Raw genomic sequence first — 288,358 nt, forward strand, 5'->3', positions numbered from 1 at the left:
CCTTATTCCTCTCCTTGACCACATCGAAACTCTGCCCTACCCGGCACATGAACTCCTACGGACCTATGTGCAGGGCAGATAGTAGAGCAGCAGTGGCTTGGCTGGAGTTCAAGGGAGGCTGAGGCCGGCGTGGAAGTTCCCAGCCCAGCCACCAGCAGCTGCAGCACATGACACCTACGTAGTGGAAGGCTGGGGCTGTCAGAGTTTCCTCTCGTGCGCAACCCTCAGCAGCACTTTCAGTTTTCCTGGGGTATAACTGGCATGGAAACCACAGCACCCGCCAGAGCCACCAGCACACTCCGCCCGAGCGCGGAGGGGACGCGGAGTGGCGGCACGGCAGGGAGGGCCTTGGGCACCCATAGAGACCCAGCTGTGAGCAGAGATGCTCCTGCCGACCCCGGTAAGTTCAGCACGGCACCATACCTCCTGCTCCCCTTTCAGGGGACACAAACGTCTCTGGGCAAATGAGGGTGAGAGCAGATCCTCCTCCTGCGGGGATGGCAGCGAGCTCTTGGGTGGCTAGCCACACATGGGTGTTTAATATGATGGTAAAGGGAAAGTACATTTTAAATGTGATGCAGTTTGTATATTTATTGGTGGTTCTGTGTGTTACATTATGCTTAGATTGTATATAATCATTGAATCATTCGGGTCGGAAGGGACCCTTGGCGAAGGGAATCTGTAAGGATTCTGTGGTGTTGGCTTTGTGCAATATTGCTGTGGAGAAAAAAAAACAGCGGTTGATATTTTGTGCTACTGTGGTACATAAGTATTTCTTCCTCTTGCTGCCAGTGTGGGATACCAGAAAAGACAGAAGGAGTGGTGTGAACAGACGTTCACTGAGTGTGGCGGGTCAGCATTGCACAGGCAGGTTTAAAGACATGCGGTACCTCAAGGGGTGTTCAGCTCCCAGGGGTGCTTCAATTTGCCTTTGGGGGTCTGTCCATCCCAGACCCGGAGCATCAACCAGCAGGATTCAGATATTCAAGTAAGAGTTCGGTATGCTGGGACAAAGATTTCATTCTCAGCCCCATTTTTTTCCTCTGGTTAATTAATTAATTAAACAAATGAAGGGCAACAGCAAGCAATGAAGTAATCCTTCTGTCAGCTTGTACAACCAAATAAATATTTTCCTTCAGACCAAGACATAGCAGGTTTTGGTACAACAAAATGAAAACAATTGGAAAGTGAGAGCTCTTATTTTCAGGTGTGAGAATTGCCATCCCCAGAAGATGTTGTTCATGGGACAGAAGTTGTCCAGAACAACTTCTGCTAGATTGAAAATGCTATCCTAGTGCTTTACAGGGGAGGGATGGTTCTGCTGCAGCCAGCAAGGTCCCGCGCAGAGTTTCTCAGTCTGGTGAATTTAAGCTTTAAGTGGATTGGTAGGGACCTGATGCACATAAGCCATGCAATCCCTTGAGAAACGATTTTCAAATTAACTAATAAGATATTGTACTGCTTATAGCTTATTAGACAGAAACAGTGAGCAGCAATACTAATAGCTACTATGCCTGGGATTTAAGAGTTGGATTTAGCTGTCATGTCCGTAATTCTTATTGCACTGGTTGTGTAAAGGAGTAGGTGAGAAGAGGGTTTAGTTTCATATTAAGGAAAGTAAAAAGGCTCTACAGCAACATAATTGCAGGATTAGTAAAAAGTATAAGGCAGCTTTGCTCCACTATTTACACGTCAAGGTAATTTATGGAAATCCTCATACAGAAAACTTCAGTAATTGAAAATAAGAGTAAGCTGTTTCTGAATCTCAAGTTAAAGGACAAGCAAAATTATTTTTCATGTTAAAATATAATGTGTAGAGAAGAATGGTAAATTTTCACAAGATACTTTAAAGGTCATCTCCCCAGGGTAAAAGGAACAAGATATGAGAGCTTCTTGACCAACAGTAATAGCTATGATAGTAATCGATCTGCAGGCCTGTAGATATCCAAACTACAAGCTCACAAGATTTCTACACAAGACCATTTTGACACTAATTGCCATTCATCCTGCAGTGGAAAGTTAAGGCTAAAGGGGCAGAGCAACCAAACACCTTGAGAATAACCTGGTACAGGAGCATCACAATACGTGGACAACACGTAAGAACAGAAAAAACATAAAGACAACAGACAACAGGAGTCGAAATATGAAGGGGCTCAGCAGACCCAACAGGGTAGAGATACTAGGCTGATTAGAATTGAAGGTAGAAATGGTCAAATTTGATGACGATATATAAAACCCTGAGCGCAGAGAGTGAATCTTTAGCAAAGACATCATCTCAAAACTAGAAAAACACAAGCTTTTGAGATTGCACAACAGAATGCATCACTGAAGGTGACCAAAGTAGCAAAGGGAAGAAACCAGGCAGCTAAATTTATGAGCAACTAGTGGAACAAGTAATCTAATTGCATGTGATAGCAAAAAGAGGCAATTCACAATAAAATAAAGAGCCATTACAGAGGACCAAAGTTAAAGTGCTCTGCCTGGAATACATATGAGGCCAATGACTACTGCTTTCTAAGTCATGAAGCCAATTTCACAACCTTACCAGCTCTCCTAATACACACGACAAGTTAGAGGAGCTAAATGAAACAAACTGTTCACATGAAAATGAAGGTAACTAAAATAACTATTTGATGTTTGAGGCGTAGGTAAGGACCTTTAGTTTCAACCTTTAGCTGCGATCCAAATGGAGACGGATTACCCTTTTGTGACAAAGCCATCCTCGCACAAGCCCTTGCACAACTTCTCTCCTGTCCTAAGGAGGCACAGATCAACCTCGCTGTCACATCCCATTAAGAGCAGAGCTGATAAAATGCACTGGGATTCCAAGGTGACACAGCTGCTTTCATTACATTTGTCACAATATTGATTAGATTAGGTCTGAAGCCCATCTTTGGCCTGCTGCTGACCCATCGCATCTCTAGGGAAATTCTGTGGAGTGGGAAACAGAATTGAAAACTACTAGAACAACAGAGATGTTCAAGATGGTTACAGCTCATGGGACTGACATTGGTGTGACACGTGCTGATTTTTACTAACTATGCATCCTAATCCATTAATCCCCAACTAGACAACTAAATATTATGTTATCATCTCATTCACAGTAGTTAGCTTTTGGGAGCTCAATAACATCAGAAGAACACACTAAATATTTTTGCTTCATTCACTGGAGTAAATATTAATAACAAAGTGCTGCATAGATCATTTTGACCACCAAACTTTTAAAAAGCAAATAAAAAGCAGTAGGTGTTCTCTCTGTGGAGCTTTATAGTGTATCATCTGTCTTCTGCAGGATATTCAGTTGTAGCTATTATACTGCATGCAGCATAGCTGGTGATGTTTCAGCTTGGAGAATTGTGCAGCTGAGCTGTGCGGCACCCAGTCAAGCACAGCAGCACACAGCTAAGCACCCTTATGTCTGTTCTCATGTTTTCAACAGGCTTTACTTACTGCCATTAAATATTTCCAATGTAACACATGCCCTTTCATTGATGTAGCCTTTGTATGTGGCAGATTTGACAGTTCAGAAGGCACAAAGGACTACTTTGAATTGCTAAATATGCTTCATGTTTTGGACAGCATGGACACCAGAGAGAGTTTTTTTTATTTTTCCTTTTTAAGCATGAGATCATTTTTTCTTCTCTTTCACATGGGGGTTACCCTTATAAATACCATCGGCAGGCACATCTGAACTACAAGGAGCCTGAGCAATAAGTTCAGTAAATGTCATTCCTTTTCCCCATGCCTTTACCTCCCACATATAGCGCCCACTCCTCTGACAGCGCCACGATGGTTTCTTTTTTCCTCTGTCCAAGTGTTCCCCTTCTCATCATCTTCATACTGCTGTACCAAATACCACAGCTAAATAGTTAGCACCCTGTAAGTAAAATAAACATTCCTATCTGCAGGAGGGAAATTGCAGTACACCCATCGTGCCCTGCAACAGAGCCCAAGACTAGCTGACAGGCAGCCTGCTGCGGACCACCACTGTCCAGATCAGCTTCTGCATGCTCTGAAGGATGCAGCAACATGAAGCAGACCAAGCCGTGCACTGTTATGATTAACATAACAGGGTGTTACAGCTAGATCCTGCATTTATTTTATTTCCATGGGAGTGGGGAAAAAAAAAAAAAAAAAAAAAAAAAAAAAACAAGAGAAAAAAAGAAACCTGTAATTTTCCTCTACATAAAACTTTGCAACCTTAATGTACCTGTGGCAGTATATGTTTCAGGTTGCTATTTTGATCCTTTTCAAAGCTGTTAAACTTTCTTCAAAATTAAGTCTAGGAAATTGTTTTGCCCTGTTCTTAACCTGGTCGTACTTTTTTCACTCAGAAAGAAGGAGCATAACTTTTCTTAATAAAATCCTAGATTTTTTTATATTAATATTAAATTAATATTAAATCTACAAGACGCTCAAACAACTGCTTTTCAGAATTTTGCCTATTATTACTGTGCAGACATCAATTAAGATTCTGTGAAAGCCTTCACATCCTCAAACTATGGTTTGCACCCTAAGAATATGAAAGAACCAAACTTCTAAGAATTGCCTGGTGACAGATAGGTGGTCAATTTTTTCCACTTTAAGGGCTGAAAACTTTGCAGGGTGGTTTCAGCCAGAATTAGAGTTTTCCTCGAAAGGGTACAGGTTACGTCCCAAAGAAATATGTTCAGAAGATCCTCTCCAGAGTTGTCAGACAACATTCTCTAATTATACTAAACGTGTTCCACTTACACTTTTGCCCTTGTTTTTAAACAAAAGTAGTACAGCAGCCACAGCCCTTAAAAGTTACACATTAAAAATTTTCTGAGTGTAGACCAAAAGAAAAGTGACCATCCCTTGATACAATACATAATTTTAAAATTTTTTTGTTGTACATTTTAAACAGTCATTTCTTTTTGCACAAAATAGACCCACAATCTAAGAGGACACTGCCTTGAAACTCATCATTTATATTGACATGGGAAGCACCTTTCTCTCCTCTGAGAAAGAACCAGGCCAATGTGTGGGTGGAGAGAAGAAGTTCTGACAAGGTTTAAATGACCTACTTCATCATCCTCTTTTCCACACCCGCTCCTTACACACAACCCTTCCCCAGCTCATCCATCTCTCCTGCCGTTCCCTTCACAGCATGTTCCCCTCTCCCTGCCTCATCCTCTTCTCCATGCTAATCTGGACATGCTGTCTTGTGTCCCATTCTTAATTCCATTCCTTCCCTATCAGTCTCTGACCTCCTCATCACCACTGCTGGGTCTGGTTACAAGAGCAGGATCTATCCCTGCTCCTTGCCCACCCCTCTGCTGGTCTGCATGGGCAGGTTCAGGCTGGAACCATGCACACAGCCTTGACAGAGCTGCTCCTGCCAGCTGGGGGTCTGCATCCCAGGAATGAGAAATGTTAGCTGAAGGCAGACTGATAGCTCTTGCAGTTCGGGTTTGTAGATCACAGACTAAACCAGAAATGGACTTGACATAGTTGGTTCTGTCTGACAGTTTCTAACGGGGCTTTCCGCTACAATAACAGAAAGCTAAGGCACCCTACAACTCAGCTGGCAGTCCGCTGCAGAAATTTGCTACTAGCATACTTCAGAAGGAAGCCAGAAAAAAGAGGGTGGAGATGCAAAAAGCAATGTCATTCTTCTGGACTACGAGCAGCTCACTTGTGTGGGATGCCCTCCGCTCCCCGGTGACCATTTCTGCCACACACAGTCCAAGGTGTAAGCATGTCCCCTGCCCGCGCTCCCTTCTCACCTGCAGAGAGCTTGCAAGTCAAGTTTAAAGAGTACAGCAGAGCACATGAAAAGAAGTGTACAGGAACCCACTTCTTTGAAAATGCTGACACTTTGGAGGATGAAAGAGGCTTGAAATCTCCAAAGTTCCAGCCTCATGGGCACTAAAATATCCCTTGAAAAGAAAAGAAACAGGAGAAGGAAAGAAAAAGCACATCTCCGTATTTAGAAGTTCATATATTTAAGTCTCTTGAGGAAGGAAATGGGTTAGGAAACTGACAGTGAAAAATACCAGATTTGAAACGCTGAAAATAAATCTGATTTTCTGATACAAGTTTTAATTCTTTTTAAAACGAGAAACAGGCCTTAAAATGTAATAAAAACAATTCACAAAACCCAAACCCAATACGATTTAGCCACTAAAGGGCAAGAAGTTAGGAAAACACATGCTAGGAATAGTCTGGCCAAAATTTAATTTGCTTTCAGAGACTACATGTTCACCATCAACAGCGGGCATCCCATTGCTGTTCCTGCTACTAAGCAATAACGGGAATGAACGCCGCTCATTTGTTATGCAAGACGCAGACGGCCTTATAGTGCAGAGCAACTGAAGCTTTAACCTTGTAAAACAAGTCTCTCGGTAACACATACAATTGTTTTAGCCAAACTGGATTTTTTGAGAATAATCTGGAAAAACAGCCATAATGCATCTCGGGTAGCATTATTTATCTCATGTGCTGACAATGCCTGCAGAGATAGTGTGGAATAACACATACGGCTCGCTTTGATGTTCATTTGCAATGAGAAGAGCAAGTCTGTGCTGTTCATAGGGAGAGGGCAGTTGGGACAGGGAAGGAGCAGCTCCAGACATTGCATCTCTAAAGGTCTTCACAGAAGAGTAAGGATGCACAGTAAATAAATAGCTGAAGTTTAAAGAACAGACTAGAAGCAAATAAAACTTTGCCTCCTGCAAAACAATAGCGTAAATAATGGTTCAGGAATTATATTAGAGTGTGACAGCTTTTTCTGTAGACTAATGACACCCAGGAGAAAAGAGTCTCTGCTTTGAATGAGAACATCAAATTTGATTTGTGTAGCCTAAACCAATAAATAATCATCTCTTAATTTAGACAGATCTGTACAAAAGCAGAATCCTCACATTTTAATTGCGGATCAGACAGTAAAAAGCAAACAAAGAAGTTGGGCAGTCCTTGAGCGTATGAAAGGGAAGAATCTGCACGAGGCAGATCTCTTTGGTAATTAATCATGGCAAATTGACAGGCATTGCATCTGCTCAGCACCTTCCAGCACCGTGACTTAGAGCCGCCCTGTGAAAGCCGCTCACAGCTCCTTTCTTAACAGGCAGCTTGCACTGAAGGGAAGGGCGACTTGTCAGTGGGCCGAGGGCAGGACTGAGAGCTTCAGCTACCACTGCACAAAGATAACATCTCAGAGACTTTCTGGGTATTGGAGCTTGCCCTAGCCACTTGGTACTTCCTCAGCACACAGCAACAACCTGACAACCACGTCCGTTGTCAGGGAGCTGAGGCCGGCGGAGGGGAAGGCAGCAGAGGCCACAAGCAGGCGCACCCTGGGACGTGAGAGTCCTGCGGCCTCCAGGCCCGGCCTTGCTCGTGGCCCTGTGCCCCTGCAGCAGCAAGCCCAGCTCTCACTGTGCGCTCACTGAGCAGCTCTGTTCGGCACCACGGTCACTGGCGAATGCCCTGACCCCTGACTAGTTGATCTCTGCAGCAGCAGAACAGAAGGCGAAGGCTGGCAGAGCCCAAGTTTTGGATTGGTGTAAAGCAAGGACCTTCCTGTGCGGCAGTACCACACCTTGCAGAGCTGTTCGTGTGAGTAAACACAGGCCTTTCCCCAACCCCAAAGATCCCCATTAGCCTTTTCTCAAATTTAGGAGTAATAAAAAAGCAAGCAGGTAACTGATCCAACACAACCATATGTAATTCAAAGGATAACCTGAAAATCCAGAGCAGCCCACATGGCAGTAAAAGAGTTTTAATCAATTCTGAAAGAGTGAGAATAGAGAAGGGAGATAACAACAGCGTTCAGTTTAGTTTCTACCAGGCAGAATTTAAAAGAGCCTGAACCCTTTTCCCTTAGAAAACTGAAATAGGAGAACAAGTTTTGTGTGAGAACAAGTTCACACTTCTGTGAACTGCTGTGGGTCTGGGACCCCTGAGACACACCAGTGCCATTTTAATTACCATAAGGAGCTTCGGCTGTGCCTAGGAGGTTTGTTCATCATGGCGAGATAACTGGAAAAACCCTGAGACAAGCACAATGCTGCACTGTCAGGGCCTGAAAAACCTCTGCACTTCCAGAGGCACAAAGCCAGGACAGACTGCAAAATGGGTGATGAATGCTGGGATAAAGCCGGGGTTTGGGAAGCAAGAAGCAGCAGGTCAAAGGCCAGGGCCACCCATGCTCTCCTTCCACCCCGTGCGCTGTCCCTGCTGGCTCTGCCCGCACACCAAGCCAGGGCTGCCGACTGCCACCACGATGCCAGCCAGGGCTGGGCACTCGCTGTTTCAGCACTTTGCCTGGAGTAGAGGGGAACAGCAAGTCTGTTTCTCTGTGCTGGCAGTGCAAAGAGAGTAGTTTTATGCATCGTGTTTTGCAAGGGGCAGCACACAGGCAGAGGGCGAAGCCGGGCAGCCGAAGGGCACGCAGTCCCCAGGGAGGCAGGCAGCGGCGGCAGGCCACAGCTCACTCCTTCGGTAAGAAAGGATGGCAGGGAGTGAAAGGGCATTCTTTTACAAAACTAACAGGCAGAGAAAGGTCCTGCAAGCACCTCATACCCTGGTTGTGAGCACTCACAAGAGCTATTTAAATCAGCAAGCAGTCAGCACCCACAGGAATTAACACCACGGGCGCAGAAGCTCAGATGCACACCCTCTAGATGTTCTTTTCTACCAGGGAAATTTTCACTCCACGCAGCTTGTTTTAGCAAGTTATCTGTTGTTAATTCAAGAATTCTAGGTATTTTTCACTCATTCACTTTCAGTTATTCTGTCCTCAAGGCATACATACTATTAACATAGAATAACATACACAGCTCAACAATCAAAATATTATTTTCCTCTTTCTTATGTATGACTTTTTCCTCCTCCCTCCACCAGGGAAACAAATGGAAAGTATTCACTATAACACCAGAAAAAGTTAACTTGTAGTGGGATGGATCTAAAGACCGACAGAAGCCTGAATATAGCCATTCACCATAGCTGCTTACATATTACAAGAACTAAATTGTCTGATGTCAAGGCACTATCAAAACCTAGCTGATAGTCAGCTACATCCAGTCTATAGAGCATGCGTTCCTCATCAATTCACATTCCCACACACAAAGCATCTTCCCCCTTACTTGTTGCAGGCAAAGTCATTTATGTTCACATGTGACCATAGCAGCAACGCTAACAAAACTCTGGTCCCTAGGCTAAGGTATTATTTATGAGATCATCCACTGAATAGCAGCTGGGTACTTGCTCCCTGCATCTTGGGACCCAGCCAACAGATGTTACACATAATACCTTTCCTCACTGATTTGTCCTCTCATTGACAGTAACATTGACAGTCTCATTGACAGTTTCTTTAACATCACAGACATAGTTTAGACATAGTCATAGTAAAAACATACGTTTATGTTTTGAAATCCTGACAAAGACTGCCTTTCCTTTTCTGACAACACATGGCGTGACAATATATATAATTGCTGATGTGGTGGGGTGCTGAGGTCAGATTAATATTTATGATCAAGAATTAGTGGGGGGAAAAAAATCAGCTAATAAATTCCCCCAAACTAAGCAGGTATTCATTCAAGTATGAAGCATGTTAGGCTAATGAAGTTTTTTACCAAACTAGAGCAAAGTTTCAGGAGCTAAGGATGATTTTTAGGTGGCAAAGTAGCTTGGACCAGAAGAGCAGCAGCTCTTCTGTTTGGAGCTTTGCATTAGATTTTTCAGGGTTTATTTTAACCCCTAAAAACTCAAAACAAAACTCCTTGGGTGTGGACTGAAACAAGAGGTTTGAGTGAAAAGACTGGGCGGAAACCACTGAGACTGAAAGCCAAAACGAGCACTTGGACCTGTGCTGTGCACACGCCTGGCAAGCCTGACGCAAGTGTTCATTTTCCTTGTCTGTAATTCTAAGCCAACTAATTTACCCTAAGAGCTTTCACTGTAACCAAGGGTCTGGGGGCCAGGGACAGGAGAGAATTAATCTGAAGTGGCACCTCCTGATGAGGAAATAAAGATCAGAAACCTTGGGATCTGCTTGTGCAAGAAGAGCAGGGAAATTACCTTTGAGCGTTTGATTTTCAAGAGATGAAGGAGGGAAAGAGCGAAACGGAACTGTGGCCATGGGGGGAAATTTATGAGAAATGCAAGTTGTGTGGTTGAGGCAGCCTCGGGGAGTGCTGAGAGGTTTCAGAAGGTGGACAGATTCCTTTCTCATTAATGAAGGGGCCCTGACTCTGGATCCACTGAGCTCTCTTCGAGTGGAGGGCTATTCAGCAATCTCTTTTGATTGAAAGCATGAGCCTGCTGCTCAAGAGCTCCTGGAAGCTTTCCTTTTAATGAGGAGCTGGGGGAAAGGAGGGGGGGGGGGGCGCGATGGCTGGAGGAGGGGAAGGAAAAGATGGGTAGCAAAAGCGCTGGTAGCTGGACATGGGGCTTGAAGGGATTTGCAGGACGGGTCTCTGGGGGGAGGTTAAAAACTTACAAGGTAAGTGACGCCTTGCCCAGGCTGACTTTTTGCTTGCTGTTCACTGAAAACTTCTCTGCATCTTCAATCCATCCTCAGCCTCCTAATTTCTCATCGTTTTTATCAAATCAGTTATTCTGCTAGCACTGAACTTAAAAAGAGAAAAATGCTGATTTTCAGATTTTGCCTAGTTGATATAAGCTATTTGAGTAATGTTTAAATATATGCATATATAAATAAAATCCTGATCATCTTCACTGCTGCAAGAGGGAACATGCAGCTTGCTGTTCTGACTTGTGCACAGCCGTGAGCTCTCATCAGACTTTGTGTGGGCTTGAAATGCTCTTTTAGTCCTCTGCAGCTGAAAGCTGAACACACATTATCACTAAAAAGGATATGAAAGATGGTGCTGGGACATTTGCCATAAATATACAGGAATGCTCCTCAAAGCAATCAGGAATGTGAACAGATTAGTAGCTAGCGCAGTTTTGAGGATTGTACTGCCAGATAGCTGTTTCTGTTGAAGGTTACAATTTTATATTAAAAAATTACAAAAAACACTTGAAACAAATTCACACCTGTTGCACATGTCCATGATATTTACTTGCTTGTAAGTGAGCTGCAACAGAGTGTGTTTAAGCACTGACATTTACTTTAGAAGGACAGAATCTTAAGTCATGTATTCAAACAATTTGGACGTAATTGCCTCAATGGATTTTAAGGTATTTAAGGCATAAAAGAGCCTAAATTAAAAATAATATGAAATGTCATTATAATGACTATACCAGCAGTGCAAGTACTTCCAGTACTTCCTTTGTGACGCAAAGTGTAAAGTATTCAATTTTAAAGACCCAGTTGATGCTTTTACAAGGTATAATGTTATTAGTGTTTAACTTAGTATTCAAATCTTTCAAAAGCAATATAGCTACAGAAAATGCTTTAAACTCACTCACTTGTGACCAAATCTGTTGAAGCCCAAAGTCTTCAGCTATTTCAGTGTTTGGACCAATCCATAACGGGAACTTCTGGGAGTGGTTATTGTCCTCCCCAGAGACAAACTCTACATTATTTTAACCTCCTGTGACATTCCAAACCACATCTCAGACCAGAGTTTGCAAACCCAACTGAGGATACAATTTTATTTGCATTTATAAAACCAGCATGGATTTACCTCATCGGCTCCCCAGCTAGCACACAACAATGCACAAAGTTAGAGTCTTCTCAGACATGGCTCTCAAAGAAAAGCTGAACTGTTAACTACTGGAGCTCTGTGGCCACACAGATGCTTGTGTATATACATGTAGGATTGAGCTCAAAGTCTGATAAAACCCACAATGACACATAATTTACATGAATTAAAACAGTGTCACAGAAAAACTAGAGCTACCATTTTCAAAAGCATACTTGAGAACAGTTGAGCATGATTAAACATCCCTCCCTTTCCATTTTAACCACTTCAGTGCTCCAAAAACCAATTGCAAAAGATCTCATTTTATTCAAAATGAGAAACCAAAGTACTACATAGGAATAAGTAAAACTAGCTAATTAATAACTACTTTCTAAAAACAAGTAGGTGATTTTTAAGCAAGTACTTCACTGCCCAAAAGGTATGGTACAAACCATTCTTGGGAAAGGACAAAAAACCAAACACACATATTTTCAATTATTTGTTTATCAACAATAAGAAAAAAATGAAACGCGCAGAGAAGAGCAGGGGCATATTTATAAAGCAAGGGATTAAATTTTCAGTTATATCTGCTAATACTACTGGTGTCTATAGATGTGTGAATTCAGTTTAAACAGCATTTTGCTAGCTTTTATCAGCTGCCAAGGAGGATATATCAACCTCTTGCAGTCTGCAATCACTTTGTTGATTACTTTCTAAACTGAGCAGAGATCTTGGTGGGAAACTGAATGGGAAGTTCAAGATAAATCTAAGCACTGCCTGTGTGTGTTGACCTGGGGTTCAGTGCTGTGATGTCTGGAGTGCTATGATCTCAGTTTGGTGGAACTCCTAGGTGTGTAGGATATTAAGTCACACTGACAGACAATATTATCTAGGGAGTAACAAAATATGAGCAAAATCTTTTTTATTTTATTTTATTTTATTTTTCTAGGCACATTAATGAGACGGTTTGTGTCCACATTTAAAACAAAATACATACAGAATCTGATTTTAAGGGTCGAGCATGTCATCACTAAGAGAAATGTTTTAGAAGGAAAAAATGTAATGAAGAAAGATGAGGCCATTTACCTCAGTGATGAAAATGGAGACCTATGACTGTAGAAAATAATGATATGGGTTATTACAAATTATACAGTAGAGCACTTGAGTGCTTAATATGATAATCCACCCAAACCAGTTCTCAACATTTCATACATTGCAAATGTTAGGAGGCAGATGCTAGTGAGAGGCTGCTCGTAACTGCCACTACCTTGCAGGACAATGGCGCGCTGTAACGTTTGTGGGGTTGTATGAAGCATATAAATCAGTCAGATTTTAACAACTGTACTCATAAAATATTTAGAAAACTTCAAACAGGAATTAGGCATGTGATGTACTTGAGCCTTTACAAGTTTCCTTCATTTGATGTGATCAAAATCACGCCAAGCACAACACGAAGCAGTTCAAGCAGCCATCCTTAGCCCAGGTCTAAGCCCTGCTCTCCCCAGAGTTTCAGATGCTCGGTTATCTCCCACTCCTGCAGGAGAACCCATGCGTCTGATTACTTTCTGAGTTTCTTGGGCAGCAAGTGCTATTTCAAGCCATAAACTTTCTGCACATCAAAGGCTAATCGGGCAAAGCAGGACTTCACACTCTGCTTCCTCCCAAGCAGATCACTTAGCAAATCCCACAGCTTGAAAAGCAAATATCTTCTGATTCTCACTGCACTACTCACCAGTCCACCTGAATTTGGGCTGAGCTTAGAGAGGCAAGGAGGAAACAGGTGCATGCAGAACTAAAACAAATAACAGATACGTGGAGGTGTTGATGATTCCTGCTAACAGTCTTACAGCACCAAAGGAAAAGGGGTGATTAGGTAACTCTGATGACCTACCTTGACTCGGGGATTTACTTAAAACCTGCTTAAATTAGTTCTGTTGCCTACAAGGAGTTTTGGACCAAGACCCAGATATGCAGCATTGGACATGATAACCTAGTTCACCACTCCAATGAGATCATTGTGATTATTTAAAAAATCATTTATTTTTGAAAGAATGGGGAATGTCCCAACATCACTAGCAAAAAAAAGCACCTCCTCATGCTTTAAAACACATGCATACATACACTGCAAGAATGATGCTGTTTGCCGACTTCACACTCTTTGATGTGTGAACGTATGAGACAATTGGAGACATTCCAATTATCTCCAGTTCAAAGTTAGGCCAAAATTAGAAGCAGCTATGAATAATGTATTAGGTTTTAGTGAAAACAGCTATGCTGAGTAGAATAAAGATGAAAGTTTATCTTACTTGTGAATATGTGAAATAGGTGAATATGTGAAACAGGTAAGCAGCACTGCTGCCTTAGACAGAGCTGTTTGGAACTGCACATCCTCAGAAGTTCAATTAACAAAACGTGTCAAAACAGAGTTTTGTGACAGGTTATAAATTGCTTTCAAATGCCCTTCTGATGTTTTCAGAGTAGTACTGGAAGCTTATCTTTCCAGTGAAACCTCCTCTAACTTCTTTATGTGGCTTTTCAGAAGCAATAACCATGTCAGACCTATTATCATTTGCCACTGCAGGCTAGAAGTTGTTTCCTGGTCAGAAGGTGTATCCTGGGAGGCTTCTTAGCCAGTACCGCAATACAGTGAGACAGATCCTCAAAGGGTGCTAAGCAGTCTCTTTCCATTAATTTCAGCAAACTTAGCGATTTGCTAAAAATCTAGTATTTTAAGTAAGGAATAAACTACTTCCAGGTAGAAAAGCTTCTAGATAGACAAGCTGTTCTTGCTTAGATGTCTACCTTATGTACCAGATAGATGCCCAGTAGGTATTCCAGCATTGCCTTCTATTATTGCAATTCTGCTTTGTGGACTTTGTGAAAAAAGATCGAACCTCAGAAGATGATCATGAGAGTGCAGGCTGTAGAATGAGAAGATAAATATAGGTACTTCTTTGGTTTTGCATTCTAAGAAACCTGGTTTTCCACTCATTACCCCACATACTCATGTTCTTTTTGAGTAATTGGAAGGAAGCCTTTTTGGTAAGGCAATGGTTACCACTTGGGCATGGTCAGCAATAAGGACCACACATCTTTGATAAGAGTATCTGACAACAGGCCAGAGATTATTTTTCTTTGTTTTGCATATAAAGTTATCTGTACCGTTATTTACAGATGCCCTTGCTGACATCCTGTGTTGCTTTCCTTCACTGACTTCAGTTTAAGTTTGCTAGTGGTTTTCAAACCATAAAAATGAAGTCATTGTATAAAACAATCCCACATTCACTAGGTTTTATTAGCAGTGAACAAGCTTTAGCAACAATAAAAATTGTATCAGTCAACAGACTCACTGGGGATTACAAAACAATAAAGAACATATTTCAACAAACAAATTTGTAGCACATCTTATAGAAGTTAGTTAATGTACCAGCTAGTATGAAATATTTTCCACAAATATCATGTAATGCCAGGGCAATTGTAGATTTTCATTTACTTTGGAAAATAACCACCAATACAAACCATTAGTGTACAGAGAGCTTTTTCCTCTTTTGCCTTAAAATTTCAATTCAATTTCCCAGAACCAAACTGTTCTACTTGAACAAACCCTCCTTTATGTCACCAGGCGTAGATGGTAGATGACGTCAAACACCTACCCCTCTAACAAGAGCATGCAGCAATTCCTCCTGCATCACCCAATTTTTATGCCAACGAAACATAGCAGATCCAATAAGCAGCATGGAAGTAAGCACAATGCCATTTATCTCCTTTTCTGGGCTTGTCTTGCGCAAAGTAGAATACAACAAGGAATCGTACAGCCTACGTATCTCAGCGATGTGAAACAGATTGCTGTGTAATCATAGGAGTAATTTGCCTACAATGTTCTATATTATGCTCATAACCATCCTTGGAAAACCATAAAACAAGGGAATATAGTGTCTCCAGTTAAGTAGAGCGTTTATAAAAAACTTAGGTTGAACACATAACGTATTTCTGCATCTCGCTGATTAAGATATAGGCTAGACTTCATTAATGAATTTGAAAAGATCACTATTCAAGTAAATTAATGCATTTGCAATACTTCATGTGAACCAAGTTGCATTTTTCACTTCAGGATTAGGCTGCCTGATAATCTTTCAGTTAGATCTATAGCACAACTAACTCCCAGCGGAGTGGCTTGTCAGTTTGGAATTTCTAGCTCATCTTCGCCGTGCACATATCCTGTGGGAGAAGCTAGTGAAAACAGAGCAAACTAGAAAATGCTTATATGGAATTATTCTCCTACACAAGGAAAAAATAATCTGATTATCAGTGTTATCAATCACTAGTGCAACACAGTTAAGTAATTATTTTTAAATAGTTACATTTGAACGCAAGGCATCTGGACATCACTTTCCTGCACGTAGACCTTACAGAAATGTAAGAGTACTGTCTGATCAAAATTCCCTTACAACTATGAAAATTAAGGCTGTCCAGGAAATCTGCAATAGCACAGAAGAGCATACAAAGCTTTTACTTTTATGCCACCAGCTCAAGTCTCACTCAGACAGTAAGCAACCACATACCAGTTCAGAAGGCAAACCAGCACAAGGGAAGGAAAAAAAAAAAAAAAAAAAAAAAAAAAAACACTTCTATTCTTACTATCCAAAGTAATTTAAAACTTACTTTTGGTTACCTTTATTATTATTATTATCATGCAATATACATGATTGTATGAGCATGAGTTTTACATAACATTTCATATTTTGCATGTATAGTGATGTCAATTTGTTTTGAAAGGTTACTGAAAGAAAACTAAATAACAGAGACAATAACTACATTTTCCCAAACTAGTGGAGGCCACTCTTCCAAACACCACTTCATGATTCTTCATGAAATTTATTTGCATTTCAGCCATCTCTTAAAGATGGCTACCCGTTTCACAAGCCCAGCCTCTCTCTCTATATAGCTTGTCTCCCCAGACACATCCACGATCTGGACCCATTTCTGGTTTGTCTAGCTCTGGAGAAAAAAAGGTGGTCAGGAAAGCTGCATCAATCACGAGAGTGTGCTGTGAACTGTACAGAGATTACAGATGCAAGCTCAAGTTCCTGACTCCGATATGACTGTTTGTTTCAGGGAGATTTGTCATCCCCACCCAAATGACAGTATTTAAAAAAGCACATGTCCAGATAAGTTTAAAAAAATCCCCAAAACTGAACTAGGAGAGAGCTAGGAGTAAAACAGGCTCTACTCATGGCATGTACAGCCTTCACACACTAAGAATGTTGTCTGATGAGGAACACCAGTGAGCACAAGAAAGAACAAGCTTCCTCTGGGGAAACGACATCAGCTTTAAGTTTCCCACATGTTCATGCCTGGGGAACCCCCTCTGAAGTCGCTAGCTGAAGTGACATCTGTTTCTCACCACTGGAGTGAGGCAAAGAGCAGCAGTAAGGTTCCGTCTCGGGCACATCAGAGAACATACAGGGTTCCACCAGTCCTCCTTATTCTGGTGAGGGGGGAAGGAGGAGGGAAGAATATAAATGATAACATTCTAATAAAATAAAAACAAAGTTCCCCAAAAGATCCTTAGTGTTGGTGCAATTAGTTTGAAAAAGGCAAAGGAAAGGGAAACAAATTTGATAAAATATTATCCTACTGACAGTAAAATAACTAAGTGTTCCACCTCACCAAAAAAAGACAACGTATGAATATGGAGACTACCGTAACTAGGTAGCCTGCGTAATAGCTAACTTTTGGATGACTGACAGTCCCGAATGGTAAAGCCAAAAAGTTCAAGGCACACATTGTTTATTTGTCGTCAGTTATTTGATTTGTGACCTGGTCAATACAGAGCACAGGGAAAATGCAAGTTCCAGGGAGAGAATAAATCTCTTTTATTTGTAGTTCACATGCATTTATTCTCTTATGCAGATATTGTCATAAAGGGTTGGGCACAGCAGCTCAGTCATGTTAATTCTTTGACCAATTCATGCCAAGCTCCTTTAGCAAAACAGACCACTAAGTAATTGTTCAGTTAATTTCACTCACGGAAGAAAAATAGATAGTTTGTTTTTGTTTTACTCTCAACATTTATGCATATATAGTAAGGGGGTGTTCATCAGCAGTTCAGTCCTCAGTTTTATCCCGTGCAAAAACTGACCACATAGGGTCATCATGTCTTAGTGTTCCATGTTTGAAGTTTATTTTGGGATAGTCTGGGGCTGCATCCCATGATAAATAGAAAGGCTAAATTCACTTGTAGATGAGACAAAATTGTATATTCTATACTACTCAGCATCAACTCAGTATACATTTGTTTATTCACTATGCTTGTGATAAAACAGGGCAAGTCCTTCCCATGTGCCTCAAACTATACTGAAACACACTGTAGCCAATACATCTACACACACATTTCTAAGCAGGCTTGAGGACTCAACCATCTGTTTGCCAGCTCCCGTTGTTCATCAAAATGTTTTCTTAAAAATAAATTCATTTTTGAATGCTTAGTATTTTGGTGACAAGTTTCTAAAATCAATCCAGAATTATTTTCTCAGTGTTTCTCCTTACCTTTTACTTAAGATATTAATATGCATACCTCGAGGTTCCTAGTTTGGTTCAATCCCAAATAAAATCATCGGAATTAAACCAACAGCTGTTAACTGCCTGTACACTGAGTAGAGTTTAGGCCACTCTAAAACTTCCCTAATAATTGTTGCTGAACTTGTTACTGGTATCAGCAAAAAGAATCCAAGCAATAGATGTGCACAGGAACTAAATTACTAGCGGTAATTCAGGTAAGAGATACATTACGTGTCCAACAGAAATTTGCTTGCAACAGTACCAGTATACAAACAAATTACTGCAAGTGAGCTCATCCAGTCAGCATTCTCACCATCAGCTGTAAAATTAAATTTGTAAAACCAAAGAGACTGAAAACAGAAAAAAAAAAAAAAAAAAAAAAAATACCTGTGGGAATGCTAACAACATTGTTGTTATAGGTTCTGCTAAAGCAAACAGAGGGTTGACTTCTCAGATTGGCAGTTTTGATCTGCTAATTGTGATACCCCAAAGCCTATAGCACTAAAAATAAATTTCTTTTTTGTTGAGATGGTTTAAAAAAATAGCAACCCACGTGCATTTACAAAAATACCATATCAGGAAGATTGACATCAGCACACATGCAGATTTTTTCTTCCCCTGGGCACCAAATTGCTGATGTATGTACATGCTCCTTTCTTGGCATAATTGATTTTCACTTTCTGCACGGTGGCACATTCTTGGAATAGTTGGTGTCGCAGCAAGCATGAATATGCAAGTGAAGGACAAAATAGCTAGGATTAGACCAGAACTCCTTCATTTTGAACCCAAGCTTGACCCCGTTTAAAATAGAACATCGGCTGCTTTTAAAAATTCAGCTTAAAAAGACCCTAAAAAAATAATAGTGCATATTACATTGACATGCTTCTGTTCTTTCACATTATAGTCAAAATCACACTGAAGCACTCACAAACATTAAAAACAGCCTTTATATGTTTTTATGTCTTTTCTTTAAAAACAAGACACGAGCAAAACCGAGCAGATTCCAACATCTCCACAAACATACAAGAATAAGAAGGGAACAAATCTACAACTGTAGTAGAAGCAGCTGTTCAGCTACACCCTGATTGCCTAAATTGGCATTTATGCATGACATGTTGCAGCGCCTTTAAGCAGACCAGGCTAAGCCAACTATCTTTTTCCGAGATCTTTTTCTGTCACTCACTCTCTGACTAGCTCTCTACGCGTTTAAATGACCTGAGATCATCAGACTTGTAAGATGTTCCTGTTGCTACATCAGTGATTCAAGGAAGTTTATCACCCCTTTTTAATCTGTTTTGTATGCATGCGTGTTTGTTTTTTAAACAAACTTGATTCATCCGCACCACCAAGAACATAAGGACACCCATGACACATTACAGCGATGTTTCCCTAAATATACCCTAAATCTCAATTAGCAGGCAAGTTAATTCCTAAAAAGAAGAGAATTCTAACACATATGAAAATTGGGAACCAAACTTACTATTAGTGAACTTCTTTAGGCAACTGTGCCAAAACAGGCATTAGCATCTCAGTCAGTACTGAGCAGCCACACCCCAGTATCACAGTCAACGTGTGTCATGTTATGTTAAGAGTCTGCTATGTTGGCACCAGCACAAATAGCTGGAAATAAGCACCATGCCCTCTCTGAATCCTGGGGAAGAGCATTTCTTTCAGTCCAACGGCAAGATCCAGTCCTGAGCATCAGCAAAAGATTAGTTTCACAGTGCTCAACGGTTATTCTCAATGGTGTGTCACAGGGCTGACCTCATGGCAATAAAAACATAGTTTGTCCCCCAGATAGGTGGGTGAATTTTCACAACTAGCTTTCCATTTCAGGTAGCATTGAAAACATACAACAATGAAACACATCTTAAGTTGTTCTTATATTTTCAGCTTGGTTTGCTCTGAAAATTGCTGGGTATCTCAGGTGTAGAGCTGGTCAAGACCTCTTCAACACATTTTTAAAATGGAAAATGCCATTTCCAAACTACAAAATTCATTGGCTCTGACAAAACCATTGTGTGGAAATATTCATCATGTCCCAGGTCAGAGAGAGAGAAGCGTGGTTGATAGTAACCACAGACTGATAGCTACAGCATTCAATCCCACTTCAAGTCCCAAGCTTTAAAAGCCTTGCTGAGTTCAGAACCACAATTTGAAGCACTTGTCTCCCACTCCCATCTGCTGCCAAGTTATTAACGTGCCATCAAATTATTCTGCAGCATGAATCTCTGAAATTCAGCAAAGTTTGAATTCATCTAAAAGCTGCCTGAGAATAGGTTTCAAGTCTTAAAATTTCTGTGCAACAAGGAATCCTGCAACATCTGTGCAGCCCAACAAATAAGTCTAAAAACCTATTATTCCCCGAAGACATTTGCCTGAGGCTTTGAAGCTGCACCTCCACTCTGCTTCTGAAATTGTAAGTTCTTACACTCCATACTAGGCCACTATCATTACTGCTTGTAGAATTTGATGACATTTCCTGGACAAATTCCGTATTTCAGATCCAGTTAAAATTGATTGGTCTATAACCAAGACCACTGATCATTTAAAAATATGTATAATAATGTGCATTTTTAATTCACCTTTTTTTTTTTTTTTCCATTCTCTAAATGATGATATTAGGCTTTATTCACAAAAGCCTTCCAAAATGTAAGAACCAAGAATATACTGCTATAACTATGCTTGTAACAGGCATATCAAAATGGTTTCTGAAATCATACAGCTCTGCAGGGGTAATGCACTGCTGGAGAGGGACAAAACATGCTCCTCTCTATACGCTGGCCACTCTCATCACCACGTAGATCCCCAAGTAACAGTTCACCCTCAGAGTAAGAAACAAGGCTACACACTAACTCAGGCTTGCTTCAGAAGATGAAGGCTTTGTCCCATTTTGTTATTTAATCAGCACTGTGAAGAATGCCATGCTCAGTTAAGTTCCCTTTCCATGTCTTCTCTGTTTTTGTGCCTCTTTATTTCCTTCACTGCAGATGCTGGGCCTTTAAATCAGGTCGGCATACTGGGTTATGTGAAACCAGACAATAACAACTAGATCCCTGTGCAAGGTGACCAACAAGCCTAGCTTGACAACGAAAGCTACAAAGACAGCATTTCTGGGAGAGTCCCTTTACACTTGAAGTTATAGTCTCAGATCAGCATTAATGATATTTGTAATTGCTTGCTTCTCTTCAGTACAGTTACGTTTTAAACATACACAAAGGCACATTTGAGTCAGTAGTTTCCAAAACGCTGGTTTATACGACCACTGAAGGAAACTAACTGTTGTTTTACAATCTTCGCTCTCAAGTCAGTTTCTCCTTCACTTTCACCCCACCTTTTTTGCTAATATTCCTTACTTTTCCCAAGTCATCGACTAACAGTCCCCCAAGAGAAGATGTGACTATATAAGGAAATTCAAACAGTAAAACAAGGACGTACTATCCAAATATAAAAATGGACAAAGTAATGCAACAGTGTGAAAACACATCCTTATCAACATCTCACAGATGAACACAGAGGCTCAGTGGGATCAGGCAATTTGGACAGCAAATGTGCGGCACTGGCAGGAACTGAACCCAAGTGGTGCAAATGCCAGTCCAGTTCATTGATCATTAGGCAGCAGAAGGTGTTATACTGTGTATGCTGATGTTAGCTGGTTTTAGACAGGCTGAAGCAGCCGAGGAGACTGAGACAGGCAGGCATTGCTCTGCTGACTCACGCTGCAGCAAGAGATTCCCCGGCCAGCCCGGCTGAACCAGCGCGGCGTTGCCTCAAGTTGTTTTTGTAGCGAGCCGCAGAACAAGCACAGACTGCGCTGGTTGCCGTGCTCTAGGGCCCGCCCACCAGTAACATGAGGCAGTGCCTAATGAAAACATCTCCAAAATGCAAGCAATTTGTTCAGGAACAGAACTTACATAACTCCAGCAAAACAAGCAAGCAAGCAAACAAAATAATTTAAAAAAGAATTAAACCTTAGGGAGTTTCCGTACCTACAGATTTCAACATTCAGAATATAGATAGCTAAAGGTCGTCATCCAGGCTTTACAGAAAAAGAAATGGAAATGAAATGATAAAGTGATTCATCTGTTGCACGCTACATGAGCTGAATTTAGGTCCTCAGCTTCTCTGTCTTGTAAATGTTACCTTTGCAACAACCTCCCAAGACTACACGATACAGTGCCCCAAAAAAGAGCATCGTGCGTGCTAGAAAAGGAGCAGTACACCTACCTCCCTGCACTTGCTTTCTGTGACACATATGCCAATACATATATGTATATATATATATATATATACACGTGCATGTGTACAAGCACACGTATCTACATGTATATATATATATAAACATGAAATACGCATATGTATGTGACCAGCGCGTGGTGAGCCCCGGGTGTGTGCGTCTTTGTGTCCGTGTCTGTGTGTCTGTGTGCCCGTGTGCTCGTTTCCAGACCTGGCGGCGCGCCCAGCGGCAGGTTCGGGGCGCGTTACCGGAGCCCCGCAGCCCGCACACGCGGCGCCGCCTCACGCCCTCGGCTCTGGGGTCTCCACGCGCGCCCCGCGGGAGCGCGCCACGGGGCCCCGCCCCCTGCCGCGGCGGTCGCCATGGGAACGGGGAAGCCGGGCCGCGGGGAAGCGCGCCCCGAGCCGCCTCGGGCGGGCGCGCGGCAGGAGGCGCGCACACGCGCGCGCGCGGCCCCGGCCGCCCCCGCGCCGTTGTCCCGGCTCCGTTTGAACGGGCCCCGCTCGCGCCCAGCCAACGGGCGCCGCGCTGGGCGCTGACGTCACGGGCGGCGGGTTCGGGGCCGGCGGCGCGGCTGGGCTCGGAGCGGCTCGGGAAGATGAGGGTGAGCGGCGGGACCCGCGGCGGGACCCGGGGCGGGGGGCGCTTTCCCCACAGCCTCGCAACTCCGGGGCAGGGCCAAGGGGAGGGAGGGAAGGGGAAAGCCCGAGGCTGTGCGGTTGCGGCGTTAGGGGCAGCCGGTTTGGTTCCTGAGTGGAGATCGCCCAGAGACTGCTCGCAGCGCTGCGCGGGGCAGGGGGTGCCGCAGCACGCCCTCACACCCCGGGGGGCCAAAAACAGGCAGTTGGGCTCCAGTGGTGTGAGCCCCCCGGTCCCAGGGACACGGCCGAGCAGGAGGTGCCCTTCGGCAGGGACCCTGGCTCGCATCCAGCGCCAGGAGTGGCAAAGGACTGGTCACCACACGCTCATCGGTACTGCACCCACAGATCCGGCTTCGGAAAAGTGAAAAGAGGGGCATCAGGCCAGAGTTGCTGTTGGTTGTTCAGCAAGGCAGAATTCAGAACGCATGTTACATTTCATCCCCGTGCAGTGTTCAGCATTAGGAGCCAGGGGAAAACTGGAGAGAAAGGAGGAATCAAGTGCAGGGAACAGAGCTGGTGCCGCTTCCGCGGCTACGGCCTCAGTGACAGAGTTTCACGTGCATTTCAAAGCCAGCAGCCAACTCCGGGACGTGCGGCTGGAGGCAGAACTTAGCTCAAGTGCCCAGGCTGCAAGCAGTCAGATATGTAATTGTGTGCAATGTATGCCTCTGTGATACCCGTGCATAAGACACACTCAGGGAAAGCTTAACCCTTTTTTTTTTTTTTTCCTCTCCCCACTTCTGCAGGAAACTATGCCCCAGACGCCAATATTTTCCAGTATGCTTGGTTCCAGTTGTAGTGGGCAAGTGCAGCCAGACATGGGAGAGAGGTGCGTGGACCCTGTTTATCAGGATGGGAACATTGTTTCTGGATCTCTGGAGGCCTTGATAGAGCGCCTGGTGCCCACCATGGACTATTATCCAGACGTAAGTACGCACTGAAGAGGTTTTTTTTTCTTTTCACGGTATCTTTGCATTAGGATCCAGCTTGGTGCATCCTCAAGAAATTCTACCTCCCCCTGATTTGAGATTAAGATGTAGGCTAAAGATGCATTGATTTCCTTTGCAATATTTACTCCATAAATACGTTGCTCAATGGGGGATACTCTCCTTTGTTAATAAGGATGCCTGCTAGAATGGTAAAGCCATGTTTAACCCAAATGGGTGCCTTAAGAACCAATTAAAAGCAGCATTAGCCATCATTTTCAATCCTTCTAAGCTGCTTTACCCCTAACACAGCCAAGATTAACTTTTAACCAGCTCCTATGTAGAGAAATAGACCAGCTCTTGCAGCTCAAATCAGCTCCAGTATTTTTTTACCACTTAATTTTCTATGCATCTCCTAGTTAGACCATCAGAAAAAAAAATAGATTGTAATTATAATGCAGTCTTTCTCAATACATTTAATGGGTGAGTGCTGTAATAATGTTTCTGAGCCTGAAAACGATTTTGCAACTGATTAAATGTCCTCACTGCAGTCCCCTGAAGTAAATGTTACTGATAACTGTAGGGCATGCAGTAAGATTCTGAACTTAGGATATTATTAAGAGATCGCTTTATCACTTAAATTGCCCCTTTGTACCCATTAATGAAGGATGTTATTTAAATTGGTTGCCAAAGATTCAAGAGGTTATATAGGTTATATTCTATCTCAGTGTGAAAAAACAGCAGATATGGCAGAAGCAATCCCACTCTTTTTAAGACTGATAGGGCAACAGGAAATTGCATTCAGTACTGACTGGTATGTTGAACTTCCACTGTCTTAGTGGGCCATGCTAGAATCTATACCTTGCACTATGTCTTTCAGTCAGATCCATTTAGAACTTTTTACTCTGGTTTCACATGGCTCACAATAAAATCCCCTCAAGCTCACACATACACACCACACATCTTTACAGTTACCACGCACAAAAAAGGCACTCTCCATATGGGTTTAGCGGGTAGAAGCAGCAGAATTTCCAGCAATGATCACTGAAAGATTAAAATGAAAAAGCAAAATGAGGATGTTTTAATTTTCCAATTCTATTCTAAACCTCTTATTTCAATATGCACTACCTTCAGTGGATGCTAAGTACCAAGTCCTTTATAAGACACAGGGGAATCACCGTAGGTAGGCATTAAACTCCAGTTGCACCCCACACAAACACGTAATGTAGAGCAGATGAAGAAGAAAGTTGGGCTTGAAGAGAACCTTGAAACATGGCATAACAGTGAAATAGTTCCAGGCTGCAATAGCTAAGCTTTCCAAGGACTCTGCTCCTTGGATTTTGTTTAATACTAGAACATAGCTATTTGCTGCTTGGATTTCTGGAATATCGTTAAGTTTAAGTAGCTGCTAATGCACAGCCCTTGTTGCAATATAGGATCTATTTATAACACAGTCACTCTGAAAATGGTTCCATAAAGCGAGCATTACTTAAGGGGTCTGTGACTTATTTTGGAATGCTGCTGGTTTCCATGGTGCTATCCCATACCCTGTGCAAGGGAGCATCGCAAACCATGCAGGCACAGACCCCACCCTGTGAGGCTGCAGTTTAAATAGACAGCGAGCTGACAGCTGGGAGAGATACAGCAGAAGCAATCAAGAGAGCTCCTGGGAAAAGGAGACAGAAAACAGTATTAAGACAAATCCATCTCCTCTACAGCAGGACACATTCTTTTAGTTAGATCAGATCACCCAATTCAGCTAAAAGGATTCATTTTAAGACGAATAGATAAATAAGCTCTGAGTGACATGAAGAGGGAGCTGTATTTGAGGCGATGCAAGTTTTGCATTTCAGTTCAGTTTCATGTTTATGCTTAACTTCATGCCCACTTCTATTTTTAGGGAAGTTGCCACAAAAGGTTAGCGCGATAGCCACTTAATGCCGATGTCCTGTCAGAAGAGGGGCCAACACTGTTTGTTCAAGAGAAAGGTATAAGCACCTCACCTCCGAGTTGCCTGTCTCTGGCCACACAGGCAGAGAAAGGGGACAAGGCATCACCCATTAATTCTCACCAAGAGAAGCTATTGGTTACGTTAGCAGAGATTACCTGTAGCTTCAGAGCGACACATCTACAAGTTGCTGTACACATCCAAATTTTTCGATTAGTACATCTAAGCATTATGCTTAGAAAGCATTCCTGTCTCTGTCGACATTAAGCTAAAGATTGCAGTAACCTTCCAGCTGGAAAAAAGGGGGTGGAGGAGAAAGCAAACACATTATCTTTCTGTGCCGGTTACAGAGGCAAAACAAAAATGTATTTGCCATGTTGGCAGAACAAGAGACAGACAAGGGAGGACAGGAAAGATAAGGGCCTACATTTGTGTATGCTCTTTTGAGGTTTGTTTGTGTACAGGGACTTGTTCAGCACACAGGAAAACGTATACTCGTGAGACGGAGGAGTTCGGGAGGTTAGGAATGGAATGTACCAGTCTGCAACCCTTGTGCCCAAGCAAGAAAGTGTTTCAAGAAAATGTTTCACAAACAAGAAGTTCCAGAATGAGCAGTGAGTGCATGAAGAAAGTATTTTTTTTTTCTCCTCCTCAAGACAACATCAGTACATTCTTGGGTCAGAGAGTAACAATTCCTTCTTTAGTCTTGTGTGCTTGCCTCTTTTTTTTTTTTTTTTTTTTTTTTTTTTAATATAATTCAGCTCATCTCTTAGCAACAACTTTAGGCACTAGAGGAATCTGGCTTCTTTTTCTCTTGGAAAGCACAAGACCCTTTTGTGTCATCTAAGTTGTTCCAAGTACAGGAATATATATAGATTTTTTTTTACCTCTTCTCCCAAATACCTGTCACTTCTGTAGGATAAGAGGAGCTTAACTTTCAATCTCAAAGATTATGGAAGCATTTTTAATCATTTTTTGTCAAACCAGCTAGCTTCAAAGCTAAGTTTCCTTCTCCAAACCATCTTCTTCATATGTGGGGGACTGCATATGAGAGAGTGGGGGTCTTTAGTCTGTTACAGCATCGAGCCTATACGGGTGTAGGTGTACAGGTGTAATAAATCACAGAAATGCTCCATCTGGAGAAGGCATCTGACATTAGCGTGAAATATTTCCTATCCAGAAAAGTGGTTCCTAACCACCGAGACCTACCGCTAAACTGATGTGTACAGCTTGGTTCAACCTCGATCCTCTCCATTGGATAGGAAGTGGTTATTAGCAGAGGCAGGGAGATAGGGCTCAGCACTGCTGTCAGGCACAGGATTGTTTACTTGCAGTTACTCCCTTGTCTATGCCAGCATAAGCAAAAAGTCTTAAATCTCTACCAGCAGTATCAAAAAAGAAACCTAAGAAGTAAGACCAGACACCCATATATTGTAAACCAGCCTCGGTTAAGTGACTTAAGAAGCGGCATAAATACAGCAGATGGGTTCCAGAAGAAGAATAATTTGTTTCTACAGTTTAGCAGTTCAATGTTGTCTGGAAAAGCATCGCACAGGTCCGGTACAGATACTGCTGATTACAGAGAGACACCAGCAAGCCTAAAATGGAAAGCACACGCTTCTACGGCCACATATCTTCCTGTATCTTGCCACTTCAGCAGTTTTTTGAACCTCATACAAAACAGTACTGAAGAGACCAAACACAAGTACAGGTCATCTGGGTCACTCTTCTCTTGCAGTGTAACATCAGGAAAATGATACTCTGAGTGGGGCTTTCTTGAAGTCACTCTGGACAAACATTGTCCCACATCACACAGACTTCCACCAATGAGACCTACACTAGAATTAGTGCGAGAAGCAAAATTATATCTTTCCTTAAAAGAATGTGTTCCAGCTTATCAGAGCGAAGGTCACTGACAGGGCAGCGTGGCTTGCATTTTGGTTCCTTGCCACTTATGCGTACAGGCAACTTTCTCGTGGGCTTCCAGACTTCCAAAGAACAAGAATGTGTGGAAGGGATGAAAAAGTATCAGAGCTCCTTTTTTTTTTTTTTTTTTTTTTTTTTTTTTTATTCCCCAGCTCTCTTAAATGCAAAATAGGGTAAAAGCAAAAGCAATAGCTGCTTCACATTTCCAGAATAAAAGTCTTCACACAACCCTGTGACAGCTGACACACCCAGCAGCTAAATTCCTTTCCCAGATAGGCCAGACTTACAGTTTTAAGTTCAGGGACAGTGTTGATAGAAACAAAGACAGGAATTGGCTACAAAAAATAAGAGAGGACAACCAGGCATAGGTTACCCCCCAAAACCAACAGCATTCTGTCTCATATTTTAATTCTTAAAATAAGTGTATCAGTTTAAGGATCATTCTCACATATATAAGCATACAACAAGTGATATGTTGTCCCCATAACATAACCAAGTCCCCGTCTGTAACCAAGTCAGCTCTTCGGCCTGTAACACATTGCATGCACACTACTCAACATTTTATATATCAAATTTCTCCAAAGCTAGCACAATCTCATCAACTGTTTCCAGATGCAGGTGTAAGAGCTACATTAAATTTCTTGTTAAAGTTCATAAACATTTTTTTTTTGTCATGTAACTGTAACTCTGAAAATTCTGAAGAGACACATAAGCTTGTTGGGCAGAAGCCCAGTTTAAGTTATCACTATGTCCATTTTTGGGACGTTTGCAGCCATGCCACCATGAAGGGAAATTGCTGTGTCCTGCCACTGTCCAGGCCACCCACTTGAAGTCATTATGAATTATGAAGTCATTAGGTGGCCCCAGCTGTCTGTCTCTGGTAGACCATGGAAGTGCTTCTCAAGAACCCAACCCAAAGTGCCCATCCAGTTAACCTAGCCCTTCTTCTCCTCTCTTCATCTATTCATAAGCTGTAGAGGAGGCAAAACCTACAGATGAATTCATTTTAATTGCACAGATTTAATGCTATTCCTAATTTAATACATGAACCCCAGTGCTTATAAGGCCTTAAAATCATAATTTGTATTTTAAATGCCTCTGCAGTGTCACATTTCACTCTGTTCCTTCATTAGCTTCCTCTGCAAGCTTGGGAAAGAGTTGGATTTGGATTTTCCATGGATACATACTTAACCTATTATGTACTTCGCACACTCTCAACACTCCCAACTCTCAGCACACTGACCTCTAGTTAACTTCATTTATATTTTAAAAACACTCCTTTTTCCCATTCTGATATTTGGAAGTATTTTAATACTAAACTTATAATGTAGGGCACTCTGGATACTAGAGAAGTGGAAACATTTTTCATTAATAGCACACATTATTGTAATTAGAGAGGTAAACTCCATAATCTTTTTGGATTTGAAGATGCCATCATTGTTTGGCTACAAGTATGCTTTAGAGACTACAAGCAGCAAAATTCAGTAGCAAACTGTAAAGATGCCATATTTTAGACAACTGGCTTTAAGTTCTTAGATGTCTCAATTTACTTGCCCAATCCAAGGTGACATATGTGCACAGTGGTTATTTATATGCGCATGTGGCTGTGGCCTGCCAAATCACATTTCTAAAAACATGGTGCAAAGTAACAGTACACACTGCAAACATAGCATAGGGTAATTGAAATCCTTAGCGAAGGAGATCCCCTACAATTTCCTTACTACAATTTTTGTCAGAAAGCTTCAACAGAAGCCCTTAAGAGCTGCTAACAACATTACTCTGGCGATTACATCCAAATACAGAAGCCAAGTTTCAAACACCAAAACAGGACCAGGGCACAAAGGCATTCTCCCTTCGTGTAATTGCCCAGAGTATGATTTGGAATACGATGCATTACAGCTTTTACAGAGCAAGTGAAGAGGCTCTTTCTAATGAGAAATAATAATTGTTGACACATACTGGTAGAATTCATGCTGAAAGGAGTCTGAAACAGGCCCACATAGGTAAAAGTAAGCCTAAAACTGAATTACTGTCATATGGCCTCAATCTACGCTCAAGCTTGTGTCAGTGACTGTGGGAAAAAGGAAAGAAAAAAGATACATGAAGAAATTACAGCTGTGGTTTTGAATACACATGAAGCAGTTTTCTGCAGCTCAATGAAAAACAGTCACTCCTGCAGAAACCAAGTGGCAAAAATAATAGTGTTCAAATGACATAACACCCTACACTGGACGTATTTCATTTGTCTTTTGGTGAGTGATGACTAGTTAGGCATATTAAGTTGGCCATTTTAAAGGGAAATAATCTGGCAATCTGGAAACAACACCACAGTAGCCTTGAAGCCTACATTTCCTCTTAACAGTGCTAGAAAAGACCACAACCTCTCTGGAGGAAGGAAGAATTACACAAAGTTTAGAAGTAAAGCTACATTTATATTTTATAGAATAGTTTTTTTTTATTAGTCTCCAGGGAAGACAGATGATTTTGCTAAAGTTATTCTACTTGCTTTCTTCCCTCTCTGCTCCCACAGAGGACTTACATCTTCACTTTCCTGCTGAGCTCCCGAGTCTTCATTCATCCCCATGAGCTCCTGGCTAAAGTGGGGCAGATCTGCATCAAACAGAAGCAGCAGCTGGAAACGGGGACTGAGGCAGAAAAGGTAAATGAACATTTATGCCCTGCAGTTGGCTGTGCTGCTGTCATTTATTTCCCACTCTCTCCTTTTCATTAAAAAGCTAAATAGATAGATAAAGAATAAATTGAAATTACGATCAGCATGTATTACTGAATGTGCTTTTATTTGTGTTGTCTTCCTTGAAGTACTGTTGCTTCTTTGCTGACTACAACTGTAGGCTACGTAGTACCTTATCAGCCTGGTACAGTGGCCAGAAACACAACCTTGCTCATGAGCTCCAGGTCAGTGCTGCGTGCTGGAGCAATGCTTATCTGCCATGAAACCTGGCCAGCAACTCACTTTGCACCTTTGGGCTTTTGCCAGGCTAGGTCTGTCTGCAATCTGAGTCCCGTCATCACGCTATCAGAGCGGCGAGCCCTGCTAGAGGTACACTAGGAACCCGTTATTGCTGGGGTGTTACACATAGCTTGGTGTAACAGTAAATCAGGAATTTTCCTCTCATGAAAATAAAGGGATGCACTACTTGAAATGGTAGCCTATGCTTGCACATATGAATATGCAGTTTTACTACAACTAATTAGACGTAACGGGGACAGTTTATGATATGCACTGAAATCCATTTAAGTCTCACCATTATGGAAAACATGTATTGAAGGACTTGACTGAAAACAAAGTACCAGAATAGTCCCAGCTGGGATGCAAATATAAGCGGCAGAAACAAGGATGAAGTCAGCAAATACTTAATGATCTCAACTGCTCAAATCCTGGGCATATTTTAGATCCATTCTTCTATAATGCAAAATTAGAGGCTCACATTCCTAGTTCTCAACACTTTGATAATCCCATTTCCTTTTCTCCTTGTTGCATCAGGAGTCCAAATGGGGAGCACAAATGGTAACCCTGTGCTTTGGCAACACAGGCTTTTTGACAGCAATACTGGCTTAAGGGCTTCTCTCCACCTTTCTATTTCTGGTCTGCAGTCTCATATTATGCCACAACATTCCTCCACGGGGAAAGCTAACCCCTTGGTGCAGGGTGACTTGCATCCAGGTCAGTCCCCTGCTCCACTCACCAAACAGCTGTGTAACTAGCTGTGTTGGTGCTGGGAAATTGGAGGTTCTCAGGGAAGGCAGATGTAAGGACTACTACATCCATCTTTGTACAGAGGTGCTAACAGTTCCCATCACCACCCCTGAACTAGTTCATGACTTAGCAACCCCACGCTGTTCCTTTGTAAATTGTAGTGTTTAGTTAGACAGAGCTGAGGAACCATCAGAGGTAGGAAGTTGTAAGAGATGCTGGGACTGAAACATGTCTGAAACATGGGGTAAAGCTGTCTACAGATACGTGGTAAGGATGAGTGACTGCTGTCAGTAGTTAGTGTCAAAATATGTACGTGAAATGCTTGGATTTAAAAATAATGGAATATAAAATGAAACTCTTCTGTGAAAAATAATACACTTAGATGAGTTGTGTTTTTTTTTTTAAGCTCAAACAGTAGCTGGAGACTAAATCACTTGACTGTTAAAGATATGGTGCTAGTGGTGAAGTAGTACAATTCTGGCTTTTCAGCAGATGCATTTAAGAAATCATGACTTCCACACTGAAATGAATTAGCATTACATCGTAACAACAGGATGTGAAGTAGAGCTGCTCATATTCCAAACACCCACACTCTTACACCTTCTGCTGACAATTTGGAAATGGGCCTACAGGAAAACCAACAGCAGGGTGACAATAAAACATGAGTGTTTGGGAGGCTGCTGTAATTTACATGCTTTTCTAGTTGCTTTTCCTACTACGCCCTTGATCCCTTCCATCCCCCTTAATATGAACTGTAATTTTTTCCAGCTCACTGAACACAGCATTCTTGGGAAACACTACATAAAAATTCTAACATCCCTCTCGAATGACTACTTTGCAGACCTGTACTACAAGCACCTGTATCTTTTACACAAAAACTTGGCCACTAGCATATGCAAACATTTGTTTTTCTATCTGGCAACAAGTCAAAGCTCATTTTATAGGTAGCGTGGAAATTCTCAACTCAAGGCACGCTACCTACTCACACTCATAACCCATCATCAGCTGACCTTACCTTCTAATAGGGGACTTCATAGCAGAAAATAGCTGGCAAAAGTAGTTAAAGCAGCCCTGATCATGTCTGATAAAAGATTTGCATAAACAAACTCTAAGACAAGAAGCTGCCTGACTTGTTGCCTGGGTACTGTGTGAGCTGAAAAAGTGGCAAGGAGATGGGTGTTTAGGTTAGGCACCACAATATTGATCTTTCCTTTGTTTTTGACATTTCTGGCAAACTGTAGAAAACAAGCTGAGAGAAAAGTACATTAAGAAGACATATGGGATGTCTTAGAGCCCGCTGAGAGTCTTTTTGGCGAATCATAAAAAAAAGGGATTCACGGTTTAAAATGCCAGTTATACTATAGATACAAGTAGTTGAGCTTGACCATAAGGGATAAAATTTAACCCTCCATAAGCACACTGGAAATTGGAGACTCAAAGAAAATGGCCACAGAAAAAAGCACTTGTGTATAAAGTAAAAGTTAGCTCCTATTAAGCTTGTCTTACCTGTCTCAGAATACATAAGTCCCTTCAAAAATACTAATCGCGCCCTCAGTTTCTGTCAGCAGTAAGATCTCCTTTTTAAACCAAAAAATGGGAACAGTACTCGTAACCAGGTCAATGTCATTAAGCCTCCCTTTCCTGCAGCCACGTTACTGCAGCTGCCCTCCTTTCTAACTGGGAGCTGGTTCTCAGGCCTGCCTGTCTTTTGCCTCATGTAAAACAGGGCTGTCCCAAGCACTTAACAGAAGTATCTTTCTTCTCGAACACTTATGGGAGAGGTGCTCCCACTGACTCCAGAGAATTCAGGCCTTGCAAGGAGAGGCTGACATCTGGGGCAGGACTACAGAAAGAGCAGGCTGGTGGGTTTATTGCAAGCATGACAAAAAAAGAGAACGCGTGTTGCTGCTGCCCATGTATCTGTGCAATTTCTATCTAGGTTATGGCAAACCACGTGCGGCCAGCCTGTCACGCTGCTCTGGGTTTCACTAGAGCGCACGTGAAACCGGAATCTCATGTTTTGCTGTGCTGATGGTTTTTAGTGTTGTGCTCAAAGCACGCCTCCTTTTCTTGAGCATTAAAGCATCTGGTAAAACAATAGGCTTTTTACACCTGTAATCCCAAAGACAAAAATAGTTTGACATTGTCTTGCAAAAGATGCCCAGCTTTCTACCAGAAAGCAAACGCTAGCGACTCCCAAGTACAGATACATGGGATGGGAAGTCAGAGTTCACGTGGAGCTGCTCACCACAGCCTAAGGATTCTGGAGCCTTCCTTCCCCCATCCCTCCATGCTAAATTTCAAAAGTTTAAAAGAAAAGGTCAGGTTAACTAATACCAAAACCAGTTCCATAGCGGCTTTGGGTGACCAACAGGGGAGTATGCATGTACCTGTTAACTCCAATTGAATGGAAGCATACTGCCTGGCTAATTAGTTCTCTCATCACCTGCAGGTTCTTCTTTTAATAATGGAAAGCTCCATGCATTTCCTAGCAAAGGAGCCTAAATTGTCTTTTCCTCAAGGCAGGTGACAGTGGACAGACAACTCTCATCTGGAGCTGTATTGCCCTCTATTTAGAAAGACCTTGAAGCTGGGCTCCACATCATCACCAGCAGAAACTGAACTGTCAGAGCCTTCCTCACCTATCTGTGTGCTTTGCAGGAATGCCGACTGCTGGCAAAGAGGATGTTTCCTTGTTGCCATCACTACCCAACTATTCTGTGCTAGCAGGATCAATTAACTACTGTCGATAAAAAGAGCTAGGAAAAGCATGCTAGTGAAGTGCAGTTTGCAACTCTGGAAAAAAGGCAAGAAAATTCCCTTCAGACTTGCAAGGAGCATTTGTTCATTGTCAGAGTGAAAATTCCAGGGTGCGTGGTTTAAAGTTCTTATTAACCATTTATTGATATTCTGACTGCATACCTGTGACGTGTAAGGAGTGCAAAAATAGTTTAGTTTGGTTTACTTTAGGTTTTGATTAAGTCATCCTGGGAGATACTATGATCAGATGATATTTTGAGGCAGAAATTCCTATCAATTCTTGTAAAGCATCATCTGTCTTAAACTTCCTGTGGCAATACTCCCATACTAAAATCACCTTCTTTAGCCCCTAAGCTTCTGATCGAGAGTGCAGTAAGGAAATTACATTGCAGATGAGAAGAATGAACAGCTGTTTAATGTGACTTCTTTAGCTTACACAAGTAGGAAGGTGAACAGATGAAAACTTCCTCATTTTCCCCTCAGTGCATCACCGGTTGGGTAGAAAATAAACATAACTCGAACAAAGTTTTGATTCTGGCTTGTTAAAAGTCTTTCTAGCACACCCACTCAGTTTTGCATGGGTGCTCCTTCAGGTTTATTGATGCTGCTCTCTATTGCCATGGTACTGCTATAATTGGCATCCAATTCAGGTCTATCCGATGAAAAGCCTTTGAAGATTCATGAGTAACAGAAGAACTTGGAAAATAAAAAAAAAGTGTTGGCCCTTACTCAAAAAGCTATCAACCACAGAACAGGGAGGAAGAACTATTTTCTCCGTCCATTTTGATTTAGATTTCACGGAGAGAACACACACATCTTTCCTGTCATTCATTCATTTTAATACACAGCTCAATCTGGAGGGTCTGATAAATTCTGTAGAACAGAAGTGTCTTTGTGAACATTTCTCATGAAAGATACCTGGTACAGGGCTGCATTTGGTATGCATTTGAATTGTAACAGTAAAGGTACCGCTGCCTCAGATGGCATAAATCAGCTTAAGTCCCACGGACTTCAATCAAATAAGATGCTTAAACTATCCTGTCATCTTCCTGGCTTTATAAAGCTAACCTTGAAAATATCTTCAAAGAGTTCGGTAAGAAACATTGCCAAGCTATCCTGAAAGGGGGCTAAGTCATCTTATTTAGGAATCTGGCTCACTGTTAAATATGCTCTTTTTTTCTCCCCTTGACCTACCACAGATGCAAAGTATATTCAAGGACATCTAGTTTTATGCAAACCATCATCAAGTATTTACTGTCAGACAGGTCTGTGGTCAGTAATTAACACATTGCTTCTTTCTAGGCAAAGCTGAAATCCTTTGCTGCCAAAATCATTCAGCTCCTGAAGGAATGGACTGAAACTTTCCCCTATGATTTCCAAGATGAAAAATCCATGAAAGAGTTGAAGGAGATCGCTCACAGGATCACACAATGTGATGAGGTAGGGGCGGGGGGGAAGTAATATTTGTGTCAGCCTCTATGTAGTTTATCGTATTAAATTGGAAACTGTTGCTCCTACATGCAGTATTTTCTAAACAGACTACAGCAGCAGTTACTAAGCTGTCAGCGTAGCTGCAGGACACAGGCTGAGGGATGAACTTAATGGCCCATTAGCAGAAACTCTCTGTGTATAATCACCGAGTATAAGATGAAGAGACAGAAAATTCAGTGATGAAAAATAGATGTATTGCAGAAGCAGAAAGAACAGTGACTATAATGGCACAATACAGTTAACTCTCGTGACGACTTATGTCCCATCCTTTGTGCTTTGCTGCTACTCAAAGACTATCAAGTACGTTGTATCAGTGTACTCTAGCTCAAGGTGAAGATGCTTATGAGTGACTGTTTTTTTTGTGCGTTTTATTTTTTGCTACATTTAAGGTGCCCCTGAAGTATTTCCGCAAAGGAAGTTTGAGACCGGCTAGCTGGTCAGTCACCACTCTTAGCAGCCTTGAGTTTTCAGTTTGTGAAGAAAACTGGCTCTCACAAAAAACGTTTCTGAAGTGATCAGATAAAGCAAATTAGAAGATAACTACAGATGTTACTCTTCTTTTTTTTGTTTGTTTGTTTAAAGAGAAAAATGACGAAGCCTATACTTCTTCCTTACTGAGAAAGTCACTCTAACTACCAACAGACAGAAGAAGGGCTATAATCGAGAACTGCAAGGGAATTAACTGTGGGGTGTTTGTGTGAACACGAAGGGTTACTTCTATACAAGGAGAAGCTTCTTGTTTTGAAAGCCAAAACTTCAAGATTCTTTAGAGAACAATTAGCAGGAAACAGGAAGACAATTGTGTGCTGTTTTCATTGATTCCAGTACAGAGACAAGGAAGAATAGCAGGTCTGACAGCACGGTGTGAATCAGTGATAGGACGCGTAGCAGTTAGGCGTTACCAGGTTGTCAAAAGGAAGTATGTCAGTTCTGTTACATCAGCACAGCTGTTTACCTGGATGCTGCTATGAAAATGTCAGTGCCTTAGTAGGAGGGGAAAAGCAGATAGGATTATAAGGCACCTTCTGTTCCCTTTGTAAACAGGGCAGAGAGGTGTACGTTGGCAGAGATACTGTGAAAGGGGACTTGGCAAAATTGCAGGGGGTTTGTTTAGCACGTGTATCTTGGTATTTATTTTGTCTATTATTCTGATCTAGAAAGAAGTTGTGACCTTTCTTTCTCTTCCTCTTCCTCCCTACTCTTACGTATAAGTTGTCATTTGGGAGAAAACATCTCGCAATGGCTCAGTGCTCTGATGTCTGAGGCTTCTGATGACATCTCTTAATTACAGCATCATAGTATTTATCCCCTTAGCGAGGCTACAAGTCAGGTTTGATCAGTGAAAAGCTATGCCACATCTGACCCCTAGGAGATTTAATTTGACACTGACAAAAAGCAGCTCTTGCTCTCAGTATTTGTTACCATCTTTCTGTCCTAAGAAATTACCCATGCCATGCTTCAGCAGGGGATTATGGCAACACTTTAGATTTTTATTTTGTATTTTAAAGCTTTTCCAAATCCCCCTAGGATACCGTTCACATATATAAGATAGGAGGTAAATCAAGAACTGACACACAATAGTCAGGTGCTTGTGCCAGTGATAGAAGGCTGCATAACAGACAGCTATAGCTACAGCCAGGGCTAAGTACAAACATCTCACCTGAACTCGAACAAGGATGAGTTACTGTCAACTCACCGATGCTGGAAACCAAACTCGAAGTCATACCTCTCAGATCAGCTGAAACTTTCACCTTTATTTTCTGAAGTTATAAGAAAATTTAGGACAAGATCACTAAGGAAAGGAAACTGCTAAAACTCTCAAAGAGCCTTGGTCTGAAAATTAAGATACTGATAAAATCACAATAGCTTAAGTAAGCCATACTTTTTAATACCATTGCAGTTTCTTTGTACACTTCCAAATAATGTCTGATAGCCTCACCCACCCTCACATTTGATTCCCTGTGATCTGCATCTAGAAATGTAAGGGGGTAGGCATGGGTAAGTGAGGCACAGTGGCTGAAGTCAAGTGGTTCACAACATAAAGCTCAGCATACTGGAGAGCAGAATTAGCGCTCTATTTTAGTCCCCCCACCAAGCTCCCTCGGCATTTCTAAGCACTTGTAGCACAATATCCGAAATGGCTCCAGCCAGCTGCTGTTCAGTGGTAATCTAGTTGCCTCATCAAGATGAGCTACACTGCCTTCAGCTTTTCATTTGATTCCACTTGGGAGTCAGATTATTGCCTTGTAAAGCAACATTCTGACACTATTATTGCTTAATTATAGCATGCGATGTACAAGTATTTGGTAGTCATCGTCTCTCACATCTGCTACATAATTTCAGTCATCACTGCACATTAGTGGCTTCTTTGAATGATCAGAGCCATTGCAGATCTTCATACTGCATCCAGTTGACTGGTGGAAACCAACACAGCGTGCTGTAAACCAACAGTTAACCTAGTGGCTAACTTCAAGAGAAATAATTTGCATGAAAGCAAGAGAGCGATAGCCTAGTGGAAATGAAGACTGTCTGATAGAACTAGTTTTTGTTTTGTTTTGTTTTTTTCCCCTCCAGCAGCAGGGAGAGCAGAGTCAATGAATTTGTATCATTTCAAGTAGTAATCAGGGAGACCAAGGAATAGGAACTTGATCAAGTTAGCTCTTTGGAGTTGACCTCAGAGGGAAGTATAGGACATAAAAAAGCCATGGTAGAAAGAATTCAAATGTCTTAGTTGTCTAGAACCTGCACCTGACAAATAGAAGGGCATTTAAATTCTCCAACAATTAAAGATATTGTGCCACTACGGTACTTTGCAGGCATGTTCCTGGATACAATGTGCATTCCCTGGATTCTGTTGGGCTATACAGGCCTGGTCATCAGAGGGTCTGCTCGGAATGACAAAGCTTTTGTCACTTGGTACACAGAGGATCCAAGAACGCCTGTACAAGTAGCTCTGCCACCCTTCAGTAAATTCACTTATAAACTGTTTACCCAAAGGCCTTGGAAATGGGGTGCCAGTCAACAACTGCCAGGAGCAGCCCAGCCAGGCAGTGAAACAGCTGGGAAGGCAGGCAGGCACAACATCATTATGTGGCTGTGTAGGCAGTTCCTGTGTCACAGGATGCCCAGCCCATATAAGATGAAAGATAATGGATTTATTTTTTCCCAGTCAGAAATTGTTTGGTGATGCGTCTGCAAGAGTTAAAGGTTTTTAGCAATCCTTGTTTCTGCCTTTTGCTTAGGAAAATGGGACAGTGAAAAAGATCACTAGCCAGATGACACAGAATCTCCTGATGGCCCTCTCTGCACGGAGCCAGTACCAGGAAATCAGAGAGAAATTCCGGCAACCTGTTACTGACAAGGGCACCATCCTCAAAAACAAGCCACAGTCAACTCAAAAGGACATCCTGAGCGTGTGCTGTGACCCTCTGATCTTGGCACAGCAACTAACCCATATTGAACTGGTGAGACATCGATTTGTGTGAATTATTTCATTTTCCATTTACTAAATATTAATATACTCATCAGTATGAATTTTGCTATAGGCTTCACTGAAAGCCTCCAGTGTTCTAATCCAAAAATGCCAAATGACGAACAAAAACAATAAGGTACACTCTGTAGAAATGTTTCATACTTATCAGTAAAGAAAGCTTAAGGAGATGAAAGTTACCAAAACGATCTCACAGCTTTGGATTTATTGATGCATTTTTAACTGATCTCCCTGTCTGCCTGTACAGTGACAATCTCTCATCTCTCTGAACACAGGAACGGGTGAGCAACATTTACCCAGAGGATCTGATGCAGATTGTCAGCCACATGGACTCCCTAGATAATCACAAGGTACGGGAAGGGGTACAGAGGGGAAAAGAAACAGTAATTAGGATTTGAGTATACGCTGTGCAAAAAAGGCTGCCACTTTCTGATCTTTGTGAGGCTCATGCCTTCAGAAATATCCAGTAAGATTTCAATCAAGACATGACTGGAAGTTTATCCTTTCGTGTGTTGTCATAATACAGGATAGGATTAATATGTGGCCTTTTCTCTTGCAGTGCCGAGGCGATGTTACCAAAACCTACAATTTGGAGGCCTATGACAACTGGTTCAATTGTCTCAGCATGCTGGTGGCTACAGAGATTTGTAGGGTGGGTACTTACTGGTAGAAGATAATATAGCAAAATAATCCTGTCCTTAAGGACAAATGGCAGACAGTGGTCTAACAGATTTAAACATGAGCAGTCCAATTGAAGATAATTGCATTATTCAAGCATTAAATTATTTGTGTGCTTATGTGATTAAGAGTTCACAGCTACATTTGGCTTTGCATGTATTCTCTGGTTTTGTGTAGCTTCCATAGTAACATTAGTCATGCCATGAAATGGAAGTTGTGTGGCATTTCAGTTGGGAGTTGTTTTTCTCTTAAATACATCCATAAAGTGTTCAGGTACTCACTACCGAAGCACAGAGTTACTGATAAACTGCTCTCCTTCCACTGTACTTAGAGATCATTACTACAGCCATATGTACAGTTTTGTTATAGCAGAAAAAAAAGAAATGAGGAACAAACTCGCTCTTCAGAAGTATAGAAGGAGAAAGGTTAAAAACAAAAAGAAGGAGAATAGCCTTAGTGGAGGCTAAAAGTAACTTTTGTTACTAGCAATCAACTAGCAATGAAATGGAAGATACTGCCCCGGAAACCCTTCTTGTACATATAAACTGTCTTTTGAGATTGCTAGTAATAGGTACCAATTGTATCAAATGGTACATTTCCTCTTTATTCCCACACATTTGGCAACCCCATGGGGGAAACCCAGATGCCCGCAGCAGCTTCATGCTGTCTCCTTTATCAACCCTAACATCTTAAAAGATTTCCTGCTCTCACAGAACTTACTACAAAACATACTAAGTCCTCTTCTTCTAGATCTGGCTGATGTAACTAATGCCTTTATTAAAACAACCAAGCAAAAGGTTTTAGCATAATGAGGGGTAAGCTAATTCATTGACTACCAAGCCATTTTCTTCTGAGAGATCCCTGGTGAAGTAGTCTGCAGTCACCACTCAGAACCCATTTTGTATAACCCAGACAAAACTTCTAGATGCAAAACATGGGAATGAATGACTAATCTAGGCAAAAATAAATAAAACTGATGGATTTTTGAAACAAAGTTTGGAGATGATACTATATATTAGTTTTCCTTCACTAATTATAAAGGAAAATCTGCAAAGCAGATGCCCAGTATCACTGCTAGATCCCTCACATGTTTGCATGGATGAAGATAATGTATATCCAGGTATACCTACCTGCTCTCAACACATCATTTAAGAGCATAATGTGAGAAATCGGGACATGGCAATTAGTTTTTCCTCACATCCAGGTTACATGCCCTGCTCTCAAGTCCCTTCACTGCTTCTCCCCCTCTCCTTGGTGTTTTTTTTTCCCCCCTGTATTTTTCTGATAGCCGCTTCTTGTTTTCTCCTTTTTCCAGTAACAGGAAGTTGCTTGAAAGCATCTGACTTGATCATACAAGTTCCTTATGACACTGAACTTCATGTATAACAAGAGGTTACACTCCCCCACAACTGGGCAGATAACTGATAGCAGCCCCAAATACTACTTTTCTGTTAAAAAACAGATCTTAACAAAATATGCCTAGGCTTTCATCATCAGATTGCTTGACTGGATAACATCTTGAAATGTCTCTTCAATCATTTTATAATAATGCCTTTACCTGAACATCCTATTCAAATTTCAGGCCACCCCTTCCCTATTAACAATTTTTTTTTTCAGGTTGTCAAGAAAAAGCAGCGTACAAGAATGGTGGAATTCTTCATTGATGTGGCAAGAGAGTGCTTCAATATCGGAAACTTCAACTCAATGATGGCTATTATCTGTGAGTATTCTCAACACAGATGACAGAAGGCACTTCATTTCACAACCTGACTGGCAAGACTGTGCTCATACTTGCCTGAAGCTGGCTGACCACATCAGCGCTTCTACAACAGCAGCGTGTTCCAGTGACAGATCAGTGTGTGGGTGGGCAGCATTAGCTACCACTTGTGGCTGTCAAGCTGAACTGCCTTCGAAAGCATAAGTGTGGTATTGACATACAAGCACAGAGTTGCATTAGCCCTGTATTTTTTCAGCTCAGTTGTTTCTGTTTTGGTCTCCTCTGTCTCTATATATAGCTGGCATGAACTTGAGTCCTGTGGCGCGGCTAAAGAAAACTTGGTCAAAGGTCAAAACAGCCAAATTTGATGTTTTAGAGGTATGTATAAAGTTCAGACTTTATTTAGAAATCCACCAAATAGTAATTCCACAGCAGATGTTGGAAAGAATCAATGTCAGAGATCACAGACACCTCTGTCAGTGGTCAACAGTAATATAAACATTAGGCAGAGCATTTCCCAGATTTCAAAATCCCTTCTTGCCTGAGAAGAAGAGCTAATGCAGGTTTTCTGTAGGTTGTTTCTTCATTCTATGTCTTTATTGCAATTTAACATCACAGTACTTTTCACCCTTCGTGCAAGTCAATGCCTTTTTACTAACCATAAAACTGATTAGAGTACTCCATCTAGTGGCCAACTGAATCAAAACAAAACTCAACTGAAATCAGACTGGTGAGAGCAAGCAGGAATTGTTTTTCTTCCCCCAGTAGTCATTTATTATTTCCTTTCAACCTCCCATTAGCCATTGAAAGAAAGCATAGATGTCAAGCCAGTGCAGAACCATCCTTTCAAGCAAGATAGGAATTACAGAAACTCTGATTTAACCTGATCAGTATAAAGGACTATCTTGACAGCTTAAAACCGTGCGCAGATATTGAAAATACTATATGCTCTCTGATAAGATACACGCTTTTTAAACGTAAAAAATGTTAATTATACGACTGCCTTCTTTCCCCATAAAAACAGCACCACATGGATCCTTCCAGCAACTTTTGTAATTACCGCACAGCCCTGCAAGGAGCAGCACAGCGATCTCAGACTGCCAACAGCAATCGAGAGAAAATAGTCATCCCAGTTTTCAATCTGTTTATTAAAGATATCTACTTTCTGCACAAAATACATACGAACCGCTTACCCAATGGACAGATAAACTTCAAGGTAGGACTTTGTTTGTTGGAACTGTAATGCTAGTTAAACATTGTACATTTCAAACATTTGTCACTTTTAAACTTTAACTTGTTATATTGCTGAGTTCCTCAGATTCTTCAGCATTGCTGCAATCTAGACAAAGTGATATCATTATCTAGGGGAAGCAATTTTAATGTCTCAATACCACGTTTCTGTGAAAGATAGGGCTTGCAATTGCCACGTATGTTATATATACGGCAGATCCACACACAACTGCACATACAGAAGAGAGTCCATAAAACTGCTGGAATGTAACCGCCTTTAGTTAAAAGATTGCTTTAAAAGTATACTGAAATAGAGATTAATTCATATGTTTTATGTGAAGTAGGACAAATGGACTGCAAACTATAAAATATACATAAGCAGAACTGGGTATAATAACACTAATGTGTAAGAAAAACTGATGTGTGAAAGGACGGGGAAGAAAATAAGAATTTCCGAAGCCATAACCCATGCTTTAAAATTACTTAAGTAAAAAATGAAATAGTCTTATATTAGCCCACTGGGAAGGGACATTTCTTCCTTGAAATGTCCCTTTCTCACAAACTTGAAAATTTAGTAAGAACTTGAAATCAAGTACTAGAATTTTCATGTACCAGCAGTGATGGCAGAGATTTGTTACTCCTCAGCCCTGCTCCTGTCTTATGTTCAAAAGGGACTGGAGGAAATGTGTGTGTATGGGGGAGAAAGTAAGCCCTTCTGTGGCAGCAAGCCATTCTACCTGATCAAATTGTAATAGGTAAACTTCACCCTAAATCTTCAGGGTTGCTCTCATCAGGTTAGCTAGTTACCAACACCACACACAACCAGCTAATGATATTTAGCAGGTCTTTGAGGGAGTTTCTGCTCTCTGAAGAAATGCATGCTTGACTCGTAGTAGGTGAACAAAAGGGAATTCATGCCCTATTTTTTTTATAAGGTGACGTACATTTATGTTGTAAAGATTCGTTTATTCAAAGATTGTTATTCAGAGACATTTTAGAATTCAAAGCTAATCCTAAAGTGACAATACATGTTGCTACAGAGTAAAAAATGGTGGAAGAGTAATAATCTCGCAGAGTCTGTAAACATGAAAGGTTTTTCACATCACCAAGCATACCTTATTTGCAGCAAGAGATGGAAACATTTGGCTATCTCGAGATATATGAAAGGGAATGGGGAAGGGACAGCACCTACAACAGTACATTCTTTGGTGTCATGTGTCACATTTGGAGGGGGAAAAAGTCCAAAACCTTCAGAGCTGCATAGAGGTCAAAGAAATTCCTCCTTTATGCTGGGTTCCTAAATATGAAGGTTGAAAGGCTAACAACAAAGATGATGAAAGAAGGGATACTCAGAGTAGAAGTGTGAATGAGAACAAGACTGAGAGGCCCTGAAATTATACAGAATAATTAGTATTTGAAAGAAAAATAAGTGTAACATTCTTTCCATTACCTCACGCAGAAATTCTGGGAAATTTCAAGACAGATTCATGATTTCTTGACATGGAAGCAGGTTGAGTGTCCTTTTGAAAAGGACAAGAAGATCCAGAGTTATCTACTCACAGCACCCATTTACAGTGAAGAAGGTAAAATCCTTTATTGAATGTTATAGCGAGTCTTCCTACTCAAAGTGCGTAGACCATACAGCTGAACAGATTAGCATGCAAAATAAAAATTGGTAAGCATGTATTACCACTTCCATGTTGGCTTCTGATGAGAATAGACCTCATTAATTAAGGCTTAAGTTGCACCTGCTATATAGCAGGTATGTGTATTTTTTTCAGTTACAGAACCCATTTATCTGATTGTCCTTATTGTATTTACTAGCTCTGTTTATTGCATCCTTTGAAAGTGAAGGTCCAGAAAACCACATGGAAAAAGACAGCTGGAAAACACTCAGGTATGAAGCTTCTTTAGCACATGGGGCTTTTGCAGACATACACAGGCATGATTGCTACATATGTACTTTTGTACACTCAACTCAGTCTTCTCTGAGCCCTGAGCACACAGGTACAAAGCTGGCAGCTTCTTCCCTCCTGTTTGCAAACCCAACAAATAGCACCATTTTAACCTACGTGTAATTTTTTTTTCCCCTTCAGAATTCAAATCTGAAAAAAAATGCAGTAGGATTCTGAATACAGCTTTTCCAGCCAGTGCAGGCTACAGGATCACTGCTGAGACTATTAAGGAGAATACGCTCGGTTTGGGCTATCAAACACAGAGTCCACATTCATAGCAGTTTTCAGGCATGCTCTTTTCAGGGGGACAATTAAATACAGATACTGAGAAGGTGCTATCATTTATCATACTTATGTCCTTACAGATTATGTAAAAAGATTAAATTTTATACAAACACTCTTATTAAGGAAGAAGTTCTCAATGATTCTTCCTCACTCTTTTATAGTAGGAAACACCTATTCCACATATATGAGATCAGTTAATTCAGATAAGAGATTTAGACCTCCGCAAGTCATTACATATTTAGATCTGAGGTATCTACACCATATAAAGAATGAAGAATCCAGTATGTCCTGAGCTGCAGTCGAGCTACATCATAACTGCATCATGAGGAGACAGCAGTCCCAGGTCTCCTAGGAAAGCCACGTGAACTTTACACTTCAGACACCTATGCTCTTTATGTACTTCGTGCTAAATCCAGGGCTGTTCTGTTATTTGTCTGAGTGTGTCCTGAAGGCTCGAAGGTTAAAGAGGTTACATGTTCATTTAAAGGCAGCATTATTATTGGAATTTAGAGTTAGGCCAGCTTATAGCAGTTGAAAAGTCTGTCCTTTGAAGAAAGACTTCCAGCTACTGATGCAAGATAGTTCTATTGCCAAACTTTACCAAAACTATGAAAAATGTGGTTGTGATAGAAATTTTTTTATTACTTTTTCTAGGACAACTCTGCTTAATAGGGCCTGAGATTTTTGGATCCGATCTGCAGACTTTGAAGCACACAGAACGAATGTGTTTTTACAACCCGAAAGACTTGGACTGAGCTAAGAAAGACCTCACTGGCTGAGGTCTGTTTTGTATATACAGTACCTTTTATGAAATAAAATGTGGTAAATATTTCACATGTCAACCTTAAGGCACTTAAGTGAAGGGTTTTGTTTTTTATTTAAAAAAAAAGAAAAAAGGGCAGGGCCCTGTTCTCAGAGATGAAGTGTATTGCGGGAGGTGGGATCCCTGGGGAGATCTTATTCTATCAGCATCCAAATTTTTATTTTTTATTACTTCCACCAAAATAAAACAAAATTAAAACACATCCCAGCTACAGCCAGTGTTCAGGTCACATACTCCACTGGACCAAGAGCCTACAGAATACTCAACATGTCTCTCTACCCTTGTGGTTTCATTCAAATCAGCGAGACTGATCATACAGGAGTGTTCGTAGAGCCAAGGCCTTAGACATCTGCAGTAAGCCTGTTCCTCTCCTACATCAGAAATAGTGCCTTACAAGGTACTGGTATTGTTTAGTGTACCTTCTATTACGCTGGATTGGAAGCAAAGAAAATAAAAATATGGATGTCTCAAAACCAGCTACAATGTACTTTTTAAATAAAATGGAGAATATGGCACATGAGGTAGAGTATACCTGCCTATAACAGTGACGGTGCAGCAAACATATTTTTGTTACGTGACTTGAAGAGAAGGTGGGGTAACTGCTGGGGGATGTGCGTTTGTGTGTGTGTATGTATGTGCATGTGTGAAGATGCACATGTCTAAGTTTTAATACTTCTGGGAACTATCCTTTAAATTCTGGCTGTCAGAATAGTTTGTGTTTTCCTTTATAAAATCAGGGATTTTTTTCTTTTTTTTTCTTTAAGAGAAGGATGTCTAACCTAGATTATCTCTGCAAAACAGGTTCATTGTGTCTTTCTGCAAACAGTTTATGTAAAATAAAAAAAATACATGAATTAGGGAGAGGGAAGTATACTCAGATGTCCAATTTGAAACTAAGGCTGAAATTTCCAAAGAATTCATCTCTACTGACTCGGGCATTTAAATCCCTTGGTTCCTTTGAAAATGCTAGCTTGGACTTCAAAACAATTAAAGCAGAGACCAACTTGCATCATAAACTTTTTCTAGTACTTTGCAAGCCATGATTGACAGTCTGACCCAGAACCCATTGAAATACATTGGAAAACAACATAAGAAACTGATCAAGCCTTTGAACCCAGGTCAGAAACAGAGGTGATCTGTAAATCCACTGATGCTCAGCATTTCTAACTTCTCCTTTAAACCTTGATTTTACACCTAATTTAGCTGTCCAAATGAGCACATGAGAAGGTTAAGATTCAAGCTATCAATTTCAGGAAAAAAAATAATGTATTTCAGGATTTTCATTCTCCCCTGACCACAAAGTTCACAAAAAGAGAAAACAGGCTCGGATTTAAAACTGTTTTGGTTAATGAACTATTAGCCATGAACATTTACTAGCCTTTCCAGTAATTGTTCTCCTAAGGCACAAGGGCCAGATATTTGGAAAGATAATGACTTGAGGCCAGATATTTGGAAAGATAATGACTTGAGCCAGACAGTTGTATCAGAACTTTTCTTCCAAAGAAAGCACTCCGAAGCTTGCAGTGGTTTCAGCCTCTCTCATAGAACCTCACCAAGGACCTCTGCACAAGTTTCTTTAAAAACGGTCAACTTCAAGTAGACAATTGGTATCCTACCCTGCCCTGTGTTGAAGCGGGGACAAGCCTCGCTGGACTGAGGGTCAGGTTTACTCCAGTCCAGCAGACTCTTCTTGCTGAGTGCCTACAACCTTGAACAGTGCCACTGTTGCACGTAGCATCAGCATTCACTTCACAGGAATTGCTTGCTGTGTTGGTTGGCCCAGTAGTACAGTGAAATATTAAAAAGCCTTCCCTCTCTCCCTGTTCTCCCTCCTACTCCCTGACAAATACTTAAAATCAGAACAGAAAGTTGGGGTAAGGGAGAGAGATAACATTTTGCTATTCCCATAGCACCGAAATCAAAGAGAACCAAAAGCGAGTTAGGCCATGGAGAAGGAGGAAGAAGTGAAATACTAACTGTTAACAAGAACAGCCCAGAGAAGGAGACAGGATAATTCTTATGATCTGCTGCTATTTTTCCTGTGCTGAAGTACAGACCTTCAGCCCTGGACTAGAGTGAGAATATTTATACTGTATTATTACAGTGTTTTGCACTTTCAGAGATGTTCTAGCTAGTAACGTTGTTGGACACTATAAAAGGGGTTGTATATCAGCTTTGTTTATGTAACTGAGATTTAAAAGGGATGCTTAAAATTTAAGAAAAATATATATTTGAAATGCAACTTTAGAACACTTTCTGTAAATGTATTAAAAAAAAGCTTTCACATGAATGTGCACTTCACTGGTCAATCAGTCCTAGTATATACTTGAAATTAATGCAGTATCCACATTGGTTCCTTTTTATTTTTCTTCCCTCAGTTTGATACATTCCTTAAATACTGTGTTTTGCTATTCTGAGCTGAAATGCTAAATATAAAGCTGTACCATAAAGCAGGATATTCCGTGTTTGACTGGATGTGCTTGCATTAATAAAAAAAATCGCTTCAACCAGGCTTAACTTTTTCCATGGTTATTTTTCACTTGCAAACCAACCAAACCACAAGCCAGTGGCTGAACACAGTGAACCAACTGTAGAAGATAATGAAGTGGCAGTGAACAAACTGGTTTCTTAAGTTTAAATCCTGACTTAAGGCTGCATTATAAAATATTTAAATATCTTCCAGCAAAATCTGAGCACAACACTAAGCCAACAACATGCTGCCAGTTCTGATGTGCTATCTCTGTGCCAGTATTACAGATCTGATGCAGCGCATCTGCTCCGGAATATTTCAGTACCTCAATGAATGCAGTTAACAAATCCACTGAACAAAAGCATTTTGTGTCCTAGGAGTTGGATTTTGATTTTTGCTTGTTTGTTTTTGTTTTTTGTTTTTCCCCTTCCCATACAATTACCTTTTAAAGAGGAAAGCACAGAAACATTTGCTGCTGGCTGCAGCACGCTGTGGGGTTTCCTGTAGCAGGTTTCTGTTAACATTTCAACACTCCAGGACCTTTGGTTGCAACTGCTACCCTTTTTCATTGCCCTAATTTACAGAAGCAAAGCCACTTCCCCGAGATCACGCCGCAACCCAGCCAAGCACCGCACTGTGAGGTAAAGCTAGCCTTCCTAATGCATTGTCCCAGTCCTACCCATGCTACCTCCTTTATCTGGGATATAAGCCTTAAAAAAAAAAATAAAAAATGAGCCTTACAATCGTGGAAGCTCTGGAGATACCCTAAGCATTTTAATCAGTTTAAAACTCTGGGGATATTGTTTTGGTAACCAGATGTCCACAACAGCCTCACGGAGTAGAGCAGTACTACTATCAGTCATCACGGGTCATGAGGAAAGATAATGATGCTAAGTGTTAAGAGAATCAAGCAGCCAAAAGTCTTTCTGATGGTCAGTTCACACTCATAATTAATACGCATATTTTACATCCTTGAAAACTCACTTCCAATTATGTCCCATCTAGTCATTAGGATAAGTTACTTATTTACTCAGGTGTAAGAGTAAACAATAAAATTTCTTTCCATATACTTTACTTCCATCAGAGTACAAACTATGATAAGCAGCAACTCAATGCCAGCATGGTATTTTTAGCGGTGCTAGCAGCAACTTCATTTATCAAGTTAAAAGTTCCCAAGAAAACGCTTTCTTTCAGCAAATAATTCTCAGGTAGCAAAATTCAGTTGACAACAGATATTAGTACAGCTTTATTGAAGGGAAATCAATAATTCTTCTGAGGACATGTACAAACAAATCTTTCCCCTCCAGCCTGCAACATATATCGGGTTATCAGGGCAACCCCAGCCTCCCAACTAATTGGAAAAACCTACAAACAGGAGCATATGGGAGCAGATTTCTCTCATAGCTTTCTTTTGTAGCCATTAAATAAGGCTGCACAGACAGTGAGATAATTCACCAAAAAAAAAAAAAAAAAAAAAAAAGTTTTGTTTTGATTCTTAAAATAAATTTGCAGAAAGACTTAATCCAAAACCAGTGCTGCTCAGTTTCAGCTGTGCCCTTGTGTTCCTTACTGAATGGCACAGCAGGGTAAAGTCCTAAGTATTACTGCCCTTCAGGTGGATTTGGGGGGTCATGTGCAGTTAGTGCACCCCAGCCAAACTAAAGCTTAAACCACCTTTGCTGAACAAAAAGCTTTTATCGTTACACTGATACTGGAGTCAATGAGTCACCGCATTTATCTTGAGTCATCAGCTATTTCCAGTTCTTTTCTTCTAATTTACTGATCTGACAAAGGAAAATGTTTCATTTTATTCTAAATTTAATGCATGAACATGCAGTAAAACAGCTGCTCAGATGCTCATCCGCACTCACAGTGCTTCACCACCTTTTCTTTTTCCCTCCATTTGTAATTCTTCAGTGTTAAATGCTGAGAGGCGCTAACATTCATCAGCACAAGCTAACCAGCATTCAAAGATGTTTCAATAACATAGGTACATGTATCTCAAAGACCAAAGGATCACAGAATTTCATGTAGTGAATCAATACAAATATAAAGCAACTAAGTATTTTCTCCTGAACGCAAGGAACACAGAACTATGCATTTCCCTGTAGATTTTTGTTTTTTCTTCCATATTTTCTGATTATTTTCTGATTATTTATTTTTCTAATTCAAAACCACATTTATTTGTACCATTGGTTGGCATATTTTAAAGCGGATTCAAGTTTGCAAATTCAAAAGCACATCCTGAACTCATTCTTATATTGGGTCTAACATGAAAGCGTGTCCCAAGCTAATCTCAGTTCGACTTCCCTAATCAAGAACACTTCCCCTTTTTTCCCTGTGCAGATGCAAGGTCCTTGGAAATGTTTACAGTTAATGCATATAACATGTAACAGTTAAAAACAAACAAACAAACAAACAAAACACCACAAACATTACTTCTCCTTCCAGCAGAGCATGTTGGTATTCTATATTTACTGCTCCAACAATAAAACAATTCCTCCAGGAAAACTCAGCTGGCTTTCCATACCCAGACCACAACTTGAAAAAGGGAACCTGATTGTCACATAAACATCATCTACCATGGCCCAATGTGGCCCAGTGCAGGCACATGTCTGGCTCAGAACTGCATGCTGTGCTTTCCTTGTGTCGTGGCCCAGTGCATGTATATTTGTGACAAGTCAACAATCCAGGTACACCGTTCAGCTTCAAACCACCCTATCGCGCCCATCACACCTCAGTCACGTTACATATCACAGACCCAGTTCATAGCCATGACCCAGTGCCAGATGGGTCATGGGCTAACAATGGTATGTATTTGTGGCAAAAAAAGCAATGAAGAGCCAGGCAGGCACCACCACCACACCTCGCCCTCATCTGGCCCTGTCTGTACTGCTGCTGGAGCCTGCTCACAGCTTTGGCCCGGAGGGAGAGGAGCAACATGGAGGCAAGTAGAGCTGCAGCATAGCCAGGCAGAGGAGAGTTGAAAGCCCATGACCCTGCAGCTTTGCTCTCTGCCAGGGCCCAAGGCTGCTGCACTCCAGAAGTGCTAAACGGGACTGTGAAGCACACTGCAATGTTGTCTCTTCAGTCCCACGGCAGGAGTTATGAGATCAAGACTAGACACTTAGCTAACATTTTCCAGTCATATAGCCAGATGTATGCCTAAAGCAACATGTGGAGATTTCGTGTTCGAAACATGACTAATTTCCTCCCCTTCTTGGATGAGGTAAAGAAACACCTTCAAAGAAGAGTTGCATGTTTTAGTGGGAAAGAGCAAATCTGTCTCATCTGCACAGCTGAATGCACACACATGCACTTGTATCACAGCCTGGTAACTGCTGAATGCAGCCTGAAGTTCAGCGTACTTAGACAAATGAAATCACTTAAGATCACTTCATAATGAAGGAATATCCTACTATTTCTAGTTTCATTACAGAACAAAACCAGTGATGTGCAATCTAACATTGAGCATTAACTCTTAAATTACTGATCTTTGCCTTGAACCACGTGTTGTCATAATATACCACCTTACTGTATTTCAGCATGAAATACTGTGACAAATCAGAAATAGGAAGAAAAGGTTTTAAGACAGATTTCAAAGCTGGTAAATGGCAGAAAGCAATTCCTGTGCACCCTTGCTGCTCTTGTCCTGCTTACAGGATCCAGACTTTCCTTGCCACTCATCACCACTCTTCCTCCCAGCAGCTCAGTTAGCTCCAACTCCCAGTGGCTCCTGTGTTGCTCAAAAGCCAATACTGGAGCTTATGAAAGGCTGAAGGCTTTGTGGCACAGTGTTTTAAGAAATGAGAAAATCCACATCAAAGAGAAAGAGGGACTGGGCTAATAAGGAAGGCAGCAAGTACACTATTGTGATGAAAAAGAACAACCTGATGCAAGACCAAGTGGTGAAAAAATAAGTCATCCCATTTTTCAGGTCATATTATTTATACAGCACATGTAATTTGTTTCAGGTATGTTAAGGAGTTGGGGAAAACTAATTGTTCTCCAGAGTTGTACATTTTTCTGCCTATTATTGGGCAGTGACAAAGCATTATGTTAATTGCTCGGGAGCATAACTGAAGTGCCAGTAACATTCATAGCCAGATAGAAGACAGTTGACTTGTTAGCTTGTGATAATGCAGTGGTAACTTAACTTCAAAATCTGAGCCCTGAAAGTGGCTTCACTCATGCGTTTCCCAAAGACTAAGGCAGAAGAAGTAGTGAAGCACTTCTACAGAATGTGTAGTCAATGGACTTCTGTGGAAAGAGTGTCCCAAAGAATGACTAAAAGCAGAACAGACCCAGGAAAGTAGCACGTAGAGGGTGATCTGACATAGTTGTACAAGTTCAAGTAACTTTCAAAGCAACACACTGAACAGAATCGTTCTCTCTACAGTCCACAAGTCTCAACCTTTTCTTGTTTTATTTTGGGATTACTAGGGACACATATCTTGTCCTCTTCTGGAGAATCCCTGTTAAGATAGACAAAACAATCCATCTGTGTATGATATTCATCAGTTGACTCCATTCAGTGAAGGCCATTTGGAAAAATGCACATTAATTCACTGAGAAACAATATCTGAAGTATTACATTGTTAAAACTAACTACTTAAAACATAGGTAAGCTCAAGAGCAATGTTCAAAATGCTTCAGAACAAAAAAGGAAAAGGCCTATTTTAAGGTTAAATTAAAAGCTGCACATTTAAAGCAGTTATTTATAATCTAATTACTTTAATGAGAAAAATTAAGTGACAAATCATTAGCGAACATGAGGTGTATACATGATTAGTAGTAATTCTCTGGAAGTATAAACTTTAAATCATAACTTTTAATTTAAGTAACTGATTTAATTTCCACTGTCACCATTGTTAATAAGCTACCCAACAAATTATAGAAGTACCATTAAACACTATTTACACTATTAGAATTGAGTATTTGCCTGCTGTAAATGCTCTACAGATTGTGAGCAGTAAAGTCATCTTGCAGAACAGCAGACCAGCAAGTTGTTAGATGTGTGTACTGTATCCACTATTGTGCAGCAGCAAAACATATCTGAGGAGATTCCATATTCTTATTATTACCACTGTAGAGCAAGCACGATGCAATGACTTAACATAGCACAGAGCTATGTTAATACTAATCTCTCTGGATTTCATGACATAGCACAAACACACTCTTAATGAGCTGATATGTCATAGCACATGTTCTCACACAAGCAGTTACTGCGGACAGCAGAACTAATTGTGCAGAATAGAAAAGAGAAAGGGCCAGGCCTGCAAGGGCTCCAAAGAGTTTACAACTGCTCAAATGATGGACTGCTTGTGTCTATACCCAACCCTGGCACGAGCAAGTTCTCGTAGTTCTGACTTCATTTAACTTCAATGCTTCCACCTCCACATTCTGGGGCAATGAACGGAAAGTTTTCAGAAGTGGTTCCAGATCCAGCATCTGTATCAGACCAGTATGGACTGCACAGATGTGGACACTTGACATTTTTCTCCTTCCTCATTTCAGCCACTTTTGATAAACACAACCACACAGTGGAAATACTAGAAGATAAGATCTGGCTATCAGCAGTCTGCTGTGTGCAAAACATGGGAACTAAACTGGTAGAGTGATAACAGCCAAGCTGCAGCAGTGCTCAACACCTCTGTACAACCTCAACAGTCATGCCAGTGTGTGTGTGTGAAGTGAGATGTAGTGAGAGGCATTTTTGATGCTTATTCTTGAACCAGCACAGCCAGGGCAACACTAGCTAAGTGTTAAGGGCTGGAGTTTCAGTAGAAGTTCCCACTTAAATCTTACTAAAAGTCATCATGCCTAAGTACTTTTTTCCTCACTGGTACCTTGTTCTGTAAGGACCCACCACCAAGATGTTTATCTTACAATAAAACATCTGGCATATATGTAAGTTTTATATCTAGTCAGGATAGATGTTCACTTGAGCTGCAGAAGTGCACTAGTTAAAATTCTCATTGCAAATACTATTACTTCAATCTGGTGTGTCATCTACCTGGTAAAACATTATAAATATTTATTTGAAAAGAAATAGCTTAAAACAATTTCTAAAATGCAGATATTCCATTTATTATACAGAGAATCAGTTGCAAGAAGTCTTGCAATGCATTCTCACCACTCTAAGTACAATACAGGAAACTGTTCTCCACAATAAGTTACATAAAGGCAAATTTTATGTACATATAAAAGGATCAGTGCCCGGAACTATTTGCACAGCATATCTGCTATTCAGAAAAATCAGCCATTTAAATTTTTAATTGCCTTCAGAATTCTTGAAGCAAACTGAATTCATTAACAAAACTTAGTTACCTGGTTTGAAAAGGTTTGAGAAGGGTTTTTGCCTAGTTTCTAAATTCTGTGGAGACCATGCAAATGGTATAACCATTGAATTTGCATTCTCACCATTAATTTTAAAAACAAATGTATTAAAAATGAGGCATGCCATATTGTAGTATATAAGACAACATGGAGAAAAGTGACCTGCCTGCATTTAAACTGCTTATGCATCCCAGAATATCCAAAAGGGAAGTAGGGAAGTAGTAGTGCCATTGTACAAGACACTCATGAGACCGCAGCATAATTCTGTTCATGCATGCTTGACCCCTTCCATTCTTCCCCTGCCCCCCCCCCCAAAAAAAAAAAAAAACAACACAAAAACACAATTGAGAAAGTGAAGAATAAGGCTACTGGGATAAATCAGTAGAACAGAAAGTATCATGTGAAGAAAGACTGTAACAGCACTTGCTTTTCCAGTCTGTGAAACAGCTAAGAGTATGTGACTTGCTTCCAAAAACATGTCAGGAAAATGACAGGGGGAAAGAAAGGGACATTGGCATAACAGCAAATGGGTCTCTAATGAATTTACATAGCAATGAAATGATGGTTCCTCAGCTTAAAGGAAGAGATGCACAAGCAGGCCTTCTGAATAAGGAGTGGGGCCAAAAATCCTTAAACAAAAATGTTTAATAGCATAGCTCAGTTCACAGAAAGGATTCTATGATGTAGTATGCACTGTGGGAAAAGACTACACGCAGAAATGCCCAACTGGAACATTCCCAACTTCTTTGATCCATCACCAAGATAAGGTGGTGGTGTCTTTTGCAGTGTGAAATCATATTAAATGCTCTAAAATTCCACTTAACATTATCATTCCCCCACCCTTTCACATGAATTTCTTTGTATTCAACAATGTGCATGTCTGTTAATACAGCAAATGCATCATCAAGCTACTGCCGTGAAGTCAGCCTTAACAGACCACGTACCAATTAGCATATCCTGTACATCTTCTACAGCAAGATTCTTTTTCACACCTCATTTCCACAGTGGAGTGTAAGTATAATAGCCTTCTAACATCACAGTGCAGTGAGCCATACAGACTGAGAACACTTAGCACAAGACTCAATTCTTAAAATAACAAATTTAAGAATCAAAGTGTACCACGTGGAGAAGAGTTGAGTTGTACATTCCACTGATCTCTCCAATCAGCACTGAAGACACTTTCCTTGAACTACATATGCTTTCCTATTTCTTATTTGAGGTGCTTCAACTTGCAAGATATGTAGGTAATAGTACATCAGTCAGAGTTACTCAGGAAAAAAAAAAAAAACACACAAGAACCAAAAACCCTAAACTCTTCTTCACTGAAAAAGAGGCACTGCATTTTTAAGCTGCATTAAGGCTGTAAAATGATGCTGGTTCATTGTGAACGTGAAGTCATCAGTTTTGCCCTGTCACAGGGCTCCGTTTATCCCACTGCTTCGCTGTTAGTCCTGTAAGCCTGTTTACGGAGGTGAGTCTCAATCTCTTCCCTGAAGACCAGCATCCCAAGGTGCGAGTGAGAGGCTTCATTCATGGCTTTGGACTGGATACACATGCGATACTGCTCTGGAGTAAGTTCATCTGCACAATGCTTCTCGTGCCAGAGGTGGAACAGACCAGGGACTGGTGTCCTGATCACAATAAGGTCACCATGCAAGTACTTTCTGTAAAGGTGAACGTCCTCACCGCCCCAGCCTTTTACTTCCAAGTCAAAACCTCCTATAAAAACAGCATCAGAAAGCATGTTGGCATACAAGGTAGATCCAAGGTAAAAAGGACTCCTCACGTAAAATATTAGACAATATATGCCACACCAGATATTCTGAAGCAATTCAGTTTAACTACTGCATGCCAAAGCATGTCAAATTGAGGGGGAGGAGCTTCAAGCATTCCACATCTTCTACAGTGAAAGCTGTCCAGGACATAGATCATGCACTGCTGGCTTCAGAGGGTCTCTTACAAGAGAGCATCTAAATCACATTATGCATGACACCCCATGTGACAGCTGCAAGAAACTGTAGGCAAACCATACTGGGTATGCTTTTGTGTTTTTAGCAATCATAATGGATTTTAGCAGCTGGAAAATGAGGCAGTCATGTACCACATGAAAAGCCCTCTCTAGAAGTGTCAGCAATTACTCCATAGGTCACAACTCAAAAAGCTCGATTAAGAAGAGGAATCTATTGCACCATTTTAAGGTCTCTCTTGCCTTCCCAGGGCCATAATGAGTATCAGTTTAGATTTAGGTATAGATTCAAAACTCTAGAATTGAGGTCTTAATTTAGCATATAGCATACAGATGCCAGGCAGTACGTCTGCTATTGAAAAGCAGCCTGCATTCATTCAAATCATCATATAGGCACATGAGCTATATCATTATACCTTCTGGCAGATCATCTGTGAGAGCATCTTCCAAATTTAAGTATATCAAGTTGTTCTTTTTTAGTAACATGCCACAAGAGGGTGCCAAAGCATATTTGTAAAGCCTTGGATTGGAACAACTATATTAAACTTTCAAGCTTATTTGAGAGAAAGAATTTCAATGTTTCTTTTTCTGTTAGCAGTTTGAGGAACATGTTTCTTAAATTGTTCATTTGCTCCAGACAGTCACAATATGAAAAATGGAAGAGTAAGTTTTGCTAATGCTAACAAATACTGTAGCTTTTAACAAATACTCGTCAGAGGGGACATCAAAAATTACAAAAAAATGATTTCATTTGTTCATCCAACTTGGTAATCAGCAAGTTGGACTTGGGAAAAATAAAAATTAAAACATTACTTCACTGTAGTTAGATAACAGGGTACACAGGGAATATCTTTTGAACACCTCTCCACACTTTTTATGATATAGTTTCATCTTACCAACAGTCAGGAAGTCTGTCCGGTATTGACAAGTCATCCCAAAGCCAAAATCCCTCCAGAAGCCGGAATCCTTTTTGTGTACCTACAATTTTAAAACAATAGTTTTTTGAAATGCAAGATACACCCAAGGACATATATTTCACTTGGTTTAGTACTCTTCTGATCATTTGCTCAATGCAGGATACAGCATATAACATTTCCAGTATTTCTGTGACATATTGCACGTGGCCTTTCTAATTACTTGCTCACTTTGCCCTTTTCCATTTGGCTTCAAGTACTTACTCCTTTTGAAGTTAGCACTTTTACCTTTCAGCAACACCACGTCTGTTTTCTGTCATCTACTCAGACCAATCATTACATTTTTGATAGCTTATTGCAAAGTCATCTGTTCTTAGTAATACAGTTCCTACCCAGTTTCTAACAGTACATTTGCCTCTCCTTATTCAGATACAATAAGAAAAATACGCTTTATTAAGTCAACAACCATAAAACTGTTGGATTCAAATACGCCAATAGCTTGGCCTTCAGGCAAAAAGTTCACTTCTCTCTCAGCTGTGACTACCTGAGGCCATATGCAAAAGCATCCCTCCTACAGCATTCTAGCAAAGAACTTGCAGGGAAGGGAGAGAGAATTGTTTAGTAACTGCATTGCTTTTTGCTTTTGCTCCTTTGAACTTATTACTTCAGTCCCAGCGGCTAAACCCCAATTTCACTTACACAGCCTCTTTAAAGAGTGTACTTCTGGATATTCAGTGTGGCCTTTCCAACAAAGACTCAAAATTATCTTCCAAATTATCCTTAAATCCATTCTATTGAATGTTTGAGTTTGCTTTTTTATTTTGCCTAAGAGTTCCCCTAGAAGTAAAGTAGCATTTCTAATTCAAAAAAAAATTAATGGTATAGCACCCAATTTTGTAGATTTGGATAGCAAAGAAAAATAATTTGCAGAGTACAGCTGCATACAGTCTGAAAAAAAGCCACTGACACCTTTTCCTACCTTGAGTTACATGGCACACTTCCTTTGCTAACTACCTAAATGGTGGTTCAGAAGTCTACATTTAGAGAAGCTTATCAAGCAGTGTTCATAGTCTTCTCCTTTCACTTACTGTTTGATGGAACACAGGATCACTGTTGCTGCCATGTTATTTCCCATCCTCCTAAAATATTGGCTTTCCAACCCAGAATTCAGAATTAAGCAATAGATTAAGAACTGACTAAGAACTACCAACTTCATTTGTTTAGCTGGACATTTTTTAAATTTAAAAAGAACTCCAGGCTTATTTATGAATGAATTTGGTACTGTTTAAGTTGGTCTTCGAAACTGCTTTGCCTATAAGGGAGAAGAGTGTTTACATATACACTGCCAAAAGTTACATGATATCCCACATAAAACCATTAAGTTACAATTAATTCTCTTTTAATACAAAGCACAACTAGTTGTATTCTGAGTAAGTCACACTACTTACCAACTGTTGTTCTACAGGGGGTGGTATATCTTGGTTGGCATAGACAATGGCAGGATTATAGAGGCTGAATACCACTGGATAAAAAACCTTTTTCCCTAGGATTCAAAAAGGAAGTTGTTACTCACTGCAGGCATCCTTTCTGAAGGAAAGAGGAAACTAGAAACTAGTCTCTAACTGAAGTAATAGTTATTAGCCACCTAATGAAAACAAATAAAAGGTCTAACCACTTGGATTTTCCATTCAGTTAAGCCATAGCACCTTGTGGGCCAGAGCGGAATACATAATTCTTAAGCATATATATTCATATACAGTTTTACATATATCCACATTATATTTGTATATACTGATATGACATTAGAAGACAGTGGAAAAACCCCTGCAACAATGTTAACCAGAAAAGCAACAAGAATACCCAAGTCCAAGTAAACACTCGCATAGCTTAAGTTTTACAGCCTTGCCTCCTTCCAGATGCAGAAAGGTATGTACATCCAGGATGCCCAGCAAGAGCATAAAGCACCTTGAATACCCTCATTATACTGTGACATCAGTTCTGTGCCTGTTCCAGAAGCCTGATAATGTTCTTGCTATGCCAGTAGTGCAAATGCATCAGCGATAGCCCATGAGAAAACTCAGTACCTTGATTTGTGTATAAGCTTGGAACATATGTCAAGTGTTTCCAGATCTCACTTGAAGCAAAGGAGACAAACTGTCAGCATGAATTGCCAAGCAGTCCCTCAAACTCTTCCTTGTACAAGCTCACAAAACACTCATCTTCTAAAGTTTTTCCAATTACATACACAACTCACTTCATGAAGTGCAGAGACAAATAATAGAAAAATAAACAGAACCAAAATATCTGCCTTACAGCAGTCTGTCTGTTTATTATGTGAAGAAAAATATATATTAATTCAAAATGAACTAATTTGAATTTGGAGAATTTGTTTTGGCATTTGGAGAAAGTTTCCTGGCTGCAACAAATCTGGAATAAGAGTATGCATTAAGGAATAAAACAAGTGTTTGACAAAAGAAGGCCTTAACTAGCACGCTTGTTAACTCAAGAAAGCTTTATCCACTGTTACACAATCTTGTACAAGTAAGTTTCATAAGCTTGAATAAAATGGTCAGAAGAACTCTGAGCTTGGGAAGAAAATATAGGACCCTAGCTCGATCTCTGTAAGGAGCACATTTATTTTTTTTAGCTCTACTGAAAACAATTCCTGTGATGAATCTTAGCCACGCAATTGCAAGTGTGAGAACATGTAAAACAAACTTGTTCATTAGAGATTTTGTTGCAACAAGTCACCTGCTGTAAGAAGTGCTGCACTGAGATTTGCTACACAAGTTTACAGTTTGTTAAAACAATTAAGCTGTACAGCTTTTTTAGACTTCCCAATCTTAAGAGAATGTTAAAACTGTACCTATTGTGCAGAAATGCAGGTTCTTAAGACTAGTTACAATTGGACAGAAGTCATTTTTCAGTCTAAATACTATTTTATTTTGTGCACATAGTATATTTCATTTTCCTAGGTACACTGGATTAATGAACTCCACCACCAAGATTAGCCTTCTGTATACACAACTCAGATCAGTTTAAGCCAAACAAGAATACATGACTCAATTTCAGCAACTTTAAAGGAACATACCAGGCTCAGCATTTAAGCGACAACTGTTGAGGAATTCAGCTGTGAAATAAACATCAACATCACAGAAGAACATCAGGACCTCGCCCTTTTCCCAGGCTCTGGCACCCATGTCAAGTCCCCGGCCACGGTTAAATTCCTCATTTAAAGAGACGAGTGTGTAATTGTGGAAGTTAGTTTCTCTAGAAGAAAAACAGAGCCAAACCCAAAATAAATCCATGTGTGGAGCGGAAGGGACTATTTATACTTCTTCAGCATTTTACAGTGGTGCCACTCCGGAAGCTTTTTAACGTCCCATTATATCATCAGGATGAGAAAAAAATATCAGTTCCCCTTTGTTGTCTATTTCAAGTACCAGAGTTTAGACATTGCAAAGAGATTCACCTCAATATTATTCCAGAACTTCACTTTGCAATTAATAATTCAAACAGATCAAAAAGGCCTGGCAATTGATATTAAAATCATCAGGCAATAACTGTCTGCTCCTCTGAAGCCTTCGTCAAGTCTGAGAGGAGGGTGAACGAAGCCTGACACCAAACTCACATGGCAAAAGGCCAGCTGTATCTTTATGCCACCATAATCCAGTCAATTGGACTTTCTTCACTGTTTCACACCAGTAGTACACACGGACGTACTCACTGTAGAAGAAAGGAATAGTAGCCAAGGAAGGTTGGAAATATACCTGAGGAATACCTTCAGGCAAAGTGTCTAATTCAGAGACATTAGAGGATAATTCTCAAAGAATAGAATTAATATATTTAACAGTAGCACCACTAAGAGGATTATGATAAAGACCCAATGAGTTTGCAGCTCTAAGCCTGACTAGATGTTATTGTGAGAAAATCAAGTCTCACAGGGAGCGTAGCAGGTGGCAGAAAGTATCCCAGGAACAGAAGGCAGCAGTCAGCAAGTTGTGTGTCATGGAGGCTTTACAGGAGTAAGACAAAAGCGTTCTTTGCTTCCTGGAATATTTCCATGCATGCCAGATCTACCGACCATGAAATTTTAAGCCAGCAGCGTAGCTGTCCATGCCCACTCCTGGCTAACCAATGTCATGGGCTTACAGGCTTAAGAACATGGGCTCAGGCAGAGCATGAACTCCTTCAAAACTTACAGACACTATTGCCCAAACCAAAGGTGAGTTGTTGTTTGATTGTGAGGTATCTGTCGTTTAGTTGGGCAAACAAACCTGTTCCTGGAGCCAAAAAAGCAACATTGGAGAGTTTTGTACCAAAGCTGCTGTAATGCTACTTGCTGTGACAGTCATAAAAAACACTTGGTTTCAAGTTGTTTTTACAGCAGAGGGCAAGTGCTAGACTCACTACATATTACCTAGAGAACAGAGGGCAAAGCTTAAACTCCTTTAACAGACTCAGCAGCCCACCAACCTCCCTTGGTTACAGAAGCCAATCATTTTTCTTCCTTGTCATTAAATAAAATCAATTCTCCAGTAAAACAACTATCAACACACAGAACCCAGTTCAGCTGGATTTAAAATCCTATCAGAGTATTAGCATGACTGAATACTCATGGCAAAGTTTACCCCTGTAGGGTGTTTTTTTTTTTTTTTTTGATCAAAATGAAACCTCCAAGCAACTACTGTTAATCTTTTTTGGCATCTAAGATGACTTTTAGTAGTTTTCAGGAGACTCCCACAACTTCAGGTGTAAAATGCCAAACAAAAACTGTATAAGGCTCACTTTTCCTTTTAGCCTTAAACTAAGATTCTTCTTTTTATTGTTTCAACCTTTTTTAGAAACATATTTTAGAAGGCAATCAATATTATTTGTATTGACAAACAGCGTATCAACACACTTACCTAGCTACAGACTCCAGGATGTTTTTCACTTCTGATAAGCCATCTTGTCCAAAATATACCACTGTGAGGTGGATACGCTTATCCTGATGAATACACACATCCCTATAAACACAAGCATAAGCCAGTATTAGTTATTACTTGCAACACAACAAACTTCAGGTATTTTAAAGCTATTGTGTTTAGAAGTATTAGCAGATCTAAGTATCCTGGTCAGACTTCAAATAGCTTCTGAAGAAACCTAAAAAAAATAAAAAAATCTCCCTCACTTTTCACATCTTTTCATTTTAATCAGAAGGCTCCAATACTATGCGTCTCCATCACACCTTATTTATAAACAGAAGCTTGAAAGCTCATATAAAAAGAAAAAAGTTTTCAACATCATGTGAGTCCAGGCTCACAGTGGCCCTGGCATTCACTCTAAAAGGCGTGCTGTTTGAGAAGCTCTCAGTTCCTTTTGGAATGAACATCTCCAAACAATTGGTTGAAGTGACAAACATACCAAGGCAGCTGCACAAAACATCACAATTAGTTTTGTCACAAGTCCATCAGAACACAAATTCATTCTGAAAATGAAACAAAATACTAAGTCTCCAACATCACTCATATAATCTCATGCACCTACCTAAAGTTCTGCATAAATTGTGCAAATGCCTCAGTTCTTCCAGCAAGAGGTACAATAATGTTTATGATTGATCTAGAAATATCAACCGTTTCACTCTTCACTTTCATGAGGGGTCCAAAAGGTCGGAACAACGTGACATGTCTGTATTCCATGCCATCCATCTTCTTATAAAACAGCTCATACTGTGTCCCCTTATCTCTTTCAGTACGATAGTAACCTGAAGAGTAAGTCACACAAGTATTTATGAAGTCAAAGATGCCAGCAGTTTTATTTCAGAAACACTTTTTCCTGAGAACTATGAAGTGAAAGATAAAACTCTTGAGGATAAGTTTCTGCTTTTTCCTAATACAAGCTAAAATAACACAAATCATGCTCATCCTCTTCTTAAAAGATGTATGAAAAACAATCCTAATTAATCTGTGTCCCTCTGTTTCTCAGAGATCACATTAGGTTTTATGGCACTTTACCAATTCCTCAGAGCCCTCCTTCAGAAGCATCCTAGTATTTTTATATCCTTCTTCTACATTGGGGCCCTGAACTGCACACACAACATGTAGACAATCTTACCCAACTTCTTCCTTCTACACCCCCAGCTCCCTTTACCTCCCTCTCAGCTGCCTAGAGGACTTGCCCTAAACCTTCATCTGTTATTCCACCCCCGTTTCCCTCCCCAAACCAAATCCAGTTTCATTTACCAACTCCCTCTCCTGCTGCCTTTGTTCTGTATTCAACCAGTCTCATAACAAATTCCTATTCAACAGTAATTTTTGTCAGACCTATTCAGCTTCCCATCAGACAACTCTCCTTCAGCTTTTTGTAGAATGCTTTCTTGCAGGTGCTTGTGGGCACAAGCAGAATTCACAGGAAATGCCCGTTACTACCCTAGAGGGACTGTGGGAGATGGGTGTAGCAGAAGCTGGTGCTACAACTGAAAGTAAATGGTAACTGAATCTAACTTCTCTAACCTTACAAACTAACTGTACAAAGTTTGTAAAAAAAAAAAAACACTCCTTTAAGACACAAATCCACATTTATTCCTCGTTGAGCTGAGCTATGTAAAAATACACACATTTTACCACGGAACAAAAATGTGACAGTTTCAAGTCAACATTAATTGGAAGTAGCAAAAAGGGAGGTTTAACGAACAAGGAAAGTCTAATGTTGACTACTAGAAGCAGAGAGATCACAAATCCCTCAGTCTTACTTCACTCCAATCCTTTATGCCTAGTAGTTGAGCAATGTAGCTGGAAAACAGCCTCTTGGCTATGCAGCAGCTGAAGCACCAGTATTTTCACATCACATTCTCACATGATACGCAGCAAAAGCATTATACCACTATTCCTGCATGTTAAAATTCAGTTCTGTACATTATATACCTTTTTCTAGCATCCAATAGCTACATAAAGATGCGAAGTACATTATGTCTAGTAAGTGAAGCTTTTAAAAAAGCAGTTTCCAATAGCTTATATTTAATCTAAAGGATAAACTTACATGACACACTACAACAGAAGGCTGGTGTAGGGCAGAATTAAAATTTCTAGATTAAAGTAACTTCATCAAGTTACAGCAGCATTTTTTCAAAGACTCGAATGAAAGCCTAATTCTGAGCATTGCCTTTCTAGCATTCAACTGCTAGAATATCAAATTCCTAACTTCTGAATCTCATGAGTTCCACTTTTTTTTTTTAATAGTATGTGATCCTAGAGTTACTCCTCTTGCTATGAGCTAACCTCCTTTGGCAATCTACTAATGTGAATATTTTTACGGGATTAAAACTTCCATGCACAGAAGTCAGAACTGAGATCAGCCAGAAAAACAACATCTGGTTTACTACTTAGTTTTTATTACATAATGAGTCAGTCCTGGGTGTTAAAAAAAATGAATACACTATCTCACCTTCCAACTAACATTCTGGCTGCCATCCAAAAACAGAGCTTTATAAGCAAAGAAATAAAAAGCAGAAGTATTTAAACAGTTGCTTCTCCTGGTCCAAGCAGCTTTATCAGCTTCACAGAGTTGTGTTTCTCACCAAATCGAATCTTATGAATATGGGGGATCAATTGTTAACCAAAGCCAAAAGGTGTTCTTCCATTGCTTTAAACACCCTTACTTGTTTCACATCTATGAAGAAAGCTACCAGGTATTTGTCTGGAATGCAAGACACATGTCTTGTTTTTTTGTGTATTAAAGTTACTTGTTGACAGCCCCTGAGTACAGGCCTATTTCTGGTCTTACAATATACTAAAGGGGTTGTTTGTATAACAAACAGCTCAGTGTAACAAGGATTCCCAAAGAGTTTCAACTTTCAGCTTAGAGCACTGGGATAAACAACTTTTACTTGCAGAGAACATTGTGTAGGGAGTCTTCCCTTGAGTTTCAGATCAAAAGCCCATTTCTGTCCTTGGCCCTGTCCTAACCAGAAACACAGAAACAAGAAAAGCAGGCCACAACAGCACTCCGAGTCTGGCAAGCATTCGGTAGCAAGACCTTTATTAGATACTAACAAAGTGTTCATTAACTTCTGAAAGTAAGATAAAGCTCTTGTTTTCCAAAGGCTATTTATAAGTGGCTACTTGATGGAAGAGTCTTCTTTAAGCACTCCACATAAACTTCACTAGTTTCTTCGGAATGCATCAGATTGAACACTCAAAAACAGATGACCATGAAGGCTTAGTTTTGCATCACTATTCAGGATTCAAATCCCACAGGCACCTGAAGAAAAGGGATGCACCAAATCAATACCATTATGCTCTCCCCATCTTACTAACACCCTGTTCTCAACCATATTCAAACATAGGTCTCAAATTGTCTATTTTTAAGCACTACCTTAGAATGCCCAATTCAGGAATTAGGTTCATTGCTTGTAGTTGCAGACCCCTTCACTTGTGAACATGGGTGTACTGCGACTTCATCCTCTTTAGGGGTGCTTTGCATATAAAGGGAATAAGTGTACTCTTGGTTTTTCTCATACCCTCAAGAGTTCAAAGACTTAATAGTAATAATAAGAAAAATACTTAGATCAAAATGTTTCTGAAACAGCAGCTGCAGAAATAGTGTGTTTTTTTTAAAGGTCAGATCTTTGTTAATATCAGAATTCTAGAAGTTTCATTTTGCATTTGATCAAAGCAAAAAGGGTAACAATGGAAAAAACAAAGCCCTATAGATCTGAGAAATTTAGTGTTTTTTCCCTCAAACAAGTCAGTTGAGCTTTGTGCAAAAATCATTTCAAACGTTCAGAAAGGACCTCTATAGCTGCAATGCATACTTGCAACTTTTATTATTTTGTTTTTAAACTTCATGTCACTGCACTAAGCTTGGCAATAGCCATGTGTTCATAGCAACTCTGCCTAAGCACGGAGGGGAAAACAGCAGCAAAAAGGTTACCATCCATCAGCATGTATTTTATTTTTTGGCCTAAACTTGCTGAAGTTTCTCAACCTTGCAGGTATTTCTCAAAACTCAAGTACAATCAGCTCACCTACATTAAAATGCAACGGTTATGTATTAACTAACGCAGTGTCCATTTTCTTTTGTCCTAGAGCAAGAAATAATCCAGTTTCTCAGCCTCCTGTTACAAATTGCATAAAACTCTAGTCTCAGTCATAAATCACTTATCTTAAATTATTCCTATCAGCAAATAGGATGAGAATACAGTACTTAAATGACTTATCATTTGTTTAAATAAACTTGAACAAACTGTCTCTAAAGGAATAGTTGCTGGATTAGCATTGTTAAGTTGTGCTCTTTGCACATTTACACAAATTGTTGTGACAACTTCAGTTGACACACTGAGTCTGCAACAAAATTTGAACCAAGCAGTTTATGATAGCTTAAGGCAGCAGTATTTTCTAAATGGGAAGGCAGCAACTGTCTACCTGGACTTCTATCAGATGCCATAAGTAACAGAAGAGCATTGGTCACAGCTCTATAGTGTGAGGGACCCGTAGGATCTGCCACCAGCTGGTTCCTTTTCTTATCTCTATGTTTTCAAATGGATAACGCAATTCAGAAGCTTTTGTTTTCCTGGCCCAGTGTTGAGATCAGCTAGTAGTATTTTCACATACACAGACACTGAACACCCACACAGCCCACAGCTTATCTGAAACAGTACAGTGGTATATATCACTATAGCTAGCTGCTAACGCACCTATGAGCTACAGCATGAAAATATTTTCATTTAAGTACACTAACTGTAGAAAATATATGCAATAACCTATGCTTGAAGAGACTGCCTTTAGAACAACAGGAAGCTAGTTCAATTTCCAAGAAAAGTGATAAATATACTGGTATGAACAGAGACAAAGGTATAAAGTACAATTCAAAGGTCCTACATCTGCTTGCTTTTTGCATCTCCAACCATGTAATGTAGTACCCTAACTGAAGTGAACATCTATTTCAGTACTGGTTAAAAATCCACTAGAGACTATGTATTATCTGAAACAAAGGAATAGCAGCTGCACGCTTAAAAATAAGACACTGCAAGAATAATTCCCAGACAAAATAGTTTCAAATAAAAGCCCTAGTAAGAGTCTAACACTGCACTGGCTGTGTTATACGGAGAGTGAAGTAGATTCTATATCCAGCCCCACCTTCCTGAACAAAGAGCTTGGCATTAAACTTAAAACACAGTAGCCGTCAGAAGCAGAGACTGTTTCTGAACTACAGGCTAATTACATCATCTTAGACTGAAAGAACCGATTATTTCAAGGCCAATGGTACCTTTCTCCAGCATGTTTGCTTAATAGTGCAGACATCAGTACCGCTGATATCCAGAGTCCCTTTTAGAGTAATGTTCCCTCATTTATAACATAGTCCAACCTTTTTATGGCAGCATGAACTGTATTTAATACTGTAAACACAAAAAACAGGTACTAGGGCAGTTTTTGGTAACACTCATCTCCACCAGCATTACACTATAACCTTGAAAGCCAACTAGTACAGGAATTATTGCTAATGTGTTTAAGCATGCCAGTAAGAGCTGAAAGCATAAATGCTATTTGTTTTTGTATGTTGTGTAATTAAGTTTACAAGCACTGGAAGAATTGATGAGAACACAAGAGAACTGAAACAAGTGCTGTTAAGAGTCCCACACTTCAGTGCAACTTCATTACATGCTTTTCCCCAGTAAGCCCAGTTCAAAGATGCACAGCCTGACAGACCTCATGACTAGTGTATCACAAAGGGTCTCTTCGGAGCACCACATTCTTCAGCTGACAATGCTACCATGTTTATCTACCTTCCAACATGAGTATGCCAACTCGATGAAAGTCAGAAGCCTAAGTATTAACTCAAGGCAGTATATGGATACTTAAAGAAAAAAAACCTGTACCTTCTTAACCAAGTAGCTTAACTATACTGGACCAAGAGAGATTCAATCAGCTTCTCCACAAGTCTTTCAGTTATTCAAAACCATATGCAGTTGCACCACAGACTTAAGCTAAAATCTGTTACAAAGGCCTCTATTTTAAGCAGATATAACTTTCCCCATATCCTCCTTTTGAAAAACCCACCTTCTGAAATTAATATCTTGTTACCTACTCAAAAAACAAGAATGGAGAGGTATTTTTCTCATCACTGGAAACAGGAGTTCTTGCTGTATAATTACTGTTTCAAGACTATCTTCAAGTAGGTAAAAAATAAAAATAGAAACATCATTAATTGCCCATTGTGATATTATTCTGTTAACTGGCTGGAAAGCATCTAATACACGTACCTTCTACAAAATCATTTTCGCTATACAGCTGCCTGTCTCCTACTCCATCGTCTTCTTCTTGACCATCTTCTTCATCTGGATTATTGATAACTTCTAGGCCAGCCTCAATGACTTCCACCAACTCATCCCTTTTATCCTTTCTAACAGGTTTCTCTTCTGGATGCCGAGTGAGCCCCATCTCCAACTGGAATACTTTCATGGACGTGAAGCTTTCAAAAGGAACGACGCCATATTCACTAGGCAGTTTGGCCCCCATGCTCACCTCAGCTTTGTCGATCTGGGAATGAAGAAACTCTAGGAGATCATTCGATGCTTGTTCTTTAGTGCCCTGGTAGTTCATACCATTGACCTTGGGGCTCTTTTTTTCCTGCAGGGTTTTCAATTTATCACTCATCTCCTGAAGCTCTTGCTTTAACTGGGCAATCTGACGTTTCAGACTGGTAGCTCGGTTTTGATAATGCTCTTCCTGTTCCTGCAAGAGAGCTTGATAGTACTCTTTACCCATGTTCTCACCTATAATGCCAGGTAGAGATCCATTATTATCTGTTTGTGGGGTACACTCGAGCAAATACATGAGCAAAACCAAACTGAATAGAAAGGCAAGGCCCACTAACAGCCAGCGAGTCCTGGCTTGAATTACTAAGCCTCTTCTGGGCATTCTTGTGTTATTTCCGTTTCCAAACAAAAAACATAAGTTATCTGCTCATGCCTTCTTGGGAGCATCACCTCAGAATTCAAATCTCAGGAAATGGAAGAAAGCATGACCTTAATTGTTACTCTGACAAAGTAGCAGATGACCAGTTTTCAACCTCTTCCTTAATCAGGTGTCATAGCAGAGATACAAATCTGAAGTTCCTGCATCAGCCATGACCATCAACTGTATGTTTGGTTGACTCCATGCAATTTGTCTAGGATTTCCTACCCCAGACAAAAAGAAATGCAAAGTGGGGGGAAGGAGGAAGACACCAGCAAGGAATCATATTCCCATTTCCTAACAGAAACACTTAAAGGGTTTTTAGCCTACTTGAAATTCAGCAAGCGAAGTCTGCAAAAGTCATTTTTATAAACTTTGAATTGACAGCATCTCATTTTCCCACTGTGAGAACAGTCTACTGTTTAGCAACAGTAATTGTCATTGGCTAGTCTGACATTTTCCCCTGGCACTCCAGTATTTTATTCCATTTCTCCTTCCTTTCCTTGGAATCTGTGGTTTGAGTCAGCAAATTGAAGACAAAACCTAAAATTAAAAGAAAGTTGTATATTAGAACTACAAAGCAGCTGGTCATTTCAAAAATACATGATCAAAGTTTAACATATGGGTGCAAAGGATAACAGTGGGAAAGGGTGGGAAAAAAGGAAAAAAATTCTTTCCATTGTAATACCAAGTGATCCCCTTTGACACAGGGTCTGGAAAACAACAGTAGAAACAGCCCAATGAAGTGGATTTTTCACATACATGTAACTAGCTATGAGCTAGCTAAAGCAGTAATGGTTCTTCTAGTCTCATTATTTTAATTCCCCCACTCCTTTTTTCCCCCCTCACACTGTGGGAAGAAAAAACACAAGGGAGCATACTCTTCTTACCCCTCTAAATAAAAATACAAAAAAATATTTTGAGGCAGAAGTTTGCCTTTCTATTTGCTTTTACGTCAGTAAATGTATTTTAGAGAATACTTATTCACATATTAATAAAGTATTGCAGACTTAAACTATGAAGTTGGCAGAAATCACATTTCAGAGTAGTACACAGAGCAGAATTCGGATTTCAAATCTAGATTCCCAAGTGAGGAAAGGGAGCCTCAGACAAGCAGATCACTAACATTTCTACCTTTCAGTTTGGATAGGCTGAGTAAAGAGGCACTGACAGTTTGAACTGGTCATCTCCCTCCAGTATTGACTGAGCAGATTATGAACTGAAGACCCATGAAAAGGTCACAGTTAGGTAAGAGGAGGATATCCAAAATGACAGTCAGCAAAATGGTTCATGGGCCTATTTCAGTAACAGTTTAAAGAAACAACAAACAGGAGGGATGCAGCAGAAGCAAGCTTGAAGCAGGTTTTTCTACTTCCTAAAGCTAGTAAAATACTCTATTTAAAACTTGGTTGTAGAAAAAAAAACTGAATCTCATGAAAACTTACCCAAGGGATCTATTAGCTCTACCTCCATTTTGGACCATGTTGTATAATTTTTCGGGGGGAAATTCTGGAACTTGACTAACTTCAAATTCTGTTTCAGTATACTTATCAAATTGGAAAAAAGCTTACTCCAATACTCTTTATACTTAGATTGACCAGGCGGCTATCTGACTGCCACAAACTGTACAGCCAGCCTTCTACCGTTCTTCCAAATAAAGCCAGTGCCACGAAGCGCTTCATGCATTTACAACACAGCTTACATCCTTGCAACATGTTTCTGACATTTCCTTGCAATATTTCTCACTTTCATTCAGCTTCCAGCACCAGGATAGTGCTTCAGTGAGTATCGGGTACCACGTATCAGTGGTAGCACGATATTCAGCACCACCATTTGCAAGCAAATTCCAATGACAAAGCCTGAGAGATTAAGTAATTGATTTATACCACCAATACTGCTGATCACTGATCATAAATTTGCATGCATATCACGCACACCAAGTCTTGCAAGAGATGCACACCTTGTAGTCATCCAGATGAAGCCTCCGGTACTGCTTGAAACCATTATAGTACTTCTAGTGCTAGCATCCACATCTGTAGCCCAGTCACAAGTATAAGTTAAATACTTTATGTAGCAATTCTGTATAAGCAGTTGAAAAGCAATAGTTACCTGAAACCAGAGCTTGTTCTACTCATGTGAAGCTACTGTACACTTTGGTACAAAATAAGCTATGTCAACTGAACTCCAGAAGACATTTTAAGCCAAATAAGATAGACATTAGTCACTTCTCACTGAACAAACATTAAGGCATTTTACATGCATTTATGTGAAGTGATCAGTACCAGATGTATCCTCAGACTGCTGACTAGGGTACAGATGTGGTAAATCAAGGCAGACAAAAAAATAATCTACAGGCTAAAGCTAGTTAACAGAAGTGACGCAATACCCTAAGGTTTCTTTATATGCCCATATGATGTTTTTGCACATTTCCTCTTGAATTCTTGTTTCATTAGAATTCAAGAGGTGAAGCCACAATTGGTAACATGAAGAACCATGTATTTCTTCAAATACACATAAATGCTAGACTAGCAAAGCCATTCCGTGCAGAAGCTTGGGCATCTTACATCAGTTACATCAATGCATAAAACACTGAAAATCCAGTTCCAATTATTCACTGCACAGTCTCACTACTATTGTCAAGAACAACTGTTTGTATATACAATGATGACAAAGTGCTACCACATCATCACAGCAATCAGTTTTTTTAGAGATGCTTTTGGTACTGGGGACAGGGTAGGAAACATGGCTAAGCCTTACAGCTTAGCAGAACATGAAGAGCACTTCATGTTTTACCCTTCGCATTTCTCTTCCCCTCCACAGGATAATTTGAAAAAATGAAAGCATGCAGTAGAAACTAGATGCTAATATTTCTAGTGAAGAGACTGTCTTAATCACCTACCATTGTACAGTTCAATGATGGGCAGTGCAGGCAGCTGTAAACCACTGCTAGATTTGGTTCATCACAACCTCTAGCTTCAAACTGCTTAAGTCACACAGCCTCCTACCACCACAGGCTTCGAATAATCACTAATTATTGTTAAGAGATACACAGAAACCCCTGAAGCTAGGCCATTAGCATATGAGGCCTTCATTCAATTCTCTGATCTATCACTAAGCTGCCTTGTGTTCAATTTTGGCAAGTCACTAAGTTTCTTAGGTCTTATTCTTCTCTTAGAGGCAAGTGAAAACAGACTGCCTGATGTGGTAGCAAGAGGACAAAGTATACTAGGAGATTAAGGCTCCCTCAGACAATAGCGAGGGGCCATGAAAGAACAAGTCTGGCCTTAATTAGTTCCTTTACTGTGGCCAAATGTACATCATTATGGCAATCATGAATTGAGTCAGCATGCCTACACAGGGACTAGCCATTTCCATTGCATCATCAACACAAGAACAAAAGATTGAGTAACTACACATTTTTCAGACTTACCTACTGGCACTAGACATCTGTTTCATGGAGCACTGCCTTTAGGGGTATTTAAAGCAGAGAAACAATAAACCCTCCTGCAGCAACAGAAGGCACTCGTGGTGGGCCGTAGGGACCTCACCAATTCTTTTCCTTATTGGTTTTAATTATCCCCTCATTAATTGAAAACCTTTTCTAGTGAGCTAGTGACAATCTTATTAAGACAGACTTCTGCATAGAGATGGAGTTCACCTATTTACCTTCAACAGTTTTAGTGCAACACCTTAAAGAACAGACATCTTCCCCACTACTGTTTCCCTGTGGCCTTTAAAGGCAATCCATGTTTGTGCAACTGATTGTGTTAAACATTAAGACTTTAAATTGCACATGGAGAACTGAAGGTGTAAGTTAGTTTGCTAAAATGGTGGGGGACTGAGCCTATCCAGGTATCTTGTCCTCTTATTTTTTTTTGGTACCATTACTGCTGAGCGAATCAGGAGTCAGATATTGACATTTTCCCCTCAAAGGGCTTGAATTCTCATTTATTACCTTCTAAGCTTGCTGCCATCTTTGAAAAAGGTTCCAAAGATCTAATAGCTACCAATGAGTAACAAGACTGAGCACACACCCCCCACCACCCTGTCTTGCTGTGCTTGCTTTATTGCCAATAGAGCAGATTCACACAATAACACTTTAATAATACTGTGGAGCACTGTTCATGGGGATGGTGTCCTAAGTGGAATAGTAACATCTGTAATCATTGATACCACCTGTCCTAAGCAGATAAACAGTCTAAAAAAAAAAAAACGCATTTCATCTTGTGTTCTTCAAGGAGTGAAAGAATGCCAGTAAGAATTTCTATTTGTATCCCATCAGAAATGCAAAGTTCACAATCCTTTAACCTCTCTTCTCAGAAGAGGGCTGGTTTCATGTACTTATAACCCAAATTTGACCGGAATTAGGTCTGCAACAGCACTGATGTAAGAATTTCAATAATTACTTCCAGGCTGTAGATGATCATTACAAAAGAAAGTAGATTAAGAAAAATTATCCAAGAAAGTAGCAAAAGCATAGAACACACTAAGTACTAAATTAGAAAAGTTAATTCAGTTTTAACATGGTACATTCTGAAGTTTATAAAAGAATAGGATTACCTGAAAAAGCAAATCATGGTAGTTCCTGTGATCAGCATCCTACTGTTTAAACATCAAAATCCAAAACTATAAATTGCACGTGTTGGTATTTCACTTCATTTCAATTCTTCCAAACAAAAACATTTGCAATAGTCCCCATGATCTCCAAAGAACAAGACCTCTGAGGCTTACGCAATGCTCATGAAGATTTACAAGTTTTCTAGAAGCAACTTTTTTATTCTTCCTGCTTTTCCAGGGCCTTATGTATATTCAGCTATGGAAATGCTTCTGTTCCTTACAAGAGAGCTCATTGATTCTCTAAGCACAAGGGGATAGACCAGCATGCTAATTGAAAATACTTTTAAATTGCTTTTTTATTGTATTCTTTTTTATTGTATTAGCGCTCTGTTTTGGTTCCTTGTTGCAGAGGATGAGTACTTCTTTCTAAACAGTGGAAACATTCACACTTGGAGCAGCAGCCTAATTCAGTATGCTTCCTTCATGCTGGACTGTACGGACATTCCTCATTGTAACATGTTCTACTTCAGACATGTCCTTTTCATTCAGCATGCCCTAGATGGTCATAGTTAAGCTGCTTATGAAATTCCAGCTGATTTTCATAGTTATTTTGTTTGTAACTTCACCAGATGCCAAGGACATTGTCTTAAATCCCTCCACACAAACACTTCACTCCTTGGTGAGTTGTATAATGAAAACTTCAGGTCCAGTATCATCCCGAGTATTTCTTTTTTTTTTTCCCCTGTTAAGTGACTCCCTCCTCTCAGCATTGCCTGTGAACACTGAAGAAACACTGCACAATCAGTTCATTTCTCCCTTGCTGAAACCAACAAAAAGTTCACTGTTTCTGCTGCCTCAGAGAATCTTTGCATAAAACCCTAGAATGAGAAACCTCAAACCATACCTCCAGTATGCAGAAATACATACTGTGCACTTAAGTCCATTGAGGTACAACCTCAGAAAAGACGGAGGAAGTTGTTCAAAGGCTGTGTTGTACGGCTGTAGTCAAATGAGTACCAAAGTCAGGCTTTTCTGTTGTTGGGAACATTACTAGGAAGGTAACATCAAAGAGGAACACATCCAAGAGGAATCAGTGATAAGTTCTCACCTTTCTCAGGAAACTGATCTTCAATCTGGTACCTCACCCACCCTCACTGGGCTAACTGTGGCCACCATCACTACCATCTGACTTGCTTCCAGCTACGTTTCTGCTCCAGGCAGCCCAAAGACAAGAAAGAAGCTGAAAACCACTGTGTATTTACAGAAAGAAAGCCAGCAGGAAAGTGAAAATAACCACCAAGTAGCTTACACCTTACCAGAAAATCCTGAAGAATTTGGAAGTTGCACACATCACAACCACTGCCCATGTACATCGCAGTCACTTGCAGTGGGCAGCAGCTCATTTGCAATATTTTGAAAGCTTAGTGCCTAACAGCGTTCCAATCCACCACAACAGGCAAATTTAGTTTAAGCACAGACATTAAGCTTCACAATTCATGTCATCTGACCGGCATTCGAGTGTTTTTTCTTCATGTTACCTCTTACAATCATCCAAACAGACCCAGTACACTAGTGACCTCTCATACATCTTCCAGCACTCCCACTGGGTCATATCACTTCAGTATGCTCATGTGGATACTACTGTATAAAACAAAATGTGTAAAAGCACACACCAGTACTCTCTAAACCAAACAGTACAGCTTCTACAGAAAGTTATTTTCTGGACACTGCAGATCCAAACCACCAATCCAATCAAACTCCATACTAAAAACAGTAAACCTTAACTCCTAGGAACTCATCAGCTCCACTTGGCTGATAAATAAAAGTGGTTGCATTCAGCTAGAGGCCATGAGCCATGCTACAGACCCACAGCAGTAACAGATACCTAACCTCTGTGGTACTGCAGCATCACCTGGCCACTCATCAGCTAACAATCCAGGACAATGCTGAGCTATCAGTTTAACACCACCCATTCACTCACAGGTGTTTTATAGTCTCCCTTAAACTTCTTTGTTGTAAACTCCCACTGGCAAATCCAGAGTCCCTCAGGGGAAAGATGACAACTGCACAGTGATCACCAAAGAGGATCTTCCCTCATTTTTAATTCAACAAGTGGAAGAAAACACCCAGGCAACAAAAGCTACTGCATACATTATGAAAAGCCTGTAATGAATAATTAAGTGCTTGAGTGTATCCACAATAGCTATCCTCAGACATTTGTTTACTTCCTGAACAGGAAGGAAAATATCAGACCTTTAGCACAAGGATCACAGTAGTACTAGTAGCATACCTGCAAAAAGTTCAGACATGGGAACCACTAGGAAAAAGTTACTTCAGTGATACATGACAATCACAGGAGTTGTTACTGAAAAATACAGGCTTAAGGAGAACATTTCCATGGACATTCCCTATGCAAATGGTTTACTTGAACAAAAGCAACACCATGTTTTGTGAGCAGACACTGATCTCTGAAAATTAAGACTAGCCTTCCACATGTTTCTACTTCCCTTTCACAGACTGGAATACACAGTGAATATGTATGGGGTCTCACTTCCCTTCTTTCATACAGCAGAGGAACTCATGTCCAACACACAAGGCTTTATCACTGAGAAATTTTGCCCTTACCCACTTATAAACAAGGTTCAGATGCTGTATATTGATAGCATCTTTTTGGGAGATGCAACTGAAGCAGGGCACTTCATACTAGCTAGAAGCTTCTTTAAATAGAACAGAATAGAGTATGGTTTCATCTTAATAGCAAGTTCAATTATCATAGCATAGAGACTACTTACATTTATCCTATGAAGGACAAACAAGCAAGTCTTACTCATCACACATTTCACAAGAATCTCTTCCATTTCCACTTGAGTTTCAGTATGTTCACTTCAATGTGCTTTCAGTTGTCTCAAGTCAATACAGAAAAATCACAGCTGGGAAGTACCTGTCCTACACCACATTTTGCCCCTTCCCCATCCAACACAGGCAGACAGAAGGTAAATCAACATGCCAATCCAACAGAACAGAAAATCTGTTTTCCATAGTGTCAGTTCTCACTGCTACAGCTAAAACAGCAGAAAAAAAAACAAGATAATATCCAATCCAGAAACGGTGCTACTTTTGCCACAACAGTCCGTGAAAGAAAAAAGAAGCCTGCTGTCATCCTCAGACGAGTGATGTGCAAACTGTATTGAAACCATTTAACCCAATTCTTACACGACTTACTGTGAAATGACAAGGAAAAAATGGCCCTTTGATAACATGGTTTTATCTTCCTTAGGTGATAGAAGGAAATGAATTATTGCTTGCCCTGGCAGCTACTGCGCCTACACAAAACAGTTCATTACATAGTTAAGTGGACAATGAAAGAACAATTTGATTCACATTACTTTATACCTAATCCAAAATAAACTCATGAAAATGAGTCCTATTTTGGCTTCAGCAGAGGCTAGAGCAAGCCCATTTATCCAGAAACTTCTGAATGGAAATCAGAACTCAAAATCCAAACAGCTACACCTTAAATGACCTGTTCATTATAATCCTCATTGCAGATAACACCTGGAAATGGAATCAACTACTGCTTAGCTGTTTCAATGAAGACAGGCATCTTCTTGGCAAGAAGCCAGTGACAAAGTATCCCATGTAAGGCCAGCTGAAGGGCATGGGTTTTTATCTTGGCTTTTGGTTATTGTGTAGCTATCCTGAAACAATCACCATCTCCCAAAACTTATTTTACATAACTTTTCCTATAGTTCATATTAATTTGTTGGCTTTTGCATTCCCATAGACACTATTCCCCTTTTTAAAATTGACGAACTCCAAACTTGGAGAAGCAAGTTGTCTTACTTTTACTGCAAGGGGATTCAAAGAACAGCAGCACTACATTACTAGACTCATTTTGCATACCCTGTGTTATTACACTTAAACCTAGAAACAGGAACAGAAATACAAGTCGTTACCTTAGTACAAGCATCACTGAAGCACTTTCTATAGTCATTCCTAACATCTTAAACAGCAATTCATTTTTTACATGAGCATTAAGCAATACATGCCAAGAACCTGACCCACTCGTACCAAGTGCTTTACAAGAACCTTGTTAACAACCTATTCTCCATGAGGGACTGTATAAGCTGCATGGGGAACTAACATCACAGCAAGTTGGTTTCCAGGTCTAGAAACACAGCTTACTCAAACGCAGTGCTCAGGCCTGTTCACTGAAGGCTTCCAGTTAGAATCAGTATTTTGGAAAGCAGGTTCTGGAAACTCCAATGGTAAGGGCAAGGCTGGGAAGGGCTGTCTGTCTTCATTCAAAACCAGAACTATTGATTATACAAGAGCCATCAAACATTCCCACAGCAATTCAAGGAAGTCTGTCTACATAAGCCTTCAACATGATTTTTTACTGAGTTGTGTGCTACATGAAAAACCTACTTTGGTTCACTACCCTCAACATTTTCTAAACATACTGAATTGATACCTACATAATTCATTAATAAGTATTACACTTGACCGATAATTCTTCTAAGTAATACTGTATATAATTAGCAGAAAACACTACAGAAGTACTGATGCACCTGTTAATTCTTCGAATTTGTTTTAAAGGAGATTATAAGTAGAAACATTATTCTACCAGCTGAAAGCTGCCATCCTTCACAGTCACTACCTCATAACAGTACATGTAACACTACACAGTCAGTCAAGGATAAAAAGCCAGGTGCATTACCAGAAAAGATAGCTCAAGCAAAACTAAATCACCTTTTTTTACAGCAACTTCAGCTTGTCCTCAAGAATGCATAGCAGTCTGTTTGAGTACATGCAGTGCAACCTCTACACACCTTTCAATATGAAGAAGCAACAGATGCCACAAGGAACATCAATAAAACTTCCAACATTTGGTCGTCTTCAAAACAAAATGCTGTAGAAGGCTTGTTGTACAGGAAAAGAGCCTATCTAGGGAGAGAAAAAACAGTTACTCTCATCACATCATCTTACAGTGAAGAAGGAAAAGTAAAATACACTGAAAACATTGCATCACTTCAAGCATCTAAGGTAGTGACAGCTTAGCATTCCTCCCATACAAGACAAATATGTTCCAGCAAGTGCTACTGAACCCTAAAAGGTACATCTAACCCAAGAACATAGTATTGGCACAGCATACCTACACAAAAAATCGCCTCAGTACATTAAAAATAAAAAACACCATGACTGAAGTTGTTAGTTGTGCAAATAGTAGCAGACAAAGTTGAAAATCACGTGCTTTCTGGAAATGGGGTACACTTTGGCAAAAAGAATTTGTTATCAAAATGAAGAGTTCTTCCATTTTCTCACTTCTCCTAATCATCATCCAGTTCTCTTTGCATGGAGATCTAGACATGGCAGTTAAGCTTAGTAAAATGTATGTATCCCAACACATGGGAACTCCTGTGCTATGTGAGAGGATAGCTGTCATCTGAGTTCATACACAGCACCAGTGGAACATTTCCCACTGTGGGAGGTAGAAGTCAAACACTCTGTTCCCTTACAGTTGTAGAACAGAAAGGAACTGCTTGAGAACAGACCAGATCCTCTCTGAAACTCTCAAGAGCTAACAGGCAGTTATCATACACTGTTTTCTTTTTTACCCCACCAAAAGATGAGACTGAAAAGGACAGTCCTCAGCCAAGCTTGCCTTTCTGACAGTTACACAGTTGATTATAGCCAGCAAGGAAAAATACCCAACTTTTCCCCAGGACTGAGTTTACCTTCAATAATTTTTCCACAATAGGAGCCATATTACTGTTTCCATAGAGTTACAAATCCAAGTTATGAGGAAGCTATGAGGGAGCTTTAGCAGTTAAAAGGAGGAGAGTAAGGTTAAGTTCTCAAGTGCACCTGAATCTTGCTTAAAGAAACTTCAGACTTGTATTAATATCAGCCTTATACGCAGATATGTATCAAAGCACTGATTTAAATTTCATTGTAAGTTTAATTGGAAAATTGAGGGCTAAGTAATATAACAAATGTTCTCAAAGTTATGATTTATTAGTGAATTCAGTATGCAGTACCCTAAACTAATATTTGCCTAGAAATCTCTCTGCTGTGAGTCTGAAGAGCAATATAACTGCTACAGCCACCCACTGGAAGACATTTATGTCCATTCTGTCCAAGTGCTCTTAAGACCTTCAAAATGCCTAAAACCTGTTTAAAGTGCAAAATAGTATAGCAATTCTGAGGAAAAGAACAATTCCACAGGATTTTTATTTTTGTTTTTAAACAAATGGGATCAGATAGCTTGAGTTGACACATGGTATCAAAACTGGGATGACTTCACTGTTCCTCAGTCCATGGAACTACAGCAAGGGGAACACAACCTACAAGTATTTTGAAAACAGCTAACAACTAGAGTGGTTTAAGTTCTGCTTTCAGCACAAGTCAGGCATGAATATGTCACCAGAAATGAAAGCTGGATGCCAAATGATTGAGAAACATCTGGTGCATTCCAGAAGCACAGATAGATGCGCTCGTACCATCTATCATCTCTGTTTGACATTACAACTGAGGAGAAACTGACTCTCAAAGGACTTGAAGCAGAGAAGCTAGCAGCTTGTCAGAGCTATTTATCTTGGTGTTTCTTCCCTAAAATGTTGTCTTGCACTGGAAAAAGACATCTGTATGAAAAAACAGAACTCTCTCAGCACTTAACATTACCCTGCTCCTTCCCTTTTTGTTTCTCAAGTGCCTGAAATGAGCTCTTGGGACATTTGAACTATCTTCCCTCGTATTCCCATCAACAGCAGAAGATCACCATTTAGAGGGGAGAGGCATTAGGAGTTTCTGTAAGCCTCTCTAGTTTTTGCACGTCCTTTGTGCAGTTTATCTACTTCACTGATATTCTCCAATTATTGGTGCTGGTTTTGTTGCACAGCAGGGAAAGATTAAGATGTTACTACACACACTTAACAGAAAGTGTTTATTCAAAGTGACATTTGACACATTGTACCACTGGCAACAACTTCTGTTAAGCTATTTTAACACCTCCAGGGTTTTTTTTTCCTCTGGTTCCTTCAGAGGGTCACTTAAACCTCTATCACTTCTCACCTCTTCATCTAGCAAGGTAAAACGAACAGAGGCTCAGCACCTTGCAAGACTAAAGAGCAGTACTGAAAGGTTAAATGGGAAAAATTCAAGGTCACTGGATTACATCAAAAAACCTGCAGGACACGCTCAATAGCACTTCCTAACAGAAACTGACAGAGCATTTTGGAGGCAAAGCCTCAGCACCGCTGCCAATGCTTTGCAGGGCAGCACTGAGCCCCAGCCACCAGCTGCCCAGCACATTCTGCTCTGCAAGCCGTGGGTCTGAAGCCTCTCTGTGTCAGAAGCTCCCACATCATGGGAAAGATGGACCCAGACTGCTAAGTGAAAACAGCTTAATTTCCACTCTAACAGAGCACCGGCAGCACGAAGATGCAAGCCCTCTGCTGCCCACAGGGCTGCAAGAAGCAGCAAGACTACTGACAAGTGTCCTATTACTTCTGACACCACTGCTTGGGGAAACCTTGTAAGACCACGGAAGTGCTACCGCAACTCATCTGAAAGCTACCACCCCAGACACTCCTGCAGGACAGGCTTCATTATAGAGAAATTAATGACTTCACCCTCCATATAACTCCAGAGCTCCTTAACTATGTTCAAGATGAGCATTTTGTATTTTTGGAGTGTGCTCAAAAACATGAGTTAGCTTGCCTCATATCCTCTGTTTTTATACAATCCAACTGCTTTAACGCCCTGTTCACTGTGCTCTGCTTCTGAACACCTGCCCCGCAGCAGCAGAAACAGCCCAGGCCAATCACCCACCTCTTACTGCTATTTCTCCACAGAAGATACAGGCATGCGAACTCCAGACATTGCACACAGAATTAGGAGAAAATCTGCCTTGTTAGCTATCAAATAGTAACCATAACAGGATATCCCCACACACCAAGCGTCTAACATCTACAGACAGTTACCCGCAGCACCTCTGTGTAACAGCACCTCACCCACCAGTTCTAAACCCACAGCTCCATGCAGCTGGACACCTACAAGCTGGAAACTGTCCTTTCAGAACTGGCATTTGAGAATTTATTAGGGTCCTTTTCCCCTATGAGATCATCTGGCAGCAGTCACCCTAATTCCCAAATACTAATATTAATACAAAACTTGCATGGCTTCATGTACAACCTTCTGAAGGCACCCTACAGTTCTGATCCTTCATGAACATGCTCATCTGTTGTCTTGCCAAAAAGGAAGGATTAATAGTGCAGCCACATAAACCTTTTTCTTGGGTGGATATTTGTTAGCCACCAAAATTAAATACAAGAATCAAGTATCTATACAGGGATAAAAAAAATCTGAAGTGTTTAGTGGTTTCACTGGGAAGTGTTTATTATGTGCAAGTCTTGCATCCTAAGCTTACCTTTAGATCATAGCTGTCCCACACTGTATAACTTTAACTGTCAAAACACAAAAACAAATTTTATACAATGCTCACCTGCATGACTTTTTTTCTGTGACAGCCACTAAGGATATGGCAGCATACATCTACAGAGGATTCATCAGCCATGAAAGAGTTTTATTTCTGTTCTATGATTGGAATACTCATTTCATTTAGAAACAATTCCCCACAGTAAGGGAGAGGAAGAACAGCGCAGTTATTCCACATTTTTTTGGAAGAGAGGCTCCAAGGGTTTCTTCCCGAAGCTGCTTTACCAGCAAAACAGTACTGCTTATTAAGAAGGAAGTAAGGGAAAAGAAAAACAGAGATGCCCTTTACCACCCACCTCACCAGTAAGATAGCCACATTTAACACAAATGAGGAAGACGGTGAAACAAAAGCAGGGACAGACCTGCCCTTTGTGTCACCTGCCAACACCACTGCCAGCAACAAAAGCCTCCCATGTGTTGACTGTGGCCCAGCAGCCACAGCAGCACGAGGAGAGGCAGCAGAGGGCTGGAGACCCCAAGCCCCACAGGAGTGCAGCGGGGCTGACAGGGGGCTAGGCCCGACACACATGGGGCTGGGTGGTGCTCGTGCCACAGGCAGAAGTCAACCAGTAAACACAGCAGTCACCATGGTTATTTTAAATTTCGGTTGGAGATGATTGAGGCAGGAAGTGGTTAGATAAAAAAAGTATCTGCAAGATTTCCTCAAACGATAGCTTCCTCACCTAAGGTCTTATTTGGATACTTGGCCTTGAAACACTGACACGCCATTTACGCTCTTTCCAGCTCTCACATTTGCTTCCCAGCTTTACCAACACACCAAAACAAAGTGTTAGAGAACTTTGTGAATGAGATAAGCCTTTAAAAACTCTTAAGGTATAACACAGATCACATATGTATGAGTTCCACTGTACTCCACCCAGCGATAGCTATCAAGCAAGCATCTCCTGCTGGCCTCCCAACATGCCAAATGCAAACAGCACGGACAGCATAGTGCCAAGGAAACAAGCTACTCACATCTACTCTAATGTGCTGTATTTTCAATGCAGCAAAGTCCTCCAGGATTAGGAAAACAAGCCCATTTTTCTTCCCCTTGAGCATTTGATCTATATTGACTTCCTACAGCTTCCATCAACTATCTAGTTATTTTTACTTTAAAAAAAAAACAAAAAAAAACAGTACGACTGATTTTAAAACACACACACAGCCCAGTTTAAGACTCCTAAAAACTACTAACTGACCTGACTACACTTTTTAGTAGATGCCAAATACCAGGTCTACTTTAAAGGTGGTTATAACAGGCTTAGATGACAGGAGCAGCTAGATGGCCTCAAAGGTTCCAGTCCTTTCACACCTAATGACACTTGTGACACGAAGAACCACAGCTTACTGAACTGTTCCCACCTTTATTATTTTTGAAGAATAGGTTCACAAAAAATAAATTAAGAACACAGGTCAGCTCATGTTTCCAGACTTTTCTAATAAACAATATTAGAAATGGGAGTGCTGGGCTTTTTTTAATCATACAAATCAAAGCTGGTCTGGCAAACAGTTATGAGTGCCCTCCTGCAAATGCTTCTTATAAGCTGCAGCTGTAACTCAGAAGTAATATTATATTCCCACTCTTCTACAAAAGCATAACATTTCTTTGTGAACATTTTGTTATTTATGATTTCATTTTCCCCCCATGTCCAGCACCATACTTGCAAGAATGTAAGTAGTTGCATAGATAAAACACAAGTATTTTTTAAGAAAACCCACTACACTCTTTAAACATTTTTTCATTGTGCCCTTTGAAGCCTTCTTCTTTAAAAAATATTTAAAGAAATAATCTTCTAGTTGAAAACCTTGTCTCTTTGCTATTTTATCTGTCCAGAACCCAGATCATTATGCTCTCCTCCTGTATGTTTACTCTGGAGGGCTACTCCTCTACGAGAGCAGAAGACAGATGAGCTAACTGAAAGCAAAGCATATTATTACTTGCAACACCACCCAAATCCTTACCCAAAATCTGAGCACCATCCCACCTCCACAGCCCTGCTCCAACATTATTTAATGAGAAAATACTGCAAGTCATGAAGTTTGCTTCATAATAACAGACTGTTACAGAGTTAAGACAAACATTGTGCAATTCAGTTAAAAAATGGCATCGTATTTCCCACACCCTCCCTCCCCCAAGTTCAGTTTTATTTATTTAAGATGGTGCCATTTTGGTGGTCCATTTTTACAAAGAGGTCAACTGAACGCTTCTGACAATTAAGAAAATAGCAGACTGTGGTGAATGGGAAGAAACTGTTACACCAAATATGATGTGGGTTCTCCTGGCAACAGACCACAGCTGCTTATCATTCAGCTATGCCCTCAGATGAGGTTTTTCACTCACTTGGGAAGACCGATATCCCAGGGCTGGAATTCAAAAGCAAAGAATTTAAATTCACAAATAACTTGATGCAATTTATACCATGATACAGAAGCCTCAATGATACCTTTGGGGTTTTCTGTTTACTCATTCATTGGATTTTTTGTTTTTGTTTAAAGCCTGAGGAGGACAGTGAAACAAACTCACAGATGGAAGAGACAAAGAACCATTCAAGCTCAACAGATCTTAATCACAAGTTTTTGTGGGTTTCCTCCAGGAACAGGCAAGCCAAACAATTCCTATTTGTGCCACGCAGCCCTCCACTTAATAAATGTGTTCCTCATCCTCCTCTCACGTTATTGATGGCTCGGGACAGGGCTCTCATAGCACCACCCTCTGTGGTCTCCCGATGCTCACGATACAGACCTACCAGCCAGAGGCTCCCATAAGAGCCTGTGGGTGTAATTGAGGCCCTCGGCTAACACCCTGTCAGCAAGAGCCATCCACCTCCCCTGACAGCTGCTGGGAACACATCCAGGCTGCTGTCTCTGACAGTGCCTGGGGACTTGCTATCTCGCTAATAAATACAGGGAGGCCAGAAATCTCCTTCCACCACACTGAAAGAACAGCAACTTACAGCCAGCACAAGCTGGGAAGGAGGGAATGGTCCTGCTCATGGCGGTTACAATCTCTCAGAGAAAGAAGAAGGGGTTTGAGTACACAGCCTCAGCCCGAGGTCGCTGCCTCTGTGCTAAGCCACCCTCACTGCCCACGGGGCAGGACAGGACAGCACACGGCTCCAGCTCTGCAGAGAGACCTGCACCTCGGTTCCTGCCTGACAGGGCACTGGGAAAAGAAAAAGCAGCCCAACAAGCCACGGAGCCACAGACTGAAGTAAGTGCTAACAAAGCAGATCTAGATGATTCCTCACCGAGCAGATGGATCTAAGTTCAACGCTCTGCACGCCCAGCTTTAAGTTACCTCACCGATCGCAACCCCCCGGCTCTGCTCTGCCTTCCCGCGATGCACGAGTGGGTTTCAGGGCGAAGAGGACTCGAGGTGAGCCAATGCCGCCGGGCAACCCCGAGGCGCCCCCCACCCACCCACCCCGACCTCGGGGGTGCCACCACCAGCGGCCGGCCCGGAGCGGAGCGGGGGCACCGGGACCGCGGCTGAAGCCTAGCGCGGCGCAACCGCGACGGAGCCCGAGCCCGAGCCTCCGCCCCGAGCCCCCAGCCCCAGCCGGCCCCAGCGCAGGGCGAGCAGAGCGCGGCGGGCTGCCCGTTGCCCCTGCCCGCTGCACAGCCCAGCCGCCGGCTCCGGGGCGGCCGCAGGGAGCGGGCCGGGCAGGCGGCGCGCGGGTGGGTGCCGGGGGGGCCGCGGTGCGGTGCCGGGGCGCCCCTACTCACCCGCGGGCCCCGCCGCCGAGCCGCGGCCCCACTTCCTGTGCGCTAGGAAATGAGCGGGCGGAGCGGCTCCCGGCCGCCCTTAAAGGGGCTGGCGCCGGCCCCCCGACCGCCTCCGGGGCGGGGCCGGGCCGCGGCAGCGCTGTGGGGGCGCCCCGGATCCGCACGTGGCGGCGGCACCGGCCCTGGATCCGCCCCGCTCCTTACCGCCGCCCCGCCCCGCCCCGCCCCGTTAATGCCTCGCCCGTCCCCAGCCTTGGGCTGTTGTGAGGTGGCCGCTGAGGGCAAGGCGCTGGGTCCGTGACAAGGAGACCTGACGGGAGTTGTTCGCCACTCGCCCCGGTGTTTAGTTACAGCCCTGTATCAGTTCGTTAGTTCTTCAGTTCATCAAATAAAAATAATAATACTAAAAAAAATCTGTAGGTATTTTAGCTTAAAAGGACATCAGATTGAGGATCGTGGGCACTATATGGCAGTCTGTGTGGAGGGTAGTTTGTAATGACTGTAAAGACAATCTGGTCCAACCATCACTGTACCACCAGCATCACCCACTAAACCATGTCCCTAAACCCCACGACCAACCTTTCCTTGAACACCCCCCGGGACGGTGACGCCACTACCTCCCTGGGCAACCCGTCCCAGTGCCTGGCTGCTCTTTCTGAGAGGAAATGTCTCCCCATTTCCAACCTGCACCTCCCCTGGCACAACTCAAGGCCATTCCCTCTAGGCCTATCACTAGTTAGTTATCTGTGAGAGGAGGCCGACCCCCAGCTCCTCGCCACTTCCTCTCAGGTAGCTGTAGAGAGCAATGAGGCCTGCCCTGAGCCTCCTCTTCCCCAGACCGAACACCCCTAGCTCCCTCAGCTGCTCCTCACAGGACTTGTGTCCCAGGCCCTTCAGCAGCTTTGTAGCCCTTCTCTGGACACGCTCCAGGGCCTTGGTGTCTTGAAGTGAGGGGCCCAAAACCATACACAGTACTCGAGGTGCGGCCTCACCAGACCAGAGTACAGGGGAACCATCACCTCCCTAGTCCTGCTGGCTACGTTCTTTCATAACCATATATGAAATATATCTGGCCCTATTCATCAAAAATCAATTCATGTGCGCTCAGAAGTGACCAAGGATCAGTTCTGTGAAGATCCATGCCCCACACTCTGCCGGTTTGCCCACAACACCACGGTGCAGCGTCACCCACATGAGGCAGAGGCGGGCATCGGCACTCTGCAGAGCAAGGCCTCGCAGGCTCTCGGCAGCAGACGCTGCCATCCCCGGCACATTGTGGGTGCGTCAAGTTCCTACCCAGCCCAGTACACAACAGCCCTTTGACTTCTGGCAGACTGAAACTAGCCCCTTCATAAATATCCCCTTGCCCTGTGCACTGCACAACCTGAGGGAGAGCTGGATGGTGAGGAGCCTGATCTGCCTGGCCTAAATTCCAAGCCCGCAAACAGTGTGAACAAAGAAGGTCTTTCCAGAGAATGGCTTGAATACGCTGTGGTTTTAAATAGGCAGGGATTTTCCATGCAGACTGGGAACTCTCACTGCTCTTTGCTGTCAGGCCTCACTTCACTGCTCTGTTCTACTAACAGCTGGGCCGCACCTCATAGCAAACCAGCATATGGGGAAAATGTGTGAGGCTGGTGTGACTGGCAGTCAGCATGTACACTTTCCTAAACTTTAAAAGTTGTTGTGAGAATGGATCCTTGAAAGATATCCTTCAAAATATCTTTAAAGAAACTCAAAGAGAGGAGAGCAGGTTTTAGATTTTCATATATGCATTCCTGAAACTAGGTAAACGTGGGCTTGTTCTTTCTTTCTAAACTATATGTAAATATACTGCTATTTTAAATCTGACCTCATACAGAGTTTCAGTATTGCTTATTAGAGATGACTCTCGAGTACCACCCTGCTCTCGTTCGAGCTCCGTGTAGTGATAAATGCATCGGAGTTTACTAGACGTCTGTGCTATTTTACTGAATCTGGAGATTGCAGAGTTCTGCACACATAATATTATCTCCAAGTTCAAGAAGATAACGGAATGGAAATAACCACTGCCACCCAGCCGATTTCATTAACCGATACTATGAAGTAGGTCAAAAACCAAATTGACAGCCCTGCATCATGCGCTGGTTGGCCTACAGAGAGCAACCATACTGAATATCATCCTTCACGCTTCCCAGGCGCCCCTTTTCTGTGCGAAGGCTGGTTGCTGCTATGTGCTGCAGAGACTGACTGGTGATTGCACACAGAATGCTGCTGCTTCTTTAAGTGATGCCTTCCTCTACTTTAGAGTTTCTTCACTTCTGAGAAGATTACTTTCTTTTTCTTCAGCTTGAGAGAAGGCAAGAATAGGTTTCTTAAATTCTAGTAAAAACAACTTGGGTATTGATAGTCATATCTGTATAAGAGGCATACCACAAGAGGAAAAAACGTTTTTGCAGTTATGTTTATATATAACTTCCTGACTGTTCTATCAAAATGAGCCATTCCAAGAGTAGACGTTCCTTCATAATTCAGACCTGTATTCATGCTGACAAATGTTGTTGTTTCTATTTGATCTTAGTATTACAGCCCTACAGAGGAATTTCTGTTTTGTTTGTGAATAAATAATGCAATAAAACATTAGCAAACGTCTGTTTTAAGACAATTCATTTCAGCTGGGGGAATTTTCCTTAGAGAGGTGTTTGGAGACCTCCTAATATCTGAATTCAGTAAGTGTGTTTATATGGGTGACAGCTTTTTATTTTATTAAAACATTATGATAGGATGATGATTTTAGAGATGTGGAGACAGACTTTTAAAATATTTTGCTAAAACTCTGGTAAATGGTGTTCTTAAGTTGGTGCAGCTAGGGAAAAGGAAGTGGCTGGCAATAGCTGATCTGAAAAGTTTTCCAGAACAGCATTAGCTCCAGCCTCTACTGCTTTTTGTTTTTTCTTGTCTTTGTATTTTTTTTAAGCATATGTGTGGGCTGGAGGGGAAGAAACAATAGAGAAAAGAGAGGAGCTGATCTGAGAACATGATGCCAAAGTGAAGGAGTAATGCAAATGAGACCAAAGGGGAAATTAGAAGGAAAAAAAAAAAAAAAAGGCAATCCTTCAACAGTAGATATTTTTGTTCTCTTATCCTCTCGAGCTGAAATAAAATGTGCATGTAGAATAAGAAAAATGGTCTGTTATTTTGCCTCAAATTTCAGAGCTTTAATTGCCAAACAATAGTCATTAGTTTGCTGTGACACAGGGCTTTTTGTCAAATACTACAGCTCAGCCTTACTGATGGCACAGCTCCAACAATGATCCCATGTGAAGCTGCTTTCTTTCTTTATCTTTGTTTTAATTGTTGCAAATTATTTATAACAGATATTGAGCAACACAACTGAAAGTTTAATCATCTTGATTTATATATTGTCCTCATTTTGAGCTTTTATGCCAAATTATGTTCCATAACCTTTTTGTCGCTCGTCCTGTCCAAACACATCTTGTGCTATGGACTATGAAATAAGGGGTCACAGAGGAGGTAATTCATTACCGCAGAATTAACAATGCGAAACTCTACCTCAGGCACAGATAATGATGCTGTAGCGTGAGCCTCAACCAAGTCACCGAAACGCTAACTTAGTGCAGGTGCACCTCCCTAAGTAGAAGGGACACCATTACTGTTTTATCATTATCGTGGGGCATCCGTGATGAATATTAAAGGTGCTTTGAAGGTCTGCATGTTTCACTTCACTGCTTTAGAGGCTGAAATCATCTCTTGAGTTATGATAGGTGTAGAAGTGAATGTATGTGCAAAATTACTTTGTACTAACACACTAGAGCACTTTACTATGCAGTAATCTTCCTTTATTTATTGTTATTGTTCCCTTTATTTTGCATTTATTTGACATTTGACTTTGCAAAGCTCAGACTTTTGGCATCTACATCTTTGAATGCTGAAGGACTGCCTGTATCTATACACTGCTTTAGTATCAAATAAATGCCGATTTTTTGGTACTATAATGTAACAGATTTTATAAGCACTGTTTGGGATTGTTTGGGAAATTAACTACCATAGATTGTTATGTTTTGTGTTGCTGCTGCTCTGGGATTGCTAAATTACTTCTGTGTAGAAATTCTCTTTAGAAAATAGAGTTTGTAGGGACTGGCTACAGCATCAGCCAACCTTAAATTCATATATTGTCTCCTTCCATACATTAAAGCAGACAATTTTTATACTCACGAAAACAGAAGGAATTCTCTTAATTCTTATTGGAAAAGATGATCAATATAATCACAGTTTACCCTGTAAATTAATATAAATCAGATTTAATAACTACCTCCTGTCTGAAAAAGATGGTGAAAGCTATTCTTATTTCTTGTTTCTCCTTTGAGTTGTGACAGTTTAGATTAACCTTATCAATGACATTGGAAACTATCAAAGTGTATGGAACAACATATCAGAATTGTTGGGATTATGGAACAACATATCAGAATTGTTGGGATTAAAAAAAAAGTATTTATTTTGAAATTAATATATAGTCACCATTAGCAAGAAACATTTGCTGAGCTCTTTAATGGTAGAAAAAGAATTTGGAAATTGGTGCTACAGGGGAGCACACGTTTTTGGTTTTTGCTGCAGAGGAACAGGCATGAAAGTGAATTTCAAACAGTTGTGTTAAGTGCCCAGACTCTGCTCCTTGCTCTGGCTGAAGGGAGCGTGCCGTATTCCGCAGCAGTAGCTGATCATTTTCCTGGCTGCACGGCCTTATTTTTTCTGGCAGGCACCACGGCTCACATGCCCAGGGCTCCACCGCTCATTTTCAATTGCGGTGGGATAGGGGACCAGAATAACCAGTAATGGCATTGCGGAGCACAGCAGTACTGAATTCTGCATTGGTTTATTTCTGAAGACTCTGAGGTACCTTTGCTACATGGCTTCTTTCCAATGACACCAGGAAGGGCTTTAGGCAATCTTCTAAAAAGGGAGGACAATTTTGTCACGAATCTGTTGACTACAAAGCAGCTGTGAAACAAGGTCCAAGCAGCTGTATTCTGTACCTAGAATGGAAAACAGATTAGGAAAGACTTTGACTAGAAGACATAACGCTCTATATTGTGCAAAACATAAAAAAAAAAAAAATAAATTAAAAAAAAATCCCCCTATCTCTGGTATTGCAGACCAGAAACTCATTAAAACTATGAAGTAATATATTTAAAATCAGTCCTATTAAAGTACCCTTTAAAATGTAGAATTCGCTCTCTAGGATGCAAAAAGAAACATTAGACTATTCTATATATGAGGCAATATTGGTTGCATTTAGAATAAAACAGGATATATTAAAATAAGATATAAGCCACACAATCTTTCATGAGCACTCCTTGTCTCAGAAGATAACTGTAAATTATCAAGGTCTTTTGGTTATTTATCTGGTTGGGTTTCTTTTTGTATTTAAGAATCTCATGTACCAAAGCTTAAGTTGCTGAGATAAGTATTAAATATCTACAGTAAATACAGTATCTTTAGAGAGGGAATTATTTGGGCTTCCTTATTCTGAGATGTTTCATGTTTTATTCAGAATATTCAGTATATCAGTATGTAATATGCTTTACTGAATAATCTGTTGTACGCTCTGTTCCTGTTCTGCAGACAAAGGAAAACAACAAACCACAGCCTTCCCTACAAAATAAAAACCGTAGAGAAGTACAGTATGGACATGATCATCTGTGTTGACAAATAAGCAAACAGCTCAGTACAGAAGAGTTGTTCATTTCTTTGTACAATAGACAGGATCAGAGACAAAGACACTTCTCATGTGCTCACTTGTCTGTACCATGCTGGCCCATTTTTAACAATAACTATCTACACCAACCTTTTTTTTTTTTTTTTTTTTTTTTTTTTTTTTCTCTTTTTTGGCAAGTGTTAGCTACAGGCTTGTCTGTAACTGCCACAAAACCTTTCCCTTCCTCAGAGTCCAAACTCCAGCCAACTGACAAGTTACTTTCGTTTCCCTTGTTACTGTTACCTCTCATTGTTGCGCATACATCATTAAAATGTTTTCAAGTGCAAGGTTTTTGGTATTCATAAACTACTCCTTTAGTCGTTTGAATCTTTCACTCAGTCTTGCCCGTGACACATAAGGAAATGCTGCTTAACTGCTGGGAGGAAAGTGAGATTGTTGTGTGCTTCCCCTTGTAACGTAGGTTACAGGGCAAATATGCAAGGTGCACTATTATACCTGCTCCCTCTGGTCCCCTGATCCATGTTCAAATCTTGTATGACAAGGTCTTTAACCGTACTCTTGAATCCTTTTATAAAGAAAGATATGTGCTATTCACATTAGTGCATTTTAAGGTCTAATCTTGCAACCAGCAGAGTTTTTACATGTTCCCTTGTATGTATATGATTATCATTTGAAATGGTCACTCTTAAAAGTAATCTCTAATTTAAGGCCTAGCTTTTCAAACCATTTATTTCAAATTTCATAATTTCAGTAAATCATAATGGAGACTCAGTTAAGCAACTCAAAATAACTGGATGAACAATTTCTATGTGATTAAAAAATTGTCTTTGATGACAACTCATCACAAACCAATTTGCTTACTTCATCTTTGTGGACATAAAAATGGCAATAAATATCTTTCAGTATAAATAAAAACATTCCCGGTATTTTTTTATTTTTATTTATTTATTTTTTTTTAACAAAACCCTATATCATCTGTTTTTGCTCAGTATTTAATTGTCACAATTCCTCTTTTAACAAATATTCCTGGAAGAGCAACAGTGGGTGAGATTTCCAATTGTCTTTTTTTTTTTTTTTTTTTTTTTTTAATGAAATCCTTATAATCCACATAAACTCATTACATTTTTGTTCACTATGTGTGGACCAGGCCCCTGTTCAGAAAGCCTTCCTGCACAGGAAAACCATTTAGGTGTTGAATGGCTTTCTGACTCAAGGCTAGAATCTCTCTCTCAATTATTTATACCCTGTAGCAGAAAGATTCATTCTTGTCTACTGCTGTCAAATCAATCACTGACACTCCTGTCCAGAAAAAACAAAACAAAACAAACAAACAAACAAACAAAAAAAACACTCTGGGAAACAGGGGACTCTGCTTGTATCGTGCTGGCTGTTTTTTGAAGCTGTGCGCACAGCTATACACATGGGTAGGGAGGTAGGTGTCTCCTGCATCTGAACCCAGGCTGGATGTGGTTCATCTCTCTGACTCAGAAAGTTTATTTTGGTGTTTCTGAACCTTCTTTTTGTTGTTGGGGATTCGATAAAATTAAAACCCCAGATGTTTCTGGCTAGCTATAATTGTGCATTTAGAGAGCATCACGTAAACACATGGGTTAAATGTGAGCACCCAGCATCAGGTGTGCCAAGGGCTTTTAATAGCTGTTAGCTACAACCCCCTAGAAGCCAGGATAATTGTCTGTTTTCATAACATCACAGCTCTGGATGTATACAATCACCAACCCTGCTATGCTAATTAGCTACTAACCCTATCTTAACATCAATGGGTACCTGTAAATTAACTTTTCAGTTCAAGTCAGGAGGATGCTTTTAACGTGAAGCTCCTTACAGTCTCCAGATACCACACCACAGTTCCCTTCACAGAGCAATCCACGGCAAGCTAGGTTGTCTGCTGGCCAAAACATGAAGTTAAAACTAAACAGTATTTACTACGCCCCAACAACTGGCACATTTTCACTCTGTAAGACTGCATTTCATTGTATCTGAAGTAAAGCACGCACTCAACTTCAGATTGCTTCTGTTGCAGTGTGTGCATGATCTGCCGGGTGTAGGGGTAGATGGAGAGGGGGGACATGTGGCTGGGCTGGTGACTTGCAGTTTCCTGGTCCTACCATGCATCTGCACCGGGCCAGTGGGACAGAGGGCTTCTTCCTCTTCCACCCCATGAGGAGCTTCTCAGTTCACAAGCTTAGAGAAGGTCAGGGAACCCATCCTGCAGGACACGACTGAAAGCAGGTGTCTCCATCTTCTCCCCAGCACAAATCCTTTTGTCCCTGCAGGCTGCAGCATATGGAAACCTCTCCCATAGGCAAACACATTTTCCTCCCCAGATCAGATCAAGTGGTAAGGGAATAGTGGGGTGAAAGCAGAGAAGAAAAGGGAGAGACCACACGTGTGCTCCTTGCACTTTTCTGTTGACCCCTTGTCCAAAAGACATAGTGCCAGCATGGTATACAGAAATTCACACCTACTCTTAGAATCAGTGTTGTGAGTGATTAAAGTCATATGTCCCTACAGTGCTCAATAATAAACTATTTTACAAATATAAATCTAAAACTAGGTCTCTAGATGTGTTAGTTTACATTTTCTTCCATCCTCCACTTACACAAGATTACTGAATATGCAAAAACCTTGTCCCACTACAAAGGACATGTTTTCCAGCAGGGCAGCACTATTTCCCATCTGAGAAATGCCAACGCATTTCTGAAGATAAGAAATAATCGTAAGGTCTCTTAATAACCATCTCTTGCAGACAGGGATAAGAAAATGACTTTTTTTTTTTTCCCCCACAAGTCTCTAACGTTTTGCTTTACTTGTATGTCAACTTGGAAACAGAAGAGGAAATTCACAGAAAATACTTGCCTGAAGTAACTTTACATGGGGACTTGTGCAGATACAGGGCTGACTGGACCGGCCCCATACCTACAACCTAGGTGGCAGCAGTGATTGCTGTTACCTTTATGCCCCACTCACATTTTAAAACATTGCATCTATGTGCAGACATATTCAGTAATTCCAACCATGCAACCACTGGTTCTTTCCAATATATCAATATAATGATGAAATAAGCATCTTAGATTGATAGATTTTGCGTCAAAATTTGTCCATCGGCTACACTTTCTCCATTAAAATAAGCAGAGGTTTATCAGGGACATAATTGGACATGACTGAGATCAAAGCTGAGTGTTTTTTGAAAACACAATCTATTTTTATTTTTAGGAGCAAACAAAACTACCAAACACCTACACAAAAATGACTATTTATTCAAAATATGCATACTGCTTGCTATCAGTGTAATGGTTTGAACCTCAAACTTCTGTGCTTACTTGAATAAGTGGAAGGATTTTTTTATTGTGGCAAGTTAAAAATAGACTTAAATCACTTATCTAGTATGTTAATGCACTTTTGCTTATATCACAGCAAGGATATAGTCACTCTCATTCTGATACCTAATGATATCGTTTTGTAATTGGTTTCAAAAATTACTATTTTTTTCACTACCTTGGAGATGAATGCACTTTTCTTGTATTCTCTTTTCTAACAGAGAAACTTTGATGGTTAATTCTTGACACATCAAATGCAACTGCACTACTTTGGAATTGTACATATCATTTTCGATTGGCCTGTAATGCAAATGAAAAAGCTTCCAGATGAGGTGAAGTTGGGTTATATAAAATGTACCTCGTTAGCACCTAAGTAAGGAACTAATTATTTCAGATAAGCTTAAGGGGAAGTGTACTTGTCTGTAGTGAGCTGGGCAGAGTGATTATACTTAATTTCAGAACATTATCAGTAAAATGAACTTTCATAGTAGCTCCAAAGAATGTTTTTAGCAAGAAATTTGTTGCATTAAGATATCATACAATCCTTTATAAAACCAGGTGAAATCAAGAAACACACCATGAAAAGACCTATTAATCTTCTCAAAATGTATTAAGAATATATCTGTCTTAACTGGAAGACACAGGTTGCTGTCCCACAGGATTAAAAATGGAAACAAAAGCAAAACGCAGGTTACATTAACAATTTGTCTTTACTGAAAAACTTTATAAATACTGAAAAATATTTCATTCACTTTCACTTCTGGGTATACATAGAGGTATAGTTGTGCTTACTTGCCTTCTAGTTTATAGTATAGTACCTACTTCTAAAAACTGCTTCTAGATAGAGGAGTTACAGTATTGTGCTAGGGATGGGTAAATCTGCGTTACTGCTTTGTTCATTTTTTTTGATAATCCTTTCATATTTTTGCAAGCACCTACTGGGTTATTTGATTTTAGATTGGCAACTATTCATGAATAATTTATTCGTGAACTTCAGAGGGGTACTTACAAAGCTAGAAGCAACAGACTTGAACAGCTGACCACTTAGATTTTCTAATTATTATTTTAAATACTTTTATACCTCTTTAGAGAATGAGTTTTTTTGTTTGTTTGTTTGTTCCTCACCCCTCTGCCCACCCCACCCCCCTCCAAAAAAAAAAAAAAAAGATAACTTAAGCAGAAAAGGTCAAACCATTCGTATCATTATGGACAATCTGCACCTTTCTTATGGGGATCACTACCTAGTGCTACCTAGGATTTGGTGCTGCTAAAATTCATCTTATTTGTTTTACCGTACAACTGTAGGTGTAGCTGCAGTGAGAGATAAAGGGCTTTTAGGTAGGCCTATTTTTGAAACAGCGTTTCACAATCATAAGTAATTTTAATTTTCTAAAAAAAAAATCCATAGAAATACCCTTTTAAAATATATTGTGAGGCTTGTATTATTCATATAAGATTATATATAAAATCAAGACATAGAAATTTGCTTTTGTTATTTATTTTTGAGAACTACTAAAAAGGGCCATTTTAGTGTACAATAGAGATTTATGCACATTTTGCATGGGAACTCGTAGATAAAACCAAATAATGGCAATATTATGTAATTCAATTCATAGATTTTTAAAAATCTCTATTATATTAAACAGGCATATGTCTGCACATTAAAATATGCAAGCTCACAGTAGATTTTCTGAGAACCATACCCCTGGAAAAGTTTGTAGAATTAATGTTAAAGTAATCTCATGCTGCTAAAATTTTCTTGTGCTGACTACCAGGGCACATGAGATTCACCCTCTCCTCCACCTGTCACAACATGAAGCAAAGGCCAGGTAAATCACTTAAGCTCTGTTGGTATTTAGAAAAGGCTGGCAGAAACTTCCAGAAATATTCCCTCCAACCTGTAAATTTAGTCACTTGTTTCCTATAAGTTCACATTCCTCAGGGCAGCCAAGTGCCAAAGCATTTCTGGCAATGATGGAAATAATGGTCTGCATATCACTTTTTTCCCCATGTAGGAAGTATATTTACTCTCACGTAACTGGGAACTGAAACAAGATTGTCACCATTCTGACTAATAGAAACACAGAACAGGAAACATTTTAAGGGAAATTTTTACAAAACAATCATTCTGAACCATGCATGTATTTCATATGCAGAATCTGTCAGGTGACATAGGTGGCAGTAATTATTAGTGAACCTTTTCATGGGAATTAATGGTGAAACAACTGTGGCTTATGCTGGAAGTCTAAAATAAAATACGCCATACGCTGTGCATTCACTGGTTATTTCAGTCGCTCTGTCTCACTCACCTACCGTAGAGCAATGTAGCTTCATATCTCCCAGTTGAATACTGTTGCTGGAAATAGCTGATAAAAATAAATTTAATTTAAGGAAGAATTAAAAAAAATATATCTTAGTGCCTTGATTGCTTATGACCAATAAAGAATTCCCATTTGCAGACGTAAAACACAAAAAAAAAAAATGACAAAAAAAGTTACCAGAAATGCCATTTTTTTTTCCATAATCTCTCAAGAAAAAAAAAAAAAAAAAAAAAAGCCCATATAACGGGCTTGTCAGTGCCATTTATTTTACAAGTATTCATTCTGACAGTGTTCTGAGTTGTGTTGTGCCACTGAAGACCACCATTACATCACAAGTGAACCCCTTTTGTATATATAGCTGTATCAGCTGTATGCAAGCATTACACAACACGGTAATTGTTGGTACAAAGAAAAACTCACTCTGCTTAGTGCTTATCTGATGCAAGGACAGAACAGAAGATCATATCTAAAAGTGAAGTTCTCTAAATTTTAACACAGCACTTTATATCCCACTTTTTGTAACATGAAAATCTGTGTTGGGGTTTTGGCAGTCTGACTCTTGTTTCTGAAATCACAAACTTTAATGGAAACAAAGTTGGTACACAAAACAACATCTGAAAACAGCTAAATTGGATTCTAAGTGACAGGAGTAAGCTTTGGTAGGATTGGATTATTTAGAATAACCATCACAATGTTAACAATGAGTCACTCGGGATTTACATCCCAACATTTGTAGCAAACAAAAGTTATCTTTAACCATATTAGATTACAAATAAAGACAAAAGTAGTGCTGATCATTTACTCTTCCACATAGAACACATGACCCATAGGCAGATAATTTTCCTAAATATCAAGTCAGTGTTGTAAGAACATTTTTGTATTTCACTGTAACAAATTCAGATGACAATTCCTTCGTATGGGTTCATTAAGAGTACTGGACCACTTTTGTTGTGCAAGTGTTGCTTACTCGTAACTTTCAAGATAATAGCTTTATTTAGAACTATGTCATGGCAGTGTCCTGTGCATGGCAGTGCATCCAATTTTGAGCTGAGAGGAGGGCTCCAACCCACTGAACGTGACTGCAAACAAAATCTCTACTTTAATTCAATCTAAGAAAACCTGTACAGTCCAAATTGGACTCATAAAAGGAACTATGATTGTACAAGACTGTACGTTTTAGCATTAAGATGTGTATGATGGAAAGTAAACTGTCAGATGAACACTCTTGATTGCCATCAGTCTATAGAGCATATCTCGTATCAAATTTATCTCCATTGTGCTAAAGGTAAGAGCAGTTAAAACTAATAAAACAAACTCTCTTCTCATTAAGACAATACAATACATTTTACAAGACTTCAAATGTTGAATTTCAAGTCCTCTATTGAGTTACTAAATGTTTGCTTCCAAACCAAGATACAGGCTTCATTACTGCCAACATCATCGTAACACTTCTCATCTGATAGCAAGCTCAGTAGCTTGGGAGCGTTATTTCCCCCTCGCTTCCATATATTTGTGCTTCCTGCTTAGATCAAGTGGTCATATGCTAACAGCCATTATAAAAGTAGCAGTTCAAGTACGTTTTCCCATCCAATAAAGCTGTAGAGTACAGGATGGTTAATCTAAAAACAGTGAGAACGAACTGCAGAGCCATTTGCAGTAACAAGTTGCCAAACGGAACCATATGCAAGTGGCAATCTAAAAAGAAGTACTGGAACTACAACTCTTATCCAGCCTGATATGCTTTCTGAAAGGGGAAATCACCAATTTTAGCCTTCAGCATGAATAACACACTTCAGAAACTACTAATAAAAGAGTTTGCCAATCTAAAAGTTGTTGGTTGTACAAAGAACGAGCCAATGGACTTTCCATTCTTTGCATGTTTGTTCCCCTCATGAGTCCATTACCTTTCACAAAGAAAATTTTAGCTATCAAACTTGTCCATAAATTTTGCCGCTGAGTGTGAAACCATCCAGTTAGCATATACACTATCATTTGCATATCTTGAAAACACAGAGTTAGTGCCATCGAATCTTGTGAGTGGAACGGGGCTCTCCTCAGGCCAGTTCGGGTATGACATGCCTAAAAATGAAAACAGATAATTTTTTCTGCACTGAAGAACCATAACTTCACGTGCAGACAGTAAGGCCCTTGGCAAAACTCCCTTCAATATTTCAAGCCAGTCCACTGGATTTTGTCCCAAATAATTAATATAAATGACGTTTCACAATTCCTGAAGCATAAATTCAGATGTAGGCAAAATTCTGAAAAAAATAAAGTGCTTTCTTGAGAAAAAAAAAAAAAAGTGCGCACGCACATGTGCATAATAAAAGCTAATAATTTCTCTTTTGATAAGCCTCCAGCTTTCCATTATTTTATTTTTTAATGTTCTTATAGCAATGCATTGGTTTGCAAGAGGAAGTTCTTGCTGTACTGAAAGTGCTCCAAGAATTAATAAACCTATTTGGGACAGGATCCAAAGTTCATTTCAATCACTGAGAGTTATTTCCACTTTCTTAAATAGGTGTATTTCACCCTTGCCTTGAATTGGTTTTGGGGGACACTCTCATACCCTCACCAGGGATCCCCTGCTTAATTTTATAAAATCCAGGAGCACAACTGTGTAAAGTCCAACAAAGTCCTGAGCACTCTTGCATTGATTCAGCATTTAAGCATGTATTTAAAGCATGTAATTATTTGCATCAAATCCAGTGATGTTTCTCAGTTGAGGCACAGGGGATCACCAAATTGGAAACAGAGTGCTTAGCACCATGCCAACCCAGCTGTGCAAGGAGTCAACTACACCAGGGTCAAGATTTTCAAAAACAGAAATCTTTTGTTGCTTATCATATATTCAGCATCTGCCATCAACCTCAGTGGCAGCTTTTCCTGCTACTGCATTCTTTTTACAATCTGTCCACTGAGCGCCCCAAAGTGAACGTGAGTTGGGGGAACCTATTAAAAAAAATATAGCTAGGGTGTAGATAAAAGTAGACCTAAAGCCAGGTATTAATGGCAACTTTTAAGCTACAAGACCCAACTTTTCAGAAGTCATACTACTTGAAGAATGAAAAAAATATCTATAATGTTAATAAATGTCTAAAAACATGTAAAATATTTAATCAGGAGACAAAATATAGGAGTTTTGGCAAGAACCGTTTTTACTGTCCATCTCACCATCACAATATGAAAGCATATGTTCTTTTTAAAAACACTTGCTACATCATTCAATCAGGATTTAGTACTGACATTTTTGTAATAAATCAAAGGACGTGAAAACAGCTGAGTACTTTCAAAATGCCTGTTGTTAAGTCACTTTTCAAAGGGCTTTACATGGTGATTTATCCTGTATATAATACTTATATACAGTATTTCTACCTTCTGTATATGATAGTCTGATTTCATTCACATTATATAGACATCTCAGCTTACAGATCCAGAATGCATTAACAGCAGTTGAAATTTAGAAATCCATCTCAATAAAATAAAAATGTTGCAAATGGGTCCTATCATTTAGCTGTGGTAAAAATAATTAAAAAAACATCTATTAAAAGAAGTCTATTGCTTAAATTAGAGGTGCAGATTCTAACATACTTTAAATGTTCCTAGTCCCCCCCCCAACAGGATAGTTGAATTACATACTCATAAGCATTTTGTATTTCCCCTGAGAATACTTCCCTGATCTTTTTTTTTTTTAAATTTTGTTTTACTGTATGATATCTAGTCGTTTTACTTATTTTCACATCCTTTTGAAAGCGTTTATTTTAAACACAGCTGCAAAATGACTAAAGGATGTTCTTGATGCAAACTTTGACATTTACCAAAAGAAAAAACAAACAAACAAACAAAAAAATCCAAAAGAAGCTTCCAAGCAAATTTTGATTGGCTTCATTCAGACAAGAAACACTGCAATGGGGTTACAGAGTCTGAGAACAGTGCAGAAGAAAAATCATTTTTTGTGTTGCTAGAATCTAGTAAATGCATGTGAAATTCTACCATAGAGTTTGTTTTCAATCCATGTGGAAGGGAGGGTTCGAGGGAGGGGAGCATTATTACAGTCCACGAGAGGTGTCTCCTCTTCTGAGAGCCCATCATCATAAAGTAAGGAATCAGAAGGGGTGGAAGCCGCAAGATCTAAGTAGTCCTAAGAAGTGAACACACAAAAAGCTGGGTTAAAGTACATAGGAGTGTGTCTGGTTGGGTATTAAGGCTAAACATGCATCTGGTTTCTTTGAATCAAGCAACTACAAACCTCACTGCATTTGTCTTTGGATTGTACTTCTAGCACCAGACTAGGCTCTCCTACTCTGAAGCACCTTTGGAAATGACTGATTTGCCAGCACACTAGACATGCTATGTACATATTAATACTTCCTTTACTTAATTCTGTGTATCAGTAAAACAACCAAGAAGTTGGTTGTACCAGCTGACTTGTTTGACCTTCAGTTTCTGTTATGCCCAGTATCTGTGTATGCTTCATACATATATGCTTGAATGAGAAGGTATTCAGATCTCCTCATCTTTGTACACAAGGTAAACACTATCAAGTTCCCAACTGTCCTAAGAGTCAGTGCATTCACTCTGTTTCTCATTTGAATCTGTGGCCTACACCCCAAACCCATCACATAACTAGCAGATTTAAAAAGAAGTGTGTATGTGCAGGTAGGTGTATATATATATGCATCTTCTACACATGTGCAACTTGGACTTATTTTCAGACCTCAGCATCCATTTTTCCACAAAAGTCTCTACAGGGTTATAATGGTTTTAAAGTAACTCCGAATGGTGAAATCATACAGCTTTCATATCTCTGTTGCTATCATCATATTATTAAATCAGATTCACAGAAATACTGAACTCTTAGTTCTAGGGTTTTTACTCAGGGTTATTCATCCAGCAGTGCAATTTAGGAGTAATCTTTTACAGCAATTTGTTTGTTCATTGAGGAAGCTAGACAAACTAAGGATAAGTCATCTTCTACACAGGTTTGAAATCATCAAAGCCACTACGTGAGGTAATATTGCTTTCAAAAATTGGGATGCATTTGGAAGAAACTGATTAAATGCTTTAAAACTTTTGAAGAGTAATGGTTTTTAAAGAAAAAAAAAAAACATACCATAAATTCTGTATATTCAGACTCTCATGATCAGAAAAAAAAGAGTTATGCTTGCTCACACTTACCCTACTCTTCACCATCATTTTCTCTAGTTCCTTGCTGATCTCAGCAAATGTTGGTCTTTTATCTGGTTCTTGCTTCCAACAGCGCAACATCAAGTTGTACCTGTGATTCCCCCCAGGTGGAAAAAAAGTATATGTAAGAAGTGGGTCAAATTTCTGTTCAAATAATTTATAGTACTCAAGTTCAACCATACCCTGAAGGCCACAATTTACATCTTTTTTTTTTTTTTTTTGGTCATGTTTTCTGTTAAACATTCCCCTGAATTAATGACCGACATTCACAAGAATGGGCTTTTATTTTCCTGAGCCTTTATGAGTTGAAATGATGATGCACTTTGCTGTCCTTGTAGGACTGCAGTCGAAGGTTTCATTATTTCTCAAAGAACCATCTCATGTAGGCAGCATGCCAGATTTCTAAGTGATTTTTTTTTTTTTTTTTTAAATTTGCCAACAACTTTAAAGAAATTTGTGTATCATCACTGATGTGCGTCTCACAACTTGGAAAACTGCTGTTATGTCAGAGAGTTAAACTTTGCTGCTTATGCATACCTTTGGAGAGAAGATTGGCTTTGCTGTACACAAGAGACTGAAAATAATCCTTACTGTTCTTGCAGAAACACCCCCCTTAAATGTTTACCATCTTCATTTATTTAAATACTGAAAAGTTTCTGTAAACTTTGCTTTGAAGTGAAGTCTTGAGGAAATACTATACCTAAGACAACTTGTATAAACTGATGTTCTTTGACTGCTTTTTATTATTATTTCTTTATTTCCACACCAAACTCTATAGAAGGCAAGTTAAAAGGGAACAGAATTAGTTTTACAGTCAACTGACTATTGGACATATGCTAACTTCTGGACATGTAACTCCCAAACCCTGCGTGCCATTTTTGTTATTCTTCTAGCTCAAGTATTTTCAAGACTAACAGATCTACACCATCACAAAACTGTTCTAACTGAGGAAACAGTTGACTGCAAGAGCTACAGAAAGCTCATGAAGAACACTGCATTTTCTGCCTCCTCCTAGATTTCTTTTTTACTTGACTGTACGAAGTAGAGAATACAATTGAAGAAAATAGTCCCCAAAGTGAGCTCACAAAGACTGTCAGTAAAATACTCAAAGGAAACAAACAAAAAAAAGTCTAAACTAGTCAGAAAACCATGATATGGCTTGAATGGAAACTTAGACACTGTCAAGCTAGCCTAACATAAGAAGCATCAACGCTGTAACACATGTTGAAGGCATAAGGTCTTATTCCCTTCCGAGATGGAACAAACAAAATAATTAGATTATTTTCTGGAGGATATTTACCAGTGAAACTTGTAAACTTCTACCCTGTTCTAGGTTGAGAAGTTCTTAATGTTTTTCTCCATATGCAATATTAAAAAAAAGATAGTTATATTATTTCTACTGTATTTTCTTTTTCATGTGGCCAAAGCATATCCTTCATATTAAAAATCAGTTAAGGTAGACACCATAATGATAACTTTCTGGTAACTTTCTTAAAAACAAAAAACAAACAAACAAACAAAAAAAACAACACAGACAGACCATGACCAGATTTGCAGGCTGAACATAAAATTATGCTTTATCTCCAAGTGCTATGTGAAGAACCAATGAGAGGAGGTATATCACACAGAGAATTTTAATAAATCAATCAATAAAATATGAATTATCTCCAAACAGAAATTGTAATGGGCTTATCAGGTCACAGAAAAATTATGTAAAGACTTCCAGGTCAGGATACCTTTTCTCCCATGCAATGCCAGGACATTCAGATAATTAATACCAACAACTGTGGATGGAATGTTTTCATTATTTGCTGAAAAGTACTCAAATGTTTTCCTGAATATTTTAGCTAGCACTGATTTATGAAAATCTCCTTCTTACCTCAAAAGTTTTGAATATTCAAACTGATTTCATTGATTGGCAAGTGTTACTGAATAGGCCAGATATTTGGGATGTAGCTGCAAACATTGAGTTGGTAATTCCTTTCCTGTGCTTTACTGTTCATTAATTTCATTACATTCTTTTGAGTACTCCACATTTTGATCATACTTCTGAGATATACAGAAGAACCATTTATGGGGTATTTATTCAAACCTTTATATATATATATATATGTGTGTGTGTGTGTATACATACACACATATATATAAAATTTAAGAGATGTTTAATGAATCTAATCAAATCAAGAAGTACTTACATTTCTTCACTGCAGTTTTCTGGTCTCTCCATTCTATAGCCTGTTTTTAGGAGGTTAAAGAGTCTTTCAGGAGCAATACCTGGGTAGGGATTGCCTCCCAAAGTTACAATCTCCCACAGCAGAACTCCAAATGACCATCTGAAAAAAAAAAAAAAAAAAAAAAAAGAAAACGAGCTTTTATATACAGTAGTAGGTTTCAAGAGCTTGGTGTGGCTTTCACCCAACAGATCTCTTTCTAGTGTTTTAAGAAACCAACCAAATTCAAGATGTTGCTGAGCCAGAGGTGCCACGCAGGGTCATTGCTGTCACCATTTGTAATGAATGTCACCATTCATTACAAAGATTAGGAACCAAGGAAGTAGAAATAAGGGCTGTCCCTCTTTTATCCTTTGACAAAAGCTGTGTCCTGGGAAGTCCCATCTTCAGCAGAAAGTCCTCCCTACACATGGTGTCCCAGCTCAAAGGTTGGTTCTTGTTCCGTGTAGTGCTCCTGGAGATGCTTTTTTCTATTGGCTATCCCCTAATTAGCACTTACAGTCCTAATCACACGACTGTCTAAATTTACAGAAGCTGGCTTAACCAGTTACCAAACTGAAGACAGTTTGCTGTCCTCACTGTGAGGTTGTTTTTCTTTATATGTGCCATGAGTTTATTTCAGTCACAAGCAACACCTTTGATGTCAGCTGCTATGTTTGGCCCATTCACTCATTCAGGACTTAATTTACTACTTGGAGATAATGAAAGAAGAGGAAATAATCTATTGTGGAAATAGCAAATGACTAAAATGTAGTTTAACAGAACAGAAAACAGAAGAAGCTGTTTTCCAAAAATGAACAGAAAAAAGAATGACTTCTTAAACTCATTTTATTGATGAACTCAAAGAAAGAATTTTTTTTTTAGTGGATTGGAAATATTTAGATAAAGTTAGTCCATCTTGGAGGGCAAACTATGAGAAAAGAGGCATAAGTATTTTTTCTTCCCTTAGTGGAAGCCTTATTCTATATACAAAGAAGCTACAAATTACTGGAAATCTGCTCGACTGGGAGAACTTGCCAAAATTTAGATGTTCAAAATGAAGGAAGCCAGCCAACACTGTCTGTTTCACTAAAAGGGGATACTCAATTGGATGCATCTGGAAGCAAAATTGCACACAATTTATGACAAACGTTAGCTTTTGTAGTCTCATTGGGTAATTTCTCTGAAAACTGCACTTTCAAGAAAATTTTGGGAAAGGTCATACATTTAATGGCAAAACAAGGAAAACGTCTAATTCCGTTTGAAAATTCCATCTCAAAATTTTAGGAGCAGAACTCACTTTTTTGTGAGAGGACTACAGTCCAACTGTACTGCTCACATGTTGAAGAAAAATGGTAACCCAAAAAGTACAGCAAAAACAGGCAGAAAATCCAAACTACCAGTTTCACGCAGTCCTGAATAGTTATGCTGCAGCTATTCTCCTTGATGCCATTCATTGAATTAATTTTTAATCACTCTGCACGTTCTTGAAAGCTAATGAATATTTATAACATTTTAATATACTTTATTAATACACCACCTCATACCCTTTTTAAAGTCAATTATACTCTAGCATCAGGTTGTAATACTGTCCGTGATTAATTCAAAATAAACTCTAGCGTGGCAGGTTTTATTTTTAAAATCCATCTCCTCTGCTTAAGAGGAATTTTTCAGAATGTGGAAGGTGGAATCACACGACTAATTTCTTAATTAGCTCATGTTGTTTTTTGTAAATGGGCACACTAGAACAGAATGCTGTAGAATGCTGCAATGTTTTCAAATTGTTATACTAATTGAGCAGTATAGGAGGATAAATGTGGTATATAAGTTTTCCCGCTGCACTGTTTATCAGTGAATAAAAATGTGATCAGAAAAAGCTGGAAAAGAGAAAAAATAATAATGTGAACAGGAAGACAGTAAGCTAGCTTTCCACTGATGTCACCAACCTCTGAATCAAAAAGGGATTTTGTGAATGCTGGCAAGTGGTAGTGCTATTAAGCACTGCTAACCACTAACTACATAGAAAGGCTTTAAAAGGAAAAAGCTGGAAAACAAATACGGAGTATGAGAAAAAATAGCATACTGCAATGGCTGTTGAATTTATTAACGTATGTTCACCTCAGATATAATTGCATCACCACAAAGAATAAGGAATATTATAAAATAATCTTTGCATTGAGTGTGATTATCTAAAACTAAAATCAGTGCTGCAAAGAAGTAATTTATTTATCAGTTTGCTATGCTGTTGGAACGCCAGTCATGGAAACTTGTACTGGAGATGATTTTCTTTGCAGTTCTGTGTCTCTCTCAGAAGGGAATTTGCTAAATTAGGTGCTGCTATAAAATAGTCTTGGATTACTGACATGTATAATGCCATGAATAATGAAGGTGACCTCACCAGTGAGTCAAGTCTGTGTGCAAGTGTGGCAGCTACGTAGACCTTTGGTTTAGTTGCACTGAAGAGGAATTACAAGGCACAATGCATGCTCTGTTAAGAATACCCAGCACATCTCCAAGAAAGCTGCTACATCTGCATAGCAGTGCACAGAGGTAATATCTGGGAAGATCTGGGAAGTTGTCCAGCTACACAGCATCACTAGGCTGCCCTGGGCTCTGAGCTAGCCTGTTTGAGACCAGGCGGGCATCAACCGCAGAATTGTTGTATCACGTGTATGAGAGAGGTGCTCCTGAGCTTAATCACAGCCCATCAGGAAAACAAACAGGGAGAGTTGGGTGGTGAGGCATTGGAACAGGCTGCCCATAGAAGCTGTGGATGCCCCATCCCTGGAAGTGTTCAAGGTCATGTTGGATGGGGCTCTGAGTAACCTGGTCTGGTGAGAGGTGCCCCTGCCCATGGCAGAGGTGTAGGAACTGGAAAAACTTTAATGTCTCATCCAACACAAACCATTCTGAGATTCTATGAATCGATCAATGGCAGTGGATCCAGGAGATCAGTCAACAGTCCACAAAAGGGCAGTTACATGGCAACACAATCTCTTTCTGGCCCTAAACCATAATGCAAATTGGAGAAAACGGAAAAAAAAAAATAACGTATGCTTGGAATTTTTAAAAAGAATTTTTTAATTGTCTGGGAAAGGTCACTGTGAAGAAGCAGGTCAGCACAATCGATACTCTGAGGAGGAAAAAAAGAAATGGGGGGTTGGACCCGATGATCTTTCGAGGTCCCTTCCAACCCCTACAGTTCTGTGATTCTGTGAAATCCAGAAAGAGCTGCAGACAGGCCTTAGTAAAATTTATGTTCTTCTGAGAATTGCACCTACTTTTTTCTTACTCCAAATGAAACAAACAAACAAAAGAAATATTTTGCTAATTCATTTTATAGGGAATTTCCAAGTTAAGAAAAATAATTCATTTCACTAGCACTGTTCTGACCTGCAGAGAGAAGAGTAAAAACTGAATAAAATTATTTTTAAAAGTAAATATCAAAACGTTCTGAAGTGAAATGCCCTTAAGATCAGTATGTTTTATGCCATTTGAGTTTAATGAAAATATTGCTTTAGTCAGATTCTCTTTTAAGGGGTGTTTGGAAGGTATCCAAAATGCCACCTGGCAGAAGATCAGGCATAAGTACTGCTGCTTTTGCAATCCCTTAGAATTTCTTTGGCTTAAATAAATAATACTTGGTTTTACAGTGTCTGCCTGGTGACTAGCCACAACCACTATTCATCCCAGAGAGAAAGGAATGTGAAAGTATATGTTCCTGAGTTAACTGTATAGAAACACTCTTCTGCTGGGCTCCTTCCTCATCAGGCAGTAAAAAACAGCTTTGCTGTGGTAGTTTTGCAACCTACTCATCACATCACAAGTAGAAGCACATCTTCAGAAACTTAGTTTCCCTAACGCTGCAGACAAGCTTGCATCCTGGCACTGGAACCAGACTGTTCCCCTAAGGTGTGAGCTGGCTGTCATTAAAATTAATTGGACATAAAAATTAATTATGTCATCGATTGCAATAGGAGTGAATTCAGACATAACATCACTCCTTTCTTCCCACTCTATCCTGTACCTGCTGGCAGGTGTTATGGACAAGTGATGAACGAGAACTGAGCGCTTTGGTTACAATCATTATCATTAGCAAAGGTTAATGATTTTTGTCTAGATCTTCAAAGGCCATCACCTCACATTTACAGATCCAACCCTTGTTGATTTCAACAGGAATTATGTACCTAAATAGCTCTCAAAATTTTTCCCTCAGATTTAATTCAAGAGCAAAAAAATCAGATATTAGTGCCAGAAAATTGTGCCATCCAGGTTGTGTTCTTTACATCTCTGTCTAAGTGTAACAGCTTTGACTACTACATAGACTATTTTATTTCCTCCTTTATCACCTTAAGCAAATGCATAAAGTGTAAAGAAAGCCAGAATTGAAACTTACACATCGCTTTGTGTTGTATAGATATGATCAAATAGGGATTCTATGGCCATCCATTTAACAGGTATCCGACCCTAGGAGGGGGGGGAAAAAAAAAAAAAGGCAATTACTGGTCAGAAAATTAAGCTTCCAAGTGGAAAAAACAACTTTTTTTTTTTCAGTAACAGATACTCTATTCATATTCTAATATATTCCAATGGACTGAATGATTTAGCATTTAATAAGAAAAAGTGAAGAGAATAATTGTAAGAATTTTTTTTAAATGACTGAATTTCATGTTCCTTTCATTCCTTCCAAACACTTCAGTAATCTAATTAAGTACAATACTACTTTTTATTTTTTCCCCATATTGTTATCAGCTTGAGCCAGATAAACTCAACTATCCTCTAATAAAATTTCATCCAAAAACATATGGTTTTCAACCGTGAATGTTTTTCTTCTAACAGAAAATACTCCATTGCTTTTAGGAAATGGACAAATGCAGAAATGATGGGAAATGATGATTAAAGAAGAAACCTTTGGTTTCAGAACCATTGCTGGACAATCATAGTCAATTATAGGGTACTAAATTGGGTCTGCAAGTTGCTATTTTCCTTTGTTAGGGACTCACTGTTGAAATCTGAGACATATCCATGCCACTCGGCTTTGAAAAATTTCATAAATGTTTCATAACCTTAGCAATATCACTAACATTAATAAGCCATATATTCTCCTTATTCTCATGAAATTCATATATACATAACAACTGTTTCAGTAAGTTTTAAACATATCCCTTTTCCTTGCTCTCGATAACTCATCTTTTCCCCTTTTCACTATGCAAGAAGACAGATGTTCTGTTAAACTCTATGGTGACAAGTGTATTTGAAGTAAAGAGCAAATATCCATTCAGTACATCAACACCCTACCAAATAAAATGGAACTGCATTTATGTAAATGCATCATTCGTAAAACACCAAGCAACTGGTATGTAAAACACATGCATCATAATACAGCTAATGCATATGGCAAAGACCTTTTTATGTATGATCATGTCTTCCAAAAAGTCTTTTTCTTTCCAACTTATTTTACCTTATAGAACACATTCACACAAACAGCACTACTGGCCTAAAAACAAACAAACACCGAAAGCTAAACTTAAAATTCACAATATTTACACAAATATTTTCATAAAATTTTAAGTTTAAAAAATATAGGTATATTTACAAATGAGGAGAATGAAGAGAGGAACTAACAGTGACTTAAATATGATAATTTTTACATATATTACTGTCCTGCTAGTTAGGCTTATCATTTTGTTTCATCTTCATTTGTTGTTCTTTTAAATTTAAGAGAATTATTCGTAGTTAATTGTTGTCATTATTTATAAAATTAGCTATTATCTTTTTCTTCTGTGCTTAGGTCCTGCAGTATAAATTCTCTCTCTTGATTAGACAATAACTCTCACAACTCTTTTTAACATTCACTCTACCTTGCTCCTCTTGACATATGAATCTTCTTCATACACATCACGGGATAGGCCAAAATCAGAAATCTTCATTTTGCGCCCTTCTGCCACCAGTACATTTCTGGCTGCTAAATCACGATGAACAAGCTTTTGAAAGAAACCAACAATAGTGTTTATGCTTCTTGTGGAGGAACAGACTGCTACATATCCATCTGTCACAAGGACATGCTCAGATCACTATTACGTGCTCTACCTTCATTTCCGCGAGGTACTGCATTCCTCGAGATATCTGCCATGCAAATGATATCAGATCTCCCATTGTTAAGGCTCTCTCATCAGGGTTATCCAAATAACTTGAATTTCTGTTACCATCACTACCCACATAGCTTGGTCCCACTTTTCGACTTTCCCTGAGAAAACTGCGCAAGGAGCCGTATTTAGCGTATTCCACAATTAAATACAGAGGGCCTGAAAGAAGCACACACATCGATAAGCTTGCAATTAATAGATAACAGTTTTTGATTTTTTCAAAACAGTCTCTTCTAATCAACATGTTGTTTTCAATAGTTAGTGGCTCCAGAAACCTTTCTTCTTCACATAGAAGGCACTGAGTCAGCCACAGAATTTTTTTCTAGCTTACATCCTCTATGCAAAGTGAGTGAGTTTCAGCCTAAATCAAAGCTAAATTCAGGCTCTAGCCTATTCTCTCACCTGGATAATTTGAGACTGAAAAAATACAACCTTCTTAAAAATCAGACCTGTGAAACAGCCTGAGTTAGAGAAGCTTTAAAAAAGCAACCCAAACCCAAAACTCTTTCCTGTAGTGCATGATGCTGAGCTCACAAATCATCTGCTAATTTCAGTGTTGTATTTAAGGTGCCTTTTCAGAGCACTTAAAAACATTCTGACATTTCAATCCATTAGCTTCTCCTCCCTATTATCCACATGAATAATATCCACTCAGTGTGTTAATGCTAAATACATTTGTCTGCTCTATCAAAACCCTCCCACCCCATACACCAATGAATTAGCTTGATATTTATTAAAAGCCTGTGACTCAGAAGCTGTTCACTTCCTTAGGGATGAAAAGATACATTGTTCTAAGAAGAAAAAAATAAAAAAATCCCGCCCCGATGGTTCATTACCTTACCAAAACTCAGTGATGACTCAATCCTGAATTATATTCTCTGTCTACAACTAATAGTGCCATCTGCAACAAAACTGGATGAGCAAAGAAGGCAGGCCTTAGCGCAAGGTTGCCACATATATACTGTAATTTTAGGCTGCAAAAATCACAAACTCTTTAAGGGAGAAGGACCACAATTAGAGACACAAAAGGAAGAGAATGTTGCCATGCATACCCATTTAACATGAACAGAAATTATCCAAACTGATTCCCATGCACATCAGTGAAAATTTGCTCCACTGGAAGTCTTAATACATAGATCTGAAAATTTCTTCCCTCTTAAAATATACCTTTCAATGACTGTGGCTTTTAACAAATATCACAGTAAGAGAAAGACAAGTTTTGTGACAGAACAGGAAAATTGCATGTCAATCTAAACATCAAGCTCTACTTCAACAAAGAGATCTGTAGTTGTTAAAAACAAACAAACAAACAAAAAAACCTCACTCCCTGACTCAGGCCTCAAAGCACTGTTATAGTATGAATAATAGTAAGAACAATGAAAGCTCCATTAAACTTTAAATATAGTCTGTATCTAAAAGGTTTACTGAGCAATAGTAATAGGAAAATACATACTGTTAGGAGGCAACTAGTAGTAGAATGATTAGTTTCCAAATAGCTTCAGAATCAAAATGAGTATAGAAAATACCCTGGGAAAGAATGTTAGTTAAACTGAATTTGCATTTCCTCTTCCCTTCAAAGTTGCTTGTCTTAAATGCCCTAATTTTGAGTCAGGAGCATATTTAAAAGGTGTGCCATGTTTTTAAGCAGTAGTCCAAACTCAACAATGAAGTGCTGTTTATTTCCTATTTTGAAGTTTTCACCTTAATAACGAGTTTCTAATATTTACCATCTTGACTGCAGGCTCCATGAAGTTTGATGACATGAGGGTGGTTCACCTGTTTCAAAAGGTTGAACTCTGACAGCAGATCTCGCAGCTCGCTCTGGGAAGCATTTTCTGCAGGTGTCCAAAAACATAGTTCTGGTTAGGAAAGCATTATCCGAAAGTTCTCTTCATACCATCTGAATTTTGAGATGCACCATTTATCGTGGAATTATGAATTCTTAGAAAACTCTTTCCCACAGGAGAGAAATGTCCACCGTCCTGCAGTCACTCATATGGCAAATAAGACAGCTGCTGTTCTGACTGGGTGAGCTGCCATCATCACCCCTGTGCCCTGATACAAAGGGCTACACAAAGAGCAGGTCAGCCAGCAATCACAAACAAGAGCCTTCAGTGTCTTGCAGATGCTATGAAATTATGACAGATCTTTTCCTGTGTTCTAAAGCTATTTCTAGGGTGAATCAGACCAAACTAAGAAGCATGTGAAAGCCTTTTTTTTTTTTTTTTTGGCTGAGCAAGCAAAAAATACTTGCTCAGTTATCTCCCTACAACTTAATCCTCTTTCTCCAAAACAATTTTTTCAATGTAGCTAAAATTGGCTTATCTACTGGCTTACCATTGTAGCACACATCCAGATTTAGAGTTCAGAAGCTAAATGTACAGGTCAGATTGATTTTACTGGGAGACATATCTGCTGTCTTTGCCAATGCCAGTGACAGTAGTATGACATTATGTAGCCCCCAGAGATTTCCTTAGTCTTTCAAGCATTTTGTTTTTGCCAAATTCATCTTATAATCTTCCTCTTTGAACATAATGGGGATTGAAGGAGATGTTACTTATAAAGAAACCACAGGTCAGAGCTAAACCTTTGTGTGCCTCATCCTTAATGTCCTTGACACAGAGCATCTCCCTGTATTGTTCCTGTATAGAGCTGTTATCGGGCAACTTACAATTATATACTGGCCCTTACTTTAAGTTAATTAGAAAAAAAAAAACAACACACCTCACTTTCTGATTTTTGTTACTATACTGTTTGCTTTTCTGTGAAGGTAGTAAGCACCAAAGGATACATTTAACATACCCATTTAAAATGTGTGTGCTCATAGTTTGCCCTGGTTACAATAATATTTGATTCTGTTCTACTGTATGTTGGTATTGGTCTACTATACATCATCTGCTTATATTATCTTACAGAGAACCTATACTCAGACTTGAGTCTTCTGCCTCACAGGAAGTGCAATATTAGATGGTCACTCACTACTTGTAAGCAGTACAAGAAACATTAAGTTAGCTAAACCAAAACCAAACAATATGAACTGTGAAAAGTTTATTTTTCTAGCTCTGGGACTGCATAGTATGTGCAAGAAGATAAGTTCCCTGGGGGCCCTGCTTTTCTGTATTCTTGAAAAAGCACCTTCTATAGTTGACAAATGGACATTATTAGCTCTGAAGCTTTATGCCCCTTGTTTTTAGCAAACAGTGAATGATATCTATGTACTTGTTTGATGGTGTTGCCCACTTCAATTTTATTCTGAGGGCTTTCATATCATGCAGGATACATACTAGTAAAGTGCTAGAAAAGGACTGAAAAAATTTCTCCCTCTGTTCCTTTAAATCTCCATCCACAGCTCCAAGACTGTTTTGGCTCAGCTAATTCTTTACCTCTCCTTGTTCCTTCCCCAGAACATCGCACCAAATTGACAAAGTAGGAGAAGTCCTACCTCATTATGTTCTTAATCACAGGTTGTGCCAAACTACACAGTTAGGAGGAGATACCAGGAAGGAGGTATCTTTTAAGAAATAAGCAGGAGACTTTCTGTGATAATTTACTGGCTTAAAGATCAGGCAACATAGAGTCCCTAATGCTAGGATAAGTAACCCTTTGCATCTGAGTATAAATCTGGTTCTACCATATGTAACAAGGATAGGTTGGTCAGTGGTGGTCTGATCCAAAGTAACTGTCCTTTATCCGTGGCAGCATTTTATAGACCACTTTGGACTAAAGCAATATTTCTTACACTTGTCATGTGTTAACTGTAAAGTTAAAACAGTAATGGATAAATATTTCCAGTAATGACAAATGTTCTCCACAATCAAGTTGGAAAATGTAATTTCAGGTGACTATGTGCAATGTAATTTACATGACAAAGGGATTCATTAGAGCCCCGAGTATTACTGTAAATGTCAGACCAATTTATTAAAATAAGGTGCTTAAAATAAAGGGTTACTCCTTCCTACTGTCAATTCTGTACTTGGTAATAGCTAGGGAAAGCTGAATGTTAAATCATCTACAAGTAAAAGCAACATTTTTACCACTATGTCTTGGAATCTTAACTCAGTCACACGTTGTTGATGACAATGTGCTAGAAAATCGGTAATACTGAGTGCACAAATAAATATGAAATAACGATCATGACAAACCCATTTACAATGATATACAGGTTGTGACTTGATCATTGCAAAACTTGACTAGTCTTCACGTCTGAAAAGACTTAGTTCTAATTTTTTTCCATATGACCTATCTCCACTGAACCTCGTGCAATGTGGGCATGCACTTCGTAAACCACTTACTCTTTTGGTAAAATAATGGAATATAAAGCATTTTTGCTCTAAAGCAGCAGCAGATGGATTTTTTTCTCTTTAACCATATATATATGTTTTTAATTATAAGCAGCAACAAATAGATGAGGTCATTCAGATAAAGCTAGCTGCCCAGCTGAAGGAATCTTCTTGTATCCGTAAGCCTTTCTGAAGGTTTTTTTTTTCCCATCTTCATCCACTACTTTCCTAGGTGTCTGATACATAGGGACTACATGCATTTATGGATTAGCACACAAAACGACAGAAAAGGATACAGTTGTGTGAATAACTGACCTCCTTCACCACCATTGCATATCTAATGAAGTCATCAGGCCCAGACATTATATATGCAAAATCTGCATTCATATTTAACAGTAAAGGTGGCAAAATCTATGGATTACAAGCCACACATTCAGCCTCCACCTGAAACGTACACTAATACTGGAGAATTCTACTTCAGAGACCAAAAAACAACTAACCATACAAAAAAAAATCATATTTTTCTTTCAATATCATTTCTTTTTCTGTATGGGAAAGAAACAAGTATAAATGGGGCCTAAAACTAAACAGAGACAGGGACAAGAGCTCAAGGTCTCATATTATATATAACATAACCTAGGAACACATTTTTTCCCTATCTTTAAAGTCTTCAGAAGAACTGAAGACACCAGGAGAAAACATTAGGCTCTGCAAGCCAGTTTGGCAGAACACCAGGTAATTGAAAAGTATATCAGAAAGTACAAAAGTAGATGGAATTCTCAATCAGAGAAGTAACTTAATAGGCCTATTCTGTCTCTTGCCATGATTATAACACAATTTACTTTAAAAGCACTGCCAAATAAAACTGCAGGGAAGGAGGGGAGGGGAGTGTCAGAAAGCTTTAACATGCCCTTGCAATATTTTTGTCAATGCCAACCAAAATTAAATGTATTTGCCCCGTTAAGACAGAGGATCCTTGCACATCGTTAATCAGAACCACTTGTGGAAGTCACTTATTTGTATCAACATGATGCTAGCTGCTAAAGTCAGAAATCTGTCAGAATGTAACAGACTGCTGCTGGAAGAAATGAAGGCTGTGGTACTGGTTGTTCATAGCTGACATTTTACTTTCATGTTAGCCCCTTTTCAAATCCATGCAGAAGTTACAACAAATAGTTTTCAAAACATTTCAGATGCAGATGGGAATGTACCTTTTAGCATTTTGACTGCCACAGTAGTATAGCCAGCTCTTCCCTTGAGTCTGAAAGCTGTTGCCTTGACAACCTTTCCAAATTCACCCTCTCCAAGAGTTTTACCAAGAACCAAGTTTTTCCGAGGGAATTCCCACTTTGGATCTTCCTGCAGGAGAGAAAAGAAACCCTATAAGACGAGGAAGAACAGAAGTGGCTAGCTACACCAGAGGCATTAATGTTCAATAGGAGATCATTCTTCAGGAATAGGTATACTTTGGTGTACAATTTCGGTTGCTCTTTTTTTTTTTTTTTTTTTTTTTTTCTGGTCAATGAGTGCATTGCTAAGAAAGCTTCTGAATCTCTAAGCATTTTGCAAGTGTTTTTACATTACCTTAAAATCACCTTCTTCAAAAAAGGCTGCAAAAGCAGCTTGTGGATAGCATATTATATTTACAGGAATTAGAAAACGTGTACAAATGAAACATGAAGCAATGCAATATAAATGCTTGCTTTCAGAATAACTGTGAATATGTGACTGTAGACTTCACTGAGAAGTAAATTAGTTTTACTCAAGGACTAAGGCTTTCCCTGCAGAGTCCATCAGACACAACAATCCTCCTCTTAGGAAATGAGAGTTATCAAGACTTACAGTTATGAAATGGTGACAGATATACAAACCAGACCAGAGATGAAAGTACACAGAGCGCAAGGCCTGTGAAGACGTCAATATCTAGCATGCAAATAAAGCTGGTGTTGCCACATGTCACAGAAAATGGCAGCGTTTCTTTACTATATTGGTCCATGAAAACACACCAGCTGGCAAGCATCCTGAATAGTATGTAACTTACCAATACAGAAGAAGCTAGATTAAAGATATGATAATATAACTGGGCGAAAAGCATAGGCACCATTCCCACATGACCTGACACCTACCGTGTGTCTGTATAACAGAAATCAGGAACAGATCTCAGCTTTTTTTCTTTTTTTTTTTTTTTTTCCTCCCCTAAACATAGTGGAATACTATGGCTTATCACAGAGACTACAAACCTGTGCTGATTATTAGACTATTATTTTATTTTAACAATGTTAAATGTAACAACTTTAACAATTATATTACTTTAAAAATGTTAAAATTAAACCACACCATCAAATGTAGAGTTACATTTAGAAAAAAAAATGGCTTAAATTTGACCCATTGTTACCTTATATTAGAATGGAACAAAAGCGGCAGAATATACTGGCCTTGTGCAGTAAGTTATATGATTTATTCAATTACTCATTAAGTATCTGTCCCTCTGTACATCACTTCTGTTTTAATCATTTGATTTGGGTGTTTCTATAAGCAGATTGCACTTCTGTAACATTTTCTACATGCATAAACACCATTCTTTAGGAACAACACAGACATGAAGAAGTATATACAAAACTATATCAGACTTACTGGTATTTTAAAGGTGTCTACAGACACTTGGTTCTCCATGGAATCTAAAGAAGGCCGACGGACATTAGTAGAAGAATAGCTGATGGGATAGGACTGGGCCGGGCGCCGGAATGTCATTTCTGCAGAGGCAATAGGTGGCTTTGGAGAATTTTTGTGGTAGCGATGGATGAAATATGAAGAAAGCAGCACAGAGATGATGAAGGACAACAGCACTGCCCCTGCTATGACAGTCTTGCACACATCATCACATAGTTGCTCTGTGGATCAAGAAGAATTTATTAGAACTTTGTTGTTTCCTACTTCAGCTTGGGCAGTTCACATGACACAGGTGTGACAAAGAGAATTCAAAAACATTTTTAAAAGCTACAGGAAAACCTAATAGCTGATTTTCTCTTTTGGGCACCAGCAGATAATCTTAAGCAGATAAGCTTAATTGCCTGTGTAAAATGGAAGGATAGCTATCTTGAACTGATATTCCTTGTCTTTACAGAATTAGCTACTTCTGAGACTCTTCTTTATGGTCCAGCCTACCATATACTGATCTTCTGATACTACTTCTATCTCTGTAGACCTGTGACTAGATTTCACTTGTGGACAACAGTTTATGTTAGAACCCTTCTGTCCAAATAAGATCATTTTCATATATTAATTTTACTTCGTTATGATGCCAATTGTTGTACATAAGAAAAATACTTCTCTTCATCTTTTTCAATTCTAAAGAAAGAGACTTAGAATATTTGTATTTAACAAAATATTGTTTGTGAAAGGATTTCCTTATGCTGCAACTGCTTACGTAATATGCATTTTTTCCTCCACATTTACTACTTCTCCTTTTCCATAAGGACTTTTAGTGTCTTTCTTTGGAAGCCAAATTATGTAAGTGCCCCTAAACATCATTCTTCTAAGGCTGCGTGTTTCTCTCTGAAGGAACTGAGAGATTCAACATACTGTCCTTGCACTGCTTACTATGAGATAATTCTGACCTCAGATACACAGTTAAGTTAACTACATCTGCAAGCTGTACCTCAGAACTAAGTGAAACAGCATAATATTTTTCTGGGATGTAGGGGCAGGGGGAAAATTTATCCCTTCTCTTTTTATGCCTATAAAAAATTTACTCAAGAGTGAATTGGGGTATATTCTAAACAATTCAGTTTGAGAGATGTAAAATATTTGACTTTATGTTTCTTACTAGCAATAGTAAAAACAATTTTAAAATAATAGTATTTAATCCCCATTAATCTGCTTTAAAGAACTGTATAAAGCTTTTTATCTTTAAACAAAGGTGAATGAATAAAGTAAACCATTCTTCCTCCTAAAACAATGGGTGTAGGCTATATGACATTTGATAGCTGAGATTTTCAGAAATGATTAGGAGGCTGGAATTACTTGAAAGTAATAGAAGTCGGTATTCTAATTCTCCTAGGTGTCTTTGCAAATATCAGGTGAGCCTCACTGAAATGCAAATACTGCTGAAAAGCAAAGGATGGCCAACTTGTTTTTCATGTAGTAATGGATAAAAATGAACTTTTGCCAAGGACAGAAACAACCCCCTCTGGAGATTTTCAGTCTCCATGCCAGAAGTCAAGGTGCTTGTTCTTAATTAATTTTACATTCCCAATAATTATAGTTAATAATTATCTAAAGATATTTTTATTAAGATATTTTAAAGATACAATAAAGAACCAAATATATTGCTAATTAACGTGCCCATAAGTTCAGATTGTTGCATGTATATAAACATGGAAGACAGAAGATAGACACAAAGGGAAAGATTAATATGAGAACAGCAGATATTGTTTAGACTTACCTTTTATATCATCTTTCTCGCAATAACAGTTCTGTCTTGGGAAGCAGTAACAAATCCCATGTCCTGACTTAATTCCAAGATTTCCAGTGCCTTTCCCATGACCACCAATAATGTTTCCACCTAATTAAATACAGAAACAAGCTAAAATTCTCATGTAGTTAAAGAAAAAAAAATAAGGCTGAAAGTTTTCCATGGGTTTATCCTCACATACATCTGTAAATTTGCAGCACAGCACAGTGCAATGATAATGACAGGGATTCTTGAGAATTAGGGTAGATTCTAAATGCTGAAATTTCTGAGGTCCTGAAATGAGGGGATCTTGGCTGGCCCGAATATCAGCCCTGATTAGCTGTTCTTCCTGTTACAGAAAACTCTTGATTAAAATTGATCTTTTATACAAATAAAATAGTTCTCTTTGCATTGCATTGTTAGAATATGTTCCTAATTTCATGTACACTTTAAAACTATGTTAAATCCCATTATTTAGTGCCAAACTTCTACCTCAAATGATCATCTCATGGCTGTCCTTAGTTTTGTCAAAAAACATTATGGTTCTGTATCAGTGAGGTCTTCTCACATTTTAAAATTCTCCCTAAAGTATCTTCTCTAGTCTATTTATTTTAGTTTTTCTCCACCACTGTCTTCAGGTTTTTTTTATTATGCATGAGATGATGTACAGGGCAGTGTTAGAGCATACAAATCCAGCAAGCAGTCTACAGGTTGAGTTCTGTTCCTGGTTCTGATGCCAATTTCCTCTTACCTCTGAAAAGTCAGCATATTGTTCTATATATTATTTGTTCTATTGCAATTGTAGATAATGATACTTAATCACTTCTGTAAAGTGCCAAGAAAAAATCTAGTTAAAGCACTAAAAATAAACGTCAAGTGTTTAAAAAAAATTCATTACTAAAGAAGGCATTGTTTAATAATAAGAAACACTTTCAGAACTACTTGATTTTGAGCAGGAGATGATCATGCAGAGTAAATGCAAGGTCAGGCCCAAACTGTATTTCCAATTAAATATATATATTTTTTCTGTATATAGTATCAAAGTGACCATTAGGTGTCACGTTTTTCATGTATAAGCTGCCTTTAATCACAAACAGCATTGCATTAAGAGATATAGAGAGCAAACCAGTCAAGACCAACAAATTTATCTGCTGTTCAGAATAATTGTCTAAACCATAAAGGGATTCAGAAGGTTAACAAGATATGTTCAATACAGTCTTATTACTTCAAATCATTTTCCTCCCTCCTAATTCAATACAAGAGTGAATGACTGTTTCTTTTCTTTGGATACGTAGTGAAAATTGAGGAGAAGGATATTTTGACAAAAGGAAAGCAAACATACTTCTCCAAAAAAAAAAAAAAAAGGGAGACTGGGAGTTAGGTATCCAAGCAAAATAGACAGATTTTGACCATCTTTCCAGAGAGACTTACTAAAATGTATGCACCTCAGCACATTAATTTGGGAAGAGACTGTGCTGAGTGCTGAGTCACTGCCCTCTGTGCTGACACTTGTTTTGAGAAGTGTGGGTGTTCCCAAAGCTCTGTCTTATTCCCACAACCAGCCAACTTTCTCTGTTATGAAGAGGTGATGAAATAAAGTTTCTGTTAGCCTTAGAAAAGGGTATTCATTTATATATACATACATACATATATATATATATATATATATATATATATATAAACAGTATGTATCTGTGTTTGAAGACCTGGAAGAAAGGGGGAGCAGAGGATCAGTAGATCCTACCTAAATGGCTCTTGATCAAGAGATTTGAAGACAAAGGTTTTTTACATAACAAGGAAAGAAGGAACACATCTTTACTGTGGGTGTACACTGGAAACACGGAGATTCCTATATGTATTCCAGAAGTCCATAAATGTATTTTTCACCAATGTACTGCTGGTAGAGAAATTCCAACACTGTTTTGAATTGTGGGGTATTTTACGTATTCACATTTTAAATCATTGCCTTGTGGTGGGAAAGAGCTTTCCCTACTTCAGGATAATTTGGAAAAATGAAAAATGTAATCCTATCCAACACCATGTAGAAACTCCAGAAATTCAAAAAGTAAAAACAATGATTTTCAGACAAAACCAAAGGCAGTGACCGATTACTGCCAAAAACATAGCAAGGTAGAAGCCTAAGGACTGTATTTTCTTTCATTATCAGAAAGTCAAAGTTCAGAGGAACCTACAAAGGTAAGACATTTACAAATATTTAGTTAGATTTGCACACCCAGCCCTGAAGCAGTTTGTTATGACAAAAAAAGTGCTTCATTTAGAATGCAGTTAGGTTGCCTCTATTTGATAGGCACAGCCGCAGCACCAGCTGTTTCAGCTGACTGCCCTTGAATTTAATATTTATAGTTTTAGTGTGAGAAAGCAATTCTGAGACTCCAGCACACAGCTATCATAATGACAGACGAATTATTAAAAAAAAAAAAAAAAGTATTTTAGCAACCGTGTGTACTTAAAGAATATCCTTGATCTTAATGCATCTGGGGCTTTTCTATTTATTACTTGCCGTTTATTTCCAAAGAAACGTCCTCTGCCAGGAAAAGCTGAAATAACGGTACTTCTGCACCTCTGAGCTCCTAAAACATGCTCATTTCTCTGTCTGTAAATATACTGGTTTTGGGCACTATCCCAGGCTCTGAATTGCATTAAATTACATATAAAATTATCCAACTCAGGCATTAAAAAGGCATACATAACATCTTGAAAGCTTGTCTTGCTTGCCTGCTGCTATTATCTAATAAGACAGTATTTCTTTCAGGCTCCTGTCACAAATATTTCCACTTCTGTAATGGCAACTAATTCCAGTTATTACCAACAACAACCAAAAAAAAAATCAGATGATCAGAGAAATTACTTTCATTCACTTCAATCATTTCTGCCACTCTACAGAATGTTTTTATGCACTCTAATGAAATAATGTGATAAAAGTCAATTAGAATACACAATCATATTCTTTCATGTGCAAAATTCAAAAGGTGCATATTTATTAATTCATTTTTATAGAACAACTTCTGTCCTAGCCCATGATATACTAATAGTTCCTCAAAAACTTTTTAAAATTTAAACGTGGAGTAAAGGATGCCAGGGCCAGGAGAATTACTCAAAAACAACCATCAGATGCTTACATGTTTATTCATTCATTAGATACTGAATGCTATGTAAGTGGATCAAAAAATGATCATCTCATAGAAGACTGAACTTGCTCAAGTACAGTACATTTGGTATCTTCAGGGTGATTTGTGACCTTGCAGGTATGTGTGTGTGAAATGCAAATAAATGTGTTGAAGAAAAACCTGTAAATGTATTTCAGTTCTTCTTCTGTAAATGCTGTTCATGTGAGTCTCTGCCAGTATCTTCAAATAGATAGGGTGTTGGATCACTTCGATAGTTACTTGCCAAATAAGTCCAGATGCATTTCTGAAAGTGATCCTTCTTAAGCACATGTATTTTGAATGGAAATTTATTTCTTTTTACTTACTTAGTAAATAGTGAAATAGTTTAAAGAGACATGGTTTCGATTTCAATGTGCTACAGTTTGGAAATACGGCATTAACCTGCCTAAAATCAGTATTTTTTTCTGCAAATATCTTCAATGAAGAACACTACCTGCAAATTAACAGAGGGAGCAGAACAAGAATTGCTGAGAAAACCTTATGTTGCCATCACTGAGAGCCAACAGGTGTTAACCTGACTGGCTTCAAAAATAAGTCTCCATAATCGTAACATTCTTTCATGATTCATCTGCAGGTATGACAATGCATATATGGTACATATGTGGAACTTGTAAAAGTATCTGGGCTTAAGAAAGTAGAGCTTGATGAACAGCAATCAGCTGCAACACAAAAAAAAAACAATCCTAAAACATTTCCATACTTGTACAGTCCTGGGGGCACACAGCTGGATCTTTGCTCTCAACCACATCACAGGTGCCATCTGGACAAGTCTTGATACTTGGGGTGCATGTGGAATAGTTTGTGGTGATTCCTATTAACAGAAAAACAGAGTTATACAAATACCACGAGGCTTTGAAGGAAAACTTATTGCATCTGCTCTGTGCATAGTGACACACCAAAATACAGGTCAACCTTACGTTTATTTTAAACATCTGTGAATAATTATAAATACTGTCCCGTGTTCTAAAGTAACAGGACAGACAACAGATAAAAGCAACTGGAAGGAATATAATTTTCATTGTGTTTTCTGATTTGTGTCTTTGATAGCCCTTTGGGTAGGTCACAGTTAGAGTGAGAATTACTTGAAAAAGAGGTAGGAGACCATTTTGTGACTGACAAGTAGCTTTTATGGCTAAGGACATCCCTACACAATTTTACATGTATTTGACTACAAAGGTTGTCAAAGAGAATTTGAAATGCTCAATGCAGTTTGACGGGACAAAGCATCAACACAGAAGAAGCATTGTTATGGAATAACCAAAAGTACTGCCACCTATCAGATCTGTGTCCAGCTAAAATAAATCAGTTTATAGAATTCCACAGATCAGTTACAACTAAACACAAACGTGATTTCAGACAACAGAAAAGTACCTTTCCCACTCCCCTGTCTCCACTGGCATCTTCCTGTTAGGACTCCCAGGCCACCACACTCTTCACATTCAGCATACCGCTTACTCACAGCACAAGAGTCCGGGCAGTCCTCTTCTTTTTTTAAAACTGTTGGGAAGAATGCTTGCCATCAGTTCAGTAAAAGGAACATGAATACACAACAAGTTAGCTCAAACCAGAAGGAAATTTCCTTTCTTTGGGGTAGGAAGAAAGGAGGTCACAGAAGAGAGAAGACAGAGTGAAGACTGACTGACCCAACTATCAATTTAAGTAACATTTTAAAAGTCCAGACGTTTCTCTTCTGTGAAAGTAAATATTAAGAACATGATGGCATAGTCATCTTGATGGCACACTGTCAATGCCTAGAACTGTAGAAACACGCTAAGGTATTTCTGGTAACACAACAATAGGGACCTTAGGTCACAGTTTCATACAAAACTTTTAATTAAGCAAAAATATTTTGTACTTGGGCTAATGCAGTAGTAGCCCAAGAGCACATGCTAGGAATGTGTGATTTCAGACAGCACAAGGCTCTCACAAAAAGCGAAGTTCAGGGTTTTGTTTATTCTTCATCAACCCATTCCCTCCTAACATAGAAGCTATGTTACAAAACAAGGAAACTGAGGAAATTATGAGGTAGAATTTTCAGGTTCTGCACAAAGTGAGAAAATGGTTTGGAGAGAAATGGTTATGTTTCCTGTGTAACCCTCCTCTGCTGTGTCTGTTAAAGAATATTTCTAACACTCTGCCCTTATGGCCTTTTCAGTAAAGTGAGACCAATACAATTGTATCATTAATATTGAGCAAAATGTAAAGCCAAAATAAATAAAAATGGGAGAGGAAAGTTGCAAGAAAGATGATTAAAAACACTCAGGTGAAAGAACTATGGTTTCATACACGTGTGTATGCGCGCGTGTGTGTGTGTGTATAAGCATTAGAAATTACACATAGTGCACCACTTTATCTGCATGAGTTCCTCAAATAAACATCTGTCACAGTTGGGTCTGAATCAAAACTAATAAAAACACAAAATGCAATCTGTATCTTGTAGCTCAGGCTCATGCTCATTGTTAATGCCATCAGTTTATGGATCACCGAACTAACTCATGACCTAATACCAGTAACACATGTAAAAAAGGAGATTGTTCTAATTGACTCATGTACTTACGAGATCCTTCTAATACAATAGTGAGAAGTGTTTTGGTATGTTTCCTGCTCTGCTTGTCTGTAGCTTGAATAGTGTATTGTATTTCTTTGCATTCGGGTCTGCGTAGTACAGAGGAATCATTCACATAAAGGCTTCCATATTTGTCTTCTCGCCCTTGAAGTATGCTGACAGGGTAGCAGCTTACGTTGGGGGACAGTAACTTGTAGGTGATGTTCACACCACGGAATTTCATGCAGTTTTCAATACAGATTTTTCCTATCTAGGCTCAAACAGCAACAAAGAAGTCACAAAGAACAGAAACAAAACTGTACATCAAAAATATTCTGTTCTTCCCCAAAATGTCTTAAAGAAAACAGAGAATAGTTTACCTTCCACAGCTTAGCATTTATACATGATTTGACATTTTACCACCAAAACAGAACCTGAACCACAGAATTATCTAGGTTGGTAAAGACCTTCAGGATCAAACACAACCATCCACCAGACCTGCCAAGTCCAATCACTAAACCATATCCCTTTGTGCCATGTTTATATACCTTTTAAATACCTACAGGGGTGGGGACTCCACCATTTCCCTGGACTGCCTGTTCCAATGCCTGACTGCTCTCTCCATGAAGAAATTCCTTATAATATCCAATCTAAACCCTCCTCACAACTTGAGACTGTTCCCTCACGTCGTATCGCTTGTCACCCAGGCAAAGAGACTGACATTCACCTTGCCACAGCCTCCTTTCAGGTAGCTGTAGAGAGCAGTGAGGTCTCCCCTCAGACTAAACCCTCATTCCCTCCTCGAGCTCATTTTCTAGTCCCTTCACTAGCTTTGTTGCTCTTCTCTGCACATACTCAAGCAACTCAAATATTCTTGTAGGAAGGGATGCAAAACCTGAATATTTGAGGTGTGGTCTCACCAGTGCTGTGTACAAAGGGACAGTCACTTCCCCGATCCAGCTGGCCACACTGCTCCGGATGTAGATCAGGATGCCACCGGCCTTCTTGGTCACGTAGGCCCACTGCCAGCTCAGGTTCAGCTGGCTGGTGACCAGCACCCCTGGGTACTTTTTGTGCTGGGCACCTTCCCAGCCTTTCTTCCCTGAGCCTGTCCTGCTGTGTGGGGTTGCTGTGAGCCAAGCACAGCCCCCAGCACTAACCCTTGTTGTACATCACGCAATTGGACTCGGCCTGTCCATCTGGCCTATCCAGATCCCATGCAGAGCCTTCCTGCCCTTAAGCAGAGCAACACTCATACTTAACTTGGTATTGTCTGCAAACTTGCTGAGGGTGCACTGGATCCCCTCATCCAGATCACAGATAAAAATGTTAAATAAAACTGGCCCTAGGACCGAGCCCTGGGGAATGACAATGTTGCCCAACCACCAGTGGACTGAACCCCATCCCCTACAACCCTCAGCATGGCCACTCAGCCAGTTCTTCACCCAGCCAACTGTACCCCAGTCCATGCATTGGGCAGCCAGCTTCTCCAGGAGACTACTGTGGAAAACAGCATCAAATGCTTTACTAAAATCCAGGTACACAACATCCACAGCCTCAGCTACTAAGCGGGTCCTTCAAATATCATTTATCCTCAGTAAAAACAAGAGGCTAAGGATTACCATTGTCTTCTGATGAACAGTGGAAACAGTAGAAAATTTGGCCCAGGGACTCAGCAATATTTGGTGCCTACTGCTGGTGGTAGGTCACGTCCAGTGAGAACATAACCCTATGATTTGGGAAAGTCTAGGTTCAGTCTCTGCTCTGTCCCAGGCCGATCTGTGAGAAAAACTTTGGATTTGCTTAAGAAAGCAAATGGTTCAGTGTGAACAAAGCCGAGATTCTTTTCAAATAAGACAGAAATAGAAATTGCTAATGCATAACTTTTGTAATAGCTACAGTCAAAACTTTCTGGCCAGCAGAGCTTTCTGAAAGCCTTAAAAGGAGAAAGGAACTCATTGTTTCCCATTTGCAATTTTTTAAACATTTTCATCTAAAAATGAAAATATGTGGATTTGCCATATATGAACTCCTGCCTGCCAGAATATCTATGCTAGAGCACTCTTCAGTCTGAAACAATCTATCTAAGCAGCACAGGAATGTAAAGCCCTGTCTCCTGTCCAGCTCCTACAGGAACTGATCCAAAACTCTTTGTTTTTTCCATTTACTGGAGTGGGATTCGGATCAGATCCAGACAAACTGGCTTTCCTTGCAGAGAAAACCACAATGTGAAGGGTGGGGTATTATTTAAGGAGATGTGGTGATGGATTCTTTTCAGAGGCTTCAGTTAAGATGTGTTTGAGCATTTTTATTCAAGATAGTAAAAAGAAAAAAGAAAGTTTTTTTGTTTGTTTGTTTGTTTGACTAAGCCCTCTTCCTATGAGCCTGGACTATTTAGTCTGAGAGGAAGCTCTTGCAGTCCTAGAAGCATACTCTGTCATGGGATAATCCTACTTCATCCAACATTTCCCTTCACATGCTAACTGTTCACTTGGCACCATTTGTTTTGTTGTGTTTTTCAGTTTTTGGCATTTTTATTTTTCTTTGGTGTACAGGTAGCATACAAAGACTACTAATGCAAGCAAAAGCTAGGCCATCACTGGTAGTTAGCTTCCATGCTGTCTTCTCCTGACAGCATGCTGGGACTGGCAAGACAAAAAAGAAGTGAAGACAAGACTGCAACTCTTCATGAATTCTGTCTACACAGGTTCCATCCAGTACCACGTCATCTTAGGTTTGGTGTTGCATTGCAATTGGCACTATTTTGCAACTGTTCCCAGTGATGTTGCTTTGATGCAGTAGAACACAGTTACATCCCATGACATTAACCTTTATATAGACCAAATAAAAATTGACCTTTCTTGCTGTCTACTCTGCCATAACTACTTTGTCCAGGCACCCTTTTACCAACAAAAGTTTCCTGCAAATGGGATGGATGTAACATAAATTTAGAGTTCCTGAAGAACAGATTTTCCTTATAGTAGAGTGGGGCCCAGTTTTGCTTTCTTTTTATCACTTAACGGGAAGCTAAAAATGCCCCTCTCAAACATTTTCTGCAGGAAAGAACAGTCTTTCCCATTTCTGACTGGTTTTTGATGCAGTTTTTAAGACACACAACAGTTAACACAAAAATATCATTACCAGCAATAGGAATGGAAAAATCCATCTTTTGAACTTCAAAGTTTAATAAAGTCTGGATAATGATAATGTTCCTCTTCACTGAATTCCAGGGACATTTAGACATATAAGCTCTTTAAAAATCTCAGCTTATATTATTCATCATTTATCTCAGTAAATGTCAATAGGGCTTTAAGTCCTTTGATAAGTTAAATGCCACTGGGCAAGCCTGTACCATCAGGCCATGCTTCTGTTATTCAATTCATTTAGCTGCTCAAATAGACAAATGGCATCAGCCCAGCAGTTAATCATTTCTTCACGCTCTTGTGTTTTCCTTAGGGCAAGAGACAGTTCAGCCTTCATATTGATTTGGCTCAGTACTTTTCCTCACTGCTTTGGCACATCACGGCTAATTATGCAGACAACTTTAATAACGTGAAGTGCTGGGAACTAAAATGCTTACATCGACTTGTACTCCAAACCTGACCACACTGTAAATTCAAATGCAATCTCAAAACTAAGTGGATGATACTAACTGATCAAGAAAACCATCTTCAGAGCCAGAATAAGTTTTCCATTTTGCTGGTCAAGAATCAGAACAAAAATCTCTGTGAATCTGCATGTAGGCAACACATCGATCTCCTACAGACTTGGGAGTTCTTCATGGAACAATCTGTTTTTCCCAGCTACTACTGCCACCCAGTGAAACCGCATGGCTACTGTAAAGTGTCATTTTTTCCAGAAACCCTAAAAATCCATGTCAAATGTTTGACTGTCCTGACAACACACCAGACTGGTATCTTTAAAATGTTAACATGGTTTTGTTCTACTGTTATGGAACTGAAAAATAATATATATTAAGTCTTGAAAAAAACACATTCAGACAATTTAGGGCATGCACAGATAAAAAATGGTTTAACCAAATTTAATTTGGACAACAGAGAATTCATTCATTAATTCATAACGTTTTTGTATGTATGTACATATTTGTAATGTCTTCTTGTATATATATACATGCACACATAAAAAAGGAATTATTTCATATATATTCATGCATACCCAATAGTCAACTGTCCCCCTTTTTGCAATTACAGTCATGTTGTGACATGCATGCAGTTGGGAGTCATTATTAAATGATAAAAACTAGGCTATAAGTATCTTAAGCACCTCATGTTATTTCTTTTTGGAGGAAAACCACTGCTCTCATCTTATCTCCTTGCAACTGTTTTCTACATCAGTGAGAATAAATCTTTCAAAATCTAGTGCTACAAACAAGCAACTAAACCCTCCTAACATCACAGTTGTTGTGATCTGTGCAAAAAGCACAGTATGTGTTCTGAAATTTTTAAAAGACTGCAAATTTAGAAGTTGCAGCAACAAGGAATCACAAAGTGTCATAAAGCAGTTGTTTTCATAAGGAGCCCACTATGTGATCACTCAGAGGCTTTCTCATATTTAGACTATTCACTGTAGACTGTGGGTAAAATCTCTCTTGAATAAGCAGCATTTTTATTGGTCATGTAAGGCCTATTCTGCACTCTCAAAAGCTACCAGACCATAGTGCATTTCATCAGATTAAATATAAAAACATGATTTATACACAACTTTCCTTTTTCCTTCTTTTTACAACTAGCCAGAGGCTTCAGGATGAGTAAAAGTGAGTTCTTCCTTAGGAGACTTCTCATGAATTGGTTTTCTCTGCAATTAGGATTATCATATTTTAGTCTCAATCCTTCTCTCTGTTGCAAATACAGCAGTGGTATTACAGCTTTATTTAGTAGTAATATATACTTCTCAAGAGCTCCCTCAAAACAGCTCATCATTGATGTTTTTAATATTCACTTTCATAAAATTAATTATATTGAACTAGTTCCTTATTAATGTACATGTTCCACAGGAATTACATTGCAATTTTCACCTGATTAATGTCAACCTGTTAGAAGGTGTTTCTGGAAGGCATTATTAATGGCAGTGGTAGTGATTAAACTAAAATGAGGGTTAAATTAGGAAGCACATTAATTACTAACTAGCTATTATCTAGAGAAAAGCCATTAAAAATGCTAGAATATAGCTATTGAGCTGGGACTCAATAACTGGGACAAAGCACTTTTTTGCTGTTGACATTTTCCCACTTATTTATGTCTAAGACGCTAATGGCTGCCAGTACCTCTGATGATAATACAAGTCTCTATTTCTGTCAATTAATATTTTCACGTATGTCCTCTATTCTGCTATTATATGGTGAGAGCTAGTGTCCAGTCTACTCGATATCCACTGTGGCCACATCCAGCAAATTATCTTGTCATCACATAAAACAGCTACAAACAATGCTTTAACCATATGCCCATCGCAGAACACATTTGCATGTCAATTCTTGAAGAGTTCCTGAAAGCTATGCGCATTGCAAAAAAATGTAGAGAACAGCTCAGCTGTTCCACAAAAGCAAGCAGAAATAACCATGTAACTGCAGAAAATAAATAATTAGGAATGAAATAGTAGCAACAACTATGCCAGTATGTAGCTAAATCAGTAGGGAAAAGCCAGAAACAGTTTTAGAATTTCACATTTCATAATCTAATATGTAATTTCATAGTGTACCATGAAACACAGATAGCTAAACTTTACCTGCATACAAATGGGAGTTGGAATCGAGAAATAGAGCCTAGATTTCCTGCATCTCACCTACTAGTGATCTATCTACTATCTCTGACTCTAACAGAGTGAAAGTATAATTAAAGCAGTTCTTACTTGTGCAAAGCGTTCAGCATTTCTGTTCACTGTGAACTGGTAAGTTGTGTTTGGAAACTGAATGCTGACAGGGAGGATGGAGACATTGAAATGAAGCATCACTGATCTTTCTGGGCCATGAAATTCTGTGTCGTTCACCAAAACATCCAGCTGGAAAGAACGATGCTCTGTGACTGAAATACTTTTATTCAGCACCAGTTCTATAAAAGATAAGATCAGTCTATTATAAACCAAAATCTGGGAATCTGAGAATGTATTTTTTGATACTGTACACCTCCCCCTTATCCCCCCCCCGGTTATATATATCAAAGTTACTCCTAATAGGAAATGAATGGAAATAAAACAATAAGGATTTAAAAAAAAAAAAAAAAAAAAAAAGAAAGAAAATGCAGTTCCATGGATTTATGCTGTGCTATACAAGATGTTTGAAGAGGTACTGAAAAGGTGATCTTCCACACTAATGACCATGTTGAGAATCCAACCATGGCTTAATCAAAACCTCTCACCTATCTGTACAATGAACATATAATCCCTATCCCAGAAATACACCATTTTTTCAGTACATGCTTAAAACCTCAGTGCTTTGCTTAATTTGAAATTTATCGGCTTTCTTTGGGTAAAATTTACAGAATACTTGAAAAAGTTAAATAACAACTGTCAATCATTAACAAACAACTTCTTTATTTGAAGAAAGAGACCTTACTGTACTCGTGTTGAGTTCCCCTCACTTGGCTGCCATTTGGGCTGAAGTGGATTTCATCAAAAATGTGCTCTACCCGAAATGTTTCATTTATCCATGGATCATCAGTAATGATGGTTCCTGTGTATTTCTTTCTGCTGCTTTCAAGAGGATAAATAGGTGTGGTGTCTGCATCACATACAGTTAGTGTTGCAAGGACAGTTCCCTGGAAGGAAATCATAAATGACATTGCTGACTGACCTTGAAAGCTTTCTTCCCTTGACATGTGCTTTGGAGATTAAAATACTGGTCATATAAAAATTTTTAACTTTCACTTAGGCCCACTTTTATTCAAATCAATTTTAAATTCAGGATACCAATATTTCACACTTGTTTGGTTTTGTTTGTTTGTTTTTGGTTTTACCAGAAAATATGTAGAAGCACTTTATTAAGCCAGGTTAGTGTTCACAGTCACTTTCAGGACCCAGGATGGGATAGTTTATCTGGCCTTCATGTTATTGTCACAGCAATCTCCACCTCAGTTTGAAGTTTGACACTCAGATAAATTAGTGAGGAGCCAAAAGAAAACCTCAAACTAGACTGTCCCCAGTTGTGCAGCTAGAGTACTCAATCACTTTTAAAAATATATATTTACATATACAATATGCAAAAATATTTATATATTTACAGATTCATAACGTATTATATGAAATATATTTATAGTCATAATGTATTTAACATGTATTAATTTTTATATTTTTTGGGTGTATATCACACTATGTATATACTATATATACACACTATGTATATACTATATATATACTATTTATACACACATGCACACAGAGTACATCATTATATTGTAATCTAATCCAAATACAATCCCAAACTTTTGAGGCAGGAACTGAGTGCACAGCTCTTGACTTGTGTTTTTGAATGTACTATATTACAGACATTATAAATATAGTACATTCAAAAATCAATGTTATTCTACAAAACTACTAAATAAGCAGGTAAGTAACACAGGTACTTAAATGACAAGGAAATTCATTCACGCAGGTCAAGCTTCACTTGAAATGACAAGTGGCCTGAATTGTCTGCCTTCTGCTTAGCTTACTAGATTGCTGTTTCCTACTCGATCACTGAATGCACACGTCTTTTAAAATTCTTCATTTGTAATGCTGTTATTTCAAGCTCATTTAGTTGCTAGAAAAGATTGACAATTTCCAAATAGAATAGTTTTCTTTCTACTACAAACTCACAGTGAAACCACATTCTGAGCATTTTGCAGGCACGTAATTTCAAAGACAGTATTTCAATTTATAACACAACTTTATGAGACTTTCCCCTTTTTCATCCAGATCTAAGTGAAACAAATGTAGAATTCTTCCAAAAACGTGAAAAGGAATTGCATTATGTCCAGGCAAACGTGGTAGTTGTCAATGCTTTCTGTAGTCTGGAGGTGGCAGCAAACTCCCCAAATCACTCTTTCCCTTCCAGACACAAGCATGAGCAAAACATACTTTGAAGGGAAATTTGACTGCAAAAAAAAAAATAAGGTTGCTGTTCTGAAACAGAAGTCCTGTCATGACAGATGCATCATTTAGGGCCATAAATAAGTGCCTTATCTATATCACTGATGTATTAAGTTTTCCGACTGGAAGAGCCAAAAGCCCACTTGTACTCTTCTCTACTGAAGCAATGTGTGTATTTGTACAGAGGCACACACAAAAACATCCAGGGATTCAGTCCATTTGAAAGGTCACCTTGGCACAGTACAAGAGAATTGGGACGGGACCATTAAAGCAAGATCCTGGCGCTCTCTTTTAACAGCCTAAAACTGGAAACGTTATCACCTTTGCAAGTGTGAAGTTTGTCTGCAGGGACAGAATCAACACTGCAGAAGATGAGCACTTCTCCTCACTTCTTAACACTGGTACAGCACCCTAGTAGCTGTTCTGAATGTGTTTCTTATATCTGATAAGGATTCTCACATGCACCTTTTCTAACAAACTCAGTTTCAGTCTCTTGGGGGAAATTACCCTGTAACAAATACAGTGTAGAGCTCTATATGGAAATATACAATAAGCCCAACCACAGTCTTGGCAATGACCCATCCTGACCTCACAAATTGCTCACATTTGTTTACATTGCTCCTTCCTGACCCAAATTGTTGTTATTTTGGAGTCTGAATAAGATATAAGAAGGGAGGTGTGGAAGAATTCTTCAGCATCACCATTTTACAATCACAGCTCTGAAGAGCATGGTGTGACCATGTGCTTGACGCCAATAACCCCACCTACAACCACTGTGCTCCTTCTTCAGAGACCAGATCAAGGAGAATATTACCTCTTTTCTGTTGAACTCCACGACAGCATCTGCAGTATCAGTGCCATTAGGAAGGAAGGGAGGAGAGTCATCTTCATCTAACACATTTACCAGGAAAGGCACCTCAACCTGCATTTCCCTGAAGCCCTCTCTCACGGTACATTTGGCAATCAGCTCATATCTCTCTCTCTCTTCTCGATCTAGGCGCTGTGTCACGCTCACGCCAGTCGTGTTCTCATTGTATCGAAAGGGCATACCTTCAGCTGAAAAACATAGCCACAGTATAAACGGGGACAATCACTTCCTATTATAGGACTCTGTTTTCTTCTGTAATATTCTTTTACATTCCAGTAATCTATTCGGACATTTTGACTGCATGATAAAAGGCAGAGTCAGAAGTGAAACAGAAGAAAGTTGTGGGGCTATATTAGGGTAGACAGAAAACACAGAAGATCCTACACTTTAGAAGAAGCACAATTTAAAGCTCAGCATATTCCAGATCTGCTCTTGCCACGTGAAAACTTCTAAAACCAATCTTTTCCTTAGGGAAAGAGACAGTCCTCCTTCCCATCCTTTCTGTATAATTCAAAGGCAAAATCCTCAGGCTCAGATCACATTTGCAAGGGAATTTCCTTTAGAGAATCAACGTAGCCGATCTACTACAAGAGATATCTTAACAGTGCAGCTGTTTGCCTTTATTGCTGGGACCCAAAAGATTCAGTTCCAGTTTTACCTGCCAGCAGTTTGTAGGAAATGCTGAGATTCTGACACAGATGATGAACTGAGGGTAACTGGAGCTGATGAAATGTGCCAGGTGGTTTATTCTCCTTGATGTGAAAGGAAAGATCCATTTCCGTGAAGCAAAGCTGTCTTGCTGTCAGTGAACTACAAGCTGGTGCAGTAGCATTGATCAAGGAGAGGACAACTGTCGTACGAGTAGCAGAGTCACATTCCTTCTCTTGGAAAGGGTGGGATGAAAGGAAGACATACAGCATCACTTTTGATAATGTCATCCAGTTTCCTACAGCTTCAGAAAAAAACACACCAAAAGAAATATTTTATGGATGACAAGCTGTTTCTTTTACATTTTTTAATGTTCTAGCCCATTATTCCACAAACAACCGCATAGTTCTATTATGTAACTGAAAAAGTCTTGAATATATAATCTGCTGGTTCAACAACCTTAAATTTTAATCCTAATAACTCTAGAAAGCAAAAAATCTATAGGTGTTACTACTCATTTTATTATATAGAACATCATTGATTTGTATCAGTGGTTTTGCCTGTGTAAGACACTGACATACAGTAAGCCACTACTAGTAATCAGCTTTATGATAGAGCTGTTTTCAAAGGGACCAGAGCAGAGTGGGGTTGCAATAGGGAAAAAGAGTGTGCAAAATGGTAACAAATATTGAGGACAGACGCACAACTACTAACTGTCATTTAAATAACAGTGTTTTGTGAATTTATACCAGTTGAGGATATGGATCAATTTGTTTATGTTTAGAGGACAATCTGCTTCATCATTCTGGAACAGAAAGAGCTGGTCAAAAGATAACTGACATTAAAATAAACCCATGACATCTACAAACACACACTTAAGCCTTAATTATTTTGATTACCAGTGTTTGACTACAGACAGAATGATAGTATCTGTGACAGAGCTAATTCACTTGAAGATTTTATAGGTCACTATGATGTGAACAAAACAAGAAACCCCAAGACGCCCAAGTTCTGGATAGCTATTCTTCCCTTGCTCAGTTACAAACAGCTATCTGGTATTCACAAACACCAAGTACCAAAAATGCAGTGCAAATGGGTGAGATAATAAGCAATAAGCATGAAAAAAATAAAAACAGTAAGTGCCTGAAGTTGAACATTTAAACATCAAGGCACCCAAATCAAAGGGTAGTGTTGATATATGGCCCTTAAACTCGACAGTTAGTACAGACTCTCCAACAGCAGAATTTCTGCAAGTGATCACAGCAGTTGGCCATTAGCTCCTCACCCATTTCCTCCTCCACCATCTAATGATATCTAATTTCCTCATAGATTAAAATCACCAAAACCAATTTACTGCATAAAAGAAAAGGAAAAACCTAGGATAACTCATTTCTGTAGTTCAATAATAAGCTTCTTTAACTAAACCAGATCTCCAGAGAAAGAGAGGTACACATAACTACTTCTTCCGAGAACTATTTAGTGTTACATGCAAATTAACTTTGTGAATCCAAGTTACAAGACTTTGAGGGCTGTTTATGAGAGTTAGAAGTAAACTAACTGCATCAGTCTGGACACTAAGCACCCAACACTGACAAAGTGGAATTGGCTCAATTTGCACCAGTAGCTGAACAAATCGCAAATCTCAGTGTAAAGCTGGGGCTAATTGCAGCTGTGAAATGCAGAAAAGTGATTTGATGTAGTCCAACATTCCCACTGTATTGGAACCTGCAGTGAAAGCAACTGGATCCATCCCAGGTTAGCATTTGATTTAGTATGCATCTTCTTGCATTTGCTCTGGGTTTTGTCAGTTCTGGTTCCTCATTTAAAAAAAAAAAAAAAAAACACACCTTTTATCAAATTCAGTGGTCATAGGCTGATTGGTAACTCTCATGACCCAAACAAACTTTCCTTTAACAACAGATAATTCAACAAGGAAAGCTAGTCTTGTACTTACACAACATGTTAAAGTCTTCTCTATCTATGCTCCTGCTGAGGTAGAGAAGTCCTGTTTTTTCTCTAATTTGAAACCAATGATTTTCATGGGATCTTGCTCGAGAAATGACAAGATTCTGGCACAGATGAAAGTGAGCCGCTTCTCCGTGTGAGTCCCTCAAGGCATGGATGCGCAGGAGCGGTGTACCTGCTGGCTGATCAATGTAGACGTTCTCTGAGTACTCTTTCCTGGGGAAGTACAAACCAAAGGAAGCTGCAAAGGAAGGAACACAACAATAGAGTTACTCGAAGTTAAAGGATTTTTTCATTAGCATTTGCTTAAGAGATACATTTCCAAAGAATTGAAAGCTTCGTTTTCTAAGGATCATAGCGGCATTAAAAAATATGAGAAAAAGACAGATCCTCATCTGGTGTAAATCAGTCTATTTTTGCTGCACTCAAGCCAGAGACATAAACTTCAGGTTTTTAGTGGTTATGTTCAAGTTACAACGTCATCTACTTTTTCAAAGCAAAACTGCCTTGCTGTAAGCACAGCCCAGCTTAAGAACACATAATGAAGTTCTGCTTGCCAGGTTTTACTTAAGTTCATATCTGTAGCTCTCATCTCTTCTTCCATTATCTCACAAATGATATTCAGAGAAGGAAAAAACCTCTGATGAAATCACACATGCAGTAAAAAAACTTCTGCTGCTGAGAGAAAACACAGAAATGTATCAGTGGCTTCCAAACCTTTCCTCAGATTACATAAAACCTTTCTTACATGAAAGTCCTTTTCTGGCACCTTTCTAAACAGGCTAGCATGATACTTTCCCCACAGAAAAAAGGACTTGTTTAAAGAAAACTAATATGGAAATTATATATAAGTACTTACATATTACCAATAGGAAAGCTCAGAACTGACTTGCCTGAACAGGGGCACCTATTTGTAATACAATGAATGTGACTGACTGATTCTTCCCTTTTTGTCCTCTGTCACATTATAGATGTTTGCATGTAGCAGGACTCAGCTGACCTGCCGTTGATGTCTTTTTCTTCAGCTAGTATCATTTTACCAGATCACTTTGCAATGGCTTCTCCACCCCTTTCCTATGCCTCTGTTCCAACTGTACAGTTTGCAAAGCTGATCACAGTAGAATAGGTGATACACATCAAGTGCACAGTCATTAAAAATAAGCATTAAAATCACTGCATAAGCGTGCTTTACTGAGGTGTCAGAAACACTAAAAAACCTGACAAAGCTCTGGATTGTATAATGGTCATCAGACAGGACTACTCCAAATTCTTAAAAAAAAAAAAAAAAAGCTCTGTTATGTTAAAAATAAGCAAGGTTGAGGTGATATTTTTGGAAATATAAAAGACAAACTAACAACTGTATCCACTGCAGCTGGCTGAAAGAGGGCTAGTATATTCTTTGGTTGCACAGGCAGGCCAATGATGGAATTAATCTCAAAGATTTCCTACCTGTATCTTCTGTACACAGTGATATTCATGTGCACTGAAATACTGGACCTGTCACCTTTGTCCTTCGTTTGCACTGACATCCTGTAATTGCTCCCATACAACAGAACACTTGCACTTTGCAGAATTTTGCAGCATCTAACGTGATTTGATAAGGAGTAAGGCCTATGAAAGGCTCACACATCTGCTGAACAAATGAAAATAATAACAATCTCCATATGGTATAAATACAAGAGTATCTTAGCTAAAATCAAGCCAGATATAAATGGAAATAATGGTAACACAGCAGTAAAACTGCGAATATAAAGCCAAAACATCTTCAAAACACCATCAGGCTGTAGCACTTACTTATTTTATATTATTATCAGACCCATATAGTATTCTGCTGAATGAAAAGGACCACAAACAAACTGCAAATGAGAGATGTCTAATTTCATTTGGAAATACCACAGAAACCACTCTACCTTGCAATGCTTCATGACATCAGTATGCCTGGATGCAATTACCTCCATGTGATTTACAGGACCCCATTAGTCATTCATACACTTTGCAGTATTTGAATAAAGTGGTAAAATGATTCAGTAGATGAATTTGCTCCAAAGTAATTAATTCAAAGAAAAGCCAACAATAATTTTGTGAGAGTTTTAGAAAAGCAGTTTAACCAGTGAATCCTGAAGCCCCCTATCTGGAAGAAAACAATTACTTCTGATTCTGGCCCCATCACCACCTTTTTTGCAAGTTGGATTCCTGAACATTCTTAATATATTTCAAATCTCTTTCCAGTCTTGCTGTCTATCTCAGTCTTCTTGGGTGCCGGAAAGGATGGGCAATCTGTACCACTAAATTCCTAACAAACAGGTTCATTAATGAGAGGGACAAGGTGATACCCAAACAGCAAGCCCAGCCCCAGTCCAAATGAATAGATTTCCTTGAGGTATTTTCTATAAGATTGTGATTCTACAGTTATGAAAATTTATACAATTATAGTCTTATAAAGAATTAGCAACAAGATGAAGAATTTTATTCCCTTATTTCTACAACTGAGGTGAAGAATTCTCATGTGAATGAGGAAGGTGTATCACAAACATCACGTGGTGCAAAGACTAGCACAGGAATATACAGAAAGGAGAGTATATATAAGCAGTATTGATCCATGAAGTGTGAAACTGCATCAAAAAAAAGGAAAAACAGTAGTAATTATTTCCTCACCTTAAAGGAGCGTGTTAATCTGTACAAGCACACAGACACAGTAATCTTGACTGTCTGTCTATACACTAAATGTAGACTTAATAGCAGGTAAAGAGCCTTCACCAAGATGTGTGCATGCAGAGTCCTGCAACCACTAGTGCACATAATAGAGAACAGTTACACTGGAGCAAGCATTTGGATCACACTGAAACTTTTGAAGTGAATCCCAGAAAAGACCCTGCTCGCATGGCTCTGGCTCTTCTCACAGAACCATCTTGGAGCACCTGAACTTGATTCCTCCAGCCACATTCAGCCGCTGGAGCCAGATGAGGGCTGGTCCAACGTAAAAACCTCTGCAACATTGACAATGTAAGCATCAGGTTGTTGGCACTGCTGGCTTTGCTCTTCAAATCTGGCTCTACACTACATGCCAGTGTACACAGTCATGTTTAACTTAAAGTACCTTAATAATTATTACAGACTTAAACGTCTAAAACTTTGTATGCAAGTACACACTAGTATCCTGACTCCTTGGAACTGACAAAAAAAAAAAAAAGGAAAGTATTTATGCTGCAGACTCCTTGAAATTCCTTGGTGTGTGTTCACAGGATCAGTCATCTCCGTTCTCAGAAAAACAGGGAAAAAGTCCTGTAACATAAAAATCTGATTTCTCTGCAGGTAACAGAAATGCAAAGCAGTGCTTTGTATTCTGAAAAGAAAGAATTCTGTCATAAAATAATTTAAAATTTGCATCCATTATTAAATTGACTTTTTTTTTTTTTTTCCAAAAATATAAAAAACACTTTAAGAAACTTGCTGCCCCCTTGCTAAGTAGAAGCATGATTTTTTTTTTCTCCCTGATTCAAACCTGAAAGCTGAAGAAATGGAATTCTATCAGAAGTGCTAGTTTTTAGTACAGAGCACGTTTCTACATTCAGGACAAGACCTTAGGATAGTTTTAAGTGACATCAGTGGATCTTAAATACTATCATGTTTTACTTTGAGAAAAGGTAATTCAAGTGAAAACATTTTACAGCAGTGTAGAAACTCGGATGCTTAAAAAATATATGAAATAAGGAAGTTACAAATTTGATTTAGCCATGTTACTGTTATTGTATACATCCAACGCTGCTGATCTTTAAATTACTGGGATTTTGTGAAGCGGTTTGTGCCACTTTCTAATTCCATTTCAAGCACTGAAAAGATGAGAGGTATGCGACAGACTGCCCAGGTCCCAACCACGCTCTGCATATAAATTTTTTGGGGGTGATTTTGAAAGAGACTTTTGAAGCTGAAATGTAGCACCCACTTCTCTGAGTGGTGTTCATTCCCTTAAGATCTAGCAAGTTAAAACCAGATCCAATAAACTTGCCATCTGGTAAATACACTACAGGAGGAAGAGGTTCTGATCCTGGCCCCAGTACATTGTGTCCTGAGAAGAAATCGATTCTGAAGAATTTCCGCAAGCTTCCTATGGAAGCCAGATGGAATTTTTATTGAATCTGCCATTTAAACAAATGTGAATTTAGATGGTTGAGCTCAAAACTGATGGTTAAAGTGCTTTTGCTTAAGAATTAAAAGCAGAGAAACAGTTCACATCATAACCTTGAAATACACCATGGGTAGGTTTTGCTGTGTAACATATATGATTAACATGCTATGCATAGAAGAAAGAGAGAATTATTGGAATATTTCAGCATGTCTAAATATTTTTGCTAACATAATTCTGCATCTGGCCTCTGTTCTGCAATCAGTGCAGAAAACACAGCAATCACTGATAGATGAGCAATATAAAATGATAATAGCATATCAGTAACATAGAGATGAGAAAAGTGATCGTGTTTAAGCGGATGTAATGCTACTGACTAATAGCTCCTACAGGAAATAGATAGAGTTATGACAGCATTTTTGCAGTTCAAGGAGAGAAAGCAGATAAAAATCAGAGTGGAGAAATCTGATTATATATACATTGAAGCCTTGATGTAAACAGAGCTCTTGAAATTTTGAAATAAGGCAATTTTTCATGTAGCTTTTTTTCCAATCACAAATGATTAGGTCAATAATGTCTTTTTGGAAACAAATTATGTTGTTTATTTTGTGTGTGTGTGTGTGTTTTGTTTGTTTGTTGTTATTTTTCTTGTTTTGTTTTGTACAAAATCTGTTGTAGAAAGCTTTGCATATTTTTTAAATTTTTTATGCCTCCCACTGCAGACATGAGTAGCACTGGTAGACAACTCTTGATGAAAACTATGAACACTATATAGCAACGTTACACTATTATCAACCATGAGGAGGAAAAACAATTTAGTCACAAAACGAGGAGGCATAAAGCTTATTTATTAGTAAATAGGAAGACTTCAGTGTGAAAGTCTCCCAAACAATGTTTGCAACCATATTTCAAGGTAAAACTGCTAACCTTGGATAGCTTGTTTTGAAGTGAATTATCCCAGTTACAAGCTTTGCTCTGGGAAAGGACATACTTTGGCAACTGAAAAACCATCTCAAGTCCATGTGGATGCTTGTATGTTTTCTACTGAATGAAAACCTTCACAATCTCACAGTGTCTGCTGGATTAACAGGCACTTAGAACACAAGCACTAGTTTTTGTCCTTAAGAAAATATAATGAAAAAAGCAAATCAGCAAAGTGGAAATGGAATGAGGTTTGGTTTTCACTCAGCAAGTAACAGACACCTATACAATATGTGTCTTGACAAAGTTTAGTCAGAGTTCCCCAGCATTTTGGAGGACAACATGACAATTTATTAAGAATGGAACAGACCTCATGCAATCAAAATCCCTCATCGAAAACTGACATGCATGTCAAAGAAAAAACGTACGTTTCAACGTAATGATAGCCCTATCATTGTAACGTATAGGAGATAATGATGTAAAAGATGAACATAGGAGTCTGCTGCTAATAATCCCCCATTTGTTGCACAGCATCAGATTTCAACAAGCAATTATCTGGAAGGTTAGTTTTGTGTTCCTGAAATAATTACCTTTACTTTTGATGAGTAGCCATTATGTTCCATTACTAGTATTAATATACCCAATGTTTGATACATCAGAGAACAAGAGCAGCAATGCACTTGTATATTTTAGATTAAAGGATTCACCCACTTAACACCATTCCAACCCCTACAGAATTAAGTAGTAAACTCACCCTTTATAATCCAAAAAGTCAGTCATTTAGAAAAAAGCACTATCACTGAATGGAAGGATAGTATGAAACAAAATGGCTAAAAACAACACTGTGTGGACTACATATCCTGGGCAAAGTATTCAGGACACTACGTGCCATTTAACGAAGGCTGATCAATCCCACACAAATAAAAATGCCCTCGCCAGCATTTAGATGAATGGCTCTTCAGCCAGAGATGGTTTAACAGAGAGAACAATCTCCACCTTTATGCAGGGAATCGCTCCAACCTTTCCTCCAGTTCAGCAGCAGGGTTTTAAATGAGTAACTCCTCGCTGCACTATCCATCACTGCACTGGGACTCACTTAAAAGCTAATCACAAGCGAAGAACTATTTCCAATAGACTGGGCAACACATCACCAGAGGTAACTGCTCAGAGAAAATATTCACCAGGGCAAAACATAACAATGCTTTGTTAATAAATAATAATAAATAATAAAACAAAGCACCCTAAAAAGCACCTCTGAGAGGGAACAGCCAAGGAGCATCTCAGGAGCTCAGCTAACATCTGCAGCTCATGCCAGAGCATGAGCTAACAGCTTCCTTTTTTAAGCCAGGGTTAGAGTCTCAGCGCCAGAAACTGAAGCACGTGGGGAAGAGCTCAGTGCATGCACTGCTACTTGCTCGCTGGTCTCCTCAGAGCCGGAAGGGGACACAGCAGCAGTGGGGAGGACCGCAGGCTGCTGCAAACCCTCCATGTGCCTGTGGAGCCACATGTCAGGGTGAGCCCCCCAACCCTGCCAGGTGTGCAGCCACCACTGAAGGGAGACTATTTTGCACAAATACAATTATTAAAATATTTGCCTGGTATTACACAGAGAAGTACAGTCAAATTCTGCCCTTGCTTCACTGAGTTGAGGCTGCAGCGTTACTGGCATCAGTATAAATCGCAACACATTCGAGAGTCACCAAAACAATGACAAATGGGATAACTGACAAACACCTAATTAACTAACAAACCATTAATGCAGCTCAGCAGCATGACGTTATTTATTTTTAGGTACGTTATTTTAAGCTAATCATTACAGAAATTGTAACAGATGTGATGTGAACCAGTGAACACAGGAAACTGTTTTAAAGTGAAAATGAAATGAATTCCTGCTTTGGAAAGCTGCTCTTCCGGATCCTAGGTTAGAGTGGACTGGGTAAGGATTGCTGTAGAGCTTCACACACAATATTCTGAAAGTACATTCAAATTTTACAGAGCTGTGTAATTGCTGTTTCACCTGTTGTGTGCATTTATTCGTAGCACATTTGCTACAGAAGGACAGAACAAATTTAAATGGCAGCAGTATCAGTGGAATACATGTGTTTTCCAGAATATGATACCTCCAGAGGGAGCAGGTCCTTGCAAAGTGATGGCAAACAGAAACAATACTTAACCAGAATATATTCCAGACCTGAAAAACTGGTCTGCTCTAAGTTAATTGCCTCCCGGGTGATTTTCCTCACCAGATTCCCATGCTCATACTGAAAACAAACCTGGTTTTTGGATTGAAAACAGAGAAATTACAAATATCAGATAGAAAACCTCAGTTGACCACTGTATTAACCTACCAATAAGGAAAAATGAGAATTCTACAAGACATTAATAAGATAAATCTGCCAAAAGCCAAGAGATCTATCTGACAAGAATGGTTTCTTACAGCATCAGATATTTTAAATATAAATTTTAAAAGGTCACGACAAAAGGCTAAAAGGCTGACCCTAAATTTGTCAAAAAGAAAACTATTCCAATGAAATTTCTGAGAATTGTCAAGATTTTGATTTTTGCTTCAATCCAAGACTGACAAATGTGTATTTTTCAAAAAGTAGGACTGTGACTCTCTGAAGTTCTACAAGTTCTCTCTGATGTCCACTTCAGACTGAGGCCAAACCCGGGCCTACACTTTCTTGTCAGAATCTGTATTTCAAGGTAAGCTTTAGAAAGTCATTTTTCAGCTTCTATAAGCACAAAAAAAAAAAAAAAAAAAGCAAACAAAAAAGCTTATTTTCTCTTGCTTTCTTGTGGTTTGTTATTATTTACTTTAGTAAGCAGGCACATTTTTGATGCTGCATTGATCTAAACACCAGTGATACTAAAACTTAAACCATTCTTTATAGAAACAAACATGCACAAAAAGCTTATGTAAGGGATTGCAGGGTTCTTGCAAATTCTTCAGATCCTGATTCTGTCATTCCTCATTACTTATGTGATTAAATAATAATGCTTTTTTTAATGTGGCTTAATTGCTTGAGAATAACTGGATATAATTTGGCTCAGTATGTGTATAAAGCTGAAATATAAGACAAGAAAACTGATGACTGTATTGCAGCATCAGTTACGTTAATAAATGGTTAATAGAATTTATTTCCATTGGGATGCATTTACAAGGAGAGTATAAAAATGAAGATGACTTTCATTTTTATACCATTTCATTTCAGTTCTGTATGGGCACAATTTGTCTTGTTACATACATTTGGACATCCAATGACTTCTCTGTATTTTACTTCGTCAACTAATCCTGAGTTCAAGAGCACTGCAAGGAAGATCTTATGAAGACTTCCCATGCTAAAAGCTGCAAAACTTGGGGCTTTGTTTGGCTTTGCTTACAGAAGGTGACAGGTAAAAATATTCACTTAATGCCTGTGAAGGTAGATTGTATATGCATACATACATAGATATATGTGTATCAAGATTATACTAAGATCCTAAAGAAAATATTTTTTGGATTATGAATTTGTGAAAATATACACAAGTACACAGAGCTGTATTTTCAGCCACTTTTTTTTTTTTTTTTTTTTTTTTTAATTATTCAGCTAGAACAATTTGCAGGACTACCTAGAGGTGTCTCAGTCTGTTAATATACATGGATGCAAAAGGAAAAAACAGTTACACTACAGTGTCCTTATAAAAGGCTTTCCATACAGCTCAGCAGTCATCTGCAGGATCATAAAGCTTACAATTGTAAACATAAAAGAAATATTGATCCACAAATCCATAATGTCGAGACATTATTTCTTGTATTACCTGATCCTGAAGTAGCAGTTATTCTAAGTGTCTAATAATTATACAAACAATAAAAGAAACAGGATTATCAATAGGTTCAAACTGTATCCCCATGCAAAATCTATATAGCCTTTCCTAACTTAAATATGGAAAGCTATTTTAAAATATTTTAAGAAATGACTTTTCTTTTTCGCATGAAATAATGCAAACCAGTTTTGTAACTGAATAGCACCTTATTTGGTGTGAATCTCTGAAGGAAAATAACACTAGGAAGAGAAATATTTTTTAAAAGTGTCTCAGTCTTGGCAGGTATATAAAGGTTTCAAGCATCGGAAACAAGGAGGCATCTCTACTGAGATTACTTCAAGTTCTTCCTTGTCACCAGAAACAATCTTGTACAACACTAAGTACTGTTGTTTGTTTTTTGTTGCTGTCGTTGTCTTAAAACCCATGTGTTGGAACAGTAATGGTTCGTAACTTACTCTCCCTAGAGCAGGAAGTGGCTAGAACTAGTGGCCAAGCTAGCACCACTCCGGACATACAAATAAGAGACCTTACAAGCAATCAAAAGTTCTTCATTTTAAATGGATCTCTCTTTTCTGTAGCATATAGATATATTTCTCTTGAGATTATCAAGAAGAAAGGCAAAACTGAGAGTAAGTGCTGCAATGCCATCACACTCTCAGCTCCATCAAAGACAGATTCTGCAAGAACCGATACGTGGGTCCACCGTTTCCTTTTTTGTCATTTTCTTTGCTTTTACTACTTTCAATGAACCCCGAAGACCCAACACATCCCAGGTTCATTCGTGGTGCTCATGTTTCTTGCACATGGAATTATTCTACGTCATATTATAAGAAATGCCAAGATAAGAAGGTGGAATCAGTCTGCTGTTTTATTTACGATTTTCAAATAAAGAGCAATTTTCCTATTCACCCTCCATATGCACTCTCTAGGTGAGTTCCAGAATGTGTTTATATATGACATATATGCAGAGGTTGTGATGCATGAGAAGCTAGAGAAGACCAGTGATGTATGGATCACTGTTCTGTGCTAAAAATGGCACATAAATTGTAAATCTCAACCATAAAATCCTTAATTAATAATGCAGTGACATACAAGTGCTCTAAACTGTTATTATATTCCAATTAACTTTCTAATATATTTGCTCCAAAAATGCTGAGCTCATATGCACAGTAAATATTATAGCACTCACTTGGAGAACAGTGTACTAAAAACTAAATACATTTCAACAGTGCAAAAAATAGAAATAAATCAAGACAATCTCATCCATAGAAATTTTTCAGCATACTTGATAAGATGAAAGGATCATTGAAGATAAACCAAATAAGCTTAAATTAATTATTTTAGTCAGAATGACATCAGTATCACAGTGCATTTCCTGTATTAAGGATTCAGATCACTGCTGCTTCTTTAACAAACATAAAAAAAAATAGTAAATTTTCACAATCCCAAGTCACGAAAAAGAATGAATAATAATAACTGTTGATTTATGACAAAGATTTGTATATGCACAAACTCCTGATCTACATTACCATTTTATCTCAAGTTTCCCCATTTCCTTTCCTCCAGCTGCACTTGATTCTGCACCATCAAAATGAATGCAAGCCTTCCTGTCAATTATAAATAGATAGAGTCAAGGCATCAGGGATCACTTTCTGACATTTCAGTGCAATTCAGCTGCTAATGACCACAAACACCTCCATTTATTTCCTACTCCTAAGCATCTTCATAGGGTAAGTACGACTTGTCACAAATAGCTTTTTTGCCTCATCATCACTCAATCACAACAATTAACAAGTGGTAACTTGAGCAAATTGTAACAGTATGGCTTTGGGATAACTACATAATGCCTACCTCTTCTTAAGGATCAACAGTAGTGGCTTCTCTTCCTCAACATTGGTAAAAAGGGGCCTGATTTTCAGAGAAAGGGTGTATGCGTCACCTTCTTATTTTCTGAAAGGTGGACGACTTCACTGCATTTTAATCAATTTTTACTTTGGATTCCCCACTGTTGCATTGGAAAAGCTATTTTCTATATTTAGCACAGATGTGTAAAAATTATCCTGCTAGACCTTATACAGTGACATGAGAAATAGCTCAGCCTGAATTGTGTTTTATCCATATCTTATACCGCTAGCACCCCTCATTTTCTCCAATTCATGCAGCTCATGAAAGAAAGAGACAGCAGTATCATTACCTCCTTACAGTAGGAGGCAATCAATGAAAACTTTTGCTGCTGGTTGTTGAAAATTTGCCAGAAAAAAACGCTAATGACATGAACGTGCCCCTCTCACAGGAAAGTGCTCTTATTATTAAGAGCTGCTATTCTCTTTCCAAACACTCAAGGGAGCTATGAGCTTGCAATTCAATTTTTCAAACCAGGAAGTGAAATATCAGTGTAATTGTTAGCTTTATTTATTTATTTATTTAAAGTTTTGTCATGAATTAACAGTCCATTTGGGTTTATATTGCTATATTTTAGGTGATCTTTGAAATGAAATGCAAGAGGTACGATGTCAATTCGCTAGTTTTCAGTTTTAACTTACATTATTTCCATCTGAGGAATATACATATGCTTCAAATTAAAATAATGGCGTAAAATAATGTTACAACACATCTGCGCTTGATCTTTAATATTTTCTTAAGTGCACTACAGACCTGCTTCTAAAGTAGAATTAAAAAGCTTTATTACACCTGCCAACGAAAAAATAAAAAATAAAATACAAGAAAACATCCTATCCCAGCTGTGAACATCACTGCTTAATAAAACAGAAGAACTTTTCCTCTGGGGACTTTTAATCATGACCGCACAGTAGCTAGTCATTATGCTCTTGTCTTAAAGCATAAGTGTTGTCAGCAAAATAGCAGAAATTGTATTGACAAGGCTTGGAAACAGGCTGACATAGCACTAATGATAAGCATTTGACACTGACAGGTTTTTTTAGACAGCTCTTATCTTAGCTTTAAGACAGAAATAAATTACTTTGTATTTATGACAAGTTATAGGAATGAACCAGAGAAGTCTAAAAGAAATCAAGAATGATATTCAGCTGTAGAAGAAAGTGCCCCTAACTTTCTAAATCCACAGTACATTCTCATACCCTGGTACTCAATTCACAGTTACAGAGCAGTGAACCTGGAGTATCAGTGGTCTTTATTAGAGTTCACAAAAGCTTTGTTTTCCTATAAGTGAACTTTTGGGCCTTAGCACAGACCTTTCTGCTGGGCACGCCAAACTAGCACACATTGCTAAGCAACCACAGACACTATACATCCCACCTTTAGTTATTAAAGACTGATTTTGCTTATTTCATGGGTATCTCAATATAGGCATTTATAGTTTTTACTATAAAATTAAATCTTCGCCCCACACTTATATCCTCCACTGTTAGAGCAAGAGATGGCCATTCCTTTATCATACAGCCAGTTTTGGTACAGGTTTCACTACTGAGAAAGAAGCAACATTTCTGTTGGGAAACTTCTGATCATTTACTGTCTTTAATCACTAACAATGTCTACTACATACAGGTCTGAACTGAGTCCAGGGTTGTACTGATGCACACAGAAAGCTCTTCATATTGACATTTATTCTGAACTACATGTAACACTACCAGAATAGGCACTCATTTTCACTGCAAAAGTCAAGTGTAAGTGACAGTCCCAGAGCTGAAGAAAGTACTGCAGTAGTTCACTGACTAGCCCCTGGGTAACCCCACACAAAAATATTTTTGATAGATTTTTCTCAAATGGTGAAATCAATGCTTTCTCTCATTTTTTTCTGCTCTTTTTAGAAGCTGAAAAAACCTCCAGTGGCATCTCAAGTCACAAAGAAATACTCAAGTCTCATTTCAGCACGGTATTTCCATGCCCAATGTATCAAGGCATTTAGATTTTTCAACTCCTTTACAAAGGTGCTTATTGCACCATTTCATCTAGAGCTCACATTTTTAATTTAAGTGTCAGCACTAGATCTCATTTCCTCTGCTTCCCCTTTTCCCCTGTCAAGGTAGTAACATTCACAAGCAAAAGGACTACAGTACATAACAAAAATAGAAGTTCAGACTTCAACTAAATACCACAGAAATAGAAATTCGAGCATGCACGTTGAGTCTGCTCTGAAACTTTTATCTGTGCCTTAAAAGAAAGGACACAGACACCTGAGCATGAACAAAACAAACAGGATTTTACATGATGGCTAAGACTCAAGTACATGGACTTTTCCATGAATGCTTTCTGTGAAATAGTTTCCCTGCAGCAAGAATGAATAGCTGGCTGGCTTGATGCTTTTTTCTCTGAGAATAAGTGTGTAGTTGTAGGAGTCAAACACAGTATAAGCAAGAGTAAGTCAGATATAACTAAGAAAAGTAAGAATATACCTTATCATTAATAGCTACTATTAGACTTCATTCCAAAAAGAGATCATAAAATACAAAGATTTATAACTCAAATTTCTGTCTATGCTACAGCTACCAATAAAATACTTGCATTAGGCTGTACTCCTCCTTTGGTAAACCTTCTCCGCTGACAGGATCAGGACTCAAGACTGAAGCTAAACCTTCCTGGAATTTGCAAAGTCAGCATGACAGAAAAAGGAAATCAGGAAAAAAAGTTTTACTGGACTAAACTCCCAGGATTCTCATGCTGGATTAAGAAAATACCAGATTAAGAATTTCAGATAAAAGTTCCTATTTGCAGATAAAATTAAAATGAAGGAAGGAAGAAAGGGAGGGAGGGAGAAAATATAAAATAATCTCTGCAATGTAATGGAGTGTCCAAAACAAAATGTTGCCTCTATCTTTGTACTCAAAATGAGCTGAATTCCAGAGATAATTCTTATGGGAACAAAAAACAAAACAAAACAAAAAAACAACAACAACAAAAAAAAAACGAACAAATGACCTAATGTTTGGTAACCCAAGCCTTACTGAAAATTGTGCATGTGCTTCACAACACAATTCAAGACCATTTGGTTTCTGGTACAAAGGAACTGTCTGTGAAATGATACCCTCATGACACCGGTCCATATCTTCTTAAGGTACTCATTGTAGGTCTACCACCAAACATTTCAGCACATCAGTTCCATATAATGCTGCAAATACAACTGAGGGAAGCAATTTATACAAAGGCTGTCTGATCTGTTCCAAAAGTGTCTTCCCCACTAACAAGTATCATTTTGAGTGATAACATCACTTACACATCACGTTTATACTACCTAAAAAATAAAATATGAAGAGCACTGAAAGCACTCAGCCTGCAGCCTCACCTCCTTTAATGCAAACACAATATACCACCCTTACTGAGAGCATGGCATTCTGCTTTCATTGCATACTTACTTATAAAACTGGGTGCTTCAAAAGGAAAACAATTAATTAATCAGATGCTTAGTTACATGGATTATAGGTAGCACTGAACTGAGAACAGAAATTTAGGTAACAATACATAAGGGTGAGCATAGGAGTAGACCTGCTATTTTCCAATGCTTTTGACTTATTTTCAAGCCTACCATCTCATTCATCTTTCTGGAAGAAGGGAACCTCAAAAAAACACAGATTGACAACTATGTCTCATTAAAGGGTGCACAGTATGCTCAGAAGTTTCCTTAAACAATGCAAGCTCTAAGAATCATGTGTTTTTCATCAGTCCTCTTGGCTCTTAGATTGGAAATAGTTTGAGAAGAGCCGTGTAGAAGGTACATGCTAGCTGACTAGGAGATAATAGTTGGCATTGCTGCGCCAAGTCTCTTCAAATTTCATAAAGGAGTACCAGGGCATTGAGCACTTCAGCTCTTCTCAAAGACCACAGGTTAAATGCACGCCTGAGTTCATGCTTCAATGCTGAAACTGTACCAGAGCATAGACTCAAATTGACTGACATTGCAGACACACTTACAAAAATACCTATTTTTAATACAATTACTGGCCTCATCCAAAGTTGCTGAGGTCAAGAACTCGAGACTTCACCAGGTTTGAGGCTTGAGGCAACACCATGCAACTGCTCACTGACAGGGTAACACAACAAATTTTAGCGTATCAGCAAAATATGACAATATGGGTGACACCTGAGGAGAAAAAAAGATATGCTTGGAGATTGTTGCATAAACATGTTTAATCAAAAAGAATGTAAAAGTGCTATGTTTTAAGAACTTCTACTAAGGAAAATGTATTTAAATGTCTCAGCTTCTACTCCCTGGGTAATGAAATATGTTGTTTTAAACTTATTTGTCCAGAATTTAGTTTCGAAATTGTATTTGGACTATTAGCACTATCCTAAGAGTTTAACAAGTTTAATGTGTTTCTCTGTAGCTATAAACCAGTAATATTTGTTATTAAGGTTGGACAATATTCCTTCTTAAACCAAAATAAATGTAGCAAATCGATTATAATTCTTCAATGATCCATATCCATTTGAATGAGCGCTCTTTACCAAAAGGCCCAGTGGAGTCACTCAGTCTACACATCATTAAAAAGGACTTCATGGACCTACCCAACTCAGAGGTCATTGGCTGACCGGATTTTGCTAAAACACTACTTTTAACAAAGATCACAATGCTTTGAGTCTCAAAATGAGAATGCTTGGTTACATATATTCTATTTTGTATTGTACTTTATGTATTTGATTGGCAAACCTCAGAAAGGATCTTGCATGTTGCTGCAGTGATGATCAACAATGTAATTTTAAAATTAGATTTATTCATTATGGGTTTAATTCACTTTTCTCTGAATAAAGCCAGAGTAAATCAACTTATACAGCTGTGTGAGCAAAATATAACTCTCTTCTGGAGCAAGAGAGAGGCAGTAGAGTTGTACAACAGACCTACACGGTCATAAGGCCATGGTCCAGAAGAGAGCATGGATGACCCACATGGCCATACGGCTCTGATCCAGAATGAAACTGCTTGCTCACCTGCAAGCTGAAGAAACAAAAACAGTATTACCCCAATCTAGGCAGATTGGTTTATTTTTGAGGCACCTTGTCCATCTCTCAGACATATCCAGTTATCAGTATCTTTTCTGCTATAAAGTAAAATGCAGATGGCACAAACAGATACCATTTGATCTACAAATATTCTCATATATTTTTCAAAAAACAGTCCCAGTTACACAGGATAATCTCTTTTACATTAAGCCCTAAAGAAGGCTAGCCAAAAGACATTTTGCTCACCCAGAGACATAACAGCAGTCACATTATTATTTCCTAGATGTTACTTTTGATTCACGAAAGTTCAAAAAGTTATACTCCGGTGAAAGACAACCTTCCTAGAAATGTTTCATTTCACAAAATGAGAACCATCTGCCAAAGACACAGGATTATGTTAAAAGAGTAAAAGTAGCAACTTTTTCATGCAGCTATGGATTTGCTATTGATACATGCGAACATATATAAATAAAATCCACACTTAGTAAACATGTAATACAAACAGCACTATGTAGATCTTAATTAGAATCAGAAACATTTTTTAAATTGCTTCTTTAAATTGCAATCATGTTTCTTCTGAAGCAATTTGGATTAAATCTGTCTCTTCAAGTATGCAGAATACCCTGTTTTCTAAAGCAATTAATTTACCCTGGAAAGTTCGTAAGTGAAGCTGCTAGCGAATACTCAACACATCAATCATTACAGAGACCAATGTCTAATACATGGAAACAAAGCAAGGGCAAGATTAATACTACTCATATTTCTATTCTGATTTAAACAATTTACATCAATTTCACGTTGGTCAGCCACAGGCTAGAGCATGTAGTAGCAATACACGCTCATTCATGAACATGAATTCACATCTGGGAAAATCAAACAGAAGTAGTAGTACAAATACACACAGACTTTGAACTCTAATCTTTTAGCTACAGTCAGGAAACATTTAGCACAAGTGCTGGGATGTTGTTTTGAAGATATAATATTCATTATATCAGTACAGATTTTATGTACAAATATATGACTACATCCAGCGGACCTAATAAAATTGTAGTTAGTCTTTCCTGTGTTAACTTTACGAAGTCGTATTTTCCTTGTAGTTTCACTCCCCTTCTAACCTCCTGTGCAGCTTTATATCCTAAGTTTTCTTTGAATTGTCACAAGACTGCCACCAGTAGTGTTCCAGAGCTCAGGCAAAGCAGAAAACCATCTCTGTCCATCCAAATTCAGTTTCCCGTTATCAACATATAGAAGTGAGTGAAACCGGTTTCCTAAAATAATACACTACAATGAATTTTCCAGTCCTGGAAACATGTGGCTAAACATAAGCAAAGGAGGGGCTCCCTTGAAGGAAGTTGCCCATATGCACTGTATTAAGCTTGTGCCTCAAGACTCTGGGACCTCTGTGCCCCAGACCTTTGCCTTTATTGGCAATACCAGCAAAAGCAGTTCTCACCCTAAGTTCATCTCACCACTGCCTCAGCTGTGCCAATGCATTGCAGAACTGTGCTCTGGGTGCAGGAGCCAGCTGGGTTTCAGTCAACTCCGCCTAGAGGAAAGGTTGTCAGAATACCCAGCCCTGCAGCTCCTAGCCCTGAACAAAGGCCATCCAGTGCAAGGAGCTGCCAACAATCATGGAGACAGAGAGCCTGGGTGAATTTCACAAGCAGCACAACTGCAGTGGGTTCAGTGACTAATTTGTGCTCTGCAGCAGACGAAACCCCAATGGCGGGAGTGGTTGCTCATCCTTCTGTCACACAGAGGTTGCCAGCCAAAGCTAAGAAAATTTAATCGTTCTTTAAAAGCTACTGCTTACAACCCAGGCTATTACGATAAAACAAAGTATCCTGAGTTGAAAATGGTCATGGTTCAAGAGTTGTCTGGATGATTTTCACTTGCCCTTGGTGCCACACATCCCACAGGAGAGGAAGGACCACAGCTGGGAGAGGCAGGAGCAGCCCAGCAGAGCACAGCCAGCCATGAGTTAAAGCCTGGAGGCTTCATGAGACCCAGCTCCCTGGATCTGGACAGGGCTTCACCACAACAGCAACCAAGGGACATCTCACAGGCACAACTGGCAGGATTTATGAGTTGTTTGGAGTATATATGTAACTTGTTCATGCACATGAAAAACATATGCCAAGGTCTTTTAATGAGGACTACATGCAATGTCTGATAAGAGAACAAATTGCTGTATTCCCTCTTCAGAGATAATCCGGACAGGTTGTCAAGCACAGCCTAGGTCAATAGCATGTATTTTTATGAGATTTTTCAGAAAACCGAAGAGAGGAACACAGCAAAACTCCTGTGAAAGAGATGATGGCTCTTGTATTTTGACATGACTGTACTCTGGCTTCGGGATGATAAACTTTCTCACACATTTGATTGATGTAACTAGCTTAACTGATTAATCACTTTGCCTCCTAGCAGTTCCTTCCTGCTTATATCCAAGGAAACAGTCAATTAGGACTATAATTAATTCTTCCTCTCATGATGGGGTAAATTTGGAAGGTTGTGACCACATGAATGCAGGCAGTGCAGCTGGTTAATCTGCAACCCTGAGCCTCATGTTCCTAATGAGCAAACTACAGCTCTTGTACTTCAAACAGCAGACAGAATACCCTAGCCCTCTACAGGCTGTTTGGATACTTCCAAAATAACATGTGGAGGAAATACAGCATTTAATCAGGCAGTTACACTGGAAAATTACAAATGTGCTTTTATGTCAAAGATGCATTAATGGATAGCTCAAGAGAAACCATCAGAAACTGCAAGACAAAACAAAACACTGAAAACTAGTATTGTTTGAACGAAACCAACTACTGAGTGTGCACAGCTAGAGAAATAGCATTAAAAGGTTTAGCACAAAGATAATGGAAAGCCTTATCCCAGATATACGGTAGATTCTTCATCATATTGTCAAAATCTAAACTAGCTGTAGTAAAATAAACTACACCACAACAACAGAACTTGGAGAGCAAAAAATCATCCAAGGAACCTACAGCCACAAGCTGTTCAAAACTCAGGCTACAGTGCTAAAGCAAGCCCTTCTGATCTTAAAGTGGAAGTATTCAGCAATCATCTAAGGAAAAATTCGGAGACTATTTTAGTACTTTTATATTTAGTACTTATAGCAAAATATAGAGACCAATTCCTCCAAGCTGTCATAAGGTTGAAGATTTTTTGGTTCTTCAGTTCTTCACTATTTTTGTGAAGTAGTTTTTGAAAACACATTTTACACATCTGAATACATTTCTGACTGGCCACACCATGTGAAATTCATATCACTTCAAATGTTTTAATGTATTTTTAATATATTTTTACATTGAACATGATTTGTCACATAAATCTGGTGAAGGTGAGAGACATGGGCAGATTAGCAAACTAGTGGGAATAAATTTATGAAATTATGAGTGAGTTGAAAAAGATGCCTTAATTAATTTTTTTTTTTTTTTGGAATAAGCAGAGGTGATACTGAGTTCCATAAATACACGTTTACCCTTAGAGTAACAAATCTGGATCAGACTTCAAACTGAGGGGTTTGGTTTCCTGCCCAGATCATCTGCAGAGCAATTTCATGAAATTACCACAATTCAGGAGAGAAACATGACAAAATCTTAACCCCTATTTCACTTCAGGCCTTTTTTTTTTTTTTTTTTTTTAAAAAAAAAAAAAAGGCAGAATTTACATAGTTTAATTTGGATCTGTACTTCACTCCCTGGAACATTCCAAATGGAAATACCATCAACATAATCCAAGTCAGCCTTACCTCCAGGCAGTCAGCTCCCCATTCTCCTCCTCCTTTTTCTTTTAATCCCAGTGAAAGGAAAAATTGCTAACAAACATGCTAAGTAACATACCAGTTCCGTATCGCTCATCATTATTTACACGGAAACACCAAATGGTACTTAAAATAATGATACTAGTGAGTTGGTAATTTGATCACAGATTCCAGATGATTTCCAATGTTTAAGGCATTAGCTACAATAAAGTTTGATTTATTATTACATTTTCCCTATTTATTCTCCCATGAATGGAATAAAACCCGCGTCACAAAGGAGCAGCTAAGACAATAACCTTTTATTACCCTGCATATGTATAAACATGTGCACCAAGGAAAGCAATGGATGTACTTTTAATTAAAATTCAAAATATTTATTTTCAATCAAATAATATTTTAAATAACCACTCCGGAAAAAAAATCACATTAACTTCATGCCAATTTTTTTTTTTTTTTTTTTTTTTCCCCAAATAACCAAACAGATGTCCCCATGAAAATTGCCATTATTCTTTCCAGGAGGACAGCAGCCATGCTTTTTCCAATAACTTTAACAGAGTTCGTTTCAATTCTGCTTTCCTGGACAATGTACTAGGAAAAAATGGGAAATCGCTTTCCTGAACATTTCTTATGCGGAAAATACCATTAAACCAATTTTCATTGATACTACAACAGATTGAGTAGGCAAATGCCATATTCTCTGTTACTCTATGTATGTATGTTCTTTACTTTTCTTAAAACTCTTAGGTTATTGCAATTAGTAGCATATCATACAAAAGATATTGCTGTATAGTTAGGTGGCCACAAATACACAAAACCTCTTATTATGCCTATATAGAACAGCGTCTGCTCAGTACATACTACTTCAGTATAATTATTCCCTAAGTTTTCTATCATCAATGTTTTTTGTCTGTATTTTCCTATACATTCTGAAGAACATTACAGAAAAAATGCTGCTGAACTCTTTTTTAAGTTCTTATTTCTGAACTAAATTTGTAACAAATGTAAATGCAGCGCTTCCAAGTCCTTCAGGTAAGAACAACTACTACAGCTGTTCACAAAATCAGGGATCGAATGATGACGACAACAACAAAAAATAAAACCAGTGAAAATTAAGGAACATGATATTTTGTTGCTACCTATTGAATATTAGTAATAGGAAATGTAGCCAAAGCAAATTAATAATTAGATTTTTGTCAGGACAACATGCGAGGTGCACTAAAGACATTCTAGTATCAACCTAAACACCATAGAAAATGAATGTATTCTACCAGGACATGGCTGACATCGATATAGATTGGAAGCCTAGCAATCGAGCCCTGATTTTATCAGTGCTTAGAAATAAAGTCTACCTCCTGTAAGGAAATCATGCAAACAGGAAGTCTAAGGTACTGATCACTGTTGCAAGTCACTGATCTAACAGGGACAGCCTCAATAGCTTGGGAAGCAAAGCCTGTACTGGGAGCTCTAACAACTGCTTGGAAAAACTTAGAGTGGCCTCCAGGATCACCTAGCACTGCCAGCTAGATCGCTTCATTTTCCTTTGGTTGCAGACATTGCCAGCTGGTTGGAAAAAAATAAAATAAAATAAAATAAAAATCTGAGCTTAAACAAACACCTCCAAGAGTCCCCTGTAAGTAAGTATTCAGTATGCTACTTCTGCTCTCAAAGAAGGCACATTCATTTAAAGATGTCTTAAAGATGTCTTAAAGAATGTGCCTGAAAAAAATCTATTTCCCCTTTGGGTCTGGCAAGTATTTGATGGGGTATTGCCACTCTGGTGGCCAAGATACCCTCCCACAATCACTCTCCAACATCTCCTAGTCCACATTTCCTCCTGTCCAAACCCCAACAGCATAAAGAGCACATTTTCATGCCAGTTGGCTAACTTCTCCTATGGTTTAGTATCAGATCAACAGTAAGAAAATACGCAGTCATGTTTGTTTATGCAGTCATATTTGTTTGGTACTGTAAACAATGTTGTAAATTCCCCTGCATATTTCTTGCGATTCTTTTCACTTTACTTACACTCTTTTTGTAACATCTGATTTAGGACAAAAGTAAGCATTTCAAACACTAGGCTGATAAATATTTACTTGCCCAAGCAGAAAAGCACAGGATAGTGAATGTACAGTTTTACAACAGTTATAAGGTATTCTAAAATGAAAGAGGTTTCTGCCTTGCAAAAGGTTCTAATTTAATAACAAACACAAATTACATGGTGTGGTTTCCATGTGGATCACTCTTACCAAGTTCTTAAAAATATAAATGTGAATCCCCTCCTTACAGAACTCCACCCCTTCACTGCACTACTAAATGGTCTCACCATGTTTTACTGTATTTAGCCCCACTGCTGCCTGGAGTTTTCAAGAACCTTATCCCCATATTACACCTGGAGAACTGGGACACAGAGGTTAAGGACTATCTAAATGGGTTTTACTATAAAATGTACATCCAGCAGGTAAAATCTCTAACAGATGCCTGCAGTACAGACCTAATCCATCAACAAACTGTGCCTTTAAGGATATAATTTCCTTTACAATGAAGAGCTGGAAGCAGTAAGGGGGTTATGATCCAAACACAAGTTCCTCTCTAAGAGTGCTTTGCATTGACAGTCCTAATACAGTGCATACCAGAGGACCTAGGGGACTTAACCAAAACCACACACCCTGCTTTGTCACAGGCACCTCATTTAACTGAGGTCTAATAAATAATAGATTAAAGCCCTGGCCATGATATTGTATTTTCTCTTGCTGTAAGTATTGTAAAATTGTACAATAAGAAGAATAAAAAAAATCTCTATGAAAGTAGATACAAAGATAGTATTAAAAAAAAAAAAAAAAAAAGGCATTAGAGCAGGACTTTGCTCAGATGATAGCTGCTAATGGCCAGGACATGCTCCTCAGGGAGCACCATGAGCATCTCCTGAGCGAGTAAAGGAGACGTGAGTGCCTTGCCCCTACACAGCGCCTGGAAACAACCCAATCTCTGTGGGGTCCCGCAGCTGCTCTGGGCTAAGCGACCGGAGACCAGGGCTGCAGCAGGGGATGGCCAAAGACAAGGACCACAGGGCAAACTGCACAGTCCCCTGCTGCGTGATGAGCATCATCCACTGCTGGCTTAAATTTCACAGATTAAGGCAGTGCAACAGTGGTATTACTGAAGTAGTTTTGAGTCATGCTCTTAGGTGTTCCTGAGTTCCAAGATTTTCTGGTACTTTTCCACCAAAATAAGAAGGGTCTGATAGGAAGCGATCATCACAAACATCAGCAGCTGCTATGCATAGATGGTACTGATACGGAGACAGCTGGGTACACATTTCTGCGGTCACTTCCTTGATGAATAGAGTGCACTGTTGCACATAGAAATGGCATTGTGAGCCTTTCTGGAAACACTATAGGTTCAATCTTGATTTGAATGACTGAGACTTGTCTTTGAGACAGAACGACTCCAAAATCTGTCAATCCTTTTCCTACTGGCATTCCACTCCTAGGAAGGTGGTGGCTTTCACCAGGAGCTCTTCAAACCTGTAAGACACGTATCTGACTCTGCAGAAGGTCACCAGTAATACGTCACTTAAGCACACAGAGAACAGAGGTTTTTAAAGGAGTATCTGTTCAGCTAGCTAGGTCCTTTCTCCAGCAGGAGCCAGAAAAACACATCCTGAGCCCTCTGGGAAAACAGAATTGCCAAGTGCTCTGGGTAGGCAATCTTGGACAGTTGGCAAAACAGTATGCAAGTGAAAGAGGAAATCTCCTCAAAGGCTAAATGGGAAAGTGGCAAAATGTGAGCATGCTGTAGTCCACTCCTGAAATGGCTTTACTGAAGGTGAGGTTAATGGATCTTCCCCTCATCTATAGGATGCATTCTCTGCCCCCATAAGCTATCATTTAAAGAATCAACTAGTACTAAGCAAGCATGCTATTAGCTGTTGATACTTAATAAAACAGGAACAGAAGCCGCAGCCCTGGAATTACCAGGCCTCCTGATTAAGGGCAGCACTGCAACTAACAGTACCTTTGGCACTTTGACAGTTTCAGGAGGTTAGTGCAAATTTCTGACAGGATATGCACATCAGTGCTTGACTGAATCACCAGCCAACCCTTCTGAACAACAAAAACAATAATTGTAACAGTCCTGTAGTTTCAGAAATATCAGCAAAATTATCAAGTTTGCTCACAAGGTATTGCTTCTGACCTTTAGATATGGTAGAGTGGGACAGCAGCTGCAAGTCTTGGACAGTTGAATTTCTCCATTGTACCAGCAAAATGAATATTCAGTAATAGACATACTGGTGACCCAGTCAAAAAACACCCAAAACAACCAATGCCCCAGTACCCCTGGCACAAAGAGGACAACTGTCAATAACATGGAGCTGATGAAGAGAAACTCAGAGTCCCTTCTAAATTCAAACAACCTAGGTCAGTAAACAGAAAAGGCTCAGAGGAAGGACAGAGCAATTTCTTTCCGGAGAAACCACATTTATGCTCTGTGTCACATTCTGAATACTAAAATCAGTTATGGAGGTCTCAGCCCTCAGAAAACAAATCAAAACAAAATGAAAAACAAAATAAACACACACCACCCTGCAAAACCATCTTTCCAAGCTTTTAAGGGTTGTTAAAACACAAGGGCAGAGATGCAAGGAAATACATGAGCAAAAGCAAGACAAACACAGGAAAATAATTTTCCAAGCTTTCTTCTACATTAGACTGTGGAACATCCTCATCGCATGGAACAGGGTGAACCAAGTTGGAGGGAACACTGGAAATACATACAGCAGAGGAACTTTAAAACCAGATTTTTCTAAAGGTTCTATCTGTCTTTAACACTTCTTATTCTAATATTATTCTACAACTAGAAGGTCTTATACAAGTGTTACACAATTATATAGTTTCCACATTTCCACTGAAACACGGATGGGATATTTGTCACTGCAAAGCTGCTTCTAGCAGGCAAGCTACAGTAACTCAAAGCAACAAGATAAACCAGGCAGATGTCAGAGCTCTCCCGCTGAGTGCTTTAGTCTGAGCACTCAGTTTAGCAACATGAAGATGTTTCTGCTGGCTGCAAGAGGACTTCAAATGGCTTGTCTACAGAAATTACTTTAGAGGAATATTATACATGACATCATCCAACTACATTAAGTCAGTTCAATTACTGCTAATCAACTTAGAATATATCTGTGTAGTTATTTTTAGAGGTTTTACAGAGGTTTATTAGGAGAACATATTCTAGCACTCCTTTTATTAAGATGCCATGATGTTCAACTATTTTGAAATAGGACAATTTGGTTTTGTATGTCTTTTGTGTAACATTGAGATTTCCCAACAGTTTTAACCTTTCTTATACTCCACAGGGTTAGTTACTTCTGAGGACAAATGTCCATTGATTAAGAATGAAAACATACTGGTTGCAGAGAATTTAATTAGAGAACAGACTACAGATTGCCAGGTCTAACTATCCAGGAATTTGCCTCTCCCTTTTCATTTGAAGCTCAAGAAAAACAGTGAAAATCCTGACAGCACTCAAAGCAGTAACGTTTCTTGTTTACAACACTCACAGTAACATACGGTGTGTAAAATACAGCAAAGTTCCCAATAAACACACCGACATAGGCAGTTTTTCATTTTGACACTGGATGCTGCTGGGATACAGGACCACTGGTTTGTCCGACTGAACAGAAGCTTAACGTTTTCTTCTGTGACTTGCAGGCGGAGCAGCTCCCATGTCTGGAGCAGGGCACAAAGCCCAGTCCTCGTGCACTGCCACAGCTAAGGACAGCCAAGCTCCTTCCCCGCAGTCAGCGTGCGGTACTGCGGTGTCAGTACTGCAGCTGCACAGGGCTCTGTGCACCCCTGTGGGTACTGCGGTGAGTGCAGCTGTGCACGCAGCCTCGGCAGAACAGAGCCCACACTACTTGCTAATACGCAAAAAATAACCAGCATCACATCAGCATGGCAGCTAGCGTACCATACAAACACCGAATAAGAAAACTTTTCTAATTATTATGGGAGCGGGAAAGGGGAAACCTTTTCCGACCTCTTGAGTTTTCACCCTCATTCTCTTTAGAGGAAATATATTTAGAAGTTATTTTCTGCCTACCTATTCCACATGGACCTTGTCTTACCTCTCACGCCATAATAAATCAGGAGTGAATCCACAAAAATAATATTAAGGCAACATTTGTGAAGTAAAGTTAAAGAGAAAGCAACTTAAAAAAAAAAAAAAAAACTCACCTTCCCACTCTACTTCCATGCTGTTTTGAGGCTAGGTTTTATTACTCAACCAACATTTTTTAAGGGTCTGTTTTGCTTTCTATACACATGTAACTCCCATTACTGTCAGTGGAAATTATGTATGCACATCAGTAGCAAAACAGACTGCAGGATATTTAGCTCTCTAAGGTATCCGTGTCCCCGTTACAGTCATGTTTCAGGAGAAAAGCCAACAAATGTATTTGGAATTCTGCCTTTAAACAAACACTATTTTACAACAGACACAAGTACAAGTACTGATTCTTCTAAATGGAAGTAATACCCAAGAGAGTTCTAGTTAAACCAATGAAAGAGTGAATTGACAGCATTTATCTTTCTCCAGTATTCCCAATGTTTCAGTTTCACATGATAAAAGTGATGAGAAATATCAGGGAAAAGAAACAAAGACTTGATTTTCCAATAAACTGTACGCTGAAATTGTAAAAAAATAAAAATAAAAATTACAGCAGTGCTTGAAAATAGCAAACAAGGCAATTGTGATATTTAGTTTACTAGAACTAAGAGCCTTTATTTCCTATGTTCAGTGCATTCCCATTCGCATACCACAAAGAGCTTTTACGATATTAGATCTCTATCTCCATACAATAAGGGAAGAAACAAAGGGTGAAACAGTAGAGATTTGGCCAACAACTGAAACGACAAGGAAACCATGTTTCCTAACTCCTCATTGGACATCCATTCCACTGTAACACTTTTTGACTAGTAACTGTGATGCCAGCTCAGCAACCAGAATCCCATCATGTAGGTTACTCATTTCCACATAAGAAATCCCAATGTGCAAAAGCTCCCAACTCTGACGATAACCTGTTCTTTCAAGTTCTTGTTATTTTTCACTGCATGAACAAGTCTCTTCATCTCTCCTCATATACCTACACTGTTTTCATTCTAAAGCATCTATATACATAGCTCAAGTGTTCTTATATTTCCAAGCCTAACAGCAAAAAATGCACGTTGGCAGCATCATATTCATCACTGTATGCCTTCAAATCAGAGGAAAGCACTTGATTTCCAGTAAGAGCACGTCTTTTCATTCCACCACTAATCATCTGACACCACAGTGTTTTCCTCTAAACTACATTTAATTTTTTATTTTTTTTTATTAAGAAATTAAACCTAATCATGAATGCAGGGCCATAAACTACAGTGTCTTTGGGCATGGGCACTTGTCTTGACAGCTTGCTTACCATATGATTACATGAGCAATCGTGGTTTCTAAAACTCTTTATTTCCTCAATGAACTTACTGCACTCCACAAGCCAAATGAAATTCTGACAGGGTCTCAAAACCAACACAAAAGGTGAGATTGAGCTAATGGGAGTTTTGCAGCTAAAATCTACAAAGCTTGATCCTATCCAAAGTTATTTCACTTCAATCACAAGGGGAAAATTCATAATAGACCTTAAGCTCCCTTTGAACACCTCTGTTTGAAAAAACAGACCCACATTAGCAGTGTATTAGAAGTTACAAATGCCAGTCTAGACATTACAGCTACAGCCTCCTTCTTTAATCTTCTCTGACTCATATATATCTGCATGCACCAGGTTGTGTTTGTCCACATGGTTTTCTTGGTAATTTGAATATCTCAAAAGACCCTGGCCTGAAAATTGCTCTATAAATATCCAGTGCATCAGTGTTACTTACAGAAGTGATTAGCTGAAAAATCTGAGCTGTTACTACCTTGAATAGGAAATAAAATGTCACTCAGCAAGCCATAAATCATGAAAGCTACTGTTAAACACCTCAACTACACTGCAAGTCAGAAAAATGTAGGCATACTATCTGGAAAAAAAAGCAAGTGTACGTCTTCACTAATAAAACAAGTGATTGGTATGTTTTTGTAAACAGCTATAAGCTTTTCAGCCAATAGCTACTTTTCACAATGTATCCTTCCCTGATTTATCCTAAAATGGATGAACATTTGTTGATGTGCTCATTCAGGGATTTACTACTTATTTATTAAAGAGGATGAGTCATAAGGATTGGTCCAAGCCCTCTGAAGGCAGCAGAGTTTGTCATAACATTTGTAGAAAACTTAGTGGTTATCTTATTTCCTACCACCTTTAAAAATAATCATAAAAATAAGTCCTCCCTTTTCCCCCCTTCCAATCATTTAACATTCTGGAACCAAAGAGAACTGCTTCATTCTCAAGTAACAACATTTTGAATTTGTAAGGGATAAGTCAAACAAATTTCTTTGGTAAAACTTTTACTTATACTGGAAATACATCTATTTTAAAATTAATTTCAACACTGTCAATCAGCTTGCAAAGAAACAAAAACTCAACATAAATTTGTTGGCACATCGTATAGTTTTCTTTAAGGCATTTGTTAAACAGTATAGCTACACTGTAATAATGCTTTTTAATGTAAATCTGTTTATTTCATTAGTGTTTTTTCCCCTATTTTCAATAAATCTCTTTTGCATGTGGTAGCAGTGGAACCACTTAAATAATACAACTCCCATTCTGTTTTACAATGACTGTGAAGGGATGGCATTGAATTTTTATTTATCTTTGGCAGAGCTGATAGAGATGTATAGCATGTTAAAATGTTTGCATTTTAACACTCACAAGCTACCATGTTTCCCTCTTTTTCACAGTAGGAACGATGCACAATGATCAGTAACAGAGTTTTTGATACATGGATCCTGCAGTTTTCTAATAAATCAAACAACCTGATGAAGAAAGATATCTTAAGTTGCATTGTTCTCAGGAAATTAAAAATGGTTCATGCCACATGATACGTATCAAGAGTTGTGAGTAATTATAATCATTGCATAGCAAAAACATTCTACTTCATAGTTTTTTTTATAGTGTCCGTGACTATCATATCTAAATGCTGCCTAAGTAAATTACTACTGTACTCAAAGATTAAGAGTTGCTGTAAGAGAAGCATCTGGACTCCGCATCTACCTCCAAAGGGAGCTTCTCAGAACAGGTGTCTCCTCTTAAATTTTGTCTTGGACACGGTGTTTTACAAGGTGTTTTAGAGACTTAAAGTAGGTTCCTCCTGTCTCCAGCCAGCCTTTTCATCACCAAGTTTCCCCATGAGCAAGGAGTTTGAGCCTGAATTTTCATGTGCTTTACTTGGTCTTGCTAGAAGTATTACGTTGCAAGAAAATCAAGGGTAACGATCTTGATCTAGACCAGGTCCACACTCAGTAGAAATGCTTTGTTGGTCACACCTCTGCATACACAGTAAACAACATCACTTCATAGACTCAGCCTCCTCTTCTCCAAGAAGAACAAGCCAAGTGTCTTCAGCTGCTCTTGATGTCATCCCCTCTAGAACTTTCATCATTGTTGTTGCCCTCCTTAGTGCACACTCTAATAGTTTTAAGTCATTCTTACACTGTGGCACCCAAAACTGCACACAGTGCTTGAGGTGAGGCCATACCAGCGCAGAGCAGGACAACCCCTTCCCTCAACTAGCGAGAGGTGCTGTGCCGTCAGACATGATATGCTTGATGCACTCCATGATGCAGTTGTCCCTTTTAGCTGCCAGGGCACACTGGTGACTTGTGTTCAACTTGCTGTTGCCCAGATCCCCCTGGATACCTTCCCATGGAGCTGCTCTCCACCCTCTCATCCCCCAGTCTGTGTGTACATCCAGGGTTGCCCCATCCCAGGGACAGAAAACAGCACTTGCTCTTGCTACATTTCATGTAGTTGGTGACTGCCCAGTCCTCTAATTTGTCATGATCTCTCTCTAGAGAGATCTCTCTTTGTCAAGACCTCTCAACAGCTAATTTAGCTAATTTAAATACTAAGCTAATTTAGTATCATCTGCAAACTTGTTTAGTATGCATTCTAGTCTGGCATCCAGATCCTTCATAGAAAACACCGAAGAGAACTGGCCCTAAAACAGAGCCCTGGAGAACTATACTAGTGACTGGCCGCCAGCCTGATGTAACCCCATTTACTATAAACCCACCAGCCAATTGTACACCCAATTTCTCTGAAGCAGACAGCAACAACAACTACTTGGCTGTCAGGCAAAACAACTAGCTTCTGCGTATCAGAAGCAATGTCAGGTGATGAACAAGGAAGTATGGATGGAACTGTCAAGTGAAGAGAGCTAGGTACAGCTTGTTTCTAAGAAAAATCACCCCTCCTTCTACGGCTTGCTATTACATCAGATTTTCCTTGTTCTTTTGCTGCAGCTGTCTTTGAAAAGAAAATAAACCAAAAAGCAAACACAGGTGTTTACTCAAGGATCAATTCACCTGCTGTTCTGCTGCTCTACCTGCCCCGTCACCTCAATACGAGCTCCAGCCTTACAGCTGGGATGACTCATCTCTGCATGAGTACATTTTTCAATGATGCATTTTCAGGTGCTTGTTTCTGCAAAATGAGAAGGTAGGATAAAGACCTTTCCTTAATACCACATCACTTGTCCATTTTGCATCCATCTTTTACCTTCTTTTTAAGCACACAAAAAAAGCACAGTGGTTGAATCCTGTAGCCTTCTGAATGCCAGGCTGATGTGCAATTCACCCCTTTGTAATGAAAGGCATCATAATTCAAGGGCATCTGCATCATCCTCCCCCAGATAACAATTTACTGAGGCAGCGAAAGGGAAAGAGCTTTCGAAGTTTGTTGCAAAATTTTTAATCTGTGTTTGAATGGAGTTGATGGATTTCCAGAAGCAGAGTGGAGTGATCTGCTTTGAATTAGCCATTATCTTTTACATCCCTCCATGTTTCCTGTCATCACAAAAGAAGATGAGTTACCCTTTAACTTACTGTAGAATAATCTCTGACTACCAGCAAAAGGGTAGTTAATGTTATTGGCAAGGATGATTTAGGAGACTATTTCAAAGCTCGGTTAACTATAAAAACAGAAGTCCTTCTAAAACAGCCTCATTCATTCTGCATACTGTGTGTGAGGAAAGCAGAGCTTAATATCGCAACTGTTTGGAGATGTGACAGCACGACGAGAAGTGGTCATTTCTTTTCCCACCACTTTCTCACTGACAAATGTGTCCAGCTTGCTGACAGGAAAAAGTGTTAATCAACAGTTGCTAAAATATGACACCTAAAGTATATGACATCAGTGCCCAGAACTGCCCTGGACCAGATCTGGCAGGCTTAAGTGTACAGAGAGGAAATCCTTACCTTCCAGATTAATCAGACTAATCCTTACTTTGCAGATCTCCAATTTAAACAAACCAAGCCAAGTAACCTGACAGCTGCAGACAGACCAGACAAATCTTTAGTATTTGAAAAAGGTTTGATTTTAAATGTAAGCATATTCTTAAAACTCCTAAAATGAAAATGGCCATTGTTTCAGAAAACTACTTGAGTCGTTGTTTTTTTTTGTCCCTAAATAGCAGCAAGTCAATGCCCTGAAGTTCAGTGGTCAGTCCGAAGCTTTTGTTTGCTTTGACTTTTTTCTTCTTGAATGGATTTTCTTATACACTGTTAAATATGCATACTATTTTTTTAATGCAAAACAAACAAACAAAACAGAGGAGCAAGTAAGCACTTCATATAACATCTTTTTAAGACAACAGTATAATGACCTGCAGTATTCAAAACTGGTTAACAAAAACTTGGTTACGGAATATCACCTCCTACAACAGAGGTTCCCTGCATTTTGTATGATGATACCTCTCATAACCCTCATTCTTTCTCTTAGAACAACATGCACGTTTATCACTAATACTGTAATTGCAAGCACCGCTGAAATAGTTGACTGCATGGTTACTTCATGGATAACTATGGCTAACCATCGTCAATGTGAGGCCAACAGTTCAAGAAACAGAGAGCAAAATGTAACATGTTTTCCTGGATATTCAGCTGCCAGGAGCACAACACAAACACCAACATAAATAGAATGACCACCAGCATCACTGCATCATGTACTGAGCTAAAATATGACTTAAGCACCACCACCCCACAGAGTGAAACAAAGCAAAACCTACACACACTTGATTGCATATTTGACAAGTTGATTCTTAATTTTATGAGCAACCCAGTTCTCAACCAGAGTTCTGCAAATGCAAAGTACCTTAAACATACCTGATTCTCCCACAGCACTTAAAAATTACAGTAATGTTAATTTAGTGAGATAAAATCAGGAAGACGTTCCATTGGATGAATCTAATTTCTAGTAGACTTATGTCAGTCTCCATACTCCCACTTCATATATTACCATATAACATCTTGTTACTTAAATAAAGAGCCACTGCAACATTTCCATATCTTACTCCAGTGGTCAGATTGCTGGTGACTCTTCATAGGGTTTGAAGACCCTATTAAACATTCACCTACCTCTAGCAGTGATCATGATGTCCATCACTGACTGTCCATTTGTTTCTCATAAAGGCCAGATAGGTAAATTCTTTGCCTAAACAACTCCACTAAAATGATCAGCAATGAGGGAGTTGCCAAGGACCATATTTAAATGATTTTTAAAGACTTTAATGTTAAAGTCTCTGAGATAAATGGGGAAATACCTCCTCTTTCACATTTTTATTCCCAAGTAATTTGTGAACCCAAGTAATTTGTGAAGTTGCCACTGAATTTAGTTTTCATTAATTAATGTTGGGAAAAACTACCATGATGGAAGGAATGGAAATCACTCTCAATGTACATGTTCTCCTGAAGCAAGCATAGCAACTTGAAAAGGAAAACAGAAACTAAAAAACCCTTCTATTAATAATAGTGGCAATTTCATTCTTGTCTCAATTATTTTACCATCTGCAGGCTAAGTCTAGAGGAAAAAACAATCTTCATTAATTGATGCTAGAAAAGACTATGACCCCATTAAATACACTGGTGAACCATTATATGAAAATCTTGCCCATTCTGCTTTTGACAGTACTTTGTGCACTGACAGCTTCTTGTTTTCACCTTCACAGAGGTCTGTTTTTCCCAGTTAAGTAGATCTGTCATCAGCAACAGAAAAGAAACAAGCATTTTAACACTAACTTTGCTGGAATGTCCACAAGCATAAACATACGTGGAGAAGCTGGAGTAATTTATGAATTTATGAACTACCTGCAGTAATTTATGAATTTGGGCTTTTTGTTTTATACAATTATTTTTAATTTATTCACTCTTTGTGCAACTTAACTTTTTTTTCATCTTTTCTAAAGCACCGATACATTAATACATCTGGGGGGGATTGGTCAACTGGAACTACATATGGGCTTCTAAAAAGCAAAAGCACAAGCACAAAAAACTTCAGTTATTAGTGTTTCAGGCTACCCATTCCTTAATACATGAGTGTATCCACTTCTTATCTAGTGGTATCTAAGGGAAGTCTTAATTAAAATTGCCAAAAGGAGATGTCCATCATGAGCATGGAAAGATGTATTTGTGTATTCTCTAAGTCAACCCTGTAAGAATAATGCTCCTTCCTGAAAAAAGACTTAAGGCTCAAGGTTTTCATTCTATTACAAAACTGATGGTGTTCACAAGCAATTCAAAATCAGGGGTGAGGAGGGAGATGAACAACAACATTCATCCCAAACAAAATTCACACATCTAAAAGTCACAGATGCTGTTGACAGCATCTATTCTCTTTATCAGAACATTTGGAAAGGTAATCACATAGCCCAGGACAATTTCATTTTGAACAGCAGTTCCACACATTTGGAGGTTTCTGTCCAAATCCCAGGGAGGTTGACAAGGTAACAATTCTGCTTTAAATGAAAACAAACTAGGATTGAATTCAGTCCTTGGAAAGGAAGAATATAGTCTACTTCTTCTTACTGATTTTCTGCCTCTAACTTGTCTTTAGAATAGGATACAACATACTGTTATGCCATGCTGGCAACTACATGGTAAACAAAAGTGTCTTCAAAATGGGAAATAGGATAACATTATAGGATTGTACCATTACCCCCCATGGTTTTATTTTGTAAAACACCATCAGTTCCTTCCACAATACCAGTGCAGTCGACCAACAGCAGCTAAGTAGCTCATGCCCTAAACTCCATTTTAAATTACACGCATTTAAACTTAAACAACTTAATTTGAAAATGCTGTGGAATTACAATGAATTTATTGTTGCAGTGAAAGACAACCGTGAAACAGAACCAACAATGAAGAAGTACAAGATGAAGTTATTCAAAGTTTATAATTTAGCAAAGATTTTATCTGCACTGATAAAAAGGAAAACTGCAGAAGAATTCTCAGCAGCAGAAGTCAGAGACAAATGGTCCTGACAATTACCAATTAGGATTCAGGGTGTAAAACACTGATGGTAGAGTTACAGCCCTGGCACTGATTTTGCACAGTCCTTGTGCTATCATTACATTCTCATTTAGTCCTAAGAGCTCCTTACCCAAGCCATAAACCCAATTTAACTCTTAAGAAAATATATCCTCAAATCCTATGTCTGATTCAGTAAGTTTTATCACTCCAATGCATTTCCCTCACTGAAGAAAAGAGCTCTGCCTCTATTCATCTGGGTGACAAATTTAGGCCATAGGCACATATAATTTTTTCAAGGCCCTAATTGGAAATGCTCAGTACCAGTGTGCGGTCCCCAACTCATTGCCTGAGATTTGCGAACTCTGAGCATGGTATTAGAACTTGATTTTTAAAAAGACAAAGACTACCACATATCAATTATATCCCCAGGGAAATTCTTGAAGACCCTGGAAACCAGAAACTCCAGAAGCTCGCCTTGACATCAAAGGCATCCAGCTCCTGTCTATTCAGCTGCTGGTGATTAACAACATACGTATTTTGATACTGACTCTCAAATTGCATCGAACACAGACTCAAGGTATCAGCTCTCTTAAAGAGCACTGATTGATCAAACACCAGGCATTAACTTCAGATATACAAAGATGGTATTCATCCTATTTCTTACACCCTAAGCACAAACTCGTAAGTCAGAAGTTTCCTTCAGAGGTCATCTAACTCACCCAAAGCAGGACTGACTATGCATAACTGAACTCAATGCATTCCTGTCCTACCTGTTCTTAAAATACTCCCAGTGACAGAAACCCCACAGTGACTGCAGCCTTTGTGAATAAATATTGCCAGTCATTTCTACCTTTCTTCAAAATCAGTATTTCTTGAATTTCTTGTTACTATCTTTTGCCTTCCAAGAGGTATGAAAGCCAAAATGTACTATTCAAAACTGGATACTGGCAGTATTCATCAGAAGATGAATGTCACTGTGCTAGATGGAGTTTTAGCGTAACTCCACATGGTAATTCTTGCATCAGCACCACCACCAAGGATCAACATGGAAAGAAGAAAAAATTCCATCTCATTAGGATTCTTAGTGATAGAGCACTTCACAAAGTAAGAAAAAATCTTTATTACCAATCTCTTCATTATTCTGATGGTAACTACTTAGGCCAGTAAGCCCAAACTCAGTTTAAGTACTACCTTTATTGTCTCCTAGAAGTCATGTCATGGACAAATAAACCCTGAAAGTCTAGAAGTACAGAATCATGTAGCTTACAATCTGCTTTCAAATTGTTGGGTAGTTAGAATATCTATGTCATGATGCCAAGATTTCCTGTGCAAAGACAAAGGGTAGAATTTTTTGGTGCAGTGAAACAGAACTCCCACCTAGCTGCATGATGTTAGAAGGCAAGGCTTCAACAAATTTTTGGAAAAATATTGTCAACATACAAACCAAAATGGAGCCTGCGGCAGACGGAAAGGGGGAGGGGGAGGAGGAGGAGAAAGAAGGAAGATAAAGGAACAAGTAAAAATCTGAGGCCTTCTAGTCTTACTTTCTTTAGACATTTGCTGCCCTGAAACTTCTGGTCCAGTTGTCATTTCAAATTTTAATAGACTAAAATGTAAGAAGAGAAGTAGTTAAATAAGGACCTCTACCACAACAATAACAGGCTGGATCAATACTATAAGGAAAAAACGTGTTTTTTTCTTTTTTCTTTTTTTTTTAAACAGAGGTTTTATGGGTAATTTACGCAGCCCCTTAAAGACATCCTCCTTGCTGAATTAGCAGCAACTGTTTTAAATGATGTTTTAAGCATATATAAATATTATCAAATACAATAGAATCTGGAAAAATGTATGGTATAAACTCTCTCACTGCCCAAAAAAGTCCCTAGCAAAGCAATTTAGGACAACTCTATGCTCTTCTCCAAGGCAAAAATTGAGCAAAGCAATAAAACTGTTTAGAATGCTTTCTCATTCAGAGCGTGTCAGCAATGCTGAATTGAAATGCGCAATAAAATTTATATTGGAGCTATATTGTTTGCCCCTCATCACTTCAAAACCTATGTGTTCAAAAGCAAAATTTAAACAAATTGCTTTTTTTCCTTAATTGGGATGAGTCATTGTACAGAAATCATCTCCCTTGGTCCTTTATGTCTCAGCAATATCCACAGCCTCAACTAAAGAAGCCTTTACCCTGAATTACTCAAAAGCAGTAACAGGCAATTATAATTTCTTTGTATTTGTTTCTGTATTTCTTTCCAAAGATAGTGCTTCCAAACTAGATGGATCCTTTGTATCCAGGGTGACATAGGAAGTCTGAGATATTACATTTAATTGTAGTGCATTACTAATGTACCAGAAAAACCTGCTTTTTGGAGCCATGACAGTTGTTCATCTACATACACACCAGAAGAGGGTTAAAAAAGAAATCTGTCACCTAAATGTGCAGCTACAGTTTTAACTTTGGGAGTGTCTGTGCAACTCAGTTCAGAGCACACAAGCCTATTTTAAAATGCTTTGCTGGGACAGGTTAATCCTAAGCACGTGCCTATATTCCTTGCTAAAACTGGTCCTCATACCTCAGAGAGGTGAGAATGCTTGGTTAAAGGGCTTTCCAAAACAACATTCTGAATACGAGAAGTGCCAAAAAAATATTTTGTTGGTGTCACTAATAATAAGCATTGAACATTTGCTCCAGAAGTTCTGTCAGATCCTTGTAGTTATCATAGTACAATCTCACATGACAGAACCAAAACAGACAATGCCCTTTACCCAAATCCACTCATATTTCCCTGTCATTTTTTTTTTTTTTTCAGGAAAAAAATCATTTTCCTAGTAAAATCCACCAAAATTTTAGGTCCTCTCCTGATTAAAGTTTTTTATCCTCTTCTTTCCACTCCCTGTTATTTATATTTCATGACCAGCACCCTTCCATCTTACAGTCTTGCAGACCACAAAGCAATGGCAATGTAATTTAGAAATATTTTCATATAATTTGCCAGTGTCTGTTTTTATTCTTTATAAAAGAAAGCTTGATTACAGCCCTAGAGTACATACACATTTCAAATCCTCTCCTGCTTTGAGATGACTGCCATTACGTATTAATCATTCTACACTGGGTATTCCCAAACAAACATGCACAATTCATTTCAAACAAATTCAGCTATTTAAAGCCATACATGAACACTATGGGCTAAGTTTATTTAAGTCTAGCTCTTCTTTGACTTTGTGTTCTGTTTTATTTGTATTAATCAGAATTCTTTTGTCCCCCCTCCCTTCTGTGCCAATCCACAGGAACAATGGTGGCCAGTATCTGTCTCCCAAACACATAGCAGCGATACAAAAAGTTATTTTCAACCTGTAAAGTAATTTTTGAGGAACAGTGTGTAAGGATGGGGATGATAACCTTCAGAATCAAATCCATTCTCACCAACAGTTTGTAAGCTACTCATATGTCTTACATCCTCACTTCTCTTTGCATAAATACTTTTCAGTGTCCACTTGTAGATAATGGGATATCGAAGGCCACCTTACCAGTAAAAGCAAAAGAATCCTGAAGCCAATCAGTATGGAGGTATACTCTTAACTGAGTCTACATGAACTGCTCTACAACAATCTTGTTAGGCACCATTCTCAAAGTCTCAGCTCTTGATAAAGGAATGGCACCTGAAATTATGTATCTACTCTACAGAAAAAGAGAGAAACTTCTTAATGCCTTTAAGACACTGCAATTTAAGTCTCATCTCAAAGACAGCTTTGGAATGGTGCGGACAGGAGTAATGGCTGCCTGCTCTAACTCAGTGGCGAAATGTGTCTGTAAGGGGTTTCTGAGCTACGTGAAATTCTGGTCTACTGATGTCAGCATGACTTTTGCCATTTCACACAAAGAGAACAGATAATCTAATTGTCCATATAAGAAAATTTGGTGTCTCTGAATTAGGAAAAAAACAATGTTTAATCCTATTATCTGAGAGTAAAATTTGTCTCACTTAGAAGAAAGCCATAATGGACACTAAAAAAAACACCCATTACAGCAACACAAGCAACTTTGTTATATCAGTTAAATATAATGTTTAATTAGTTTTCTAAATGCATACACTGAAAAGCCATTAGACAACCATTAGAAGTAATATATCCATTTTCTTTTTACAATCACCTGATTTAGTTAGCCAAATTTCTAAAGTAATTCAGTCAAACAACATTTTTGGCAATATTATCCCAGTAAAGCTTATAATTCCCTTTTTTGATTGTGATCACTACAATTTTCCCTTAAGCTTTAAAGCACTGATGATCATTTTTAGTTTAGCAGATTTACCTAGCATCTCTTTTAGGTTAAAAGGAAAACAAGAAAAAAGAGCGTCCAGTACAGTTACGGTTAGGAAATCTGACACTATTTGTGGTTTTTGTTTGTTTGTGTTTTAAAGTGATCTTTATAAAAAAACAAAAAAAAAAAAAAAAAAAAAAAAAAAAAAAAAAAAACAGTTTTGTGTTCTGTGTACATGGGGGGGAAGAAGACAACGTATCTGAAGAATAGGATAGCTGTAGATACCTTTAAATGTACTTTTAAAACCCCTCTGGCTATTCATTCCTCAGCTGATATACTATTTTACTGTTTATTAACAAAAATTTCTTAATAACCTTATTAACTAGCAACCTAATAAACACTAAAACTTGTCAAAAGGTTCATGCTGTAGCGAGTTTGCCAAAACATTGTGGAAGTAGCCAACAGATCTCACTGACGAAGGACAAAATCTGGTTGTAAAAATGAAGCCTCTGAACAGATATTACTCTACAGCTTCCTCCAGCTTCTCTGATGCTCTGTTTTTGCCTAATTCATGTGCCATCGCTGTAGAAATTCTGTAAAGTTTTTCAGCACATTTTCTTCACTTTGTGCCAGCCCCATATACCTTGGGTTTATGTTATATACAATCAACAGTACATATGATGTGCAGAGAAGGGTTTTATTGATGGCAGCATTCTACTAAAGAGAAAACTAGAGACAGAGCGAGACATGGAGCAAATCTGTAGCACAGCTGTTAAATGAACTTGAGTCCTGATCTAACCAAACGAATACGCAAACCTCAAATCTATCCTTCTCCTATGGTAATTGCTTTATTTATCCTTGCAATGCTCCAGTTGTTTGCTTTCCAAAATGTAACAGAGAGTTTTAAATTTAAAAAAAAAAAGTTCATCTGGAGAATAAACAATTTCAAAGTTTATTTTGAATAACGTAGTGTATTTTAATGTTCTGCTTCTGCCAAACCAAGGGTAAGTAAAAAGTAGGAACTAAGAGCAGTTCCTGACCCTGCACCACAAACATGTCAATGCTGAAGCAGCATGATATGAATATAACACCTTGTTCACTTCAGCAAATTACTGTCCAAGTTAAAATCAGTTTTGCAACATTACAAATAGATGAACTCAATCAGCAGTGCTGGGCAGTTTGTTACATTTCATGAACAAGAGACAATTCCAGTTGATCACCAGCTGGTAACAACACTCTTGCTTCTGCTGGAAAACTTAAGGATGCCAACGTACAAATGGAGCAAACCTGCTCTTCATTGCAGATGGACTCTAACCAATTTTTACACAAAGGGGCTCAGCAGAAAACACTGAGCTCCCCTAGTATTTTTCCCAACCCATGGCACTTTGGTGTTTGCTACCTCATGCTATCGGGGAGACAGCACCCCCGGAGGAGTGGGAGCTATGGATTCTTGCTTACTGACTTCTTTCACCTCTTGATTTATCTCCTTTTCAATATGCTGAGTGCATCAAACCATAAAGTTGCCAGATGAGATATAGAGATCTACTGACTGTTTTCCCCCAAACAAGTTACCTCATTCCAATCCTACACAGACCAGAATTTGTACTTGCCTTGTTACCAGCCTGAGCAGTGGTGCCAGGAAATCAAGTACATCAACAAACGAACAAATCCTTTCCTTCCTGCCAAGACCCAAAGCAGGGAGGAAGATGGGAAAGAGGGAGTGAAAAAAAATACATGTTTTCTCATCAGTCCTGTCTGTTGTTTCAGTAAAAAGAAGAAGAAAAATAGCAGACTGTAATGTAACACACAGATGGAAAACAGAATGCTGGCATACTACTCAATGTGTATCTAGTATTCAGGTGCTGAAGCAGCACTGGCATATGAGCTGACTGCTTATGTTAATACTACAAGAAATCTTCTCTGTTAATCAAAGCTTAATGAATGTGAGTTTTAGCATTAAAATGCTGTCCTTTCATAATCTTTGTATTAATTTCCTTTACACTGTCTTTATGTTAATAACAAAACCCATGAATGAAGCCAAAGACCAGCAGCCCAACAGAATGACTGGCAGAACTAATCAAGCCAATGCTGAATATTGCCCTATAACACACAGTGAGAAGACAAGGCAAATACAGGCATCTGAGGTACAGAAGGTACAGCAGAAACAACAATGGAAAGGAAGGGAATTACATATAGCACAAAGATGGGTCCTATTATCATGGTTTTAACACCTCTCCCCCCCAAAGAAAAAAAAAGAGCAGTACATGACTGTTTGTGAAATTGAAAAGGCTGCAGGTTATGAACTTAAATGCAAAAGTTTTTCTTGTGGAAGGTGAAGAACCTAGCGATGGGAATCAAGTGAGGAGAGATGCAGATGGTGCGGGCACGTTCCCCAGAAGTCAGGAAGAGTGCTGGGGTTAGCCCTGCCACTCTGCGAGTGAAGCAGCAGCTTCATGGCCACACAGGCGGCAGCTGGGGACCTGAGCGAGGGGAAGCACTGGCACCACCAGTGGGCAGCTAGGTGCCTGGAAAAGAGATGGTGCTTAAGATACTATACCTAGGGACAGAGAAAAATAACAACATAGGAAAGAACCAAAGTCTCTTTGATATTTCTTTTCCTCCTAAAAAGAGAAGCAGAGGTTGACATTTCTTCACAACTCCTATGTCCTCTCCAAACGTGACATGTAAGATCTAACAAAGTTCCTCTCACTTTTCTCCACAGATTCCATTTTCCCTTGCCCTACAGTCAGGAATATAATCTAAAGGAAATAAAATGAGAATCACATACTGCCTGACTAGATCACTGCCAAAATGGCAGGCACACAAACAAATTTATGTCTATCCAAAGCCTGGTCCTAGACTCAACTCAGTGGCCTGTGCTCCACCATTTGATCTGATTAGCGTTGTTTTGGTCTAAAAACTTTAGTGCAGAGGTCATCTTTTTTTGGAAGAATCGCATAGGTGTTTGTTTTTTTTCAAAGGAAAACATCCTTTTTCTATCAAGAAATACAAATATTACATTAAATATCTAGAGTTAGGGGAGAAGAATGTCAATATTTGCACAGTTGGTTTCTAAAGTCTGTCCTTCATCTGAATGCATGAGTTTAGCCAGAACTTGTTGTAAATTAGAACCAGTCAAAATAAAACATTAACAGTAACCCTAGCAGTATGAAAGTGCACAGTAAGAATCGGTCGCAAATAGTGCTTAAATGAATACCAGAATTAATACATTCATCAGTAGTTTCAGATCACAGTTAATAAAAGTAAAATAAAAGTTTTAAATAGCTTGTATTCAAGACCAGTTGTGTTCAAGTTGCATTAATTACACATAGAAGCATGTTTCCCTTTCAATCTTACCAAACATGCATAATGCAATGCTTACAAACTTGATTTTACTGAAAATAGATCCTTTAGAAAGTACTTCCATTGATAACAAAAATTAATTTCCAGATTAGACAATGGTACTAAGCGTATCCCACATCCCACTTCTGAAAAAATATTCATATTCATTCTATAACAAAAATCTGCATTTCTTTTAATTGATATTGATGAAACAACAGTAGGCTTAACCTGACAAGAGTTAGTACTTTTATTTTTTTGCATTTCTAGGCTGCCTCATGTCAATATCAGTGCCTGCAAGAGATTCCCACATCGCTCATGGTGCAGAAGCAGCAAGGCTGCAGCCTTTCTGATTCAGAACATGTGGTCCAGTGCACTTCCCAAAGCCTGCCAACAGAAAAGAACCAGATCCAATCCTTGCAACCAACAGCATGCTCACCAGATTGATTAATCCAGCTCACTTGGTAAAAGGCAACATTATCCAAGTTTAAGAAATCTCTGGGTTACCTGCGAGTTCTTAAGAACTACCACAGTTCAAACCTGTCCAAAACGCCACAGGTGAGATAAACCAAAGACGCACCAACAGGAGCTGGGTGCAAGGGTATCACTGTATATTAACCTTGGGTGACAATCCTCTGTGGCCAGGTCTAACACAGGTGAGAGAGATTTCTTCATTATGTCCAGTAAGGCCATGGCATACTCAGCATTGAAGAAACTCCATATTTCCCCTAAGATGAAGCTCAACAAAGTTTGACTGCATTCCTTCCTCTGCCAGGGCACCATTGCATCACACACAAGCTCTCTTTCTCAACTGGCACTCTTTGCACCTTGGGATTTTGCTAATACCCCCAAGACATAACGACTGATCTCAGTCCTCTTGTCAACTCAGCTTTTATTACATAAATAGGAATTAGAGTCACACATCTAAACAATGTGAAACAGTGCTTCTCTAGCAGCAGCCACCCATACGACATTGCTAATATGCTAGACTTCTTGCAATGACTATGAATACAATTACTCTGAAGTGCGATCTAAATGTATACAACTTTTCTTCCCCATGGTTTTAGTAAAAATTAAGGAGAATTGAGCATGAAGCCTCACCAGCCAGAGCTGAGAGAGTAAACAAAAATAATATTTATGGTAAGTATAAGCAAATGGTATTAAAACAGAAATCTACTTGGCAGTCTGTCCAACTCAAATTAACTTTTGTAATATTCCTCCAAGCTATGGAGGAATCCAAGAGTTAACACTTTATGGTCATGTTAATAACAAGTCTCTCACTGAACTGATATCCATCTGCTTAGGTCCAATACTTAAAGAAAGGTTTAGATATCTATCTGGAGTAGGGAGAAGACACAGAGACAACTCCCTTCCCCACCCAGTTAGAAAAGTAAAATCACAGACAGTCCAATTGAAAGGGATACATTGGAGGAGGAAAAAAAAAAAAAAAGTCATAGGAATAAAGCAGATTAGGAGGGTGGTCTAAGCACCCATTATGTTTAGTACACATAATATTCTGGGGGGATCACAGCATGGATAGGAGCAAGTTCATCTGTTCAGCTTAAACTGAAACCAGTGAAAATTACTTTCAAGCAAATGCACGTGTGCTATTCAGACTAAATAAACCATACCCCTCAAACTGAAGATCCTAGGTAATTACATTTATCTTAGTTCTGCCATAAACATGAAAGAAAATGGATTTGCCATAAATACAAAGATAAAAGTACAGCAGCATGATAGATCATCCATTAGCAATACAAGTATGGCTAATTCTTCCTGACAGTGAAATGACTTGGGATACAACACATTCTATTTATTTATTCATTTTTAATAAGTACTTAGACTTTGCATATTCTACCTATTTTAGTCGCAGACATCCTAGGTCTGAGCAACGGAGAGTTTTTATAAAGATCAGAGGATGATAAAAATAACATACCAACATGAGAAAGAGTAGGTACAACTGAAATATTTTAGCATAGAAAATTTAAAAAAATAAAATAGAGGGTTTGCAACTTCTTTGACTTACAGAGTAGTTTAAGATGGGGTGAACTACTATAATTAATTTGAAACAATAATGAGAAGCAGCAAGCTGTTGCACTTTTCACAGAGAATCACAAGTATAGAATTAATATTGCACGGTGCTCCGTTGTTCCAGCTGGTGGACTACTGGGCTGGTTTGGGCTTTGCCTTTTTTTCAGAACTGCATTTCTGGTCTGCAGGGTTGTGCTGCGTTCTCGAGCAAACAACAACTTTGATTTACTCATGTAAACACCAGAAATGCATTGGCAAACATTGCCATATGGAAGAAACAGAGATATAATGGGGTTTCTGTTTACTTTAGAAAGTTGACATCTGTGGATAGCATTATCTAAGTTACGATTCAATAACTTTTCATCTTTTGGTCATTTTCACTTATCAATCCAATCCCAATTTAATTTGACGACGCATAAAGCCCTGGGAAGGGGACAACAGAGAAGGAGCAATCTTTCGAAACTTAAAATAGGAACGCGCTTGAATATTCTTCCCTTTCACATCATAAATTTAAAGAAGAAGGAAACACATCTGTTCTAACTTAGCTTTAGAGCTTAAAAAGCAAAGAAAAAGCATTAGGGTTTTTCGTACCTCGTCCGCTTTTTGGCAAAGGTTGGCGGAGCCGGACCGGCGGCCCCGCAGCCCCGCAAACTCGCCGGGGGACCGGCTCTCGGGCACTTACCTCCGCAGAGCAGGAGGAAGCCCGCCGCCCGCCCGGCGGAGGGCATCTTCCCCGCTGCGGGCTCTCAGTCGGGGCTGCCCATGGCCCGGCCGGGCACGGCGCTGCTTCGGGACGGACGGCGCCGGGCTGCCCCCCTCCGCCACTCCTCCTGCAGCCGCCCGGCGGCCGGGAGCGAGCTGCCCGTGCCCTCCGCGCTGCCGGCGCCGCCGGGGCTCTGCGGGGAGAAGCCCGAGTCAGTGGCTGGGCTCAGCCCCGCGGCCCCCAGCGCTGCCCGGCCGCCGGCACCGCCCGGCTGGGGCCAGCCCCCGGCCCCTCCTCCGCGCCGGGGCGAGGCCGCTCCGCTCCGCTCCCCTCCGCGCTGCCCGGCCCACCCGGGACCCCCCCGGGGCCGCCCCGCGCCCCGCCCCGAGCATCCCCGGGGGCTGCGGGACCGGCACCGACACCGACACCGACACCTGCACCGGGGGTCTCCGAGCCAGCCCCCGGCCCCCGGGGGAGCGGCGTGAACGCACCAGGTGCGAGACAAAGCAGGGACGGGCGCTGCGGCACCAGCACGCATCCGAGCGGCCGCCTCTCTCCCCCCCCCCCCACCCCCCAGCCGAACACATTAAACGTGTTGAATAATTAATCCTGGGGAGAGGAGACGATTTTTGCTTGATGGTAGGAGGATGCTGAAAAGAGATGAGCTCCACCTGGCAGGCGACCAAAGTAAGCCGGAATGCGAGCATCCCGCTGAGCGGCGAAACGCCACTTTTAAACCGCAAGCGGGAAAAAAAAATAAAAAAAAAATAAAAAAAAAAAATCGAGCCAATGCAAAAACACCCTTCAACAACTCAGCGACAGGTCTGCTGAGAAGAGTAGCCCCAAAAAGCCGCCGCTAACAGCCCCCGACCTGAGCAACGGGCGCAACGCTGCGGGACCGGCCCCCGGCCGGCAAAACAGCGCCGGGTCCCTCCCGGCTGCGACCCCGGCCCCCGGCGCTCCCCCACCCAGCCTCCCCCGGGCAGGCCCTGCAGCAGGGACCCGCCGGGAGCAGCGCCAAAGGGGGCGCCCGGACCTGCGAGGAAGACCCGACCCCCCCTCGCCGCCTCTCCGACCTGCCGGGATTTGGTTCCCCCGCTCCCCGTGCTGCCGTCGCCTCGCCACGGCAGCGCTGCGCTAGAGGTCTGCCTGTCCGTCTGTCTGTCTGTCCGTCCGTCCGTCCGGACGGCAGCGCTCGGACGCTCAGCAGCGGCTGCCGCTCCGACCGCTCCCTGCCTTCGCACTTCGAAACGCCCAAGCGAGAGCAAGGAGGCGCGCACGGTGAGAGATGCTCAGCCTCAGTAATTTCACCTAGCAGAGCCCGCCATCGATTACTTCAGATACAAATCATACCAATTTCTCCCTCTTAGCCTGGCAGGGACTTCACTTAAAATACCCAACACTAACGGGTAAAACATAAGTAATTACTCCATAGAACTAGAAAAAGAAAGAAACCTGATTTAACTTTTCTGTACCTCCATCCAGCATTTCCATGCTCCTCATCACCTTTGGGAAAACAATAACCCAAGTGCAAGCACACCAAATGGGAAAGAATGAAGTTGGGATGAATACTAGTGACCACCATAAATTAATTGCATTTGAAGCTGCCTGATGGATAGCACAAATTAAACTTCTGGTTACTTACTCCCGCGGCACAAGTGTTTGTGGTGCTTGCACAGATGCTGACAGGGGGACCTGAGAGGCATTTTTGGGATGTCTCCGTAAGCCACGGGAAAGGCTATAGTAAAGAAAGCAACATATAAAACATTAACATTAAATCAATGCTTTGAGGAGAAACGTCTTACGTTTAGTTGAGCTTTATCTTAAATCATATTTAAAAGCTCACACTGTATACAAATCAATATTGATGCCATCTAAAATACACCACTATCATCTGCACTGATAAATGCCAGTTTCCATCCAGGACAAAGTGACTTCTTGGAAGAATTTCAAGGACTTCCAATCTCTTCTGGCATCTCAGCAACTGAAGCCAAAGCTGTACTCTTCTGCCAACTTCAGGCTCTGCTGCAGCGCATTAAGACTGGTTTAGGATGCCATCATGTTCGTCATACAAGGAGCAGAAGTAAGGTCACCACAGTAACTTTTTCATTTGATTTCCAGGCTTTTAAGTTAAGCAGATTTATACCTTTTTAGAGTATCATAGCTTACATACAGCACACATGGGATAAGGTTGCCTATCTGGATGAGAAAGGGACTAAACATTAGTGCCTTCATTATTCCAGCTGGCATGACCATCACTTTAACGGTAATGCAGTCAATGTCCTTGATGGAGCTGTTCTCCTTCGTGTCCTCCAGCACCCTGGCAAGCCTTCACTAAGGAAAAGTGAGGGTGTACTGAGGACATGCAGTTTGACCCAAAAATACAGCTTACCACACAAAATATGGTAAGACATAAAAAGGCAAAACTAACTTAATGGCAACATCTTGGGGATCTCTGCAAAAGTCTACCAAAATAGAATTTCCCCCCAAAATTCAAACTTCAGTGGAAAACAAACAAACAAACAAAAAACAAAATTTCCTGGCCAGCCCTGTTTCCACAGCAATGAGGAGGCCCAATACAGACTGAAGCATCTGTCCTTGAGATTACTAGAGGAACACGAGCCTATGCCAACACCCTCTTTTCAGCAGTGAGATTCTGCTCAGATATGCATAAAATGCACACTTGTGTCATTCACCTGATTTTGTTGCCTGAAGGCCTTTTGAAAACTAAAATCAAAATCAGCACTACTAAATGGAGAATAAAAAGCTAGGTGTCCTTAACTCTCCAGACAAGCTCAAGCTCTATAATGACACCTCCCATCACTCCTAGCAAAAATACTTTGGAAATAAATTGACACTTTCCTGCAGGCTGGTGCAATTGCGAGACCATAGCTCACAGTCATTTATTTCTGCTTTGCTTTGAGTCATTCGTTTGGCACAGCAGACTGAGCTATTAAATTATTGTAGTTTTTTCTTCTATAAAGGCACCCTGAGATGTCTTGATATGATAATGCTTCCTGAAACTGATGCTAATTGATAACTGTTTCATGGTTTCATCAGAAGCCCTAGGTCATGCTCAGTTAGCGTCAAGACAGGACACCTTAGGACAGTTCCACCTTGTCACGCTTTCCAAACAGTCACAAATGAACACTGAAACATTTTCATAGAAGAAACTCCTCCTAGAACACTGTGATCAACATCTGACTTTTGATCATCTCAGGATTTAAGCATTTTTTCTCCACACTTAAGGGCAGTTGTTACAGAGTCTCAACTACTGTTGTTGGCCACTAGGAAAATATTATTTTAAAATGTGTTTTTGTTGTTTATGTTTTTTTAATCCTTATTATCATTTAACTCTACTTTGTGATCAAATTGGCACATTATAACTAGGATGGCACAAAACAGATCCTGAGGTAGATCTAATGGTAAAAGGACAGATCAAATTTTCATCCTGACAATCACAAGGGATTTATCTGCATGCTGCATAACATACTTAATTCATACTTAATTACATGTTCCTCCACAGTCCATGGACTTCAATTTCTTATCATTCTGTCTGGTCCTTTTTTCCCTCCCTACTACATACAGCTAACTTTTAAACTGCCCAGCAATCCATACCACCTACTTCTAAGAGCCATGCGTTCTCCTGGAGTGCTCACCCAGAAGTGCTATTAAATGTTCAGAAAGCCTCATTACCACAAGAAAGCAGCAAACCCATGCTGAGGGATGTCTCCATCACAGCACCTGGAGAAGGTGACCAAGAAGATAATTTTTTGCCTTTAGGAGGAAATAAATCCTTTTTTTTTGTGCAGAAAGAAATAACGCCACCAACTGTCCTGGTCACAAGAAGTTTAAGTAAGAGCTCCACATAATCCAACACATCAATTTCATGGCAAAAGAAGGTTCTTGTGGAAACACTGACAAGGAACTGGCAGAAGCAGAGATGTTGTGTGAGGGAAATCAGAACAGCACATCATAAGCCTTGGCTACGCTAGGAAGGATCAAAATATTTTAGAGACCTGACAAAGCTGTCCCTCTTGTGAGCTGGCTGCCACTGGAACTGCTTTCATCAGACCCCACTGCTAGTCCTTAGAGTAACATCTTAAGTTCCTCCAACAAAAAAGTACTTCACATCACTGCCTATATAATATAGAGCATTTGAAAAAAACATTCATTTGCAACAATGTCTGATTTCTGGCCATCAGATTGTTTCACTAAAAGCATAAGCTTAAGTATCAAAACCATTGTGAAATAATAGGTTACTGTCATCTGTTTTCTTGGGCAAAAGAAAACTAGTCTGATGCCTTCAGAAGTCAGTAATAACATAATTCTCATATCATTGATTTACCTGAAACTTTCACCTGCTTGATTCAGTAATAAAATAGTTCTTGCATCTTTGATTTATCTGAAACTTTCACCCGCTTGACTGTACTGCTGCAAGTGCATGTGAATGCTCAAACTTTTCCACACAAAGGTGAAACAAGTTCTTTGAATACTTGGGAGCAATGTGTGTTTTCACATTTCTTTTCTATGAAGAAGCTCCTGCTGTTTTGCATTTGTCTGGTTACTTTAGCCCTCAAAACAGAGAATTACACTTCAGTTTTAATATCCTTGCTTTAAAATCAGTCCTGGGAGCACCATGAATACTACTTACTGTATCAACTAAGAGGCATATGTACATGTGTTCCCCGTGATGCACACTGATGCTTAACTACCGTGCTTTCTGCACAAGTTTCAAAACTCAGAGTTTAATCCCAATCTGAATTTTCTATGCAACTGTGGACCTGTGGGATTACAGAAGCATGACAAAACTGGATGGAAACCTCTCACAGTGACGATGCACACCGCCCCACGCAAGACAGCCTGCCACACCGCAAGGCTGATGATGTGCACGTTGCAGGGCATCCAGCAGAGCTGTGCCGCAGCTGCCAATCCACTGCCACAGGAATATCCCCCAGCTAGTATCAGAGAGAGCAACAGGGCTGATGACTCGTGATTATCTCATTTGCACACACAGCCTTTTTTTGCTTGGAACCACACTATAACATACTCCCAACAGTTGTAACCCATAAGCACCTTGGCATTGAGGCTCAACATTTATTCCATTACTCAAGAGGCATAAATTTCCCTGAGGTACTAACAGGCATCAGTATGATAAATCTCTACACATCAGTATGAGCAGTGGAGTTCTTATGAACTTTCAAGACCGGATTTTTCTAGCTTTTAAACAAACATTTTGAATCTGCCTGGAAACATTATGAACACGCACAAGAACATTCACACACTCCCCATCAGAATTTGAATGGTAGGGGGTAGATGTTTTTCCAGAAGTTGCAGTACAACTAGTAAGAGAAATATATTGAAACTGGCAGCTGATAAATTAAAAACAGCTAACAAAATATAAAATGTCCTTTGTTAACTCTTCTCCATATTGGTTTGCAGTAGATAATATACTATTATGATCATAATGATAAAACAGTTATTTTTCATTCTTATTTCTTAGCTTTTGGTGTTAAATATAGTAGCACACCTGAGAGATGTGAAACCACAATTCCCTACTTACTCATAAAAAAACAGAGCCCAGACAATGGCCAAAGCAAGTTTCTTATCTCTGCCTAACTAATGTACCCATATAGTGACCTGGAAGAGTGAATGTGTTAGAGCATCAGTCTATTCAACATAGACCTAAATACTGCATTTTACAACTCTACCAGAAGCATGTATATGACCCTACAAAATACTGCATTACCGACTGTAGCAAAAATAATAATAATAATAGCCAAATAAAGCAGTGATATTTCCTAAGTGCCCAACAAATATTTGTTAATCTCAGCTTCTGTTTTCATTCTGCCTTAAATAGTATACTTTGCTACAGTGAACTTGAAAAGATGACCTCTGACTACCGTAAAGGTTTCAAACCTGAAAAGCAAATATATTATTATATCAGATAGGACAATTTTTAAAATAACCAATAATGTAGAGAAACCTCTTAAAAATATACACATGCTTGAAGTTCAATACGAAATGTAATTAAATTAGACTGACAAAATGATATCTTCCTCGAGCAGTATAAAACCTGAATTGCTCTATGTTGAACAACAAAGCCCTGAAATCTTTTCAGCTTTACCTTTGCCACATGGATACTGGGAAGAGGCCCCAGTCTTCTAACACAGACATCTCTGTATGTGGGAGCTAGAAGAGACTTTGCAGCCACACTGCTCTTCCATTGGGTTCTGCAGCTCTGTAGGTCTGTTACATGCCGCAGTGCCATTGGCAGTGACACCTGAAGTCACAGATGGGGTTCTGCCAGAGTCAGCAGTCTTCAGTCCTAATGGGATACCATGCGGCGAACCAGGTGGTTCGAAAAGCACGACAGCTGCTGACTCGCCATCCTGCATGGGCTCCCATACAGACTGTGCCCAAACAAAATCCACAGCAGAGCTTTATGCAGAGCCCAGGACTAAGGTTGCTAATGTTCTTATTTTAACTATGACTCCATCATCACCCATGTCAAGCCTCTGCATTGTCCCATTTACCACCTGACAGAGCTGAGGAACTAAGCTGCTGTGGTCCCTCCTACAACCTTTTTAACCTTTCTTGTGGGTAAAGTAGCTACAACTTCTTGTGGTGTAGGATATTTATCCACCAAACCAGGTGCACAGATCAGGCATGAACTCTCAGGTCACTGTCTTCCACAAAAGAAAGCACTGATATCAGAAGTCTCAGATGTTGCTACCCCTATGCATGATCTAGCTCCAGAAGAAGAAAAAACGCACATCTGTATTGTTTTTTGTAGGGCAATGGTTTTATGGTAATAGCAGGCAAAGTCCCCAGCTGGTGTAAATTTTCATAGGATCAGAATGGAGCTATACCAATAATATATAAGGGGAAATAGTGACCAAATATTTTTCAGATTGCTAAATCATCAAGTCAAATTCTGCTGGAGAAGAGCTGACAAAATCATGACCACAATTCAGTTACAAATGTACGCATGAAAACACACTGAAATTAATGAAGAGAAGATTGCATTCAATGAAATAACAATTAATTTCATCATTATAGGAATTAGTATAAAAATATCAGATGCAGGACTTACAAGGGACTTCACCTCTAAATTAACCTGTATTGGGTTAAATGATCTACATAATCTGATTTACTTTCAGCACTGTATGTTACAAAATTGTAATCATTAGAAACCAAGAAATACGATTCTAAGCTAATTCAAGAGATCTGCATTTATTCTAAAGTGTGTCTTTAAATATATGGCATCATGGTCATAAAAGAAAGCACTCAGATAGTCAGGTCACACATCTTCATTTGCACCATGCTTTACAGAGGCACGTTTGCCCTTGTGTTATATCAATCTATCAGAATGTGCTTTTCTATTACACATGACCACAGCCTCTACATCTAAATAACATATTATTAAAAATGAAATCAAGAGCTTGCCTGTGAGAAATTGTGAGAAAGGAGATTACCCATACATTTTTTATTTGGTCAGTATTATGACTCTTAAGTCTTATTCAGGAACTAGAAATCTGTGTTTGAAGCAGTGGTGGAACTGATAAATTTCTGGCATCCATCCCAAAGATTTAGCCTCAAAATAACATACCTGTGACTAATACAGGACTCTGCTTCATTCTTCCTGTGCATTGAGTAAGGCCTGAGTGCCGTAAACGCAAGAATACATGACTGCCTGTCAAATACTCTGCACGAAAAGGATGTACTCAGGTTGGAAAGGTAAAGTTTGAGTGCTTAATACTTAATATTGTCCCTGAATGCAAGCTTTTCTAGTACATCATTTCCTAAAATATTTATTAAACAGTATTTAAGAATTGCACCATATGGAGCCACAGTGTGTGCTGCCCAAGTTACCACAAAAATTTAAATGACTGAAACCAACAATTCCAAAGCAAAATGGAAATCTATTGGACCAGTTTCTGTAGGTAGATACAATATATAATTATACATGATGCCAAGCATACTAGTATAACCTGTTAATCCTTAAATAAAAAATAACAAACAAACAAAAACACTACACATGCACAAAGAAAACCATGATTAATGCCTCCCCCTTTACTAAGGAATTTGATTGTGATTTTAATTTCTATAGGACCAGAAAGTTATCAAAGTGATTATGACCAATAAAAGGACAAATGGATGCTACATCATGGTCAGCCCAGTAGAGATTCACCCCAAGACAAGAGGTTCCCGACCCTCTGACATGGCCCTAAGACTCTGTAGAATGGAAAACACATTATGGACAAATGGACTATTCTGAGATTTTAGTAGAAAGTCTTCAGAAAGTGCTGGGTGTGCAAGTTCCTTTAGTTAGAGGATTAACACACAGGCAGATACAGGATGATTTTCAAGGACAAGAGATAAACCCAGTTCTCTCTTCCCTTAGGTCCCTATTCAAAATGTCCATGTCATGCTAGCTTTTCAAATTAGACACAAAGAGAATTTGCTACCATTTGTTTTAGAAAAGGCAGACCAATCCATAGGGGCAAAATACTATGGAAGTTGTATTTTGGGGAGAGGAGATGCCAAGCGTTGCAGCTACTTGTTAACTAGCAGGAGAATCTGACTGCAGTTTCTCAAAAAGCAACAACAGCACAAGATAACTTTAAACTATTGACTCTGCCTTCAATATACACATTATAAAAATAATATAAATTGCTAAAAAGAAGTATTTTTTTTTCCCAGAGTTACAAGTCAAATCACTTTACGTATTTAGTTTTTCTGTTTTCAGATGGAAGAAAATATTTCTGTTTTAATAAAATTACACCTACATTTGCACATACATTGAAATAATGTAAAACCTTAGAAGTTCGTTGTAGTATTCCTTTGTGTCTTGACTTCTATGACCTTAAGACTAGGAATCAGAGCCCAAGGGAGAAAGTAAAGAGGAGCTTTAAATGCCTAAAGCTGATAACCAGAAGTAGGTTACTGTCCTATTTTTAATTTATGCATATTACAAGATGAGGTGACATTCATGTATATGTCTCCTATTATCTATAGCTTGGCAGTTTCTCTTTTAAGTTAGTAACAGAATTTAAGTAGCTCAGCTGACTGTGCTGTCTGTTTGGATTGTAGACCATCCTGTATATTAGCTCAGAGAAATTTGTCTTGGAATTTCTCTGAAGCAGTATATATGAAGGAAGCAGTTTCTTGTTTCTAAGTCATAACTATGTGGTAGCTCACAGTAATTCAAGACAGCTGTTTCAGTGTTGTTAGCAGGTACAGCAACATTTAACTAAAACCAGAAAGCTCAGTAAATACAAACAAGGCCATGCAGGTGGTGTTTGATGAAAGGCAATAGCTGTGGAACAGGCACACCACTCATTAATTGGAAGAGATAATTTTGGACTGCTGGTTTTTGTCTCTTAGAATCTGGCAAATACAATTCATGAGATATGATCTGAAATTATGCTTTTTCCATTACACTTACTACACTGGAACATTATTCAGTTAACACCTGAAAGAGACTGGTTTGGCGGACCCAGGTAAACAGAAAACAGGTAAATCAATGCTCTATCAACTTGCAATCACCATTTTTACAGATCCAATATTTTTAAATTAAGCCAGACCTTTTCAGCCCTCCTACAATACATCTCATGTAAACTAGGCACAGCTGGTCTCTGTACCAATAAATCAACTGTTGAAGGTGTAACAAAATATACACAACTAAGGCAGAGAGAGGACAAAAGATTGTGATTGAAAGAGAAACCGTGCAGTGAACCTAAGAAGTCAATTTAGAGAGTCTTGACATGTTTCATCAGCACATGCCTAGGAAGTGCTCCCATGGGGAAGGTAGTTTTTGTCTTAATTTTTCCGTGTGTTCGTTCCTGAGCAAATGCTTTGCATCAGGTATCACTGAATGAAAAGGTTGTCCAGTTTAAAGAAGACCTGCCATCCCTGTAACTAGCGATGGTGGAGACTGGAAGAAGTGAAATTTTAGAGCAGAGAACTGTAGAGATGTTGATGTACAGGGTGTTGACTTCTGCAGCCAGGAAATGCAGCCACACAGGCGGGCTGGCTGAAGTCATGGTATGGCCACAGAAGCAGCATGAACTGATGAGGAGTACCTGTATAATACAGTTTGTCTCCCTATATATTAGTAAGTACTAGCATATTATTTTGGAGGGAATTTTAATTGCAATTTGCTGATCACAATCCCAGCTTTATCGGGAAAGGGTTGTAGAAGGATTGTAATTCCCTTTTTTCACTGTATGGCTGTGTTGAAAAAATGCTTGACATCAAACCAAATTCAATAAAAGATTATATAGTCATCACACACACACACACAAAGAAATTAAAAAAAAAAAAAAAATTATGTCTTTCTTTGTCACTATCCAGAAACCACGGAAAAGCGCAGGGTAACTGCACCTAAGAGTGGCTTGATGTAGTCTTCTAAGAAGCTACATGGGAGACTGCAATTTGCATGCCTAACACAGTAACGGTTGACAAGGTTTCCCGCAGATAATAGGACAGGAGATTAAGCAGTTTGCATTGAAGTAAAATGTTAGACATTAAACTGACAGTTCTCAATACACGCTGTCTAAGAGGCCAGTGGGAAGTAGTGTCCCAGCTACACTAAAGGGCCATAGAGTAAGACTAAAAAAGAAAAAAAAAAAATGTTAACTGCTCTAAAGAAATACTGGTTGACACCTGTTGACATTTTATTCAACTGAAAACAGGAATGCCTGCTCTGTCAGAAGTCATTTCCAAGTCACCGGGGACTTGAAGAAGTTAAAATAAACAGCATATGACAAGAGGTACCAGCACAAACTAACTGGAACCATGGTATTAAACCATGAAGTTACAGAATCATAGTTCATAATATTCAGTACTGATGAGCTTTTCTGTCAGGATCTTCTAAATGATTAAACAAATACCCAAAGATCACAACCCATTTTAAAGGACCTACTGCCTTAGACATGTGACATCTTAGATTTCAAGGTTTTCACATCTCTTGATGCTGTCCAACAGCTCCTGAATATGTTGATGTTAGCTTCTGAGTCTTGCTCTACAATATGAATCAAACTATTTACTGTTTTTAGACAGTCAAGGTTATTTTGCTCTATGTATTCATTGTGAATCCAATCCATTCTTTCTAAATACATCCTGAAATGTCATGGCACCTAGGTCAGCAACATACTTTAAACTTCCTGTGATTACCCATGAGACAGAACTTCTGAGAATAGCTTTCCCTCCAACTAATGCCTGAAATAAAAGACTTAAAAAAAAGTTTTTATTGATTATTGCCATAAGAAACCTGCAGTGACTTCATGAAGATGATTCAGAGCTTAAGCAGATGACTTAATGTTGCTACAAAATCCTACATGAACAGGAACTTAAAATATCTTCAGTGTGTGATCACACTAAAAATTTGTCCTCTGAACTTTTATTTTCTGTACTTGCAGATTCCTCCTTGAACTTTGAGGGACTCTTTCTGGTTGGCTACGTGTTCTTGTACTTTTCTATATAATTCCTCCTTTCACTGCATGTGTCTTCTGCTGACTGCCACTGAAGTGGCTCCCTGAAGACATAAAGTCACTAAGGCTAACATGAGCAACAGTGAGATGACGTGAACTAAGGACATGCATGAGTTGCATAACACAGTGATGAATGCCATCCAGCAGGACACCCTCATGCAGGACAACCTCAAAGTCCTGCCCAACATCCATCTGCCTAGTGTCAATGCCGAACAGAATGTCACAATGGACTTAAGGCTTCTTAGGTGTACACCAGGATCAGCCTCTTGAAAAAGTTAAGGTCCCAAAACTGAGTTGTCTCCTAGACTTCAACAGTGGATAGCTGCAGCCCAGCTGCAAGCCACAGAGCAGTGGCAGAGTGGCCCAGAGTATGCTGAGAGAGCCCACAAGAGTGGCCTTGCGGCTCTGAGCTGCTTAGCAAGCCTGGGAAAGCTGTTTTGCTGCCACCTCTGACATAGTACAAATTGCCAAGCACTTCACATATGGCTCACATCAGCCTACAATCTATATAGTCAGCATCTAACACTAGCCCCAGGTGTTAAAGCCTGCAGCATTTGAGACCAGAATGATGATCAAGTTTAAAGGCAAAGGGAATAGAACCAGGAAATTTCTTTCTCAAACAGAATGTTTTACCTGTTCAAATATTTATTACCCACAGCACAATGCAGAGACCCTGACTTCACAGCAAGTGGAAGGGCTTCATCGGCGGCACTGGGCTCCACTGAGAACACCCAGTGAGTATGGCACCAGCCAGCCAAGGTTCAGAGCCTGCCTGAGGCAGCTGTGCTGCATCTCCATTGTGCTCTAAAGCATGGATCTGGCACTGACAATTTTCCCTTTTGCACTTCACCGCTTTTGCGTAAGGCTGATCAAAAGCTCAGCAAACACTTGTAGCTGGAAATATTACACATGCTAAGTAATTATGGTAATATTCTTCATTTTGCAGAAAGCAGATCATTCATTAGCTATCCAAAATAGCTGAATGGCTCAAGAAACTGCAGCCAACAGTAGGCAGTTAAACCATCAGGTAGCAAAGAAAATAGCTGTAGTGGCTTAACAAGGATGGAAATTTTCCCATCTGCACAGTTGCTGTTGCAAAAACTTCACTACTTTCTCCTGTCTAGATGCCAGGAAAAGAGTAAACACTACAAGTATTAGCATAACATCTTTTTCATTTTGCTACTACTACTTAAAAAAAAAAAAAGAAAGAAAAGAAAAGAAGAAAAGGTTATAAGTTCTTTCTGTAATACAAATACAATATTTTGCCTGAAATTAACTCACATAGCTGGCACATTTAGTGTTCCATGAACATTAGAATAGTTCAGTTGGAAGGGATCTACAAAGATCATTGAATCTAACTGCCTGAATGTTATCCACATGCTCTCTGTTCTCAGAATTATATTGCTCATCTCACAGAATCACAGAATCACAGAATTTCTAGGTTGGAAGAGACCTCAAGATCATCGAGTCCAACCTCTGACCTAACACTAACAGTCCCCACTAAACCATATCCCTAAGCTCTACATCTAAACGTCTTTTAAAAGACTTCCAGGGATGGTGACTCCACCACTTCCCTGGGCAGCCTGTTCCAGTGTCTAACAACCCTTTCAGTGAAGAAGTTCTTCCTAACATCTAACCTAAAACTCCCCTGGCGCAACTTTAGCCCATTCCCCCTCGTCCTTTTACCAGGCACGTGGGAGAACAGACCAACCCCCACCTCACTACAGCCTCCTTTAAGGTATCTGTAAAGAGCAATAAGGTTGCCCCTGAGCCTCCTCTTCTCCAGGCTGAACAAGCCCAGCTCCCTCAGCCGCTCCTCGTAGGACTTGTTCTCCAGGCCCCTCACCAGCTTTGTCGCCCTTCTCTGGACCCGCTCAAGCACCTCGATGTCTTTCTTGTAGCGAGGGGCCCAAAACTGAACACAGTACTCGAGGTGCGGCCTCACCAGAGCTGAGTACAGGGGGACGATCACCTCCCTAGCCCTGCTGGTCACACTGTTCCTGATACAAGCCAGGATGCCGCTGGCCTTCTTGGCCACCTGAGCACACTGCTGGCTCATATTCAGCCGACTATCCACCATCACTCCCAGGTCCTTCTCTGTCTGGCAGCTCTCCAACCACTCATCTCCCAGCCTGTAGCTCTGCTTGGGGTTATTGCGCCCCAGGTGCAGGACCTGGCACTTGGCCTTGTTGAACTTCATGCAGTTGACCTCAGCCCATCGGTGCAGCCTATCCAGATCCTCCTGCAGAGCTTTCCTACCCTCAAGCAGATCGACACACGCACCTAACTTGGTGTCATCTGCGAACTTACTGAGGGTGCACTCGATGCCCTCGTCCAGATCATCGATGACGATATTAAAGAGGACCGGCCCCAGCACCGAGCCCTGGGGGACACCACTAGTGACTGGCCTCCAACTGGACTTGACTCCATTTACCACGACTCTTTGGGCCCGGCTATCCAGCCAGTTTCTAACCCAACGAAGCGTGCGCCAGTCCAAGTCAAGAGCAGCCAGTTTCTTGAGGAGAATGCTGTGGGAGACAGTGTCAAAAGCCTTGCTGAAGTCAAGGTAGACCACAAAATCTGAAATAGAAATCTGGAAAGGGATTCAGTGAAAAACACATCGTTTACTATCAGAAATGCAGGTGGACTGTGGTACACAGTGAGCTGCCCAGAGTCAGTAGAATAGCTGGGAACACAGTTCAGAGTTCACATCTACAGACCTGTTCAGCGTACCACAATATTTGGCAGGTAGGAGGAAAATTTCACCTGACAGCTGGAAGTTGGGGTGGAGCCCCAGGTAAGCTCTGCTGTGTACACTCCCCATTTTCTATGTCTTACAGTCCTCACAAAGCACCCAGTACTTGACATGGTTTAAGACTGGATACTGTGCTGCTTTGTCTTAAATCAGTTTGATGTTTTCTCTTTATGCTTCCATCCCATGAAAATCATAAAGATGTAATTTATTTTGATTCTGTAGGGGTTAGTCAGATTGCTAGGCCTGGGGATGAACTGATGATAGTCTTTGGAGGACTAGTCTAATCAAATGCATGTTTCATGATGGAAACAAGCAAGTCCGGATGTTTTCTGAATTAAAAGACATGGTCAGTGATAGTCACTGGAACATAAAATAACAAGGTATTCAATACTAGAACAGAATAAGCCTTTGAGATGCTGAAAAGTAAAATTTAATCCTGGTTCATATGCCAAGAGAAATTGATTAGCTTATTTGATTGACTTAGATGCTGTTTTATTTAAGACTCACACTTTAAACATCCAAACGCTCTACAACCCTTCATGTAGCACAGCTCAGTCCATTTCCCCTGGAAGACTTACTTTCAGATTTCACACTTTATTTTCTAAGTATGTATTTATATTGCTAATATTAATGGCAGCTCAGCTGCTTCATGAAAGGTGGGTTGTTTCTCTTTCAGTATTTCCAGGCAGTCTGCAAAATCTTTCCTGGGAGACATATATATATATATACAAATATATATATATATAAAACATATTTGCCACTCCATAGATACTACCACAAGATATAATGACATACATGTGTGGAAAATCAGAATATTATGAGCCAAGACAATGTCATCACTTGCTTATCCTGATGGGTCCTGCTAGCTGCAGCAAAGCCTGCCTCAGATTTATGATGAGCAAATTCACATCCACATAACTACCCACAGTAACAGTTTGCCTGTTCAGAGAATAGAGAATGGATGCATATGTATAACTATGCATTCAGCTGTTATCTAAGAAAACTGTAATTAAGTGTTAGATTTTTTAGTTAGTAAATACATGACTATTTACTAACAAGATGCAATCAGCTTTATTACAGAGTATAGGAAAAGCCTAAGGAAAAACAGGAAAAAACATCTCTATCCCTTTCATTACAAAGAAGTTAATTTGTGGCAAATGGCAGTAGATTTCAACAGATATGTGTGAATCATTTTAAAGCAGACAGTCTCCAAATAATTGTCAGACTAACACTGATCAGTAGTACCTTTAGTATATTTTCTTCCTGACAGATATCAGTGTACCTTCTACTCCACAAACATAAGTGTGTGTAACTCTTTCATTCCCTCAGAAATGATAAAAACCGTCTCGGTTTTGGTCAAAGTATTCAGTCCAAATGAAAAATCACCCTCATAATAAAGCAAGTGTTAGCCAGATTAAAAAAAAATAAATAAAAATCAATTAATCAGCAAGGATTTTTATTAGTCAATCCTGTAACTAATTAAAACCATTGATTGATAACAGACAACACTGCAACAAAGTTATCTCACTTTTAACCCAGCAAAATGATCTTCCTTCTGTGCATATAGATAGTATGGGATGACCTGCTTACAGATAAGTCTGTAACTGCTGACCAATCTATTTTTACTTAGTGGTAGTATTTCCCCAGCTCAGCAGTTCTGACAGATCACAGCTTTGAGTCTGAGACATTTGTGAACCATCTCTTTGTTAGTCACAAATAGCAAAGTGCACATCGATAAATCACACCCTTTGTCTCCTCCTTTTCCCTCCCCCTCACAGTTGCTGCTTTTTCTTGTCAAACCAAGCCAGGCTGAGCACTCCTGAACCATCTCTATTAACCTGCAAGAAATTCTAAAGAACAGATCCTATATAATAGAAAGTGACCTCAAATAATTAACATTTGTGAAGTGGTTTTTATCTGAATTTTATCCAAGGTATATAAATCATCATTCATCTTTCCTCTTCCTGGCAGTGCACTTAGACATAGCAAGTCTTAAAATGATGACATCACCATCCCATGATCCTTCATTATAAGTAATTAAAGCAGTAATATGCCTTTTCTCATCCACTAGTCATCAAGCAGTCTTACTCATATGAAATTTCAGGCATGGTGCACCTGAGGTGAACCAAGAGAGCACAGGACTCAATGTTTTTGGTGAACTGCTGCTAGTTTTGTGTGAATTTATTGCTGCTTAGAGAGTAGTGCATGTTAACATGCAGGGAGACTAAATTCTGCTATTAATCCATGAGACAGGTGCTGCAGAGGTAATATGAGGTTCCCTATCCACATACAGTATTCAGGTTTTGACAAGGAAGAGAGGAAGGAAGGAAGGATGGATTTAGTTTAGTCTGTGCCTCTTCAGATTTTGGCTTTTCTCATAAACACACTGGCAAAGCTATCAGTAGTAACATCTGGATAGTATGTTCAGTGACAGGGACAGTCAGTACCCAACAGGAACTAAATCAGACTCTCAAGCACCTTTCTGCAAGGACTAATAATGATGATGGAAACTTTCTTGCACTGTTCTAAAAGCTTTAGTCTAAATCAGTTAGCTAGACTGGCTACCAATTGCACAATACCAATCCAACAATTGAGTCAATTTAACCTGTTGTTGGATGAATTTCATATTATTTTAACTCATTACAGTATTTCTAGATAGGCACTGCTGTTTTCTGCATAGCAAAAAATAAAATATTTGTCTTCCATGGGCAATTACAACACCATGCATCATATTGTATTTTAATTCACGTCTCATCCCATTTGATCACCTTATCTATGTATTTCTTTTCAATAGTGATTCCAAAATAATGTCATTTGGGGCAGAATCTTCAAAAAGGCTCATTCCAGAAATAGTTGCTTGCACATATACAACAGTCTATGCTGCTGGTGCCATAGCTTTATTCATATAATGACTGTTCTGTGTATCTTTTTTTCTGTCCCAATCTCCCACTGTCACAATCTTCCACTGTACTGGCATTACCAGCAGTGGTTACACTACCAAGATCAGTTTGGTAACTGTTACAGACCAAAAACTGATTGCTTGCACTGACATTCCAGCAAGTATGATAGATATGCAAGAAAGAAGGCATCCAGGAAAGGAGGATTATGGTGTCAAAACATTTTTTGTCTACTGTTCTGTTCACAAAAAACAATTTCTGTATTACAATTCAATACTTCCATTGCTTCCACAACTTAATGGATTAAATGACACTAATTAAATTATTAAATTTTTTATCATTATTAAATTAAATTAATTTTTATAAATTAAAAAAAATAATTTTTTATCATTATTAATTAAATTATTAAATTTTTATCATTATTATTAAATGATCTTGGACTGACTATTCACAATGTGATTATCTAGAATAACATCTTTATCTCTTTGGCCATCAAGACATCAACTAACTACCTGCACACCTGCTCCACACCTAGTTTTATCTTTCAAGCCTATCTCCTCCTGCCTCCACACGTCCTGAATCCACGCGATGGCACTACACCACACCTGTGTCAAAAGCTGCCCAAACATCAGAACCAAGAATTCAGCAATATAAAAAGGGACATTTCTCAACAAAACTAAATGTCAGTTAGAACTTACCTTGCATCTCTAAGCATGAATATTCATTTTAACTTTCTCTCCAGATGGGCAATGCACAAAAAGACAAATCTGACAGTACAGGGAGGATTCCAGAGGCAGGGATCATGGTTCTGCATCTATCATCAACTTTGATAAGGTCCATGGTACACTTATAGGAAAACCTGTTCCATTTCATCTGAAAACCATTTGGGAGAGGGGGAGCAAAAGCTCTTCCATACGGTGAAAAATGATGAGATGTATACTTACTTTCTCTTGTCAGTCTTTTTAGAAAGGTCACATACAGCACTTTGTTCCACATGCATTTTTCTACAAAGGTTACCCAGTCTATCCTGTTCCAAAGAGGGATCAGCCACAGTTGTCATTCTTAACTGATGTTTGTCTATTTCTAAAAATAAAAATAAATAAAAAAAAAAGTTAGAAAATGTTTTTCTTCATACCAAATCTGCATTTTGCTTGCTGCAGAGTCTAAGATCATCTTGCTTTAACAACTGTATTCTCATCTATCCACAGTGGGAAAACAGTGTAGTTTTCCTTCCTCTTTGTATCTACATTTCACCAGTTGGTAGCTCTGTTATTCATTTGACCTTAGTTTGTAGGTATGCAAACCAGAAAAAAAGTAACTATGGGGTTTTAAGAACAGAGAAATAACTTCTATAAAAAGAGCAAGCAAGTGAACCAACTTGTTAGATTATTTTTTACATTAAATAAAAAACAACAACAAACTTTCTACATGAATATCACAGGAATAATACTGACCTGGAGAGGAGGTAGTAGGCAAGATCTAATTTAGGATTCAGGATACCATAATGGGATCATTTAAGTGCAGGTATTATTAGTCATCCTTCAGTCTCATCATCCAATATTCCAAAAAGGGAATATTTCCACAGATATCCATTTCATCACTACCTGCAAAAAAAAAGATTAGCTGAAGATCATTGTGCTATTAATGATCAAAAAGAGACAAGATTGTTTTTCTGCCTTGAAAAAGAATATTTTTTTTCCCTCCTCCTATAGTTATTATTATCATCTCTTAATTAATCCAATAGAATAAGTGGCTTAATTAGTTAACTCTTCCATTTATTTAATCTATTTGCCAAGTAACATTTTTCCTTTAAACTGAAAAGTTTAAATGAAAGTTTAAATGAAAAAAAGTTTAAACTAAAAATTTAAATTTAGGACTTTAAGCCCTAAAGTGTAGTCATGTCTGTATGATTAATGTGTATATTGCAAATTCAAGTATGTACTGAAACTTATAGGTAATATTTAGAATATATATATTTCCTAATTATAATTCTGATCTATTTCCTGTCTGTGTGAAGAGCATTAATAAAAAAGGGGTTTAGATTTCTTTGTTTGAACGAACATTCAGTTACAATTCTGGTTTATTTGTTCAGACTGCTGACATTTCCATGGTCTTTTATTAAAGACCTGATTAACCTGCAGAAAGAGCATGATGTTTGTACAAAGCTTATGTTCTCTAAACCCACTTCACACCCACATATTGCCTTCTGTTAGGGGAACATCGGTAATGTCAGCATCCTGTAGACAACACCTTCAGAGGACTGACCCCATTGTCAATAGAGCATGATTTCTAACACCAAGAACCAGAATATGAGTAACAGAGTGTGTTTGCCTTAGCCTTTGGTCAGCTTGTGTGCTGCTGGTATAGTGCAGCATATTGTTCTGAGTGCACACAAAATCTTTTGACCATGCAGCCCTGCTAAGACCTTTACCCACACTGCCATCCACTGTGCTGGCATCCAGTTGCTGTAACAATCAGCTTTCTCACAGTAGGTTTGCTACTTCTAGACAAATTACAATAACTGAAGCCGTCTGCATGTGACTTTCTGAGATGTGCTGGGGATAGCATTCTCCTTTCTGAGCTAATCACTGTTTCCCTGTGTTAGGTGTCTTTCAAAGTGAAAGCACTGTCTGCAGAGACATGCAGAGAAAAAGAACACAACTAAGAAAACTTACCCATGACCATTTTAAAGTAAGCCGCCAGGAAGATCTTGCATCAAATCAAAAACCAACTAGTGTCTAAAATGGCTAATGAAATCAAATAATTTAAAAGCTCAGTACCCATTTCCTGTTACCAGGTGACTCAGACTATGACATCTATGGCATCTAAGTGTCATCACTTCATCTACTATGAAACATGGCATCTAATCACCAGATCAGCAATTATTACTCTTATCTAAGCCAGGTAGGTGATCAACAGTTAACGATTCTAAATGCAAAGTGGATTATTAATATTATACAATACCACGAGGTCTGCACTTCAGATGCAGAATTGCTAACAGGCTATAAAATGCAAGACATTATCCTACCAAAGTCACAGTCAACTAATTTAACTTCACAAGATGAAGCTAAAGGGGGGAAAAAAAAAAAAGTAATAGTGAGGAGATGGAATAAGGAAAAAAAGATTCAGAATTACATCATTACAAAGCCAAATGCAATTGCAAACCTGAACTGATTAAGACTACTCTAAACAACAATATCCCAATTTATCAATCTATTTTGCACAAGCGAAATAATCCCATAGCTCATAATATAAAAAAAAAAATAGTGAGGAGTTCCATTTTTCTGGGCTGGCAACATACGGTTTGCATTTCACTTGTGCATGATGTTTATATTATTTCTCTAACTCTGCATTTTCTAGGAAAATGAAGCTGACTACATACTTAACCCCAAGCAAAATTTGCAGATGTGAAAATATATGTACACACTTTATTTTCCTCTGTGCATCTTCTCTTAGTGTGGCCTTGAACATGGAAGACATCTAATATTCATTAACTTAGCCAGGTATGCAAGGAAAGCATGGACTTGCATGTCTTGTGCAAGACTTTTCTGTGAATGCAACGTATTAGTAGAGAAAAAAATTATATCAAAATCTCCGTGAATCATAGAATCATTAAGGTGTGAAAAGACCTCCAAGATCATCTGGTCCAACCATCACCCACTAAATCTCTTCTATGAGATGGGAGTAAGAACACAAAATTCTGCTTGTATATACACACCTCTTTAAGGTACACTGCAAATTCATGCATCAGTTAATTCCAACTCTGTTTTGTGACTCAAATAAATTGATGCTGTGCCTCTCACCTTTGCCAGACAGCTATGGGTTCCACCAAAGCCACGCAGCAAAGACTCCATATAACAGAAACATGAGACTTGGGGGGTGAGAAGGGAATTTCATGCAACTACTTACCAGGCATTTTCTGTCTCTCTGTATACTATGATTTCCCTCTTTAAGCTCCTGTCAATCCCTTTTATTTCCTACATGTCTGTTAGGACCTCAGCTCAACCTGCTTCCTGAGGTGTTAACAGTCCCAGGAGGCAGGAGACAGCATTTTCCAACCAGCAAAGTACTCTGAAAATATGAATCTTCACAGTGTTCCAAACATGAACATTATACACGTTGAAAATACCAGGGTAAGAGGAAAAGATTAGTCTTCAAGGACCAGAAGGACAGCAACCTAAATGACGCAATTATTTAAGGATCAAGAAGTACAAGAGAACTTGGGACAACATTTTTAAAGGAACTATAAAAATGCTCAACTTCCTATGAATATGTACCCTTCAAGATATTTCAAAAGCCAGACTACATCTTTAAAAGTATAAAATACCAAAATAAAAGTTAGTAGAAATTACAATTTTTTGTTTGTTTGTTTTTTTAAGCATGACCCCTGAAAATGCTAGATGTAATATTCATCAGAATCTTACATATACAATGTTAATACAATATTGTATTAATATTGTATAATATTAATATTGTATATGTATGTATATGCATAGTATTAATATTGTATATGTATGTACATATGTATATGTATATGTATACAATATTAATACAATATATACAAATTACAATATTTAACCACGGCTAAACTTGATCTTAGCCAAAAGGGCACTTGCCTGTATTCAGTTTTGGGTAACATCTATATCAAATTGGCACTCAAAGCCCATACAATGACCTTTTTAAAATTCATTTTTAACATTTGGTTTTATGGAAGTGAGAGAAAACTTCTGCCCAGATGCTGCCTTGTAACACAGAGGGGAAGAACATGGGAGGAAGCACCTCATGAGGCCATACTTGTTATTCAGAAGAAAACAGTGTCTATATTATTTGAAAGGCATAGAAATCTAGAAATCCCTTTATGATTAAAAAAAAAAAAAAAAAAAGCAAGTTATTTTCACACAATTTCCTTTAAAAAAACAGTTGTATGTAAGCCAGGGCATCATGGTATGTCACACAGTTGTGAATTTAGAGATGAAAATGTATGAGTCTTCGTAATTTGATGGAATTTATTACTGAAAAGGTTTTTTTTGTTGTTTTTATTAGGGAAAGAACATGTGCTCATGGTCCTGACTGGAACATGGAATATACACGAATAGCAAAGCAGCTATCACTGATTTCTAGAATAGGGCAGGATATTTTGTGGCATTGTGAAAAGGCTTTTCTTGCCCAGCTGGTTTTAAATGATACCAAATACAAAATCCTTTGGACTTTAATCATTCTGGCAAAGGAAAGAAGTGTTGGAAGAGTTTAATACCTGATTCTTTATCTGGATGCTTTCTGTTCTAAAGATGCAGGAAAAGGGCTGTTTCAATCCAGTAACTTTTCCATTTCTAAATTCTGCCTCTCACAGCAACAAAACAACAGCATTCTTCTGCTCGATCATGAAATGAGACTTTAAGAAATGCAATAGCAAACCTTGAAGGGTGAATATTAAAGCTATCTTTCCCTCTGTACAGCCAGAGTTGCAGTCAAACATGCATGAGTTCTGCTGACAGTGCCTTCATGCTGGCTCTGAGGGACAGCAAGCAAAATAACGTAAGAAATATCTGTAGGCTTGTCATGTGCTAATATCCTTTTGATAATGCAAACTGTTAATCCTAACCCAGGTAAAGAGAAGAAAAGAAATTGGGTTCTTATCTTAAAGAGTCCACATTGGCCAGATGAACATTTCAAGGTCATCTGGTATTGCTATAAACAAAACAAACCTGTTGGCTCTATTATATTGCTGAAATCCCATCTGACTGACAGCATTTTCACCAAACACAAGCAATTTATTTTTGTTTTAAACTTTAATTAAGTATTATAGATTGAAGTGAAATTAATTAATAACTTTAAAGTACACTAACCCAGAGAGCCAATACCTCAATCAGGTGAAGCCTGGGGAAAGGAAATGCATGAAATAAAATGAAGCTGTTCAGTCCCCTCAATCTCACCCAGTAAATCAAAGAAAAGAATTTTTATATTAATTGGCAATGAGTCTATGTCTAGTCTGACTGCTGACACAGTTAGCCATAATAATAAAAAACATTTCTGTGGGAAGTGAAAATGCAGTTTGAATGTTAATAATGCCTTCATTTTCTGTCCTGATTGATTTGTTTGAATAGTATTCAAGCAGCAATGTCCCTGACTCAATTGCCTATCTCAGGAGAATCACAGAAATCAAGTAACTTATGGGTTGGTAATTTATACAAGTGTCTCTTTGTATATGGAGTTCCATTTCAGAGACAGTTCTGGAAAATCATACTGGTGATTAGCTGAGAAATCACTGCAGAACAAGTTTCAAATTCTGAGCATTTTTCCATTGCACATTGCTTACTTTTCTCACAAATAGACATTGCTTAGCAAATACAATATGGAAGAAAAGGATCTTTGGTGCAATCGGGACAGTAAAATTACTTTTGTCCTCTAAAATTTAAAGTATTCAGACTATTTTCTAAAAAGAATTAAGAGAGCATGTTCTGACTGTCTTCCCCAAGCAAGCCCATAAAACACCAATTGAGTAATCATAAATTAGTTAAATCTCTCCCACATCAGGCTCAATTTGCTGATACATGCAAAAAGCCAATGCTAGTGAGCCAAGCCTCTGTGTGTTAGGTCTGTATTTTGTTATAAAACTTTGCACCACATATTTCAAGTATGTTTAAAATGTTTACATTTCCATTTTCCAAACAGCTAAAGAAATGTGGGTGCACAAATTCATTATTAAAAGCAGCATTTTTAAATCTTCTGACATTGAAAATCTTAATTTCAGTGTTTTCTTCATATATTAAATGTGAATGACCACTATTCGTGAAGTTCAGAGAATTAACTTTTGCATTATACATCTGTTAAAGGCCTCATAGGTCATTTGAGTTCTTATTAATATGGAATAAAAAGAGTTTAATAAATACAATCCACTAATAATTCTTCTTACATTACCAGAGTCGTCATTTCCATACAACGTACATTTTCAAACAACGAAGCCTAACAGTCAAAATAAATCATTGAGGATTTGATGGGTTTTTCTCCCCTATGGAAAGCAGCAGTAGTAGTTCAAAATACAACTCCATCTGACAGAGATGTGTCCAGTAGATTTGGAAAGAAGAGCTGAGCTTGCAAAGTTTGGATATTTCATTTTCTAGTCAAATGGGAAGTAGATGCCTCAAAACAATAGCTTTCATACCTTACAAGAATGAAAATCATCCACCTGTGCCTTTCCTTAGTATTAGATAACGCTGTACATTACAAACATTACAGATAAAAGATTTAAAGAAAAACTTTTGAAGTAGAGGGATGGCATGCAGTGATATGCAGGGAAATCCCCGTATCTTTTCTTTCTGAGGCCAGAGATGGAAGGGACAGATTGACTAGAAAGAAGTTCCATACATGAAAATTAGAAGTAGAACGGAAGCAACCCTTATTGTAAAGAATGTGAAAACTGATAGATTATTTTAAATTGTCTTTGCTAAATTCAGACTTTCAGATGCTTTGCCTACCCCCCTCTTTGGGGGCTGAGCATCAACAAGTGCACTGCTGCATACTTGGAGTGTTGAATTATGACCTACTACAGCAACAGTACACTTGGCATCACAGCTTCACAAATTATAAATTTATATTCCTGAACAAATATACAATTAAGCAGAGTTTTTCCAAATGGCTCTAGAGGAGACTTGGGATTAAACAATAATGTTGACTGATTTATCCCTGACTTCCCTTGATAATATTCACCCAGTTTTCTAAGTGCTGCTAGTCATTCATGTTAATAAACACTTAAAATATGTCGAAGAACCCTCACACCTATTTAGAATGGATACTGTAGAACATGAGACGATGAGCAGGGCTTAATTCACACAGCAGTCATTTTTTAGTAAACCGAACTGTTCTGGGAACAAGCTTAGGGTCCTCACTGCTAAGCAACTCCTGCATCATTCCTTCACTTCAGCAACAGAGTAGTGATTTACTTCCAGCATCCTTCCAGAGACAAATGAAAGGCTGGCCACTCTACCATTAACATCAAACACCACATAATATGCGATGTTTCTAATCAACATCATATAATATTAGTCTCCATAGGACAGAAAAGAAACAAACCACTATAGTCACAGAGGGCAGAGACACGTCAGACAAAAACAAAAAAAAATAGTCATTGATAGCAGAGAATTCTGTTAAGCCACCATCATTTAGAGTGTACATTTAGTTCTACGTACCCACTTCAGTAGGAAAAAGTGTAGAAAACAACCATGAAGGGCATGGTAGCAATATCTTGATGTGTTGGCATCAACAACATCAGTAAAATCCAAGGACCTGGATCTTTAAATGGGTGCTCCACAGCATTGCTACAGTTAAGCAGATAGGGCTGTGCTGTCTTTACGCTTGCTAAGGAACTCTCCTTGGAGCTGAATGCTTCAGCTATAAGAGGAGGATATGTAGTTAGCTTTAACTTGTCTCATTAACAAAGAACAGGCAAACTTATGTGTGAGGCAAGCATAAATGCCAGAATTCAGGCAGCTAGCTGAAAACAGCAGATTTGTAGTTGCTTGTCAGCAAAGACAACAGAAGTAAGACATACTCCATACTAACAGCAAAATGGGAGGCTATGAGCACAAATATTCACACAACTTTATTAGAGGGAGAAATACTTGAAATATTTCAATATTCTCAAAAAGCACTTAATTCACATTTCCAAAGGAAAAGATTTTCACAGAAGCATTTGTCTTTTACACCCACAGTTAGTATTTTGTGAACTATTTTCTAGAGGCATAAAGAGTAGATACTTAAAACAGTTACACCTCACCATGTTCTTTCTTTAGGATAAGCAATAATTATTCATGCCTTCAGTACTCCTAAGTGTAGCACAGTTATTCAGATAACATGCCTATATAATCCTTAGAGCATACACTTGAGATATGATGCACAAAATGCTTAAAATCTTTTATCTAGAGATATTATTTATTACATGAAAAATACCCCTTCGTATGCAGATCGATTTAAATCCTATGCAATTAAAAAAAAAAAAAATAGTTGTTCTCTCGATAAACCCTATGGAAATGAAGTTTCTCTCAGCACACTACTTTTGTGCTGGTAGAAGGTTGTACTTCAAATAAATATGCTACATCAGTTCCATGCCTCCTTCTCTGAAGTTTTTATTGCTAGGATTTCATTTGCAAAGTATTTGAACACAGTACATAACTCAAGCAGGTTCTTGTCAACATGCATTAACACCTTTTACTGCTTCATTTATAAGAGGCATTTCCTCCCTGCTCCCTCCATAGCATTTGTATTGAAGTTCATTATTCTACAAGTTGCATTGATGTTGCTGTGTGAAGTTCAGACTTAACAAAGCTGCTCATCTACATACTGCAATACTTTAAGTAGTTACCTATTGATTTTTGCTTCTTTAAAACCATTATAGCTGCTTCTATATTTTTGTTAAACACCCAATGTAAACGTAGAAGATGGCACACGGATGCAACAGTTCTGCAAAGAACCTCATAAAGTTTTAAAACTATCTAGCTCAATTAAGAGAAATGCATTTCCTTCTTTTTCATGTAGAACATGAAATAAATTCCATGTCTTAAGTGAAATCCCCTTTTTTAAAGAAAAAAAAAGATGCACCCTGTGAATTAATGTATCATATTCTAATCAATATCACAAAAATAGTTGATTTGTTTTTCCACATTTAAGAACTTCTAGAAGTACAGTAGCCTTATGGCAATTTCTGGACATAAGCATTTTAAAAGACATGTTAGAACTACTCAATTATAAAATCAGACAGCAGTATTTTTAGCAAGACCTTTCTAAGCAAGCCATTTAAGATATATTACACATAGGTGCCCAGAGTCCTGTCATATATCTGGAGCATTGATGATATGTCTGCAAGAATGCTTGTAGTTTCATATCAATTTTTCAAATTTTATTAATTGGTTTAATAGTCCAGCAACACGCTTTTTTTTTTTTTTTTTTTTTTTTTTTTTTTTTTTTTTTAAGATACTAGCTATTTTGGCCTTCAAAGTTCATCATTTTATTAAAAAGTTATTTTTTTAAATGGCAGCATGACTCTTAAAAGACAGAGATTTTTAGAATTAGTCTTTCTTTAATGCTCACCTCAATACTGATCTAAAAGATAAGAATATTTGGATGGATGAACTCCAGCCATTATGGCTTCAGAGAAGTCTATAGGCATGCATTTCCCCAACATTAATACAAACCCAGTGTCTTTCAGTTTTCAAAAGCTTGCTCCTGATTTGATGTCTTAAGGTGGATTCATTCCCATCTGGTAGACTAAGCACCTTTTTGCATTATGAGACATATTACATTCAGTAACTTTCTGAAAGCTTTTTAAGTTGGCTGCTTTTTGTGTTGGTAGATTAACTGCCAAAATTCTCATTTGGTGAGTAGTGAACATTGCTAGTGATATTTGCATAATCAGTAGGCAAAATTCAGGTCCTTATTCGTGCGACTGCATGATTCAGTAGTGATTCGTCTTCTGGCTAGTTTCTCAGTTTCATCTGTGCTTTTGAAAAATAATAGTACAAATTGTGTATAACAAAATTTAAACCTACTGACAGGTTTTATTATGAAACCTACATTTGGGCCCTTTAAAAACTTTCATCATTATCCTAAGCTGAGTGAGTGTGAGCAGATTTATGATTTTGGTTGGAAATGATGCTGAGCTCAGAGGTTTCATATCATTTAATGTGGAACCAGGCAAATCTTAGCAATTTTGGATTACTTTTAATATGTACTTTTGCAAAAGTTCAAACATGAAATGCAAAGGAGGGCTAGAGAGAGTAAGAACAGACAAAAGACTACGTGAATCTCTGGAAACAAAGTGGTACTTCACCTTTCTTGAAAAAACGGAAGGATGTACACAGGTGGAATACTCAAGAGTTGCAAACACTATGTAGATTGTAATTTTCACAACATTCAGTCTTGAGTTATGTTAGTATAACTCAAGGTCCCCTGGTCATCAGCTTCAAATGACCAAGGTAGCCACTGTACGTTTCTGTGGTCAATATGATACACAGTCTCCTTTTGCTTAAGTGCAGCATGCTTACAGCCTTGGCGAGTGCACAGAAGGATATTACTATTACAGGTTCCTATGGAGCATTAAAGCTGTACTCTTCTCGGATATGATGGTCCCTTCACTACTGATATAAAACCAGCCATTGAAGTAAAATGCATGACACAGGAGATGAGATTTTTGAGCAGAAAAAAATGGAATGATCCCACAGTGAAAAGGCAAATGCCAAAGAGAAAGGATATGGGACATGAAATGCAGGAGTGGGAAGAGAGGCATTAAGTACATGAGGCAGCTAAATTCCAGAAGTTGAACATGGGTGTCTAACGTAGGTGGTAAGGCAGATCACAAGTGATGGTTCTGAAGACATAAGCACTACTAGAAAAGGCAAACTAGAGGATTCAAACAGTGATCCACAAGAACCTTGTCTTTAACATGTACATTAGAGAAGGCTGGAAAGAAATTGCATAGTACGCAACACATAAGGTCACTTCAACTTAGATCTTACTCTGACCAAGGTCTTAGTCTGCCACCCAGTAATTAAATGCTGGATTTCACAAGTGAGCAGAGGTTTAAAATATTTTCTGATTCTCAGTAATATTTGCTGCAGTGATTCTAGATACTTTTGTTAGATATGTAAATGTATTGCAGTCTTCTGCTGCAATAGCTATTCTGTTGCAATATTCTGCATTAAAGTACAAGTAATTTACTATTCCTCACACATCAAACTCCCCAAAGGACCTTGTTCTTTATAACATCTTTCAGTAAAAAAAAAAAAAAAAAAAAAAAAAAAAAAAAGTCTCATGTTCATTTTGCATACTATAATTAAAAATAAATAAATCAATTTTTTCTCAGCTACTATTAACCAATTCAAGTACACTTTGATGAAGATTTCTCTGATGACTACTATGGCTACTAGTAAAAACACATTATAAAGTAATAATAACAATGTTTGTTAAAGACTAAAGGATAGACTTCAGGCTATTGAGTCTGCTTTTAAAGATTGGTTTGTTCAACTTTTGATAGATTAGCTTAGTTTCTGGGATTTCTCTTGAATTGTGTGAACAGGTTCATAAATATTTCTGTTTAAAAGGTGGATATGGAAGTCAAATATTCTGAGTTTGACAGGAGGGAATAATATTTTGTTAGCTTCTTTACAATGTTGAGAGAATCCATATGGAGGTCAGACTTCTGATTCAGAAGCACGTCATTTTCCCTTCCTAGGCAAACCAAAGACTGGTCTAGAAGTGATATGGGTGGTGCTAATTTTCAACATTGTCTTCAACAGGAGGAAGAAAAACAAAAACCATAAAGTATAACTGGGCAAAGACTAAATGCATCCCTGAAGGTATCTGCCAAACGTGACAGTTTCATAATGTCAACCCTCCATTCAGCACTAATAAATCTAATTTCTAGCTATACATAACATTTTCTACTATATTTTCCCCAAAGTATCAAGACATGCATGCTGCAGCTAGGCAGTCTTGAAGCTAACAAAAGTCTTTGGATTTGAAAGCACTTACCAGAGATTTATTTTCAACAGGAATAAATCCTTGACTTTGCATGCACTCAAACTAGGGCAGCCAAAATAATCCCCTCAGGGAGGACCACCAGGAAATGGGTCCACGACAAGCAATGTCTAGTGTAGAAATCACAAAAAATAAAGAATGAGGGAAGAACTAAGGCATCAGCACACATACCAATCTTCAAGTGTCGTTATTGATTGGATAATCAAAAAGTGCATTGCTCAATAAGGACAGCAGCTAATCTATATAGTAGTGACAGGGAAACAAATCTAATTTTAATTGTGGTTCTTTTGCAACATGAGAATTAAATATATAAATATATACATATATACACACACATACACACACACACAGATATATATATTCTTTTGTAATTTTATTAGCCCAGATAAATGACACTGATGTAGAAAACAAATCTAATGTTATCGTGGCACAGATATATACATTTATCAGAGGTTATCACATAAAAATTAGAAATGTCTATTATTACAAAAAAGATCTGTGCAGTTTAATCTCAATTCATGATTCTTTACTGCTGAATAGCCTACACCCTTTCCCCCTCTCAAGTCTACCTTTTAGATTATCAAGCTAATAAACTTTCAAAAAGCCCAATTCCATACCCAAATCACATTCTTAACTTCTAATTAGCTAGGTCACTTCTGAAATTAAGATATAGCTCTTACATTTTTTTTTTTCAGTCATTTTTTCCACTGTGTTATAATGTAAAAAATTAAATTACTGATCCTTGCTTCTATTTTACTTTTTTGAATGCTAGAGTAACAATTGTCATTCCATCACTGTAGAACTAAGCTCAGTTTCTGTGTTAGCATTTTTCCTTTGTACTGATTTTATCCAATAAGTAATAACAACACATGACAATAAAGACCATTTAGGCTTTTGAGATGAAGCACATACATTTTTCACAGTGTTTATTTTATGGTTCTACTACTAGTGAGAACTCTTATTTCTGTGGTCTCACTCTACAGAAATAAGTTATGTTTTTAGCCAATATTCCTTTTTTATGAAAATAAAATAACAAAATACAGTTCAAAAGATTCCATATTTTTCAAGACTATGAAAAACAACAAGAAAAATGAAAATAAAACACAAAGTATTTCCACCATCTCTGGCTTCATAAAGCATTGCCCATTACTCAGGTGCACACAAAAGACATTCAGATCACTTCTATTTACACGCTGTAACAAATATTTAGCTATTTTTTAACTGCTCACATTCTCTCTTCCACTGAAAATAATTGATTTTATTTGCTCATAAATGTCAATCACTAGAATCCTATGGTTCATAACTGAAGTTACTACAAAATAAGTGTTCTGAGTGTGGATATTTTAGATGGATTTAGTGAAACTGTGGTTGGTCTTTTTCTGGGGTTTACTCAAGCTCAACCTCTGCCCCCAATTTAAGCAAGCACTGGAGAACGTTAAGAGAGAAAAAAAATTAATTTGTGACTACCTCTTAATTCTCAATGTTAGGTGAGCCAAGAAGCAAAATGAAACCTCTCAGTCTAACACACACACAAGACTATATTCAGTTTGTAAAGCTTCTGTTCTCTTAATTTATCTATTTAATATTAAGCTTTTCAGTAGAATAATCATTGCTTTCTATGCCTACCTGCAGCTGCTATGAAAAACTCGGCCTTAATTTTCCTCTATCTGATCACATATTAGCATAATGTTAATTTGCTATTATTATTAAAACCATCAACAGGAAAAAGTCCCTTATTTTTACAGTCAACATGATACCAATTCACAAGACAAGTGTAGATTCGTATTGCTATTGATTTTACCCATCAGCATCCATAGACATCACCTGATATTCCGTAAAAATGAAGCAAGAAAGCATGTTCTATGCTGTTTCAAGATCACATTCAAGAAGGATATTCAGGAATCATATTCTAAAAATTGTTAACACCCTAAGTAATGGTCTAACCACAGATGAATCCATACTTGCACATGAAGCAATGTATAGATTTCAAGAGTCACTAGGGACTCATCAGTGTGATAGATAATTTTTTGGTGGAGAGAATATATGGCTGCTTTAATCCTCACATCATAATGTAAGATTGAAATTGCCAGTTCTGTGCCAGTTTATGGCAGCACTGTTATTCAGCAGCTTAAGGTCCGATCAGCTATTTCAAACTCTCTCTTGGCTGTAGCTTGAGAAGAACAAGGGAAGACACAGAGAGGCAAAGGATACTTAAAATAAATCTTGGCTAGTGCAGTGGCTGAGGAAAGAGTTACACCACTTTATCACATATCCTTTGTACGATGTTAAATCTAAATTAATTAAATAAATCAGTTGATGAAATCACCCTATAAATGTGACAGCACATCATAATTCACTGCAGCTGCAAGAGCAGGGAGCAGATGGAAGACGTTGGATTTTTCTCTGAGCTGAAGTGCCATTTTGCAGGTCCAATTCTATTTCTTTTAAGATTACTACAAGTGCATGTGTACAAAGGGCCTGATTCTGCAGCTGCTCCTTGCACAATACTTCACTGTCAGGAAGTTTTCCACAAAAGCAAAGCAGCTGCAGAACTGCACCTTTCACATTTCTTTCTCTCACAGGAGAGGAAATCCTGGCCTGTGTAACACCAGTGGAACTGAGGACAAAAGTTGGCTTTAAGTTTAACTGTAATCAATTAACAAGTGAAAGGATTGTCTCTGTTGTCTTCTTACATGGTACATTAAACATTTCTTTTAACAAACACATCCGCATCCTCTGAAGTTCAAGCTTTAGTACCAACAAGCGATCCACATTTGGTGCATTGCAGGTGGCATGTCAAACAAAAGTACTTGCTGTAGGCTAGGTAAGACTGAAAGTTATTAATTCACCTTTAAGCCATACAAAGTGAACAAGGAGAAAGGGAAAATAGTACCTCAGCCAGGAGTCTGCGCAAGTAGATTGACTGCACATGGAGCTGTGAGCTGCTTGCAGTGTCTTGCAGCTTGCTAGAAACTGCCAGAGCTGCCTTGCTCTGTATTATATTTTTAAAGAAATAACACAGCGATGTGGGAAAAAGGGTGTGGAGGGTATGTGTGTGGGAGAAATAGGCAGCTCTTCGACTCTATTTTCATCTTCTGGATTCTAAGAAAAAAGGCAGAATGCAGAGCAAAATGAGTTGTCTTGAGGAAACCAGCATGCATGCTGTGCCCTCTCCTGTGGGAGACAGTTATGCTGAAGAATCAAATAAAGTTGACTTGAAATAACTTGTAGTCACACAAAAATCTATCAAAGGCAATATAAACCCTTCTGTGCATTTTGATAGATTCAGGTTTATGTTTTTGCTGTTGTTGTTGTGTTTTGTGTGTGTGTGCGTTTGTGCGTGTTGTTAGTTTTTTTGTTTTTAATTTTCTCTGAAAATCATCACCACGGTCTGATAAGCAGCAAAGTTAACTTCCAAAACATCAGACAAATTGGAAAGGAAAACTAGGGAATCTGGATCATGACCATATCTGGATACCATGCTATGACAAATGGTAACAATTCATGTTCTGCTCTTGCGAATACAGACCCAGGCTGCAGGAAGATTGGGATTCATCTCCTCTTCTCATTTAAAGCTGGTCTCAGAAATAGAGTTTCACATTGATAATATATTATGTGTTCTCATGAGTATCTGCCTAAACACTAAACTACTGAAGATGGTAAAAGATTAAAACACCCCTATTTACTGAGAGCATCACCTGATATTGACTTAATGCATGGACAGAGCTCAAGCTATAAGCAGGAAGATGGACAGATCTGAAGCTATAGGCAAGGAGATGGTCTTTTTCTACTGAGGTGTCTGGACATGGTAACTATACTGTGCCTCCCACAGTTTGTTGACAGACATACATGCAAAGAGAGGTAATGCATTTATCCTAAGGTGAATATTAATCATGATTGGAGTAGTTAAAATTTCAAGAGTTCCCAGAAACCAGATTAATAGAATACAGTCAGAACAGAGCTGAAAAAGTTACATGATGTTACTCTGCCTTCACACACCATTGTCTGTCACACTTTTAAACCTGATTTTAAAAGTCTTCTGTACATCATTGTAGCTGCCACTCATTAGGTTATCATTCTTTCTTCCTATTCTTCTTTTAGGCATATTTGAAAGCTTATATTTATTAAGTAATCCCTTACTTAAGACCAAGAGTGAATGTTTTATCTACACTAACTTTACAGCCTTAGAACTACAAACCACAGGTCCAAAACATTTGCTTTTATATTAATTTTCAGATCTCAAACAATTACTAGATACTTGCAGCACATTTATATTGGAAGATTAACATTTATATTATTCCTCTAACACCGGTAGTCCAACAGCCTATTTGTCAAGATCAGGTTCAAACACTAATAATGCCTTCCAGAGAGTGAAACTGCTTAGCAAAATATCTGTTATCTGCTCTAGATAAAAGACCTTAACTGGTTGCTGAGAAAGTTCTAAAGAGCATATGGTGTGCAACAAATTTATTATACAGCTGATATTATTATACAGCTCATGGCAATATAGACTTCTTTGTTGTTGTTTTTGGTAATTTGTAATAATCCTTAGCTGTCTGCTAGCTTGCATGTAAAAGGTGAGTTTGCTCCTCACACAAACTGGCTTCTCTTGAAGGTAGCTGACTTTGCTCAAAGCGGTTGTTCATAATATTTCAACTAAACACCACAGACTGAGGTCCTCCAGAAGGAAATGCCTGTATCACTCCTGTATCCCAGAACCCTTGGTGGCAAAAATTTACTAGAGTATTTTTCCCCTCATCTCTCATGAAAAGGGACACAACAAGCCTGGTAGTTTTTCACAGAAAATATGATTTAGTACTTAACCAGAAAGAAAAGCAGCTTCTGTCAAAAAGCTGTTAAACTGTTATCTAGTCAGTTATATTTCTCAGTGTGTGAGAACCTAAGTCTTTTTTTTCTCTCCGGTGTTTTTATAGTGTCTCTTGTTAGGAACCTGAGCACTGAAGTCCAAAGTCCTTCAGAGGACATTCAGTATTTGTAAAGCTTATAAGGTCAGAGGTTGGACTCGATGATCTTGAGGTCTCTTCCAACCTAGAAAATTCTGTGATTCTGTGATTCTGATTCTACCCAATAACCTGATCAACGAACGTCAATCTCTCTCCCCCAGCAATGTCTTTACTTATTAAGAGTCTTAAAGCAAGAAGGTTAATATTAGTTACCACATACATCACAAGCTACACAATAATCAGTGTTTTTATAGGCCAAATACAAATACTCACTCCAGCGTTCAAGTGTAGTATTTACTGCTATGTGACTGCTGTGAGCTGAAGAGGAGTTTTGTAGACTTACGAGTCTGTTTTATCCAGGAATAACAGGTGATTTGAGATACAATCTTTCCCTCTAAACCTTTTAGTTGCTTATGCTGCCATTGTAATAACACAACCACGGGGCACACAGTCTTTATTTCACAATAGTACTGAGACAACAACTGAACTCATAAATCTTGTATATGACTTTCATCCCATAGCAGTTCTACTTCACTGTAGAAAAAGCTTTACTGCAGGATTCCTTCATATTCCATAATATTGATTTCAGGTTTTTTAAATACCTAACCCGGTAGTTTCAAATTAAGCAATGAACACTGTACCGGATTTGTGAACTGTCTTAATATGACGAATAGTAAGAAATGTCTCTATCAGCCTACTTAAATAAACTTTAAACTTTACACAGTACAGAATGAACTCTTTCTCACCTACAATTGCGAGAAATATTAAGTATCTTATTAACATTACATACGTCTACTCATCATTATGACAGAAAAACAACATGATCATATTTACAGCAAGAGTCACAGCTGTGGGTGTCCCTTACAAAATGAAATTAGTTTTGATTTTGTGTCATGACAATGCTTGTTAATGACAAGTACTCTAAAAGGGCAAGATCAGACAATGGTGGCAGATCCATGAATCATTGCAACAACAACAAAACGAGTAACTTAGTGATGGTCTACACGCCTCTCTCCTCTAGCTGACTTCTCACATATATTGACTCTCTCTGCCCTTCAAGGAGGAATCCCATGGGATATAAGGAGTACAGTAAGTACATATATTAAACCACCAACAAGGGCTCGGCAGGCTCTGCTGACCACCTGAATGACTGATATGCTATGCAGATGGATAATATGATAAAAGCTAACAAAAAGGCCTGAAAGCAACAAAAACTGCACATCCTCCTGTGCTGCCTCAGTTTTTAAACTCATGCTAGAAATTATTCTATCATAAATCAGCTAGGTATGAGGAATAGCTGAAATTGCAACATGAGTTTAAAATGCTGTATTTTGGAATAATAATTTCAACATTTTCTGAGAAGCTTACATCTGAAAATGAAATTACTTAAGTTATAAAATCTTCAAGGCAAGACTAAGTTTTGCTCTGTAACTGCAAAATGTCTGATAAATTCCTGGGAAAGAGATGAGTAATGAAAATTACTGTGATTTCTAATTTCAGATGCAAAATTGGAACATTCAGAAATCCAGGCAAATCTACATATTTTTATGACACTGCAATAACCAGAATTACTTAGTTTATCAACACCATAAGCTCTCTGACCGTACTTAATTCTCAAACCTGTAAAAAAGTTTACTGTCCCTACAGGACTGATCTGCTGTCTCTTCAGTGAGTTTCACGCTTTATAGAAAATCTTTCATTTTAAGTATGTGCCCTTTCGCTTTAAATACTAAACATATAGTAAATCTGTTTTATTTTCCTTGAGACACAGACACCACTAAATAGCAGTTTCTGAAATGTATGTACATGTCTGTCTTATAGAAACATATTTCTCAAATTACGTATAGCCTCAAAATAGAAAACCTATGGTTAAGATTATTATCATTTCATTACTGTGCTGAAAAAGAACAATAAATTCTGAACATTTTGTGCTAAACACTCAAGTAGAAGATATAGTACATAAGATAATCTCCCAAACTGTAAAACAATTTCAAACAAATATGTGGCCAGGTTCTGAGGAGCCATCATTTCCTCCTCCATCGATAGAAGAGACTGTGACATTACAGTTTCCAAATAGCTAATGTTCATGTCACACTTAATGAGACAAAAAGGTTCAATGCAAAAGGTAATTGCTTCTGCTGAGTAGGAGTGGAAGGACTAAACGAGAAGGGTGTTTTGCTGGAAGTGTATGCTGTCCCAGCCCAACTATCTTATTTCTGTTCATATATTCTTTTGGCAAATGAGTCAGAAAAATCCATTCAGAAGGTGAGAAACTAATTCAAGGAGAGATGCAGGCTCCAGCAAACTTTTCAGAGCTGCTAGGAAATTGCTGGTAAGAAATACAGCACTCAGTGCAGTAACAACCCTTTAATAAGAGGGAAGAATGACAGAAGAGGAATATATGGCACTGTCTAGGGCTATTTCACATATCAGCTAATCAAAAATAATTCCACTGAAGTCAACCAATATTTGTAAGTATAATATAGAAGTAAATTGGACAAGCATTAGACTTCTCCTAAGGTTCTAGTTATGTGTTCATTTCTCATGGTGACAGTGCATATTGAATTGGTCTTGTCACTCTTCCTTGTCCTGCCAACTGCTTATTTCTACATTATTTCTACAATACAGAGTTACAACACGAAGCATTTTGTAGTGTTGGCCTCTGAAAAGCATTTAAGTAAAACACAGCATATATATATATATATATATATATATATATATATATGTAAGCATATATATATATATATATGTGCTTAATGTAAGCACATATATATATATATGTGCTTACACATAAAGCTACATGATGTGGAAGAGTAGCTGGACTACTCAAATTACTTAAAAAGAAGAAACACAATTTTACCAGTAGAAAATAATTTTTAAAAAGCAACATAGTCCCCCTCTTCCCCCCAATACAAATGACTTTTTCTATTGATCAATGAGTATGAGTAGTTTTTTGGAAGTTAATTTAAAATAGACATCTAACTTTCTCTGACAAGCTACATATTCAATTTCACATATTACATGACCTTGTGGATCAATGGCTCAGAAATTTTCCTGTTTGCTGTAGTGAATTGTGCCCCACAGTCTTGTTATGCTATGGCTGGGCAGGAATACGGTGTCCAGCTTGCCAGCTCGGTGACAGATGCTATTTGCAGGGATGTTGATAGCTTCTAAAGAAAATGCCAAATTAAGTGCACTTGGCAGTGATTACCTTGACCAAAACCGTGGGAGCAGCTCCTCACCCTTCCTCAGAGGTACAGAGGACTCTCTGCTCCAAGGACTATTTGAAAAGGGGAGGATCTCCAAGGAAAATTACAGCTTATTTCTGTTTTAGGAGATGCTACCAGAGTTACGGGCTTTTTAAAACTTCCTTCAGCCTCTGCCCAGCTCCTTATAAAAGCACACCGTGTGTGCAACTTGTGTTTTGTTTTGTTTTGTTTTTTTTTCATGCTGAGGTAACTATGATGTTTGCCAACTTGCAAAGAGGTAGTGGCATTGATTTCAGTTTCATGTTTAATGGCTGTGATGCAAGTGGCACCTGCACACCATGGCGCAGAACTCCCCTGGCACTTTGGCCTTTGACCTTTGGCCAAGGCACTCTTGGTTCTAAATGGATCTCAGCAACCTCCTATTTTGTGGAACTGATTATTTGATACTGAATATGGAAATATGGGACACTAGCAGAATATTAACATAATAAACTATAAGCCAGATTTTCCTAAATTCAGCAGTTGCTGGTTGAAATATCATTTCCAGTCAGGCAAAAATATCGCAATACAAACTAAACAAAATAAAAGCACAGCCAGCCTCTGTTCCCTTTTAAAAATTGTAGTCTTTCAATCTTATGGAAAATGAAATTAGTGTTTTTTGTTGGCTTTTTCATTTTCTTGTTTGACATGTTTTTTCCCCCAGAATATTATGATCTTGCTCCCCCACTTTCCCCCTTTCCCTCCACACTTGTAGCTTTTATTTCTCTTTGACAGACTGCTAGCTGGGTATCAAACAATCAGTGTTGATTAAGTTTATAAAAATGGAGTTCCTCATCTTCTAATCAATATTTTTGTTGAATTGCAATACTATAAATTTTCCCAGCCATTTACTTTATTCCCCTTCCCATCTGAACTAACCCCTCTCCAACTAGTAGTTAGAAATGTAACCTATTCATACATTAAAATGATCTATTACCCAAATCCCCTGTGTGCTGTTTTCTGTAATAGATGTTTAAGTACCATGTTTTATATGCACGCACAAATGCACATGGATAGATAAATCACTGAAATCTTTTTGAGGTTCATCCCATTGAAACTACACATATTTTGTAATCCCACCCAGAATAATTTAATTAACCTGAGACACAAATGAGCATGTAAATCTTTAACTTGCTTTCTTGCAAAATAAAAATGCTTTTAAAATCACCTTAACATCCCAAAACCTGGAAGAAAAAAAAAATGCAGAAGCAAAGGAATGAGCAAACATTCATGTATTGTAATAATTTTTCTTCAGATCAATATGCATTACATTTTTCTCTCTATGCTGTTTCCAGTATTTTTCTCCTTTATAAAACTTCACCCACCTTGCCATTGTTAGATTCAGCTGTGACATGAATGGGAATGCTAGACAAGCGACTGTGTTGCTACTTTCTTAGAAGCATGCAACATATGAGGTACTAAAATATTAACTGCTCTCCCTACTTCCCTCTTACCATGCAAACAGGCTCCAGTCCACATTATGTGTCAACAAGCTCTCACACAAACTCTGGATGTCAAACCAGTTGTGCATGCATCTGGGGTCACTACCATGCTTATGTACTATGAAGTATATGACAGCAAATGACATACCTAGTCATAAATACTGTGACAAGTACATCAAAAAGCTACCAGTTTTAGCACCTGATTAACTGAAAAAAAGATTGAGTCACAAAAGATCTTTTTGTCCTTTTGACCTATTTTTCAAGAGTGTTTATACTGTTGTCTTTATTGCTACACCTACCTAATGCCATAACTTCATAGCTATATAGGTCAGGAAAGGGTATAGAAACCCTTCTTCTGAACGTGTTTTAAGAAGAAAAAAAAAAAATGTTTCTCTTGCGCAGCTATGATACTAATAGCCCCTAACATTAAAAAGAAAAAAAAAAAAAAAGCTGCCTTTTATGATGACTCTATTTGATTAAGTCACCTATGCTATATGTGCTGAAGGAAAACCATAACAGCAGCTTGAGTTGAGGGGAATAAGCTGTTACAAAAACCACTGCCAGCAGTAAAACAGATTTTTGACCTACAAGTGGTATGTTAATCTACTGGGATATCACTACAGAGAATAATGTTTGTTACACACATCAGAAACCTTATAGCTCTCTTCTGTCACAAAATTCATCTAGCATCCCATTAGAAGAGTGAAAGAAGAGAGGGACGAACAAGAAGGAATGCAAGTTCCAAGTTCCTTGGATTTTGTGGAATACATTCAATCACAGAGCCTCACAGAGCTTCATCCTTCCCCTGCCTGCTCCCCCACCCCAGTGTTGGGGTGATTTTGATCAGTTTGGTATGTATACAATAAATCAACAACTGCTCAGTTAAACTACTCAAAACAGCATAAGGAATATGTTGGAAATATGCAAAATAGTGCTTACATGATTTAGAGAAAGTCATGATCAACTTTTACATATCCTATGTTTAGCTTAACACTCTTGATTATTCAGGTTTTAGAGCAGTGAGTGTTAAGATTAATTCACACCACACTAAATATAATTTTCTAAATTACAAAGTACTGTCACATGATAAAGTGCAATATTTCATGTCTACAAATTAAGAAAACGTTCTAAAGTACATGCAATGCTAAAATTCTCATCACTGGCCTCTATCCTGAAAGAACACCTGCAACACTTATGATACCTGAGGAGATGTGGGCACCAGAGGGTATTGTTGCTGCAAGGAATGTTTTATACTACATACAGAAGTATTCTTATTTAAGAACTTGATAAAACCTTTGAAACATTAAAAAATAAAAATAAAAAGGGGGGGAGGGGAGGAAAGTAGAGAAGGCAAAGAATCAGGTAAGTTCAAATATAATTCAAAAAGTATTTGCAGAGTTGACTATGCCTACTTTCAATGTGCCTGACTTAAAAGTTTGTGAAGCTTGTGATATCCTCAGATGAACTCATCAAACAATTGTGTCTCAGATTATGATATCTGGGTGCAAAGACTCCTGATTCTCCTTCCAGCTCCTCCATTAACTTCATTGTGATCATTGGCTGTTATTGAGATGGAATTTGTAACAGAGCCTAATGATATTCCACATGGAAATTCCACTGAAATTTTTCACAAAAGGACATCTCAATTCTTTACGCTTCAAAGGTCTCAGGCACAATATTCCACAGTATCAATTTCACCACTTGTGGAATAATTTAGTTCTTTGACTCACAAGACCCCTGTGACTGAATTAATAAACCAAAACTATTTCAACCTTTTACCTTAGGAATAGTATAGCATCTGGAAAAAAAAATGTACATTTATTTGAATAGATACATCAATAAAATAATTCCTAACTCTAATATATCTATTTCAGCATACAAAAGATTATCATCTCCCAAGTGTGTTTCACTGGTATCTAATGGAGTTCAACCTGTTAGGATGTGGGAAAAAAATAGAGGTGCATACACCAAGTAAGGGACACCAGAGAGGTGAAGCAGGTCAGTTTGCTGAGCTGACGCAAGTAACAGTTGACTTCAGACTAAAAAGATATCTGCAAAATGTGCATTAGTAGTTGAGTATTCCATACCTATGCATGATTTAGGGATGAACAAGAGGCAAAACTTACACTGTTATGCCTCTATAAACACACACAATACATATATGTCATACAAATAGCAGCTAGTCACAAGTAGACATGCAAACACACAGGAAAATACAAACATTTTGAATCGTGCTACAAAGTTAGGAAATGCCAGACTTAATATGATTTTAACTCCAATTTGCTCCTGTGTACAAATGCATCACGATCCAGTATTTGATTACATGATTCTTGAACACCATTTCTTCCACAAGACCTAAGTTAGACTGCAGGTACGTTAGACTGCACAATATTCGGGGAAGAAAGGGAATGCAGAAACTTTGTGAATAAAGAGTTGAATCTGCCTTGAACTTGCACTTTGGTTCCCATTAGGGTAATAGTCACTTTGGCTTTATGCTTTTAAACAGACCTACGCTAGAAGTATTACTGAAAACTGTAGCTGACTTCAGAATATACAATAGAGGAAGCACAGGAGTCAAAACAGACAAAGCAGCCTGTCAGAGTGAGAAACACAGAAACTGCATGTTTAAACAACAGTGCACACGTATAGTTGACACCAGAGTTAAGGAAAGGCTGGTTGTTCTGGGTTGACACATCCACTGTTAAGAGAATAGTTTGGATGACTGGATGAGATACATAAGTAAAAAGATTAAAGATTAGTATAATTTTTAAATAGAAAATGCAGGCCTAGAGTCACATGAACTAAACTATGACAAAATTATTTGCAAAGATGCAGTACATATTGTGCCCTTGCTGACCTCACTGGACAGAACAACTTCCATGTATCAGCAACAGAACTGGACTTCTCTCAATAATATGCTCTTTCCATTGACCTCCAAAGAAAGGCTTCTGATGTGTATATATAGAAACATACACCAATTTATTTGTGTTTAGGAAAAGCAGCTTACATAAGCCTCCTCTTACTTTCATAAATTAGGACATACATTGAGATACTAAATACTCCTGAGTTATGAACGCTTGAACTGGAACCATGTTGGCCACCTGGAAAGTATGCCTTATGGAAACTGTTACTGCATGAATAACTAGTGTCTAAATCCCTGAAAGAAAGCAGAACAATTGTTCTTATCCATAGCAGTTGCTGTATTTGTGCTAAGGGGAAGAAAGAAGAGGACCATCTGTGTAGCCTTCTAATAGGCAGCCAAAATTAAATAATAATAATAATAATAATGTAAACAGGTGTTTTTTCATTGTTCTCTTAAAAACATGAAATCCCTGCTTGGGCCAGTGCAAGACATGAGAGTGAGACAGAACCAGTATGGATTAATTCTGCTTTGCTTTTAGCACTGCATGTATAAAGTAGCAATACTAATTTAATAGGGGAAAATCAGAAAGAATATATAATACATATAAATTTAGGGAGCTATCAGACAAACCATGGAAGAGCCAAAATACTTCTGGGATGAAAAGGAATGGGAAACGGGGGACTTGAAGCCATTTCCATGAACATTTATTTTACAAGTCAAAATTAGCCAGTAGAAACCATGGCACAGAGCACTGATCCTCAGTTTCTCTTTGCTAGGATGGAAACTTCAGTGATGATTATTTGAAATTATTTAATGATGAGTAACTTATTACACAATGCACTATTTAAAGCATATAGTTCATACAAATAAAAGACAAACGGCATTTTAACACAGTAGGTAATCCATTATTGACTCTGATGCATAACTGTTACAAATATGTTTTTCACGTGGCTGCTTATTACTTATTTGTAAAGAATAATGGAATAATGGAAAGAAGAGACATAGAAACACACATATATATTTAGCCTACACTGAGCTGAGTTGCTACAGTTTAAAACTGTATTTGATGTAGACTAAAAAAACTGTATTTGATGTAGACTAATTAGAAATATTGATTAAAATGAAGCCAGCTCACTGGAAGGATGATGATAATAGGCTAATAATAACAATTGATTTTGCTTTGATAAATGAACCAAACTGTGAGCTGAAGGTACTTTGATTTTGACCTATTTATGGTCTACATTCCCTTTTCTTATTGTTAGGTTGAGTTTCTGAGAGTTGACCAGAATATTATTTAAAAGATAAATCTGAAAGAAACACATAATTCAAAGAAGGATTTGACAACAAACACTTCTATGATGGACCATTCTGAAATACAGAATTGGTTCCCTCCCCTCACCCCACTCCAGCATTACCAAATTACATGTAGTGTGTGAGCAGCAGTAATAGTAATTAAAAATAATGAGGCCTGCTAGGTCTGCTAATTCTATTATCTTTATAGCATCAGGCTTCAAGCAACTCACCAGCAAAACAGTGCAGATGAGAAATCTCTTTAGAAGGTTTAGTGGTTGTTTACAATGCAACAGGATAATCCTTCCAGCCTGGAAAAAAAAAATAAAACAAAATCAAATGCAGACATTGAATAGATGTGGTTCAGAAAAAAAGCAAAGGTTAATTGGTTGATAATCAGCATAAAACTGTTTGATTATTTTTTCTCCCCTCAAGAAAATCAGAGACAACTAAATAAGGTGCTGCAACATTAATTTTTTATTTCTCTGCAAAACCTATTTCTTCATGGAGTAAAAATGAAAAGTAGAATTTTGTATGCTCTGAACGTCTGTATACCATTTTAACTTTCTGTGTAAAAACCAATAGGTGCTACTCTCAGTTTTGACAGAACTGACAGTGCTATTCTAACTTGCAAGGTCCTAAAAGTGGAACTGAGGTGTGGGTCTAAACTAGGACTGTAAGGAGGTCCTTTGTCTGTCCCAATCTGTTAAATAAAGGATTTTAATTTATTTCTCCTACACTCTGATGCTGTCTCAGAGTCCCATGAGCTACATATGAGCTGTTGGAGATCATATATTTTTTTGCAGCTCACTAGCACTTAATTCCTTAAATTACCAGTGGAACAGCAACATTTGAGTTCCTAGGTTTAACATTTGCAAAACATCTCTCAGAAGATGATTAAACATTGTGCAATCTTCTTCTTTCTGCAGGCATCCAAATCCAAGCCTTCTGGAAAATTATGAATACGCACCCTCTGACTCTAGAGGAGCCTTGTTCAGCACTCATTTGTGCTCACTGCTTTCATGTAATGCCTTTATCCACCATGACTGGAGGCACATTTTCAATGTTAGAGCTAAAACACGCACGCATGTGCGTCTGTATGTCTATGTGTGCAAGTGTACAGGCTGGGGGGGGGGGGGGAGGGGAGAGAGGGTTAGTGGATTTAAAAAATCACTCTTTTTTGTATCCTGTATCATGAAGTTTATCAAAGGCAGGTTTATCGACAACTTAGATTACAGCATTTGGCCTCACTACAAGAATCATCACATATTCTTTGAATCACAATGACAACAGATATCATTAAGAAACTGAAAAAAAGTAGCTACTTAAGAAGATGATCAAAATGCATCACAGTTTAAGCACATGGAAACCTCACATTACTATTTACAAATGTTTCTGGATAACTTGATCCTCTTGTAGCGCAGTTCAGAAGGCAACCCAAGCTGGCAAGCACTGAAGCAGCAGATATTGCTTGCAGGAATGGGGTGGGGAATAAAATTGGGGAAAAAAAAAAAAAAAGTAGCATTCAGGAAACAGAACCTGTATTTTGCAGGTAAATCTATGAAGTTTGAAAGTATTAATTATTCTACATTTTGAAATGGAAACGGATAGATATACAAAACAATTTTCTGAATTAACTTTTCATGTCAATTTGAACATTATGCAAAATAATGCCATTTATACTAGATGCCATTTAATTTTGTCACTTAAGTGGCAAAAATGAAAGATAAAATAAAATAGATTTTTTTTTATATACTTCTTATTTTTATTTTGGACCACCACACGATGTAGTTGGAAAGTTTCAACTAGCTGCAGACCTTTCCACAAATCACCCTAGCATATGCTTTAGTATATTTTTTATGTTTAGGATACACCTTTTAACAATTAGGATTACTCTTCTTAATTTATTATTTTTCCTGTAAGGTTTTTAAGATATGGACAGAGTTCTTAAGACATGGACAGAGAATACTTAATAATCCTGAAGAAAAAGCACTTAATTTAACAGAAAAAAAAATCTATTTTTTTTGTTTGTTTTGCTTTTGTTTTGTTTTGTTTTTTCCCTGGGGCATATTTGCACTCCTGGATTAGGAAGATAGGTAGCTAAATTCTGGACAAGGCTGCTTAAATAAGGGCTAAGTGAAAATAAAACAGTTGCATCTACATGTATATCCTGTGTAACACATCAAAAAGGAAGGTAAAAGAAACAGACAATAAGAAAACAATGTTAAGTTTTACGTGAGAAATAAAACAAAACCACACACTTACCTATTCAATACACACACAAAGGACATGAGTTCTGATCCCAGATTTTTCCCATACTTATATTCTTGGTATTCCAAAGCAAAAGATACATTTGAAGAATTACGCAGATAGTTATTTCGATAGGCAATATTGGAATAACTTGGTCTTCTCCATAGTTTCCTACTATTCTTTCAGCATTAGATTCACATTTCCAACATTTTTATAAAACTATCAAATATTATAAGGCAGCTTTTTTAAGACAGACCGAAAAGTAAAACCAACAGGTCAGACACCAACAATAGAAATTGGTACACTGAGAAATATCTCATAACATATCTATTTCTGTTAAATAGATAAGAAAATCTAAGTTCATCACAACTTAAAGCAAGAAATTGACACGTGGTAATTCCTCTGGGATCTGTGCATCACATGCTAGAAATGGCTGGACCTAAAGGGACCTGTAGGAGATGCTGGACATCACCTTTCAGGTCTAGTAAACCCAATACCACGAGACTCTTTCAGTTAACCTGACTTTTTACCTCTTTGTTTCAGAAGTGCACAACACTGTTTTCTCATTAGTCATGCACAAAACCCACAACCCCTTCTGTTATATCCAGTCTGCTAATACAAACTTTAAAATACCAGCAACCACATTAGATAATGTGCAGTTATTTTAGAGCATATGCACACAAGAACTTTCATGTGTTTCTATACACATCAAAATAAAATTTGTTTTCATTTGTTTGGAGAAAAAAAAAAAAAAGGCTGGTCTTGGCTCTCACATGCAGAAGTGCAAAGACAATTCAGCAGAGGGTGTGTCATACTTTAACAGACTGAGATAAGGTCAAACACAGAATCCCAAGAGAAAAGATCAAAGCAGTGGTTGTGAAAGCACAGAAGTAGAATCCACATTTATTTTAACAGGAGTTTTGAAGAGATTAAGTTCAAACCTGTTATGAGTTTGATTTCACAGTGCTTGTTTGGTTTACCATGTCTTTTTTTTTTTTTTTTTTTTTTTTTTTTTTTATCATTGATAGTCTCTCCCAGTTTTCTCAAATACTGTGCTCATAATTGCTGTGGATTGAAGAATACAGTTTTGTGGATTTAGTGGAAATGGAAAGCATAGGAGGGATGTCACCAATCATTACACTAGTTAGCATTAGTCAGAGTCAAAGGTAGTGCTGAAACAGAAACAGAAGGAAATATGAAATTGCTTTTCAGCCCAGTGCTGGAGCATTGCCGTATGGAATCGCAGGGAACACACTGAGGAAAAAATGTATTAAAAAGCAAGCAATATGTTCCAAAAGAGACAACCTATCCCTGCTTTCTTTCAGGGATTCACAACAGAGCACTGGAACTCCTAAAGGAAAAATTCAGTAATTTCAGCTATAACCTCTGAACAAATGAATAAAAAGCTTCAATGGAATAAAACAGAGCAATAGACCCTTCTGAGTCTGTGTATTTAGGCAACAGAAGCAATTAATTTCATCAGTACATGAGAAGAAAATGGGGAAACATATGACTCCAGTGAAACAGATCATATATCCAGTTTCATTAGGAACTTTCACAGCAATCATCTGCATCATTGTTAGTTTAATTAAACACACATTAACAAGATGGAAGCAAAAGTAACACACAGGAGGGACAGAGCAAGTAGCTAGCGGTGAGAGGCAGAGTGAATGGGACTGTCCCTTTCAACAGCACTGCAGAATTACGGCAAATGCTGGCTCTAACCTCAGCCTGGGCACGAGCTTCTCAGAAGCTACAATCAGAAAACCAGTGTTAAATAGGCTCTGCAGCATGTCTCTCCTCCAATATACATGCACCAACAGAACACACTCAAACTCTTGGGAAATCTAATAAGACAATGACTTCTGTCCCTATTGGCAGAAAGTGATATATAACTAAACCAGAGGACGTAACTGAAGATGGAAGCAAAAACAGTCTTCAAAATTTCTGACAGAATTAAAGGGTGAGGAGATTGCTAGGCAAAAACAATTAATGCATTTATCAATTGTGCCTTCATAAAAAGTTGTACTCCCCAGCACCGTCTACTTTCCAGATGGAAATAGATTAAATTAATTGGGTTAAGCATGTTTTGCTAACAGCACTGCACAAATGGTATTCACAAAGCTACAGTGAACAGGTACAGCAGCTGTGTGAGGGAGCTACCCAGGCAAAGGACTATATAAGTCCCATTTTTATATAGACTAATTACTTATAGCTTTTTCTTATGCAGAGCAGAAAACGAATAATTTTCTAAATGATAACTGCTTCTCATAAGTTCTTGTTACTCTATAGCCAACCTCATTCCTCCCTTACCAGCTTTGAGAAGCAGAATTTATCACTTTGGTGAGGAGAGCCTTAGCTTTGCAAATAGACTGCTATTATGATTACTTTCTGTTTTTTGTAAGTGGAAGTTTAGTTTCTTAAGTTACAATTCCAGAACTGGTCGTTCTTCTAAATGTAACTGTAAAATGTTCCCCAAATCCTACAGTAACAGATGGCTTAGAAGTATGTGCAGATACTGGAGTGCTACTGAAAGCTGTGATACAAATGAGCAGCCAGACTCAGATTTTGCTCCTCAGTACTGCCCAAAGGTGTTTAGAGAGGATCCTTTCAATTCAATCATGAGGAGACATACATACAACTGAAAACAAATCCAAGTCCCATTGACTGGTGTTTCCTATTGGCTCCAAGAGTAGGAATATACTTTTTCGGAACACATGCCTAAAAGACTTTTCTTTGATACAAAGGAGTATGGAATTGTCTTCTTTACATATGATAGGCACATCTGTATGCTGCAGTTGAGTATCTGTCCAGTACAATTAAAGCTTCATTTGTTTAGTTTGAATGGTAAGTTGAAATAGCTCTGACACTGAGCAAAGCTGAAGCTGGTCTTCATAAACTTAAGACAAAGTCTGACAGGAAATATTATTTTAACTTGGTCCTGTCTTCATACTTCTGTGCCCTAAGCTTATACAATTTGTAAAAACAAAAATAATTTTGCAAAATACTTTCACTACAGTACTTGCTAAAAATGGCTTTTTATATCTCAGACTGAACACTTTACTGTATCTTCAATGTAAACATTGCAACTGTAAACATGAAACCTGTACTAGAGGGCTCTACTCTAGCACACCTTTCAGATCTTACAGAATCTTACAAGATTCAAAGCCTTTAAAAAAAAAAAAAAGAGAGAGAGAGAGAGAGAGCAAACACTGGCATTGTTGTTTAGCGTGCTACCAGAGCAGAACTGGGAAGATGAGAGTGCTCTGGAAAATCAACTTCATAAGCGAAAACAAATTTGACTGTTCAGAGTGGTGAGTACACACAGCTGAGGGCACTGTTCTGGACTAGTTTGGCACAACCCAAATCCCACCAAATCCCAACTACCACAGTCATTTCCTCCTCCCTCCCACTCCTTCCTTCTTTTCCCTTTTGCCATCATTGGCACACATGTAGCCACTCCACAAACCGAGTTCAGGGAAGTGTTTCTGCTGAAAATTAGCTGAGAAGAAGGAGAAACAGACAATAAGGGCCAACAGGAGCAGCCTGCAATTAGATTGGTCTAAACTAATCTTGAACTGATACTCCTAGTGTTCAAAGAGGCTATTCCTCTATCAAGATGTCCACAGAGTCAGCTACCCTATTTAATTGCACATGCATAGCTAAAAGCTATAAAAGAGAGAGGAAGGAGATAGCCTTGTCTGAAACTTTATAATGCAACCTGCTGCACTGTAGACATAATAAAATTATTTGCTAAGCCAGTCCACACATTAGAAGAGCAGCTGCCTAGTGCCTAACTACGAAATTACTCTGTAAATGAAAAGCAGGAATAAAGAGTAGCCAAATGGAAAAATACTTCCTGACCCAGCTAAAGAAAACCATTTACAACAGTTTCCCAGCACAGAGCAAGAAAAAGAGTGCATGCACAGCACTTAGATGTAGAGACTGAACTTCAGGACAGTCTGCAAAGAGATATTTTGAAAGGATGCTTCAAAGACAGTTACCTGTTAAAGAAAAAGTGGACTTCTCATTGACTATAATATATATATATCATGAAGATATAATATATATCATGAAGAAGAATATTCAGGATCTAAAACTGATCATGTTACAGCAAGCAACTGATAATGTATTAAGATCAATAATATAAAATCATCTGCATTTCCATATCACCTTTCATCCAGTGCTCCCCAAGTTCTGTACAAATGATATATAACTGTTGTGAAACAAGGTGAATTCTCCAAAGTCAGTAAAGAGACCATATTATAAAATGAATCCATCCTTGGGATACAGGCATGAAATTAAATCATTTTATAGGCACAGAGACATTAGAATACTTGCCCCGTCTTATGGCAAACAGAAGACAGACCCTAAGGTGTCATTCTTTACCCAGTGAAATAAAATTACAAATATGGTATTTGACTTGCCTTGTGTTTTTCACCATAGTAGTCCAATTCCCAGCAAGTTTAAATTATCCTAATTTCAATTATCTTAATGGATCTATGGCAATTTACTGACATGAATGATCTGCCTTAAGTACTCTGATGCCCATTCAGCTATAACTAGGGGAATTCAATTCTAATTATTACTCATATTGCCCCCTCCCCCAAAAAAAGAAAAAAAAGAAAAAAAAAGTTTTAAACTTCTGGCCATAACAGCTGTGGGACTATGTTAAGTGAAAATAAGTGCCTGCATTCTTAATCTTGTCATCACATGGCTAATTAAAAACATGTCTCCATTTTGGAGGCCCAGGCTTTGGAAAAATACAAGTTTTGGCAGGCTTGTCCTAGTTTCTAGTGTATGTTTTTTCATGTTATGCAGTTTTGGATTGATAGCACTTTGCACAGAAAAGGAACAAGGGATATAATATTTTCTACAGATACACATGCAGAGTTGAGCATGTAATTTGCACTGTGCTGTGTGCACTGTACTCCTAAGAAGAACAATGCTGTTAATATAACAATTCTGTACCTGGCTACCATCAGGTTGTTTTTTTTTTCTTTATTTTTTCCAGCACATCTATCAATTCAGTAAAAGTCCCATACCTTTCAGATGAGCCCTACATGTATGCAGAATGAAATCAACACATAAAGAGGCCACAAGTGGTCTGTTGACCAACTGGTTCTCTTGGATGCTGCAACTGGAATAACTATTACTGAACATTTTCTCAAAGTCATATTTTAAGATCACAGCACAGACAGGGTTGGAAGCCAAGTCCCTAGAACTTCCAGTCTGCGCCCTAAACTTTGGAGAGCTGCATATTTTTAAAGAGAGGTCTGGACTATCAAAGGAACAATAAGTATAAGAACTCATGGTCTCTGCTTCAGAGAAGGACACATCTGTAATGCAGCTCTCCCTAATTTCCAAGGCCATTCACTGGATGTGTCGGGCTTTCTCATTGCTTACTTTCATGAGGTGTGCAAAGCTCAAGTCTTGACCCTCCTTGTGAACAGTGAAGAAGTTGTGCTGTGACAAATTATTTCAGTAAGCGGCCAACTCCCCTCTGTTACAATTTTTAAAGAACTTAATTCACATAAATAAAAAGAAAAGGCTTTGTTACCCATTAAACATGATACGGAAAAATACGGAAATGCTCAAGTATTAAATCCATTCCTATTTGTGCATACTTGGTCAGAATGACTGCATTAGCCCTCATGTGTAGGCAAACTATGATTTTGGAATTAGTCTGTGATAATTACATGTCTCTCAACACTTTGCAACATAAATTGATTTAACAGTTCATCCTGATTTCCCATGCTTCAAAAAATCATGTCATGGTACTATTGGTAGCAAAATAGCTGGTATTACCAAAGATCACCAGAAATTGTGTGTGAAGGTACTCATTACTGGGAGTAGACTGAACAGAATATGAAGAAGCAGCAATAAATAAATAATCCAGTAACAAAAATGAGTAAATACATGCTAATACAAGAAGATGATATCTACCTCCCATGGTGTATACTGCTTCTTTCCCCTCTTCCACTTACAAACCAGGAAAAACACTGACCAAAATAAGAAAGAAAAAAAAAATTAAAAAAAAATAGGCCACATAAATTAAGTCATGCAAAATAATTAGTCATGCAAATAAATTTAAAAATCTAGTGCATATATATCCAGTGTATATAGTGTATACATTTTTTTTTTATTTGAGACATTTTATTTGAGACATTCAACCTCCTTGAGATGCCTGTCTGAAAATCTGAATGTTTGGTAACCACACCTACCATGAAGCAGCAAACAGACACGATATCTTTTTCTATAGAGTGGAAATGGAAGAAAAGGCTCATTTGTATAATGCATGACCCAGGGCTGACTCAATTTCCTTCTACAGTTAACAAATTTAATCAACACCCTGTCACCACTTGACTTTTTGAGAAGACTTCTGAGATTTAATGAGCTCAACTTGGAAGTGCCAATGGACCAATATGGACATGGGAATTATTCAAGACTTCTGCAAAACAAAAAATTACAGAAAACATACTGTTTGGCAGAAAATGAACTCAAGTTTTTCTCAGAATGTGGTGCTCTCTGGATAGAAAGTAATAAGAAAGAAATAATTTTTGCCAGTACCACTGAAAAATAGCCAAGCTTAGACATTAATATGCATAAATTAATTACATATAAGGTTTAAAAGAAAAAATATAAAATTACTTCATAATGGAAATTGCTTCTGATGTTGTCTGAAATCCTAGTGAACATAAACTAACAGATAAGAATAGATGTTTCTTCCATTAAAATCAGAAGAGAGGTGAGTCTATCTGCATCTTGATGCAAAGTCATAACGGCTTAGCAAAGTAAAATATAATACAAACTAATTTTACAGCTCTTTTCTTATGGACTTCTTTTTTAGTGCATCAGATTTTTGCAGTTGATTCAAAATAATAATGTATTCTTGCTGTTTTTATTGAGATGAGGCATGATATCACAAAATTTAAAGTTCTACTCTTAATAAATGATACCTTTGAAAACTGCCACTATTGCATATTCCACCATGAAATTTTTGCTGCAATACAACTGATTATGGTTGTTCAACAGGAGCAGAATTAAAATTCTCAAGAATTTATAATATTAATGAAAAGAGTCTGAGGATATAAAATGGAGGAAGGAAACAGCACAGAAAGGATAATTGAAATGAGAATGGGTGACAGTTAAAACCAAATAAAATATCTAATTTTCAAGGGAAGAAATTAAGAAACATGACCAGAGTTTGCTACCTGTTAAGTTTTAAGAGATACTTAAAACCTATCTGAGTTACAATAACATATGAGAGTCCAGGCAGAGAGCCAGCCATGTAATAAACCGGACGAATTTTAAGCAAAGGAGCAGCCATCCAGACAGCAGTAAGCAGAAGAAAATGGACATGGAAGGACCAATCAATATGTAGACCAATATGCCAAAAGGCATTTTAGTACCTTCATGCTTTCTGAAAGAGATTATTACAATAAGAATAATTGATTGTTTTGGTTGATATTACTGGATCAAACATTGTGGTACTTGGCTTATTTTTATTCAGCAGAGCTGCCAGCTGACTGTGTGGTAGTCATTCAGCATCAGTCCAGTTTTGGCCCAGGGTTTTCATTACTGTATTTCTGTTTGGATAGTCTCAGATGCAGAGAGAGGGTCACTAAGCTAACATTTCTTTTGGAAGGCATTTATGCATATTTGTAGGAATGTGATTTCAAGCACGGTATTATTCTATGCTACACTGAGCATGATTAAAATGCATGATTCTTCCAACATTTCTTTCAACACACCCCTCACCCCAAATAAAAATAAGACAGCAGATGCAAACTCAGCACGAGGGGTAGGAGTAGGCCTTGCTCAGAAATCTGGGAAATAATATAAACATCATTAATAAGGCCCTTGCTGTGCCATCTTTAAAAACTTTAGAATTGTGGCCACAATGCCACAAATACAGGCTAAATCTTGCAATTGCATTTTTACAAATGTAAGGCATATATTTTTAAACAACTGCTACTGAAAATTAAAAGATATTTTGGGAAAAAATATCCTCTCAAGAACTGATCAGCAAAATAATTTAAAACTTAATTAAAACATTTTTAAGTTAATTAAAATTAATTAAAAATATTCATGTAATTGAAACTTCAAATCAATTGGTCAAATCATTAGTAGCTGCTAAGTTAAATCAAACCAGTTGTTGCAGAAACAGCTAATAATGATTAATTACTAACTTTTTGGACATTTACTGAGAAAAGTATCATATATGCAAAGAGGGAAAGACTTAAGTAAACATAAAAGATTACAAACAAAATGGTGAAGCCAAAAAAAGGAAGCAGAAGATGCTAGATGAGGTATTAAAGATGCAAACTGAAAAAAATGTTTCAAATTGTATTTCAAATTCAACTTGCACATTTGTTAGTATTACTCCACCTTGCAACATCATACTTCCTATTTTTATACCATTAGGGAAGGAAAACTGTTGTCCTAATCACAGGTTTTAGAAGTTATTTTGGTTTCTCAAAAGAAAGACAGAGAGGAAACACCACAAACAAATACAAAAAAAAAAAAAAAAAATGCTTGGGAACTGCCTCACCTCTTGGGTAGAGTTCGTGTTGGAAGGACAGGAAACATTTTTCTTAAAAACTAAGTTTGAAAACATCCCTGAAAAAAACTGGGCAATATCTGAAATGCTGACATACCCCACTGTATAACTTAGAACTGACTCCTCAGCAAAATGTATGGTAAAAGTAATAAAAGAAACAAATTTCTTAAGTTTTTAAAAAGTTGTAAACAATAGTAATAAAAAAGAAATAGGGCAGATCTCTGTATATAATGATACCACAGCATGCATTTTGGAGACTCTAATTCAGACTGTTTTTCCAAATGGAGTAGAAACATACAAATCCTTTCCATTCAAAACAGAGTGTCCTCACTGAAACGTATGCTATAGCTATTAATGAACATGAACAGTGCACACAAGCACCTGTGTTGGGGTGTAAAGTTAGTTTTAAAAGTATTTGCCTGATCCCTTATCAATGACTTGGAAAGGGCAGTTGGTGGTTAACACCTCACCTTCTGATCAAGAACTCAGGGCAAGCAAGATCAGTCACTGCAACACTGTTTGTCATTTAACCATCATGCTCCTATCTCAGTTTACAGTACATGCATTTCTTTTTCCATACACAGAGAAAAAAATAGAAATTGACACTGCTCATGGATCCTCTTGTATATATGTTTATACTCAAGGTGATTAAAATACTTTCAAAAAAAATTAATCCACTGTGTGAAAAAAATAACGTTAAAGAAGTTTTAAGAGAAGAGAGAGAATATGACTAGGAATTTCTGGATAATTTTTCTTTAAAGCTAGTTTGTCCAAATAATCTTACACTGAGTATTCCCTTGCTTGAAAATGTAAACGTCTAAAGCCCTAGAAAGAGGCATGAAACCATAAATAAATGTGGTATTTAACCAGGAAGACATGACACAAATAATTTCTGAACCATTAATGAATGTCTCAAGTGCATTGTAAGGGATGGGGCCAAAGGTCTAGATTGTCTTATCTTTCTCATAAAATGGGAATTATATAAAATATGGGAAGAGGGCATCAGGGAAGTCACACTCCTGTGTTTCCAGAGGGATGTCGTGGTTAAAATACAGTTCATGGCCAAGTTGAGAGTCCATTTTTGGTCAAAGTCTAATTAATTTCTTAATGAAATTAAGACATTAAATGTGGCCATATCCTGGTTTGGGTTTAAATTGGAAAGTTTACCTTTCATCAGTCATGAAATTCATTTCTAACTTGTTATGCAACCTGGCATGGGGACCTGAGAGCTTTCCACTCTCACTCAAATTTACGATCAGTCCAGACAGCAACCTAAACTTTTATTTGAACAAATATCTATAGGAACTTGAAGCTGAGTTACACCAGGGACACTTGCTCAGAATAGCAAGAAGATGGAAGGCACTAGCCTTCAATATCAGCACCTTTTTTTTGTAGTTTTTTTTTGTTTTTTGTCATGTGAAGAATTTTGATGAAATACGTAGTCACCATTTTTATTTTTATTTTTATTTTTTTTAAACTCAGTAGCCACATCCAACACTGGGTTCTATGCACAGATCCTTTCTGTTCTTGTATTTAACACAGGGGCCTTTGCATCCTTCCCCTTTGCACATTGACTACCTGCTGGGACAGCTTTCTCCACCTCCCTTGTAGCTCCAGCACAAGGGCAGAGTCCTTACACAGTGGCACTGAAGCGGTTTGCAGCCTCATGATTACAATCAAAATCTAAAGCAACCTTACAAACTATCCCTCATCTGCAAACCACTCAGGCAAATTAATTCAACATGTACATTTATTGTAGTGGTGCAATTCTACAGTGAGTGAAATATATATATATATATATATATATACACACACATATATATATATGTGTGTGTGTATTATCCAGCTTTTATTTGTGCTACTCATTCTTTTTGCCATCTCAATAGCAGGCTTGTAAGTTACATATTTTTTATTTATCACTGTACTACAATTAGGATTATTAATTTGATTTTTTTTTTTCAAAATCTACTAATATTTTAAGCAAGGAACTAAACTGTAGGAACCTCTACCAATAATTCCGCCCACAGAGCATTCAGATTTCTGAGAGGCTCTGTTAACCAGATTGTTAACATGTTCACTGAATGTTGTCTGAAAGTAATAACATTTCATTTCTAGTATGTGATTTGTTCCTCCTAAGTGGGTGGCTATAAAGAGTTGTGAGAAAACCTGAAAGGAGAAGGTATTATTATATATTTATCTTCAATTTCAGGAACAACAAACTACCCAAAGGATTAATCTGACACTTTAATCTTCATATTGATTAGGGGCAGATGGAAGAATTTGTTTAGCTTGTTTTTAAGCTGTGATTTTCTACATCAACATTATGACTCCTGTTTGTTGGCTGTTTCAGAAACAGATCAACATAGAAATATTTAGTTGTAACAAACCAATCACCCTCCACAGCCACAGAGGAAAAGCCACAAAGTTAGCGTCAGTCCTGTCAATTCTCAAGGCAACCTATGAACAGAGCACTTTATCAAGTAGATGTGACGGAGGTTAGAGGTGAATAACCCTTGTTCTGGTCTCTTTGTAGGTGGAAGGCATTTAATCGCATCAGACATATGCACCCTTTCCAGAGGAGGAAAAAAACCACCTTCCGATGATCTCTGTTTCCTTGAAACAGCAATAGTTTACTACTGACTAGTAAACTTTGGAACACATAAAAATGTACACTGAGAGTAGCTTGTAAAAATGTTATATAAAACAGCCTGTTTATCACATTTTTGCATGTATTAAATAAACATTTGTTTATAAATATGTCTACACAAATGCTTGCCGGTCTTTATAGCAACAAAATGGTTAAAAGTGCAAAGCTTACACTGGGCTGGATTAAAAAAAATTCCCAACAAATTACCCAGCCAAAGTCTGCAGGGATTTTGAGTGCACACCATGATGTCACACAGCAGCTGGACAACAGGGAGCTCTGCTGAAAGGCCACTGACAACACATGAGAATCACTGGGGAAAATGGTCTTTCTGACTTGCTTTCTAATCCTCCTCCTCACAGCTGACAGCCCTGACACCTCATACAAGGCTAAAAATTAAGGAGTTATAAAATGAGTGAACAAAAGTCTCAAAGTCTAACAGATTTTGAGCACAATAATTCTGTTGGCAATCAGTCTTTGAGCAAGGGACTCATAAAAGCTTAATTTTAAAATGCAACTTTTCTAAAAATTAGCATCCCCTTTTCACAATTTTTAGACAGAGATTACAAGTGTTCTTCTTTTGTAACACATTCTCATGACACAAGTCATCTGCTAAACAGCTTAAGTCTTAAAATGTTTCAAAGCACCAAGAACACATTTTTCTTCTTAAAGCTCCAACTCAATACAGTTTAGGATTATTCTAATTAGCGTTGAATATCCTTGTTTTGAGAATGGGAAGGAAAAAAAAACCAACACACAACCAGAGTTCATGAGACTAAAAGTAATCACATTTTTTTTTCAGAGCCACTTAAAAGAAAAAACAATAAAGCAGCCAAAGTGGGCAAGTGGCCTCATCAGGAAGGTTTGTAGGCCACTATTCTGCCACACTACAAAGGCTGCGCGTGCTTTGCAGTAATCATGTTTTCACAGAGTCTGAAGGTTGTTCTGGGGGTACCAGAGGGCAGAGAAAAGGAGTTGCTGGCTAATGAACCCTAGGATTCCGAAACATGGATATGAAAATGACATACAAGGTTAACATCCAATCCAGCATAGCTGAACATGGTTCCCTACATTTTCTTGACATTTTTCTCAGTCTGTTCTCCATATCTAAACTGGGCTTTTTTCTCTTGAGACTCAGTTCTCCAGTCTAATAAAACTTCATGTCAGGAAACTTCTCTTGATACTCAGCCTAAATTTCTCCTTTCTCAGTGACAGCACGTTATTCTACGTAACAACATCCATTTGCAAGAAGATAAATTCTTTTTGGTTTTGTTGTTTATCCTTCACAAATATTTAATAACAGTTATGTTCTTAACTGGATAAGCTTTAAACATATAGATCCAATAAATCAGTCCTGAGGATTTCTCTTTGTTTTTTGTTGTTGTTGTTGTTGTTTTTTTTTACTTTTCAGTCCCTGAACTTGCAATACATTTTCTAATACCGAAAATCCCATAAGAGTGTGAGAGTGAAGAGGGAGTGGAGGGGGAGAGCAGGTTGCCTGGAATCAATTTTCCCAAAATTTGTTCCTAAAGCAAAATAATGATGTTTTACTGAATATATATATATGTGTGTGTATGTATACATATATCATATATATATATATATATACATATTCTTGGGTGCTTTTTCCGGGTTCTGAATTTTCGAGTTTCTACTGTAAACCTAAGAGACACAAAACTTTCTAGTTCATGCCAATAATTCAAATTGCAACAGCATTTCCACTGGGTGACAAAATAAGTTGTCTGACATTTCAGTCTCCAATCTGAGCTTTCCTAGTGCTATCAGCATAACTGTTTGAAGTACATGCAGCTGTCATGTACTGCATGAGTGTACACTATAATCAGTCAAAACAGCTATTGGTAATGTATTAGTTAAGTATACAAACAAGTCTTGGCAGGAGACAGAAAATCCAGCAGTCTTTCAGAACTCATCTTCCACTGTAAGTGGAGTTTAATAGGACGAGCCTTGTGGGCATTTTTAGAACTTACAAAAACACAAAGTGTCTTCATTGTCAATACTCATTCAAATCACATTCTATCATGATATTTAATTACCAAATTTCTGACAAACTCTGCACACCTACAATAAGAAACAAGCTGAGGTGTGACATTCTGAAGCACCAGATAAACCTGTATTTAATTTTTAATTTGCAAAGCACTTTTTCTTTACCAGCTTGGCTAATGTCTTTAGATCAGTCACCTACATAACCATCTATTCAGGATGTTGGTATTTTTTTTTAAAAAAGAAAAATTAATTTCTGCCAAAGCCATGTTGCTGTTTGTTGTTTTTTTTTAAAGTGACAAATGTAATGCACAAAGGAAATATTAAACATACTAACTGAATACAGGCACAAAAATATTTACGAAGCCAATCAAGTTTTTCTTATTTTAATCTGTTATCTTATTTATATTGTAGAATTTTCTAGAAATTGTAAATTATGGAATTTGATGAATTTTTAATTTTTTCTTAGGCTGAGGATTGAAAAAATATATAAAGCTGTTCCTCTATTATAGACCCTCTGCTTTTGTATTGTTCTCTTCTCATATATCCAGTGAGAGTCAAGACAAAGTATTATGGAAAAAAAAAAAAAAAAAACAACACCAACAAAAACTGTGTGCATTTATGGTTGCTCAGTAACAGGCACACAGAAGACCAATAGACAAAAATTTGGAATAAGTCTGAACCAGCTGGAGGGAGAAGGGATCTTTGCTCAACAGGCCAGGTGCATTGCACTCTGGCTGTGGGCTTGGCTTTTCCTTTCTTTCTTTCTTTTTTTTTTTTTTTTTCCCCCCTTCTAATGGCACAAGCAGGATACTTAGCCATCAATGTTTTTCAGCATGACCCTTTGTATGACTTCTTTTTTCCCCTCACATCCTTACCTTATTTCCCATTAGACTTATAGTATTAAATATCAATTTCATATTGTATATAGAACTATGAAAGGAAAGAAAGTACACATATCAATGCAATTACCACCACCACCAATATCAACAAAAGTTTTTAAATAAGAGTGCTGATGAGGAATCTAATGTTTTCATTTACCTGCCATGAAAACTGAGTTGACTGTACCTAAAATAACCTCAGAGTCAGAAGGCTCTGCAGTTTTAGACAGTTCCCACAATTATGAAAAAAAACAAAACAAAACAAAACAAAACAAAAAAAAACAGTGTTTGTATTAAGCCAACACGATGATGCTCTTTCAGAGGAAATGTGAAACAATGACAACAGAAGAGATTAGGAAGTATTTAGCTGAGCTAAGATTACAAGAGACATTTGTACACACATTTATGATGAAGAGGATTAAGTGGAAGCTTGAGGTCTCTTTCTGTTAGGTCATTCCCTAAACATATGCTTTCCTTGGTTCTTCACAATTTTTTTCCTCTCTTACTAATCCAACTATTTCACTGGGACACAGACATACTTTTAATTTACATTTAGCTAACGTTAACATTCTGGTTAGTTGGAAACATTTATTTAGTAGAGAAGAAATATAAAGCATATGCAAGCATCTGAACAGTTTTCAGCTCTTACCTTCTGTATCCCATGCACTCTCTATGCACACAAACAAACACATTTAAACACTGACCTTTTACATTTACTAATCTCAGTTTTAAAGATCTTGTGTAATTACAAAGGTCAAACTTTTACAGCAGTAGCTAGAGCCAATTTTGATAATTATGCTTGGGTGGATTTAAACTGAACTAGTTTTAGGAGTAGGTAAAAATGCTACAAAGGCAGTCTAAATATACTCTTCTGTAGTTACATCCAAATGTACAGAGGAAAAATATAATACAAATAATATATTACAATTTTTAAGCTTAATCTTTAACCAAACATTGGGAAAAGAGGTGGCATTATGATTGTATTAATGAATAGGACTGTTGACCTATCAGACTATGTACAAGCGGTAAGTGATGGGAACATGAAATATGTCCATAGGATATTGTGGTTGTGTTTAGCAGACCTTCACAGCCCCATTTGCTGCCCTATACATGGGAGGGCTTGATCCCCAGCCCTCCTAGCTGCAGACTCAGAGGTGAGGCAGCCAGCAAGCGCTCAGGAAACAGCAGGACAGAAACGGGCCGAACTTCTCCCTCTGAGTACAAAGAAACTTGTCACTGTTGCTGGCAATTAGTCTATCAGTGACTTTTTTTTTTTTTAAATTAGAAACACCCTCAACAAGAATTACCTCAAACAAGTGTCTGAAGAGCAAAGCAGGGGCCAGAAGCTTTATTTTAACCATGTATAACCCTATACCGAATGGTAATTAAGAACTAGTTCCCTGTTCTCTTCCTTCTGACAGAGCTTATTGACCGATATCCATCTTCATGGATCATTGAAAGAACTCAGTAGGCTGCTGAGAAATGCTGAAAGGCACAGACCATTCTTTTCTTCAAGTCCTGTACCATTAGAAGTGTCATGGCACACAGCTAAAAGCTACTGACCATTATTTTTCATTTTGGAGAAAACAATAGGAACAAGGGCCTACTCCAAAGCCCATTGTACTTTGAATATTTGTATTCATTTCACATTATGCTACTTTTGAATCAGGTTTTACATTCATAAATATCAGAGAACATTGCTGAAGAACTAATGTAAGTGAAGTGGCCTGCAATCCTTGAACAAAGCAGACCTTCCTTCCCCATCATCATTATTCACTAGGCATGGCAGAATGAAGGGCTGAAAGGATCAAAGAGCAGAGCAGCAGCAGTGTCTACTAATAATTGACGGTGTAAGCAACACTACTAATCAAGGGCGAAGTACAGGACACTGTAAAGGACACACATTAGGTTTTCTGCCTTAGCTAGGCTTGTTTAAACCAGGACCAATCTAGCAAAATGAAAGAGTGTACTTTAAACAGAAGGAAACTTTTAGGTAAAAGTTTTAGGGAGTGATGTTGCACTAGCTAAAATTAAAAATAAACCTTAAAATGAAACATTTTCAGCTATTATACTGTACCGAAATAGCTTTTCATTTGGGGGGTGGAGAAATGCTAGTGGGTAAGAAGGAGATGAAAGAAACCCACTGGTGTTGTCCTAGATTGTCAAAGGAAATGGTTGAAAGGAAAGCATTGGCTGATATCCTGCCCTTTATTGACTTTGATTCAGGAAAAAATGATGGTCAAAGTGTGCTTGCCATTTTAACCATTCACGCAGAAGAAAAATATCTGTACATTTTAGCTTTTAATTATCTTATTTTCTAAATATTTTTAAACCTTATTTTTATGAATTTATTCTCATTGTAGTCAGTATTTATTGCCTTTAATGTCAAACAAGGAAAAGTGTTGCCCAAATGACTAAAATCCTCTGATAAAAGTTAATAAAAGGTTGCCAAACTATATGCGAAGAACTCTGTTCTTTTTCTCCAAGCAACAAATGCATTATTTAGATTTACCAAAACACTTTGAACTTGACCTAGAATACTCGGTTCTAGCACAGAAGGCATTTAGTTTCCACTGCTTGTCTAAGCATTGACTCACCTACCTGAAGTGTCAAAACCAACTTCCATTAATGAGAGCTAGAATAGCCAGTTGTATAGTGTAAACTTTTTGCATCTTGCCTACCAAATGATACTCAAAGGCTACCACAAAAACAGCAGTTAGTATTTTGTCTTTACTGAAATAAAGCTTTTAGCCATATCAACATTCAATTCAACATCCTGAATTTGTCAAGTCTGCTTCTGAGGAATAGAGTGTTCCCTGTGTGTGCTCTCCTGCTAAACACTCACAAATAGATTTTAAATATTTTACTAAACAAAGTTCAGTATGATACTTTGCTGCCAAAACATACTTCAAAGCAATTTCAGCTGACCAGATAAAATATTCCACAGTCTCAGTTCAAACATATTCTGCTATTTAATTATTTTTATTATTTTTAATACTAACTCCACATTTAACATAAGTTGCAAATATCTCAAGTCTTCACACTACTGTGTTTCAAAGCCAGGAAGAGTATGCAGTGAACAAGTTGTTGTTTTCATGGTTGCCCTGGAGCCATTATCAGATCGCTACACTGCCAACACCTGGCTCAGATTAAAAAAAAGTCTGTAATTATTTTGTGTAGCAGTATATAGTTGATAGTTGAAAACACCACAATAAAAAAAAAAAAAAAAGCTGAGAAAGAGATGTAAGAGATGTCAATGAAGGCAGTTTCACAAAAAGTAGAACTGCCTGTTCCAAATGCACCTGGCAGAAACGCACTAGCCTGCTAGCACAAGGAAGTTTAAAACATCAAGATCTGTCTTACAATTAAATATTTACAATGATAAATGAAGTATCATACTAAACACTTAGCATTCAGATGGAAAACCACTTTTGCCCATTTGTGGTTGTCTGAAAGAAGGTCAGCTTCATCCTTAGTGTAAGGCAAAAGTCATTTTTGATGTAATTCATTATCCATTGACAAAGAGGTTGCAGCACAAATAAACATGACCCATTTCTTTAAGAAACCCTCAAACTCCTTATTTTTATTTTTTCAGAATACAACTGAATAGTCTTCCATACTGGTAAATGCAAGCACTACCAGTACTGTTTTACTGATAAATTCTAAATGAAGGAAACATCATGAAAGTTCATGTTTCTCCAAGGAAAGGGCACAGCCCTAGTAGCACAAACATTGTGTTACTACTTATTCAACAGAAGCTGTGAAATCAAAGGGTTTGATTCCTTTTCTTACCATTCAAAGGCTTCAGAAGTCATTGACCAGTGTTAACTGTAGCAGTTAACATAATATCCACAAGTTATGACTGAGAAGGCTTAGCCAAGTGAATTCCTTGTATTCCAGTTTCTTAGCCAGCCTATAGAAGTTAATATTTTTGTATTTAATTACTGTTCTTTTCATGATAGCGTAGCTAGCATGCCTGGTAAGAGAGCTAAGTAGTTTAACTATATCAACAAGGTATTTCTCTCCAAATTACAGGTAATACAAATCACTTCTTGCAGTGCTCACAATCAGATGATCCCTTGTGTACAAACTGTTTAAGGTACTGGTGGATACCATCACCTCCTGTGCAACCTGTTTCTTCTGCACAATCAATGTTTTTTCATCATCCATTCATATCCCAGGTAACTTCTGTGCAAATTAAACAAAAATTAATTTCCGCTGCCAAGTTCCAGTTCTTAACATATTTCATCACAAGATTGCACTGATATTACAGTGGGAAAAATTTAAACAGAATAAGCAGCTTTGTTTGCCATTCACGGTTACTACTTAATGTAATATATCACTATTTTGTGCAATACCCAGGCTGATGATAAAAGAACCAGTAAAAATAATTCTTTGTTTTGTTATGTTTGATCTTCTACTCAAACTGAATTTAATTTAAAAGTATAATAGGCCAACAGAAAATATTTTTCCCTAATTGAGATGTACCATCTGCTGCAGTAATCAGCAAAACACATCTCAACTCATTTGGATGTTAGATGCACTGTTTTTGTACAAATGACAACAGGAAATATGATCATGATTAAAATACACAGTAATTTTTTTCCTATCAATATTTGTTTTACATATGCACTCAGTGGAGCTGCTATTGATAAAATTAACTCATCCTGCTTTTCTCCTATCCCAAGTACATTTTATTGGTATTGCATCCATGGAGAGTCTAAAATAGGGATTGTAAAAGTAAATTTAAGTGATCTTTAGATGGGGAACTATCTGAATATTTTCTATTCGTAATTTTCACACGACACCTGTGCAGGTAACTTACACAAAGCAACATCCTAAATTACTTCTCTAAATTTTGAAATAGTTTACATATTGTAACACAAATGCACTTATTATATTATAAATACCTACAATTTTGAAGTGGGCTTGCTAGTTTGAAATATTGTTCACTTACTCCACATACCAAACCAACTGTGGTTCAGAGGTTGGAAGTCTATGCTTTGTTCAAATTCACCAGTCAATATTGACCAAACCTTGAGGCTCTTACATGGGTAGAGCCCAGAAGTTCTTCCAGCAACTCAGCTTGCATGCTGCAACTTGCACTAATTGTAAGAGGAAAGTGTTTCCAGAATAACTCACACCTGAGACAGACGGGCTTCTTTACTGGAGAATTGCTTTTAAACTTCAGATACAAAAAAAAACAACAACTGAAAGTGTAACAGTAAGAGGAATCATTTTAAACTGATGTAGATCTTGTACATGATGTAATCCATTGTAGGAGGGATTAACATGCTGTGAATCCATGGCATTTTGTCTGTATCTCCTTGTTTTTCCCTTATAAAGCAAGATGCAGAAACATTTTAACCTCATACAAATTGAATTTTCACTTTGCTGCCTCTATGAACTGTATATGAATCAAGTCATCCATTCTTCTTGAATAGTTAGAGATCACTGGTGATCAAGGTGATCAATAGGCATCTTCTGTTTTGTAGGGCAGTTATAATGCTTGAAGTTTTCACGGACTATTTTTCTGGGAAATAGAAATTTTAACTCAATTGAATCACTGATTTATTGGAATTAGTTTAAAGGTAAGGTTTTTATTTTAAGTGCATTTTTATTTTATATGAGATTAATCCAGATTTACACTGAAATAGCTTTTGGTTTAGTAAAGTTATCTTTCATATTTTTGTCATGAAAGAGGGACCAAGGCACTGCTTCTAATGATAGACCATGGATAAAAAACATAACAGCTACATAATAAGCAAAGTTATGTGTGAATTCTTCTATGACAGAAGACAAACAAAGGCAAGATATCAAAATATGCACAAGCTTACTTATTTTCTAGAATCTGTGCAAATGAAATAGCAGTTCAGAGCTCTGGTCCCTAAAGTTATCAATTCCCTGCTTTTCTGCCAAAACTAGACTTTATTTTATATTTAAATTAGCCTTGTTATATATATACATATATTAATTAAGAGATATATGTGGAAAAAATAAAGATGACTTCAAGAGGAAGTAAGACGGTGTAAGGAGACTTTGGGAGGTATTCAAAGGTTCATCTGGTCTTGTAATATCTTAGCATTGCCAGCAATAATTCTCAGTATTGTGCTTTTTGCCTTCAGATCTCAAAACACAATGGAAATATATTTTAGATGTAACAAATGTAGAAAAGTGGCATATCTCAGAAAAGAATTAACATTTTCCCCTCTCCCACCGAATAACTATCAAACAGTTTAAGTTTATATTAAACACATATGGTCAGCAGCTAAGATCAGAATCAGTATAAGAAAAGTCAACCGTTGGTCAGCTGATCACATAATATATTCAGAGGTTTTGTACCTTCATTAACAGCACTGTTGTAAAGTTCAGCAGTCACTAAGATAATTTATTTAATTTACTTTAGTTCAGGTTTCAGGTTTTGATTGTCTGCATTGATATTTCCAATTGTGCAGTGATGATACACTAAAATTTAGACTTACGTAAATCTTTTATTGTACTTTTATTGTACTAGCTATGTACTAGCTATTGTACTTTTATTGTACTAGCTATTATTTAGCTGAAAGCATCTGGTACTTCTTTTGTGGTCTGTTGTTTTCTTTTAAACTGATTTAAGGAGAATTACAATGTTCTTCATTGAACTCAGGCTCAAACTCTCAACTTCAGATACATAAAAAAATAGAGCAAATTTGCTACATTTCAGTATTTTTTAATGTGTTTGAATGAAAAATGAATCATTGTCACAAACTCCTGAGTTCCAATCCAAAGTAGCATACAAATAAAACTATATAAATGAAGTTTTTTGTTTCTCATATTTCATTTTTAATTGAAAGAAAACAAAGATACATCCATTTAACTGTTTATATGTAGATTAACAAAGGGATTTATTTTCCTTTTCCAACTGAATATGCTTACTCCTGTGTTCTGTCCTGTATTCTATCACTGAAACATATATATATATATACACGTGTGTGTATATACCCACACATGCACATATATATATGTGTATATATATATATATATATAAAATGGAGGTATGGTTACTAGAATTACAGCTTCTTCTAGCAACTAGCATTGTTCCCATGCTTTTACTTCCATGGCCTGCCTAGCTGACTTTATTCCACTAGTTAAAAGTTACAAAATACAGATCTGATATTTGGACCTCTTTTCCTTCTTTCCATCAGGGAAACTATTCATGTGTTGGCTGCATTTAAACCCACGCACATTGTCACCATACAAGCCATATGATTTTGCTCAAAATGTAGCATTTTCTCAAATATTATGAACTTACTTCTCTCACACCTTTTCATTCCGCTGTCCCCAATCTGGATTCTGTCAAAATTTAACTGTGGGAACAGAAGTCTTAAGAGAATACCTTGCTAATACTTATATGTGCTCTTATACATCACAAGAGCCTTCTCTTACATGAAAAAGCAGGTTTTCTGTGTCAGAGCCAGACAGTCAATATGGTTGGGCAAAGCAGGAGGTAGAAGAGGATGAGAAAGATCCAATAACCAAAATAACTGTGCTCATGCATGAGCACAAACTCCAAGATTGCAACTGTGGAAAAGCAGAAATCTAACGGTACAACACACAACATTCCCACAAACTGTGTTCTAGACTCATATGGATCTTCTGAGTTTAAATAATGGTTGTTCGCTACATTATGCACAAACACCATCCTAGTCTTCTTATTAATCTTCATGTATTAGTAACTAAAAAACACGCTACAAATCTGCTCTGTTTGTAGTATGCTGAGCTTTTGGCTGTTTCCCCAGACAATCTGTGGATGCAAAATATGCAAAAGTCATTGTCACCAACACAGAGGTGAATGCTAGCCTTGTTTTCAATATTTCAGGGTCCTAACTTGGGGCCTATTAGTGAGAAGACAGAGTGTTTTATTATTTGAAAAGCTGCTCACTGTGATTTATGGCCTTGTATTAGTCTCCTCATCGTGAGATATTAGACAATCATACTGTGTCACAGACAATCCGAGCTGGGGAAAACACACAGCATTCATCTTCTCTTGCTATCTAGGACACTTCTTTTCATCTATTGTTTTTTTTTCCTCTGGCATATCATTTCCTTGTAATCAATTTAAATTGGAAACTTTAATGACCTTCTCTGCATGTTACAGTCGCCTTTCACCTGCTCTGGAAGGGATTTTCTGCAAGGAAATTAAAACCCCAAAACCTTTTAGAGTTTGCAGCATTTTTTCCTTAAAAAAAAAAAAAAAAAAAAAAAAAAGCATACCATCATATCTTTAATCTCGTTGGTGATTAAAGGGTTTTAGCTAAGATTCAAGATACTATAAAAATGTTTCATTTGCATTAAAATTATTATTCTCATGTCTGTCTTTTAAAATAAGAATTTAATGAAAAAAAGAAAAACAGTGAAAAGAGATTTTAGAAATCAAGAGCAAAGGCTTCTAAAAGCATAACGTCAGAAATAAAATTCTTCCTTGGGACTATAAGATTCTAAAGAGCAGGTACACGGAGGTACAAAGCAGAATTACTGCCAGCTGGTGACTTGAGGTTTTGTGGGGTTTTCTTTGCTTGATTTAAAAACAACAACAACAACAAAAAAAAAAAACTCAAGGCCAGTCACTAAACAAACCAATAAGGAAAAAAATAACCATTTGAGGTTGTTTTGATTCACTAAACAGGATCAGGTGTCAAGTGTACACAAAAAGATGTTCTTGCACTAGATTTTAAAATCTCTATATGAAAAAGAATGAATCAATGATAGGTTAAGTAATTCAGGTTGAAAAAAAAAAATCAGAAGTATGAACAAGATCAATATATTCATACAGTAAAAATGTAATTTAATCTGAGAAGCATATAGTGAAGACTGAAGGGAAAAGAGTACCACAGACCTACACTTTCTACCTGTGTGTTTAAACCCTTTAATGAGAAGAATGAGTTCAAATGGACAAATTTTCATAGCAGTAAAATACAGCGATCTGTGGAAAAATATTTACAGAATCACAGTATCCTCTGACAAGAAAGCAGAAGATGAACAAAAATAATAATCTGAGGAGCTAGTTAGGGGAAAATAAGGGAAACGGGGAAAAAACTCCCTTGGAAGTAACAGATTTTTTTAATCTGGAGCCAGCCAACAAGATTGTTGCCGTCTTTGTCTATCAAAAGAAATGTCAACATTATGCTTTATTCTAAGCTAACAAACAAATAAATGCAAAAAATGCATAGAATGAAAACAGATACTGACATTTGAAACTGCTCTGCCACAATGCAACTGCACGCCTTAGGCAGAGTCTCCTGCAGGTCATTTGAAATGATAAACCAAAAGGTCATATAGGATATAATAACTGATCTTTACAATTGTCTTTCTGAAAGATGTATAACCTGAGGACACATACAAAATTGTTGAACTGCAGTAGTGAAGTCACAGCAATGAAAACTCGATGAGAGCAAGTTATGCTGGAACACAGTATAAAGAGGTTATGGTTTTCTTTTTTATATAAAGCCTTGGAAACAAAATAGAGTATGGCTTCGAAGTGTAGCATGTAGATAGACACAGGTTAACATTTTCTCTTCTTACCTTCTAAGTACAACTTTTAAGTACAAGAGGCATTTCACTGGCAACCCCACTACATCCTATTTTACTAAGAGAAAAATAGGAGATAAAAATCTGGTATTTATGTTGTTTTAAAAAAACACTACCATAAAAGCATAGTCTTCTTATCAATCACATTTTTCATAGAATCATAGAATCATAGAATCATTAAGGTTGGAAGAGACCTCCAAGATCATCTCCTTCTATCCCCATACAAATGAACAAAAGAGTCACAGTCCCCAAATCAAGAGACTTGTGATGAAAATATTCCCCCACAATGGTAGGAAAGCTGTGCTGCTGGACTTGAGGAAGAGCAAGCAATAGAACAGAGAGCTCCCTTTGTCAAATGAGCGTCCTAATAGCAGGCCACCAGGTAACTCCAAATTGCCCTCCCTTACATTCATCAAAATATTTTCTGCCAACACCTCAGAAGCCTTCCCAAGAATATCTAAAGAAACATGACAGTTTTTCCCAAAAATGTGCATTTCAAGCAACTGCAACCTAACTCTATGTGGGATAAAGTTTTAGGTTTTCACATCTTAAATACATAATGAGCTGAACTCAGAGCAAAGAATACCTAGTATTTAATTGTCCTAGGTGTTCAAGTGCCACTTACACACATATAAAAAAAAAAAAAAAAATAGAAACTGAAATAATTTGAGAAAAATGTCAACAGGATTTAGATCTGAATGTGCCACCGGTACTATTGAAATTTCACTTCCATCTTCTTTGCACTTTGTTTTGCCACTTAGACTAGGCCGACATGATTCATAGAGCAAACATTCACCTTCAAGCTGTGTTGAACAATGAGCACATAAAATTATCAAAATTATTCCAGAGACCACAAAAGGCTAAACCAAGAGAGCATTGAAATTTAACCAGGTGATTGATAAGGCTTCCACTGGCATTGTTATTTTGGGTTATGACATACATGTAATAAATGTCTTCGTGAAATGATTAAACTAGAAAAAATTGTCAGTGGTTCTATGAGTATATTATTTTGGAAAACAAAGCTAAAGCTGCTAATCCCTTTAGTCATTTCAAGACTGCTATTTCTCATCAGCCAAAGGTGCCATGTAAACTGTGCCATTATAGATATTCTTAGGTCACCATAAATTTTTCTGCAAGCAGAGACAGATTACTTTAGAGATGTGCTCTCCTATTCATGGTAAATCATTCCCACTGAAGTCTCAGATACAGAAATAGCCTTCCTCTTGTCCTCTGTGTTAACCCTTTGAACTTATTTAAAATATCTTTACATCAAGAAGCCTTAAGACGGTTGTCTTGCTGAAATCACTTGGTAGAGAGCTGGGCTGTTTGACAGGAGCAAGGATGAATTGTGTGCTCACACAAAACAAAGTTGCAGGTGACAAACATAATTGTGAATCCAAGTGAAAAAATCGTTCTAGATTTTCCACCGAAAAACGTGTTTTTTTTTAATGTAATAATAGACTACAAACATTTTAATGCCTTTTTTTTTTTTCACTTACCTTCAAAAAACACAGTTGCTGCGTATCTTTGTGGTTTAAAAAATAAAACGGTTTTGTTGTGGCTCAAATTAAATACTCCATCGACCAATAAATGACCAAACAAAAACCAATGTTATATATTCTGTTTTTATGTGAGTAACACACCTGAAGTACTCAGGTGCCAGCAGGACACATCAGACAGCTACCCTGCCTTCAGAGCAGTCGTGGTCAGGAGGGACAATGTACTTGACTGGAGCCCAGCAGCTGCCAATCAGAACAAAGAAAGCAAACATTAGCAGGGAAACACAGTTGGAGATGTCCATCTGGGCACTTTAGAAAGTCTTCACATACACATCAATATTTAAAGCCTTTTCTTCTTTTGTGCAAATCAGCAGGAAAATCTGTTTTAACCAGACTACAGACAGTCTGAGAAAGAAGCAATTAAAATCTGTTATCTGCGTCCTATCACTTTCACTTCAGGGATTTCTTTTCTCCCCACTCTGCAAAACTAACAACAGTTCGAGTTATTGCCTTTATGATTTAACATTGCAGGGAGCATAAAGCAGCCCATCAGTTGTCAGTATTAGGGCTGCAGATAGGATGCAGTTGCAGGTATGGGCTGAGGATGAAGTGAAATAATTCTACACTAGGACAGTTTCAGACTTGCACATATGCGGGTACACAGAACAGTACTCAAAAGTTATGCCAACAAAGGGCAATATTTAGTAGCCTGGCCCTCTATCGCTATTTCCTTGGCTGCATCAGACCACCAAAAAATAGAGGAGACATCACACTGATGCTTCATTTTGCTGTAAAGGCTCCATGGCAAAATTCAGAGGATGAGCAGCAGCAGCGGGAGTCCCTCTGAAGTGAGCCAGCAGCAGTGCAAGCCACCACAAGCCATCATAAGGCTTACAGGCGAGACAACAGTCTGCCACAAGTGTAACCTGGAATTTACAGCCAAAGCCAAAGGACAGCCAGTTTAAATCATGTCTGCCTGTGGATACAACACGCAGACTCCAATGTCACTGCCCTGGTCCAGGGTGCTGTTGACACCATTCTACACCCACAGTAATATATAAAGGTGCTCTGAGAGGCCATGGTTGCTCAAGCAAAGAGCTGCTCTAGCACAGCATGGGAATAACCTTGGGCCTCACCAACCAAGCAGGCAGAAGAGCTCAAGACAAGCCCATATAAAACATTTCCCTGCTTAATGTCCCCTGAGCTCAGCAGAGCTGGCTGAAATCCTCCAACAAACATTCTGTGAAGGCATGCCAACTGCTGAGCTGTTTGAACCCCTCCAGTGTGACAAACTTTCAGGGAACCAATGGCAAATATCTGAAGGATTTTTAGCTAACATTTGCAGCCTTCTTCATCCTAGTACTTACACACCAATACAATAACTACAGTGCTCAAGAAAAAAAATATATAGGTTATTGATCCAACTGCTTTGAGATGTAATTGATTATTAACAGGAGCCAGTAAGAAATATTACCCTTTGGTTCAGTGCAGTGTAATTAGGGTTATTAATCAATCCCACCTGTTTTCTTGTGTGAAATCTTATCTTTGCCATGAAAAGTAGTCTGAGATCCCAAAGGATAATAAATACTGTAGCAAGCATTGGAATAACCATGTATAATAAGGCTAAACATAATAATCAATTAATAGATGTTAGGTTCAATTACTTCATTTACTTAAAAAAAAAAAAAAAAAAAAAAAAAATCCTTTCTATTTGAAAGATAAATTGCCACCATTGGAACTGACAATGATCAATGATTAAAAAAGACAAAGCATACTGGTAGCTAACAGCCTTTCTACAAATTAACGTAAGTTGCTAGAACGTTGTTTTGTTTTGTTTTTTAAACAAATTGTATGTCAAAATGGTAAACTAACATCACACAGAAATCAAAGGCGAAAGGACAGACCCTGTCCCAAAATATTGTCTCCTTGGAAAAATAAACAAACACTGAAAACCAGATGGTACTCAGAGAAGGGGGGAAAAAAAAAAAAGAAAAAAAAAAAAGCAGGAAAAAAAAAAAGTAGCAGAATCTTCAGAGATTCTGGAATATGTTCCCCAATGAAGCAGTAAAGACAGAGATGATTTTTTGGCCCAGCTTTGGTCTCATGTTCCCAAAACTTTAGAGAAAGCCTGTCTCACTCATGCAGTTTCTTAGCAGCTGTCCTCAAATGCCAGGGAGTTACTTCATGCCTCAGTACATCCTGGTGCTTGTCACTTCCCTATCTGCAAATACACACCTACTGATAAATCTTTCTTTGCATAAGATCACCATCATTTTCAAACCACTTTCCTAGATTTTAAAGTGCATGCAACGCAACACATCACAAAGAGAACCTAAGGATTAATCAACAGGGTTCATACCCTTAAGTGTTGGGCTTCATCCAGCCTGTATTGTCCACTCTGAATGAAAGTATTCCCATTAGTACATTACTGCCACTTATTCTTAATGTACTCTTAAGCTTTTGTTGTGCAAGCACAAAGGGGACGAAGACAGACGAGGATGATCTTTCAGAGCATTCTGCTTTCTAGTTTTTCTCCGTGCGGAGGAATCTATGTGCATAAAGCACAGAGTAATAACATTAAGGATATCTGACTAGCCAAGAAATATTACTTCCAATAAATAACCCAGACTTCCCATATTCTTTTCAGTGTGGCTTTTTCCTCAAGTATTTATGCATCCATTAGAAAATCCCCTTCAGATTTCATCTGGAACATCAAGCATTAAATGAGGTTTCTAGGTGAAAAGACATACCAATATTTTGGTACAACAGAAAATTAAATGCTACCATCATAGGCACATAATTTTGTTGTTCCTATACATGTTACCAGATACTTAAGAAGCAACCGATAACCTTGGAATACGTGCAGGGAGCTCCAGCTTCTCTAAACGTAATCTGTGAGAAGCTTGATCTCCATCATGCCCTTATCAGGACTCCCTAAATAGTGGCTTACAGGCCAGGGGCAGCAGGAGACCTGCTGTCAGCACCAGTTGCCTTCCTCTTGCTTACAACCCACGTGTAAGTCTCTGCAGCACAGGATCGAAGGCACATGGATGGTATGCAACCAGCAGCAATCTTGACTATATGCATGTTTTATCTTACCTTGCCCACCTAATAAAAATAGATAAGAAAGTATTCTTTTGTATACATGAGCTCTATATAGCCTAAATGGGGGGAGAAAAAAAGATGAAAAAATCTCCTAAGGTTTGAACACATTTAGGGTTTTGTTCCACGAGATCATTTATATCACATCTTAACTTACATGTCACCATCAGACAAAAGAGAATAAGGAAACTTCTGCAGAAAATGCCTCTAGCTTGACACAGATCTTTCCTACAACTCCACAGTTGTCTCACTCACTAGCTGGCTTGATTATTTGAGATAAAACTTAGTGACATCCTTTCCTTTTGGCTGAGTTTTTATGGGTTCCCTATTATTTTAGTGATCAATAAAATTTATTTAATGTAGTCCCGTGTCTGAAACAGATGCTGTATTACAGCAGACAACTTTTCTTGCACTGAGTTTGTATTCATCTATGGACTACTCTTTATTGTAATTATGCAGAAGGACTAATTAGCCACATAAAGAGTATAAAGATCATACACTGTAGCAACTGTATTTGAAAACAGAAAGCACTGTGAAAAGTTGTAAAACACCTTCTTGTAGGTGTGTCAGTACCTTGCATTTTGAAAATATAAATTATTTTACATCCTTCGTTCTTATTTTCCCCAAGAAGAAAGTGCATCTTCCTGAATATTACCACGAGCAATAAAATCACTATCAACAAGCATGGTGCAGGGCATTAATTCTCTGCTATACACATTCTTCAAAACAAGAAAACAAGTGGTTCAGGTAAAGCACAGCATAAGATGACTAACTCTCATGACATTATGAGATTTTTGCTACAATGTGTTGGGATGTCATTACATTAACACTCATTTGGGAAACGTGATACTTCACAGTGTCCACACAGAAGCAAAGGTCTGGAAGGGAAACATTCTCTTTCTAGTTCATCAGGGTCATTTTTAACTAAATTCAAGAACCCAAAAATAATATGTGCAAAAAAAGTCTTGTGCCATACTAATGCCGCAACATTTAACACAATATTTGGCATTCTTATTTCCTTTATAGATCTTCCATTCCATTAGTGCAGTTTCACCAGCTCTTCTCAGTAAAATTTATTTCCGGAGGCTTGACTTTCCTTTAAGTCAACCTTGGAATACTTGGCTCTTTGGTACTTAACTGGTAGCATAACACTACTGTAACTAAGCGTGCTGCCATTCACCAGGGGATCAGCACTTTGCTGTGCCAAAGTATTCTAAATGACTAAATTCACCCTGATTTTCCCCTGTGGCAACTAATGCCTATATATCAGCTACTGGCCAGCTGGCAGCTTCCTCAGAGGAGAAAGCCTTTTCCAGGACATGCTAATAGTACAGAGGACTGTAGCAGCAGCAAATTGCTGAGGAAAAATGAGTGCACACAAATCTGTTGCAATACTTACACAAATAAGTATCACAGAGCAAACTGCACAATAGAGTAACATAGTAGGCCAAGTCTAAGGAGACTAAACACACTGGCTGGCTATCGTACCAGTTAATTCCAACCAGTGTAGCAGTGCTACATACCTAGAAAAAAAGGTGCAACATCCATAATTTCCCAAAGCAAGCCTAATTTGGTCACTGATGTAAATGACGTATGATAGCATGTGAATATCAGAAGCCAGCACTGGAACAGTGTTACATGCTAACTGCCATTTAGAAATTCATGATGATGCCAGACAATGCTTCGATTTCCATATAGCACCTAGTTATAGAGCTTTCCAAATTGAGCATCAAAGCTTAGACAGGAAATGGTGCGTTTGACTCCCGATGGGTTAGATTACTCTGTAAGGTTTATGAAGGAGGCCACAGTGTATCCTTGCTCTTTTTTTTTCCCCAAAAAACTGCAATCCAGATTTAAAATGCGCATAGAAAAATATATTCAATCTAAAAACATTCATCTTCAATACTTCAGCAAATTTAAATGAAACATCCAACAAAACGTACAATTCAGAATATTTAGTCATTTGTTTTGCCTTGAATAACTGACACACATCATCAATTTAAAAGAAGTTATTCAGAAATTAATGTAGTCTTTGTGAAACATATAACTGAAATTCAACAAAATCTAAACATGGCTTTTGCAGGAGCCCAGAAGTGTCTATTCTGGAAACTAGTAACACAGTTATGTCTAACCTATAAATACTTTGCTTAATTTACTTCTATGCCATGCAGCAATATCAAAGAGACATGCTTTTTCCTGGTTCCAGCACTTCCTCTTCTCACCTATGAGCACTGCAAGGAAAAAGCAAATTGGCAGGTCTTTGGAAGTTTTTTGTTTTTTTTTTTTTTATCATCCCTGACTCCCACAGTCTAAACCGAGACATGTGAAACAATCCAATCTAAAACTTCCAGCTACGAGATTCCTACAAAAGCCTGGTTTCCTGCAAAAGCTGTTCAGACAGAGGCTAGATGCAAATTAACCGAGGCACAAAATATCGGTGTATTGCTTTGGAACTCTGCTTCATACACTGTACCATTTCAAATACATGACTGAGAGAATCACACTGTTCAGGACAAAAGCTAAAGCAAGAGGTAACACTCAGCTTAGGTTTTCTTTCTCTTTCCTATCTACTTACAGTCCACTCAGCACATTTTATTTATGTTCCTCTGATGCAGTTAATCTAACTAGTAGTTAAGCCTTATGTAACCTTACCCTGAACTAATTAGGATTTTTTGAGCCTACTTTGTCACTAACTGAAGAGATAATCCTCTCCTCCTCTGGATGTGTGCCTAACTGCTTATCCCTCATAAATGCACGTCTAAAACAAAGCTGCCTCCTTGCATATGTATTCATAGCTGTCTTCAGGCAAGTCTACCACACAGTCTAGGCATCAAATTACTACCATTGTAATGAAAAGGGGGTGAAACCTTTCCATGATGTGTATCTGCTGGTTGTCACTGCAAAGCAGATAGAACTCAGACTATTTCACAAAGCCGCAAGTCCTGTATCCTCACTTGGGGTCTTGCTCTTGCTTCTTAGATGCTGGTAGAAGAGTGTAGCAAACCTCTGAAACCATAGAGAGGTGCAGCTCTCTTGAGGTTTATTCTAATTGAGCTTTCAGCAAAAATGTATTCAGTCATCACCTACAGGCCTTCAACACAAGCTTAAACCACATTTGTCTGCAATTACAGAGCCCAGTGGTAAGGTTTCATAAACCACAGTAAAAGGAAGGTTGTCAAGTATCAATGGAGGGAGAGTCAGAGCACTAACGTTAATGCTAATAGCATCTCAGAGAATTCCCCTTATGAAAAGAAAACTGTGGTGGAGTTTTACAGAATTCTGATATCAGACACTTTCTCAGGTTAGTTCACCCATGAGGCATATCCCAAAGTGTATAACCAGTCACGTTCACATAGCAGGAGAAAACCTCAACGTGAAGACATCAGAAACAAAGAAATGAAACAAACTCTTCCTATCACTTCAGGGCTGTCAGGAAAGCCACTGTGTAGAGCAGTTAATAACCCAAAGATTAAATCACATTAGGGTCTAAATCTGTGCATCCTTCACACAGAACACTTCACACTAAACATCTTCCCCTGCATGTCCCGGATGAGGTCTGTACACGTTCTGAGCAAGGTCTCCTGAAGTTCTCCTGATGTTGTTAGGCCTCATGTATCTTCAGTATAAATCTTTCCTTCCAGTCGGGGTTTGTTTGCTTCTAGTGTCCAGAGACACCAGTGCATGAACTGCAGACAGTCCCACTGTAACTACTCATCCCCTGGGCACCGTTGTCTTCCATTAGCTGCCTCCTCATGCAAAGCCAGACTGAGCAGGTCACTGTGCAGTAACCACAGTGCCTTTCTCAGCTTGGCCTAACTGCCATTGCAGCAGACTGGCACTGCTAGTTCACACAGCTGAAAACGTGCAGGGAACACACACACAAGTGCACAGCAGCAGTCACATATCACTATCAACACCCAATACATATTACTTTAAGGGAACTGCAATGGGACATACCTACACATCAGCATCAGCTCACTCTCGCTCAGAACAATCTCGAGTTTCTCTCTGAGAGACACCTAAAGAAAGCTGAATATTTAAGGCTTCCTAACAGGTTACTTCAGATACAATCTGACACAACACTCAGATGCTCTAGCCATTACCCTTCCCCACAATAGGCACTCATAGACACAACCCTGGCCTCTCTGTTATAACAGCTTAGTACAGACCATTCATTTATGCACTAGTTCTACAAGACTACTTACCTCCTGTTTGTACCACAAGCTTTGTGCTTTACATCCTACCCTAGTTATGTGCTTTCACTTCCTTTCTATAAAATAGAGTTGCTTTGTGTTGGCTGAACAACAGAAACTGAGCAAAACAGAAAACAACAAAGTGATTCACCAGATAAGTGAACCACACACATTAGCAATACTATATATATTCATTTCTCAAAACAGTTTCAGTGCCTAAAGGCTTTGCCATGGGGGCAGCAGAAATGATACACCGTAATTGTTGTTTCTGAAAGTCTCCAGATCTGATTATTGGCACTAAAAGTATCGCAGTATTTTACTAAACTGAATTAGTGAGCTATTCTTGCTGGAAGCAGCAAAGTGCTAATAGCTTGTTGTTACGATATTCACCACACTAAATGCCTGGGCTTTTGCAGACAATAACTAGCTATGCTGCTGGTAAATGATGCTCAGTGTCCAGTTTTACACTGCAATATTCAAAGAAAAAATTTTGATTATGAATTTTCCTAAAAGAATGCTTGGAAAAAAAAATATAAAATATATGTATTATGTATGCAGTTAAATTTTCCATTCCTTTAAAATATCAACAGTGGTGGCTCCCTAGCAAGCAGTGGTATCTCAGCCACAATATAAACAGTTCTAAGTTGCTGTGACAAAAGACAAACCAAACCCAGAGTTAATTAAAATGCAAAAGGGTGTATTGTCTTAGTAAGCCTGCCTATTATGCCGAAATCCCACAGTTCAGGACTCCATAATGGTAAGATTCCTGTACCCAAAGAAAGCACATAGCAAAACTGATTTGACCTAAAGGAAGAGATATAAAATTATAGTCCTGGTATATAAGGGGAAAAAGTGCCTAGGCGTGCATGTTTAATGTGTATTTTCAGTGCAATAACAGAATAATCTTTGATTACTCAATAAAACTCCCTTCCCCTAATAGCTGGCCTATCCAAACTCCTCCTCCTCCTCAGAAAAAAAAAAAAAAAAAATCTTTTTTACCTGGTGTCATTTTTCTTTGTTCATAACACACCTTTGTCTTAGATCTTTTCAAAAAATACTTTTCTAAAAATGAAAGGAAGAGCAGGATGACACAGCCATGGACCTGTGTAGCCTGAGCCATGGACAAGGTACAGCGACCATCACCAGCTTCCCCCATCACCACCAACACTCCTGTCCAGCATATCTATGTATACACTGGTTGCTGGGCTTCAGTGCAGTCACTTTGGAAATGTGGAAAAAGCTAGAGCCACCAAAGTCTTGTGATGAAAACTAACCAGGGACAGAAGAGACCTGTTAGCATCAGCTAGAATGTCCCCATTTGTCAGTTTTTCAATTTTTCCAGAAGGAAACAAAACAGGAACGCAGATATTTCAAGTTTATACCCAAAGCAAGTCCCACAATTTAGAAGCAATTTTATTCTGCTGTATGGTTTGTGTTCACAAAGAAACAGAAGCTCTGGCTAGTTTTATTAAACTTCTGTACTTCATCACAAGACCCAAATGTGTGAAGAAAGGACCAGTAACTAAAAAAATTGTTCAAAAAAAATTTCATATTCTTAAACATAACAACTTGTAAAGATCTGTTTTAATTAAAAACAAGTACAGAGCAGTACAATTCCTTTAATTTGTTTTGTACTTCCAAGTTCTTCCTTTTTGCCCTGTCCCTTCACACACTGCTTTTCAAGACACAGCAGTCACCTGTGTTGCTCTGAAGGTGCACCTTCACTTCCATCTCTTGATCCTCTCTCTTCCCTCTGGCCAACTGGAAGCCACCAGCCTGCTTACTTAGAAAGTGGCCTTAACACTTGCACAGCCGTATTACTATTTGCCTTTGTTGGAAATTCTGTCACTAGTTCATTGTTTATTCTTAAATATTGAATTTTTACAGCAGTTGAATTCGTACCTGCTTAATGGCTGACAACTGCTTTGGCTGATCTTTTCTTTAGTTTTACTAGTATAACTTGACACTTGTTCTTACCTCAGCTTATAGAAATATTTCACATTTATTGCTTTATCTGTTGGCACACACTATTCCTGCCAAAATAAAGATGAAGGGACAAAGGGCAAAAAAGGGATGCTTATGAAGAATGAACCTTAAACATTGCCCGGAGCTTATGGATTGGTCTTGCACAGCCAGCTATGTGTCCAGGCAGAGAGTGCAGAAGGTGAGGGCTATAGTGCATCAAAATAAATACTAATGGAAATACAGGAAAGAATTTTCATCCTCCCCCTTAACACTTTGTAAATAAAAAGAAAAAAGAAGAGAGAAAGAAAAAGAGAAAGCAGAGAGAATAAGCCAGCTTGGAAACCACACCACTGAAGTGGTGAACACAGAGCAATGGATTTTGTGTGAAAGACTCAGCTGGGGCTTCCTGCATGGAAGTGACTTGCTTAATCCTGCAGCTGCAGAATGTGTGTCACCTAGTCTCCCCTTTTTGGTTTCACAGATACTATGATGAATATAGCAAGCAAATCCGATCTGACTTTCAAACCTTGCGTCACCCTCGAGCCTGGTCCTGATGGACATTATTTCCTCCTCAGGCAGCCAAAAAGCACATTCCACTGACAGGGAGCAGCTGCTGAGGAGATAAGTGAGTATTTCCTGGCAAGCAGTCAGGTCACCTGTGTTTTCGAGTTAGAGCAACCCAGGCAGGTAGGAATGCCAGGCAGAAATGATGGCATAATAACTCCCCAGAGCCTTGCAGGCTCTGTGCCAAACATAAATAGGCCTGTGGCACAGCCCTGGCCAGCCTGGAAATGTTCAAATCCCTGGCAGTGCAAACCTCCACAGACCACCCGTGATTAAAGGCAGTGGTACAGCAGCCTGAGCAGAGGCCAGAAGCACAACAGTGCAGAAGCAATTGCTCACGCTAAAGAGCCATGTCCAGCGTACAGATAAGGAAAACAGTGATGTGAACACTGTCTGCAGCACTGGCACAGATGAAGATGCTTCTGTGCATGTAGCCCTCCACAGCAGCGCATGCTCATTGCTCTAATGTAAAGGGGCCTCAGACTTTTCCTTAGGGCTGCTCTAACCCAACCTCCACAGTCATCTCTTCACCATTCTGAATCCAGCATGCAATTGCAGTGCTCTCACATTTACAGCACAGTCCGCTGGCACAAGTTACTCAAGTATTGAGACCTCCTAGAGAAGTCGTGCAGACCAACACAGCAGGTACGAAGGTTATCACCATTAGCAAGACCCGTCAGACTGGTACTAGAGCCAGCTGCTGGGCAACCTCAAAATCAAGCAAATTACACAGGACAGGCACTACTACATGAAACATGTCTGTTACTAGCTTTATTATTAACTACATATGAGGATCCCTGCAGTGAATTGAGCACAGATTGGATATTAGAAACACAGAGGGGTGGACCCAGCAGTGTCGCCTTTCAAATCCCCTTACTGACTAGGGTCATTGCAAGCAAAAACAACAGAGATTTTCCTCAGGAACACCCCTTTGCAGATGAGTTGGTACCTGCCAATTTACATTGAAATCACACTGGGAAACAGACCTAACGCAATCTGGAGTACCAAACAATATACCTAAAAGGCATGAGGTATAATCTAGCTAGACCAGGTATGACAAAAATGAGTTGATCACACAACAGTACCTCATATTAGATAAAATCTGATCCAGCAAATGATACAGATACATGTAGGTCCTGCTACGTGCATTGTTACATTGCTCGGAAAACGAGAACCAGAAGTCACAGCTTCTCTCCTGAGTTGCCACACATTATAAAGGGCCTTATGGAGCCAAACAGAATTTCCTCCCAACATTCGTCATAACGTCTTACAGAGTTTGCAATCATTGACTAATATTCAGGCTATTCAGTGAGCATGAGAGCATGTTCCACACAACACAGTTACCATCCACCTGCATTAATTTATATGACTGCCATCAGCATCTGCTATTTTGTCAGCTAAGGATAAAGACAGGAGCTTTCAGTGCATATGCTACAGGGCATATGCTGATCATGGGTTGGTGTCAAGAAAGAACATACCCTCCTTGTACACTGTTATACAATTACAGGTAAATGTATTATGGGGATTTATATCTTCATTTGAAGCGTCTGGTATAAATCAACATTGTGGGCAGGATACGAGATTAGATGGGTCACTGGGTCTTTCCTGATACAGCAAATAATTTGCTCCATATCAAGTGAAGCGCTTTTTTTTTTTTCTTCCCCAATTCCAGTAACTCCATTCAACAGCTTCAATTTCCCTTGAATTGTTTTTGTGAAACCTCCTCAGTGTGTCAATCACAAAAGCAGAAGCTAATCATCCAAAAATGTCCTTTCCACTTCCCCAAACATCTACTTAACAGGATTCAGGCAAAGAGATTAAAAAGCTAAACTCAGCAACTTGTTCTGACTCTCCCCATGTCATTCCAGTCACTGAGGGGTAATTCCTTTTGCTTAAAAAAAAAAAAAATAAATAAAAAAAAAAAATTATAATGGAGTTTATTTAGACCTTCTTGCTTTAAGTAAGCAAGTTTTTAATCTATCACATACATTCCTGTAATGTAGGTTTGATGTTAATGGGTTGTAAAGTGGGTAATAATTTTCTAACTGACCTCTTCAATCAGATTAGATCATATTATTGACCATGCTGTTTGTTTTATAACCACAATCATATTGTGGAAGAACATCTCTTGCTAGTAGCACATTTGTAAGTGCCCATTAAGTCAAAGGATGACAGGTCTGCATGTTTGGCACTTTTTTTTTTTTTTTTTTTTTTTTTTTTTACCTTGCTGGCGGTATTCCCATCAGAATCCTTGTCGTGGTTCCGCTCGAGTGGGCAGCCGAGCTCCACCACAGCCGCTCTCTCACTCCCCCTCCTCAAAGAGGAATGGGGAGAAAATATGTGAAAAGGGCTCAAGGATTGAGATAAGGACGAGAAAATCACGCAATAATTATTGTAACGGGCAAAACAGACTCGGCATAAGGAGATAGTAAGATTTATTGCCTACAACTAACAAGCGAGAGAAGTGAGAAAACAAAGGAAAAAAAAACAAAAGCACCTTCCCCCCCCATCCACCCTCTTCCACCTCCTCCCCCCGAGCGGCGCAGGGGAACGGGGAATGGGGGTTATGGTCAGTCTACAGCACTTCTTCTCTGCCGCTCCTTCTCGGTCACTCTCGTCCCCTGTGCTGTGGGGTCCCACCCACGGGATGCAGTCCTTGATGAACTGATCCGGCGTGGGCTTCCCACAGGCAGCAGCTCTTCCAGAACTGCTCCAGATATGGGTCCGTACCATGGGGTCCATCCCTCAGGAGAAAACTGCTCCAACCTGGCTCCCCTACGGGCAGCAGCTCCTGCCAGATCACCTGCTCCTGCGTGGGCTCCTCTCCACGGGCTACAGGTCCGGCCCAGAATCTGCTCCGGCAGGGGTCTTCCACAGGCGGCAGCCTCCGTCGGTGCAGGGCCACCTGCTCCACCGTGGTCTCCTCCACGGGCTGCAGCGTGGAGCCCTGCTCCACCGTGGTACTCCATGGGCTGCAGGGGGACATCCTGCTTCACCATGGTCCTCACCACAGGCCACAGGGGACTTCTGCTCCGGTGCCTGGAGCACCTCTCCCCCTCCTTCTACACTGACCTTGGCGCAAGGCTGTTCCTCGCTCCTCTCACTCTCCCGGCTGCTGTGTGGCGCAGCGTTTTTTCCCTGTCTTAAATATGCTCTCACAGAGGCGAAAAACAACATCGCTTATTGGCTCGGATCTGGAAAACAATGGGGCCCTTCCCAAACATGGGGCAGCTTCTAGATCTTTCTCACAGAAACCACCCCTATGGCTCCCTGCTACCAAAACCTTGCCACGTAAACCCACTACAATCCTAAAACTATCTATTTGTATGTTTCTGAGTTCCTACTGGGGTTTTTTGTTTTGCTTGAAAAGATTGTGATCTGTGAAAGCGACGAAGTCCAAAATATGCAAACACAGAGAATCTTAAACAAACACTCAAATCCAGCAGGTATTCCTTCATTTTTGGTCACTGCAATATTTCTTCTACAGAGTAAACCCTGGACATTGTTTCATAGTCCCATAGCAGGTATTTTTCACACAAATGTTTGTAAGAAAATGATCATTCTCGTGTACTTCTCAGCACCAAATACAATTTGTCTGCATCAACACATTGTAAGACTGATGATCAAAAGCATTCTTTAAACATCACTTGTGTCTCATCCACTTGTGCATTCAATAGCTGCATTTAGCAGAGATTTTTGAGGTCTTTACAGAAATGGTAACTCATGGCCTGGTGCTGGGCTGGGACTGGCTCAGTACATCCCTGAGTCCTAAGGAGTAAAGTCAGCCAAAGAAAGTTTCGAATCTCAAGTTCCCCAGAAGGTGGTTTTACTTTCCTTGATCACAGTTCATCAGATGAAAGATCTGTGTACAAAATACAAGTGTGAAAAACAGCAGTGGAGAGAAGCAGACAAACAGATTGGGAACTGGGTTTGCTGCTAGAGGAAACAGAACATCAATTTCTGTCGTCGAGACTCTACTGTGGCTTTGGCAAAAACATTTTTCTCCTAATGAGTCAATTGTTCCTCTTTAAAACAAGGATAGTACTTTCCCTCACTGTCCTTATTGTTTTGTCCATCAGGTTTTAAGTATTTTCAAGACAGGATTTATGTTCTTGAGATGTTCAACATAATAGGGTCCTAAAATTAACAGTAGACATGAGAAATAAAAACACGCTTCCATAAAGAATTCGGCTTCACGACATGAGAATCCCAACTAAAACAGCTGCGGTATTCATGATGGGCAAGCAAGGGGGGGGGATCCTGTCTTCCATTTTCATTTTATTACACTTCACTGAGTCTCCAAATTGTGTTTCAGAGTTGCAATTCAAATGATAAGCACGGAAAAGTAACGGCAAAAGCTAGGAGAACCAGTAGTGGTGTCAACTACATATTCTTTTCTAGATGTTATTTCTAATAATGAACCAAACTGTTTTCCTCCAGTTCAATGAATATAAATATACAGATATTCTCTCCCTCCCTCATGCATTTTTTTTCTCATTTTAGGAGAATGATTTCTATAGTAGATTTGCTATGAGGTGACTGATGCTGAGTTCTTAGGTTTTTATTACAGATGCCCTCTTTCCATAGAATATAAGAATTTCTCCTGTCACAACTGGAGTAACTTCTCCAGGATTTTCTGCACACAGAATGAAATTCTAACTTTTGCTAAATCTGTCTGTTACTAAATCCCTACTGATTTTTAATGCAGAGTAATTTGAGTAATCTTTACCCTGCAGTAACTTCTTCTTTAGTCACTAGTAAGAGCTCTTACACACCTAAATTAACCAATATAATTTGGATTTACGTAAAATCTTTCTTCACTAGGTACCAAGAAATTATTCTTAGTCATTATTCCTAAGAAATTATTCTTAGGAATATAGCTATATATCACCATGCTGTACTCAAGTGACACATTGCTCTGGGATGGCAATACTGCTTCCAGTGCCAGCTCAGGTGCAGCAACATATTCAGGCACCCAGAGTCTACATCACAGGTCGTAACCTGTCTTCATTCATTGATCCCTCATATATGCCTGTGTTAGGTTAAGGATAAATTCAAAGAAACCAAAAGCAAAATCCAGCTTTTCCTCCCCAGTAAAGCTCAGGTAAATTCTCCTGGAGAACTCATGCCCACTCTTCACTAGGCTGATCACACAGCTGAAAACATGGACCAAGTCTGTGCTGCAAAGTTGATTTCAAAAGACTTCTTGTCTTGGTAGAAAACAAAGCACAATTATATTTGAACTATAAATGTTGGAAACTGTAAAGAAGCTTCTTCATTTGAGATAAATCAGTAATGATGTGAAACTAAAGAAACAGTCTTTAGATTTAAGTACCACCTCAATATTTAAACCTCTTCCACGGTTTATTATGCAAAAGTGCTCTGAGTTTTTCAGACAGAAACCTCTGAAGATATTTGGCTTTAAAAAGCAAATGTTTAAGCTAGCTTCCAATAGTAATTTCCAACTTTTTTTTTTTTTTTTTTCAAAATTACAGGTTGAAAAAAGCATTGTTAAACACTCAAATTCCCTGTTTTTTCCCTCTCCTCACTAAGCCTTTGAATGCTGTAGACTTGTGTAATGGTTAGAGCCTCTTTTCACTCACTCTTCCAACACCGTAATAGCCAGATCAGATATTTCAAAACCTACGAAGTGGAGATTTCTATTTTACCAGTAAAAATCTACTCATGGAAGTAGCAGAATTAACTTACAGATGCATGTGGTTTTCCAAGATTAAAATATATATGTAATTAAAGTGTATGTTATGAAGATGGTGGTTTATAATCAGAATAAATTGATTTGTGAGTCTGAAGTAGAGCAAGAAGCAATTATTGTACTTGACATCTGACTTACTCATTTAACGTACAGCTCTATACCAGGAATTGTAGTTACATGTTACTGAGACTTTTGGTGATGGTAACTTGATCTTAAAAGCTTCTCTTTAGCTCTCCCAGGTCAATACATTCCTTTGAAAAGAAAAGATCAGCAAAACTGGGTGGTTACAAACCTTGCTCAAATGTAAAGGAGGAACCTTCACAGACAACACACCAAGACTATAAAATTAAAGAATGAACTCTAGCTAAATAAAGTAATGGTCCTCCAGTGGAAAGACAAAACACAATTAGAATTCACATACTTATTTCAAGATCAATATTTTTCTACTGATTTGCTGAGGAGGCTTTTATGAAATTTAAGCATAGTTCACTTTTAAATACTCTTACCGCCAAAGGGTATGGTAGGCTGTTTTAATTCCTTTCCTTTTATAAATCAATAATTAGATTGCCGATTTGCTTAAAGTGCTTTGGAAAAAAAGGAAGGAAGATGGAAGCTATATTTTATCATTCTACAGCACGTGTTGAAAGGTTCAGTAACTCATACCATCACAGTTAACGAAGATCATGACACTCAGAGACCAACAGGAAAGGAATCAAATCCAAATATAAAAGCTTATCCTCTTAAACTAAATATACACATATATATATACATATATATATATTGTATTAGGGTTCACCAAGACAGACAGTACTCAGAGTTAAATATAATTCTGAGGTTAACTCCATTTTCCCAGCTTATCATGTGCACCATAAGGGTGGAGACTCAAGGCTGGAGGTTGAAGCAAGGGAAGGAAGGATAAGTTGAGTGTTAAAGAGAGTCTGGTATGATTTCTGTTAGCTAGAGGTCTGTTAGCTATAGGGGGAAGAGAAGTGAGGTTAGGAGGGAAAAAATTACCCAGTCACCATACAGACTACAAGTTGTGTTTGTACACAGTACTGCACAGTATCATCCAGCCCTATTCAATACACGCATCTCCAAAACAAAGTATTCTACAGGATTGAGAGAACTGAATTTTCTCAGGGACAAGGACTAAGACTTAGAGGAAACGTACAGTTTGGGGAAACTGTAAAAGCCCATGGATGGATAAGCAGAAGAGACATCAGCTCATACAAATAGACTCAAGTTGTGCAGAGAGGATTAAAATCCACTAAAATATTTGGAGGAATCCTTGAGAATATTTGTTAGCATTAAGCTCCCTGGTGTTGGCTGATTCCTCAGAAAATTCCTAAGGAAAAGGATATTGTCTGTACTGTCTTAGAAAGATTCAATGAGATGAGTGGAGATATACTCCTTTTAAGATCACTTCATTCCTTTCTGAAAGAGAATGAGACAAATGGGTATTGGTAAAAAAAAAAAAAAAAAAATACTTTTTTTTTCTCTTGCAATCAGTCATTGAAGTTATAGAGCATCTGTGACCAATGAGCATCCAGTTTGTCTTACCACTTATCTTATCTTTAAAGACAAAAAACAGAAATCACCACAATCTACTCCTACTTTGCTACCTTGTGGTATTTTCTAGTGTCTTATTCTGTAAGGTAACCTCAGGAAATCATATTTTATCTTATATCCCTGCACTGAAACCTTAAAGAATGGCAGAACTTTTTAATCCTGATTCTTACTTCCTAGGAAGGTGTATCCAAGGCAATCTAGCTGGCTGGCTTGACTACCACATTCATTCCAACTGATTTTAACTTAAAATGGACACATCTTTACTTTCTACAGTAAGACAGGAAAAAGACCATTCCTTTAATCTTGGAGAAGAATCTAAGTAAGTAAAAAACAAACAAACAAACAAAAAGTATTTTCAGAAATATCAGAAGGATATTTCTGCATGAACCACATAGTAAATACTTCAATTTCTGAGGCATACATTTTACTTGATGTTTTTGCTTCAAGAATTGAGGTTTATTAAATCAAAATGTTTAACTGAGTTCAGGAAATTCCAGGGGGAAAAAAAAAAAAAAGATTGGAGGGTTAGGATGGAAAAGTATTAAGGCGGATTTTCAGAGATATTTGCGTAATATATGGTTTTGTCCCCAGCACAGACAGGATACTGGATCAGATAGACCGATGTGTGTGATAGACTCATGTATAAGAACAAATTTACAATAAAATAAAATAAAATAATTAAAATAAAATATTAAAAAAAAAAAAAAAAAAAAAAGGAATTTGTGTTTGTAGAAAAAGTAGAAACCATAAAGGAATAGTTGGAATACTTCAAGTTAGCTCACTGTATCAAACCAAAGACTGCCAACTTTTTAACTAGTTTCCAGTGTTAAAAAACTTAAAATGAGGATATTTTCCTGATAAAAATAGAATGTGAGTATTGAAGCTTTCCTGAGAATAATAAATCTTGAACCTCAAATCCATTCTGAAAAAGAACAGTGAAATGATTCACTGATTGAAAGATAACAGGAGGAAGGCAGAAAAAAAATGTTTTCTATTAACGATTTACATGATTAACTCATTTGCAATATCCAAATTCCACGTTAACTAATACATTATTAATACTAGAAAAAATAGTGTATTAGTACATAATAATTCAGCAAAACAATGGCTTATGCTTTTATCTAGACAATCAAGCCAATAATATTGTTCATCCATCCATTAATGATCAAAAATAAGTAATTATAATTCATAACAGAGTGAAACTTAATACTGTGCCTGCGATCTATATGAGCAAACAAACTTATTCCTTCTGAAAGATCCTGTCACTGCAGACACTGCCTTGACGTAAGGGTCTTTTGTTCTATTTCAGTGGGTCCCAGACAACCCTCAAAACATTGATTTGGATAAAAGAGGCATAAGTCACTCACAGATGCCAGGAAAGTGTCTTTTACTGTACACCACTGCGTGCTCTGGACTCTCATCTGTTCCACCATTTGCAAATAAGATTTGATACAACAGGAAGAAGTTATGACTTGGTTTCTCCTATTACTCACAGAGATGAAGCCTCCTGGGAATATGTAGATGCCCCAGAATGGCTCTAATGGGTGGGCTGGAGCAGAGTCTGATGCTTGAGAGCTTCTCCTATGTTATGCAAGAACCACTAGTGCTCCTCTCCTGTCTGACTGGCAGGGTCTGGGTTGCAGATCCCTGCAGCTTCCTTGCATTAGAGCAGCAAGAAATCCCATAATGCCTAACCTCTGCTGGCAGATAGATGCATAAACAAAACACCAGTTTGTAATAAGCAGCAGCTTTCTGAAAGGAGAGATAACAGTAGTTGCGGAAATTGATAATTTTGCAGGTTTTGTTTAGGAAGGAGGCACCATGCACAGCTTAGTTTTAATCTGCTTTGGAGAAAAAAATGTATTGCTTTTGGCATCAGATAAATACAAAAAGGAGACTGAGGAGATTAATTAGTTTTAGTTTACTGAATGCCCTTCATTATTATTGTTGGAAAAATGCACTTAGGCAGCTAATAAGGAAAGTATTTTAACTCTAATGGACATAAACATTGTATTAGGTTTTGGCATCAGAAAATGGAAGCAGAGTTGTCTTAAGGCTGGCTGACATATTAAATACTATCTTCTATTCTTCCACATTATAAATGTTAATTGAACAACAAGAGACATCAATATACCAGGGAAGTTCTCAAGTATTAGCAACTTTCCCTGGTGACCCTGCAATACTGGATAGGTGAACAGCTGCTCAGGAGCGCAACCATTATGAATTTTATTCCACTTAATAGCAGATGCAGGAAATGGAAGGTTATATTACAGATCAATACACAGGCTAAGGGAACCTGACAACCTCTGGTTAGAATCAGAAGAATAGATGGCATTAATTAATTCACTGAGTTGTTGAAAAAAATACCATTTTTTTTTTGCAACTGAGACAGACTAGAAATGCTCTGCTCTGAAATACAATATTGATTAATGTGAAAAGCAGCCTCATTTATAAGTATCCCTCTTCTGTAGGACTATTATATTTAAGAAGCCACTTAAAGAAATCTTAACTATTTTCTTTTGATCCTCAAAGTTTTAGGTGACATGGTTGTACCTAGTTGTACTGAATATATTTCCTATTTGAAAAATAATCCCTCTAGAATAACAGTTAATTTTTAGAACTCTATTTCATAGTACTTGCAATTATGCTCATATATTTACATTCCCCAACTCTGAAACTCTAACTTTAAATGTCAAAAGCATGTGAAAAACTGGAGTTACCAGCCCCATTTATAACTGGAGTTTTTAAAACTTAACCCTTAACAAGAGTTACGCAGAAGAAGCATGGCACACCATTCATACCATATAGGTATGTAAAAGGTTACTTGGTTATTTCTGTAATGGGTTAGCACATTAATTCCAGAGTTCTGCACGAAGGATGCTGAATAGGTTCACATGCACAACAGTTTATTAGCATGGCCCATTGCTGACAACATATTTTGAGTCTAAAAGTAAAAGTTATTTTGGGGAAGAAAATTAAAATGCAGGGAACCAGATGGGGTATCTTTCTTTGATTGGAGGGTTCTAGAGTATCTTTGATGAGGGGCAGCTACTGCAAAGCTGGTTGATGGTAAGCTCTGTGCAGGCCAACTATTGGGTCTCTTACTGCAAAACTAAAGCTCCTATCAAGGGGAGAAAAACGGGTAAAAAGGGGTTATTTGCACATCTGTTGTGGTGCAAGTTCTTACTCCCTGTAAGAATTTGCCAGAACAACATCAGAGTTTGCATCTGTAAAGCCATGGGAGCAGCAGCATGAGAATACCAATGGAAAAATATCACCCTTCTGCCACAATAAGGATTTGGGGTGCTTAGGTCAGTGCTTTTATTTGGGAAAACAAAAGGGAAAAAGCTGAAGTGTTTAGACCATAAGTGTAAGATAAAATGTCAACTCACATCACCACCTGCCTCGGCAGAAAAATTATATATATACATATCTCCATTCCTCAGTATTTACCTTAATAAATCAAGTCTAAGCTTCTATTTTGCTGAATGGTTCTAGTGCTTGTTCCCACAGCACTTCTCACCTTTGCCTGCAGACCTTCCCTCAGTACAGGGCAATCCTCTGCATAACTAGCTTTTAGTTACCAGGAGGCACCCACTGCCAGGGGGAACTCCAGAAGATTGCTCTGAATCTCTGTGAAATATTTGATGCCTATGTGTAAAAAAAAGCATCCCAGAAAAGCAATGAGCTAGGGAGGACAGAAAATTGAAGGGGCTCACTCATTAAGCTTGTTCCTGATGACAGCTGTCCCTAAAGTCACTACAGAACTATCTTTCCAAAGTAAACAAGGATCGATCCTGTCTTCTGTGTCCCAGTGAAGAGAGATAAACACCATTTGTTCCATTGGTAAGCCACCTTTCTACCTGATCAAACCAGTCCCAAGCTGGGGCAGCCAGCCTTAATGGATAATGACAAGACACAAAAGAAGCAGAAGAAAAATAGCATGAGTCATTCTGACTTGATCTTTGTGATGTACTTAGAGAATTCTCTGTATTGCATTACAGAGATCTAAATATGATCAACACCATTAATGCCTTACCATTCACCAGTACAATGCCATTCTGAGAAATCTGCAGAAATTCTGTACGGACAGCTTGTACTGAAATAGGGGACATGAAATCATTGGCTGCTTAATACACACCCTTAACACTCAGCTTTCTGACTCTTACATTTTTCTTTTCTTGCTGCAGTGGCTAAAGCTGGTTCTCACAAATGGCACACCATGTAGCCAAAAAGAGCACGTCCACATAGGCGTATTTTCTGCTTCTCACTACTCCAGCATGAGCAGCCAAGATTTCTTGACTACCTTCTCCTGAACATCAGAGCTAGATAACAGCTTTGCAGATCAGTGCTTGCACTGTCCTTCTCCAGACATACTAGGAGAGGATACGAAGTGGGTAGGCCAGGGCATCCTCAACATTTTGTCCACATATTTGACATCTGTTCTTCTATTCATGTATTTGTACTTCTGCTCACACACAGTGCTACCTGTCCACAATCTGGAAGGGACACACTTGTGATGTCTTCTCTTCCAGGACAACCATGACTCACAACTATCTACAACTCACTGGAAAATTCCGGTACATCTTGTCTTACATTAACAACTCCTCACTGAAACTAACACTTTAACCTGTCAGCTCTTCTCCTGTTGACATCTTTAGTGCATGTATTCTGTGTAGCTCTTCCCCTACAAATACAGCTGGCACAGACTATTTACTCTTCTCTCAACTATATGACTCCTTGTCCTCCAAGTTTCCTTTCTCCTGCACTCTCCTCCTGTAGTGGGTTTACGTGGCAAGGTTTTGGTAGCAGGGAGCCATAGGGGTGGTTTCTGTGAGAAAGATCTAGAAGCTGCCCCATGTTTGGGAAGGGCCCCATTGTTTTCCAGAGACGAGCCAATAAGCGATGTTGTTTTGCACCTCTGTGAGAGCATATTTAAGACAGGGAAAAAACGCTGCGCCACACAGCAGCCGGGAGAGTCAAGGGAGTGAGAGAACAGCCTTGCACCAAGGTCAGTGTAGAAGGAGGGGGAGAGGTGCTCCAGGCGCCGGAGCAGAAGTCCCCTGCGGCCTGTGGTGAGGACCATGGTGAAGCAGGATGTCCCCCTGCAGCCCATGGAGTACCACGGTGGAGCAGGGTTCCACGCTGCAGCCCGTGGAGGAGACCACGGTGGAGCAGGTGGCCCTGCACCGACGGAGGCTGCCGCCTGTGGAAGACCCCTGCCGGAGCAGATTCTGGGCCGGACCTGTAGCCCGTGGAGAGGAGCCCACGCAGGAGCAGGTGACCTGGCAGGAGCTGCTGCCCGTAGGGGAGCCAGGTTGGAGCAGTTTTCTCCTGAGGGATGGACCCCGTGGTACGGACCCATATCTGGAGCAGTTCTGAAAGAGCTGCTGCCTGTGGGAAGCCCACGCCGGATCAGTTCATCAAGGACTGCATCCCGTGGGTGGGACCCCACAGCACAGGGGACGAGAGTGACCGAGAAGGAGCGGCAGAGAAGAAGTGCTGTAGACTGACCATAACCCCCATTCCCCCGTTCCCCTGCGCCGCTCGGGGGGAGGAGGTGGAAGAGGGTGGATGGGGGGAAGGTGCTTTTGTTTTTTTTTTCCTTTGTTTTCTCACTTCTCTCGCTTGTTAGTTGTAGGCAATAAATCTTACTATCTCCTTATGCCGAGTCTGTTTTGCCCGTTACAATAATTATTGCGTGATTTTCTCGTCCTTATCTCAATCCTTGAGCCCTTTTCACATATTTTCTCCCCATTCCTCTTTGAGGAGGGGGAGTGAGAGAGCGGCTGTGGTGGAGCTCGGCTGCCCACTTGAGCGGAACCACGACACCTCCTCTCCCTCATTTTTCTGTCTTGTCATGGATTTACTTTCAGGTCTTAGAGATTACTGATAATAAAAAATCTTGTGGGACTGTCACCTTAATGCGGACATGTTTGCTCTGTGTTATTTGTGCCATATTTTTGAAGGGGGTTGCTTCCACCCACCAATACCTTTAGAAGTATCACACATATGTGAAGGAAACATCAGTCTCAAAATTAAGGTGGAGCAGGTACCTGCTGAAGTGGAGGACCAGCTCAGGAACCAGAAAAAGGAGCATGCTAGTCCTTTAAATCCTTCTGGTAGAGCAGAATCATTTGCAGCTGAATACCGCCCAGGAGTTCCCAGCTCACACATACATAAAAATATCATCTAAATCTAGAGACGAAACACAGAAGTGACAGGATAGATGTGATCCCTGGCTGACCATAATTATAAACTCCAGAAGTACTTCTGCTGTATTGATCTTCTCTGTATGAGCATCCTACTAGGAAATTGTTCCAGCACTCTCTCTTGGGGATGAGCAGCAGGATGACCATCCAATTAAAATTCATGGATAGTATTCCCAAAAGCCTGGCATGTTAATATCCTGTAACTGTTAAGCAGCAGATACTGCATCTGGAAGAAGCCACACAGCAGTCCTTACATAACCATAAGTTTCCTGTAATTTTGGCCAGGTTTTCCAGACTTGCCTTTGATTTTATCAGGAGCCATCTGGTAAGTGTCTTTTCAAGCTGCATTTGTATTTAGATAAAGGGGTTTTAATGTTATTGTTACTGCCTGTAGCCCAAGACGACTCACGGTCACCCTAGTGAAAGAATTCCTGTAGAAGTGGCTGACGGCTTTGAGCACCTCTATATAGTTTTACCAGCTGCTGAAATGGGTGTCGGTCATCTTTTCTTCTTGGGCCCCAGATTCTATGGTAAATCTACTGCTTGGTCTTTGGAGTTCTTTCTGAAAGACTCCTAGCAAAGATACTCTCTTCCAGCCATCTAGCATACTAGTATATGGATTTGTTCTTGAAACCTGTTAGTTCCAGTACAACAGCATTAACTACAAATTTGAACGATGTGTCAGTGGGAAATGCATTCATCCAAAACAACTATGGGTGGTACCTAAGTATCCCTGCCCTGTTCTCAACAAGCTACAAGTTATCACTCCTATTCCCCCACCACAGTTAACTGCCCAGAAGGTCAGAAACAGACTTCCCCTGTGGAACAAACTCTCCTGACTTGCTGTGAGATGGTGCAATGATCCCTGAGGGCTTGCAAACCAGGAATGGATGCAACTTCCAGGACAGTATTACAGCTTTCAGCACAGTGCTTTTTTAAAATCTTTAAAACAGCACAACTTAAAATAAGCAGTTTTGATACAACAATCTCTTGTAAGGTGACTCTTTACCTGTCTCTTATGGCTATGTGATCATTTTGGTCTGGCTGTCCGCGAGACCTGAATCAGTCTGCTTACGCTCAGTTTGTGACCACACTACTATGTACTTTCTGGAATTAAAGTAAAAATTAGGAGTGACTGACTGAATCCGTTAAAGCGAATCCATGAAGCAAGTACATATACATTGAACACAATTCTCACAGTTTGTGTTGTATGATGCTACGTGTCACAGTGATAAACATGATAAGTTAAAAATCTATGTAATTAATGTATTTTTCATCCTCTTTTGACTGCCTTGCCCGCTTTCTGCCCTCTGTAGTATTTCCCACAGGACTCTTAATTATTTTACGCCCTTAGGCAACTTAAAACAGCTGCATAGTTTAAAGAATAATAATCAGAGAGTCCCAGAACTGCATTTCCTCCATTTACTTGCAGAAGTGATGTCCTTCCAAACTGTACCCCAGACCTCTGACAGATGAAATTCATGGAACAGTAACATGGTTTTGTCAGCCTACCAGTTAAGTACCATATCTTAAGCCACAGAAATGTAAGCTTTGCAATTTAATAGAGACAGAAGACCCAACTTCCCATGCTTTTGCTTTCAACCTGGAAAACCACCAGAACAAGAGAATCAATAAAACAAGGATGTTTTTTGTATGCATCAACTACAGTTTGTTCCTGTACAGTTCCCTGCAAGCCTTGCCCAGTTAGGGTAATAAACTGCTGAAAGAAAAACAAACAAACAAAAATCACACTACAGTTCCAGATGTTTATATCTTAATATATTCTCTCACCAATACATACCATACATGGCACTGTGGCATTCTGCTGAACAGAGTTGGACATGCTATTGAAATCTACAGTTGTAACTCACTTGTGCCCAAGTTGCACAACAGAGCAAAGCCGTGTATGTCAAGTCTTCAAGACCACTCTTAATCTCCCTGTTTAGAAGAAATTATAATTGTTTTAATCTATTTCAAATACTGGTGCAGAGAAATTTTTAAAACATTGAACAGGATAACTGTGATGATATAACCCACTTCAATATTTCCTTAATCATAAGAAGAAAAAAGGGGCCCAAGCAGTTGTGTTTTTTGTTTTTTGTTTTTTTTTGTGGGAATTAATAAGAAGCCAGGTTGGAATATTCAAGCCTGGGGAGACTATCATGCAAAGCTGGGTTACATATTGCAGGCAAAATTAGAAAGGAAAGGAATCCCTCTATGTCTTTCTCTGGCTGCTAATGCACACAGAGCTGGCTCTAAATTAGATGTTTTAGGGAATTTTGCCCTTCTCTTTTCCTTAAATGTTTCAGTACTTTTCTCATTTCCAATGGGAAAAATGCAGGAGTGTCAATAGAGCATACCAATAGCACTAAAACTTTTAGGTTGGTCTTCAGCTTATAGGCTACCCAAAGGTCTCCAAAATTGCTCTGATAAATGGTGTTCCTCAACAGCTTTGGACGGAAATTCAGGCACTTACTTTGTTCTCCTTTTACTTTCTACCTCCTACTTAACTCTACACTGATGTTTGTGCTGCATCTGTTTGTGCATTTTTTAAAAAAATATGCTTTGTATTTTCAGTCTCTCCTTCAAAGAGATGGTTTTGGTTTTTGTGTTGGTCTCTGCTTTGCTGAAGTAATGCAGAGCAGCTTCTCTCCTTTGAGAAGGACAATATCCTACCAGCTGCTTGAACAAGATTGCTCCTACTCACTTAACTGGGACCTATGACACATAGTGCCTTTGATCTAGTAACATTACACAGACAAATGATATTTCATCCGCATTTGTTTTCAGTGGACTCACCCACCTCCTTGGTGACAACAGCAGTGCTCACCTACACCTCTTCCACGCATCTTCCCAGCTCATTGACTTCTACATATGCATGTTAAAATACACTCTACTGGCTTAACCTAGACCCCTGATATAAGCTCTTATGAAAGAAGAGAAGCCTAACCACATTTATAATTTTGAATAAGACTTCAGTAAAGTAATTTTGGCTTTTGACCTGCCTATTACAGGAAGGAGCAAAATCTCCCCACACACTTGCCTGCAAACATGCCATTTCACAGACAACTCCATAAACTGGTCTGGAGCCAAAGCTTTCAGACAGAGACAGGGCTTGTTGTCCAGCCCAAGACACTTACAGGGCCGGTTGTGTTTGCAAAAAAATAGTTGCAATATACCACAAAACACAAGATAGGATTTGCGGAGCTGCAAAACATGCCATTATAACTTATTTACCAATTAACTGGATTTTTCAAAAGGAAGAATTGCTATACTCACAAGGGGAAGAAGTACCGTACTGATGACTTAATCCACTCTTTTACCACAGTGAAGAAAAACCAACTGTGGGCAAATCAAAGCTGCCAAATATTACTATTCTGCTTTGCTTTGCCAAAATACATATGTTGCAGTGCTACTATTTATTAAGTGCACAGCACAGAAAAGTTTATACAGGAATTGCCACCTACATTTTCTTCAAGTCAGCACAGTTTAACAGGAAATGACAAGGATTCTACAGGCCTCACACAGTGATAGCAATTGACTTTGAGGTGGATATCAGCTGATCCTAATTTTAAAGGCATGCTCACATCCAGAGGTACTACTTAAAATGGAGGACTAAAGGATATAACGTACCCCCAAAACCTGAATGAATTTGATATTAAGCATTCCCACTACATACAATTTTGGAGCAATCTTCACACATTAAATATGACCATTCAAAAATGGCTGTCAATCTGTCTTGTAAGTAATGAGAATTATATAGTGAGCTAACACATTGCAGACCTATTGGTATAATATCGTAAATGTCATTCACTGCAGCAATAACATATAAGCACACAACAATTTCATTTCAGTAGGTATGTTGCAGTTTTCAATATCCAAGTATTAAACCATGTACTAAAAGCGTGGCTTGGCATAGCTTTATTGATTTAAACTGAAATTGTTTGCTTAATCAGACTGGTAGTTCTACTCACTGAATTCAAATTTTTTGCACTTTTCTTTCCCTATTCTAATTTTTCATATTTTCTTCCCTTTTGAAGTCAATTTAATCTTGATCTTCAGGAAATTAATACTCTATCTCATCTTAAAATCCTTTTAAAATTTTGATTTAGAGGTCCATTTTGACAAAATTCTATGTCATCTTCTCCTTTTCTAATTCCCAGGGGATATGTCATTATGTACATGAGAAACATAAGAATATGTATTTGCACCACTTATCTTTCTACTCTAACTTTTGTGTATAGAACAGTGATGAATTAACCATTTTATTGAGATTAGCAACTATTTTTCATGCTCTTTTGGGATTTTATTAGCAAAAGTCAACTTGAAGTGAAAAGCAGTAAATATCAGAGGAATTTACCCTCAGAAGAAAAGTGACTGCAAATGCATATTCTGAAATAGAGACAAATAAAGAAGATTGCACTTGTTTCCTCAGTAAGACAAGGCTTCACTCAGAGAGCAGCCCATGCAGGAGATGGGGCCCAGAGCTGCACTGGCTGAGCAGTCAGACTCGGATGCCCTTCACCAGAGGTTTTTGACAAGTCTGGGCTTCAGACTTGAGGGAAACAAGTCATGCAGTTTCTTGTACTTCAGTTACATCAGCGCAACAGCCCAGAGGGCCATGCTCTAAACTCACTAAGAAGTAACTGCAGCGAAGAGCAAGCAAGGCCAGAGACATCTCGTGCCTCCATATCGCACTACAGCTGCAGTGCTCCTTCCCCTGGGATCTGCGGGGGAGTTGGTACATCTGCCCTTGGTCTGGCACTATTTATATTCTCCATTGACCAGCACAACTATCTGGCCAGCATATTTTATAATATAAACTTATGAGAGAGAAACAATAAGATCAGCATCTGTTCCTCCCACTTCCTGCATCTGGTTGCCTTTCATCTGCTTCTGTAATTGCACATGCACATGACTTGCCTACAGGTGCCTTCCCACCCTTCTGACCCATGCTTGTGCACACAACTAGGCATTTCAGAACTTGCTCGTCTTGCAGGACTGCTGCTCACAACATGAAATTCTTCTTTGCATTTCCTCCTCCTCGTTCGACAGACGCCATCTTCCCCTTCCACCCTCTAGACAGGTGCTAGGTTGTGGTGGAAAAGAGAATTGAAAACTGTTTGGGAGCTCTATTTTATTCTTATCCCTAATGTAACTTTTTTTTTTTTTTTTTTTGTAAAACAAAACTTTTTTTGTTTTAAAAGTTTTGTTGTAAAACAAACTTTTTGTTTTAGCTACCTAGATGTCAACATAAGTTTCATATTTTTCCAGAGATGCTTTACACTAAAATCTCTTTGTATCCCAATCTATTTATATGAGTGTGTCCATTTGTATACAGAGTAAGGATGAGGGAATGGAAATTAAAAAAAAAAAAAAAAAAAAAGAAAACAGCAATGCAACCTTCTTGACAACATAATTTTCTGATATGAGTGAGGCAATTTAGGCAGTTTTGGTTAGACAACCATCTACCATGAAGTTCAAAAATTTCAAGTGCTCAAGTTCAAGCTAGACTTAGGGCCTAAACTTAAATCTTTTAGTAAACTCATTTATACAATCATCACTTCAGTTTCTTCTCTTTTCTTCACATTTGCTGAGGTTTTCAACAACACTACTTTTTTTTTTTTCTTTTTTTTTTGTGTCAAACTCTTAGTTTGTTTCATTGAAAACAAAGGTATAATGTAAGACTGGACTGTAAGTTTTTGTGGCTCAGGCTCTCATTTTTCAAATTGGATCTGTTCTAGGAGTTCTGTAAAGATGGAATAATATTTCTTTCCATCAATGATTTTAAAAACAAGACCAAAGAATCTGTCATTTGTTTCACTGTGTATGATATGAAAAAAAAAATCATAAATAGCACAGATTTGCAAATTAATTTGCAAATCTATGTACTAATAAAGGAAAAGCAAACCAGCTAGCTGATTAACTTGTGTGATATTTCAGATACCTCTCTTTTCCTGAGGCTAAGTACTACTCATTCTGCTGCTTCCCTATTCTCTGCAGTCTTGGCATTCAGGGTACACCGCACACATATAGAGAAGAAAGGAAAGGTAAACACAAAACTATATGAGGAAGTCCTCAAATGACTGAATCCTTAACTCCATAGAGGTGATTGCACATGGTTATCTATGTTTTTGAGACCAGCAGTTTGCACTGTCAAGCTGTGTGATTATATCATTTATTTTCTTTTAATTTTAAGACCCTAAAAGTTAAGGGATGGATCAGGTCAGGATGGAAGTGCAGAGTGAAATGCACTCTTTCTTTTTTTCTCAATGAGAACAGTAATTTCTCTGGACTCCAGTTCTGCATAATTTCCAACAAGTATTCAATATATCAAACACCCAATTTTACCTTCCTTTCAGTGGGGATAAAGTTCTGAATTTCAAAGTTTAAATGTTGTTTAAAAGACCCCATCAAACTGCATCTTCACTGCTGTGACAGGCATCACATCAGGGCTGCCTGATTAAGCTCTCTTCTGAACTCTTCTAGAAAACTCTCCGTTTTATTTTGGGGGCCATGTTCATTATGAGCCTTAAGGTTCAGCAAGTGAAGGAGGAAAAAAGTGGTTTTCATGTTTTTTGTCTAAAAATGTAATTCAGGATACGTGATAATATATGATCTAATTCTTAACTCTTTGCTGATTCAATATAGATTAGTGATAAGATTCCATCAAATACATTACTCTGAATCCCAGTAGAATAGCCATTGCCATTTCCAGATTATATTGCTTGTTATTATACGTATACTGCCACATTAATGAACTTCAGTAAGTATGACGTCATAAGGTTTCCGAGTCCAGACTGGAAGGTTTTGAAACACAAAACAGAACCAGAAGACAAAATGTGAGGATTAAACTTAAAGCGCAGAAGAGATTTTTTAGATACATTTTACTAATATCACATCTTAATCTTTTTGCATCATCATACCCCAGCAATTTAAAAAAGCTTTAGGCCCTCCACTTGCTGTCTATGTACACCCAGTTACAATTATGTCCATTAGTTGCCTTAGCAACGGAGGCAGAGGTTAAGTCATTTTCTAGAAGAGGCCCAGTGCAAATTATGGCATTATACCAACTTATTGCCAATCGTTTTAATTAAAACATTTCACTTTCAACTCAGCTAACAGCAGAGATCAGTAAACAGGGCAGATCAAATTACTGATATTTAAACTCCCCTGCCTTTGGAAAGGCCCGCTGAAGCTTAATTACTCTTGGGCAGGACTGATGAAGCGAGAGCAAGGAACCGCAACCATTCAGGTATGCCTCGACACATGAAAAACACAGTGTCGTAATTCTAAACGTGTGCAATACCAAATGAAACTGATATCATTTCTAAGCAATTACCACTGTGCCATGGCAACGTCCATGATACTGGTAGCAAGGATGCCTTCTTCCACAGTTCTCTCCTGCGTCTTTCCCATATCCTTCCATTAAGCTGTCACAGGGCAGAGGATACTCTTCCTGCTTTGACTCTGTGACTGAGGAAACTAATTTTGTTATAGCCAAGAACATTGCTAGAGCAAAGTAGATCAAGCATATGCAGGCTCTTGTACCTAGGGACATACCTGGCAGATGCAAAGGAGAGAAGAGGGGACTCTTAGGTGGGAATAAGATTTTGAAGACTAGATAGTGTGGTATAAGTCAAGAAATAGGGAAATGGGCAAGGAGACTCTGGGACCAAGTCTCGGGACAGGGAGAAGGCAGAAAGCAAGAGCTCCAGCACACAGTCATCACCACGGGACAGTCATAGTATCACAGCATTTGACAGCATTACTATGGAAAGAATTACCACCCCTCCTCCCTACCCCCTTCTGCCATTCTGCACTCACACATCTCTACGCACCTGCAAGAAAAGAGTCATCCATAGACCAAATCCCCCCTTATATAATGCAAGGTAGATAAACCTCTCTTTAAACCTGGATAGAAAGAAAAACAAAACAACATCAACGAAACAGATGCTGCATTTGTTCTTTTCATCTGTGGTATAATATTCCACCACACTATTACTATTTCTAAAGGATTCAGGAAGAAGAGCAAAATCCTACGAAAAATATAGAGAGGGATGCATCAGCCCCGACTTTGCCTGCCTGAAGATCAGACATATAAGCATGCCCCATTTGAGGGCAGCAATTTGCCCAGGGGCAGGGACTTGTGTTCCTCAGCTCTGAACAGAACTTTGGTCAACTTGCTCAGGCTCTGTTACAAAGCTCCCACCAGACCTGTACCTCTAATTAACAGAAGCCATTCTTACAGCAGAAAATCATATCTGTGGCTTCTGGCAAGCATATCTTTCCTTTTCAAAGCTTATACACATCCCTCCACTTGATCTAGAGCAATAAAACATACTTTTCCCATCACTAACCGGATGGCATTCAGGAAAATTTCTTTTTTTCCTCCGCCTCTCCAAATAAATATATTATTAGCCCTCACTCACAGAACTGCTACAGTATAATTAGTCAAGATGGGCAGGTTGGTAAGAGAGAGTAAACGTCGAAATCAGGCTTTCTGAGAACAAGCAGGGAGGATTCCTTCTGGAACATGATTAAAGCTTGGTTTTCTTCATGGCAATATAGATGGATTTATTTAAAAAAAATAATAATAATAACGATGAGCCAAAGTAGAAACTGTTGAGCAAGTTTTACTAGATTTAAAATTTGTCCTTGACAGTCAAACAATACCTCTTCACACAAGAAAAAATAATGACATTTTTAGGGCTTACTTCTATGCTTCCAAGAATTTTGGAAGATGAAAGCTTTAGTTTAAAACTGCTTGCTTTTCTTCACCCCACACCCTCTGCAGTAGATAGTTTTTCTCTGAGTGAAAAATTTTCTCCATAACACCAAACAGAAAAAGCAAAGGTGAAAACATTCACTTCTCTCTAGTAAGCTATCCTTTTCAAGGTGAAAACTTCATAGACTCTCAGGGTCTATCTAAATACTATTATAAAAGAGGAAAAATAAATAAATAAATAAATGTTTTTCTTGCTCTTGGCAACAAGCAAATTGCAAAAGGAACTATACAGGCCACTTTCTCCTAGCTCCTAAGTAGCCCAATTTTTCTTTCCAACCAAAATTCTTAGGGGTCTACATTTTTATCTTCCAAAATCACTATAAACCTACTGCCAATCTATTGCAAATTAACACAAGTATTTTTGCTTTATGAGTAGAATTCACAGTACAAAGTAATGGTCACTCACTTATGCTCTGACGTAGCTGGAATGCATTAGCATATAATCCTTATGCCATTGTTTTTATTACACATCACATTTTGATGAAGAGGGTTAAATCAGAGAAAAAAAGAAAATATCTATTAATGAAATGACATTGTTCTTCAGATAATTGCAGAAGCTAATCAGAATAATTAACCTAAGAAGAATCATAAAAAGACACCTACTATCTAAAATATACAAATGTATGTAAAGATCCAGGACTGTTTCTCTAGCTGTCCTTCTAAGTTATCTTACTATCATAGCACTCTCACGCAGTCAAAATACCAGTAATTTGTAAAGAGAAAATCGGCAGAGAGAACCTAAGTCTGTAAAAGCTAAGATCCCAATGCACTTCAAGTCACTGAACATTTTAATAGTGTCTGCTTTGTATTTCTCTGCTAATCACCTACTAAGTTTCATGCACAGTAAAAATCAATTTCTATGATTATTTTGAAGCCCATAAGTTTTACCTTTTTTCTTTTTAATAGTTGCATAGAGTTTTGACACAGTTTAACAGCCAACTGCGCAGAACTATGTCCTAACAACAATAACAAAAATCATTTTAAAGAATGAAGAATTTTAAATAATATAAATCAAATGTTTTTTCCTACCCTAAAGAATTAAAAATAAAAAAACTCTTACACTAGAAGTGCTTTAAGTCTTTGATCCTGAAATAATACTACAAGAACTTCTGTAAGAATACGAACTTTTTTTTAAGTTCACTTACTGTCTATCTAGCAAAAATGAATATGTAACTAAAATCTCTCAGCTCAAAAGCCTAGCATTAAAATAGATTTAAAATTTTCCCTTTTTTATTTTTTTTTTCTACATTGATAAATTGAAATTAGAGTTCTGAATGGCTGATACTACAAAACCACAGTTGTATCATTCTCTTACATGCTGAATTAATGAGCTCTACAGCTGTCTTAAGGAGAAACTTCTAAGACCGCATACTGATATGACAAAACAATGTTTGACTTTATTGTGTGCTCTTAACTATAAACAAGATAGTAGAGTGATATGTTGATACCTTTGCTTTATTACACTTTTTGTTCTGTCCTAATATCTGAAGAAATTATTTTCTAGAATGAGGCATCAGCTTCTCCACAGTTCTGGTAAAACAGGCTGACAAATCAAAACTTCTTGATACCAGTCCCACTTTACTTCAAGTTCCAAATTATTTTTCCAAACCTTGGCCTTGCATCCTACAGTGTAACTTACTCACAACCACGCAGTATTTTATGTAGCCATTTACGCCCACTCAGCAGACTCAGCAGACAAGAGGACATTTCATCCATCCAGTCCAAAGTTTCTAAATGGCTCCTCTGTTCCAAATTCATGATAATATTTTGATGAGTCAAATACTGCTTTGGTGAGTTTTTGAAGCCAGTGATTTGATTGATTGCAAGGTTTGAAGAAATTACAGGAAAACAATCGAGTGGAGCCTGATAAGGAAGAGTTCAAATTGAATTTCATCATGATAAAGATGCTCTTAAGCCTACTACGTGCTGTTCCAGACTGCATTTGATACCCGAACTCACTCAGAACAAATCAGTATTACCAAAGGATTCTACTTTTAACTGACTCTTAATTAAAGCTTAGCATCTTTAAGAAAAGATGCAAACATCTGTAAAATCTATTCAATTAAGCACTCTGGAAAAACACAGGGCTAAACAATATCAACAAAGATGATATCCTTTCAAACTAGACATACCTTATGGGTTTAAATTTACCACTGTTTTCATAGCTAGAACTTGACAGTTCCTCAGAGATTATTTCTATGAATTAGCTAAGTGATTGACAAAAGTCAAATGGATCAGTACCTAATCCCCTGAAGTAAGGCAAAGTTTTTAATGGTATAAAACCAGAGAGAAAATAAAAAGAAAAATAAAAAGCAACTCTTGCCACTATTATTATAAGGGGAAAAAGCATTCTGTAAATGAGCCTTGTTCCAAAATTCTCATCACTAGCTATCCTGTCCAGTACAAGGACATTATATATAGAGAGATTACATACACATATGTATGCATGGACCTACACACACTGGTGTTGCTTCATTACATCAAGAATTTGATTGCAATACCATAGCTTCAAAGAGCATCAGCTTTGGGCCAAGTTTCCAACCTAAAAGAAATGGAAAGAATCTAGTAGAATATTGCAGCACAGTTTATGTCAACAAAATATGACCATGCATCCTTAAAAATAACATTGCTATAGAAGTCAAGATGTTTTTACATAAAACAGAAACTTTGCAAACAGACTTAAGATTTTTTTAGTTCTGAAATGTTTGATTCTCATAAATAATGCTAACTTTGAACTTCAGCTCCTAGAATGTCTATCATCTATTCTCTGATGTATGTTCACTGATACTGTCTTTCTTTCAGTGAAGTGATATGCTGTAAGGTTGGAGACCTTCTTTTCATCATAGCTATTTGTCTCTTGGCCAAGATACCTAACCTATGAACCACTAGATTGATATCATGATTTTGGTTTTGTGTTGGACTTTTATATAATGATTTTTTTTTTACAGCCTTCATTTTAAAATACTTTCAAATTGCTGGTTTTGCATTTTTTTTTTCTTATAAATCCCCAAGCAAAGCATCAAACTCAGGAAAAAAAGAAAAAAGGAAAAAAAGGTTAACAATTTAACAACTCAGGATATTTCATTCCAATAAAAATATGTTGGAAAAAAATACTTAGTTTAGACTGAAAAAACCAGGCTGTGTAAATAGGACTGGAATGCTGCACCCAGGCCCAGAACCAGTTCACTGCAATGAACTAAGGTCTACACATGCCACCCAGGGAGATGCCCACCTAGTGAACCTGCGTGGCACAGGCACAGACAGCAGGACAGCATGGACCCTTCAACAAGTGCAATTGTTAGGTAACCATTTGTTACACAAGGCCCTTGGGTGAAAGAGAGTGGAAATTAAATAGCACAGAATGAAGAGGTGAATGAAGCCTGGCAACAAGAACCACTGGGGTCCCACCTACAGTTGAGATGCAAATCGTGTTTTCCTGAATCAACCTATTAAAACAGTGCTTGAGCAGTTTTACTTTTCTAACTATGAAGACAATTCAGGCTCTTAATGACTATATTATAGGAACACTAACAGAAAAGTGGGGGGGCAAGGGAAGGAAGAAATTTCAGTTACTCCCATCTAGACAAATATGTTGCTATGAACAATCACGTCTTTGCAGCAGCACTTTTTGCATGGATTCTTTCAAATACATTGACAGAGAGTACCTCATCTTAGCCTCAATAAAGTTGCAGATTACCC

The 288,358-nt window shown here is 38.6% G+C and overlaps 3 protein-coding genes across 8 annotated transcripts; 1 reads left to right on the forward strand and 2 right to left on the reverse strand.

Moving 5' to 3' along the window:
• The first annotated feature begins 292 nt into the window (after window positions 1–292).
• RASGEF1A (RasGEF domain family member 1A) lies at window positions 293–48,446 on the forward strand. Of its 3 annotated transcripts, XM_084290592.1 has the most exons (13): window positions 293–400; window positions 23,801–23,980; window positions 30,385–30,513; window positions 35,635–35,772; window positions 39,066–39,287; window positions 39,589–39,663; window positions 39,873–39,965; window positions 41,609–41,711; window positions 42,007–42,086; window positions 42,733–42,924; window positions 44,398–44,521; window positions 44,763–44,835; window positions 45,833–48,446. In XM_084290592.1, the coding sequence occupies exons 1-13, from the start codon at window positions 383–385 to the stop codon at window positions 45,855–45,857; spliced, it is 1,452 nt and encodes a 483-aa protein (XP_084146718.1). In that variant the 5' UTR covers window positions 293–382; the 3' UTR covers window positions 45,858–48,446. The 3 variants fall into 3 exon arrangements, with proteins under 3 accessions (XP_084146718.1, XP_084146716.1, XP_084146717.1); XM_084290590.1 differs by lacking the exon at window positions 45,833–48,446 and having other exon boundaries at window positions 44,763–45,272; XM_084290591.1 differs by lacking the exons at window positions 293–400; window positions 45,833–48,446 and adding an exon at window positions 22,888–23,017 and having other exon boundaries at window positions 44,763–45,272.
• Window positions 48,447–55,213: 6,767 nt separating this feature from the next.
• CSGALNACT2 (chondroitin sulfate N-acetylgalactosaminyltransferase 2) lies at window positions 55,214–86,444 on the reverse strand. Of its 4 annotated transcripts, none has more exons than XM_084290656.1 (9): window positions 86,409–86,444; window positions 79,016–79,130; window positions 68,933–70,169; window positions 63,220–63,436; window positions 62,598–62,699; window positions 60,782–60,960; window positions 59,139–59,233; window positions 57,673–57,754; window positions 55,214–56,529 (listed from the first exon to the last, which is right to left on the reverse strand). In XM_084290656.1, exons 3-9 carry the CDS (start codon window positions 69,588–69,590, stop codon window positions 56,237–56,239), a joined length of 1,626 nt encoding a protein of 541 aa, XP_084146782.1. In that variant the 5' UTR covers window positions 69,591–70,169; window positions 79,016–79,130; window positions 86,409–86,444; the 3' UTR covers window positions 55,214–56,236. The 4 variants fall into 4 exon arrangements, with proteins under 4 accessions (XP_084146782.1, XP_084146783.1, XP_084146784.1 ...); XM_084290657.1 differs by having other exon boundaries at window positions 79,016–79,126; window positions 86,409–86,440; XM_084290658.1 differs by lacking the exon at window positions 86,409–86,444 and adding an exon at window positions 79,339–79,408.
• Window positions 86,445–99,704: 13,260 nt separating this feature from the next.
• On the reverse strand, window positions 99,705–181,688 carry RET (ret proto-oncogene; the record flags this gene model as incomplete). The annotated part of the gene is made up of 20 exons (XM_084290650.1): window positions 99,705–99,862; window positions 101,777–101,924; window positions 102,962–103,061; window positions 105,166–105,303; window positions 109,577–109,647; window positions 111,042–111,164; window positions 111,271–111,485; window positions 113,054–113,161; window positions 116,818–116,965; window positions 118,241–118,497; window positions 120,051–120,170; window positions 123,948–124,058; window positions 124,619–124,744; window positions 125,805–126,063; window positions 131,658–131,857; window positions 132,361–132,562; window positions 134,686–134,927; window positions 135,398–135,691; window positions 137,342–137,593; window positions 181,643–181,688. 20 exons carry the CDS (start codon window positions 181,686–181,688, stop codon window positions 99,705–99,707), a joined length of 3,318 nt encoding a protein of 1,105 aa, XP_084146776.1.
• Window positions 181,689–288,358: the final 106,670 nt, after the last annotated feature.

Source organism: Netta rufina (genome assembly GCF_964035555.1).
Source record: "Netta rufina genome assembly, chromosome: 7".
Classification (NCBI taxonomy): Eukaryota; Metazoa; Chordata; class Aves; order Anseriformes; family Anatidae; genus Netta; species Netta rufina.

Coding starts and splice junctions, on each gene's coding strand:
- RASGEF1A (XM_084290590.1), top strand. Junction 41,712..42,006: donor CTCAATGATGGCTATTATCT/GTGAGTATTCTC, acceptor CTCTATATATAG/CTGGCATGAACTTGAGTCCT. Junction 44,522..44,762: donor ACCCATTTACAGTGAAGAAG/GTAAAATCCTTT, acceptor TGTATTTACTAG/CTCTGTTTATTGCATCCTTT.
- CSGALNACT2 (XM_084290656.1), bottom strand. CDS start 69,590: ATGCCCAGAAGAGGCTTAGTAATTCAAGCCAGGACTCGCTGGCTGTTA. Junction 63,437..68,932: donor CGAAAATGATTTTGTAGAAG/GTACGTGTATTA, acceptor CTTACTCTTCAG/GTTACTATCGTACTGAAAGA. Junction 60,961..62,597: donor ATCCTGGAGTCTGTAGCTAG/GTAAGTGTGTTG, acceptor TTTTTCTTCTAG/AGAAACTAACTTCCACAATT.